Below are 212275 nucleotides of genomic sequence, written 5' to 3'. Positions count from 1 at the left end.
CCAGGCAACAACCCCTGTCCCCCGGGCCTTGCTGATGTGGTGGTCCATTGATGTGGTGTCATGTACACTGTGGGAAAATAAAGTTCACATTTGCACTGATGGGGTTCTGAGCTGGTGGCAACTAATAATGAAAGGGATTTTGAGGTCATCGTGGATAGCTCAATTAAAATGTTGACCCAGTGTGTGGCAGTTCTTTTTAAAAAGTGGAGATTATTAGGAAAGGGATAGAAAATAAAACTGTCACTGTCATCATGCCTTTATATAAATCTATACTGTGACAACACCTGGTCAGCACAACTTGGGGGGGGGGATAGCGCAGAGCAGAAAGGGGCACCCAAAATAATTGGAGAGCAAGAACAACTCCCTGAGGAGGAGGAATGGTTACATACAATGCTTGGAGCCATTTCAATTAGAGGAATGGTACACATAAAATTATACGCGGAGGGGAGAATGTGGAGAGGGAAGAGCTTTTCTTCCTCCCTCCGAATGCCAGAACCACCATCCAAGGATGGAGAGTGGCACAATATTCAGGGTAGATAAAATGAAGTCCTTCATGCAGCACACAGCTAAAACTATGGAATTTGTTTCCACAAGATGTAGTGAATGGTCACCAGTCTGAACAACTTTAACCTGAGGTTAGACAGATTCCTGGAGATCAGGCTACCAAGCTGCTAGTTATGGCTATACATATTGCCTCTGGGATCAGAGGCTATATTGCCTCTGAATACCAGTCACTGGGGAACACAAACAGGAAAGTGCTAGGTCATCATGTCCTCTCATTCATTCATTCAATTTTTCCTCCAAGAAGCTCAAGGTGGCATCCATGATTCTCCCCTCTCTAAATCTCCACAACAACCCTGTGTGGTACATTAGGCAGAGAGGCAGTGACTGGTCCGAGGATGCCTAGTGAGTGGGGATTTGAACCCTAGCCCAGCACTTTATAGCATACTCTTACGGGTTTTCTATAGACTTTTGTTTGGGCACTGTTGGAAACAGGATGCTTGGCTAAGGTAAACCTTTGATCTAATCCAAGGAAGGTTCTGAGGGTTATAAACCCATTTTCTAAATCTCTTGGACACAGACATACATATGTGCACATTTTAAGAATTTTTAAGTTGCTTTCTAATTAAATGTTTTAATAGCAACGATCTAAATTTAATCTTAAATATATAGTTGGCCTTGTAGCCTGAGAAGGACCTAAGCACAACGGTTTTCATGTACCCCAAAGATTCAGTTTATCCTGTCTGTAAACTAGACTTTAAGTTGGTGCCTGCCCTGAAAAGCCATTTAACTAGCTGACTGGGCTTGAGGTCATTATTAGTAATTATATCACTGCTGAAGACGAGGTTTGGCTGCCTGCCAGTCCTCACTCCAGCTTCCTATTCTGCTCTCGCCAGAACAGAGAAACACACAGCCAATCAACCAAAGCCTTGACTGAACCCACACCTAGTTTTTCATTACCCTTGAAAGATGCTTTGAATGCTCAGCATGAAGTTCCTCGAACAACACTTGAATCGAAAAGTCTTGCAACTCGGAGCCAATTCTCATGGGTCTCTCTGGTGCGTAGCAGCAGCGTTTTTGGTCAGGTTGCATTGACTTTTCCTTCCCTGCCATGCATAGAGTTGATTGTGCAGATGCAGATGTCACACCAAACTTGGCACAGATCGTTCTCTCTGTGCTTGCAAAAAGCTAGAGCTTTGAGTGCTGCTCACAATGGTACACAAAAACCAAACAGACACATAATACATGGTTTCTCCATAAGACCCACTCATATAGACTCATCTACATACAAGGCCATTTTTATGAACTTGCAATGGTCTTCTTGTTATTTTAAAATGCTGGTATAGCAGCTAACAATATATTAACACCGGAGCATTTTATTTGCTGGCACGTGAAATCTTAGACTTGAATTGCCTACAGTCCTGGTCATACTTTTACAGCAATGAGTCCTATTAAAGTCAATGGGGCTTACAACTAAGTATATGTGTAGGATCACAACCTTAATTTGGGTTGGCTTAGCCTGCTCAGCTTTCCATTTAATGGGTGTCATAACTCATGTGTTTTGCTTCCAGTGCTTCCATTTGGGGCCCAAACAACTATCAGTGCAAGAGAATATGAGGAATAATAATGCATTTTCTTGTGATCTAACAGCAGACATAGTTTTTGATGGCTCTAAATGGTTCTCTTGTCCTTTGCAGAACTTGGTTGCATCATATGTATGAGTCTGGGTATATAAATGTGCAACTTGCTATGTGCTCTAATCTCATCATAATGAATTAAAAAATACAAAAGGTTACAGACAATGCAAACAAGAAAAAACAATTCCATTTTTTTATAATTCATTGTGTTTTAATTTGTTGAGGAGGTGGTGGCAATAACGTCAAGTGATACTTCTTTTGACAATGTACATTTAAATGCTCAGGTGATTCATTTTACAGAGAAGCTTCGAAGAGTGCATATTTTCCCAAATGCAGCCTCGGCCATCTTCCTATCTGACTTCCATAGATCCCAGCAGAGCTACCCATTACTTCAGCAAAAAAATTGCCCAGGAGTTTGCTTGTTAACAGTAATAAGGAATGGGATGGAATTTGTAAAGGAGAAATAGTGGGCAGAGAAGAGTATTCTATTCTTCCCAGGGCTCCTCCCAATTAACTAGGGAGATGTGTTGCAGGTGTGCTCTGCAACATGTCAGTTGACACAACAACAGTGCATTAGTGGTGGGTGTATACTGCACCACTCACACAACATTCTGCTTTATTAGTTATTTGCCATCTAGAGGGGCACCCTTGAGGTATAGCACAACAGAAGTGGGGCATTTGTTGTAGAAAAAGCTGCAGGGTTTCCGTGGGAAGCCTGGGGACATGCACGGATAGGAAACTAAATGGGATGTCTGCTGCAAAACCCTTGCAGCTGCAAACGCTATTAAAAGCGAGGCCACCCTGATAGCATTATGAGTGCAAATGATCATGAATGGGCATGATGGAGAGGTCCTCACAAGGTGGGGGAACGGTTAAGGACCTCCACCTCTCAGCTGATCCTTTCCTGCAAATATCCTCCCTCCACATTAGTGCCACATGGCAAACACAAGACTTGTAACTCCCCTGCTTGCCATTCTGCATCCCATGGACTGCTTCGAGTTCATAAAAAACCAATGCTATCATCATTTCAGACAACTTTTAGGGCCAAGAGAGACGTGATTTTAAATGCCTCCTTGGGTTCCATTCTTGCAGTTCCTAATGGGAGATATCCAATGGTGGGATTCATCAGTAGAATGAGGGGTGGGGGCAATTTCCCCTGACAATCCCCTCTCCCCTGCCACCTTACAGCCCCCCCCCCATAATCTGCTCTCCAAAACATGTTTAGGGGAGCAGAGGGGCTGCAGGGAAGAGTGAAAACCTCAATATTGCCTCCTCCCATTCCACAGATGGATTTGTTCTGTGAGCAGATGGTCTTTCTTCTATTTGCCTTTTTTCTCGATTTCCCTGACCCTGAAAACTGCCAAATCAGATTCTTGCCTTGCTATGAATGCTCAGTGCTACTCAGAGCATTACTAAAGCACAGGGATTAACTAAAATGTACATAGTTGCATTGGCATTTCAAGATAACACTGTTCACCCCATCCCTTGATCTTAAACACAATATAATTGAAAGCAAATCCAATTATTTCAGAGCAACTTACTCCCGAGTACTGCAGGTTGATGGACTGAGCCTACAGAAATGTGTAGCAGCAACTGTGTCCAGGATGGATTGCTCTGGCACAAGACAGGCACCTCATATTCTGGGCACATCCATCCTGCTGCAGTCCCATTTCCCAAAGGTTACTACTTAATTTTAGCTGCATAGCGTTGTATCAACTCAGATGACATATTTCAACCCCGTGGTGACTGAAATGTCATCTCAGTCTCGCTCCCTCTGGGCAATACTGGGCCATACAATCACTGTGCGTAACACCACATCTGGTAATGGAAGCTGATGGGATGGAAGTTGCAGGTTTGCCAACTTACTTAGTGCTAAAACAGTGCTGTAGTTCATAAATGTACACGGTGATAGCAAATGATAACACTTACAGAGCCAGCCGGCCAAAATTAAACTTTTTATGACTGAAATCTGACGCATGATTCTTGGGGAGCAAGTCCCTTCAGTGGGGTTTACTTCCGAATCAAGATTTAGGCTCTAAGTCTCATTGCTTTCCATGGCAGAAATAAGCAAAGTCACAGCTGAAATCTATGGGGCATAAAAGTGGTCAGCCTTGGCAGGATTGCACCCTTATTTCTGAGTAGTGGGTTATGGCACTTTAAAATAGATTCTAGAAAATCTATTTTATATTGCATATTGCAAAACATTTTACCAGCAACATTTCTCCCCCCCCCCCACTTTTGTTTTGTTTAAGCTCAAGTTTGTGGAAGAGCCTGGTGAAACTAAAAAATGAGCACGCTCCTTTGTGACTGTTAGCAGCTGGCCCGAAGAGAAGTATTAGGATTCTGTTCTTGCTGGAGTTTTCTTTTAAAAACATGGCGGCCTGCACTTTTCTAAAAAATAAAGCCTACTTGCTTCTTTACCTTAAATGGTGGCCTTGAACCAAAGCAAGTGGCAATTTTGAGTAGTTTCCCCTGGCAAATTAGTTATGGAACGTATACAATTTATGCATCTACATACAGCCATTCTTTCTCTAAAATCAAATGAAGGAAAAAGGGTCAAACACAATGTGTCAGTCATAAGGACATTCAGACAGCCACAGGTCAATGTTATAAACAGCTTAGTGCCCTGTCTCCCATTGTGCCAGTACTGGATCCTTCAAAATAAAGCTACAAGAAAGCAGGTGCTTATAAAATGAAGGATCCCCAGTCGTCTCCTTCCAGCTTCTTGCAACTGGAGGCTCAGGATATCTTGACAATCACAATGTATTCTGTAGCCATCTTAAATACTGATTGGTAGAGACCTAGGTTCCACAGAAGAGATGTAGGACACTACAACCATCTTAGGTTCACTTCTCTTTTGTTTTGAACACAGTATCTAGATCGTTTGCGGGTATTCTTTTAGGGAGGGAAATATTTTTGTGAATCAAGCAAATCCTCAATTCAAATCTACAGGAACATCAGACGCTAGATTTTTCGCTTTAGCAAGGGGTTCTGCTGCACAGCACCTTCTCTGGTGCTGATGGCCACTGCTGACAGCTGTATCCGAGTGCAGCTGCTACACCAGAAGTGCAGTTGCTGCTAGATCAGGGCACCACCATGAGGATACTAGCTGTGCGCCCTCATCTCTACACTGGAGAGACCTTTAAGCAGTTACTAAAATCTGCAGGTTCAAGGAAAGGGCTGACATTCTGACTTCCAAGTCTTTTAGTGTTTTGGGAAATATATAGTAATATCGGAAGCTGATTATCCAGAGTCAGACCATTGGTCCATTGTCTACACTGACTCAGCAGGGTCTATCCCAACCCTGACTCAGCAAGGGTCTATCTCAACTCTACCTGGAGATGCCAGGGATTGAACCATAGACCTTCTGCATGAAGAGCAGATGTTTTACCACTGAGCTACAGCCCCTGCTTTAAACACATTAAAATGTCCTCCAACCAACTAGAGGAAATTTTGGCTGGACCATGCTCCTAAGAACTGTACATAGCCATTGATTTAGATGGAAGAGAGTTAAGCATGGGCTTAAATCTGTGACGCTTAAAGATGCTTAACCTGGACCAGTGATGCTGCAGTGCAGAGGTGGAGCGCATTCAAAAGGCCCCAAATTCAATACTTGTCTTTTCCACGTAGGCCTGGGGATTCAGGGAAAGACTCTTGTCTGAAACCTGGAGAACTGCCAGTTGCCGTAGACAACACTTGAGCTAGCTGAATCAATGGTCTGGCTTTGCATAAGAAAACTTCCTATGGATCATGCTACACAGCCATGGGATGTTGGGTGCTCTATCCTAAGCACATGTGCTGCTCCCATTTTAAGTCTTCGGATCAGGCCTGAAGAAACAGTGTCCTTTGGCCCAACTTAAATGTTGACAGGTCAATGTGTTCGAACAGGAGGGTGGTGGGACTTTTCCAGCCTGAGGACAGCATTTCCTTGTGGGTAACTTTCCCGAGGCTGCATGCCAGAGGTGGGAGAGACTAAAGGCAAACAGATGGGTAGAGTGGCAGATGCAAATGCAAAACCAGAGGCTTCCTCACACACACACAAGCACACACACCCTTCTCCACCCTAGCAAGCGAGAGGCATTATCACAGTGAAGGACAAATTCCAGCCAGGCAAAAGAGCTTTGAGCAGCGTGTGGAGTAGGGACAGTGATGGGATGTGGGCTTGGGGAAAATTCTGAGCAACCTGGAGAGCGGTATTTGGACCTCCAGGGCTGAATTTTGCCACCTGCTCAGATCTACTTCAACCCCATTTAAAGCAGGAGGCTGAGGGCATGGCCAACAGTTAGAGATGGTGTTGAAAAGTTGTAATCCAACAACATCTGGAGAGTCACAGGTTCCCCATTTCCACATGTTACCAGAGAATTGGGAGGACTTGGACTGGTAGCACCCAACATGTAGCTTGGGCCTTACTGTTAATGACTAGGAAAGAATGGAGCTGTTGAAGGCCCTCTACATCTAAAAGTGTGCTTGTGAGGGGCAAGTTCCTCTAAGACAGGGCTAGGCAACCTAAGGCCCGTGGGCTGGATGCGGCCCAATCGCCTTCTCAATCCGGCCCACAGACAGTCCAGGAATCAGCGTGTTTTTACATGAGTAGAATATGTCCTTTTATTTAAAATGCATCTCTGGGTTATTTGTGGGGCATAGGAATTCATTCATTCCCCCCCCAAAAAAATATAGTCTGCCCCCCCCCCAAGGTCTGAGGGATGGTGGACCGGCCCACGGCTGGAAAAGGTTGCTGACTCCTGCTCTAAGACACCTGCAGCGAATGATACTTCTCAGTATCTTCACCACAGCTCTGCATCAAGGATGGATGTGGAGATGACACTGGCATTTCTCTTGGGGTGCTAGAGCGGGGAGAACAACAGATCAAACAAAAAGCACAATGCCACACAGTTTAAATGCCTAAATACCAACAAGTTACAACAGTCCCCTGCTTTGCTATTATCATAACACATGTGAATCTATTACGGCATATCTGCAATCATGCACTGCAGTGGGGATGGGGAAACATAAAAAACAAACAAACCATGTGTGTTCCTTCTAGTAGAACCCAGGAGGTACAAGATTTGTGAAATCTACACTTGGACAGCAAACACCACAGAAATTTCTTTGAATGTCCATTCACTTTCATGTGTGTACAGGTGTGTTTGTAGTGACACAGATCCTTAGGTGGCAGGTGACAGTTGTGTGCTGGTGCCAAAAGTCCAGGAACAAGCCCAGTCCTGGTCGCCGGAGACTCTTCTAGGGCTGGAAGCAGAAGGCAGATGCTCTCTCTCGGAGAAGTTCTCGGCACAAATGACAACTCCAACTCCCTATAAATAAATACAGTAATAAAACCATCAGATAAGTGAATGGTCCTGGGGTACATCAATCAATGTCAGGCAGAATAAGTGGGAAAGCTATTTAAACCGCACTACACAAGAGGACCGATTTGTATGTCACACATTTCCTACAGGTAAAACATTTGCAGGACGTGCGGATCCAAATGTGTGCTCGCAAATATGCATATTCCTCTGTGTGTGCATGCTATATGGACAGGCTATATATATTTTAGATAAAGGACCAAATGACAAAAGATGCAGGAGTTCTTCAGATGTTTCCCCACTGGAAGCATCAATTTTGGTTGGCACCCATCCCTCCACCACTCTGAGGTGGTACAATCTTTTTTTAAAAAAAAATTGCATGGGTACACACTCTAATCTGAAATATGCTGCGCACATCTCTGTGTCTGTGCATGAGTGCAGGTACTCATACCTGCATTAGAGCTTTTTAAAAGCAATCTTTAAAGCACCACACAACTACAAATAATTACAGTGATGTTTGTCACAGTTTTGTGATAAAGACAAGGCTGGCATCCATTCATCTTTGGAGACAGTGGAGGAGTGTGCCTTTGGGGGTGAAGTCAAGCTGTTGGAAGGTTACAGCGCCTGCTCTCTCCCACTTTGCAGTGGAATGCAGCACCAAATGGGGTTACAGATGCTTCAGGTTACAGACGCTTCAGGTTACAGACTCCGCTAACCCAGAAATAGTACCTCGGGTTAAGAACTTTGCTTCAGGATGAGAACAGAAATTGTGTGGCGGCAGCGGGAGGCCCCATTAGCTAAAGTGTCTCAGGTTAAGAACAGACCTCCAGAATGAATTAAGTTCTTAACCTGAGGTACCATTGTATAAACAAGGGGGATACAGTGATGTATTGCATACAGTGTGCTTAGTGAGTGGCAGTTGTGTTTGCCAAATATACAATACCTTTCCATTTGGGTGGTTTCACTAAATTGTATTGTATTCAGCCTAATAAACAGATGGATAGTTGAAGATGTGTCAAAATTACTTCTGTCCCCCATTTCCCTATGAGGCTGATCAGAAGGAAGTTAACTATGTAGAGATCTGGCAGGCAGTTGACTCTGTGAGGTAGGATTTTGGACTCACATAACACATTTAATTATTTAGTTAACTGGTTGATTTCCCATGGCACAGGCATGGGCCTCATTACACAATCTGGAAAATCACTCCTTAGCTTCTGTTGAAGTCACCACACACACACACACACACACACACACACACACACACACACACTCAAAGACACAGCAGCTTCCACAACCGATATATACCGTATTTTTCGCCCTATAGGACGCACTTTTCCCCCTCCTAAAATGAAGGGGAAATGTGTGTGTGTCCTATGGGGCAAATGCAGGCTTTCGCTGAAGCCTGGAGAGCGAGAGCGGTAGGTGCGCACCGACCCCTCTCGCTCTCCAGGCTTCAGGAGAGCCTCACCGCCAGCCCCACAAGCTCGGGGGACAGCGGGCGCCACCATCCTGCTGTCCCCCGACCTGGTTTGGAGGCTGGCGGTGGGGAGAAGCGTCACTTGTTCCAAAACTTGGAAGGAAAGCAAAGTTTGACCCGAGTGTGTAGCAGAGTCAATAAGGCAGCTGTTAAAATGAGTAACTAGGGGGCAGGAAGTAGGAAGCCGTTTTCTTGTCTGCTTTTGCTGCTGTAATAAAGCACCATTTAACACTGAGCTTTGTGCTATTGGCCTAAGCCAGGGTTGGGGGACCTGTACCCCTCCCAAATGTTGTCAGACTCCAGTCTGCATCAGACCCAGCCAGCATGACCAGGGATTGTGGAAGTTGTTGTCCAACAATATCTAGCTCGTTCCTGGCCTAAGGCAGCCTAATACAACAGAGGAGAAGTTACATATGCCTGCTTGTAGACCTATCAGTTTCAGGAGATGCGGTTTCATCATGTCATAATTCTACAGTAGATGGAAAACTGGAGATTGCTTCTGGTTACTCGTCTTTAGCAATACCAGAAAGAATCATGATTTGCAAATGCCTACTTCTCTCTGCTGCTAAATATGCATCAATTTTCAACACCTGAGACTCTAAGTCAGTGTTTCTCAAAGTTGGGTCCTCAGCTGTTGTTGGACTACAACTCCCATCATCCCTGACCACTGGTCTTGCCAGCTATGGATGATGGAAGTTGTAGTCCAACAACAGCTGGGGACCCAACTTTGAGAAACACAGCTCTAAATACCCTTGCAACTTCAGGAGCAACCCAAATTTGCCATGAATTCCTTTGGAGAAGACTTGCTCTGTTTCAGACAAGATCCAAACCTCTCCAACGCGTGCTGATTCAGTTTGTGATGTAGGTTTCATCTGAAGCAGGTGTACACCTCTAAATGTAAGAAGGTTTCATGAATGGTCATGTTTCCTAAGTCAAGAAACCACCCATTGGTTTGTGTTACTTTTGTTAGTGTAGGCTTCTAAAATGCTTGCAAAGCAAGTTATAAGTCACCCAAACTCATCTGCTGGTGCCAATTCTGTTTGATGTGCAAGGAGTTTGCATTAGTATTTATGAATCCTTTGGCTAAGCCACGTTGTGTAACTGCACATACACAGCATGATATCTTGAAAACGTCTTTACCTTGTTCCATATTTTGGCAAAACGGGAATGGGCCTTTTCTGTGGTGGCTCCCTGTTTGTGGAATCCTCTCCCCAAGGAGGCTCATCTGGCACCTTCATTACTTATCTTTAGGCGCTAGGCAAAAACATTTCTCTTCAACCAGACACTTGGCTGATTAACATTCTATGGCCTTTTAAGTATTGAAGGGGGTTTGTGGATTGGTTTTGCTTTTGCTTTTGTTTTACTGTGTATTGTGTTTTCCATTTTGTATTTTTCTGTTGTGAACTGCCCTGTGATCCTTGGATGAAGGGTGGTATACAAATTTAATAAATAAATAAAGTTGGAAAGGGTACCCTGAGTGCTCTCTGAGCAGAGAAACGGGACAGAAATATTTAACAACAGCAGCAAACAGCAACAATGGGGTAGATTCCAAGCAATGTTACCTTCAGGAGGTTCAGAGACTGGTGGGTTTAAGCAATACATGTGATAGCCGCGGTCACAGTCATCACAGAAGAGCAGCTGGTCCTGATCCAAGATTGTTAGGAGGAAAGAGAAGAAGACGGACATTAGATTAGTCATAGCAGCAGAAAGTATCTCATAAATGGGTGCATTGTGGTACTATAAATACAAAGTTGTGGCAAGAAGACAACAGAGAACATATATGAATGCAGACAGAGCCAGGAGCATCCCTCCTGCTTTCTGAAATGGCTGTCACTCTGTTCTCACTTTTCCACAGGCAGGATTTCTGGAGATAGCTGGCATGCATGTTGCAACTTGTATTTCAAATGGGGGGGGGGACTCTCATTTTGCTCAGGGCATGGCCTAACAGCAACATCAACACACACACACAGAGAGGGGGCGGGCTTCTTGTAGCCCTTGCACACAAAAAGCAAAGTTTCCTTGCTAAAACAAGAGGGGCTTGTGTAAGCAGCTTATTTTCTGTTTTTTTATTGTTGTTGTTGCCTGTTATTATCTTGGAAAGATGCTTAAAATCTCCAGTGCCAAGAGAAGCTGCTTGCCAGGTGGAGCAGAACTGCTATGTGGGTCGCTGTTGCTTACCAGGGTGAAGGGGGAGTGGCAAGGCAATGGGAAGGTTAAGAAAGGCAAAGGGACCCCTGACCGTTAGGTCCAGTCATGGCCGACTCTGGGGTTGTGGTGCTCATCTCGCTTTATTGGCCAAGGGAGCCGGCATACAGCTTCCAGGTCATGTGGCCAGCATGACTAAGCCGCTTCTGGCGAACCAGAGCAGTGCCACGGAAATGCCGGTTACCTTCCCGCCGGAGCAGTACCTATTTATCTACTTGCACTTTGATGTGCTTTCGAACTGCTAGGTTGGCAGGAGCAGGGACCGAGCAATGGGAGCTCACCCCGTCACGGGGATTCAAACCGCCGACGTTCTGATTGGCAAGTCCTAGGCTCTGTGGTTTAGACCACAGCGCCACCCGCGTCCCTATGGGAAGGTTGGCATGATGCAATTGCACCTGAGGAGTTAATCCAGCGTTCCTCCCGGTGAGTTTGCACTACACCAACCTTCCCACCGCCTCTCTCCTGCCCTTCTCCCTTCCAGTAAGCTAGGACAGTGGCTCTATCCCATCTTTTGAGCCACTTCTGCAGCAGAGATTCAGCAGGCATCCTCAATGCTCATTTTCAGACATCTCTTGAAGACCCTTTAACACCAACAGGCTGTGCGCATTTTCTCAAGATGAGCCAGTCATTTTTAATGATTATTCAATATTTTATTTATGGTCTCTTTTGCTTTACAACAACCTCTTTATATTGTTGTGCACCATCTTGATTTTTATATGAGTGGTCAGGTTTTTTAAAATAAATAAATATTTTTTTTAATTAAGCAAAACTAAACAAAACAGCAAATTAGACCAGGTGGGAAATTCAGCAACCTACTTAAGACAAATGACACCAGTGGTATCAGGAAGGAGAGGAAGAAAGGTAAAAATAAATAAATAAATAAATAATCCATCTTCAGATCTGAGATTTCCAAACATTTTACGAAAGAGTGCTTACAAAGCTAATGTACATGTAATTGAACTGTGATTCTACCACATTACCTTTGGGACTTTGCATGTTCTCCAATGTCCGCTGCCTGCAGCCAAAACATATTCCAGGTCCTAAAACACTGAGGCTTGAACCACCCTTAGCTATCGCAGTTCAGGTCCACACGTATTCAAACCCAGATCAGAAAGGAACATACTCTTATTATAGTGGCCTTATTAAGAGGTGGAGAATTGGTGGCCCTCCACATCTTGCATCATCTCTGACCGCTGGCTAAGATGGATGGGCCTGATGGGAGCTGGAGACTGTTAACATCTGGAAGTCCTCAAGTTCCCTTCCTCTGCAGTAAAATGATGGGAGCCTATCACAGGCCTCCATTCCCCTTGCTGTCTGTGCAGAGAGGATGGTGTTTGCATTGGGCCACATCTTGTGAAACACCCTTCCGCAAGACAGCAGAGATTTCCTCCTAACCTGAGACTGGAAGCCACATCATGTACACAGTGGCGTAGCGTGGGTTGTCAGCACCCGGGGCAAGGCAAGTAATTTGCGCCCCCTAACCCGTGGATTTGCGCCCCCTCACCCTAACCCCCAGATGTTGCGCCCGGTGCGGCCGGCCCCCCCTGCACCCCCCACGCTACACCACTGCATGTACGTGGTTTCAAGAAAATAGTGCAGGGTGGTCTCTCGCTTATGCTGCAGTTGCTTTAATTTACCATCTTTTTTGCTCTATAAGACTCACTTTTTCCCTCCTAAAAAGTAAGGGGAAATGTGTGCAATGGGCAATGGAGCAAATACAGGCTGCGCAGCTATCCCAGAAGCCAGAACAGCAAGAGGGATCGCTGCGCATCGATCCCTCTTGGTGTTCTGGCTTCTGAGATTCAGAATATTATTTTTTCTTGTTTTCCTCCTCCAAAAACTAGGTGTGTCTTATGGTCTGGTGCATCTTATAGAGTGAAAAATACGGAACTTGGGATAGGGAAAGGAGCACTAGCAGCACTCCTTCCCTTGGTTGTGCTGGGGGGGGGGTGTCCGCAGAGTTGGCAAATGCAGTGCTTGTCCCTCCCTTGCTGCAAAGTTCTTTAGTGGGTACATCCTGGGTAGAGCAAATGAGCCTTATGAAGGCCACCTGAACCATCACAGTTTTGTTATCACCTTGATCCATTTGTACCAAGTGTCATCATCTTAAATGATCCTGTGAAACAGTTCAAAACAATGGGGCAGGGAAGAGAGAGAGCATGTGTGCGCACCAAAACATTATAGATCATAGAAAAGGCTATCTTCTGCTTGCGGAAAGTGCTGGGATTTAAATGAATGAACATTACAAATGAACTTATAGCCTTTCAACTAAGTTGCTAATCTCAATATCGGTAATGAAGATGAACTTACATCATTCTCAGATGTCCCACAGAGGCTGCAGGATTTGCACTCAATGCATTGCCACTGATAGGTTTTGACAGCCTCAGTCATGTTTGCTGTGAACTGCAAGCAGGTTGGGTGACCTGGAGAAATGGCAAATGTCCACCCTTAGTCAGGCGCACCTTGGATTGCTCCTTTAATCAAAGTCATAAAGTTCAGGAACAAAACACACATGGACATGGACCAATCACAACATGGGCTCCAAACTAATGGATATCAAAGAGGAAAGCAGGCATTAACCCTTTTGCTGCCGGGCACAAGAAAAACCAAAGTCATCCCTTCCCGCTTCCCCATTGGCAAAGCAGTTTTATTCAGAGCTCTTAAAAACATTGTGGGCTTTTTCTTCTTTTTCCTCTTTTACAAAAACAAGGAGAGTGAAAGGAAGGAACAAATAGCGCCTCCCTCTTCCAAATGAATCAATGTGGGCTTTGCCCACCACCTCGCTTGGAGACCAATTTGAAACTTGCGGCTGCGATAGAAATTTGTATTTTTAAGAGCTCTGCACTCCCAAGGTTGGTTCGCACAGAAGAAACCAAACTGCACAGCTAACCTTTCAGGATCAAACAAAGAAAAGAAAAAGAAAAACACACCTCCCAACGACCCCCGGAACCAAAAATAACCTACAAAAGGAATAAACGAAGGAAAGCTAGCATAACAGTCACATCTACTGGGGACAGCTGCTTGGACTCTGGCCCCCTCCCCTACATGCGTGTCGATTCCAGCTTTGCAAAACAGCAGGACTACGGTAGCAGGATCAGCAATGGGGGATTCTGGAGGGGAGGGGGGAAATACAAACAAACAAACCAAAGGTAAGGTCAGTGTTCCTTCTGCAAAACAAGAAAGACAACAGTAGACCGCTGAGATAATGACAACAATGGCCTTCTCAACCGCGTCTCCCATCCCTCCAAGGTTTGCCTACACATATGCAATCTTCATCTCTCACAAGCAGTCTTCTACATCCCTGTCTCAGCAACTCCCAAGTTTTAACATGCATCCAAAATGCACATGTGCAAAAGTAAGCAAAGGACGTACGTGTGGCTTCATACAGGAAAAGCTTGTCGTTTCAAGTATTTGCATGGCTTAAGACTTGCAATCGTTAGCAACTGGGCAGGGGTGGGGACGAAATGACTTTTGATTGGAACGAAATCAATCGGCGTAAGAGCTGTGCTCAAAATGGACGTGATTACAAGGAGCAGCAACAAGGAGCAGTGAAAATTCCTGAAGAATTGATCCTCCCTCTTGTTGTATTTCTGCACAATGCTGCGGCTAGACAGCATTCACCTTTCTTTTCTTCCAGTCTCTCAAAGGATTCTGAAGAACTGCTAGGGGATAATGGCTCAGCTCTGAAGTTATTCGGTCTCAATGTGGCTGGCTGTCATGGGTATTGTCCCTTAGTATTTCCTGCAAAGCACAAGTAGACTCAAGAAGCTCCAAGTTCAAGGATCATGGGCTGGAGGGAGGCTGTTTAAGCCTTTCACCTTCTTCCATTTTTCTACTCAACTCCCCCCACTGCTTTCCATGGGGAAGGAGACAAAAGGAACCTGTATCTTTTTCCATAGAGGTGGAGAAGCAGCTGCTGGAATGGAAAAGACTGAGGGAAATGACAGATGGAAAAGAATTGAGCATGTCCTCCTACCCACCATTCCTTTGTTCAGACTCACTCCCTAAGGCTGCTTTTGGTCTTTAAAAAGGTCAAGGGAAACATGAGCACCACTGCATAGCACATCTAGTTTAGGCCTCTGAGCAGAGCCACCAAACTCAAAAGACCACTTCTGGGCCACGTAACAGCCTCTATTGTCTTTTTGTTGTCTCCCCTCCACAAATTCTATTTTCTAAGGTGAGCACTTGAGAGCTAGTGAGCAGCCTAGTGAGCAGCCAATTCTAGACAACCGTTTGCAAGTATGACCATGCATGTGCTATTTCGGTGGTGCCACCTTGCATTTGTTCCTCTCAAGTCTAGCCATTCAACCAGCCCTCTTCTTCTACTTGTCTGGGTATGTTCACTCATCTTGACAGTTCTATGAGGTTTTGAAAGTACTTTGGATGTTAGGAGTCCCACTGATTCCTGTGTAAGGTAAAGGTAAAGGGACCCCTGACCGTTAGGTCCAGTCATGACCGACTCTGGGGTTGTGGCACTCATCTTGCTTTATTGGCCAAGGGAGCCGGCGTACAGCTTCCGGGTCATGTGGCCAGCATGACTAAGCCGCTTCTGGCGAACCAGAGCAGCACACGGAAACGCTGTTTACCTTCCCGCCGGAGCGGTACCTATTTATCTACTTGCACTATGATGTGCTTTTGAACTGCTAGGTTGGCAGGAGCAGGGACCGAGCAACGGGAACTCACGCCGTCGCAGGGATTTGAACCGCCGACCTTCGGATCGGCAAGTCCTAGGCTCTGTGGTTTAACCCACAGCACCACCCGCGTCCCTGTGATTCCTGTGTACCCATAGCTTATTGTATTGTAAAAGAACGGTGGACCTGATTGCTAAATCAGATACTGAATGGGAGATCTGTGATTGCATCTCCCTGTATAATTTTCTTTTCCTAAAAGCAGCTGTGATGGAAGGTTGGAATGAGGCAAGGTGTGGAAAAAGTCTTGCCCACTATTCTATGGTACAACACTAATCCAAATACCCTCCCCCCAAGCCCTAAGCCAGAGCTGTCATTAGCCACATACAGGGAAAACATACAAGATATTTTGGGAAGAAAAGTAATGTATAATTTGGTGCTTATGATTTTAACACAACAATGCAAAACTGCTATGTCACCCCTAGCAGTAGGATATTACACATACATCAGGGTGTAATTCTGTATATTTTTGTCTATGAAATCAGGGTAGGGTCCCCTGATCAAGCACATGGTGATTAATTGGAAGTCTGCCTGGTGGAACAATTCACTTCTACCAAGCAAAATGAAAAAAAAGAGCGGAAAAAGGAAACCCTCACAAAACACAGTAGCGCTGAACTAACAACTTGTTACGAATGTTTAAAGGCAGATATGTGTGTGTTTGTGTGTGCATGTGTGTTGGAATTTACAACAAGGTTAATAATCATCTGTGAGCCTTGCAACCCATAACTATATGGGGAGACAAGAAATACATGTCTATTGGTGCTGGTTATTGTTATTGTTGTTGTTTTTATTATATCATGTGACTGATCTGAAACAAAGAAAGATGCTTGAGAGTTACACGTTACAGTTGTGGGACAGGCAGGGAAGACATTTGAAATGACACTTGGGGGGAGGGGCCCCTCCTATCTCAGTGAGGCACTTCCCTTATTATTAGATTCAATTCTCTACCAGCTGTCCAACTACCTAGTACAACAAACAAGAATTTATCTAGTCATTTCAGCTGACTGAGATTTAGGATGTGTGACATCCCCATGAGAAATGTTTCCTTCATCAGATTCTTTGTTTGCTTTCCTTGAAATTTTTGAAATGTTTTGCTTAAGAGTCCTAATTGGGGGGTGACCTGGGGATGGATAGAACCACCCTAAAGTTTCCCCAATCTTGCTCTCCTTTCTGTGCTTTCTGTCCTTCTCCCTCATTGGCAGGCATCCCATAACAAGAATCTCCAAAATTACTGCCTTGGCCCTCTTTCATCAAAGGCCCATGCACAATCTTTACACAGAATCTTCAGCAAAATGCAAACTCTTCATCACAGTCAACTGTTCTGAAGTAGAACCAGCCCTGAAGTAGAACCGTTAGCCACTTCCTAGCTTGCAATCATCTCTGGATCCGTTGGTCATCCCACCATTGCTTTACAGCAGCCCCAGAATTTAAAACAGAGGTTTTTGTGAAGGGATTTCTTTCTAAAAGAATACTGTTAGTCAGGCACATCTGAGAGAAAACAAATGGAATTCTTGAAGAAGAGCTTGCTTCCCAACACGCACACATATTTAAAAAGAGCGGTTGTCATTAATTGTGAAACCTTAATGACCAGAAATGCCATTAAGGGCAGGAGCAATTGCTGTATGCAGACATCCAATGACCACTAATGACCTTAACACAGCTCATTTATGCTTCTTCATTAGCGAATTCTCCGCTACAAGATTAATTGTGGCCACATATGCACAGCCACAGCAACCAGACATCTTAAAGCAAATCAATATCCTCTCCAAACAACAACCCTAATGACTTCAGGAAAAAATAATGGCCATTTACTTAAGAAAAATATAATATACCTACCCCTCCCCCTTTTACTAAATGGCTTTCCTTACAACAAAGATGAGGTTGTGCCAAGTGGGCCAGGAGGGGAGCTCTAGGACCTAAGATAGCAGCTCCGTCATCTGATTAGCCTTGCATGACAGCAGCCTGGAGGCAAGTGCTTAGGCTAGGTGGACTTCAGGGGGGAAAACTCAAAGAATGTAAAGACAGGATATCACTCCAGGTTGGTATTTTCTTCTCACTGGTACACCCTATATTCAGCATTTGAGTAACTGGAAATTGAGGGCCATTATGGATTTTAATTGGTCAACGGTTGATGGGTCACATCTACAGTAAAGCAGAGTGTGGCCTGATTCACATTTCATACTAAGACAAACCTTGGCTTAACATGAATGAATGTGCAGGCTCCAGAAAGCAGCATTCAGCCACTTTGCTCCTCCCTGGTCCTTTTCGCTGCTACACTGGACTGGGCTGAGCTAAGCCAAGGTTCTCCAAACCCACAAGCTCATGGAGCCACAAGCTGTAACCAAAACCAAACCAATATTTGGCTTAAAATAACCTTTGGACCAGGTCTATGTTGGATGGCAAAGCCACTCCCCCAGTGACCTAGGTGTACAACCCACTGAACTCGGCGGGAGTTTATTCTGTGTAAACAACTACAGGATCAAGATACAAATGCTACACCATGAAGCAAAGGGACCTGTAGCCTTCCAGGTTCTGCTGGATAAAAGCTCCCCTCCACCCCAGTCAGCATGGCCAATGGTCAGGGGCGATTGGAGGTGGAGCCCAATAATGTTTGAATAGTACCAGGTTCCTAATGTATATTCCTGATATATAGTGTTGTTTCTGGAAGACTTGTGCATTTATTTTTTGTTTATTTTTAACAGTCACTGGTCAGACTGTATTATTTTCCTCTGAACTCTCTCTCGTCTACTTGTGGTGGTTTTCTAAACAGAATCCACAAGTACAGGTCCTGATTGCAAATTTAACCCCAAATTCAAAGAGTTGTGGATTCCTGAACCACAGAACAGATTTGAAAACTTAATGCTACTCTATCAGCAGGCCTGCAAGTTGTTCTTGAGGTAAATCATATTTACCCAGTTCGGTGGACAATTGGTCAGTGATTGGTCAAAGTCTAAACACTGTAGTGGGAAGATTTGTTTATCAGAGATGGTCTTCTCTCTGGTAATTTTGCAATCTTAATTCCCAAAACATTAGTCAGTACCCTTGCAATTTCACAATGGTTACTCGTGGGTCATCTAATGCATATGCTGTTCTCATATTGGGCTTTAGAATTCCCTTGCTTTAAAATCATCCAACCAAATCACCATTCTCATCCCCATTATTTCTTACTTTCGTTTTGCTTTAGAATGTTCTACTATTATTATCTTCAATTTGTAAGGATGCAAGTGCTCTTTCATTATGGAAAACAGAAGCACAGCTAAGCTTATGTTGGCCATGCTGTGCTATCCCTTTATTTTGGAACTATTCTAATGATCTGTGTAAGACCCAGACATCTTCATGACAGTAGACCTGTCCTACGAAACGTCAGTAAAATCAGTACATGCCACATTAACATCGCTTTGTGTATCTGCTTCTCGTCGCTGTGTTGATACTTTTGATTTCACATTTGGCTCAGTTTAATTTCCCAATGCTTCACACAACAAGTCCTGCTTTGGACTTGCACCCCTACATGGGGCCACAGTCGACACGAGGTCAGGGGGTGCTCCACCCCACCTAAGGGCCTCAATCTACCCTCTTAATAATATTTCAAGAAACAATTTGTGATATGACAGCTTCCTTTTATAGAATAAGTTATTGGGTTTTTTCCAATTTATGTGCTGTTGATGCTTACAGTTCACAGGCAGTTAAGTGCACAGAGGTTTGATGAAAAGATAATGAAAGTTTCTTCTGGTTACGAGAAATTCCCTGGTTTTCTATTAATAGTGTTAAAAATTACCAATTATATTATGAAGAGCAGTTGTTGGACCTGTTCCTTGCCAGCACCCAGCACCCAACTGATCCTGTGAGGGCTGCTCACAACCAGTCTATTATTATTATTATTATTATTATTATTATTATTATTATTATTATTACTACTACTACTACTACTACTACTATTTTATACTCTGCCTTCTCCCCTGACAGGACACAAAATAGCTTACAGATAAAAACAAGAACCAATAAGAACAAAGAAAAAACAATTAAAAACAATTAAACATTGATAGAATTAAAACTATATACATATATACCTATCCCATCGTGTAGCACTTAAATCTGTTCATTCTGCTGGCCCACTATGGTGTGGGGGAAAGACATTACATATCTGAAGGAGAAAAAGAACAAACTTTTCAAAGGCTTGTTAGTTTCTAAGTTTAAAGTTAGAGGATAATTTATTTTAGATGTTTAGATTTGCTGTTCTTACATCTCAGATTAAACAGGTGTCTACCACAACACTTACAGAGCTACACACAATCAAATACATAACTCACTAGGGACAGGCATTCCCTATATACTATGCTGCACTATCCTCATATGTCCTATCAATATCTCCATGATCATGGCTACTTAACTATACCATCTGCACATCAGTTCCTATTATAAAGTGACATACTAAGCTCTCAGAAGAAAGGGGTGTATTGTGAACATGATTCATTCTTATGCCATTCCTTTTCCATTCATACTCGCCAAAGTGACTATTTGGCTGAGCTTTAAGTGGCAAGAGGTGAGTTGGAGGTTCTGATTGGTGATCTTTCAGGTTTTAATTATAGTTTATATTTTAAACTCAGGCTTAAAAAGAAATGCATTGTATGTAAATACATTTTGCTGAGTTACATGTACAGGGGTGCCTCGCAAGACGAAATTAATTCGTTCTGCGAGTTTTTTCGTCTAGCGAATTTTTCGTCTTGCGAAGCACGGTGTCGGAAAAGCTTTGGAAAAGCTTCAAAAATCACCAAAGTCTTCAAAAACCTCAAAAAAGGCTACCACACCACGTTCTATGAGTTGCTCCTCGAAGTCAAGTCACAACTGTATTAACGGTGTTAAGAAAAAGGAAACAAACTTGCAAAAAACACAAGACGTTTTCGTCTTGCGAAGCAACCCCATAGGGAAATTCGTCTTGCGAAACAGCTCAAAAACCACAAAACCCTTTTGTCTAGCGAGTTTTTCGTCTTGCGAGGCATTCATCTTGCGGGGCACCACTGTATGATAAATTTTGGCTAGAGCTCAGCAGCCATGTCAAGTTTCCTTTTCACTGAACTGAGAGTCAAAGAGGAAGTAAAACTCAAAAGCAGATGAAGAGTTAAAGGAACAAGGCATCACACCTGGGTTCTTCACTTTGACACCTAGGCAAAGATAAAGAAGGCTCAAGACAGAGCTAAACTAGGATTCCTCATCACAGCAACCCCTGATAAAATGATGTGTCAGTCCTAGGGGAAAGTAGTTTTGCTATATAGAACTAGAAGGCAACATTCTTTAAGACAGAAGTTTTCAACCTTTTTTGAGTCCACAGATCCCTTCACCACCTGCATTCTGTCTGCAGCACCCTTGTGGGGCTCAGGAGCCCAGTTAGGTCACCCCTTGCCTGCAGAGTTGGCAGCCTCTCACCTCTTTTCGAAACCCTCCCTTGTAGAGTGTTCCTTCAGCCTCCTCTCTTCTCCCCTCTCCTTGGGAGTCCTCCAGGCAGCTGCTGGTCTCTGAGCTCTCCCCCCTGCCCCAAAGGAAGGTGCCTCCACATGCTGCCCCACAGGAACCTGGGCAGAGGATTCCCCCAGTCCTAGTGTCCCAATGGAGACGAACCACAGGTGAATGTGAGGCCAGCACCTCAGCTTGGGAGGCAGCAGCAAGGGCTGCTGCAACAACAGCTGTGGAAGCCTTTGGAAGGCAAAGGCACGAGAGAGCATCAGAAGAGAGAGAGAAGGAAAGAGGGACAGAGGCCAGTGTTGCCCGCTGCACCCTGACCACCATTCAAGGCACCCCAGGGTGCCAAGGCACACTGGTTGAAAACCACTGCTCTAAGATATCTTTATCCAAGACATCCCTGTTGGAGGGTTTAAACAGCTCAACACTGCTCACAGCTCCATGCCAAAATGCAACCAGCGATCAATTTCTGTATCATCCACTGCGGTTCCCATTGCAAGATCCCTGCATTCAACAACTATGCACATGAAACTAGGACTCCATGGTAGAAATCTTGGCCATATTTTCACTGGAAAACCCAATAAAATGCATCTCTTTGTTGCACATAAAATTATTGAAACTTCAGATGTAGTTTGGGGCAATTGTCTCGTTGCGTAGAAATTTGCAAGGTTTGTGACAAATTTTTATATTTTCTATTATGTGATGTACAGTATATGAAGATCTTTTATATTTGAGTGAGAAGAGCCCAATTTTCATGCTCATCACCAGATTTTAAGACAGTGACAGTAACATTCAAGGGGCCATTCATTATTTAACTTGTCGCTAATCAGAATCTGACTTTATAGATAGATTGAATTGATGATTCCTACCTATTATGACTGTAGGAAAACACAAAAGAGAATCCCAGTGAAGGATTCATATTGCTACTACATACATCACTGTTGGTGGTTTATATATTACCTGTTCAAAATTCTAGCATGTATTCTCCTATCCTAACAACACAGCTCCTGGTCAGGGCTCCAGCCAGTCAGCCAGCTATGTTCTCCTCTAGCATATGCCATTCCACTCTTCCCCTTTCCCATTTTTCTTTTCCATCTGACACTCACCATTCTGTGACTACTGAGCATCCTCAGTCCTCACTGGGCTTATGAGTGTGTGTCCCTTATGAGTGTGTGTGCGCGCACATACATTTCTGCAAACCTTGATATTCCTCTGGATATGCTGGTACCTCCCTGATGTTTCTCAGTGACTCCATTTTGGCCCTAATTCTGTTGTCTCTTGCCACCTGAGTTTGCTATTGGAATGAACTGGTTTTTTTGTAGTAGATCTTAAGTATATTCAGGTGCCAGGTGGATAAAATGTAGATAAAAGAAAGGCCCCTTCTGTAAACAACTCATGGGAGCCATAGAAAGCAAGAGAAGCAGCAAAGAAACAGAGAGGTGCATGTACAAACAGTGGCGTAGCGTGGGGGGTGCAGGGGGGTGCGGGCGCACCGGGCACAACATCTGGGGGTTAAGGTTAGGGGGCACAAATCCACGGGTTAGGGGGCACAAATTACTTGCCTTGCCCCGGGTGCTGACAACCCACGCTACGCCACTGTGTACAAATGTAAACAAAACTTGCATCCATCCAACTTTAATGGCAGAACCTTTTCTGGCCTAGATCTAGGAAATGCAAAACAGCTAACATATGAGCACCCAAGAACTGCCTCACCTTCAATATCCTGGCAAGGAAGAGCCTTTACTACTAATAATAATTTTAAAAAACACACTGGGGCATCAGACTGCTGCATTAAAGATGCAGGGCTGACACCTGGGCCCAAGCATGCAGTAATTATTGATTGGAGCCTTAACCTGAGATCTGTTGATAACACGGCTTCCTTATAATTCTCCTTGTCAGGCTAAATACCTAGTGCATTGCCTCACTTCTACCAAACTGCCCCTTACTGACATTCCTAGTTGCTAGGCAAAATGCTTGCTCCTTGCCTATGAAATCTGCTGGGGAAGCAACTCAAATGACCTTATATTGATGCATCAGCTTGTTAATGCACTAGATAAGGCGCCCAACACTGTTCAATTCCTGGGGGTGAATTAGGTCACTGCGACCTCCAGAAAACACAGATAAACACACACACACACACACACACACACACACACACGAGTACATATTACAATGAGCAAAGCATTATGGGGAATGAATTGCTAATTGCCAAAGGCAGTTAGACAGCTTAACAATCCCAACAGGGAAGAAACCTGTCTTCATGCAAAGCAAGGGGATTTAATGGCAGGAAGACTGATATGTAAAATGGGAATTTAAGCTTGTCATGTAAGCGCTCTGAAAATAAAGCCTCTTCCAACTTATAAGATACTACCAATCAAAAGTACATAAAATTTAACTTACTCTGGGCAAATCTTTCATGCTGAATGTACCTCTCTGCAAGGGCATTTTGCTATACTTGACTGCTGAGCTATGGGCAGACAAACAATATGTTGATAGGAAGGAAGAGAGGCTGGGTGAATCACCACAATGCAAGAGCTACAAGGGGGTGCTCCCTTTGTACCCCCTTTTCACCCATCATGACACCCTCGGCAAACTTCATCAGGGGAATCAATTTCTTCAGGGCTCAGGAAGTTCTCCCTATATGCTGCAGGCTTTTCAGCCTGGCCACTTCACACACCACAGAGCTTTCAATCAACTTGCAAGCTCACTAACCCTTTCAAAATGTTCAGCCAAGCAAAAACGACATGGTCATGGTACGCTCAAAATTCAGGGTAGCAGACTGGCTGTGGTTGTCCCCCCCCCCCCCAATACTTAATAAACAACACCATTTCCCATAAACTACACATGTACCTTTAAACTTCCTTATAAAGCTATAATGCAATGCAATAAAGCTTCTCTCTCATCCTTACTGGGTTAGTACAAACAGGCAGCGTTGTGTGTGCATGATTTGTAGTGCTGCCCAACAGACAGACAGATTTAAGGTAATACTTACAAAGAATGAATCTATGCCCCATGTACTGCAATGGCTTCTCTTGCTGATGAATGAAAGAGAAAGTTCCAGATGCATCCTCTATCATTTCACTCTCACCTGGAACTAGCCCAACGACCTTCTGAAACCGAAAGATCACCCAGATACTTAATCTTCTGTCTTTTCAAGTATTTTTTGAAACACATCATGTTTCATTATGGTATTTTGCATCGAGTCTACAGATTTTGTACGTACAAGAAACAAAGGGATTTATTGTAGTGGCTTTTCCTGTATCGGAAAAAGCTAGCATTAATTCAAATATTTATGTAAAGTTGGGAGGAGGAGGAGGTAACAAGGAAGGTAACTGGAAGAATGTTCTTCTTAATCCACAAAAGACATATGGCAATTGACAATTTGCCTAATTTTATGATTAAATATATCCTGCTTGTAGGGGATACTGTGATTAATTTTGTATTATTAGATGTTATGTGGACATGGGATGCGCAGATCTTATATGGCTCTTACGTTGACGTTTACATTACATTCCTACGGTTATTTAGTGGTTGCTTATGAAATGTGAGAGAGAGCAGATTCAATACAGTAGAACTGTAGAATCTTAAGAGCGGGAAGGGGACCCAAGTCCAACCCAAGTCATCTAGTCCAGCCCCCTGCAATGCAGGAATCTCAGCTAAAGCATCCATGACAGATGGCCATCCAACCTCTGCTTAACAACCTCCAAGGAAGGAGGGTCCACCACATCTTGTGGGAGTCTGTTCCACTGCCAAACAGCTCTTACTGTCAGAAAGCTTTTCCGCATGTAAGCAAGTGCATCACATTTTCTATGATCCAGGTCAACAATGTGTCAGTGAGTCATACTGAACTGAAAACACTTGGAATAACGTATATGAAGAGTTCACATAGCACCTCCAGGGAAGGTTGCAGTTCAGGTTGTCTGAACCGATATTTGTTTGTGTAAAGTACCCTTCCCCAATCTGAAGTCCTCTAGTGGTTTTGGACTCCAACTTCCAGCAGCTTTAGCCAGCAGTCAATGGTCGGGGATGATGGGAATTGTAGTCCAAATTGTCTGGAGGGCATCTGGTTGGAGAAGGTTGGTGTAAACATACCTTCGGAATTAGACAGCGTATCCTCATTCAATTCAGAGTCATGGCACAATGCTTTGCAGTTATATCTTTAACAAGAGAGAGAAGTCTGTAGGTTTACACGAAATGTTAAGGGATGCAAAGACCATGTGCTAACACACTTCATAGGAGGATTCTCTACCCATGGGCTCTGAAGAAGCCTGACAACATACAGCTGATCTATTAAATGATAGGAATACATTTGAATGGGTGCCTATAAGCAGGGGGTGGAGATCTTATTTCCAATTTTCTAGCAGTGTCTTCCTTAGAAAATGGTATATTGTTTACTATCAACTCCAGTACTAAGCAATACACTTCAGAAACATTTTTTACTGTGGCATGTCATGTTATATTGTGAGGGAAGATTATAATTTCTCATAATTAGTAAACTGAGAACTAAACTAAGTAGAACAATACACATAACTAGCATGTGCACATGATGATTTAACTGTTTGTGTCATGCAGATACGCACTGTTCAATAGTTCCACCTTTTACATTTAATCCTGCTGACACCTGATGGTAATACTAATGTACTATTCTAATTCCCATGTCTAATAAAGGCCAAACCAAAATAAGAAGATTCTCTGCTGAGTTCTGCTTAGTTATTTACCTTCAGAGACTATTTCAACCACTTGATGTGAGTTCAATGTTTAAAATTTAACTTCCCATTAAAGAGAATGATCTATTGATTTCCCCCCTTTTCTTTTCAATTAGAACCAATTTAGTTTGCTTCCATTAGAAACAGAACATTAGCAAGATATGGTTATCATGTTTAGTTCTGTACTAGCAGTTGATCCTCAAGATCTGCATTTAGCACAAGCCATTAGCGAATAGATGGCTGGGGCTGCGAAGCTCATCCTGAAGTTCGGAAAACTGTATCAGGACTGATTGCTTCTAATGTTCCTGGTGCTACTATAGAAAAAAAGGTTGCAAGCATGCGGTGAATTCCATTTTTATACCAGGCAGAATTGCTGCTTGAAAGAGCAGCTTCTGCTGCACAAAAACGCTTACCTGGAAGAAAGTTCCATTGAACTCAGTGGGTCTTACTTCTAAGTAGATATGAATATGAATCATTTACCATCTGCAAATCACAACAGACCCCAGGAAGATTAGACTGCCCTCGACCAGAACCAGGGCTTTTTCAGCCGTGGCCCCAGCCTGGTGGAATGCTCTCTCACAAGACACCAGGGCCCTGCGAGATTTTACATCCTTCTACAGGGCCTGCAAGACAGAGCTGTTCTGCTAGGCCTTTGGTCAGGGTTCAGTCTGACTCCTTTTCTCTTTGTATAAGAACAAGCACGAAGAAGGTTTCCCATCCTGCTCACAGGTCCCTATAATATCAGTGGAAACAGTTGGTCCTGGCGAGTATTAACAGCTTTCAATCTTAACCTGGGGATTGTCATTTGTCCAGTTTTAACTTTAACTTTAAATTATTTGAATCAATTTTGGGATGCATTTTAATTGATTGATTGCTTGTTTTTATGCATATTGTATTATTTATATGATGCTAGCCGCTCTGAGCCTGGCTCCGGCCGGGTACAAATAAAATCTTCATCTTCTTCTTATTATTATAAGAATTGGAAGGGACCCTAAGTCCCACCCCCTGCAATTCAGGCATCTCAACATGTGCTCCTCCATCCAATCTGAAACCATACTGGACCCTGCTTAGCTTTGCAAATGTGCCAGCAATTTTATTGCTGCACTACCAGGGGTGGGGGTAGGGTTAGGATTGCGTTGTAAACTCTAGTTAACAAAGGATTTCAGGGTGCTGGCACATTTAGACTTTTAAAATTAGTTATCAAGTAAGTCTCCCTAAAGGGAATGGGCTGGATGGCAGGATAGGGTGTAGGGAATTTGGCCTCTATAACAGGCTTCGAGGTCTAGTCACTGAACTTGCTACTGAGAAACGAATAATGTATAAGCAGGTCTTATTAGAATTGATGAAATAAGTTTTCAGGTGGCTACATGTCCTGAAATGTTCTGATGGCACACTCGGCGGGGGAACTACTCAACCCATTTCACCAGATATATCATCTACAAAGGGGCTGTTGAAAAGATGTGCTGATTAAAGTACAGTGGTACTTCAGGTTAAGTACATAATTCGTTCCGGAGGTCCGTTCTTAACCTGAAACTGTTCTTAACCTGAGGTGCCACTTTAGCTAATGGGCCTCCTGCTGCTGCGCCGCCGGAGCACAATTTCTGTTCTCATCCTGAAGCAAAGTTCTTAACCCGAGGTAATATTTCTGGGTTAGCGGAGTCTGTAACCTGAAGCGTATGTAACCTGAAGCATATGTAACCTAAGATACCACTGTACAGTTCACCCCATCTGTCCTATTAATGCTGGCATAGCTGTGACAGAGTGAAAAACCGCACCATTTCACCAAACTGTACTTTAAAGTATTACCAAAAGCACTGATGAGAACACTGGTATGAACTGGAACTATAATAATCGCCTCTACAACAAAACACAAAAACATTTCTGTAGCTAAATCTCAACTTTGCTAGGCAGAACTACAGTATCAGATAAGGTGATTGGAAAGGACTAACACCTGTGAATAATTTCCAAAGTTTTCCATCTCTTACATCAAGCAATGGCTACAAAAGGCTGTTTCAAACTGTTTTTCGTTTTTCAGTACTTACAATAAATCTTTGTTTCTGTAGCAGTTTTTAGCTGGACCTCATCTGCATGTCATTCAGTACTAGTGCAGGCCATTAAATTGGAGTCCAGTCAAGTATTTCTAAAGATATTGAGTACAGTGCTGTTAAATGAGTTTCTATCCTGAAATATAGAAGCTTTTCATGAAAGGGAAGGAGGAATTTTTAGAACTTGGCATTACTGAATTTGATGCTTTCTTTTGTGGGGTCGTTAATCAAATCCACATTTTAGCGCTTTTTCTAGTTAAAAAAATATCAGGCTAGTAGAAAAATTGGGATCTGCCTAATGCTGTTATAACAGCCTCCGCCACAAATAAAAATAAGAGTTGCTTCCTTTCCCTGGATCACTTTCTGTGCCATTTCCCGCAACACAGAATCATATAATCACAGAATTGTAGAGTTGGAAGGGGCATGAGGGTCATCTAGTCTAACCCTCTGCGATGTGAGGCTTGAACCCACAACCCTGGGATTAAGAGTCTCATGCTCTACCGACTGAGCTGTCTGACTCTCGTTAACACCAATTAAAGATTCAAATAATTTTATTTTGCTTTCTGATTAGTTTTAACATGATTTAGAGTCCAGACTAAAGAGATGCTGGCGAAGAGGATTACATGGTGGTTATCATCTTTTGGAGGAGAAATGGAAGTTCCCATTCATAGGGAGCTCTGTAGTGTAGCAAAGGGCTTAAATTTTGTAGACACCAAACTGCATTTAAATCTGAAAGGGGATCAAGTGTACATTAACTGTAGGCCAATTTATGGCCATGAGATAGATGATAGATAGATAGATAGATAGATAGATACACACACACATTAAGAGAGGAACTACTGCGGGATTCTATTTGGTTTTACATTTCATTACATATACTACTGATCAGGCTGCCACACCAACTTTAAAGTTTCTATGAATTGTGCATCAACCTTACAAAAGAAATCAAATGCGTAGTTTGATTCTGTCAGTCTGATCCTCAGCATGTTTGCTTCAGAGGTACGTCCCGCTGAGTTCAGTAGGACTAATGTCCTAGTTAACTGATGAAGACTTAAGCATTCCTAAGCAAAAGACTTAAGCATTGTGCTTTAAACCTTTAATGATTCATCACAATCCTTCTGGAGGTTCTGCTCTGAAAGCCCACTGAAATGTATGGGAATGTACAATAGCTGCAGCATGCAACTCTCGTGCAGTTTTTCTCCAAAGGACTCTGCCCCTTGCCCCTTGGTTCCCTATTATAGAAACTACTGCAGTTTGTGCATAACCTGCTGCGGCTTTCCTGGGAGGGACTGACACCCATGGAAGGGCCAGACTACAAGTCACATTGAACAAGCATTATTTCGAAGGAAAAGCGGCTTTTAGGGACTTTCAAGCCAGTTTCCCACTGAGAATCTCCCCAGCTGCCCCTGAAGGTGTGATTGACAGAATCTTTGAGTTAACAGTAGTTGGGGGTTCAGCGGGATTCCAGTGAGGGACCCAAATCTGGGCCTGGGAGCTCCCAGAATGGATTTTCAATGGCCATTTGAAGGTTTATTTCTTCAAAATAAAACTGGTCAGCTTAACCATGCCATTTCTTTACATGCCGAATGGAACATGTAGTTTTGCCTTGCATCTCAGTGGTAGCTGACCCCATATTCAGTTCCTTGCATCTCCCATTAAGAAAGACCTTGGCCTGAAACCTTGGAGTCAGTCAAACTGCCACAGTAGATAGCAGGAGTGAGCTACACGGACAAAAGTCAGACACAACATCAGGTAGCCTTGCACATCCTGTTCTCTTCTCTACCTTCACAGCAGCCGCTGACTATGACTATGGACAAAGTCAAAATACCAATGGAAAACAAAACCAAAAAAAAGTATGTAAAACATTTGTACTTTGGTTTTTGTTTGTTTGTTTGTTTTTTGAAAACTGAAATAATATTTTACCACATGGGGAAGCAAACAAAAATAAGTAGAGAAGGAAGTTTTATTTTCAGTATGGAGGGCAGCATTGTAAACAATGAGGACCTTTAAAAACTATGTACAGCAATTGCAGTTTCACAATATTTTTTCCTTTTAAAAAAGGTTGGGTAAATAAATATTTACAGAGAAGTATACAGGAGGCGCCTTGGAAGTTGATTTTAAGTGAACACAAAACACGTTAGTACAGTTTGTGCATTTTGCATCTAGTGGGAACATTTGTTTTTAATGGCAGCATAGTCTGCAGATTTCCAAGTGAAATCACTGAAGTGACTGTCTAAATGGGTCTTCTGTCACTGACCCCAATAAGAGTTCTGCCATTGATTTTAATGTGCAATGTTCTGGAGCTCCAGCTCCTTACTAGGAAGCAGATTTGACCTACTGAGTTGAACATGTCTGATGCTTTTCCGGACTGGATTCTGCGTTGCCCCCATAACCAGCATCCCTGAAAGAACAACTGAGCATGCAAAATTCATAGCACCACTGCTGTACAGTTGTATATTTCAAAGTGGTTTCACTCCCCTGGACTCCTGAGCCAGCTCAATGAGAATGCATGATGGCTGGGTTTGCTCAGTCCTCTTAGAGCAGGATCGCTCTAAGAATTTCAGGAGAAGGCTTCAGGTTTAAATTGTATGGGGATGGTGTCATTACCTTTATTCAAAACCAAATCGTATAGCAGACTAAGCACTCCTGTGCACACTTACTAAGGAGTAAGCCACATTTTAACTCAGCGAGTGTTACTTCCAAGTAAAGGTGCATAGAAGTACATCGCACAGTACAATTCGAAGGCTCACACAATCAACTTTTTGACATCATCTGGTAAGCAAATATCCACTGAAAATGTTATATCAGAATGGCTTCTCCAATTGGATTTCCCCAGAAACTGTTCTGGATCAATTGGAACCTGGGGTCATTTTCATACGTCCTTCCCAGAATAGGTAGGGATCACTCTTTAAAAGCTGTCACATAAGCACCAGCTATCAGCATGTCACATGTTGGTCCTAACAAATTACTATAGAGAGAACTATGACCTGTGATTAGATCCAACTGTATAAACTCTGCGATTCCTGGAAAGATGGTTTTTAATATTCTACCTCTTCCCAAATATTATTTCAAATGCCTCTTAGAACAGTTGTAGAGAAAAAGGTTTCTCTCCAGATGTATTGTCCCAGTTGCTTCTTTTTGTGTTGCTTACATTATTTGTGGACTATAGCAAGCAGCTGTTAGCTGCTGATAGCTCTTGAGTGGACTAATCAACGCAGGAAAACAACTTCTTTTCAGACAACAAAATCTATTTTATAAGCACCTAGTTTAAGTGGCATTATTGCTGAGAACTGGTAACACCCAAAGTTCCTGTAAGATGATAGTGCTGGGGAGACTGCGCTTATAGTCCTTGTTACAACAACTGTCCAAGATCCAGCATTTCATTTTCAAAATATTTTGTTGAAAGTTTTGACTTTTGCTCTAATACAATACAACCAAGCAGGAAACATTAGCAGACATTCAGGAAAATAAGCCAGAACAACTTTAAACTTACCACATCCAGTTTGGGGAAAGAAAAAAAAAACACCCAGCGTGTGTATGAATGGCATCTTTAAAGTAAGAGAAAGCAGAGTTTATCTTTATTTTCATAACTTAAAAAAAAAAATTAACCTGAAAGCAAATAGTCAGTCTTTATCTTACATTTAAGCGCTCTAGGGAAAAATCCCCTCTTCACAAGAATTGCTTTTAAATTTTGAAGTAAAATGCTTTTTAAACAAAAATACTGTGCAACATCAGCACTACTTTTCTCTGTTAAATATTCAAATAAATAAAATAACTTGTTCTATTTTTTGTCAAGGTTTTTTCTCTCTCATTTGTTTGTTGTTTTCAGTCACTTCTACTGTAAATCAGTTCCAGTTTGACCTGGGCTTTTATATATATATATACGCACACACAAACTCATACAACACTTAAAAGAAAGGGATTTTTTAAAAAATAAAATAAAATGGAAAGGGTATCTTTGTATTGCACAAGCTTAGGGAATCCCCAAGACTTCTCTGAGCAAGTGCCAGCAGGCGTTCCACAGTCCAGGCTCCTGTGTGGGATGAGACACAGGCATGAAAGGATCAGGCAATGAGAGGAAGATCAGAACATCCTGGCTATTCTTGGTTGGCTTCTTCCAACAGTTTTCTTGAAGGATGATGGATTCAGAATCTAAGTGAGCGCAGGACCGTTATCTGCAGAAGGAGAGGCAATGAAAGGGAAAACTAAAAAAGCAACCCTCATACAACAGGCAGAACACACAGGGCGGGGTCTGCTGCTCCAACACCCCCTCTTTGCACATTCAGTGTATTCCTATTGAACAGAGTCCACAAACAAGAATGGAAGTGCTCATAGGCCTGAAACAGTTGCACAGAAGAGTGAATTTCAGCAAGTATATATGAATGTGCCACAGGGCTGCTGAGGTGAAAACTCCTCCTGATGACTTTCCAACTATTTTTTTAAAAAAGTGCAGGAGCCCTGTGCTTTATTGCCTCTAGGCGCAAAGATGAAAGCCAGCACTATACACTTCGCTGCAACAAAGAACGGCAATGCTGTAGTTCAGGACAACTCTGTGACTACAAACCTAAGGACTGCAAACCATAAATAGCAATCATAGCTGTGTTGGTTTAATGTTGGAATCAAATGAAAAACTTGCAGTTTATCCTTGGCCTAAATCGCCTGCTACAGGATTACGTTGACACCAACACCTCGGCCTATGAGCTGCTAAAAATAGCCACAGTGACTACTTCTCATAAAAGTACATGACACCACCATCACCATTCTGTATACATGCACACATGCACACCCACACCTCATAATTGAAACATTTGCTGAAGGACAATATTGAATTCTGAAACCAAGAGGAGTAAGAAAGGATTTTCATACTGTGCACCAGCCAAATTCAAACATTTCAGCAAGTTAACTCAAATTCTATGCTCATATACAAAACTGATTATTTTGAATGAACCTAATTTGCATCCTTTATTATTGACTCAATATTTCCTTTCTCTTTTTTTCAAAAAGTGACAAAAAAGGTGTGGTAATAGGAGAGAAATATATTGGAAATATCAACAATGGGAGTTTATGAACGTGGGAATCTGACTGGGAGTATATTGGTAAGGAAATATATTTATGCAGTCCATTGGATTGTGGTTCCATTTGTACCTACAATCCATTACTTAATTAGTGTACTTCAACCAAATTATTTCAATGGGCTTAAGCATGGGCTGGATTGTGGCCCAGTCTATGTTTTCAACCGTATCTGCACAACCATGGAGATTTTAAAGGTTTATTAACAGCTGAGATACTTGGGGTTCTACAGCAAATAACAGACACCACACTTATGGGAATACTACTAGTGTATGTGGGTTTATGAATACAGAGGAAAAGGACTAGAAAGGGTTGATTTGGGTGTGCTTGTCCTACATCTGCAGCTGCTTAAGCGTGAGTCGGCAAACTTGTGAGTCAGAGAGTTGCTCAGCACAATCTAAAGTACAAATGTCCTTGTGTTTATAGCAAGTTTGCCTCAGTCCCTGCTGCTTGGCTAGAACCTAATCTGTGTAGGAATGCTGAAAGGAGGGCAAGTTGCTGTAAATACTTTTGCTATTACCTGTCTCTTGGGACAGACTGAGGTAGGATTACTTTATGCTACGGTTGAATATAACTGCTAAGCTAAGGGGCTGCGTTATCCTGTCAGTAAAGGAACTGACCCTACCCAAACTGTCTGGTGTTTTTCTTTCCCATTCTGGGTTCTCCATTTGCACATTTGCTGTAACCTTTCATTCACCTAGGAGCAGAACATCCAGAGGGCAGATATTACTATAATGAGCAAAATTCCCAAAGAACCATACCTAGGCCTATTCCAACTTTCAGATTGCAAATTTTGTTTTGTCCCTGCCTCTAATGATGATGATGAAAAGAATTTGCTGGATTCAAATATGACAGCAGGCACAGAAGGCATTTAGCACAGATGGTGTCCCTTCTACAGGCTATGCTTATCAACTATCTGATCCGTTCCAGGCATTAGCAGGAATGATTTTCTGTATCTATGGAACTACAGCCACAGGCTGAAAAACAACAAATTTGAACAACTTCTAACAATGAGTAATAGATGAGGGAAAGGGAAAGCAAGTAAGGGTGAAACCACATAGACTGCCCTCACCACATATGTGTCCAACACAGAAACTATGGACCATCTCATTATATATAGTTATAAAATTATTTTTGCTACAGTCACAGTAGTTAAAATGGGGTGCTTTTAGGCAAATATCAAGTTGGCAAATATTAGGAGAGGATCAGATTACCACCTATCTGCCATTAACTTCCATGGTGTATCAGGAGGTACTGCTCTCCGTAACTCAATGATTTGTGAGAAGACAGCTGATAGTGCCAAAAAAGAAAGAAAATGAGGAGGAATAATTGCTACAGCATTGGCCTTGGGAGATATCTGTATGAGAAATGCGTCTGGAAGACAAACTTTATTGAGGAGTTAGTGACCTGACATGGTTACCCTTCCTGCATCTGTTCCTTCTCCCTCCCTCGCTCTTGTTAAGTTTTTGGTGGTGTGAGAACAGTCTTTAATGTCCTGAGAACGTTGGGAGGAGGTGAAGCCCCACACACAGCTGCCTTAATCAGTTGTGGAGGATAATGCTGGGTGCCTCCTTTGATGCTGGACATTGTTTTGAGAAAGTGAGGCATTGGGAGGGGATGGTATGCACATAGATACACAGGCTATCTATCAAATTGGACGGTTTGGGCAGAGTGTCTTTGAAGCTCGTGCCTGGACTGATCGGCCACAGGGCCATAAAAACTGAGGTCACCTGGGGGAGTCACTTCACCAGTTCTTGAGGGCTTCCAAGTACACTTACTTGTGTACTTATTAGTATGGTTTCTGAATCTCATTTTAAAAGAATCGCCTTCTGCAAGACAATATCAAGTCAGGAGGCTGGAACAGATGGTGCAAGTTGCACCCCTGTTTCTTGCAATAATGAGATTTTGTATCGTGGGAAACAGAGCAGAGTTTCTTTTCTGTACTAATTAAATGAAGGGTGGTGCTTCCACAACCCAAGTTCAAACTAACACTCCCTAGGACTGCTCTGTACTAGGCTACAAGTTCTTCACCTCCACATCCCACAAAAACTTTGCCTTTCAGAAGTCCCTTCTAAATGCTGTCGCCTTTTCTTAGTTCTTGCTTTATCACTCTAGAACAGTGTTTCCCAACCGGTGTTCCGCGGCACACGAGTGTGCCGTGAGACGTTGCCTCGTGTGCCGCGAGATGCCTGGAGGGAGGCGGGCGAGTCGGGCGGCGAGAGGCGGGGCGGCGGTGGCGAGGAGAGGCCGCGCCTCCTGCTGCTGCCTGGCGCTTCTCCTCGCAGCCGGCAGCGCTGCCTGGGCGCCTCCGCGCGACTCTGCCTCGCTGGGTTTGGTCTCCCAGCAGAGACGGGTCACACGCGCCCCTCCCTCCCTCCCTCAGCCTGCGCGGAGGGAGAGCCAGAGAGAGGCATCGCTCCTGCGCGGCGGGAGAGCGATGCCCCAAACGAAGGCATGGGACCGGAGGGGAAATCCTCTCCGAGGAGGATTGAGCGCAGCTGAGAGAAGCCTTTCGAGGAGCTGCCGTGTCCCCTGGAAACCCCCTTCCCAGCTCTGCCTGCCTGCCTGCCCAAAGCTTGGAGGTTCCCCAGCAAGGGGGAGGGAAAAAACTTTCACTTTTGTGCGTCCCTCCCGGCGTGACGCTGCGCGCTGACGTCACGGGGCGGGGCTTTAATGGTGGTGTGCCGCGAGATTTTTTTTCAGTAAACAGGTGTGCCGTTGCCCAAAAACGTTTGGGAAACACTGCTCTAGAATGTTCTGCAAACATTCAAGCACCAATACAGTAGCTGTTGCTGGGAACTTGGTATATATGGGAGTAACACACAAAGATATGGTCTGATCATAATCCTATTATCAATTAAAGCCTGTAGAAGCACGGAGTCTGACCCTTGGCCCATTTAGTTTGTTATTACCTTCCGTAATATGACCCCTCTAGATGTCTTGCACTAAAATTCCCATCAGCAATGGTGACTGGGGCTGTTGGGAGTTGCAATATATCATAGGAAGTCACTAGGTTGGTGAAGGCTGGTGTATACTTACTGGCATATAGGAATATTGCCCAGCCCTCCCTAGAGAAGAACATCCTATGTTAAGTCAAAGTATCACTGATAAGGGGACAGCAAGCAGTAACATGGCCTCGTAGAATAATAACAGGAAACAATCATTAAAATAAAATATGGATCACACACACACATACACACCACATACATATATAAACCATGACACTTTTTCAAACTTACATCTATCTTAAGGTCAGGCTTTTAAAGGAATTTCTCTCGGGAACTCTACAATTGTCTAGGTCAGAGCTAAAGATGTCCCAGCACAAAACACAATGCTATTGTCCCTATGCAAACATAGTGCTTATCCATGCTGCACTTTGGGGATCTTAACCAATGCTAAGCTAACCATACTTGAGTGCTGGCCCAGTGATGATGATCATATCCCACCTTTACTAGCCAAGATATAAACTACTCTTGCCTACACATGCAGCCCCTTTGCTCTTCCCTTTGTAGCATGAGCAATGAAAAGAAGCTTCTAATAAATCATAGTTTATTGTGTCACCTGAACCAGGAAACTATGGTTACCAACCACAACAAGCCAGGATATTAAAGCAATTTCAAATTGATATGATCATCCAAACTTAGCCAGTATGTCTGCATTGTGCTCTTTAAACAAGAATGCAGAATAGTTTGGGACAAACTTAAAGTGCAGCCATTTCACAAACAATGAAACATACTTCATTTTGGAACATACCTTTTAATCCTGCTGCTCAGCTCCATGGTGCTGGAATGAGAGAGATTCTGTCTTCTCTACTGCCCTTTGAAGATTAGTGAGTATTGCTTTGGTTTATTTCAACAGGAGCTATCAAAAATAAGACTAAATGGGTTTTTGTTTTTTTGTTTTTCAAAAAGTAAAAGAAACGTGAGGTATTTTTTTCCTTTTCATTTCTTTCAAGGTTCACATCCTTTGTTTCATTTTTGCAGAGTCTGTGACTTGATGGTTGTATTCCATCCCTGTGCTTGGAAATGTCTTTCTACAACGTAGAAGGTAAAGGAGCAAAACGTAAAACACAAAGCAGTGGCTAGAAAAAGATGCCAAGGAGGGGAGAGATGAAGCATTCTTTACAGACGACAAATGTGTCCAAAATAAGGAGGCAAGAAATTCCTCAGTTTTATGTTCTTTGTTGATCTTCCTTGCCTTTTTATTTTTCAAACTGTTAAAGGTGAGGACAGCAGGAATATGAAGGGGGAAGTCACAAAATCCAGTGTGCTACAGTAAATGCAAACTTTTCACAGTGCAAAAGTCACACTGGCAAGGGATTGAGTTTCCTTTCCATCTGGAACTATCCATACCACAGCGGTTTCTCTTTCTGTATAGTTAGATTATCAAGTAGACTTCATTGCTTTTTTTTTCTCTTTTAATCTCAAAAGGTCTCTTTTTTCTAATAATATATAGAATATATAAATAAATATATAAACACTCTATGAGGCGGGTTCCTGGTGTCCAACCCTTTTGTACTTTTAGTTTTTGTATCTGGCTGATATATATTAAAAGTCCAGAAAATTAGCCTTCTACTACTAATTTGTTAAAGACGTCTACATTTCAGTGGTTGCAAAGAAAGGAAGGGGCCATGAATGATCATGAATATAAAATAACCAAAACTCTTTTTTTTTAAAATAAAAAGAGAAGGTAAGTTTTCTATAAAAAAAAAATTGTACTGTTGTGCTTTCAGTGTACACATCCAAAAGTGAAAATGGGTCTAACTGGGTACGGGGGGGGGGGGGAATGCAACAGCCACAATAAACGTAGCAAAAAGGGCAGGAAGTAGCTCATAGAGTTTGTGTGTGATTAGTTAGTTTAGCAGCTGCCCTTTTTCTTTGTGGATGGGGAGCTGCTGCTCTGGTTTGAGAGAGGCTCTTCTGAATCATCCTCTTCAAAGCCGTGAAAAGTTGAGGTGTCGCTTTCAGATGTGGAACCGAACAAGTCCTCCGTAGTGTGTGCTGCTGCTGCTGCCGCCGCCGCTGCCTCTTCCTTCCTGCTTTCTCTTCCCAAATGAGCTGACATGTATGATGAATATATCAGCACATGGGTTAAGCAACAGGCATCATCATTAATTTCATCATTATCGCTTATTATCACTATTCAACAGTTCAAACTAAGGAGATCTCCCAGCCATACAAATATATATGTGTGTGTGTCTGTCTGTATATATCTAAAGTGGGGTTCAGGTTGATAACAGAGCAGTAGAGCAGCAGCAGGAGCAATAAGGAAAGTATAAACTGAATTGCATTTGAAAGAGTAAAAAGCAAAACAACCATCACAGTTGCCCATAAACTAAGGCAGCAAAAGGGTTAATATTGTTTTCCTCTCTTTAAAACATACAGAAAACATTTTTTTGTGATTATTTTGAGCAGCTTTAAAATAACTCATACTGTGTGTAATAGTGGGAATTCATTAAGAGCATGGAGTAACATGACTGGCCTTCATTTGGCATCAACTGCCCTAAATGTATTATTTGAGAGTAATAATCCATTTCAAAGTTTTCTGTAACTTTAAAAAAACAAGCAACCCCAAAGCACCCTCATCCTGATCTTTCTGCCCCTGTTCTCCTAAGTGGCATAGTTCTTTTGTAAAACAAAGTAGAAAACTTTTTCAGAACTAGTAAATAAGTAAATACATATTGCCAACTTAGTAAAGTTTCTCTTTGTATATATGTACATATATAAAAAGGCAGATAAAGCATTTCATCCAAAGAAAGAAAGAAAGGTTTCTAATATAATATGTAACTTTGACACAATTTTCAGAATACACTCTATTCCTGGATCCATCTTCGGAGAGTGAAACAACAATACCCCCATTGTTTCTTGTTCAGTAATTCCAATTAGCATGACTTCAAACAGATGAAGGAAGTAGATATCGAGAAACTATTCTGATCTACAAATATCAGAAAATGTTCTGATGTACAAATCATATTCCCAAAGATGAAAATACATGTAAAATAGTAACACTTAATGATTTTACTGTGTCTATACAGGCAAAGAAGTTAACCTGTCTCCTTTTGTCATATAAAGGAAGTTTCTTCAATGGGTAAATGAGTAAGGTTTTTGTGAGAATTAAGAATGATGCGCCACCCAGACTGTATGTGCTTGTACCCAGCATGCTGTATACAGACTCAGACATCTGTGTAACAGATAACTGACTCTGGTAAACAATTCAAACTGAATAATAGTTGCTTTGCAAAAGGATTCCATTTACGGGAGTTTCCATCTCCCCTTTCCCCAATGATAGCTTATACTAATATACTGGACTCTATAGTTAGAAGGTCTAAGTGCCACATTCAGCAGGTGGTTTGCAAATATGAAAAATAAATGAATATGAAAAAGCTTTATATCTAAATTATAATGTAAAATTAGGGATGCTGGAAATACAGTGTTACCTCGGTTTAAGAACAGCCCTGTTTACGAACTATTCGGTTTACAAACTCCTCAAAACCGGAAGTAGTGTCCCGATTTGCGGGACCTCGGTCTAAGAACAGAATCTGAACGGTGGAAGGGCACCGGTGGCGGGAGGCCTCATTAAGGAAAGCGTGCCTCAGTTTAAGAATGGACTTCCAGAACAGATGAAGTTCGTAAACCGAGGCACTACTGTATAGCTAGGGGCTACAAAAACAAAAAAACCGCCCAGAAGACTTGGATCCAACTTTAGCTGACTCACCCCAATGGTAAGCATATTTCTAGCAGGACCTAGGAACACATCTGAAACGCTAACAGATTTATTGTGGCATAAGCTTTAATGTTTTACAAGGCTGGCCCAAATTATTTTGATGCCTGAGGCAGAGAAGCAACTGCCCCCTACACTGCAAGTCAAGGTACACAATACCTCAGGCCAGTCAAGTTATTTTGGCACCTAAGGCAGAAAATCCTGCAGCTGCATCTTCCTGTCCCAGGAAAGTACAACAATGTTCAGTTGTACTCTGGAGGCTCAGCCTCATGTTGCCCTTGGGGAGGGTGAAGCTTTGGAGTACTGATACTGTTTTTCCAGGGGAAAAACCACTGAAAATAACCAAGAATTTTCTGCCATTTCATGACACTCAAAATCAGCTACCTATGGCAGCCACTTTACTCAACCTAATGATAGGGCTGGTGCTATAAATGACCTCCTTGACTATAAGCATGGAGTCTTATCCTCAGCTAGCAGATGTATGTGTGTATTTGTAATTCAATATAACATTTAAATGTATGCAGAATGGGCCTAGGGTTGCCACCTTTGTTCAGGTAAAATAAAGGATAGGTTGGGCAAAATATGGGACAGGTCAGGTGGGGGCTAAAAATTACTTTTCCCCCTTGCTCTCCACTAGGGCCCAGGAAAGTGGGTACAGGATTGCAGCATAAATCTGTTGTGCTTTGTTTACGCTCTGTAAAGCACAAAATAGCATTCTGCTGTCACCAGAAGAGTTTGGAAGACGTAGGGACAGTTTTTGTGACCCACCGGTTTTGATAAAAAGTTGACTACTGGTTTTTAGAAGAAGTTTCTGCGTTATTTGGACAACAAAAAGTAGATTATCCTACCATGTAATTAATGTCAGGAGCAGAATCAATGCAACAGATTTCAAATTCCAAGGATTTTTGTTACTGTAGACACTATACAGATGCCCCCCACATCTTCCCAACCTCTCTTATGTGCATGGGAGTTTCCTTTCACCAACACACACCATCAGTCAGCAACCCTACATGTGTGAAAACCTGCGCAGAAAAGGGCTGCATGCACATAATCATGTGCATAAGAACTAACTGGATTGAACCTTATGATTTTAACCCATGGGTTTATATTCCCCCAAATCCCTAAAAAAAAAAATAGAAACAAGTTTAAAATGGAATAAACATTGGTAAATATTATTAAAAACTCCTTTTTTCCTTGTTAAAAACAACCCCCCAAGTAGAATGAAAATGTCCAAACAATCCCCAAACTCAACAACTGAGCTGGACAAATCTCAAGATGATAATGATAAAAGGATCACAATTTATATTAAAACAGACGCACATAGATTAAAAGCAGATTTTTTTTAAAAAAAACCTCTTCAGTAGTATTACACTGCAAAGAACAATGTTTGACAAACATCCTCAGTCTTATGCAATATTGTGTGTATGCTTGTGCGTGTAAGAGACAGTGAAAGAAACAGAGACAGAGGAGAGCGCAGTGGAAATAATTATCCAAGCTGAATGGGAACAAATCTCATCTGTATATACAGTTTTTAAAATGCCCACCCAAAACTACATGTCTAACCAACTCCAGTTGTACAAGAAAATATAACAATAAATCCACAATTCCTAAGTATGAGAAAAAGGAATTTACATATGTCAGTCACTCACAGGAAGTTACAATAAGGAATCACCTACCAGATCGCCCACAGTCTGAACATGAGACAAGTTCCTCTGGTCGTCCACTTTTTTTATTCATGTTAGATCCTCCAAGGCAGAAATCACAGTAGTTATTGGAAATGATGGCCCCATCTGGTCCTTTCTGGGCTGCAGGTAAGAAACATTCTTGCTTAAACCAGGAGACATGCAGTATGCAACTTTCACTCTTTTCTCTACACGGGTTTGAACAATACATTTGACAAAGAGAATAACTGGAATAAAGCTAGTTCAAACTGCCCAGTGCATGTATCTGGGTGCCCCATGACTCCTGTGCTCTATGGCTGAAAATTTAATTGACTGGATCAGACTACAAGCAATTCCTGGTGAGTATTTATTGTAAGATTAGTGTGCCTCATGCACATAAGGTTGCTTTTCGGTTTTTTGCAGTGATCGCACAAGGTCATTGACACCAAAATGCCATCCCGTGTCCCCCAGACCCCTGGTAATCTGGATTTACCTTTTGGGGGGGGGGGAATCCAATAAGTAAACACAATTCCCAACTGTTGCCAACATCCCATTTGCAGTATCTCAACAACCCTTGCAAATTAACCCATGACCTCTGATTCCTGAGTCTGGAAGCATCTTAAATTAATTGAACTTAGTTCTCAAAGAGACTTGGGTTATGACTAACTTGTCCAATATATGTCAACGCAACCTAAGTTCAACTGACCATTTGGATCCAACCCATTTTCTTTTAAGTCAGAGAGCAAAAGCCAAAGGCATTCCAAATCACCGCTAAACAAGTTTTAGGGGCATCCAAGTGTGCTAAGCAATACCTCAATAATTTTGAGAACACTTCACATTTCTAAGTGCTCCTGAGACCCTTGTAGACAACTAGCTATACAATCCTGGATGTTTAATCTCCTTTTACTAACTCTTAAACTGCCATTTTAAGCATACTTAAGGAATTTTCATAAGACCACATTCACAAGTAAAGGAAGAGAAGGGCAATCTCTGCCAGCCCCACTGCAGCCCCATGTGCCTGCTGGATAATTTTTCAGATGGGAAGGGTTATTTGTACTTGGAACTTCATTAATGCTGGAAATGTTGCCAATGCTGGACCTCAGGGCTAAAGTCCAAAAGCTTATGGCCCAGTGTCCCAGTTAGGATATTCCAGTGAGGTCTTGTGCGGTTATAATTTTGTGCTGTTTTAATTTAACTTGTGCTCAGAAGTATACATCAATATTTTTTTAAAAAAATAAATAATATGGAGATTGTCTTTCAGAAGCTTCTTCCCAACCCCCACATATTTTCTAGTGCTATCACCAGTTTTATTTGTTCACGTCTTAAGATTTACACCCCGCCTTTCCACCCAAAAGGTGCTCCCAACATGGCAAACAACAATAATATAAATACTACTAGTAAAACATAAAATAGTAATTAAATATACAGCCCAAAATGAAAGCAAGGCAGATAAATTATCATTTAAAATGATTAAAGGTGACATGTTAAAACCAATTACAACAGGCAAGTCAGCCTGGCCTGTCTAAATAAAAATGTCTTTGCCTGGTGGCAGAGGTTCATCAGAGACTGTGTTAATGGCTGAAGCCCTTGATGCAAATATTGTAACTCCACCAAAGGGGGAGGTGTTCACAGGGAGGAGGCCAGCACTGATTTAAACTGGAGTTATTTTTTTACTCTAAATTAAGCCTTATGACACCACTCTAGAAGACAATTCACATCCCAAATCAGGAAATCTACCATCAGCGCCAGGAAGAGACGGTGCTGTAAGGCTTGCAAATAACAATAAAGATTGCCAAGCACTTGAGTCACGTTAAATAAAAGTGCTATTTAAAACAATTAAGGATAACAATATAATACAATGGGCTGCATGAGACTTTTGTTATCTGCTTATTCTGCGCCTTATAGGCCACTACAGTCCTTTGTGCTGGCACCTCAGGTCAAAAAAGCAGAGTGGGGAGAATGAAGCCCCTGCATTTAGTTATGAGAAAACAAAAGCTCTTTGTTTGAGGCCTAGGCTGAGAGCTTCTGTGTCCTGCGCCCTTGAGCCCTCTTCTCTGCAGTTCAAATCTTGTGTTCAGAATTTGGCTTCCCTGTTTCCACATATTTCCAAGCCTTCATCCCTCGGAGGGGTGGCTGACATACAGTCTGAACCTATAGGGTAAGTGGCACTGAGCTGCTCTCCTGTTCCTTCCCTACCCCCCTACTGCTGACAGAGCTCATCTCTCTGCAGGTCTGACATGTTTCCATGACAACCAGAATCCCAGGCTCCTGCTGCCTCTAGTCTTGCCACCTGTTATTACCCTATCTCTCAAGTGTAAAGAGCTGATTTGTGGCCTCTTGTTTTCCCATTCAAAAGCAAGTTTGCAAGGAATAGGTGGGATTCAAGAAATGAGAAATTAAAAAAAAAAGAAGCCACAGATTTGCATCAGCTAATAAATGGGAAAGGAAGAGCAGCAGGAACGGCAGAGAGGAGACAAGCTTCTTGGAAACGCCTTGCGCTAACAGAATGAGAGATTGAATCCCTGCTGGAGAAATGTCCACCTCCGGCTGGCTTATTCCCAACATTTAATGAGAAATGGAGAAAGTCATTGCAGGTGGGTTTCAAAGGGAATGGTTCATTGCACAGACCATTACATTTATTTATTTATTTTTATTCTTTGCACACAATAAAGGTGTGGACTGAAACAAGACATAGAAGGCAGTATAAATCGGTCAGAGTGCTGAAGGACAATCCAGATGCAGCTTACACAAAGCTTAAGACATTTCGTATTCATTCAAAAGGAGCCTTTCCCCCCATCCCACCCCCTGATGCTTCCAACATTGCATTTCTCTGCTGCTGTTTTTAAGAACATTGGCTTAAGATGTAAGTCTTTGTAGTGGCCTGATTTCACAAATGGCTTGGAAATTGCTCTGATTATCCCCTCCACTCCAGCTGATTTGCAATCACCTCTGTTCACAAGGGAAGCTTCTCTTGGTGCAAAGGTCACCGTTGTCCTTCCAGCAAATGTAGAATGAAAGGTGTGCAGTTTATGGGATCCGTCTAGAAGACCTGGTCTACACATAGAGCAGGTCACCTTCAGGAATATTTTGCCTCAGAACAACATATGTATTCCTCTTTCCCTAACATCCAGTAGAAGGAGGGGTAAATGGACTGAAGGTGGGATAAAAATGTAAATAATCATAACAATAACGTGATACTGTGTTCAGTGAAAAGACACTGCTGTCATCCTCCTCAAGGAAGGCAAGGGATAACACTCTTTGCATTCAAATATACTTCCTGCCATTGACCAAGGAGAAAATAGGGGAGGGGAGAGAGAGAGAGAGAGAGAGGTCCCTCCTGCAGCATTCCAAATAGCTGGTGCTTGGTGTGAGGAACAAATAGTTTCTCTCCCACTGAGAGGCTGTCTTGATTTATTTATTCATCCATAGCCTCCTGCTTAGATGAAAATAAAAGTTAAGAAGTTTCAAAGGAGATTTTGCATGGGAAATGGGGGGTAGCTTGGGATTCAGTGGGATAAAGGCATCATTTTGTTTTCCATTTCTGGAGACTAGGTATCAAATTATGCTTCAGATCTAAAACTGACATCAGCTGATCAGGGGAGAGGTTCCAATTTTATTTTATTTTAATCTGTCCTGGTCCAAATTTACCACAGTGCAAGGTAATTTACAAGATGGCTTCCAGTAGGGTTGTCATCCCTCCTCCGACACTACAGATAAGAACAGAAAGTTTCTGATGCATCACCAGAAAATACATGGCTGATCTCAGCTGTGTGTGCCCCCCCCCCCATTTTACTCATCTGCACTAACTTTTGCATGGCAGACTTGAAGACCTGCTTGTCCCAGTGGGTGAATGAGCACAATGGATGATAGGACTGAGAAACAAAAAAAGAATAACAGCTACAGCTGCCCTTTTCCCTGTACATGGAGCGATTAAAAATTCCATGCCAAGTATGTGGGGTAAAATGAGGCATTCCCAGGCCTTATTTGGACTTCATGGTCTTGAGTTCCACAATGCGGAAACGTGTCTAGCTTCTATTAGCAGGAGAGTCCTATATGCTAGCCATACTCTTCAGCACAGAGTGTGGATTCAGATGCTGCATATTACCATGAACAGTTGGGACAGCAGTAGCAGTAAGCACAGAATGCTGCTAATATGACAATGGATAAATATATTTAAAACCAGAGTACAGTAGTAGAAAGTAGGGCAAAAAAATCAGGAGCAGTTAGCATTGTTGGAGCTATCTATGACTATGCAGTATGAATAGTCACACTCTCACTATTTTGTAGACCCTTGCAAAAACTTTTATGAAAAATATTATACACGCCAAAAATAGCATGCTGTCTCCATTTCTTGAAGTGGAAAGGCCGATTTAAAGACTGGTCTTGTGTTGCTGCCCTCTGGACCTCTTGTGGAGGAGGCATAAGAAGAAAGGCTTCCGATGATTGCAGGGTCTGGGTGGGTTCATATGGGGAGAGGCGATCCTTGAGCTATTGTGGTCCTGAGCTGTTTAAGGCTTTATAAGTAAAAAACAGGACTTTTAATTGGGCCCAGAAAATAATTGGCAGTCAGTGCAGTCAGGCCAGGATCAGTGTAATATGCTCAGACCATATTGCTCCAGTGAGCAACCTGGCCAATGAATTCTGCACCAGCTGAAGTTTCTGAACAGTCTTCAGAGGCAGCCCTACATATAACATGTTGCAGTAATCTAACCTAGGTTACCAGAGCATAGGTGACAGAAGTTGGGCTATTCCTGTCCAGACAGGCACAGATGGGCCAGCAGCTGAATCTGATGAAAGGCATTCTGTACCACTGAGGCCACTTGAGCCTCAAGCAACAGCAAAGGATCCAAAAGTACCCTCAAGCTACATGCCTGCTCCTTCAGAGGGAATGTAGCACAATCAAGAGCAGGCAACCTCCCACCCATCTGGTCTAGAGAAACTCCCACTAGTGCTTATCTCAGCCCTATCTGGATCGAGCTTCACTTTGTTGACTCTCATCCAGTCCATTACCAAGGTAAGACAACAGTCCAGCACCTCCACTGCCACACCTGAAGACGTAAAGGAGAAGGAGAGCTGGGTGACATCAACATATTGCTGACAACGTACTCCAAAACTCTGGATAACCCCACTCAGCAGTTTCATGTAGCTGTTAAGCAGCATAGGAATCATAGAATCATAGAGTTGGAAGAGACCACAAGGGCCATTGAGTCCAACCCCCTGCCAAGCAGGAAACACCATCAGAGCACTCCTGACATATGGTTGTCAAGCCTCTGCTTAAAGACCTCCAAAGTAGGAGACTCCACCACACTCCTTGGCAGCAAATTCCACTGTCGAACAGCTCTTACTGTCAGGAAGTTCTTCCTAATGTTTAGGTGGAATCTTCTTTCTTGTAGTTTGAATCCATTGCTCCGTGTCCGCTTCTCTGGAGCAGCAGAAAACAACCTTTCTCCCTCCTCTATGTGACATCCTTTTATATATTTGAACATGGCTATCATATCACCCCTTAACCTCCTCTTCTCCAGGCTAAACATGCCCAGCTCCCTTAGCCGTTCCTCATAAGGCATCGTTTCCAGGCCTTTGACCATTTTGGTTGCCCTCCTCTGGACATGTTCCAGTTTGTCAGTGTCCTTCTTGAACTGTGGTGCCCAGAACTGGACACAGTACTCCAGGTGAAGTCTGACCAGAGCAGAATACAGTGGCACTATAGATAAACTGAACCCTGAGGAACCCCGCATTGAAGGCTGCACAGGCCCACAGATCATTCCCCAAGCATCAGTCTCTGAAAACAACCATTCAAGTAGGACCAGAACCACCACAAAGTGCTGCCACTCATCCCTCCAGAAGGATACCATGGTCAATTGTTTCGAAAACTGCTGAGAGGTTGAGAAGAATTAACAGGGACACATTTCCCCTGTCTCTCTCCCAACAGAGGTAATCATACAGGGTGATGAAGGCAGTTTCCGTGCCGAAACCAAGCCTAATCCCTGGTTTTAGCATCCAAAGAACCTGAAGGATGGTATAGATGGGGCAAACTTAACATCCCATTTTGGACTCTGTTATTTTATGAAGCAGACCTTTTTGAAGCCAGTCAGTTCAAATTAGGATGCCCTGACAAACATTTTCTCCAGTGTCCTTGGGAAATATACTTTTTAGACATCCACAGTGGCCAGAATGGGGGATAGAAAGAGGAAGGAATGTTTTTCTTCCAGCAGCTGACGTCAGGCAGCAAATCTATATCTGATTTGGCAGATTCCGCACCAGCCTATTATTACCACAGATACTGCTGTGAAGAGATACTTGAACAGAAGACATGGATGAACTAGGAGGAAGGAAATAAGCAAGAACCCTGTACTGTGGCAATGATCTATCTTCCACCACCCCACATGTCACAACCTATTCTGGGTTTGTTTTGCATTCATTAAACTGGGCTTCTTGCATTTCTTTCCCATGTAGCTAAGGAAATAATCACGGCCTGCCATTTACCATGCGTTTGGCCTTTCCGGCCATTTCAGAAGGCTGCAGATTAGTCATATGGATTAACACACACAAACCCCCACTTCCCTTCCCAAGAGCCATACAGAGAGGATTCTTGAAGTCCAGACCTTGTGACCTTGTGGACCTGTCAGATCTGATTCACAACACGCACCCAACTTAGGGAGTAGACGGCTCTGGCATTCTGGCTTTCCCTGCCTCCTCCCTGCGTACAAAGGCACCACTTAACTACTATGTATTAGCAATATGAACAATTAGCATTCGCATGAAAGATGGATGGCAACATAAATTAAATCCTGATAAGTGAAAGAAGAGGAGAGGTTTTCAGGCTGTAAATAGACATTCAAAGAGAAGCCAGGTTTCGGCTGCAGGGGGGCGGGAGATTGTCTGAGTGACTGAAAGAGCGCACTATGTAAAATCCTGTTCCCAGATACAGTGGTACCTCGGGTTAAGAACGTAATTCATTCTGGAGGTCTGTTCTTAACCTGAAACTGTTCTTAACCTGAAGCACCACTTTAGCTAATGGGGCCTCCTGCTGCCACTGCGCCGCCGGAGCACGATTTCTGTTCTTATCCTGAAGCAAAGTTCTTAACCCAAAGTAATATTTCTGGGTTAGCGGAGTCTGTAACCTGAAGCGTATGCAACCTGAAGCGTATGTAACCCGAGGTACCACTGTAATACTTTTTACCAGTTCTAATAAATTTCCTGCTGCATAAGGTGGGAGAGCAGATTGTGGTTGCTGACGCGCAACCCACCATGAACACCTCTAGGCCTGCCAGATATCCAAGTATGGATATCCAATAGGTATAGGACTTCTGCACAAAATATTTAACATCTGAAGGTGCAAATAATTTGGTTTAAGCCGATACAAGTTGGATTTTTTTGCATATAGGTCCTTTGCCGGTGAGATGCTCATGCATAAACAGCAAGTGAGAAATGCTTCCATTGTGAACAGGGAGGGCAGACTCAGTCCTCCCATCTCACATGAAAGCTAAGTTTATCAGAACTGGGCCAAGAACAGAAGGCTTTTGAAGGAGCTGCAGAAGCCACCAGAATCAACCTCAGAGCCAACCCTACCACTGCACCCGGTGAAGTGGCCCACCCCAGGCATCTTCTTATGGGGATATGCGGGTCATGAGTGGATAGAGCCAGCCAGAAGTGGGGTCCAGAGGAAGAGCAAGAGCTGGAAGGAAAGCTCAAGGTAGAGGAAAGGGGGCTGTGGTTAACACAGCCACAGAAAGGGTTAAAAGCTGAGCGTGAGTTGAGTGTGCTTAGAGCCAGCAGATACAGCATGTAAGGGAAAGTAAGGAAGAGATAAGGAGCTAGAGGTGAAGGAAAATAGGAAGGGGCTTGTGACAGGGGATGGCATGGGGCACCTAAGTGCTGTGGGCAGCTGGGCTCAAGGCAAAGGCTGTGTGAACAGAGACCATAAAGAGGGATAGCAGCAGCCTGAATGGCCTGAATGGCCATGTTCCTGCTGGAAAAGTGCAAATCACTGAAAGGATGAAAGCAGGGTAGGCAAAAGACAGACGCTTGGCTTTCATAAGGCAGGTGAGCTATGCCACCCTGCTGGGCTACGGGATATGGCTCCCTATGGTGTTTAACTGCCCTCATTGCAAGTCTGTGCACTGTGACAGGCTACCCGTAAAAGGCAACAAGCTGTCATTTGGTTTGTCTCATTTCTTGTGAAGAGGACATGGACACTTCAGATGGGACAGCATGCAGCAGCTGGCCTTTTGGAGTATGTTATTCTACTTTATCAACTGACGGACCAGTTTTGAGTCCAACTGAAAGTCCTAGATCTCACTGTTAAAGCCCTAAAACATTTGGAACTAGGATGGTTAAAATACTGCATGTGTTTGTATATATAAGTAGCTTGGACTATGTTTTATTATGTTTTTATATGTGCTGGAAGCCACCCAGAGTGGGATGATGATGACGACGATAATAATAATAATAATTGCTGCTCGCTGTTGCTTGCTTCACTCACCAGCTCCACCTACCTGCCACCCCCTGTGAAACCTCCACCTTTACACTGGACCAAAAATGCCACAAGCTTATTTCTCTTGTTTTCAGCAGCAGCAGCAGTGACAGGGGGTAGTGTGGGGTGGTTTGCAAAGCCCACTCCACCCTGATCCTGCCGCTTCCTGCAACGCAAGGGGGGGGGGTACTGCTATCACTGAGCAGTCAGGGCTCCCCTCTCAGCCTACGAGGATTTCTGTGTTACTTCTGGTACTACTCTTCCTCCTGTGAGTAGCATTTGAAAAGGGGGGTGGGGAAACTTCCCTCTTAAGCACCTAAATCTCAGAGCGATTAACAAATGTTAAAGGAATTAATATGGCTTTAAGCCACTGCCTAGCCTAAGGGTGAGGAAGGGTGAAAGACAAGCAGCTTCCCTCAGAGCCATCCTGCCAACAGCATGCATAATGCCACATGGAATTATGGTGCAGGGCTAGCCTGAAATGCCCCTGCTACATAGTTGTATAGACTTGAGTGTGTTTGTGTTGTTTACTGTGCTGTGGCTCACAGTATGACGAAAGACACAAAAGGAGGAACATGATCAGTTTCTAATGAGTCTGGTAGCACCCTTGATGCTCAGCAATCCCCATCGCTTGAGAATGTAACAGAGGTGATAAACAACTTGACTTAATTTCCTGGAGCAAGCTTAAGGGTGGTGGTTCTGTACATTGGGGAAAACCCAATGTCAGCTGTGTTGACATTAACATCTTCCTTCCCCATCCCTGGAACAATTTGTGAAATGTTTTTAATCACAGACCAGCAAGGTGGAAGATGGACATAAAAGAAGGATAAACATGCACACAAATAACTACTACCGCTAGAGCTTGTGGTAATTAAAATAAAAATCTCACTGCATTAAATGAAACAAGGAACCTCAGCTAGATCATACATGACAGGTATATCCAACCTCTGCTTAAAAACTTCCAATGAAGGAGAGTCCACAACCTCCCGAGGGAGACTATTCCACTCTCTAACAGCTCTTGCTGTTGGAAAGTTATTTTTGATGTTTAGTCAGAATTTCCTCTCTTGTAACTTGAATCCATTGGTTCAGGTCCTACCACAGTAAAATGGTTCGCCATTTGTTGATAGCCACAAGAATTCAAATAGATCAAATATGACTACTAGCAGAAACGCAGTGAGGTATGAAATCCTAGCAGTGTTGATAACTTTGAAAATGACATATTTTGTGATATAGAGATAGGAGAATGAGTTGTATGCTAAATATGGGGATAGTATTTCCCCCCCAGTACTGGATAAGGCACAGGGGTCTCTGTTTAAAGGGATGGGCTACTACTATGCAAGCCTCTTGAAGGATACGTGAAATGAATTGAGGGAATTGATATGGTTGCAAATGAATGATAATTATTACAAAGAACAACTGAACAATCTCATTTAGCTATTTAACAAACTGAATTGCACTATTTTGATATTCCAATCAATCAATCAATTGCTGCTTTAAAAGAAAAGAAAGAAAGACAAGACTGACTGCCTGGTTCAGTCCATCAGCTTCATCTTATATTCCTGCAATTAAATATAATTCAACAGTCACCTAATCTAGTTTAGCACACTGCCTCTAGGAAGAAACCAGTAACCAAGTAACCACGCCTTCTGAATAGTTTCTATCCAAGAGCTCTGATTGCACTAAATAATGATCTCAGGGCCAGTTGCAAGGTTTAGTAAGTAGGGAGTGGAAGAAATGAGATAGGTTTTAGGTTATGTTATGTTTTTAATAGGTCATGCTATATTCTGGATTATGTTATGTTTTATAGATTATGTCTAAATAGGATGAGAGTTCGGAGATATGTGCAAATGTATATGTGAACCCGGTCTTTGGGTGGGTGTTTGATTTTCGTTGTTGTGTATACTGTGTATATACGGACAATGACAATAAATTTATCTATCTATCTATCTAACCAATGCTTCAAGAGAGGCTTACTAACCTTAACTTGGTAAGAAGCTATGGTAGTTTATCCTGCTATGCAGAGGAATGCACTTTGTTACTTCCAAATTTATTTGTAGCATTAATATTAGTTTGATCCTAGCAAAGATTTTATGTTACTGTCGGTACAACTTCACCCCAGTTATAATAAATTCTACTATAGCCTTTCTTCATATGAGAGCTATACAACACTTAAAATAAAAAAAGACTCTCAATATGTCTAAAAGCACGGTAGAGATTAAGTATCTCCGGGCTGTTCGTTCAGCAGTAGAATCAGCATCCCCTCAATAACCAGTCTTAGGACTTTCAAATAAGAGTTGAGAGGGGGACATCATTACCTTTTGAAACATCCAGAGGCTTTCTGGAGCAGAAAATATTATCAGATCTAGGCCTAGGCCCTTGCGTCCGACTTGCTCCCTTGATATTTATGGAGATCATATCATGTGTCACATAAGAAAGACATTGGAAACGTGCAGTGAATTTTGTACAATAACAAGAAGAAAAGAGACAAAGATAGAAGATAATAAAAAAGTGTGTTTTCTTGTTCTCAGAGCTAAACCACAGTGAAACGGCTTGACAATGGGCAGATTGGGTTCCCCCCTTTCGCTTGTCTTCCCTCGACATGTTCGCCCCATGGGAGCAGTGATGGAAAGTGCCCTGCTGCAGAGTTAATGTGAGGTTTGGAGCTGAATTTTTTGACTAGCTGAGCTCAGCACCTGGGAAAGCTGCAGTTGATTAGCTCCTCTAAAAGCCCAGGTCCCAATAATTCACAGAGGAGCAAAGTAATTGTGGCCACTGCTGAAATGCAAGGAGGAAGGTAGCCCAGGAAGAATAGGTGGTGGATTTGGAGCACTCCACAAAGGAGGGGGTGGGCAGAAAGAGGAGGGAAATGTATATTCTACTCACGTTTGTGATTTTCATTTCTGTGGACAGGTGGGGAGCGCGTCTCCTGCTCTTGAGCATCATCCCCCTCCTCACTAGCAAGGTGAGTATGAGCATAATGGTAGCTCAATCCTGGCCTGTTCTTGTAGCGCTTTCCACAGACTGTGAACAGAGAAAACAGAAAGAAGAGAAGACAGAGGATGATACATCAGTAACAACTAAAGTGGCCTTAAGTATTTCCTCACTGCTGCTGCCTTTCCCAGACAAATAGACGTTTATTTCTATTTCATAACACCAGAGGGATAGCTCTTCACTGAGGGCTAAATACCCACATACAAAATACCTGTCCCTCCAGTCAGGTTTGAAGTAAAATATTTCTTTTAAAACACTCAGAAGAGGCAACCAGACATGGGCTGAAAGTCTGAGGAAAACGTGTTTTCTACTGGACAGTGCTTAGCTGAATAAATGAAATGTAGAGTAAGAATTGGCCCCAAAGGTATCTCAGGGTGTATTCAGATGTGGGGAATATTGCATTAGTTTTCTGGATTATAATACTAGCACTTCCATCCCGTTTTCTAATATTCCTTTCACACCACAGTACCTGTTGTGCTATCGAACTATGGCTTTTTGACCAATATACCAGCATACCATGCTAAATTTCATTCAAACTAGTGGGTGCAGTGTGACACAACAACAAACGTCATTGGACAATATTTCTATGCTCACACCCCTTCTGCACATGCAGGCATCTGTTCCCCCATGATTCCCCTGTGCAAACAGCAGGAAAGAACTGTATACTGCTCCAAATTCCATCCCTTTACTGCAAGCAGATTTTTTTCTGCAACCAACTAACATGCAAATGAGCGTTAAGCATGCATCATCTTCTACTGGTTTTCCAGAAGTGACGTTTATGTCCTGTGAAAGCTCAACTATAATTCGGAAAGTAACAGTTGCAGATAGGTAGCCGTGTTGGTCTGCCATAGTCAAAATAAAAAAATTCCTTCCAGTAGCACCTTAAAGACCAACTAAGTTAGTTCTTGGTATGAGCTTTCGTGTGCATGCACACTTCTTCAGATACACGTGTATCTGAAGAAGTGTGCATGCACACGAAAGCTCATACCAAGAACTAACTTAGTTGGTCTTTAAGGTGCTACTGGAAGGAATTTTTTTATTCGGAAAGTAACAGTTAAGGGAACATTGAGGAAATGGAATGATCTATGTGTGAATACAGCCTCAGTTTAAATTGAGATGCTGCACGGTTAAGGTCACAGCTGAGTGCCATGCTGTGGTAGCTCTCCTTCAGACTAGGGACAGTGAACTGCCAGCATTTAAGGATCAGATGCCTCAGAATTCATGTTAACGAAATGAATGTTAGAAAGGTGTTGGAATGAAGTTATATGGCTTTAGTAGAAATGTTATAAGGAATTAAGTATAAATAGATTATTAGAGCATTAAAGGGAAAAATAAGGTTAGAATGTGTTAAGACAATTATAGGATAGAAAACAGAGGAAGATGGAAAGGAATTGCTGAAACAATTAATAGAAGTGGAATACAAAAGGGAGGTGTGAGGAGGTCGTGGAAATTAGTGAAAGAAAGATAAGATATTGAAATTGGACTGTGTTTTAAATGGTTTTTGTTTTGTTTTGTTAGTTGTATGTTAGTGTTTTGCAGGGGGGGTTGTATTGTATTGTATTATTGTATGTTTTTTCTTTTTTGTTTTTTTGTAGTGTTGTGTTCAATTTGTTGGAAAACTAATAAATATTACTTTAAAAAAAACACAGAATTCATGTTAACGAGAAAATTCCCAGGGAAAAATACCATGCTGAATCTGATAGTCTTTATCAATTTTAAATATTTTTCCATTAGAAACTGCTTTCTGGGTATTAGCTTGTGAGCATTAATAACAAATTATTAAATAACAAATTCCACTGAAGAAACTAAAGCATGTAAAAAGGTTAAAATAGCTTATTATGAACACAAATGATCTGTGCTTATATTAGAAATTACCGTATTTTCCGCCCTATAGGACGCACCGTCCCATAAGGCGCATCTAGTTTTTTTGGGGGGGAAATAAAGGGGGAAAAACTATTTCCCCCCCAGGCACGGGGCTGGGGCGAGGGAAGGCCGAGCTTCCCCCGACCCCAGCCCCCAGAACAGGCAACTCTCCGCAAGCCATGGGAGCCTGGCGCCAGGCTCTCGTGCCTTGTGGAGAGCTGCGCAAAGTCTGGGCGTGCTGAGCTCAGCGCGCCCAGCCTTTGGCATGCAGGCAACTCTCCGCAAAGCCTGGAGAGCGAGAGGGGTTGGTGCACACCGACCCCTCTTGCTCTCCAGGCTTCAGCGAAAGCCTGCATTTGCCCCATAGGACGCACCCAGATTTCCCCTTCATTTTTGGAGGGGGAAAAGTGCGTCCTATGGGGCGAAAAATACGGTATATTATTATATTTGTTCATGTACTTATAATCTTTTTAGGCCATCTCTGTGGATAATGTGTTTTCTCTTTCTCTCTTCTCTTTCTCTCTCTCACACACATATTGTGTGTAGATCCATTAAAATCAATTAATTTGAGACCATTGATTTTAATGGACCTGTTTTATAACTAACATTGGATGTCATGTCACCCTATCTATTTCTCAATGGAAACTGGCTTGAGTGAGAGAGCTGAGGCCCTGGAGGAAAACCATCCTGGTTATGGCAAACAAGCTGAAATTACAATGCTGCAAACTATCTATTAACTCAAATTGAATGCAGCTCTGGTGGCATGCAAATTGCAGCTTTGGCACTAACAGTAAGTTGTAGTTGTTGTTATCATTATTTAGTAGTGCTACTTATATAGCACTTAATATACCACTCTCTAAGCAATTCTCATAAGATATACTATAAAATCACAACTATAATTCATATATATACAATTTAAAAAACTCACAACAGTAAAACTGACCAGTGCATACTTTATTTATTTCATAAAAATTATATACTGCTTAATTGTAATAATAAGCCTGCTAAACAAGTGGGTTTTTAGCAGGCCTTTGAAACTCATTACAGTTCCTGCCTCTTAAACTAAATGAGTCAGGTTGTACTATATCTTACAGGAATAAATGTTAGCAGGTCAACCCCATGTGGAAATGAGGACATGATGAATAAGGTCAATGAAAAGCATCATTCTTTGTTTACACAACCGGCTGTTTTAACTACCAAGCATCAACATTGGGAGAGATGCACAAAACTGTGTAGGAACTATTTTGAAAGATTATTACCCTAGACGTCCTGAGAATATTGTCAATAAGCTTGAGAATATAGCAAAATGTTTCTAAATTAAGACATTTAATTAGAGGTCTAAGAAATACTGGATTATGGCAGAATTAGGAAAAGAATAGAACATCTTTTTTTAAAAGATTCTGATGAGGTGCAACTATCTTAGCCCAGCTATTCTTTTAAGGAAATAAAAAATGAGTGGTCTGGATGGTAAGGGGCAATGATCAAAGCAATACTTAGACATATTTAAAACATGAATGTTGATACACACTGTCCCATTTGACAGGTGTTGAATGTATAATTAATACTACCTTTCTTATTTATATAAGACTATTACAGTCAAGCAACTGTCAGGTATTGAATGTATAATTAATATTACCTTTCTTATTTATATAAGACTATTATCAGAAACCTCACATGTGTGCTGAGAGTAAGCTATTAGGACAGTTGTCAGGGACAATACGTAGTCTGCAGAGCTCAGTAGTTTTCTAGGCTTCAGCTTCATTTAACAGCCACCTCGTTCAAACTAAAGTGAGTGAGAACAAATGTCTAAAGCAGGGGTGCAGAACCTCTGACTTAAGGCTAATTAAACCCGCCAGGCCTTGCAATCTAGACCACAAGGCTGTTTTCAGCTGGCCACACACATTTGTTACTTACCTGATGTCATATGACATCAGCCACAGCATAAGCAAAGCTGCTATGGAGGAATCCAGAGCCTCAGAGTGTCCTCCCAATTTTTCCTCTGCAGCCCTAGTTTCCGAATGGATCCTATCACTGCCAAAAGCAGGGGGCCTTGCATTCAGCGCCAAATGCACATTGGGGCTGCAAAGGAAATATTGAGAGCAATTGTTCCTTTGCAGCCCTGGTTTCCAGCCTGATGGAACAGGTGCCCTTTAAGCAAGCTCTCAGGGAACGGGCACCAGAAATTGAGGGGAGGGTTGGATGCTGCCCACGGACTGTCAATTGATCGGTGATTTAGATAGATGGACTATGCTAATCAGTGTGTGTTCCTAGAGCAAATTTTCCCACAAACGGAAGTAGCAGGAGCATTAAATGCCAGGAAACAACAAGCTAAGAACATTCCTTATTCTTAAGGAATTGCTGAGTGAAAGAGGAAAAGAACAAACTTCAGGTGCTGGCTGAGAATATGGTAAGAACCGTGGAATAAAAATATATTTGGAATTTTATTGTGGCGTGGTTGGAGGAAAACGGAACGAGGCCAGAGGTAACAAGCATTAAACAATGATTCCACAATATCACACGGAACAATCACTTCCAACAAAGTATGCTGATCTAGGCCACATTTGTTCAGTCTTCTCATCTTGGCATAAACTTTGGAATGTATCTGCACGTTTCACTAACTGAAGATTTTCCACAAAGGAAAGCTGAGTTTAGGGTAGAAATTCAAACCAGCTATGGTGCCATCTCACATCTGTTTCCATGCAGGCCCTCATTTATTGTTAATTATATGGATTCATTCACCCTTCCTTCCTTCTCAACTCCAGTAAAGGAGATTGCCATTGATCAGCCCAGGTTTTCTATAACATTAGAGCAACTAAGCCAATGAAAGCCGGAGGAGACTTACATTCACAATCCCCCTGTAATATCAGGACAATTCCACCAATGTTATCAATGGAAACAGGGCAGGAAGAGAAGACCGAACCAAGCAAGTAAATTGCAGAGGTGAGTTCAGTCTAGTTTCATGTTAGCATTCACCCAACCTATCCTTTGTTCCAAACAACCTTTTTTGAAGTTTAATTTTTAAAACTTTATCATGGGTCCTAGCAGTGCTTTTAAAAAAAGAAAGAAAAAGAAAAGGTGCCAGGACTCACCATGAAGTTGTTACATTAAGTGCTACACTTTTAACATTTGGGAGAGAAAAATGGTGTTGGTACTGAGTACTCCCAGAAAAAAGCACTGGATCCTAGTATCCAAAATCAAAGGATCAGAGCGACTGAGTAAATGAAACACAGAGGAGACTAACCTACAAGCCCCTCGTAATATCAGGACAGTTCAGCCAATGTTATCAAGGGAAACAGGACTGGCAGAAAAGACTGAACTGAGCAAGAGGTGAAGAGGTTGAAAGAGGAGACTGAGGAAAGTGAATGTACAGCATACCACCCTTCTTACTGATAGGCTCTTCACTAGTTATAACAAAAATAAAAAATAAAAAAGTCGGCTCCCAGTCTCCCACCACCATTCCTTGTTATCGGGCACATCTAGTACCCTGAATTAAATAGCGCTTTGCTCTTATCTAAGCAGGGCTCTTCTTATACTATCACCTTTCTGTACTTTCCTTTTCTAGTTGGCCAGCCCCTTGAGCAACAGTCACACCACATGGTAGGTTAGGGAAACATTCGTATAAAAGGCACTTCCGTAGACTGAATTCTATATTGGTTTATTCAAAAACAGCTCTTACGACACAAGTTACCTGGTTGGGACTTAATTAGGTTAAATGTGTGGTGCTTAAGGTGCCTTCTAAATTGGTGGGAGAAAGTCCTCAATTACAATACAGTAGCGCCAATAAAAAGCCAATGAACAGAGCCTTTGCAGGGGTTAGAATGGCAGTAATGGCAAACACAGGAATTCTTACAAAAGGCAAGTTCACTCTGATTGGCTTATTTCAATTACATTCTCTGTCATAGAACAGAGGGCGGGATTGATACAACTGAGCACCCAAGCAGGGCTCAGTCATGTACTGTGCACGCAGTACTGTGCACGCAGTGTTCGAAACTCCCATTGTTCTAGGCACATTTTGCGACAGGGAATTTCATTAGCGCGAGCAGTTTATGAGCTCTGGGCACAGTACTGCACCTAAGATTTCAGATTAAAACTTCAGAGTGGAAGGAAAGGAGGACCTTTTTCTGCCTCCCCACTTCCAGCTACTCTCTGAAGACTGCAGAAGAGACCCTCTGAAGAATATTAGAGGGTTAAGCAGGGGAAGGACTAGACCATGTGAAAAAATGAACATAATATTTTAGCTGCACTGCATTCATTTTCAGCTTTGCATTCTTGTTATAAAAATATATGCCTACACATTCCGTTATTGCGCCCATAATCTGGGTTTAAAGTGCCATTTAGCTCTTAGCTTTCGTATCTCAGTTTCTAACACTGTGTACACGACAGTTCTGTCCAAGTGAGAGATGGAGAAAGAGCAGCATGAGATTTTGCCCTTGGGAAAAGGGAATTGCATACCTGTAAAGTACCTAAGTATTCAGGTGATACCTTTTATTTCTAACCACAGAGTTGAGCTAGGTGTTAAATGAGCAATGCATATAACAGTTTTCAGGCAAAGTTTGTGTGTATTTTTTTAATGGAAAGCAACCACAGGAGGCTGGTAGTTTCAGCACAGGGACAGCATGGGGATAAAGAGCTATTTCATCCCTTTCCCCTCCTGCCCAAAATCATCCCCAATTCACAATGGGAGAGAAAAATGGCTACCTCTATAGAAATGCCAGCAAGGGACTAGTTTTGAGAAGAAGAAAAACGTAACTGGGAGAGAGTGGGTGAAGCAGCTGCTTCTCCCCTCCTCACCATACCTCTGCTCAAACTGGCAGCCTCCCACAACTATTTTTTCATTAGAAGAAGAATGCTGGGAGGCTGCTCATGCATCTCCCATGTAGCATTTAGTGTGGCCCTATCTGAACCACAAAAAGAAAAGAGAGTGACTCATGCGGTAGACATAGATACCAAGGCATAGAAGGCCGCAAATGAACAGCGGCGTAGCGTGGGTTGTCAGCACGTGGGGCAAGGCAAGTAATTTGCGCCCCCTAACCCTACAAATCTATGCCTATGAATGATGGTCCCTTTCTCTCTCTCTTTCTCATATTCCAATTGATTCCCATTTCCGCCGATCGATCCCCGAAGCTCTCACCCAGCGAAATTCGTGCATAATTACGCTTCGCCATCCCTAATCCTGCCGCTTCCACTGGGAAATCATGACGGTGCGTTTCTCCTCTCCAAACTTTCCCCGGCCCTTTGCCGGCTGGTGCAGCCCTTTTGGCTACGAGCTCCCCTCCTTCTCTGCCCGCTTCCGACCCCACCTCCCCGTCCAGCCTCCCTACCTCCTGAAAAAAGGCGCCGGCGCCGAGCAGGACACCCCCGCGGCCATCAGAGAGAGGCGGGGCCGAGGGAGGCAAGCCAATGGGCGAGGCGGGGGTAGGTGGCCACGGGGGCGGGTGCTGCCGCAGTCCTCGGGTGGGCAAGGTAGGAGCAGGCGGAGGCTGGCCGGCTGCTCTGACAATAGGGGCGGTGCGAGGGCACGACGGGGCTGGGCCCTCTGGACTCGCGCCCCCCCCCAGATGTTGCGCCCGGTGCGGCCAGCACCCCTGGCACCCCCCACGCTACGCCACTGCAAATGAAGCAGAGAGGGAAACTGAGCCTAAGAGAAAGAAGGATGTGAGGTGTGGTGTGGTGTGGTCTCTTGCCACGGGTTTCATTTTCACTCACTCTCTCGCTCAAAAAATAGTAACAGCAAGTAGTGATGGGAGTGGCAGCTCAGCAAATTCTAAAGCAGTGAAATGTGTTTCATTTTCTGGAAATGAATGAATTATGTCTTGATTGCTGCACCAGACTGAAAGCAGGGTGGAGGGTCTGGGCGCTACTTACTGTCACAAACGTAAGGTTTATCGTGGTCATCCATAGAAGAAACATCATTCCTTCGCCTGCCACCTCCAGAACCCCGAGCCTAGAAATAAACCAAGATGTTAATGCAACAGCCACCACCCAGGCATTACAGTGGTACCTCTAGTTGTGGACTTAATCCATTTCGGGGTACCGTTCACACCCCAAAAAGTCCACAACTAGAGTGCCTCTTCTGCGCGTGCAAGAAGCGTGCAAATTGTTTGGGTGGCAAACCCAGAAGAACTTCTGGGTTTGCTGCGTTTGTAAGCTGAAAGTCCGTAACAAGAGCAGAACACAACATGAGGTATGACTGTACAGTGGTACCTCTAGATACGAACGGGATCCGTTCCGGAGCCCCATTCGCATCTAGAGGTAAACGTAACTAGTGATGGCACGTCTGCGCACGCGCGCATCGCTTTTCACTGCATCTGCGCACGCGTGTGACGTCATTTTGAGCATCTGCGCATGTGCAAGTGCCGAAACCCAGAAGTAATGCGCTCCGTTACTTCTGGGTTGCCGCAGAGCACTATTCGAATGCGCTCAACTCGAAGTGCATTCAACCCGAGGTATGACTGTAATCTGGTTTGAGTGTCCTCAGCACAGCTCCATGAAAATTACCCCAGAGTGGAATATCCAGTGTTTTGTTTTCTGATGCTGCAGTACTGTTCAGGTACAAAAATCATGTGAACAGAACCAAAACAGCAGTGTGAACTGTTCTCCAGCAAAAAAGAATTCCTGTTTTGACACTAGTGGAGGAATTGCTACATATTCATGATAGCTGATGTTCTTACAGCGCAAGGGTGGAGAACCTCAGAGCCAGGAGCCACATGTGGCCTTCCAGGTCTTCCAATCTGCAAGCCACGTCTCCTCCACAGGCCACCCGCTCAGTGGCACAGCTCCACACCAGCCTCCACTTTTCCTTTCTTGGCCTGGCTGAAATGTGTCATTGAACTGGGATAAGGCCTCTGGCTTGCCTGGACAGTGTGCTATATGTGTAGAACCTCTGACTTTGGTGCAGCTGGACTTCAGCCTACTCTACAAAGACAAAATTCACATCTGTCACGCTACCATTTCCTGACATGTGGCCCACTAGCAAATGCAGCCCTTGGGCTGAACAAGGTTTTCTAACCCTGATACATAGTGGGTGGAAGAATTAGCAATACACCTAAAATACTGCAGTCAGGCCAAAGTGGTGTCACATCTATTTCTCATATACAATTGCTGAAGTCTCTGTGCACAAGGAAAGTATAACCATGCCAGCTGTGGGCACTGCCAGGGGAATGTCACACACTATGGAGGGCAAGCAACAGTACCCAGCGTCCTCAAACACTAGCTGAGGTTCTAGCTGTTGGTGACTTGTGGAAGTCCGCCAATAGTTCACCACACCTCAACCAGTGTGATGTCTGAGCAGTGTATGCCCCAGCAGAGTTTTCAAAGATTTCCTGCTGCCAGCAGAACTTCCACAGTCCCCGGTTAAGGGGGAAACTCTTTCCCACACAGTTCAAAGTAATAAAAGTGTTTATTGTCTTCAGACACAAGACAAAGCTAAGTACTACTATCTACAGTATGCAGTTCTTCTGGTCTTCAAGGTAAAGATACATAAGTACAGATCCACCAACACTATCACCATGCTAGCTAATGCTGCTGTGTAAAGCCTACGGCCTCTCCCCCTGTCTCTCACAGGTTCATAGTCAGACAATGGCAGCAAACAGGATAGCATCAGGAGATGCAACAGGACATAATGAAAGCAATGCCCTAGAGCAGGGGTCAGCAAACTTTTTCAACAGAAGGCCGGTCCACTGTCCCTCAGACCTTGTGCGGGGCCAGACTATATCTTTGGGGGTGGGGGGGATGAATGAATTCCTATGCCCCACAAATAACCCAGTCATACCTCGGGTTACAGACGCTTTAGGTTGCGTTTTTTCGGGTTACGGACACGGCGAAACCAGGAAGTACTGGAACGGGTTACTTCCGGGTTTCGGCAGTCGTGCATGTGCAGAAGCGCTAAATTGTGCTTTGCACATGCACAGAAGTGTTGAATCGCAACCCACAGTGCCGCATCGGGTTGCAAACGTGCCTCCCACATGGATTATGTTCACAACCCAAGCATCCACTGTAAAAAGACACATTCTGCTCATGCAGAAACACCAGGCAGGCCCCACAAATAACCCAGAGATGCATTTTAAATAAAAGAACACATTCTACTCATGTAAAAACACGCTGATTCCTAGACCGTCCGCGGGCTGGATTTAGAAGGTGATTGGGCTGGATCCGGCCCCCGGGCCTTAGTTTGCCTGCCCATGCCCTAGAGACTATTAAAACCATCTCCACAATGCTGGGGAGCAATGCTCTGGCAGGGGTTGATGCAAGCCATCTCTTTTTAAACTTCACAAGGGATACAATATAATCCTCATTACCAGAAGGAAAAAAGTGAAAATGGGAATGTGATTTTTAAAGGATATACACTCTGAAAAGAAATGCTCTAAGAAATGAACACTATTAAGCATTTTGTACACATCCAAAAGTGTTATAGCATTGTTAATAGTGCAGTAATTATAACAACAGTTACATTACACACAAAGTTTTCACTTTAAAGTCTCCTTGTTTAAAACAGGAGAGAGCGAAGCACATGCATAAATTAAAATGTCTGAACCTGGAGCTTTCAGTAAAATTTGCCCCAAGCACATTCATGCATGTTGATTTCTAATTTCTTTTCTTGTTCCTTTTTTTTAAAAAAGAAACAGTTGCTCTTGGTGCACTGAGGACACTGAATAATGAATGGTAGCTACACCTAACCTGCATTACACAATGCACAAAATATACATCCCCCCTAAAATGCGTGCTCATGTTCTCAGGTTGTGTGTAATGTGCACTCTGTGATTTCAGGCCTTATTGCCCTGCCCATTATTTCTGCCTGACAATGTTCTTTAAATCTCCCTCTCACTGTCTGCAAATCCATATATCCTTGGCCTTCAACTCTCTTTCCCCACACTCCCATAATTTCATGGCTGGCCTCAGGGGGGCTGGCAAATAGACAGCCGCCCCAGAGGCACAAACTCGAGTGCCACGTGCTTGCTGTCAGTGCTTCAGCATGTGGCATTCAGTCATCCATGGCTGCCTTCAGCCTCCTGCCGTTCTACAGCAAGGGATTGATGTACATAGCCGGAAAGCTTCGCCAGAGCAGCCTTGGAGCGTTCAGATGGAGCCAAACAGGGACGCTTGCCAGAAGGACAGATGAAGGGGCCCAAGATTAAAAATGAAATCATGCTGCAGGAAAGGGGAGGACGTGCACAAATTGGGAATGGCCAGCACATCAGCTCCTCCGCATTATTTCTCTTGCATTCCCTCGTTGCTGCTCTGAAACAACCAAACACATGGGCCTAAATATACATTTAGGGGCCTCTAGATTGCTTCTGGAAATCTAGCGCAATGGTGTCCTTAACACAGATGAGTGGAGAAGAATATCTAGATCTAGGAAGAAAGGATGAGGTGCTTTGTTCCAATGGCCACCTTCGTTTTTTTATGGGTCCTAGTGGGAGAGGATGCTGGGGAAACATCGTGCCAGAGCTTCAGTTTCTTAACTGGCTCTGCATTGTACGCCAGGCTCAGCATACTATAAAGAATTTACTCTGTGTTTTCCCAGAACCCTGATCAGACCCAGGAGCAAAATAGTAGTGTGGGGCAATTTCCTATTGCATCCCAGGAGGGGCTGGCACAGTGGAGCAGTGCTGTGCCCCCACCCTCACAATGGGAAAGACCTCTCCAGGAGAGAGCCACTGCCAACCAGAGGAGGCAGTGCCGGGTTAAATGGAGAGGCAGTCTGAGCTGGTAGTGAATTGGGTCCATGACAGTACACATTATGGCAGCAGACCCTCATCTTTAAAAGCTGGTTTTCCCAATTCAGATGTAAAGTGAATGTGCTTCAACGTGGTTGTGGGAGAGGGGTTATGCATTTTGTATTCTCATTTTGTATTTTTCTGTTGTGAACCTCCCTGGGATCTTCGGATGAAGGGTGGTATACACATATGTTGTTGTTGTTATATTAACAGCAGTAGTGGTAGTAGTGGGACACGGGTGGCGCTGTGGGTTAAACCACAGAACCTAGGAGTTTCTGATCAGAAGGTAGCAGTTCGAATCCCCGCGACGGGGTGAGCTCCCGTTGCTCAGTCCTTGCTCCTGCCAACCTAGCAGTTCGAAAGCACATAAAAAGTGCAAGTAGATAAATAGGTACCGCTCCGGCAGGAAGGTAAACGCCGTTTCCGTGCACTGCTCTGGTTCGCCAGAAGCGGCTTAGTCATGCTGGCCACATGACCCGGAAGCTGTACGCCGGCTCCCTCGGCCAATAAAGCGAGATGAGCATGCAACCCCAGAGTCGGCCACGACTGGACCTAATGGTCAGGGGTCCAGGGGCGCCGACTTATAAAAAATATTGGGGGAGCCCACGAAAGCTCATGAATAATAAATAAGCTCATGAATATGCAGATAAAGTGGCGCCGCCTCCTCGTGAGCGAATAGGGGAGAGCGTGCTGCGCCTATTAATCAGCTCCGAAGGAAATTGGGTGGAGCTTTTGCTCGGGAGGGAGGGCAGGAGGCATGCAGCCCGACCCTGTGCATTTTGGGCTGGGGGAGGGGCGGCGGTGGCGCTCTGCTGGAGGGGCACCCGAGATTATGGGGGGGGCAGAGCCCCCCCAAGCGAATTTTTGAGGGGGCTCGGGCCCCCTCAGGCCCCATGGAGTCGGCGCCTATGCAGGGGTCCCTTTACCTTTACCTTTTTAGTGATAGGAGTAGTGGTGGTGGTGGAGAAGATAGGGAGTAACTTAAAGAAACAAGCAGGTATGTATACAAGGATTCATAAGTCTGCTCCCACCTGCAGCTTTCCCCCCAGCCTCTCCTCCACCCCCAGGAACTTTCCTTCCCGCTGAACTCAGGCCAGTGGTGGGAGGGTTTGTGTACTCCCTGCACAAACACCACTGTGGGCTCCCTCCAGACATACCTTTTATTGAACTTTCTTGGTGATTTGTGCTCATGATGCTATCAGGGCTGTCACACACACAATCCAGCTTTCAATATTGCTTGCAAGGGTTTGAGGGCAGTTTCACCGCTTCATTTCCAGTCAGTGCGTGCCCCATAACATTCTATAGTACAAATGTTCTAACTTATTTTTGCCCCAGGCAGCAATAATGGGGAAGCATCGCAGAACAAATCCGCCACTACTGTGCTATGATTGTGTCAAGAACACAAATTGCAGAATACTTCTGCAACAAAACACCAGTTTGGAGAGGCCCTTTGACCCTTTTAATTGCACTCCTTCTGACTCTATTCTAACTGCAAATTTGGCAGACTTGCCTGCAAAGATGCATGCCTGCTGCCATCAATGTAGTGTGCGCCTCATTCTGTGCAATAGGTCAGCTCCTAGCCAAGGGCAGCCCAATGAAGTCATAGCATAAAGTGAAGGGAGGCAAGGCAGGCAGGCAGGCAAGGGCCAAAGAGGAAATTTCAAGAGTAGAAGGAGCCGTGTGCAAGAATGAGATTTTACGGGAAGATGAATATATAGCTTGTGGGCTTTTCCTACCGTTACCACAAGCACAATGTCTTTCCCTCCTGCTTTCTGCTTGTGGCACATTACAATTTAACAGATTGTAAGGTGGCCTGGGTGTCTCCCCACCCCCACCCCGTAAAAGCCACTTATTGATGGAGGAGAATAGAGGAGTTTGTGAACATTTGGCTAATGTAAAGATCTCCCTGCTGTGAGTCTGCTACCGGAGGTTTGCAGGGGCTGGTGCTTGCTCCGGTCCTGAGAGCCTCCAGCAGTTCACTCCAGAGAGCAGAGGGGGCCAGAACAGCCAGACAGCATGAAGAGTGGGAGGTGAGCTGCCTGCCTTCATGCTGTGTGGGTTTCTTGCCAGGGGATCTGATTACTGAGAGCCTCCAGCTGCAAGACCCATGCAGAGAGCACTGATCAATAGCCAGCTCTTCCCTGCACTGAGACCGCCAAGGGAAAAGATATAACTGCAGCCCATCTGAAAAGGCAGCTAAAACAAGTACCAAATAATAAAAGTTGTGCCATCTATGCACACAAATATCTCCATGTGTGTATTCATTCCCTCTCCCTCCCAGGTTTGTTTCTTTTACAGTTTTATTAAAAACCACAATCAGAGAGTGAAAAGACAAAAGATTCAAAGGAATCCTTGTTCACCACATCACTTTATAATGTATACATACCAATACATATGCCATACATACCATACAAAACGTATCGCATAACACAGATATCATTAGGCTCTTTGTCTATCTATGCAATCAATATAAATAGAAACAACAGAATAGTGTTCTCACTCCTCCCTCCCCCCCCCATGTGGCTGAGGCAACCTACCCGTCCTCTGGGTCTGTTCTTTCGCTTCGGAATATCTTCCTCCATCTCTTCCTCCTCATTCACTTCATCTGCATTTTCATCATTTTCCAAAACCCTCTGTAGTTAGAACAATAAACAGTAATTAAAAACAATTCCCAGAACAACAGAGGCTTCATAACAGAAAGGCAAAGGAAATCAGACATTGTGGATGCAGGCTCTGGCTTTGTTCGAATACAAAGCAACTTTGGATCCGGCCATTTCAAGTTATGCACTGAAAGTTCCAAAACTGCTCTCAAGAAGGACATGTAGTTTGGCTGTACCAAGCGTCAACAACTGATCATTTTTAAGACTACAAGGTGGGGTTTGGGGGTCTTCCAAAAACCTTATTGGAACCCTCCTGTTGCTCACTTTGTTCACATCTGTTCAAAGCATCTTCACAGCCCTGACTAGCTGGTGCTTTGTTGCCATTTTGGGTTTTTTTCAAATTGGTTTTCTTGGCTTTTTTCTTCCAGGGTTCAGTGGCGTCATTATGTAGCCTAGAAAGATGACCAATTTGGGGGGGGGGGGGACACCTGGCAACGAAACAGCAGGGCTGTGAAGAGGCTCAAAGGGCACAGTGGAAGCTTCCATGGATAAACATATATCTTCCACCCCTACTTTGCAATACACCCATTACACTGGAATGTATCTTTTGAGTGTTTGCTGTTGATACGGAACGGGGGGGGGGGCAATGTCTTCTTCACTACAATATATTTGCTCAATTTCTCTAGGACTCCATCACCCCTCCCCTGTCCTCCATAATCTCTCAAGTAATACTGTCAAAATCCTGTCACAATGTATCCACTCTGTTTCTGCTTTTGCTCTCTAGTACAGAGTGGCTTAGAAATCACTGAAATCTTCAAAAATTGATATAAAATCAGCCGTGGTTCTGATCTGCTCGTTCTCGGTGCCATTCAACTCAGTTCCCCTTGGACTCCATGATGCTGTCCCTACTTCCATAATCCCCAAAGCGGCAGGTCACGTACGCAGGAACTTCTTAATCCTGTCAGATAGTTTTGCAAATCCTTCCTTCGGGCAATACTAGGTGACAGACGATGTATATTCCTGGCCCATTGTCTTGCCACCACCAGTACTCAATAAATGTGTATCTATGTATATTTCCCGCTCCGCATATCCCCCCTCCCTCATCCGAAAATGCTAATTAATGTAATCCCACCTTTTCATAATGTATTCATGACGTGTAAAGTATATTCATGATGTAACTTGTGAAACCCAACCTTCCCATAATGTATTCGTGACGTTTCATGCACTGTATTCTGGGACATGGAGGGAAAACTCAAAAGTTCATGTCACCCCTTTCTCACTGTTCAATCTCGCCTTGAACCTGTTGCGCAATAAACTTGGATCTTCTGCAGTTTGCTCCTGCGTCCGGCTGAGCTCATTTTCTTCCGCAGGGACCCACGGACTTAGTCCGATGAGCTGGGTGGCAGAGTAACCCCGCACCCAGATTTTTTCCGTAACACTGTAGTATTCCACCTCAAAATTATAGAGGAGTTTCAATTCCCATCATGCTTTTATTCAATAATTGTATCAAATCCTGAATTTACTACAGATATCAAATACACACACACACACTCACACTCACACTCACACTAGTGTTGCAGTCACAATGCTCGCCCTTCATGTAGTGTTGAGATGCAAATGTATCTTCCCACAAGGTGCCCCTGCAGTATTTGGTGCAGTGTTAATTTGCACTTTCTGCAGTGCATTTGTCTTATGTGAAGTAAATCCACTCCTTCCCACATTCCTCTATTGTATATTCATTTTCCTTAATCTTGAAGGAAAGGGGAATGAATTGGGCTACCCACTGGTTTGTGTGGGCAGCATTTGCCCAATTGTTATTATGTTATGGTCCTTTGCAATAGTTGGTTATGGCACACCTACACAGCAACAGAGCAACACAATCACACACACACACACACACACACTTTCTTTCTCCTTCTCACTGGAGATTATGGTTATATACAGCAGCTGGTATTTGCATTTGTGTGTGCTCTCCTGTAGATCATGGGATAAAGGTCACAAGAGATTAATAGGCTGGAGGTTGAGACTGAGCCACAAAATCTTATAAGCAGCCATTTCAGTATTACATAGACTGGAAAGGTGACCAGGCCAATAAAAGAGCACTTAATCACCTGGATTTCTTGTAGAGTGTCCTCCTCTTTAGTATCTACCTTCTTTTCAAGCCCTTCTCCACGCAGCAGTGCTTCCAGTGTGGTCCCCTCTGATGTGAAGCCATCCTTCTTCAGAGGCAGGTCAACTTCTGACAAACCAAATACAACAACAGAGGCTATGGTTATTTCCTGCAGCGCCAGGGATGCACAAGCACAGATAAATCACAGAATGTGTGAAATTGAAAACCACTCAAGGAGGCTCTCTTGAGAAGTCCTGCCCAGCTCATCTTCTCTACTGCTGTTAAGACTTCTCTCATGTCATCAACTTACTTTGCATTTCCCTATATGTGCTCCTAACTGTAAATAAGCAACCAGAAGATGCACATCACGTATAGATGAATAGCTATGTGGGTTTTCAAGCTGACTGAGAATGGGCAACAGTCAAACATGGACTTACGTGATCATTGTTGGAACACCGTGAAATAAAACACACAAGTCAATTTTTCCAATGGATTTGAATCCATTAAACTGGACTTGAATCACAATTCAAAAGTGGGGTTGTTGGGGGTTTTCTTAGACCTCTTCCTAGCTGACTTGTTTGCAGGAAGCTTTGTTATATTAAAACAATATAACATCCCTCTCAATAAGCAGTCCATGCAGTCGGTCAGAATTCAACTACCATGTCATGTGAAAAGCAGTTGTCACCCATGCAAAGTCTAAACAAGGGGAGAGCAACAGGTAGATTGGAAGCTTCTGGTAGATCTCTGGGTGAGTAGGTCAACAATAATTTCTGATCTCCAATTTTTTAACAAAAGCAAAAAAGACTTCTGTCCCGCCACAAGCTTGAAGTCTTCCCAGCCTTAGTCTGAGCAACCAGTAGCGTTAGCCTCGCCCTGTAAACAGTGATTGTATTTTAAGTTCTGCTTTGCACAAAAATGATAGGATATTGGAGGCCACTTTAGATTGTTCCCTGTGATGATTACCGCCCTTTAACAAATCATTCACGTGGAGCCATAAGAATGGTGGGCCCTTTCCACCTGCCACACAAACCTCCCCAAGAAGTTTGCAATGGTGTGAAGAAACTCCCCATATCCCCGTGGCACACCCCTGTACTACAGTGAGGTGCTATTGTATTTATTTCTTTTTTTCTTTTTACTTTACCCTTCTGCCCAAAAGATAAACAGTTTTTAAAGTGCCATCCATTTATACGATTCACGTGTGCATGTTGATAAAGCACCATCAAGTGGTGCCTTACATGTGTCACAGCAGCACATAATGAATTTTCAAACCACCTCTTGGTAATAGAGTCAGTTTCCAGCAAGGTACCAAATGTTGACTAATACAAACAAAGTATGTTCATGGAGGAACCATTCCTAAGGCAGCCATTGAAAGAGGAAAGCTGGCTGCTGTTTTGGTGACCACAAAATGGCAGGCTTATTTTTTTTATAATCCAAGTACATTTTCCACTAGAATGTTGGCATGGTTACAGAGGAGCAAACTCCTAGGGGCCAAGCTCCCTTCGCCCCCCCCCGCCCATAAAACATGAGGGGGTCAGGGCCCCCCAAAGTTGATGGTCATTGCCATTCAAATGGTGTTTGTGCATCGCGCCATGCAATTGGTTATGGGGGGTAGTGCCCCCCACCCAATATTTTATTCAAGTTGGCACCCCTGCATGGTTATGATTAAGAAAAGGCTTTTTGGATAAATTTGGTATCCATTAAACCATGGGTCAGCAACCTTTTTTCAGCCGTGGGCCGGTGCACCGTCCCTTAGACCTCGTGGTGGGCTGGACTATATTTTGAAAAAATAAATAAAAATGAATGAATTCCTATGCCCCACAAATAACCCAGAGATGCATTTTAAATAAAAGGACACATTCTACTCATGTAAAAACACGCTGATTCCTGGACTGGCTGCGAGCCGGATTGAGAAGGCGATTGGGCCGCATCTGGCCCCCGGGCCTTAGGTTGCCTACCCCTGCATTAAACTAACCTCCAGCTTCCCTGAGAGCAGGCTAGACATGATCACATTCCAAGAAGCATGCTGTTTCACACCTATTGTCCCTTCCAACTCCTGGGTGCTTCCTCCCAAAGTGACAGCCAACTTAAGTGCTCATAAAGTGGTGATAATTAAGCACTGTCCCTCCTCGATAGGTGTCAGTCTCATTTCCTAATCACATCTGCTTTCAGCAATTAGCATACTCAGTCAGAAGGCCAACTTCAAAGCCCACTTGTCCCTTGACTAAATCCAAATTTGCAAGTGGCTATTCACATCTCCTCTCCCAGGCCAGATTGGCCAGCAGTCCCAAAGGAAAAAAATCCACCCACACAAGTGGCCTGTTTTCAAAAAGAGAGTCAGACTTCACCATCCTCAAAAACAAACACACACACACACACAAAATCCAGAGCATGAGTTGAGTTGTTAGAGCACACTTTTATCATTTTGGGCTTGTTCGACCAATGCATATATCTCCTTTCTTGGATAAAATGCTCTAAAGTTAAACTGGTTAAACTGCACCTCTGCTATCTGATTGCTCTGGAAAGGAGTGGGGTGCCAGAGAGACTGGCAAGATCCAGTCTCCAGAGAGACTTGGGACACAGATTTTCCTGAGTCATCTTCCTCAGAAGGGTGTCCTATATCTTGTGGGGAAAGAAACAGTCCATAGAGAGGCTAGTAGGAGTGACTTCCTGGTAAGACTCAGCCTGGAGAAGTAGTTTTTAGTCAGCACTAAGGGGATGGCCAAGGGACGTGGGTGGCGCTGTGGATTAAACCACAGAGCCTAGGATTTGCCGATCAGAAGGTCAACGGTTTGAATCCCTGCGACGGGATGAGCTCCCGTTGCTCGGTCCCTGTTCCTGCCAACCTAGCAGTTCAAAGCACATCAAAGTGCAAGTAGATAAAATAGGTACTGCTCCGGTGGGAAGGTAAACGGCGTTTCCGTGTGCTGCTCTGGTTCGCCAGAAGCGGCTTAGTCATGCTGGCCACATGACCCGGAGGCTGTACGCCGGCTCCCTCGGCCAATAAAGGGAGATGAGCGCCGCAACCCCAGAGTCGGTCACGACTGGACCTAATGGTCAGGGGTCCCTTTACCTTTACTTAAGGGGATGGCCAAACTGCCTCAGGTGACAATAGGCTACAGTAAATCCTACACTCTAGGATTACCTATTAAAATAAGACTATCAGCATTTTAATTTGCTATACAGTATACAATGTATCACAACACAATGCCAAATCAGCTGCCATCCAAACTACTGTCTCTCTCTGCACAAAAGCAGCTCCACTTCCAAGTTCTAATTGGGAACGAGATACTTATTGGGTGAGCTCTAGCGATGCTCTGTCACTCCAGGGACAGCTGCTGTGCAAAAGCAAACCACAGCAATTCCGCTTCCTCAGAAATGCTTACACAAAGCTTATACAAACACTGTGTCACATTGATTCTCTGGACTAGCTGATTCTCATAAACAAATACCACATAATTGTACATCATGATTGATTCTAGTAGATAGCATTTGAGATGGTAAATCCCAGATCCAGGGCTGTAACCCCAATAATCTTCAAATAATAACTGTGTGTGTGTGTGTGTGTGTGTGTGTGTGTGTTTATGTATCCACATGGCACCTAGCTACTGCTGGGTGAATGTAGCCACTGAGCTCATTAACAGGATGTGGCAGGATGTGCCTTAAAGGGCAACTCAGTGGCTCAGTGAGCAATTAAATCTCATGTCAGTTTCAAATGAGAATCTATCAGTGTCACAAGAGTGTAAAGTCTCCATTCCTGTTTCCCACCCTTAGCATTTTTATTTAAGGTGGAGCACTGGGAACAATGGAAGTCAGAAAGAATATCATGAAATATGCCACAGGAAGGAGAGGGGGGAAAACAGATTAAGCCCACTCTTCTTCTGGGAAATATGCAGAGAGAGAAGCTGTCTGTTAGCTGTCGAGTTTGCAAAAGATACCATCTTTTGGGATGGTGCTCTCTGCCAGCAGATGGAGCGCCCCGGGGGAAATGGTGGTGAAAAACCCAGACAAGCTGCATCCATCCATCCATCATATTGCTCATTTCCACATCTCTATAGCATTAAAGTGCAAATGGGAGGGGGGGTAGATTTTTAAAGATTGGGTGGGGGAGAAAATATACAAACATACTTAGTCAAATAGCTGGGTTATTAGCTGGGAAAATGATAAAGTCCGGTCAATGTGGTACCTGGAAATTGCTTGTTTTGTATTTAAAAATTGTCAGCCACATCCACAAAGTCATTTTTATTGGCCTAACAAAGGGAAAGCTTCTCATAGTACTCTAGAATTTCACTCTGGAAGATGTCTTGTGACGCCCTTTCTGCACATACCTCTCCCAATATTGACTTTTACCATCCTCACCACTCCAGACCTCCACATCGTTCTCCCAAACCCAGTCCTGTCCACTCCTTCTTTCCCTCACTCTTCTCTTTCAGTTTTGAAACTTCCTTGCAGCCTGCATTGTTTGTATAAACGATGATGATTAAAATGTTGTTCATAATATGACACAGCCTTAGCCCAGAGAGCCCCTAATGCTGAAGTGAGGTGTGACTTCATCATGTGAACAAGAGATTGAAACCATCCAATCAATTTAAGGGGATGTCAGGCTTTTAAGGTGCCAGGGCCCCTGAAATAAAAGCTACATTTCCACCAGCAAAAAAAGGACACATGTCAAACGTTCTCATAACCATGTATCTCGGCTCATTTTTGTATGAATGCTGTATTGTGCCTTGACTATGGAAGAAAGGATTGCCAGGATCTTATGTGAAAATAAGATCCTGCGATTCTGCCCTAGAACAACAGCTACTTCAAACTGCAGCCCCAAGCAGAGAAATCTTAAATTGCACTAGCAGACAAGATTCTCTGATGTGGGAATGTGAGCAGATGGCTGACAGTGTGCATATGTTGTCTTCGCAGGAAAGCTGCCTAACCATTACCTTCCCCGCACCTAAGTGTGCATGACTAAATTGCCTTAAAGGCAGGACTATGAATACTTTGCAATTAAAAGGGAAAGGTCTGCTCCAAGGTAACCCAACCGAATAACCAGAGAACAACTGAATTCTGCATAATATCGTGTATATACTGGTAAAGCTCCATGCTTGAAAGACCTTACTCACTCCTGGTCATCTTGAGAACAGGTGCATGGGAGAAAGTCAGATTTGAACATGAAATATATAATTGGTGATTAGCACACTAACTTTCATTGCAATACCTTAAAGATATTGCACTGAGAAAGGGACGTGGGTGGTGCTGTGGGTTAAACTACAGAGCCTAGGACTTGCTGATCAGAAGGTCGGCGGTTTGAATCCCCGCAACGGGGTGAGCTACTGTCAACCTAGCAGTTCGAAAGCATGTCAAGTGCAAGTAGATAAATAGGTACCGCTCCAGCAGGAAGGTAAACGGTGTTTCCATGCACTGTTCTGGTTCACCAGAAGCGGCTTAGTCATGCTGGCCACATGACCCGGAAGCTGTACGCCGGCTCCCTCGGCCAGTAATGCGAGATGAGCGCCGCAACCCCAGAGTCTGTCACGACTGGACCTAATGGTCAGGGGACCCTTTACCTATTGCACTGAGAACATAAAAACAGCCCTGCTTGATCAGACCAAATGCCTATGTCACCCAGCATTCTGTTCTCACAGTGGCCAACCATATGCCTATGGGAAGCCCAAAAGCAGGGCATGAATGCTGTAGCACTCTCTCCTTCATGACCACCGCCTGCCCCCCAGCAACTGGTATACAGAGGCCTACTGCTTTCAATACTGGAGGTAGTACATAGCCATCATGATTCCTAAATGTTGATAGAATCATGAATCTATTTATTGGTTTATCAAAGTGTTTATATTGGACTAGATGACCCTCAGGGTCCCTTCCAACTCTACAGTTCTATGACTCTATGGCACACTGAGGGAGACCACACTCTGGTGTTTTTCACATTCCTTGATCTTCCTCTGTGTAGGTGGAGCCCATGCATCTCATGATGGAGGTGACTTTTGGTCAACATCCTAGAAGCACAAGTCTCTTGGGTCCCTTCTTTCTCCCTTCCCATTGTACGTGGTGTGCGGTCACTGACAGACATCCTCCCTTAGTTGTAGAAAACTCTCTTGTAAACCTTAAATCCAAGCATCTCCCCAAAATATTGTAAGAGTACCGTTTGAGTAACCACTTTTACCAACCAGACATATGACCATTAAAAAAAGTTTCAGTTGACTTTAATAATGCTTGAGTCTTCCTGGTTTGTTTGTTTAAATAAAACGAGTGTTTTCTTTTTAATTTAAATGTACTGTTGCCAACCATGCACCCCTAGGACAAGAGCATAAACCATCTACGAGTGAGATAATCCCCCCCCCCTTTTGCTGTACTGTACTGAAACAAACTTCTGAAGGATGTTCCTTAAAGAGTAGCGGAGCTTTTTAAAAGCCAGAGACTTGAAAAATTAATGTGGGGAGTATGATTTGGAGAGTAGTGCTCCTTTAGGTCAAATGCACAGCTATTTGAAATTCAAAGACACCCTGCTTCCCCACTGCTATTTATCATACCAGTGCACTGTGGAAGAGTAAAATCCCAGAGTGTACCAATTCTTGGCTTTCTTTCATCTTGTGAGACAAGTTGGCCTTGCTGGAGGGGAAGCAAACCAGCCCAAAGAGTGTCCAATTGCCCTAATGCTCTCTGGAATATTAAACTGCCGGAATACCATAACAACCCCTTAGAAGTTGGATTAGGATGTTACTACTGAACACTGAAACACCGTAAGAGCCCTGCCTGGTTGTTGAAGAAAGCCCAGCATTCGTCACCAACCAGATACCTATGGGGAAGTTGAAAAGCAGGACATGAGAGCATTAGCACTCTCCCACTCTAGCTATCTCACAACTGGAATTTAGAGCCATGCCGCCTCTGATTATAGAATCATAGAATTGTAGCATTGAAAGGGATCCCAAGGCTCATCTAGTTCAACCCCTTGCAATGCAAGAATCTCAGCTCAAGCATCCATGACAGATGGGCATCCAATCTCTGCTTTAAAACCTGCCATGAAGGTGAGTGCACAACCTCCTGAGGGGCTCTTACTGTCAGAGTTTTCTTACTGATGTTAGTCAGAATCTCCTTCCTTGTGACTTGAAGCCATTGGTTTGAGTCCTACCCTCCAGAGTAGGAGAAAACAAGCTTGTTTCCTCTTCCATATGACAACCCTTAAGATATTTGAAGATGGCTATCGTAGATCCTCACCGTTTCCTCTTTTTCAGGCTAAACATACCCAGCTCCTAGAGAGCACAACTGGACAGAGAAGTAGGATGACCTATTAATCATCAACAAAAAATAAGCAAGTTGTAATAACAAAAAAGAGAACAACTATCTCATCAGAGGGAGGGGAGGGAACTGGGTCCAAGTGACTGTGTGGCTGCTCCGTCTGGTGCTGATGGGCAGCATCAAGACCCCTGGCTCTCCCTTCTTCTCGTTCTTAAACAACCACTTCTGATAGGGGGACCTCTTCAAATAGATCAGTGGTGAGCCATTTTCCTAAAGGCCACCTGCAGCAGTGGATGGGTGATCAGGGGCCACGTGCCAGTGGTGTGGACATCGCCTGGTGCACACAGAGACACGGGGGGGGGGAGAGAGCACTTTGAAAGCAGAAGCTGCGCTGCTGACAGCAAGAGCAACCCTCTCTCTCAAAGTCTCTGCCTGCTGATGCACAAAAGGGCAGATCCCTCTTGCCACTGAAGCAGGGAGGGGGAAAGAACTTTGAAGGCACCAGTGACGGCCGGCACGACCCTGGCTTTCAAAGCCTCTCCCTGCTGAGGCAGAAAAGGGCAAATGCCCCTCCGGCCCAGCAGGGAGAGGAAAGCACATTTGAAGCAGGGGTCATGTTTGTGACAGCCAGCACAATCCTGATTTCCAAGTCTGTCCTTGCCAGGAAGAGATCTCAGTCGTCCCTAAATTCAGAAGCAGGGAAAAAGAAGAAGAAGAGTAGTAGTAGTAGTAGTAGTAGTAGTAGTAGTTTGGAGTCTCAAAGCAGCTAACAATCTCCTTTTCCTTCCTCCCCCACAACAAACACTCTGTGAGGTAAGTGGGGCCGAGAGACTCCAGAGAAGTGTGACTAGCCCAAGGTGCATGTGGAGGAGCAGGGAATCGAACCCAGTTCACCAGATTACGAGTCCACTGCTCTTAACCACTACACCACACTGGCTCTGGGAGTGCTTGGGCACTTGCAGAGAGCCACATCAAAGGTATGCAAGGGGAAAGGTATTGGTATGTATGGTAGAAATCAGCTAACCAGCTCTGCCAGCAGAGGGCAAGGACTGTGATTGTGCAAGGGGGCTTGTAGGGGGTTAGGAGAACCATCAGAATGGCACGCGAGGGGAGGAGAGAGGGGGTGGTTCCATCTGACAAGCTGAAATGCTTGCACATACAGAATTATGGAAGAACATGACACTGACTTCCACCCTATGAGTGGCTGGTGTCCAAAAATGTGGAATAGAGTATTTTTCCTTGACAGCTCTCTGTATAGAGTACCTTTTTTTTCTTTTTCTTTTTGAAAGCATGACATAGCTATCCTGTGCAGAAAAGGTGGACCACTGTACACATTATGTTGTTAGGTGTACACCTAAGCTATTTTGTATATATCACCCCAAAAATGTCAGGTGTAATGGTGGCAGACACATTTGCAAAACATCCCCATCATTCAGGGGCCCAGACTCAGCCACAACATATGCTCAATGACAAGTGTTGGTTACCTCAGTATAATGTGTGAAACAACCTTTAGATATAAAGGAGGTCTAGAGGGGAAGATTATATACCAATTACATCTGAGAGCAGCCTGTATAATCACAATTTCTCAGATACTCTTCCAATCATTTATCAGGTCCCAAACCACCATTTAGAAATCACTGGCTTTGTCAGGTCTTTTAATCACAGATTCCAGCATTTGACTTCTTCCCCTTATGCTCTCTGAGGTTTAAAACGGGAGGAACATGATAACTTTCATCACTTTGGTTTCTAGTCAATTAAATGGGAACACAAGCACACTCTTAAAAGACACTGTCAAATATCCATCCAGAATACTCCACAAAGCTATCTGAAGAGCTGCACATGTAAATAGCTTAATAAAGAACATGTTTTAAAGTATTGTCAGTCCAACTGTGAATGCCCTCTGAAAACAAAATATTTCAGATGATTTCTAAGCAGTTGGGAGGTTTGTGTGTGATATTCTAGCCTGTCATATGAACTATGCAGAAACAGGAAGATAAAGCTCTTTCAGTAGAGCACCTGATAAGCAACAAGAACAAACTTATAAAAGTTCTCTCCTATAGGTTCTATTATTCATATTACCAATGCTTTTTTTTCTTTAAAAATGTTTAGGGGTACTCTCATTTTCCTACTCATATTGAAATACTGCTCCTCAATGAGGCCAAACTTAGATTCACAAAGTATTTAAGGGTATGCATACCCCTGCGTACCCCCATAAAAAGCACTGCATATTACTATAAAAATATTGTCCCAGAAATCTCCACAATCAATCAAGTATCCTAGGTATAAAGAGGGGGCAATTCATAGAAACATTTTTAGACAGAAAAGTCACTCACTTTACCATTTTGGATACCGCTTGAGGGGCAAAGTCAGTATATTTCCACACAATATCCAAAATGATTAACTGGTCTTAAGGATCAGTCTTCTGCATGTGGAAACCTTGCAAATGCTCCCAGGAAAAAAGGAAGAGCTACTTATGTGGGGTGGGGGGAGGACTGCTGAACAAAACCATAATTCCTGATTCAGTACTGATGGGATGAGCTCCTTCATCGCAACAACCATATTAATTGGCCTAGCATAATACGACATACGGCTAGCCTGTCAGTACTTACTCATGCCCTGAGCTCTGGACTAACAAAGTCAAAATGGATGAGAGAGAAATGAGGCTGTAGGGATGGACACCAGCATGTTGCTTCCACCCTGTCTCACCCTAAGATTTGACAATCAACCCAAAGGCAGGAAACCACATGTTTGTGTTGTCCACTGCAGATATGTAGGGGTGATGGGAGGCTTTGCATTCTCCTCGAGAGTTTTGCCTGGCTAGAATGTGTCCACAAACTCTGAGAAGGCCTCTTGCTTGCCTGGGTGTGCATAGATGTAAAACTGGACTACAGTGGTACCTCGGGTTAAGTACTTAATTCATTCCAGAGGTCCGTTCTTAACCTGAAACTGTTCTTAACCTGAGGTACCACTTTAGCTAATGGGGCCTCCCGCTGCCTCTGTGCCGCCGCCGCTGCACGATTTCTGTTCTCGTCCTGAAGCAAAGTTCTTAATCCGAGGTACTATTTCTGGGTTAGGGTAATCTGAAGTGTCTGTAACCTAAAGCGTCTGTAACCCGAGGTACCACTGTACTGTACAAAGATAAAATTTACATTCTGGGTTCTGCCCCCTTTTGCCTCTCCCCCCCCCCGGCATGTGGTCCTTGAAAGGTTTCACAGAACAGAGTGCGGCCCCTGGTCTGGAAAGAGTTCCCCATCCCTACTATTTGCAGGGATACGGAAAGAGTTTTGTCATGGAGTCATTAGGACCGCTAGCACCAAATGGTGGCAAGAGATGTGTAATTTTATTATGCCAATAAGAGGTGTCTGAAAAGGGAATTTCTGCCTGCTACCGGAGGGTATGCTAGAAGCTTTTATATAAAGTTTAGATAAAAAATACGAGCACTGAAATAAACAAGATTTCTGGCAGCAGAGAATATGCAGATGGGGGAAATGTGCCCTGCGGGCTCAGCAAGAATCAGAACGGTGGGAGAAAAAAGCAATTGTGAACAAGGTAACATTCAAAGTCTCTGGGGTATCATTCGGGGGGGGGGGGGCAAGCTTTAGCCAAAAATGCAGCATATAGAGTTGGAAGCCTTAACATAGCTGAAAGGTTCATAGTGCAAAAAACCAGAAATGGAAACACACAGCAGAGAGTAAAATGGGCTTGTTTGCCCTGAGGATATAGAGAGAACTGGTCAGATTCAGCTGATGAACTGAAGGTTTTGGCCCAGGGAACAAGAGATGGCAATCTGCTTGTGACTGCTGGGCTGGCCACAGAGGACTGGACCAGATGGACTGACCTAGCAAAAGCAGCAATGCAGTTCTTTTGGAGAATACACCCAGAATATGACCGTGCATATCTGAAAGTGAAACATGGGAGTTATCAGCCTCTGCCATCTATCCAAATGACAGCACAAACTGTGGGAAGTGGAGACAAATCCCCACACTCAATAAATTATTCTCAGTGCCTCCGCCTTCCCTGACCAAAAATAGTAAAGACTGTGAGGGGAGGAGAACTGCATCTGAGGAGAAAAGCAAATGATAATGAAGGGGGTGAGTAGTGGTGCCTCTGTATTTCCCTTCATTTGATTAATGAGGAGCCAAGAAGCTGCGGGTTTGGGAGAAAAGATTGATGGCTGCAGAGAGGCTCCACATTGCGGAGATGAATGACTGGTCATCTGCCCTTGATGTGCAATGAAATGTCTTTTCTAAACAGCCGTGCCAAATGCAGGCATGTCATGTTCCTTTTAGAAAGACAGATAAACACCAGGCAGATGGAGCCACCTGGGGTGCCTTGCCCCTCAGAAGGAAGGGGAGCGCAGGCTCCTTTGGGTACTCTGGCAAGGTCAGTGTGTTCGTTCGTTAACATCTGGCCATGAGATTCATTAAACTACGTTCCTTCGCCTTCCCACCCACCCCGCTCCCCCACAACAGTCATCTGTCTGCAGAACATGAGCAAGGCCTAGCCTAGGTGCATTGCCAGCAAGGGAGGAAAGGACTTTAGGAGCTGAAGAGAACAATGTAATAAGCTCATCAATCTACGGATATCTTTGGCTGGTGAGCTGCTCTTCTACAGCTAGTGTGGAAGACGGAGCAGCCCAAACGGCACAGTGGGCTGGGAGACGTCTTATCTCCATTAACGTGTTCTGCATGCATCAAAGCAGTAGGAGACCTATTAAGATTCAGGATTGAAGGACTGCAAAGAGAAGTTAGGTATGCTTTGGTTCAAGCCATCATGCTGACAGTTTAGATGCCTTTCAGGCATCATTTCTAAGAGGAAGTTGATTGATTTGTCCATTCAGATATGAAAAGCTAGAATCACAAAACTATAGAATTAGATAGATAGGGGAAACCCCCACGCCTCTGGTGAGGAATTTGCCTGATCAAAACTTTAATCTCCCCTCAAAAAAATTCTTTTTTCCCCTTTTTGCTTGAGCAGAAACATCTGCTCCAAAATGTTGTTTTCAGAGAAATTCAGGGAGAACTAGGTTTTAATGTCATAGTGTTTTACATTGTGGTTTTAATTTATCTATTGTATTTTATGGCTTTAACAGAAGCCACCTCAGTATGATTTTGCCCTGCAAGATGGCATGAAAGTCTTTTGTCGGGGGAAGCCCCATAAACTATGTGTATTTTACCATATTATTGGCAGATACAGCAGCTGCAGGCATATACCCTCAAGTTAACATTATCATTGTTTGCTGACAGGCTTGTAATCCATAGCACCACATACAGATCTAACATCACTGCTTTCAGTTCTCCTGCTGTGCTTGCACCTTGCAGAGCAATGAGCATTCGATTACAATGACAGGTGTATGTGAAGGATCATCTGTGGGTACAGCATTACTTTAAATTCCCTGCTAGGGCGAACTTCATTCTAGCGAAAGGGATCTTACAGAGAGCGACACTTTGTCTTCTGCTTATGATACTCACAATCCAAACTTCGCCTATTTTTCTTTCTTACAGCATATGTTGTTTGTTAAATGATCATAAATCGATTGGCCCTACACAGGGTGCTGTTTTATTACCTTTTTTCTTGTGGTAGTATTTCTAAAATCATAGGACTCTGAAGTATATGTTTAAGCCGTAGTGTACTCAAAGTGGAACGGGGATAGGATCATAGCTGTCAATGTTTCCCCTTTTTTAAGGGAAATTCCCTTTTTCGGAATAGGATTCCTCGCAAGAAACGGGAAAAGTTGACAGCTATGGATAGGATATAAAGACAAGCCACTTTTCAGGCACACCTATAACCATCTTCTTAAGAGGCATAACTGAGGCTGGCCTAACCATCTTCCTTTCTCCCAATATTGGGCCCATTTAAGAGCATATTACTGCCCTCCCCTTTTCATGCACACTGGCAGTCAGGTAAAGGTAAAGATAAAGGACCCCTGGATGGTTAAGTCCAGTCAAAAGCGACACTATGGGGTTGCGGCATTCATCTTGCTTTCAGGCCAAGGGAGCCGGCATTTGTCCACAGACAGCTTTCCAGGTCATGTGGCCAGCATGACTAACCCGCTTCTGGCACAACAGGACACCATGACGGTAGCCAGAGAACACAGAAACGCTGTTTACCTTCCCACCGCAGCGGTACCTATTTATCTACTTGCACTGGTGTGCTTTTGAACCGCTAGGTTGGCAGGAGCTGGGACAGAGCAACAGGGGTTCACCCCGCCGTGGGGATTTGAACTGCCGACCTTCTGATTGGAAAGCCCAAGAGGCTCAGTGGTTTAGACCACAGCGCCACCCACATCCCTTATCATTCCTTCACATATATACACAGGTGCAACTTTAGTTATTTTTTCCCTGCCAGATGTTGATGCAATACCAAACTCACTTTATGAACTCAAAAAATAGTGCATTAGAGATATGATCTCTGAGTGGGGCCTTAACAAACCATAGCATATACATATATCTTGCTTCAGGGTGAATTACATCAGCTCTCCTTCCCATGCATACTCACTTCCATATACCCCATACAAATGCATTTATTACTTGGAAAGTGCAGGTGTTTGCCGGGTCTGAATGTTTTAGCATAAAATACCTGCATTTTATTAGGACATGAAGTACAAAATGTAGGGAAATATTGAAATGAATTGCAAACCAGTAAAAAACATATTTAATATCCATCAAGTGTAAAATGATTATGAGGCTGTAAAATGTTTACCCGGGAGAAGAATAAAGATGACAGATTGAAAACATTCGCTGAAGAAAAGGGGAGAATAATAGATGGGGACAAAGGAAAATTATCTTTTAGCTCTTACTGCTCTCTATGTATCCATAAAACTTGGCTTGTAACATTTCAAAATGGAATTTAATATCATTTATTGCTTATTCATTGAAAGTATACACTGGAGAGAAGGAGGGGGAGAATCACTGTTTAAATATTATCGTATTTCAACCTCCTAAACAGTTTAATCTGCCAAAGAGACCTATAAAACAGAATAAAATTAAAAGATCACATTTTAATGAAATACAATTCCACATTTCTTTTAACACATAGCACATATGAAAATTTGCATTGATTCCTTACACACTTATTACTGCATCAACTTTATAGAGTTCTGACTTAACTAGACACCACATGGGAGATATGGCCAATCGTGTCTCCCCAGTAATGCTTGGTAAAAAAATATAAAAATATATTATTACATCTCCATCTTTAGGGGCCAGACTACAGGCTCCCACCATGGTTTCTAAAAGTCTTAGAAACCAGCAGGGGTGGGGTGGGGTCAATTCAGTGTTGGACCATAGTGCTGGTGGAAGAGGTTATTCCTTTTCCCCATGCAGTTTCCCCAGTTAAAAAACCACACAGAGAAGCTTCTATTTGGCACTCAGGGCAAATGTATGGCATACTGGAATCATACGTATATGATGATTTTGCACATGGAAAAAAACCAACAGGTTGGAGGGAACTTCTGGTACTTGTTACGTGTAGACCACATAGAGATGACTGCAGTTAAATGGCATATAAAGTGAAAGAAAGAAAAAACAGCTCTAAATTTAAAAAATGACACAGTCAAATCACAAAAACTAGTTTCAGCTCCTGTTCTAGCAGGTGGGTGTAGCACACAATGTGGCTTCCCGATCCCTTTAATTGGCTGATAGTTATTGATTTTGTGTTGCAGTTTTTAAATTAAACCGCTAGGTCATTGTAAATATTCTTTTTAAAAAAATAACTGCCACTGAGTCTTGTTCAAAAGGTGGACAAGGAGGGGTGGCATGCTCTAGCCTATTTTCCAGGGACAGTTTCGGATTTACAGAAGCCGTCCAGGTTTCTGATTTGTTCCCAGAATGTCCCGCTTTCCCCTAGGACGTTCCTACTTCCATCAGAGAAAAGTTGGAGGGTATGGAGGATCCCTCCTCTAGACCCAGTATAGAAATGCAGTGGGCTTCTGCAGGAATGATGGGAGCACCCTGGTCCTCCTCTGTCAACCCCCAACAGACTACAAACATTTTTTGCAGGCTAGTGACATTCATGGGCTTATTACACTGTCGGTACATCCATAGGACCAGACATTTCTAGCAAAGGCATAAAAGAGCTTGCTAGTACAGTCGTACCTTGGATCCCAAACACCGCAAACCCAGAAGTTAGTGTTCTGGTTTGCAAGCGTTCTTTGGAACCCAAACAACCAGCGCGGCTTCCAATTGGTTGATGGAGCTTCCTGCAGCCAATCAGAAGCCGTGCCTTGGTTTCTGAATGTTTTGGAAGTCAAACGGACTTACGGAACGGATTCCATTCGACTTCCGAGGTACCACTGTACTTGCAGTCACAGAGCCACAGAGTAATAGGTGAAACAATGTTCATACTTCATACCCAATCTTGATGTGTGGCATCCTTTAGCTATAGTACAGTGGTACCTCGGGTTACATACGCTTCAGGTTACAGACTCCGCTAACCCAGAAATATTAACTCGGGTTAAGAACTTTGCTTCAGGACGAGAACAGAAATTGCACGGTGGCAGCAGGAGGCCCCATTAGCTAAAGTGGTACCTCAGGTTAAGAACAGTTTCAGGTTAAGAACGAACCTCCAGAATGAATTAAGTTCTTGACCCGAGGTACCACCGTACTCCATGCCTAGAACCATTACATGGATAGCTATACCAATGTAAAACAGGGAGGCAGGAACCAGGCTGTAGTTTTTCTGAGGATTGGCAGAAGATTTGGGAATAAGAGCCTATCCCATCATTCTCTAAATTGCTAAGAAAAAGAGTATATTGAACTAGAAGTACGTTTGTATTCCCTTCCTGCCCAAAAGAGAGTAAAAAGCTGTACATTTGAAGGGCATGAACACAGCAGCACATGAAAACCCAGGGCCAGGATCCTAGACAGCCATATCCCTGCACACTAGGGAGATAAGCTCACACAACCAGAAAAGTTTTGGAAGTTTTCACTGCTGCCACTCAGGTGACATAACAGGTAAAACACTTTGCCATATAAAAGAAGCATGCTTATTCAGCCAGGAAGTTGGCTGCAATTAAAAACTTTTTAAAATTTCCAGCTGTGTGCACATTTCTCCCATCACCTGCATAAATGACTGGCTAGTATTGCAGTCACAAATCTGAGCACCTGTACTGGCTGGAGTTACAAAATTTACAGTGACAGATCTTTTATGGCTATACGTTTCTATTTTGCACCTGTGCTTTTGGTGTAGCAGTCAGGAATTTAAGTGCACAGTTTTATGTTAATCCCATGAACAAACTCACTTCTGACATACATAAGCTTAAATGAAAGCAGAATCAAACCCCATACACACAAAGTAAATCCTGTAATATTACTCCCTCTGCTGGCCCTAAAACAGTAGTTTTCTGTACTGATTCAAGGCATGGAAATATATTTTTTTAAAAAAAAAATGAATTCTACAAATTGAAGACATGGGAACTACTTATGGTGTTTTGTCATTACTAAAGGCAAACAAGCACTATAAATAAATCTTTTTCTTCTGAAAATACTGGAGAAGCACTGAAGTTTGACTCTGAAGCAACAGTTTGTTTTTCCCCTGTAATCTTGTCCAGATGTTTTCCCCACCATGCAAATAACATCACATGGAATTATTATTATTATTACTGTATGATTATTAATACCCCATCCATTGGGCTGGGTTACCCCAGACACTCTGGAGAAAGAAGGGAGCTACACTCTGTTGACTCTGCCCTGTCTACACATTGGGGGGAAGATCTGATCTGTAGGCTGTCTCCATCTCCATCTTCTGCCTGTCTATCTAGTAAAAAGTGCAACAGGACCCCCAGCACTGTTGGAGGCAGGGAGGACTTTGGTAATGATAAGTAGAGCGGCATTATTATTTTTTCAGAGAATGTGGCTTATTTCATAGTAAAAAATTGCAGTAAATCTTACACAACGTGTTATCTCAAAAAGCAGATTACACGTCAAATATTTATTCACAGATTGAAGTAACCATGTTACGTTTCTATATAACGTATTAGCTTCATTAAACAGTATATCTGGGGCAGTCATTCTGAACGACTAGCAATTTTGCTATTAAATCACAGGAAGCAAAGTCAGCTGAATGCCACTGGTAAAATAGTAAGTTGTCACATGTTACAAGAAGCGCAGAAAGAAGGCAGCAAACATTTCCAGAGCTAAAAAAAATGAGGATTGTCGGTGCTGCGTAAATGGGGATTTTCATATATCAAAAAGGCAAACTGTGTGGTACAGGGATGGTGTGTAATCTGCAATTACCATGGGGGGGGGGAATGAGTTATCTAAATGGACAATATCAGTCAACCTACTTTTATCCTGGCCACTTCCCATTTTATCCCCACAACACTGTGATGTAGCTTAGGCTGAAGGCTAGTAACTGGCACAAGAACAGCCTGTGAACTTTGAACTTGTGCCTTCCCAATCTAACTGCCATTCCACACTGGATCTGTCTCCTGTTAAGCTGTTTGCACCCTCTCTCACCTAAAGGTAAAGGGACCCCTGACCATTAGGTCCAGTCGTGGCCGACTCTGGGGTTGCGGCGCTCATCTCGCTTTATTGGCCAAGGGAGCTTCTGGGTCATGTGGCCAGGATGACTAAGCTGTTTCTGGCGAACCAGAGCAGCGCACGGAAGCACCATTTACCTTCCCGCCGGAGCGGTACCTATTTATCTACTTGCACTTTGACGTGCTTTCGAAATGCTAGGTTGGCAGGAGCTGGGACCGAGCAACGGGAGCTCACCCTATCACGGGGAATCAAACCGCCGACCTTCTGATCGGCAAGTCCTAGGCTCTGTGGTTTAACCCATGTCCCTTCTCTCTCCTAAAGGAGTTCCACATAGCCCCCTTTGTTTGTATGCCACCATGCTATCTGTCAAAGGGTACCTCCAAATGGGTGATCCCTTGCACTACCCAATCATTGCTCTTCCACTGAAAGTTATTACTGGAATTGCAACCAACTATTCAATCCATTGAAGGTACTGCACTTTTTCTACGGGTGCATCCCACTCTAATCCCCCCCCCAATAAAATGATATGGGGATCATGTTAAATAAATAAATAAATGGTTTCCACAATAGTGAGCATGACAGAACAGCGGTGATGGAGAATAGCAATTCATCTGAGCTGTTTGGTTTTTTTAAGCCCCCCCCCCCATCTTTCCATTCTTGCTCTAGTGCTTGATTGATAAGGTACATCTGCTGAAATATTCCCTCTTCTACAGAACTATGAAAGGGAGAGAGAACTCTTTTGCATCTGGCCAGCCTAGTTTGAGAGCATGGATGCCAAGGGAGCCTCTCAGCTGGGATTTGGAAGGGGGAAGCGCCTCTGAAGGCTAGATCTAGGCATGCGCACAAGTCAAAGTATCACTAGTGATGATTGGTGGAAATGAAAGAAAGAAGTATGCCCGGCGCTTGTTAGGATTAACCCTCAACCTTTTCAAGGCTATTTGAAGTTGTCCAGGATCTTATACACACTCATACATACAATAGAACACACCTTCTAACACCTGATAAAAAGAGGGAAGGTTATTAGTTGGGGAGAGTTGTGTTTTTTCAAGCTGTCTCTGCGATAACAAAAACCTTGGCAGCCCTTCTTTGCTTCCCAAGTCTCCTCCTGAGTCAACAAGCCATTGACAAGACCTTTTGCCCAGTAAAACAAATGTGATTACAGAAGCCGAGCTGAACACAGGAATGCAAATAGAGATCTGCATGTAAGCAGGGCTAACCTTACACACACATAAACCCAGATGCCATATTACACTCACTGACAAGAAAGAAAGAAAAATTGAGATTGCCCTCTCCCCCCCCCCAAAAAAAATGGTGTGTTGGTGAAAATGCTGATCCTGTAAACAGTTACGGGCAGTAACACGGAATGAAGGACATCAGTTAGGCAGTTGAAACCACGTACAAAGTATTTTGCTTCCTCAGATTAGAATCCCTCTCTGCTGAAGGCCACCTGCTATCTCTCAGGAATGAACTAAGCCATGGGCAGTTCAAACTCCACAGTGACGCATGAAGGCCTCAGGAAAGGGGAGAGGGACAGTCAAGCAACTCCCAAGAGAAACGCCTGGTCTTTAGCTCTCTCTGGTTCCAGCATCTATGTTCAGCGCTGCTTCTTAATAAGAAACAGGTGCTGGTTCTTTTCTAGCATTATTCTGTTAGTGAAGGTTATCCTCTTTCTTCCTCCTCCGCCCCATTAGAATAGAATTGCAACGATACGTTCTATTCTAATTTCTAAAATAAAAAAACCCCTCTTCAAAACGTTTGAACAAACACAGGGGGAACTAGAAGGGAAGAGGAGGAAATAGCCTGCCTGAAAGATGGGGGGGGGCTGAAGAGAAGAAAGGGAACGGCCTTCAAACCAGAATTTATGTATGTTTTGTTTGAGCAGCAAAAAGCAGGGAAAACAGAACTCGCAAACCCACTTCTCCGAGCACACCCAAGGAAAAGTTAACTGGATAGCTGGGAGGAGTGAGGTTGGCTCACAGCTTAGGATACAGTGAGGTGGCCAGGGTGGGGGGAGGGGACTGAGAGAAATATCTAAAAGGAGGAAGACAAGCCTAAATGTAAGGATCGGTACCTTGTGCCACTGGTCACTTTACATAAAGACCACACAGGCCGCATTGCTTTTTTTTTTTTTAAGGTCAAAAAGGTTCGAGAAAAAAGATCAATACTCCTTTGTGGGTCCTAAATAAATCACACGTTCATATTACCAGACACTGTAAATCAATAGATATTCAATGGGTGCATGTGCACTTGAGACTTTAATAGAGCACAGGCATGCCGGAATGTTGTGCAGTGGGCTGTGCAAAGGAATCACATTCAGTCCATGCCCCTCAGGACACAGTCTGCGTTCCACCACAGAGGCGGAGGGCTGGCTCATCATGCCCATCATGTTGTCTTTTTGTGTTTTCCCACCTCTTTGGGGGTGGGAGGTGGGAGAGCTGGAGCATTCCAAGTAAACACATATCTGTAAACCTCTTTGAGGAAAGCACTCCAGAATTTGGGGGGGCCACCACTGAGAAGGCCCTCTCTGTGGTAGGCATTTGTCTCACAATTTTGGATGAGTGCACCCAAAGGAGGCTCCCCACCTAAGGTCTTCAAGTATGGGTAGGTACATATGGAGGTAGGCCGTCTAAGGAGCATTTAATGGTCAAAAGCAAACCAAGTTGCTTTCACATATGATCCCTCATAAATCCATTCTGCCTCATTCCCACATTCATCTGTGGTATTATTTTAAAAATTCATATTTCAATACAGACTGAAATAAAATATTTTGAAAGTATTCCATGTCAAAATACATGTTGCAACATTCAAAGAAGCATACTGTGAAATCTGATGGATAGCTATGTTCCAGTCTGCACATTACTCCAGAAACTGTGGATCTTGCGAGTTCATACTGGAGTACAAAAAAACCAATGAATTCCTAAAACATCCCCACTTGACCGAGGCCCAGAAGCTAGTTGATAGACTTCTTTTCCAAATATCGTACCTGGTTTGTTGTTGTTTTTTAGCCATCTAACCAAGGTGGAAATCCACACACCCCTATCTGGGAATAACTCAGAGGAACTTCCTTTTGATTAGATGTGTATAGGATTGAATTCTTAGTGGCTATCATCACACGTTCAGCGCCAAATCCAATAAGTGAAAGATGCATTATGTGGAGTGGTAATGCTATGTGAGGTTGCCTGGATTAGTTTTTCCTTTTGTGTTTGCCAATATGGGGTTGAGGGATAGTAGCAATGTTCAGCAAGCCATCTGCCTGGTCAAAGAAAAGGAGGCTTGGTTTGGTGTTCAGAGCTCTGGCATATATACTCGGATTGTGTCCTTGGCCAAGTCATCCACCCACAGAAGAGGCTGCCTGTCGTATCTTTGCAAGATTTACTGCTCTGGACTTGCCTGTTTCCAATCAAGAGGCAAGCCCAGATTAGTGACTCATGCAGAAACAAATCTTTATGGAGTCTTCTGAGGAGAAATAATTCTTGCTTTTACATACTCTCCACATAAACTTCTTCAGATGGAAAATTTGAATTTAAATTCAGAAGAACATATGCTTCAATTACTAAAAGTTTAGGAAACGCTCTCCTTGCATCTAAAAAGGGCTATGAATTGCAGATTGGCTGACTTTTTGGACCTGCAGCTAACACCTTTAATCTTGCAAAAGCTTGCAACGTCCTCTTGGAGAGTGAGGAGGGCAATAGGGAAACTTCCTTGGGACAATTCCTCCCCTCTGCTCCCCCCCCCCCAGCTTTGTGGATTCTCTGATATTCTTTCCCACAAGGTTATCAAAAAAGCTGAGCATGCTGCAGAAAATTTACTGTGGGTTGTTGTGGCATGCTACCACAATGTTCTTCTGACACATTCTCTCCTCCAAAAACCTTTCCTTGATTTTTCACAGATAACTATTTGTAATTCCTAAATACTTTCTAGAACACAATGTGACTAAATCACTATTTCAAGTTGATACTGCGGATGAACTTAGACATTGTTTCTGCCATAATAAATAAATGTTTAATATGACTCTGTTGGGTTTTCTTTTCAGACAAGAATTAACATCACCAGACTCTTGATCATGTTATCTTACAGCATCAGAGTGAACAACCCTCCCAGGATACCATAGTCAAAGGGCACTCGAAAACAGCTACTTAGCATTTGATCACAGTAGATAAAAGAGTCCATAATTACTGTTAAATGAGTACGTACAGACAGACACATAAATTAAATTGTGCGGTGCTGGACAATGACATTTGTTTTCAGAGAGATTTCCCATTTTCTACTGTATGGCTGGAGGGAGGAGTTGTGGAAACATGCTAATGAGAAAAAAGGCTTTTGGGTTTATTCATTAAATACTTTATTTTTTGTGGCTGAGACATGACTAAGTGTTTGATATTTATGCTATACAGACAGTGTTGAGCATGCTATAGATAGATTAGATATTAGGATTGTGCGGTTAGATTTATTACACATCTCAGTTAGTATCCTTAAACAGACTTTAGTTTGGTTTCCATTACTGACCATCTGGCTACTTTCTGTGATGAAGGCAAATGTGATTAAGCCAAATTAAGATCCAAATATGCCCAATTTTGCAATGGTTCAAACATAGGAGACCTATTCTTTACCACTGGGTCTTCTCTCTCTGGTGAATAAAACTGAATCTGAACAAATGAGAAAACATACACACACCAACACACACATCAGTTTAGTTCTATGTGGCTTGCAATAGGGATTGGAGTCTTCCTGTTTGCCCAGAAGAGACTGCCACTTTTGTGGGATTTTATGAAGAGTAAATCCTGCAAGTAAAGATACAATTAAACTTCCAGGTGCTCCTCCTCTCCAAAACTGAACAGTATGAGAACACCCTCCTTCTGATGAATATTTAAGCACTAGAAACTGCTAGTGCTTTAACTGTCTTTAACTGCTAACAATAAAGAAGCACAAGGATTCTTCCCTTCTTCATTTCTTAATAGCTTGGTAATGAGGAGGAAATCAGAAAACAGCAAAGCTGGAAATATAAAGGAACGCATACATACGCATTTATATTGTTTTATTTACTTAAGTATTTGTTTGAAGCATTTTTATGTCATTTACAAATGTCAACACTAGGACGGTACTTGTTCTCCGGTTTACAATCTACATTCAAGGTGTGTCACTGTCATGGAATGCCTTGAGTTCAGTGAAAACTACAGTTCCCATGATTCCTTGTGAGACACCATGCATATAAGCACACACACACATTACTGAATGATACGGAACGGGGGGGGGGGGGCAATGTCTTCTTCACTACAATATATTTGCTCAATTTCTCTAGGACTCCATCACCCCTCCCCTGTCCTCCATAATCTCTCAAGTAATACTGTCAAAATCCTGTCACAATGTATCCACTCTGTTTCTGCTTTTGCTCTCTAGTACAGAGTGGCTTAGAAATCACTGAAATCTTCAAAAATTGATATAAAATCAGCCGTGGTTCTGATCTGCTCGTTCTCGGTGCCATTCAACTCAGTTCCCCTTGGACTCCATGATGCTGTCCCTACTTCCATAATCCCCAAAGCGGCAGGTCACGTACGCAGGAACTTCTTAATCCTGTCAGATAGTTTTGCAAATCCTTCCTTCGGGCAATACTAGGTGACAGACGATGTATATTCCTGGCCCATTGTCTTGCCACCACCAGTACTCAATAAATGTGTATCTATGTATATTTCCCGCTCCGCATATCCCCCCTCCCTCATCCGAAAATGCTAATTAATGTAATCCCACCTTTTCATAATGTATTCATGACGTGTAAAGTATATTCATGATGTAACTTGTGAAACCCAACCTTCCCATAATGTATTCGTGACGTTTCATGCACTGTATTCTGGGACATGGAGGGAAAACTCAAAAGTTCATGTCACCCCTTTCTCACTGTTCAATCTCGCCTTGAACCTGTTGCGCAATAAACTTGGACCTTCTGCAGTTTGCTCCTGTGTCCGGCTGAGCTCATTTTCTTCCGCAGGGACCCACGGACTTAGTCCGATGAGCTGGGTGGCAGAGTAACCCCGCACCCAGATTTTTCCGTAACAGTTGGCTGCCCAACGTGGGGCTTGTGGTTCTCCCAAGCTGCTGACTGGGGGCCCCGAAATCTTCAGCCGGCTCCGGGCCATTTTGCCTGGGAAGATCCTTTTGGACCCCCAGCCATCTTCTGGGCGGTAATCGAAAGCCCTAGGAGTTCAGCCGGGGAGCAAAAGAGGGATCCAGCCGGCTTATTCATCGATCCCGGGATCATCATAGAAGACGCGTGAGTATAAGGAAAAAGGAAAATCCAGTGCACTGGTGGGAAGGGGGTGGAAGTCTCCTGGCAACTGAATTCTCTGCCCTCCTCTCTATCGCTCCTTCTTGCCTTTCTCTTGGTCCGGTTAGTGAGAGAGACCGGGGACCGCTGCTCAACCCGAAAGGGGGGTTCTGAGCTCTATCCCTTTTCCTTAAAATCTCCATCCCAGCCGCACCAATTGGGAGCCCGAAAGTAAGACGGAGAGACCCGACTTGAAAGATAGCCGACTCTCTGCAACGGACATCCCAGTTGAAAGCAAGGGGTTGGAGCTCTCTTTCCGATCTTCCCGAGCGTCCTTTCTAGGGGGCAGGAAGTGGTCTTGCTTTCTATCCCAATCCCAGCCGCACCGGTCGAGCTACATACCACGTGTACTGTAAGCTCGCTTCCGAAAGCAAGGGGGATTTTCGACCCGAAATTCTATCCAGGGACCACCCGATCTGGCACTGCATGGCGCGGGCGTCCAGTAGGGCCCCTTTTCCTGAGATGTGACGATAGGTAGGAGGTTGCCAGGAGGGATAGCCCATGAGGAATTGGGCAGGACCGGCAGAGTGGAAAGAGACCCCAGGTTACAGGAAATAAGGAAATAAGGAAATAGGAAATGGAACGCAAGGAACCGGATAGCTAGAGCTCTCTAAAACCCACTAAGGAAGTTGCCAGGCAACTAGAAGCCCCTTCTCCTCTTTACTATACGTCCCTGTACTAAGCATACCAAACCCCTAGACATACCAATCCTAATCAACCCCTCTTTTTCCCCTTCTCTATCCCAGACACCCCCCCAAAAAAGAAAAAGCAAAAAAGCAACAACAGCAACGCATGCATCTATAAAGGGGTACCCAGTCAACCAAGCGTTGTGAGCCCTACCAGTCTGATTACCTGGTGGTGTGTTTGAAGAGGCAAGGAGGCTCATAAAACCATGTGGGACCTTCCTACTAATTTCACTTAATGAAGCCAAAGGTAGTGGCCCATCTCCTTGCAATAACCAACTAAAGGATGAGAATATATATGTTTACATGTTGTCTGTTATGTGTGTTGTCTGTGAATACATATATGAGAATATGTATGTTTACATGTTGTCCGTTATGTGTGTTGTCTGTTCCTTCTGTCTCTGGCAGACTGCCTTTCTTAAGTGTGCATGGTTTAAAATGCAAGCTTGCTTCAAAATTTAAATCTAAGGAAACCATGCTGGACCTTAGCAGTCCTAAATAAGACAAAAAAATGAGAATGAAGTGTGCAAATATTTGTTATTTGAGAGGGGCTCCAAAAGAGAGTTTTCCTCCCAAGTGGTAAAACCTAATGTTTCTGCTGCAAAAGCCTAGTTGAGCCAACTGCTCTCAAGCTAAAATGCAGTGTATGTATTTCATTAAGCATATGCCTATGAAAGTATGGTGTTCCTTCTAATAAAATTATGTCAGTCCAGTTTTAACTTTGATTTGGTTATTGTGAGAGTTATTGTAAGGCTCCTGATATCAGTAGTCTCTATAAGACGTCCTGGCCTCTTTTCTTAGAAAATGCCCCCCCCTTGTTTCATTCTGTCTCTTTCAGGGTTTTTCCCCCCTTCTCCTTCTTATTCTGTGCCAGGTAAATTTACTCCCGAGTAAGCTTCCTTTAAAGGAAACTGCAAGGGGGGGGCATAGATTAGGCTTACTATTCCTCTGCAAGTTCAGGAAAATTGTCACTTTTGTCTTCCTTTTAAATCAAATCTATGGCTGTTTTAATTATTTGTGAGTGGTTATATCAATTGAACTAACTTTGCTTTATAAAAGATCCTCTCCCTATCCTAGGGAAAACTGCTCAATTCAATCTTCCTTTATTTCTCTAGGAACTTGCATTCTTTAATCTAAGAAAGCAAACTCACTCAAACTATCTCAAGTTCTGCAAAAGGGTTCTGTGTAAAGTTATGTACTTTTATTTTCCTCTTCTTTAGTACATGATATGAGCATAGATGTTTCCTTTCCCAGCTGTAAATCTGTACTTAAATGTGTATGTCTCTTTGGTAGTACAAATCTTGCTGTGAGATCTTGTTGTGAACCCTATATTTTGGAGGGTTGGACTACATGACCCCAGGGTCCCTTTCAACTCTCCCAATTTGTGGCTGTGTGGAAGGCCATGTGTCTGCAAGCATTGGAGGGTAATTCTTAAATTCTGGTGTGGTAATGGAGTTGAAATTCAGCCTAGCTTTGCTTTTTTAGTTTTAAAAGGTGCGAGATGAAGCCATTATTTTTTGGAGCACAACTGGTAACATCAAGCATTTGGGTGATTACAGTGTTTATCATTTTGTCTACTATTTAAAAAAATCAGACTTCAAAGTCAACTCAAAGTTTCAGCACATACGAATACATAGGCGCCTTGACCATCCATCCTGTAAATAAAGGGGCAGTAAAATTTGTCTGCAAATGGTAAGGCTGAAATGACTGAGAATGTTAAAAATCCTATGAATTCTAACTCTGGCCATTTTTACTCATAAATAAGAGAGCGGTTGATTGTTCCGTGAATGGCCAGAGGGATATTAGCCCTTTCCTGTACATAAAGGAAGCAGTCCCTTTTCCTTGGGCTGAAATTGCTAGTTTTGGTGAATACTTAAATTCCTGAGTTTCTCTTTTTTGTTTAAAATCTAACCCTATTTTTAAAATCTACTCCATACCCTTCCCTTCCCTTATTCAAATGTTAATTTAGCCAAATAATGCAACATTTTCAATAGTATAAAACATTTGCTGAGACATGAACTCTGCACATGCACAGAGGCTAGATCAGCTAAAGAAGAGAGAGAGAGGAGGGGGGGAACTGGAAGGGGGAGAGGAGGTTTCTTCGAGAACTGCAGAGAGAAATTTATCCAAATGCAAAAACTTGGAACCATTGAGGGAAATCACCCTAAATGTTTCTTTGCTCCAGGGGCTACGTAAGACAAAAGGCTTAAAACAACAACAACAAAAAAAACAACTAGCCCATCAAAAGTCAAGAGCTTTCCAGGTTCCAAATCTTAACATGCAAAATTCTTTTCACAGGTAAATATCAAAGCATTCCCCCCTGATTGGGAATTTTAGGAACAGCATTTCCTGACAGGCTTCTCACATGAAATAATTTTCCCTTTTAACAGGATATGTGAACCCCGATAACAAAGTGTTTGTCCCTTTTCCTCCCACAGCAACTTTCTTTCTGTTCTGTGAAACAAGTCTGAATCCCTGCTATATTAGTGACTTTCATCTCTTTGTGGCTTTGACACTCTTTTAAGTTACAAATAATCTGTTTCATTTATTTAATCCGTTTCTCCATGATGTCTATGAAGTTAATCGAAGCACAACCAAACATTGTTTGTGGAATGGTACTTGTTTACCTTCGGCCTGAGCATTTCTTATTAATTCTGTCATTTTGGCTAGTGCAAGGTACCCACACAACTTTAAATTGCCATTCATTTTTCTTGGTATTAACTCATTTCCCAGTATTCCGCTATTAACATTACAGCTGATGTTGTCACGTCATTTGGGATGTTAGAATGCCAAAACAGATTACTTCAGGTTACTTCAAGTTTCGTATTAATTGTGTGTCTTAGCATTTATTTATTTTTGGTTCCTCATAGGTCATTTTGTGTGTGTGTGTTCTACTTTGGGGACATGTTCATCACATGTTGAAAGTCAGTTTCATGAAGTTCTTTTATCAGATAGCACATGGTGAATTTAAAGTTCCCCCCCCATGGTTTTCCCTTTCCCCCCCCCCCCAGTCTAGTAGTAATCTGTGTGGTTTTGATAATATATTTAATAATAATTCTTTTCTAAATCTGATGTCTTTGTGTCAAGTTTGTTTTCATCTGACTGGTAATCTAATTTTTTACTTTCTTTTGTATTTTTTTAACCTTTGTATTTTTTCAGTTCTCTTTCTATACATGTGGAGTAATTTTTATTTTATAATATGAAAAGAACAACAACAACAAAAACTAAGTGAAGGAAAGCAAACAAACTTAGCAGATAATAACAGTAATTATATGGAAATGTGATAATAAATAATACTAAATAGTAAATTTTATTTCTAGCCTGCCCTCCCCAGCCGAAGCTGGGCTCAGGGCGGCTAACAACAATCAAAATAGTCCAATAATGATAATGAATAAAATGTTTAATCCACTAAGATTGTTATTATTTGCAGCTTCCCATGGAAACTGGAGGACATCCCTTTTACCTTTTGCCCTTTCCTTGTCTAACTGTGTTTTTAAGTCACCCCAAAACCCTGCCCCCTTACAGGATATCACTTCTACAGATGTGCAATGATGAAAAGCAGCAACAACCCCTCAACTCAGTACTTCGCCATCGCAAGATCAGCAACAACAGACAACAGAGACTGCTTGGGGAGTGGGCCTGACAAAGGGGGGTGGAGTTGACTTACAAGGACATCTTTTCACTTGAACCTCAAGCCTCTGTGCTCCAGGATTCAAAAGATACATGCGTAAAAGATCACAATTGTGTCAAGATATGCAACTGATACTTAATTAGTTTGTTTGTATTACGTGTTATTACGTAGGAATGTTGAAATGTGTCTGACAGTGTGTTATTTGTGGGGGGGCTATTTTGTGTGTAATTGTTTTTATGTTTAATGTCTTATTCCTTACACCCCAGTGAAGGATTCTCATACATTTTATGCTTTTCATAGGTCAGGCTATTATGTAGTCCAATGTTTAGAATTAGATAAATTTATAACCACATTTCGTTGTTCCACCTGGCACTCTGCCAACTTCCCAACTTCCCTACCCATTTTTAAAATGTGCTAAAACTCGCTTTACCAAAGAGAAGCTGATAAGATACATGAAGGTGCATATGCTTTCGTTTAGCAGGAATGATTCCTTATAGACTTAAATTGACTTATTTGGACAACTGCCCTTGTTAAGAATGGTTTTCTTTTAACAGATTGGTTTGAAGAGTTGAGAACCATGGGGCAAGATAAATTCAAATTGGACTCAGTTTGAATTGGGCACGTGTATCCAGGCTGCAATTAGCCTTTTGGTCCTTTAAGTGCAAGTGAGCAACCCCCATGCGTGCAAAACCACAGCCTATAATAAAATCCCATAGCTAAAGGCCAAGGCGAAGACATCTCCCTCAGAGATGCCCAAACCTGTGCCAGCTATGGTGAATGCCAGGCGACATGGTTAAATGAAAGCCCTGAGGGGATTCAACAGACAGGATGTGTTGCTGTAGCACTATGTCAGTGTGAGACCACAGAAGAGCTAGCTTGACACCTGAGAAATACACAAAAATGGCGAAGGACAAAACACCAACTGCATTTTTCAGTCAATTAGACCTTCCTGCTAGGTGTAAAGCATAAAACACTACTGAGAATGCCACAAGTAATTTAGCAACAAAATACAAGAGGTGTTCTTTATATAATACCCTATATGCAGCTACCTGCACTGATATACTTGCAAATGACCGTAAGAGGCATGGCTTGCAAGTCCCTTTCAGGTTTGCATAAAGCCACACATCCCATTCACCGAGATTTAGGGTGCGGAGAAAAGATTTGCAAGTTCTTACAGAACTTTAATGCAAATCTATCTCCGAATGGGGGACTGATACGGAACGGGGGGGGGGGCAATGTCTTCTTCACTACAATATATTTGCTCAATTTCTCTAGGACTCCATCACCCCTCCCCTGTCCTCCATAATCTCTCAAGTAATACTGTCAAAATCCTGTCACAATGTATCCACTCTGTTTCTGCTTTTGCTCTCTAGTACAGAGTGGCTTAGAAATCACTGAAATCTTCAAAAATTGATATAAAATCAGCCGTGGTTCTGATCTGCTCGTTCTCGGTGCCATTCAACTCAGTTCCCCTTGGACTCCATGATGCTGTCCCTACTTCCATAATCCCCAAAGCGGCAGGTCACGTACGCAGGAACTTCTTAATCCTGTCAGATAGTTTTGCAAATCCTTCCTTCGGGCAATACTAGGTGACAGACGATGTATATTCCTGGCCCATTGTCTTGCCACCACCAGTACTCAATAAATGTGTATCTATGTATATTTCCCGCTCCGCATATCCCCCCTCCCTCATCCGAAAATGCTAATTAATGTAATCCCACCTTTTCATAATGTATTCATGACGTGTAAAGTATATTCATGATGTAACTTGTGAAACCCAACCTTCCCATAATGTATTCGTGACGTTTCATGCACTGTATTCTGGGACATGGAGGGAAAACTCAAAAGTTCATGTCACCCCTTTCTCACTGTTCAATCTCGCCTTGAACCTGTTGCGCAATAAACTTGGACCTTCTGCAGTTTGCTCCTGTGTCCGGCTGAGCTCATTTTCTTCCGCAGGGACCCACGGACTTAGTCCGATGAGCTGGGTGGCAGAGTAACCCCGCACCCAGATTTTTCCGTAACACTGAAGGATTTCCTACACATTGCATTGCAAGAGCTGCATGACTACTTTTTTCAGGTGGTTGTGATTATCTGTTGAACTATGTAGGAAACTACAACACACAAAAATATTTTCCCATATGGAATTGCACCCACAGTTGTTTCACAGACAACCATGCTATGGCTGTAATGGATGAATGGAGCCTTAGCAAATATTTATTAGGATATGCCATCATGAGGCATAACACTCAGGAGATACATTGCCCTCCCACCCAAATGTCAATTGTTAAAATTGAGAAAAACACTTGGCCCCAACATAAATACTGCAGTTCCCCACAGTATAATAATAATAAAGATGATGATGATGATGATGATGATGATGATGATATTTCTACTGCACCCATTTGGCTGGGTTTCCCCAGCCACTCTGGGTGGCTTCCAACAAAATATTAAAAATACATTAAAACATCAGTCATTAAAAACATCCCTAAACAGGGCAGCCTTCAGATGTCTTCTAGTTGTCTATTTCTTTGACATCTGATGGGAGGGCATTCCACAGGGCAGGCGCCACTACCGAGAAGGCCCTCTGTCTGGTTCCCTGTAACCTCACTTCTCGCAGTGAGGGAACCGCCAGAAGGCCCTCGGCGCTGGACCTCAGCATCCGGGCAGAACGATGTGGGTGGAGACGCTCCTTCAGGTATACTAGGCCGAGGCCATTTAGGGCTTTAAAGGTCAACACCAACACTTTGGATTGTGCTCGGAAATGGGAGCCAATGTTGGTCTTTCAAGACCGGTATAAATTACAGCCGCACTTAAATTAAGAATGAATGGGTTTTTCCTTTTAAAAAACGCAATGGATTTAAGCAAAATTATCTGCTTGCAAACAGGAGAGAGGCAAAGACAGAAAGGCAAGTTCAAAAGCCCTGAGGTTGAGCCTGACAGAGTCATGAAGTTACATCGAGAGGAGTACCTACCAGGTTTAATCTCCAGTAACTTCAGCCTGGAGTCTTCAGGAGGATGCAAACGTCTCTTTTTGCGCCAACAACGAGCAGGATACGTGTAGAGCTGACCTGGTGCTAATCCTGAGGGTTAGAAGGAAACGAAAACAACAATTAACACACACACAATTTTGTTTCACTGTCAAATCATCATTAGCCTTGCTAGAATCTCACTCTTTCTTCACCTCTGGAATTATACTTCATTACATCTTGTCTTTGAAGGGTTTTTAGCACCTCTTCAAAATTATAGCCAACTAGAGCCTTGCAAAACTCCTTAGCATCTTTCCATAGCTGGATGTCACTGGATGTAGCAACTGCGATGCTAGATGCCCCAGCACCAGGAGTTAGGGCATATTAATCATGCTAGCAATGGGTCCACAGCATCCCTAACACCACTCAGCTGCACAATGGTATGAATCCAGAACAGCTCATAGCAGGTTGATTTACAGCATGCACATTTGAATGCAAATCTCATGTAGACACAGGGTGTGTTCACATTACTGCCTTGGAGTGTAGTGATTTCCCCCCCTGGTGTGTTTCACAGCTCCCCCGGCCCCGCCACCTGTTCACATCAACATACCTTCCTTAGTGTTTGATTTGTTTTTGTGTGTGTGTACACACCAGGGAACATTGATAGGCAGAGATGTCTTTACCCTATGCAAAGGGTACGCTCACACCTTGGCTAGAGATGAATTACGGACAGCTTAAGGACTGCAACTGATGTGAAGTTGGTTTGATAAACAATGCATCAAACAGTAGTATTTTATAACAACGTACAGCATACAGGACGCGGGTGGCGCTGTGGGCTAAAGCCTCAGCGCCTAGGGCTTGCCGATCGAAAGGTCGGCGGTTCGAATCCCCGCGGCGGGGTGCGCTCCCGCTGCTCGGTCCCAGCGCCTGCCAACCTAGCAGTTCGAAAGCACCCCCGGGGGCAAGTAGATAAATAGGTACCGCTTACCAGCGGGAAGGTAAACGGCGTTCCGTGTGCGGCTCTGGCTCGCCAGAGCAGCGTTGTCACGCTGGCCACGTGACCCGGAAGTGTCTCCGGACAGCGCTGGCCCCCGGCCAATAAATGTGAGATGGGCGCACAAACCCCAGAGTCTGTCAAGACTGGCCCGTTCGGGCAGGGGTACCTTTACCTTTACCTTTACAGCATACATATGCATTTTGGATAACGCCTTGTGAACACTGATTAAAAACCCAGCACTGGAAACGCAGTGAGTGTACAGCCAATGGGAGTGTGAACAAAGTCTAAGCTTGCTAAAGAAAGCTAGTAGAGTTTATCTCTGAGTAGGCATGAGAAGACAGTCTTCTTACTGTAAGATCTACTTGGGAGAACATTGGCAAGCAGCAGTTGCGACATGGTAAGTGGAGGCTTGCCTGGGGCGCATGATGTCAAGATGGGCTCACGGATGTGAATTTCTGAAGTTTAATGCAGACATGGCTTAGGTTTTGTTTTCCTCTGCAGGAGAAACGAGTTTGTTGCTGCATTTTGCAGAATCCAGAGTTACAGCATGACAACTCAAAAAAAGAATCCCGACAAGTTTGTAGACTGCGCATTGAAAATCGGTTAGTTTGCTGCAAGTATGCTCAATAGGTATTAGAAAACCAAGATAAAATGGTAATATGTAAAAAGGTAGCCTTTTAGCAAACTAACCTTGTGTACTGATCTGGAACACTGTATACTAACAATAGTAGCAACAGTGTGACAAACAGTTCACAAAATTGGGGTGGCAAGAAAAAAAATGACATTTAAAATAAATCAACGAAGAGACATTATATAGTCTAGACTTTATGTTCTGCTTTTGGCCAGTACAAAAGACAAATGAGTCCTGCAGGGCTACCTGTTAATTGTAGCATGAGCTGCAATAGGTAAAAGACTGCAAGAGCCGATAAGTACACATGGGTGGAGGTGCACGGGAGCAAAAACTAGGTTAACAAGGTAAGATTTAACGATTTCCCCCCAAAAGCATGGAACCTAGCAGGGTTCTGCGTTTGCTGAAACATCAAAGCACAAAAGCAGCTATCACGTGGGGGACAATTACTTTTTATAGCCCTTATTTAGACCAAGAGATACAGTAGCAAAATTGTAAGCCAACTCTAATTGGGCACCTTCTCAGTCTAATTCTCTTCTAAGCCTTTCTGTTTAAGCATGGCAATCTTAAGGTCAGAGACAGAACCCCCCGGGGAGTCTAAAAAGTGCTCCACTTGGACATTTCCATTTCTAATACCCTATTATTCATGTCCATTCATTTTCTCACTTAGAGGGTGAACTGCTTGGCTCGTGGGCGTGCCACAGGAGCATCGCTGACAGGCACTGAAGAATGCTCTAGTGAATGTGGCTTTGATAATATGGTTGATGCTCTTGGGGGTCATAGTCCCAGCAGTAGATGAAAGGACAGAGCTGGTACTGGCGGGATTTTGTGGTTTTCCTTTCTTTCTTTTTGCAGGAGTTAGTTCTTAGATCTGTCTCTGTCGGGTGACCCACACAGGGCAAAATTTATAATTAAGCAAGAGGAAGCAGCTCTTTTGGCCTGAAGGCAACCTTTGCTTCCATCCTACCTCTGGGTATCATTTCAGAAAGGAGGAGTGGAACCAACCACTATGGGTTTTGATAGTACCTTTCACAATAAAGATTTCAGGGCAGACTTTACCGGATCAACACATTAAAATATTTCCAACTTAAAATATTTAAGAGGCTGGGGGCAGGGGGTTGGAAAGCTATTTTCCTGGCATGCAAATAGTAATGCTGTAGCATCAAGCAAATTTTCCTGGTTCTAAAAATGTTGTCTCTGGAGTCTTTACCCAACTCAGCTCCGACTGTGAGGAGGGGGCTCAGGTTGATTTGCTTTAAAATGCAGACCACATAAATTTCTCCTCCATTCCTACATGGCATCTCAGGTCAAAACCACATAGGAATTTATATTTCAGCAGCAGAATGTTGAATTTAGCTTGGAAATAACCTGTATAATAAATCTTGCTACAACATTGGCTGTTTCTGAGCACAATTCAAAGCGCTCGATCCAGATAAGACTGAAGCACTGTTAGTGGGTGATTCCCTAAACAGGATGGATGGGAGATTGCCTGCTGTTGATGGGGTTGTGCTCCCTCTGAAGGAGCGGGAACACAGCTTGGGGTACATCAGGATCCTTTGCTGTCACTTGAGGCTCAGGTGTCCTCTGTAGTGTGCAGTTGCCTTCCATCAGCTTTGGCTGGTGGCCCAGCTACACCAATATCTGGACAAGGATAGCCTAACTTCTGTTGTCTATGCTCTGGTAACCTAGGTTAGATTACTGCAATGTGTTATACATAGGGCTGCCTCTGAAGATGGATCAGAAACTTCAGTGGGTGCAGAATTTGGCAAGATGGTTTGAGCATACAACACCGATCCTGGCCTGACTGCACTGGCTGCCAATTACCGGTACTTTCCAGGCCCAATTCAAAGTGCTAGTTTTTGACCCATAAAGCTGTAAATGACTCAGGACCACAATACCTCAAGGACCGCCTCTCCCCATATGAACCAACCCAGACCTTGTGATCACCATCTGAGGCTCTTCTTCATGTGCCTCCTCCATGAGAGGTCCAGAAGGTGGCAACACAAGAAAGGGCCTTTTTTCTGCAGTGAAATGCTCATTTCCCATTTGTGGAAAGCTCTCCCCAGGGATGCTCACCCGGCACCTTCATTGCACATCTTTAGGTGCCAGGCAAAAACATTCCTCTTCTCTCAGGCCTTTGGCTAATTAAACAACCTATGGCTTTTTAAACTAGGAGAGGGGTTGCTGTTTTGTTTGTGGTTGTGTTACTTTTTTTGTTTTTATTCTGAAAATCACCCTGTATAAACCACCCTGTGATCCTCAGATGAAGGGTGGTATAAAGGTAAAGGTAAAGGGACCCCTGACCATTAGGTCTAGTCGTGACTGACTCTGGGATTGCGGCGCTCATCTCACTTTATTTGCAGAGGGAGCCGGCGTACAGCTTCCAAGTCATGTGGCCAGCATGATTAAGCCGCTTCTAGCGAACAAGAACAGCGCACAGAAATGCTGTTTACCTTCCCGCCGGAGCGGTACCTATTGATCTACTTGCACTTTGACGTGCTTTCGAACTGCTAGGTTGGCAGGAGCAGGGACCGAGTAACAGGAGCTCATCCTGTCGCGGGGATTCGAACCGCCGACCTCCTGATTGGCAAGTCCTAGACTCTGTGGTTTAACCCACAAGGCCACCCGCATCCCACGAAGGGTGGTATATAAATAAAATAAATAAATAAATAATAAATAAATAAATAAATATCACCTATAAAGCCCTATATGGCTTAGGTCCAGGTAATCTGAAGAACCGTATTGTCCCATATGAACCTGCCTGGCTCTGAAATCACTGGGGGGATGATCATAGCTGCTCAGTAAAGCATAGGACTAGGCTCTTAGTTTTGCTGCCATTAGTGAGAAAGAAATTGGTTTTTTCATGGCATTTAAGATCCTGGTACTTTCCTAGACGCGGGTGGCGCTGTGGGTTAAAGCCTCAGCGCCTAGGGCTTGCCGATCGAAAGGTCGGCAGTTCGAATCCCCGCGGCGGGGTGCGCTCCCGTCGTTCGGTCCCAGCGCCTGCCAACCTAGCAGTTCGAAAGCACCCCCGGGTGCAAGTAGATAAATAGGTACCGCTTACCCGCGGGAAGGTAAACGGCGTTCCGTGTGCTGCGCTGGCTCGCCAGGTGCAGCTTTGTCACGCTGGCCACGTGACCCGGAAGTGTCTTCGGACAGCGCTGGCCCCCGGCCAATAGATGTGAGATGGGCGCACAAACCCCAGAGTCTGTCAAGACTGGCCCGTTCGGGCAGGGGTACCTTTACCTTTACCCTTACTTTCCTAGAACATTAGGCTATATAACAGAAACTCAAACAAGAGTTTCTTTGGGAATATTAGATTCTATTATCTCAGAACGATTTCCAAACTGGGCATAGCCACCACACATGCATATACAGCCCACCACTGAATAAGATTTGACTGTACCAGCCAACTTTGCTTTAAAAAAAATCCCTTTCCATTCCCTGAGGAGAAGTTAGTGCTAAACGATGCCACCATGAAGAATCAAATTTATTGAGAGAGGTTCACCACACACACCTGCACACAACCCTGTGGTGATCTCCCCACCATCATCAGGCTGAAGCAGACTGTGAATATTAGATAGCATGGCTGTCAAGATTGCTATATGTGAAATAGTTGCAAAAACACACATAAAATATTGTGGAGATTATTTCAGCATGTTGGATGCTGCCGGTGGTGATTCACAATTAATGTGACCATGCTAAATAGCTGCAATGTGAAAGAATGACCCAGATATGGGAACCAAGTAAAACAAACAGAACTATTGGCAAGTTTCTAAAGAAATATGTATTTTCCAATATGGACAATGATAACGAGCGTAATGATTTTTTATCCCTTAATAAATATCTCTCTCTCTCTCTCTCTCTCTCTCTCTCTTTCTCTCAAAAGTTCACCATAAGCAAATGGAGACAGGGGTGTCAAATTTTGCAAATCTAACTGTAGCTTTCATTCTGAAGCATTTACACTTCCTGACAAGAGAGGTTTGCATGCAATTAGGCTGGCCCACCCTTTCCTCTCCTCTCAAGGCTGACAAACTCTGGAGCGATTCACAAACAGGTTAGAAATGGCAGCCTCTCTGGAACCAACTGTATCAAGCTACTGCAAGTGAGCTTTAAACTTCTACCCTAGGGTAAGGAGGCTATTTAATAAATCATAAGAATAATAAAAAAAATTTTGTTCTCCATCTGGGGATTCTTCAAAGGTGAGGAACTCCACCAACTGTATGTCCTCTCTGGTCTGCACAGGCTTAAAAAAAAAATCTAAGAACATTTCTATAAGAAAGGAAATGGGCTGCGGTGAACTGAACTACACTGGTTTCCCTTGAATACTAGGAAGAGAAGTGTTTGCGGAACATGGTCTTCAGGTCCACAGTCAGAGGCATCTTGCGCTCCCATCTGGTGGGTGGGAACTAAGCTGCTAGGAGTTCTGCCCCATATTTATCAACCTGTGCTTTGTCACAAATTGTATTATTGGGACAATAGTCAGTAACTGACCCAGTTCATATGCTCCTTGCCACCAACACGACACATTATAATTATTCAACCATGGGCCCCTTCTATAATGTTTTGTGGACATGGTTTAAAAACAAAAAACTGAAGAACCACAGTTGACTATGTTCCCTTGGTATGTTTACCACATAGTTACAGAAAACATTCAGACTCTACAGAAAATATGTGGTCAACCCACAGAGGAAATGCAAGGACTCGCCTTTTTGCTATGACTTCTGAAGGGCCCTATCCCAGCTTTGAGAATATTCACTTAAGCCCATAAGCATGAACAGAAAGTCTGTTGAGGGGGGAGGCAGGAATCCCACTTTATATCATCTAAAAATTGTATGAAAAGAGAGCTCAAGAATGCTATGCTATTTTAAACTGCATTAAGTCCTAGGGCTCTTCCAGACTACTTTAATTGCAGGGATTACAAATGTTGTTTCTTCATCACAACCATATTCCTAAACTGAGTTCAGAAGTGTTTGCGGGCGAGAGAGAAATCCCCACCATTCCCCTGGGGAGTTTCTATGAATTCATAGCTGAATGACTCAACAACCCGCTGTGGCAAAGAAGGAGCAAGGGAAGAATGCACTTGCCACCTAGATGCACCATTAGATGATGCTGTGCTTGACTGGGAGAGCAGTAGTGTACAGACTTGCATGTGAGATTTTGGAGGAAACTCAAGCCTTTTTTCAGAAACCAACCAAAAGTGATCCAGAAGTTCTTAACAATAGCAGAAAAACTTCCCCACTGTGCTTCCTTCCAAGTAAATTCACCCTCCCTCTCTGGGTCTTTGTAGAGTGGGGGTAGACACTTACCAGAATCCATGTGATATCTATGCATTTACCCAGTGGGGCAAATAGCAGCTACAATGCAATGTCACACCAAGTTTTACCACTGGGCTGATAAATTAAGACCTGCACCACTTTACACTGCAACTAGGGGACCACATTACTAAGAGCTCCCCAGACAATTTTAATATATATATATATTTATATATAACTTAGAAAACTAGCATGTAGCCAAGGCTCATCTTTGACATCTAGTTTTCGATGGGCAGTGGTTTTTATTTGTGTGTTTGGAAGAGTATTCAGTCATGTAAGCCAGCACTTGCAGCCTGAAGTGGTACAGGCCAAAAAGATGCTTACCGTATTTTTCGCCCCATAAGACGCACTTTTTCCCCTCCAAAAATGAAGGGGAAATGTGCCTGCGTCCTATGGGGCGAATGCAGGCTTTCGCTGAAGCCTGGAGAGCGAGGGGGGTCGGTGCGCACGACCCCTCTCGCTCTCCAGGCAGCTCTGCGCAACCCTCGGGAGACCGGCCACTCGGGAGACCGGCCACCGGGAGCCGGGGGTGAAGCTCCGCCCCGCTCCCGGTGGCCGCGCAGAGCTGCCTGCAGTTGGGACCAGCGCAGCTCTGCGCCGCCATCCAGAGCGGGGCGCGAAGTCCCACCCCACTCTGGATGGTGGCGCAGAGCTGCCTGCAGTCCCGGGATCAGCGCACTTCTCCCCATCGCCAGCCCCACAAGCTCGGGGGACAGCGGGGAGGCAGAGCGTGCCTTCCCACTGTTCCCCGACCTGGTTCTTCCAGCCCCGCACCTGGGGGGGGGAAATAAAATTTTTTTTCTTTATTTCCCCCCCAAAAAACTAGGTGCGTCCTATGGGCCGGAGCGTCTTATGGGGCGCAAAATACGGTACCATCTCATTGAAAACACAGTCGCAGTACCTCTGAATATATAGAAAAGGTGAGATGTTAACAAAGAGGAACACAGCACCAAGTCAGATCCACCAACTTTTCACAGTACAGTGCTGCCTCGGTTTACAAACTTAATCCGTTCTGGAAGTCCCTTCTTAAACCGAAACCGTTCTTAAACCGAGGCGCACTTTCCCTAATGAGGCCTCCCACTGCTGGTGCCCTTCCACCGTTCGGATTCCGTTCTTAGACCGAGGTCAAGTTCTCAAACTGAGACACTATTTCCGGTTTTGCAGAGTTTGCAAACTGAATCCTTCTTAAACAGGACTGTTCTTAAACCGAAGTAACACTGTATAGATAGATTCTGCAAAAATATTTTTGGGTAGGTATACAGTGGTACCCTGGTTCTCAAACTTAATTCATTCCCAGAGTCCGTTCGACTCCTGAAACCATTCAAAAACCAAGCCGCGGCTGCCGATTGGCTGCAGGAGCTTCCAACGGAAGCCACGTTGGATGTTCGGCTTCCAAAAAAAGTTTGCAAACCGGTTTGCAACGTTCAGGAGCCGATTTGTTCTGGAGCCAAGCCGTTCGGGAACCAAGGCACCACTGTACCCTTAATGGCATCTTCGGAGAGTGGAACTCTTCACACTACTGTGATAGATATGGGGAAATGACATTCCCTACATACCTTCCTCCTGCAGAATAATTAAGACAGAGGAATGCAGTCCTTTATTCAATCTGACAACTACAGGGTCACAAGTAATGTCAAGGCAGCTACTTTTAAAATATAAGTTAATTTACCCTGCTTTTGTTCCATATGACCTACTTGTTTTATTAAATACTAAGAAAATGTTGATAGTGGCAACAGCGGCTAATTCCAGAGATGAATGGAAGCTCGTACTCATAGCCACCACTTGCTCGAGGGCAGCCTTCCCCAGGCTGGTACCCTCCAGAGGTTTTGGACTACAACTCCCATGAGTCCCAGCTAGCATGCTGGTTACAACTCATCTGGTGGGGCGCTGCCACTGCTCTGTCCTTCCCCATTTGCCACAACAAAACACCCATAGGGCACTTGGCTGGAGAAGTCAGCTCTAGGGAAAACATTTGTTTAGGACTGGGCTCTGAGTGCCACCTGTGGCTGAAGGAACACCAGGCACTCTTTAGAGGCAGCTCATACGTTTCAGGCGATGTGGAAACCAACAGCTGATTCATTCACTATGAGCTTTCCCACTTGATCAGCTCAAAGTGACACATGAAGTGGAATGAAATGGGCAAAAAGGCATTGCAAAGTTTCTCCCTCCACCTCTTCTCTCTTCTACAGGGTTGTGAGATCAAAAGTTCAGAAATACCTGTCACTGCAGAGACGCAGTTTCAGTTCTCTTCAGTGTTGTATTGCATCTAAAACCCGAAATAAGGGGCCCATATTAAGTGCTGTAAGGATATCACTCTGGAACAAAGACAACATCCCTTGTGAAAAGACCGGCTGTCTTTAAAATAAGGGGCATTTGGCAATCTCCTTCTCACTTTGAAAGTGCCATTTATATAGCTTTGCACCACGGAGAGTTACATTCTTCTACAACATTATCCATCAACGAAGAATTAGGTCACTCAAACTGAGAGTGGCTGTCTTTTTAAGGTTGGGGAGGCAAAAGTTCCCTGGTCAGAATAGCAGCAGCAGCAACTGGCAGCTTAAAAGCATTGATCTAGAGGAGAAGAATAATGGCAATTGGGGGGGCGGGGAACGCAGATGCAGCACATGTTAAAGTAGGGTGCCAGGATACTTACCAGCCCACTTGGGGCAAGCAGCAATTGTTCCAGTTAATGTAAATAGACATGGCTGCAATGAAGCATTGTGGGGTGGGCGTTTTTTGTTTTGTTTCTGTAGCTGAACACCTTATACTTAACATCCTGAGAAAAAAATGGAAGGGGGGAGGGGGGAGAGAAACAACCCCTCAATCGCCTGTCCCTGTTTCATACCGGGCATAAAGCTTTCAAACTCAAAAAGCTGATTGGGCAGATAACCCCTAGCAGCTACAGTAGAAAGAGGCACAACAGGGATGGGAAATGCCCTACATAAAAATCTGCTTTTCCTTTCCTAATTGACGAGACTGTATGCTAACAAGCAGTCCTACTACACAATCTTGCTAATCTGAAGTAACCTCGTGTTATCTTCAAAAGCAGAGTCTACTGAATTTGGAACAGGAAAGGGATGTGTTGAGCCTAGCCACTGCAATATAATTTCCCAAAAGAAGTATGGTGTTCTTTTTTAAATTCTTCTGCAAACAGAAGTTTAGAAGGCAAGTCCAGGAAGACAGTCATTTCTTACTGTTGCAAGGATCTCCCCAGTTTTGACATGGGCACCACATACGTGAGAATACACGCATGGTTCTTGTTTTTTATCTTCTTTGTTCTCCAGAGTTGTCTCACGATTCAGTGCCTTATAGGGCAACCACAGAAGGTTCTAACCATTTGATTATAAAGGAAATAGCGGGACCCGCAATGAGTTATGTTGTTTATCTCATTAGTGTAGAAGAGTCATAACTCAGAGCTAAAGTGAAAAGTTGCCGGGGGGGAGGGGGGAAGAGAGGAAAGGAGTTATGTGCAGTACTGTGTGAAATTAACCCTCAACTGTTTGCCATGAGATACAGCATTTATTAAGAGAACTGTACGAAAGTAAGGTGATGCAACAAAGGAATGGTTCCCCCCCCCCCGTCGTATAGTGAATATATTTCAAGTGCATATGCTAAAGAGGAGAATGAATGGGAGAGAATTGTTCACTGGACACAGTGCTATTCAGAAGTACAGTGCGTAACACTTGAAGAAAACAATACCCAGAGCCAATCTGTGCATTCAGGTCCCTGGGCCACTTCAGAGTGCAAGTAGCCAGAGGCTGTTTAGTAAAATTATGATAGTAGTAAATTTTATTTAGTAAAATTTGTATAGTAGAAAGAAAGCTGGGTTGCAGCCCTACTCTTTGGCACCTTAGCTTTCTTTGATATGGAGTGTGGTCCCCCAGGACTCTATCCCATACTTTTTCTGAACCTGCAGCAGTGGCTTGTGCCCACTGGAACTACTGGTTGAGGACTGGGCAGTCAGCAGTAAGTGGCACCAGAGCCAATAGCAGGCTGAGTTCTGCAAGGCTGCGCAAGTGCAGCATGCAACTTCCTCCCACTCCGAAACAGCTGGTTTCGATTTTTAAAATGGTGGGGTGTATTACTATTAACATGTTAAACTTTTATGGTATGTGCAAGGAGGGAACAAGGCACTCCCTATCGCTTTCTGAAACGGGCAATGGTAAAGTCACTTTAAAATTGCAAGCACGCCACTAATGCATTTTACCTTCTGAGAAATAAGGTTCATTATTCTCAAGTGTATCAGTAACAACGTACGGATGCCTTTCCCTCGCAACTCTTACTTAAAACCATTTACCATTCACTTTCCATTGCACTTATGCAATGAAGATCAATAGAAATAAAGGGGCTGAGATGATGCTGCATCCAAAGGAAACAACATGTCAAGCAATACTCTCTAGTGACAGTGAATGGGGGCGAAGGAATAATTAGGGCTTCCTCAGTGGAGGCTGGTCTAGTAACGGAAATGGGACAGTGCCCCACCAACCTCAGCCAGCCCTCAGCCAGCCCCCTCCTGCCTCCCAGCCTTCTTAGTTACAGATAGTCCAGGAGGTAGACCTGCCTGTCATCCTCCTCCTCCTTAGTCTCAACTTTGCATTTGTAGAACCCAACAGGGAGGAGAATGGAGACCAAATAGGCATTAGCTGGCTCTGCCTGTCATTGGTTGTGGCTCCACCAGCTGTTGGGCTCCCTGCCTTCCGCCCCACCAGTCCCAATAAGCACCAGTCTCCAGTGGGTTTACTCATCTTCTGCGGTTAACAAAACGAATCCCTTCCAAGCATATCCTTTCCGGCAGGCCCTCCTGAGTGTGGCTTCTCAAAGTTCCTGGTAGCAGAACTCTGTGCGTCCTCCATGCCACTGATAAACAATGTGTACCTGGTCCCCGGTGCCTCTTTTCCATCCAGATGTAACAGTTATTCTGAGCTACACCTGTCTGCGAGTCCAGGAAAGGAAGACGGACGCTGCGTTCAGCACATAGCCGGGAATTGTAGCTGCGACAGTGTTCAATGGCTTCTTTGTAGAACTGGTCCCCAAGTCTGCAGAGGAGGAAGAAGAAGCAGCAGAGGATGAAGCAGTGGACATCCACCTTCCCCAGGAAAAAAAACAAAGCAAAGAGGGGAAAGGGCATATAAACATGTTAGGCAATAATGAAATTATTGAAAAGCATTGAAAGCACACAATTAATTGAAGTTCTCCACACCTTCCCACCCCTCACAGGCCTATTATTCACAAAGGAAGGAAGCTAGTGAGGCCCTAACTTTTAAGAAGGGAGCGGATTGGTGGCTTTTTGTGGGTACACTTTGCAACATGACATTGACACAATAATAGTGCGTTAGTTGTGGATTTACACTGGGCTGTCCACGCATCATTCTGTTCTGTTAGCTGTTTGGTGGTGTGTCTCCAATATTACCACATTACTGCCATCTGGACAGGGACTCTTGTGCTATAGGGCAACAGAAGCAGGACCAAACAAACGCCAGCACTATTTGTGGTATAAACAATTACTGGATTTCAGCAGGCAACTAAGCCACATGCACTGATTGGACTGATAAAGCAGTATTTCTGCCCCAAACTTTTTGCAGGTGGGAGCGGGAACCATAGCAAGATCATGTACAAAAGCCCCAATACCATCATGAGCACAAATAACCATGAATGCACAAGAAAAAGAACATCTGGAGAGGCCCACAGTTTCAAACATGACTGGATTTTCAGTTCCAACATGAACTGAGAATGCACCTAAAAACCTCTGCAACGTTAACAGAAACTCTTGTGTTCGACACTGCAGTTGCAGAAACAGTAGGCCGTGCTATGGCAAGATCCAGCATGAGAAACACACATGTTTTTCAAAAGCATGCAAGTTGGAGGTAGGCAGGTTGTCCTAATTTTAAAATGAAAAAATAATTGAGTTTAAAGCAGCATGTCTGATTCACTATTATGCCTTATTCTTGTAACAACTTTCACCTGACAGGCAATTATGTAGTTTAACAGGAAGCAAGTATACTTGCTAATGCGCTCTCATGCGCACTGAAATGGGCATCAAACGGCAAGCAAAACAGCATGTAATTTGCACTAATGGCTGTCTCAGAGAGTTATTCTCCTAGAGTTATTAGCTGAGATCCTAAACATGGATTGATCCATGGATTGTGAACGCAATGGGAATTCCCTCTGAATGAACAGAGTTAGCATTGGTCTGGGTGTATCTCCACATCAAGGTCTGTTTTTCTGAGACTACGGAAAACCCATCCCTGCTTAGGGCAGTTGTGTTTTGATGGATGTGTTGTGAGAACAAAATGATTTGTACAATTTATTAGTTACAGTCAGGATGTTTACCATTCTTGCCAGTTTCAGACCGGAACTAGTATCCTTGTTAAGCGCTGTGGTGAGGATTTGGCCTAATTGTTAAAGGACTGGATATGGAGAGGGGCTGTACTGTACAGCATTCTTCTCCCACCCTCCAAAAATGAATTGTACAGCATTCTGATAATTAAAAAGTAAATAAAGCACAACATGGGAGAGAGGAAAATGGCTGCACAGAAAGGGAATAAAAGAACGACAGAATGCAGCTTTGAGGAGGGCTGAGCTGCTCTGATTCACTGCCCAAAAGGGACACAAGATCCTGCGGTCACAAGCCCCTTGGGAGGCTATAAAGATCCTAGCCAGCAGGCATCTCCACCACTGCTCAGCACTTCTCATCTACTTGACTGCCTCACCCTCCCTTTGCCTTCCTCACCAATGAAGCTTAAGAGAATGGGACAGGGTGTGGGGGCATATCCTTGTTGCTAAGCAACCACTGGACTGGACATACCGTACGTACCTCCCCCTGCAACCCCCCCCCCACACACACCACGCTTCCCACTGCCAAGAAAACTGACAGACTGAGCAACTAGATAGCAGGAAGGTTGAGAGGTAGAACGAGAGAGAGAGAGAGAGAGAGAGAGAGAGAGAGAGAGAGAGAGAGAGATATGAACTGGGGAGGTGGAGGTGATAGCATGCCCTCCAACATGTCTCCGATGAAAACAGTGATGTCCTATTCCATAACAACAACAACAATTTTATTATTTATACCCCAGCTATCTGACTGGGTTGCCCCAGCCACTCTGGGTGACTTCCAACATACAGTGGTACCTCGGGTTACATACACTTCAGGTTATATACGCTTCAGGTTACAGACTCCGCTAACCCAGAAATATTACCTCCGGTTAAGAACTTTGCTTCGGGATGAGAACGGAAATCGTGCTCTGGCGGTGCAGTGGCAGCAGGAGGCCCCATTAACTAAAGTGGTGCTTTCAGGTTAAGAACGGACCTCCGGAACAAATTAAGTACTTAACCCGAGGTACCACTGTATATTGAAACATAATAAAACATTACTTCTATTCACAGAGTCTCCTAGAGGACACCCTACTACAACATTTCTCCAATGAAAATAAGGATGTCCCAAAGAAAAGAGGGACATTCTGGGATCCAATCAAAAACCAGGACAGCTGCCGTAAATCCGGGACTGTACCTGGAAAATAGGGACACTTGGAGGGTCTGTGATAGTATGAGGAAGTTTGGTCCAAGGAAAAGAGTTTGGAGTGTGAGGCTTGGGGAAAATTTGGCAATTACATATATAGCCATGTCTGGGTAAGTCCATGTTCCCATGCTGAACTGTGTGGTCCTCCTCCTCCAGTCGTCAGCCGCATAGCAACATATGGCATTTTATCAGAAAGCTTATATGTGGGGTGGTGGTGCAACAACAACCCTAATCTGCTTAATAACAGGAGAAGGGCATAAATAGGCCACAGTAGCTGTTAAAAGGTGCACCCACAGAGAGAGAACCTTCTTCTCTTTTATTTCTTCCCTCACTCTAAACTAAATTAAACCCACCGCTTTTCTTGTGGCCTGGTTCCTTCAGCAGCTGCACGGCAGATAAGAAGTTTAACCGCTGCGGCTTTTCCTGGCACCGGAGCAAAGCAGCGGGAAAGAGTCAGGCGAGAGTTTATATTTACGGCTGAATTTGCCCGCCGTGCAAGCGTAAAAAGGCGCAAGAGTCTCACCAGGGCAGAAAGAAAAAGGTAGCAGATATTTATTAGGAGTCTCCAGTAGCCTGGAGGATATGGGAATGTGGGATGAGGGGGGGGGGTGGAACCAGTACCAGAGGAGACATTTCCCTGAGGGACTGCAGGGGGCGGAGGCCTGTATGGCACCAGGAAAGGAGGGGTTGTGGCTGTGGATATGCAATCTGCAGGGAGATGCCAGCCTACTGAGAAAGCTCTTTGCACAGAAGTCCCAGGGCGACTGTCTAGACCCCTGTTTTCAATTAGAAAGTGCAGGCCGGGGGGGGGGGGAGGACGAGAGACAACAACACACAAACCCGACCTGAAGTCTCACTAGAAAGAAATGAAGCTGATTAAAACTGGGTGACACGCACATTTGTTTTATCAGACACACTAACAAAGGAACTAATCAGCAATTTAACAGCACAGCGTCAAATTTCTGTGACTGTGAAAATTGGGATGCACAGTAAGAGAGAGAGAGAGAGGAGAATTTAAGAGAAAAGAGAGCATGCTGAATGAAAACAAACTATCGTTGCTCAAGTTCTGTGTGTACCAAAAATTCCTCCCAAGAATGAAATATGAGCAGTGCCCATCACTTTGTGTTAACAGAAACTAGGGAACAATAAACGACAGTAGCCTTTGCCAAACTGATGCCCTCCAAATGTTTTGGGACTAAAAAAAAAGTCATGCTTGCTGGGGTTGATAGAAGTTTTAGGCTTAAACATCTCCAGGGCACCAGGCGGGCAAAAGTTGAACTATTGCTATCCATTTAAGAATCCCTGCTGCTCACCACTTTAGTTGCAAGGCTAAAAATAAAAGTAGAACTTCAAACTTTAAATCTTTTTGTTAAATTGATGGCATCAAGGATGGTTTAAAATCTGAAAATGCCAGTTTTGCTATGGTGGGGGGAAGTCATATGAAAATCAAAGGGTTCAGTTATTGCCAGCAGTTGAAAAGCCAATAGAGGTCTGAAAATAAGAAATTTTGATTTTAAAGAATTTTTTAAAAAGATGTTTTTTAAAAATGATGTGTCCATTATTTGATGTTATCAAAAATGTTACTATAGCTTTAACCAGAAAATAAATATTTTCATAGAATATAGGCTCTACTTTACCACATTTAGCTTTGTTTTCATCATTCATCACTTGTTCTTATCATCTCTTTCTGTGTTTTAAATTGATTTTGGGGTGTGAGTGGATGCAGAAAGAGGGAGAGAGCATAATTTTTGTGTTGTTGTATATCGCCCTGAGCTTCTTTGGAGGGAGGGTGATTCATAAATCTTTTAAATAAATAAATAAAAAGCATCTGCTCACATTTTGCCAACTTTGGAATATCCAGAGTAACCCCTTGACTTTGAATTTTTTTTAAGAAACTTGAAAATTTCATATATCAGTGAGACTCTATTGAGGACTATACCACCTGCTTCATTTTGTCTTAAATGAAAAGAGACGCTGCAATTATCAGTATCATTACTCCAGCATACTCAGCTTGTGAATGCTGGCAGGATAATATAAGCAAAACGGGGTGACAGAAAAACAAGAGGGAGGTAGCATGAATTTTTATTTATTTATTTAACAGCATTTATATGCTGCTTGAGTGTGGTAAAATCTCTAAACAGTTTACAGGAAATATTAAAATTATCTATAAAAGCTGATCAAAACAATTAAAAACATGTTAAATAATTAAAATTTAAGAAAGATCAAAACACATCAACATCTGCATGTCGACAAGTTTGCCTATACAAAAAATGTTTTAAGCAGACACAGCAAAGAGTAAAAGACCCCGCTTGACGTCAACAGGGAGGGTGTTCCAAGGTGTGGGTGCTGCCCCACTAAAAGATTTCTTCCAATTTACAAGATTTGCGGTACCAAATAAATAAATAAATAAAACCTGAATATACATCCATGACTGTGCTAGCTCCATCTCCTGTCATTGTGGAATGCAGTTATATTCAGTGAGCAGCCTTCTCCAGTCACAGACTCCCCGTGTAAGTTAGAACCCTAATTTTCCAGGGATCTAAAATACACAAAGGTAAAGGACCCCTGGTCAGTTGTCCAGTCAAAGGCTACTATGGGGTTGGGGCGCTCATCTTGTTTCAGGCCGAGGGAGCCAACGTTTGTCCATAGACAGCTTTTCCGGGTCATGTGGCCAGCATGACTAAACCGCTTCTGGCGCAACAGGACACCATGACGGTAGCCAGAGAACACAGAAACACTGTTTACCTTCCTGCCAAAGCGGTACCTATTTATCTACTTGCATTGGCATGCTTTCGAACTGCTAGGTTGGCAGAAGCTGGGACAGAGCAATGGGAGCTCACCCCGTTGCGTGGATACACAAGGAGCCCTACAAGGATAGAAGATTCCCTGCTGCAGATAGTCCCCCTCCACAAGTTGGAGGGCAATGGAAATGGTTATGGAAGGAGAACTAACATACTCATGCTCCCTGCACCCCCTCACCTGTTTAATTAATGTTAATGTTAATGCCTGAGGAGAGTTTTGGTGATGCTTATAACACAAGCCTCTAATAACACCAGTTACACAAAACTGCAGGTGTTAAAATGAAATTGAGAGCTTGCTAAATGCATAGGAATAGCCTGCTAAAGTCTTCCTGCCATAACTCTAGAAAACTCTCTGTGAGTTGGTTTTGTTTTTCTTTTAATGTTTCCCTCAAATTCCTCTAGTTCTGACACCTGACGTTTCCAAATGGGCTACACAACGATGTTAGTATTTTGGTGTGAAACCACCAAAGACATAAGCAGAACTCTTTGTCACAAACAGTGGCGTAGCGTGGGTTGTCAGCACCCGGGGCAAGGCAAGTAATTTGCGCCCCCTAACCCGTGGATTTGCGCCCCCTAACCCGTGGATTTGCGCCCCCTAACCCGTGGATTTGCGCCCCCTAACCCTAACCCCCAGATGTTGCGCCCGGTGCGGCCGGCCCCCCTGCACCCCCCCACGCTACGCCACTGGTCACGAACTTAACAAGTGACCTTAACCAAATCAAAATCTTTCAACTTCATTACGAACAACAGGCTTAGTAGTGAACAGTGGCCAACCAGGTGCCTGTGAGAAACCATGAAGCAGGAACCGAGCAGAAGAGCAGGCCCCGTCCTGTGGTTTCCAGCAACTGGTGTGCAGAAGCATTTCTGCCTCCAACCGCAGACACAGAGCATAGCCCCAGTAGTAAGTACAGTGGTCCCTCTGGTTAAGAACTTAATTCATTCTGGAGGTCCGTTCTTAACCTGAAACTGTTCTTAACCTGAAGCACCACTTTAGCTAATGGGGCCTCCCGCTGCGCCGCCGGAGCACAATTTCTGTTCTCATCCTGAGGTAAAGTTCTTAACCCGAGGTACTATTTCTGGGTTAGTGGAGTCTGTAACCTGAAGCGTATGTAACCCGAGGTACCACTGTATTCACTCAAAGCCATAGTCTCCATTAATTTGATGAATCCTCTTTTAGAGTATTGCAAGTTAGTGGAGGTCATTGTGAGAAGGCTCAAGGCAAGCAAGAGAAATACAGTGGTACCTCTGGTTGTGAACGGGATCCGTTCCGGAGGCCCGTTCACAACATGAAAGGAAAGCAACCCGCAGTGGCGCGTCTGCGCATGTGCGGGTTGCGATTCACCGCTTCTGCCCGTGACATCATTTTGTGCGTCTGTGCATGTGCAAGCGGCAAAACCTGGAAGTAACCCTTTCCGGTACTTCCGGGTCACCGCAGGACGCAACCTGAAAAAATGTAACATGAAGCAAACGTAACATGAGGTATGACTACTATTTTTTACATAGATTCTTAAAATATTTAAGCAGCTTATATATGTCTTTCAATAAAATGAAAGATAAATAAATAACTGTGCAATCAAAATACATCCAAACCCAATTACCATGGCCTTGCTAATAGTCTTCCAACCTTAGGAAGCAATTGAGAAAGTGGTGACAAACTATCTGAAGCACCCATAGTGGAGATCAGGCATAGGGAACATCAGATATGGGAACCAAATGCAGCCCTCCAAGTCTCTCGGTCTGGCTCTCTGGACGTATCTCAGGCTTCATATCCTTCTCAGCCACACCCCTCTCCCAATGCCCCATCTCTCACTGACCTTGCTTACTCTTTCCCTCAAATACTTTTGCCTGGCTGGCATGTGTCCTTGAACTGTGATAATGCCTCTTGTTTGCCTGGATGGAGGATGGATCGGTGAGGGAGATGCGGAACCCTCTACATGGCTCTACACAGCTATAACGTAGCCTATGGCACAAAGATAGGAGTCACATCCATTGCTCTGTCCACTTTTGCTTCTGGCTTCCCCTACTACTGGCCTGTGGCTCCCCAGAAGGTTGCCCAGGGATCCAGGCTTTGGGCTCCCCATCCCTGCTGTAGATTTTCCAGGTGAATCAAGAAGCAAAGCAGCAAGGATGTTTCTTCCAGCTGAGTCGTATATGAAAAAGCAAAGCAGCAAAAATGCACTGGGCATTCGTGAGAAATGACAAAAAGGAAATCAGCCATGCCGCTGCTATCTCTTGATCTATCAGCAGCGAGGCATGGCCGACTGTGAAGTTCTGCCAGCACGGTCAGTACCAAGAGAATGGTGCTAAGCTGACTACACTAATTCCTTTCTAACAGGTCCCAAGAGATGCATAATGGGCAGCTGCTTTTCCTCCCTAGGCAGCTCTCATATATGCCTGAGAGCCACAGGGCTCAGTCCTGTCACCACTTGTCTTTAACATCCGAGCAAAACCTGCCCAGTATCTTGTAAGGTGATTTTGGCTTTGGCCAACAATATGTTGGGGATGTTCAGCCAGTCAATGGAGACCAGTGCTCAAAAGTTTCATATTGCGTGTTAAAAACCCACCTTGTTCCTACACGCAACCCTCCCCTCAAAAAAAGAATTAAATCCTTTTGGTGGTGACTGTTAAAGATCCCATGTCATTGGAAGTGAAACTATGACACATCACCCAATGACAACACAGCCCCATAGATGTCATGCATTAAAACACCACCTTCTGTCTTCAAACAGCAAGGGGAGAAAACCACATTTTAATTATTTTGTTTCCATGGAGTTCTTTCCATTTTAGAGATGAGGAACTAGCATGCTGCTAAAAAAACAACAACAGTGGTCGCACCCACTGTGGTTGAGGTAGGATTTCAATGGTGGGCTTCCATTTCTAACAGCACCAGCCACTGTTCTTCCACCTTCTAACATGCTGGCACCGCATATTTGGAGCATTCACAATACAGATCCAAATAAGTGCTGTGCATCCCAGGTGCATTTTTATCTAAAACTGACTTAACAGTGTAGCAACTTGCAAATCCAATCACTGCCTCCCACCCACCCATTCCCGTCAGACTTAATAATACCATTGTCAAACTTCCTGGGTGTTTGGGGACTCTTCTCTGCAACATATGCAGTTTTTGCATCGAAAGAAGATAAATCATAGATATCAAATGAAGTAATAATGAAGCAGATTTTTTCTTCTCTTGTAGTTAGTTCACTTGACTCACCTAGTAGCACACGTAGAGAGGTGCAAACTGTCCAGTGAGAATTTCACTGGCTGCATTTAAATATACAAATCACCTTGGTGAACTGCATTGTGCCACAGGTCAGTTCACAGTTGAGTCCCTTCACAATGGGGTCAGAAGATCAAAACTGCGGCACATTGTGCCCATGGGGTCCAGATCACTCTCAGTGCCAGGTAGGGGTGCCAACTTGAATAAGATATTGGGGGGGGAGGTAAGCCCCACCCTGCATAATTGATCACATGACATGGTGCGTGCACACCATTTGAATGGCAATGCCCATCAACTTTGAGGGCCCCTCTCAAATATTTTATTGGGACAGCCGAAGCCCCCTTGGTCCCTAGGAGTTGGCTCCTATATTGCCAGGTGGCCTTGAACCACGCCATTCTTTATTTGAGAGTCTCAAGCTGTATTGCTGTCATGGTTCACACTTCCTGATGCACCAATAGTGTAACAACAGAAGTTGCAGCAAAAAAACCCTTGTTTCACTTGATTGCCTTGCAGGTTCCTATGGCACACTTTCTTCACTCCTCTCTGTTTATAGCATTCTGAGTAATCTAATCTGTTCAGGGTGTTCAAAGATGCCGTCTCAGTGCCGGAGGTTTGGCTAGATGGTCTTAAGGTAGACTCTAACCTTACGATTGCATGCTTAATTGATCTGTCGTGCTACAAGTTTATGAAACTCAAAGGAAAGGGGGGAAGTGAGCTGTTTAAACTATGTAATTCTGTCCCCAAGCAACTAGCTCCATGCAGTGAAATAATTCTGGATTCACAATATGAGTCTTGTAAACCACAATTACATTTAACAGCTCTATAATAAATTTACATTAGCGTAATAATTAGATTTTATTTTGCTCCCAAGCCTGGCCTTGAAATACACAAATAGAAAGATCCATTTATTTAAACATCTGCCTGCCCTGAATAGATATCATTTGCAGTAATAAAGATGGGATAATGCATAAGAAACATAATCAACATACATAACAAAGCACTAAAATCTATCTCATCCAATAAGTTATTAGTGCCAACAAGAGACACATTTGACAGAAAATGTCTACTTTCCCCTAAAGATCCTCCTTAACTTTAGTAATTAAAGTTTTTTTAAAAAATCAATCTCTTTATCTTTCTAGCATATCAACCTAACATTCTTTCTGATGGAATTCCAATGAAATCCATCAGAAATGAAGCTGCCTTATAGTCTATGGCCACATAATGAAGAAAGGCATTCAGATATGATAAAGGACTATCATGGGAGGTGGTTTCTATTCCTCATCAGTCTCAATTCCATTTGCAAGGAGTGTGGTATGCTAACCACTGGACCTCTCCTGTCTAAACTTGAGCTTTCTTCACACACACAAAAATACATATAGATGGAATCCAATTGATTCTTTTGCACACAGAAGGGTTTTTGATGGGAGAGAAAGGGGGACTATTTGTGTTGATAGAAGGGGAAGAAATGGAGGCAGTGAGAGATTTTACTTTCTTGGGGTCCATGATCACTGCAGATGGTGACAGCAGCCACAAAATTAAAAGACGCCTGCTTCTTGGGAGAAAAGCAATGACAAACCTAGACAGCATCTTAAAAAGCAGAGACATCACCTTGCCAACAAAGGTCCGTATAGTTAAAGCCATGCTTTTCCCAGTAGTGATGTATGGAAGTGAGAGCTGGACCATAAAGAAGGCTGATCGCCGAAGAATGGATGCTTTTGAATTATGGTGCTGGAGGAGACTCTTGAGAGTCCCATGGACTGCAAGAAGATCAAACCTATCCATTCTGAAGGAAATCAGCCCTGAGTGCTCACTGGAATGACAGATCGTGAAGCTGAGGCTCCAATACTTTGGCCACCTCATGAGAAGAGAAGACTCCCTGGAAAAGACCCTGATGTTGGGAAAGATTGAAGGCAGAAGGAGAAGGGGACGACAGAGGATGAGATGGTTGGACAGTGTTCTCGAAGCTACCAGCATGAGTTTGACCAAACTGCGGGAGGCAGTGGAAGACAGGAGTGCCTGGCGTGCTCTGGTCCATGGGGTCACGAAGAGTCAGACATGACTAAATGACTAAACAACAACAACGTAAGAACATAGCAAGACTCTGCTGAATCAGGCCAATGGCCCATCCAGGCTAGCGACCTCTTTTCACAGTGGGCAACCAGATGCCTGTGGAAAACCCACAAGATGGACCTGAGAACCCATTCACCCTCTTCCTTGTAGCTCCCTGGGCCCCTGAGAGTGGTGGGACATTCCTAAACAGAACGGAAGGGGAAAATTGCCTCCCCTCCTCCTTCATAAGAAGATGCTTTCCATAGGTTGTCTCAGACATTTATGCCTTCAAATAATTACCTTTTGGATGGATCCCACTTATCTTACAAGAGGGATTCACCAGCAACTTAACCTTCAATGGTCATGCAACTGCCTCCTTTTCATCCAGGTTTTCATCCCATCGTTCATGGCAGATGTGGTTTCTGCTTGCCAGGCACTTCTGATCACATAGCAATGGCATGAGGTTTGTTTATTTTTTAAGTTTTAACTTATTAAGATACTGTGAAAGGACAAAGGCAGTCAAAAAGGCTTCAGGAAGGGGCAGCATTTTAGCCAAATCTGACGGAGGGGCTTCATATTGCACACAATACTGCAGAGTATGCAGTATTTATTATTAATGATTTGATAGATGTTAAACCATCCAAATTCATTTAAAAAGAGAAGATAATTTTCCGTAATGCTAATAGTTGTGTAGAAAAGGGAGTTTCAGTAGTTACCAAATCATTAAAAATAAATACTGCCTACCTACTATATAGGTTAAACCACAGAGCCTAGGACTTGCCGATCAGAAGGTCGGCGGTTTGAATCCCTGTGCCGGGGTGAGCTCCTGTTGCTCGGTCCCTGCTCCTGCCAACCTAGCAGTTCAAAAGCACGTCAAAGTGTAAGTAGATAAATAGGTACCACTCTGGCGGGAAGGTAAATGGTGTTTCCGTGCGCTGCTCTGGTTCACCAGAAGCGGCTTAGTCATGCTGGCTCCCTCAGCCAATAAAGTGAGATTCATACAGTGATTACAACCTCTCAGGAGATATTGAGAGGGTCTCTCCTCCAAACCAGATGTGAAGCAATCAGTAGAAATAGGAGTCTTGTATTGTTATCTGGGGCAACTGGAAACAAAACGGGACAACCTACTGAAACAATAGGGACAACACGGGTGCCGCTGTTTTTGGACTACAACTCCCATCATCCCTCGCTAGCAAGACCAGTGGTCAAGGATGATGGGAATTGTAGTCCAAAAACAGCTGGAGGCCCAAGGTTGGGGAACACTGGTCTAAACCACAGAGCCTAGGGCTTGCCGATCAGAAGGTCAGCAGTTCGAATCCCCACAATGCTCCTGCCAACCTAGCAGTTTGAAAGCACGTCAAAGTGCAAGTACATAAATAGGTAACGCTTTGGCAAGAAGGTACACGGCGTTTCCGTGCACTGCTCTGGTTCGCCAGAAGCAGCTTAGTCATGCTGGCCACATGACCCGGAAGCTGTACGCCGGCTCCCTCGGCCAATAAAGCGAGATGAGCGCCGCAACCCCAGAGTCGTCCGCGACTGGACCTAATGGTCAGGGATCCCTTTACCCTTTTACCTACTATATAGTGTCAAATATGATGCCCTAACCTTAAGCCTTTCGGATTCAATTGAAAAAGATAACAGGTTCCTATAATTTTAATAGCTGTGTGGAAGAGGGTATTACACTGGGCCTCATTCAAGCCATACCTTACTGATATTTCCTCACCTCTCTTTTTCATCTGGCCACCCTACCTCAGTCCTTTCCACATTTTCTAACTTTTGCCAATACAAAAAGGCAGATAAACAGCCTGTTGATATGGACAGCTGTCGAAATAGCTATGAATACCCATGACTGGGGGGGGGGGGCTCCAGGAATGTGTGTAAATTAATGTGCCAAGCACAAATACAAGAAAATGGAATCTGAATGACCCATTCGCAATATAGAGGCACCCTAAGATCCACAGTAGGAAAATCTCAGACTCCTGATCATTCAGGCCTGATGATACTGCCTAAAAATTTGGTTCTCAACAAAGTGAGGTTGGGAGCAGGGTGTGTGTAAAGATTTGAAAATATTTATCCATCCCTGAGTAATTTACAATACAGTCCTTTACATGTTTACTTACAGATGAGACCCACTGAGTTTAGGTAAACTTATTCTGAAGTAATTGTGGCCTTCATATTACAATTCTTTGTAATAGGAGTCATTGTGGTGCATATGTATACTATACAGCACGACCCTATGCATGTGACTATGCAGAAGTAAATCCTATTGAGTTCAGGAAAGTTTGGCTGCTTACTCATTTACCTGCGAGGAAGCCTCTTTTAGGAAATTAAAGAGACTTACTTTTGAGTAGCTGTGTAGATAACTGCACTGTTTATGTAAGATTAATCGCCATTGACTAGTTGCTAGTGTTTTTCATTGCATTTCTTGTCAGGGCACAACTACATGTCCAGAAGCCAAAATAATACAGCACCGCTGGTAAAAACTGTGATTCTCTGCTACTTTGAAGAGAAGGGAAATATAGTTTTAAATTCTTTATTAAATTATTTACAGTCATACCTCGGGTTACAGACGCGCCAGGTTGCGCGTTTTCGGACGCGCCGATACCCGGAAGTACTGGAACGGGTTACTTCCGGGTTTCGGTGCTTGAACATGCGCAGAAGCGCTAAATCACGCTTTGCGCATGCACAGAAGTGCCAAATCACGACCTGCGCATGCACAGACGCAGCGCTGTGGGTTGTGGATGCTGCAGGTTGCGAACATGCCTCCCGCATGAATCATGTTCGCAACCCGAGCGTCCACTGTATTAGATCCCTTACCTGCCTTTCACCATAAAGTCTCAGGGCACTTTACAACAACAGAATATGCAACTTACAATAACAGTTAAAACCATTACAATTATAGAACATGACGATCAGAAGGTCAGCGGTTCGAATCCCCATGACAGGGTGAGCTCCCATTGCTCAGTCCCTTCTCCTGCCAACCTAGCAGTTCAAAAGCACGACAAAGTGCAAGTAGATAAATAGGTACCACTCCAGCAGGAAGGTAAACGGCGTTTCCGTGCGCTGCTCTGGTTTGCCAGAAGCAGCTTGGTCATGCTGGCCACCCTCTCCTGGTTCCCCTCTGCAGATCTTAAGACCTGAAAAGGTCAGAAGCAATTCTACAAGCAGGCAGCACTCTCAGATCTGCCTTTGCACTTTAGTCTTGCTACCAGCAAGGAAATAAGCTCACGTTATATGCTAATAGACTTGCAGCACAACAATCCTATGCATGTTTACTCAGAAGAAAGTCTTGCTGTGTTCAGCAGGGCTTACTTCCAGGTGTACACTTACAGGACTGAAGCATCTGAAAAATCTAATAAGGAGGTCTGCTTGGCAGACACAAAATTTATTAATGAGTAACTCTCCAATACAGATTTTATCTGATTTATCTTGCAAGACACTTAGAAAAGCATAGGCTTTGGAAATGGCTTACAAGTGAGTTACAGCATTTACATATTAATTATAGATGGAGATTTCCAATTAAGTTGGTGGACTTTTTAAAAAAGGTACTACGGCTTCATGCAGATTCCTGAAGAGGACAATTGCTTTGGGAACAGTTAAAAGAAGCTGGAACAATAGATAAGCGAGATGGTTCTTAAGTTTTTAATTTGTCTGGTAATTCAGATAAAACCGTAATGGGTTATTAGAATGACAGAGCCTTAAGAATAATTATGCTTTTGACAGTTGTTAGAAATTGGAATTGTTTGTTTTTTATTAAACTATACAATTGATATGTCTGATGTTGGAAACTGTATTAGCCGGTGTTCTTTTCCACTTTGGTCTGAGCGTTGTGGGCTTGGTAGAGTAAATTCAAAGACTATTATCAAATGTAAGTAAAATGTAAGTAAAATAAATACTTATTTCTACTGTGCCCATGTTATCATAATTTTCCAGGGGGGCATGATAAAGTTCTTACAGCTTTCGAGTTCCACGGGGTTCCTTGGAGCATTTGGTTTAGTCAAATTAACACGCCTATCAGCTTTTAAATATATCTGTGGGAAGGGGGTGGTTATTGTTTTGTTGTTTTGGTTTAATTATTTACTTGTGTCTTATCTTGTATTTTATTCTGTGAACTGCCTGGGATCTCTTGATGAAGGGCGGTGTATATATATATATATATAAAATAAATAAAATAATAATAATAATAATACTCCTGCAGTTCATAAGCTACCTCAGCTACTAGGGCATGCTTGTGATTCTCATCCTCCAAATCAGGGATCGTGTGCTGTCAAGTTGGGGCTGGCTCATAACAGATTCCAGCCTAACTTCAACAGAATAGCTACTGCCAAACATTAATTAGGGTAAGAACAATATGAGGTGATGACTAAGAGATGAGAGGCTGTAGCCAGTTTGTTGGATCCTTACTCTTTAGTAGCATTTCAGTCACAGTCGCATTTTTTTTTAAATAAAAAAAAGAAAGAATGCAAGAGGGAACAGAAAATAGTCAAGAAAGAACTAAGCGAAAAACCCAAGACTTGGGAATGAATACAGAAAGGAGTGTGTCAGGACAGCAATGAGCTGTGGTATGTAAATACACTTAAGGCAAGGGGAGAAAATGTTCTGGAGCTGCTCCAGTGGTGCCAACCACTTGCACAGTTTGCCAAGATTAATCTTGGGGTTTCTACTTCAGGGCACGGGGGGGGGGGGATAGCTGCAATGGCATAAGGCAGGCTGCAATAGTTCGAAGGAAGGGCACCATAAAGCAATCGTAATACTAGAACACAGGGCCATGAATGTTGGAATATTCGGGACTGAAATATACTCGGAGTCGAGTGTGGATTTCATGCTCTTTATTCAGCTCATAGTAGCGAGGAATGAAAGTTCCCCCACAATATCTGCTTTATATAAATTATTTACACAATGGGCCGCATATGATTGGCTAATTCTGGGATTCTCCTGTAGGCCAATCAGGTTGCGGATTCACTTCCACCTGGAGCTGGATTGGGTGGCTCCTGCGGACCAATCATACTGCTGCATTGTTCTAGGACCGATCAGACTGCTGCATTCTGAATCCTATTATTTTAGGACCAGACTGCTGCATTTTGGATCCTATTCAATTCAGTACATAACACCGACAGACCAAAGAAAGTGCTTATTTATCCAGCACATAGTTAAAACTGTGGCATTTGCTCACACACGGGATGTAATGATGGCCAAGTTAGGTGGCTTTAAAAAAGGATTAGACAAGTTCATGGAGAAGACTACCAAGGACATGATGGCTACAGTATACCTGTGTGCCTTCCTCTCCAAAGAGCATATCTGGTTCAGAATTCCTTGTAGGTACCCAGCATCACCACCTACAATATTTTAAATATATTGAAATATAATGGTGGCAAAGGGTGATCATCAATAGTGATGAGTCTCCTGATAAATTTACATCAAGCAAAATACAGTAAGTTTGGACCTGTGATATTTGCAGCTTGCCAGCTTGTGCTTCTTTATCAGCTGCTTCTATTTATTTCCATGACACAGTTCCACAAATGATTGAGGAAGGAAAATGGATTTTGAAAGCTCCCCATTGCCAAGATGTAGATCTTCTGGACATGCTGAGGAACTGGCTGTGCAGCCCTGTCCCTCCATCTCACATTACAAATCACTCAACACCAGCATCAATCAACAGCCACATCGCATTCATCAGCTATCACCACAGACAGACAGAATTGGCTTTCATATCAGGTATAGGAAGGGGTTTTTAAAGTACAAAGGCTTGTGTCATCATTATTACCAGCTACTTTTACACTCATTTCCAAAGCTGCAACTGTTTTTGCTGAATCCCATCAGTAATACAATTGGTAACTTTGGCCTGCTCTACATATGCAGCAAACATGAGATGGGAATGAGATGTCCAGAGGTGAGAGAACAATTTTGGGATGCACAAGAAGCATCACATGTTGAATTCTTTTCTGCAATAAGAAAAATCCCCTGCAAATAGAAAGCCAGTATAACAGGCTTACCCTTTATTCCTGAAATAACAGGATTTTTGTTTTGCTTACACTTACAGAGAGTTATATTTTCAAATATGGGTTGCATTCAAAAATGGCATCCTCACCTGCAATCAAGTTACAGTCCACCACTTTGGGATTCTACCACATTCTGCAATGTGTGCAGCCCAGGCCTATTATGATGGCAGGAAACAAACTCTTATAAAGTTATCTCTAGGACAGAAACTCCAGCCCAGTTCAGTGGATTTGAGGAGGATTCTGGAACGTGAGCATGAGAATTCTTTGTGCAACAGCTAAAGGGCTTTTCAGATGTATACAGCTGGGGATACATGACATGATGTACTGTGGGAACCATGATGGCAGGGAGTGGAGGTATATATTCCTCTGCTCCCTGTGTTTGATTCACCTGCCTCTTCCAACAAGCAATAGCCCTCCATGGAGATAACCTTAAGCCTGATCCAGCACGCCACCAAGTCTCCAATGAGCATCTAACAGTTCAGGTACGTCTGACTGCAGAAGGTACCAGTAAGAGTCATCTCCATCAGGCTGTTGTTCATGGAGGGTATCTTCCTTACATATACAAATAATACTATACAAGTAAAAAAATTTAGCCCAATCACAGAAATCACAGCGGGTGTAATTGAGCATAAAATTAGCATTAATGGGGATGACCAGATGCTTGATAGATAACTTCTAACAATTAGCTTCTAATGGCTGAATTATATTACACTATAAATAAGAAGCATTTCTGTAGCTTTCATCCCAGTAATTTTTTTATTAGGGTTGTCATTCAAATAAATCTTAGTTGATTTCAGCATATGAATTGTAGTCAATTAATTCATTAGCTGAGTTTGCTTAAATCTGCATAGGAGTTAAAAGTAGTAGTTCTGAAGCCTGAGGAATGCTCTGTTACAGCAGGAGACGCAGAAGAAGAGAGTATTTCATCCTGTATGTGGGAGAAGGAGTGGGGAGATTCCTGTTAAGGTGATGTTTGCCATCAGCAGTTTCTACCAGAACTTACATTTAAAAATAATACGTTTAAAACATTCTGCCAGATTATCGGGATATTTTTTCGTTGATTAAAAGGTAAAAGGACCCCTGACCATTAGGTCTAGTCGCGGACACCTCTGGGGTTGCGGCGCTCATCTCGCTTTATTGGCCGAGGGAGCCGGCGTACAGCTTCCGGGTCATGTGGCCAGCATGACTAAGCCGCTTATGGCAACCAGAGCAGCGCACGGAAATGCTGTTTACCTTCCCACCGGAGTGGTACCTATTTATCTACTTGCACTTTGACCCACAGTGCCAATCCCTTTTCGTTGATTAAAAGCTGCTTAATTTGTTAAATGTCTGCCTGGTGCTGACATTGAATATGCAGGCATGTGGGCTCCAGAGGCGGAGATTACAGCTGCTTTGCTCCTCCTTTTAGTCCTTTTAGTGCAGCGCAGCAGCTAAGCCAAGGTTTGGCTTAGTCAGTGCATTTTCCGAATCTGAGCTCATGGTTTAGCTCTCTCCTCCTTAACCACGAGGTGCAGACAAGATCTGTTGGCTTAGCTACCACGCTGTACAGAGCTAAAAGGTTTTTGTTGCTTTGATTGCTATTTCTGCTTTAGTTGTGATAATTGTTGTTGAACTGATTTTGTTTTATGCTGTTATTTTAAATATCGCGAGCCACCCTGGAAACTTATACAGTGGTACCTCGATTTAAGAACTTAATTTGTTCTGGAGGTCCGTTCTTAACCTGAAACTGTTCTTAACCTGAAGCACCACTTTAGCTAATGGGGCCTCCTGCTGCCGCCGCGCCACCACACAATTTCTGTTCTTATCCTGAAGCAAAGTTCTTAACCCGAGGTACTATTTCTGGATTAGCGGAGTCTGTAACCTGAAGCGTCTGTAACCTGAAGTGTCTAACCCGAGGTACCACGGTAGTGGAAATACACTAAACAGATAAATATATTTCCCACATGCAAAGTGCAGATTCTAGAGAATCTGAAAGGATATTGACAGATACCCAAGAAAACTTATGATATTTGGGGAAATATGCTGCTTCACTGCGAGTAACCCATATTGTCCAAAATTTGGCAGTCTGTTCAGAGAACACAGTGGAAAGGTTCATTTACTTTCCAATGTATTGGCGAGTAGATTCTTTTATATTAGGATGAGTAGTGATAAAGGCTGGAATGGCGTTGGCACCAGTGTGCGATGGCTGATGACCAAGAGCAAGGGACGGTCCAAGGGAGTGCAGCCTTCAGAGGAGGAAACCCCTAAAGAAGGAAATGCAAACCAGAATACTAATTAACAGCCCAGGGTGGATGCAGGAGGCAAACTGAGATTCTCTCGTATCCCCACCCCAGCCATCCATATGACAGTGCTGCTTTGTGGAACAGAACAATAGGTACATTATACAAACCTATAATTATCTCAAGAAGAGTGATAGCTAATTCAAGGCATTACATGAACGCTATAATATTGGATACAGTCCCACAAGAGGCAAACAGGGAAAGGGGGAGGAGGAGAAGAGAGAGTCTTTAAGCAAAGACTGAAAACTGCCTAGCGCAAAACATCAAAGGGGATATTTCATGGTCTCTTCCTGTTTGTTTGGATGCTCCCCGCAACCCCACTCTCTGCCATCACTTATTGATTTAAAACACAGTTCCTTCATTCATGTGTTTCTTGGCCACATCAGGCCCTAATCAGTTCCAGTTAAAGAACATCCTCTCTCTTTTTTCCGGGTAACAGCATGGATTGCGGGGATAACATATCTCAGCTCCCCTTGCCATGCCCATGTAGGGTGGAAATGTCAAGGTAATGCACTGTAATTTGTTAAACAGCCTGAGAAACATGCAGGCAACAGAAGGCAGAGGGGACGGTCAAAAGAATCAAAATGCCAGAGATTTAGAGGATTACATGATGTACACAGGAATTGTCAAGCTAGAATTAGCAACTATTTCTGCACCTCCAGCCTCATCCCCATCAGATGGTAACACCCAAAAATCGAGGATGAGATTGGTGACGGAGAAGAAGGGCAGAACGTTGAGACCTATCCAAAAGAAACAAAAAAGAGTTTGCTACTTAACATATTAAGCAACTGTGCACAACAGTTTATAAAGAGATTAAGAAGGTTCTCTAACACAGAGCTGGACAGATGGCTTATTCTCTTAGTAGCAAATGCTTATTGCCTCATTATAATTTACCACAAGAACCCGTCTCATTCTCAGTGACATTCTAATTAGGAACATAGGAAGCTGCCTTATCCCAAGTCATTGGTTGATCTTGCTCAGTATTCTGACTGTGGCAGCAGGACTTCAGACTCTATGTATGGTATGTATGTAGAAAAGATACATGTCTGGGGCAAAAGAATTATGGGTAAGTTAAAAAGGTAAAGGGACCCCTGACCATTAGGTCCAGTCGTGGCCGACACTGGGGTTGCAGCGCTCATCTCGCTTTATTGGCCAAGGGAGCCGGCGTACAGCTTCCGGGTCATGTGGCCAGCATGACTAAGCCGCTTCTGGCGAACCAGAGCAGCACACGGAAACGCCATTTATCTTCCCACTGGAGTGGTACCTATTTATCTACTTGCACTTTGACGTGCTTTCAAATTGCTAGCTTGGCAGGAGCAGGGACCGAGCAACGGGAGCTCATCCCGTCACGGGGATTCGAACCGCCGACCTTCTGATCTGCAAGTCCTAGGCTCTGTGGTTTAACCCACAGCGCCACCCGTGTCCCTCTATGGGTAAGCATACATAAATTCCATTGAAATGAATGGGGCTTGACCATGCATTTGTTGCTTTTCGGCAGACTGAACTCTATTTTCCATCATCCAAAGCTCCTGAATTCATTCTGTCTTGCTCACATGATGCGTAGCACATTAAGTAATCCTATCCAAACAGCATTTCCTTTTTTTAAAAAAAAACTTACCATTTTATTCAGTTTCATAAAACCTCACATTTACAAAGAAGGTTAATGAAAAAAATGGAAAGTATTAATTTACATCATGTGAAGCATTTGCTTTGTTATGCCAGTATTCAAGAAATATTCCCCAGTTCTGTCTAAACATTGTAAAAGTTTCCACCTTTCTTCTTTCACTCTCAAATAACTTTGCCATAATGGTGTAATTGCAGAATTTAGAGCATTTCCATTCATTCAAATGCCATTTGCCAGGGATGATGGGAGTTGCAGTCCAACAACATTGGGAGCACTACGAGTTCCCTGCCACTTCTGCATTGTATTCTTAAGAGTTAGCAGCATGATTGAAAGCTATAGAAAATAAGGGCTCTATCCCAATATTTTGCATCACCAGATAAAGTGCAGTACTAAAACAATAAAGCGGCAACCAGGAAGAGGCTGACATAAGAGCAATTGTAACTAGCCATCAGGAGGACAGGGCTGCCACAGAGTGGCAGAGTCCTGTGGCAGTTCCCCCACAGCTTTTGTGGGGGCAGGCAGCAGCAGGCAGGAGGCACTTTCCTGTTTTGCCTCAGGCAGCAAAATAGGATAGGCTGCCCCTGCCAGCCATGGTTATGAAATTCCCAGTCCCATGTTACTTTTAAAAGTGCTACAAGACTTTTGAGGAAGGGGTGGCTTCAGATGGCCCCTGTTAACTGTTTCATGTGATATGGTGCTTTGTTATTAAAGGGTTGTGATCTACCTTGAGGCTTTGATATGGTTAGGCTAGAAACCTAGCAAGTATACAAAATAAACCACCCCTGCTATGTTAATGTGCTTCTGGCTAAGTATCATGCTGGAAGGTTCCCCCTCCTCTTGCCCTAGGCATCAATATATAGTTCAGAGATAAAAATGCAACCTCTAACTTTCAGAGAGAAAACAAAGGTTAGCTGCCCAATGCAGGGCTGCCTGTATGTATGTTTGCTTAACAGCACAACTCCGTTATACGAGCCAGTGCAAAGGAAGATTCAGATGTCATTGTTTACACTGTTGTACACCACCCTTGAGAAGGGGCATAGTAGGTATTATAAAAATATTTTAGGTCAGCAATCTGATAACTCAGGGTTAAAGGATAAGAAAGAGAGCCTCTCCTTGCCCCCCTCACTGCCCCATTAGGATGACCAGATGCAAAAGAAAGCAAGGCTCCTGAACTGCTAATAGTTGAGGGAATTTCAGCAAGGGTAGCTTCTACACAAAACGGTTGATAAGTCTCTCCAGAGATTCCTTGGAGTGTGCTGTCAAAGCTGTGTCATCTGCAAATAGCATCTCTCAGATAAGGATCTGCCATGCTTTGCCATGCGGAAATCCCTTGCAGAAGACAGGCGGTCACAGGCAGCCAAGTTGTGCATTCATAGCAGTGACCAGAGGATAAATGACCGCTGGGAGGAGTGCAGAGAGAAGAAACGCCGTGGTGCATCTGCAGCAGCACATCTGGATGCCTTCATCTGCCTCAGCTGCAACAAAACACGTCTCTACCGCATTGGTCTCTACAGCCACAGCAGGCGCTGTGAGCTTGACCTCACCTCCAAAGGCGCTCTCCTCCACTGTGTCCCGAGAAAGAAGGATGCCAGCTTAAGCTTCTACACAATAATTAAAAGAGAAGGAGCCCCGTCCTCTTTTGCACCCAAGCTCCGTATCCACAACTCAGTGTTAAGTTTAACCAATGTTAGCCCTAGTTAGGCCAAACTCAGTGGCACTACGCAACTAATTTTAGAGTGCAAGGTTAAGTTCCAGAAGCCGTCCCCTTCCCCTTTCTACTAACTGGGGTCAATGGCAGTCAGATATACCTGAGACCAAAGTGAAAGAGAATCGGTGAGTTCAGGTAAGGGAAAAGGCTTGAAAGAGTGTTCAGTCCTTTGGCCTCATTGCTTAACCCCAGTTTATGGTCAGTTAACATTATGTCTCCATCAGCCCTGGCCGTATCACATTGGAGGTAGCAGCTTGCCCAGTGAGGTGAAGCTGCCACACTACCTTCTTGACAGCAGCATCCCTGCCACATAATGGGAGGTCAGAAGTCAGCCTTGCTAATGGACCAAGAATGCTAGGCTACAACCTCAAGTCAAAGTCGGAGTTAAACCATGGTTCCTTAAGTGTAAATTGGGCCCCAAACCAACAGAGAAGACCAAATGCGGTCAGATGCTTTATTTGACGTAGCTATCACACTTTTGCTCTTTGTGTTGCCTGCCAAATATAGTGTCTGAGGTTTGCCAGTCTTTGGCAGTTTTGGAAGAGGAAGCAAAGAGGGAATGGATTGGCACATTCCCGTATTCTCTCCTGCCTCCATGCACAAGCAAGACAAAAGCACAAACATCTGCAGGGGAGATAAGAGGCTGCCGGGCTCGGCTCAGCTGTATGGGAGCTTCTCTGCCTTCACTGAGCGCTAGTGTTTAGAGCTAGGCAGCTAGCCCACTCCTAGGCTGAGCTGCACCATTTCATTGGACAGAGAGGACCCCACAATGATCAGCATTTACACTGGTCACAAGATAGCGGAATTGGACCAAGAGGCAATTACACATGCATAACGAGTTCTTGGTGACATTACCCAAGGCATCCAAGATGAAAAAGCATAAATATTTCACCTTGAAACGTGAGAGGGTAGTTCAGCAAATACCCTCTTCATCAAGTACAACGAAGCATCAATAGTAACCTTTTTCCCTCCTCCAGTGGGCGGAAAACAGTGGGAACCTTAGCCAGCCAGTTCACGTTTCTCTCGCCGCAGACATAGTCAAACTGATCTTGTAACCGTCTCCCTGTTCCTGCCCACACAACACCCGTCCAACCCACATAGCAGCAGCGTTAACTCATATTTCACCTGAACTGCAGACTTCTTGCACTTGTAACTCTGCCACCGAATTCTGTCAAAAGAGCCACCATCTGGAAAGGATCCTGGAATGGAATCTATGCAGTTTGGTGGCCTCCTGAGCCTCTGCAACTGGGGCAATTAAACCTGCTAATGCGCTTAGTGTTTCTGGCAAAGCTGGAACATTTTTTTATATTTTAGGAGGGGGTATGACTTGAAATAATTTTTATTTTTCATTAGACAAATCTTACTTATAAGGTGTTCCTTTAGACAGCAGAAGTCTTTTAATTCTATCCCAGGCTAAGATAACAATGTTATTATGCCTTCAGCCTTTCTTGCGCATTGTAAAGTTAATGTTTTTAGGTTGTGCATTTTTATTCTCAAACAAAAGCATAGCTCAGTGAGAGTCATTCCAGAGACAGCACAAGTGAAAGAAATCTTCCTCTCTGAAGTTGCACAGGCTTGCCACCCACAGCAGGCCATTGTTTACACACACACAAAAACACCCTCTGTCTCATGAAGTTTAATTTCCACTTAGGGTGGCCACTTATGCATGGTCAAAAAGAGAGGAAAAGATGTCACCAATAAAGATGGTAATAGTGGGCACGAATTCATTAAGTTCATTTCACCATAGTGGGGGAAAGTGTGCCCAGGTGATCTCTGTCCTGCTGAAGCTGATGTCTCAAGGCTAACTGTTGATGACCCTTCCTGCTCTCTCTACTTATGGCTCTGTATCTTTACAGAATGACCCTTCTAACAGAAAGCTGTAAAGTATGACACATTCCCATGCCACAAGCTCAGAGGAGTCCGTGGCTGCTATACCACCAACTGGAAAATAACCAGCTCCTCGTGCTGGCATTTTGGAGCCGAAAGTGCTCAAGGCTGATGGTTTGTATCCCACAAAACCTGAGAGTCCTGCTCCAGAGCCAAAGACAGGACGCTCACAGGTGCCATGCCCTGAACCAGACTTGACACAGGAATCGAGGGCTTCCCATGCTACCACACACCTGCCCAGTGGGGTTGTGCCCCACAAAAAGGTAAAGAAGGGCTCCTTTGCAGGCCAGGGCATTGGCTCTTCAAGAGTAATACCTATGGAGCCTTATCTCCCATGATCACTGAGTTCATTTGTAGGAGGGTCATTGGTTGTGCCCCAGGTTGCCAAGGCTCATATGACATCAGGGGTGCCAACTTGAATAAAATATGGGGAGGTCAGGTAACCCCCACCCCACAGAACCAATCACATGATGCGGTGCATGCACACTATTTGAATGACAATGCTCATCAACTGGGGAGGTGGTCCCCACAGATATTTTATGGGGGGGTCAAAGACCCCTCAGCCCCTAGGAGTTGGCTCCTACATTTGACATCAACATAAAATGGAGCTTCTAGTGTCATCAGCCCAGTCCAGCGGAATGCTCTGCTGCCAGGCTTATGTGTGCAATTAATAATACATCTTTCCGTAAGAGTCAATTGATGGGATTTTTTTGTAAAGTGTTTTCATTGTATACAGGTATCATTGTAAATTGCTTTGAATTTTTTCTTTAAGATAAAGTGATAGATAAATAAATAAATAATCTGTGCTGGTGTAGGGCATCTTCTTATGTTCCTATCATAGCTGCTGTTCCTTTATGGCTGGAACATTCCCTTGCAGCTGTTCTCCATGGTATACCCTGATAGGGACAATCCAAAGGACTGCTAGATCTCTCGAGGTTTTGCAAATCATTATAGTCAAATCTTAAATCCTAAGAAATGCAGAGTAATTTAAATGCAGAATCATGGTCGCAGACACCAATGCAAAACATTTTATTCCCTGTCAGCTTGTTCAGTTTCCATCCTACAGGTGTCACATCAGTAATTATTGTAAGAGGACTCTAAAAATTATTTCCCCAAGTTTATGGTTTTGGGTTTTTACACATTTTTAGTTAATTGAAAGCCCCTACAATTATATCTTCCCCATATTACTGTATTCCAAACACTGGTAACCGCAACAAAAAGTAAAGCGGGTGAGAAGGACGTGTCCCTAATACTGTATGTGACTAACAACAAATCATCTTTACATTTGTCACCATAGTAGAGACTATTCCCCCCACATATAGAACAGTAAGAGAGCATCAACTCTAAGGAATGCTTAAAAGAGATAGAGAAAGGAAAATAAAATCTAACCAGGCCAGGTCAACTCATCATGGGAGACTGGAAACAGTATCAGGAGTGGGGGAGAGCTGGCAAACATATTCACGAATAAAAATCATATTATAAATAAAATAAAATAACCAGCAGCCCCAAATTTCCAGATGACATGTTTATGTTTAACAATGCTCTAGGAAAAATACAGGCCAAGGGCCTAATTCCCTGGGCAATTTCCCCAAAGTACCAGTGATTTCAGCAAAAACTGGATTCATGACATTTTTACTCAAAAGAAAGATCAAAGAGAAATCATTTACCCATACCGGCAAACTAGCAAAGCTTTAGGAAATATATGCATTGATTTAAATGCGGAAATGATCCAACTCTTCATTTCAAAATGACACTACCACCCCTGAGAACTCTGATACATTTCCTAAGGGTTAACATATATAACTTGCATGCGCCTGCTCAACTGCTAGAACTCTTGAGTTGTGCTCTGCCATCCAAGAAAGCCAGATTAGATTCCTGTCCCACTTTTTTGTTCCCTGGAGTGGCCGGCTAATTAAGGAACAACAGAGGCTGCCTTTGAAGACACCTCCTTGGCTAAACACACTTCAAGGGAAGAGAAGTAGGAAGACTGTTCCTAGCTGCAACCGTTCAGCTGCAACTCCAGCATAACTTGATTTTCTAAAGAACTCTTCATTTATTCTCAGGCAGTTATAGATTGATGGAAAACTAGAGTCATCATAGCTATATTCTGTTTCCACCAGTAAATCATAGGGATCATGAGTAATCAAGTACATTGTGTTCATGTCCTGGTTGTGGGAATCCCGTTGGCCACTATCAAAACAGAGGGCTAGACTAGATAGGCCTTTGGTCTGATCCACAGGACTCTTTTCATATTCTTAGGAGTTAGGAATGAATAAAGCCATGCCACAGTAAATAAAACTACCACCACCAAAGATAGGTACAGTAGGTGCAAACTGTTTATTTACCAAAACAGCAAGAATCCTTGAGGGACCTTAAAGATGCAACACGTGTCATTATGATATTATAGGGCTTTGTGCATTATAGGCCATTCCACCTTTAATTTTTCTGAGAACTCGTGGCTCAAAGTTCTTCAGTCTTTCCATACCTTATGATTTAAGTCCTTTGAAGGAAGCCTATAAATGGAAATGAATAGCCCTTTGTTCCAGTGGCATCCATCTGTGTTATTTGGCGTATGTATCCTTGCTGATTAGAGAAGCCCTTGGATACAGAAACTGTTTTCTACTTTTCTTCTGCATTATTTGGGAGAGTTCGAAAGACATCATAAAATCAGTGACATTCTATATGAAGGGGGATATAAGGCTCTCCAGATGGAGGGGGAATCTGTGGCTCTCCAGATGCATTTGGACTCCAGTTCCCATCAGCCCCAGTCAGCATGACCAATGGTCAGGGATGTTGGGATTTGTAGCCAGCATGACATGGAAGGCCAGAGGTTCCCCTCCATGTGCTTAGGGTGGAATTTACACACATATAAAAGCCGTTCTGAAAATGCTTTTTTTAAAAAGCATTTTTTAAAATACAGTGAATTTTCCATAAGGCTCACCATCGCCATCTAATGTCACGTTGCATATTGCACTTAAAACACACTTTAAAAGTTTTGTTTGCAACTGTAGTCCAACGTTTCTATTGTGACTGGACTTCAAGTTTAAGGATCCCAGTTTAATATACCTCATAGAACAAGGACATCTCATGTTACTGAGTGGTATTTAACTACCTTTTACACAGAGTAATGTTTAGTTGTTTAGTCGTTTAGTCGTGTCCGACTCTTCATGACCCCAGGGATCAGAGCACGCCAGGCACTCCTGTCTTGTATGAACATGGCTAAGTCAGGCCAATTCTTTTCAATCGGTCTGATCTGAGTGAAACTTAGTTGAATACCTTTTTAGTGGCTCTGCTCCTGCACCATTAACAGATGCCTTGAGCAGAGAAGATAAATTCAGCCAAGCTTTCCCCTCACATCTCTGTTTAACACATTCCAGATTAGCAACTCGTTCATTGTCTAAAAGTGTCTAAAAGTAACAGCTGTTCATGGAGGCGCAGGTCAATTCTGTGTTCAGGGCGGCTGTCTACCAGCTCTATCTGGTACACAGGCTGAGACCCTATCTGCTCGTGGACTGCCTCGCCAGAGTGGTGCAGGCTCTGGTTATCTCTTGCTTGGACTATTGCAATGCGCTCTATGTGGGTCTACCTTTGAAGGTGACCCAGAAACTACAAGTAATCCAGAATGCGACAGCTAGACTGGTGACAGGGAATGAGAGTTGGACACTGGACTAGATAGGCCTCTGGCCTGGTCCAGCCGCCTTTTCTTATGTTCAGGAAAATATTCCACACTCCTGCCCTGAGGATAGGTTTACATTTTTAGAGGCCTTGTTCTTTCCCTCAACGGTGGCCTAAGACCCAGAAATTAAGTTAAGCTTTTCTTATCAGTATATGTCCATGCCAGGCAAAACATGTTGATGAAGTGATAAAATATGGGCCAGACTGTGTTTAAGCTGCGTGCCTGGCATCCCCACCTCCAGGAGGTATGTGGACCCAATTCTGTGAACACCTTCCTAGCTGAGACCAGAAAGGCATCCCTCCATGTTGAACCTCAGGTGCTTTTTATTTCAGTAGACATTTTAAGGAAGCTTTTCTGATTTTATATTTTGTATCTCTTTTGTAACCTCATTGTAAACTGTTTAGAAATTACAGTATAAAGAAAAATATAAATTGTTGTGTGTGTGTGGTGTGTGTGTGTGTGTATATGTTAGGCCGACAGTGATGAAACGCAAGAAGTGACCCTCAATCAGAATGAATCGCTATGCAAATGACAAAAGTAATGTTGTTTTAAATCTCAAAACAGGAATTTTCAATTACTAAATTTATCTCATCTCCTGGATGCTATTACTATTTTTTTTTAATGGAATAAACAAAGGTTCTGTTATAAGGCCATTGCAATTGTGTTTGCACATAAGAAGTCAAAATAGAGCATTCACACAAAGGTACAAAAACTATCCTGAAAGAGGCAGAGGGAAAGCACACAAGAGTAAGAAATATAATCCTAATAGGACCTTTAAATTCATAAACAGAAGATGATAATAAGCTGCGTATTCCCCTCTCAGAGAGGCCAGAGGGAGTTTCCATGGTACAGTCAAGGCATCAGGGAAGCCGTCTCAGCTGCAGCCTGATCCAGCCATGGGAATTATCACCATCTGCTACAGAAAAAAAATGAGAAAGGCAAGAAGAGAAAAGGGGGTGCATATCTGAAGCTTGAGTAACAAAAACCTGGATTCCAACAGGGAACTGCTTGGGGGAGATGGTCAACAAACATTACAGAGCAGAGCTTAAAAGTTCTCTGACACCGAACCACTCCATTGTGAAAGAGGAGTTCAAGGGTATTTTCATTTTAAGAAATCATTTTTACACCAAGATCTCTTTGAGCTTTTGCAGAACTGTGTCAGCCTAACAGCAGGGCTGGTCTCTGTAGCAGTCCTCTAAGAGTGATTTGATCTGCAGCAATTAGCAGTTGATATACAGTGGTACCTCTGGTTACGAACTTAATTTGTTCCGGAGGTCCGTTCTTAACCTGAAACCATTCTTAACCTAAGGCACCACTTTAGCTAATGGGGCCTTCTGCTGCTGCCGCACGATTTTCATTCTCATCCTGAGGTGAAGTTCTTAACCCGAGGTACTACTTCTGGGTTAGCGGAGTCTGTAACCCGAAGTGTTTGTATCCCGAGGTTACCACTGTAAAGTGTAGCTCTGTGGCATGATTTTTCACATCAAATCTCTTTTGAAGACACAAGATCAAGCCAAGGCAGTTTTCTTCTGGCTCATTGGCAACCCAGTTCGTTTGCTGAAATTGTTGCTGTGTTTTCAATTTGCAATTGTTACGTTGTGGTTTTTATACTGCCAGTATTGTTCTTACGTTTTTAAGTGGGTAGCGTAATAGATGTAGTCTGCCTTGTATAATGCATGTATATTAGAAAGGTAGGGCATAGTTCATGGTGCATTGGGGCGTTAAGACCCTATTGGCTCCACACGTAGATGGAATGTGCCTACACAGATTCTTGTGCAGCAGAGGTGGAGAACCCGTGGTCATCCAGATGTGGATGGACTATATCACCCTAACCATTAGCCATGCTGTCTAGGGTTGATGGGAGATTGAGTTGAACAACATCTGTGAACCCCAAGTTCCCTGTTCCTGGTTTAACTCTTCCACCCCCTCTCTACACTACCATCTTCCTCCCCATCAAGTACTGTTTGTCCCATTTGGGGAAGGGTGTGCTGTTCCCCATGGGAGAAAATGGCAGCTCAGGGAAGAAGAAACCATTGGCACTGTGTGAACAGCACAGGGAAAAGAAACTTGCTTCTCCCAGTGCATTTCTGTCTCACCCCCAGCACCTACTTGCTGCTACTACTTTCTTTTCAGTATTTTAATTGTGGATCTCTTGGGTTGTGCCTTCTTACGTCCTGAGAATTGTAGGTGGGAGAATATCAATGGACTGACAGATAGCTAAACCAGAGAATGAACTATTTGTGGGAGAGAAATAAGACATAATACTTCACATACTTGAGGAGGAAGGAGAATGGAACTGCCTTATGTGAACTGCCTGGCTGGGTTAAAGGCAGTCACTTACTTTTAACAGAACTGAAAGTGTTATGGCTGAAGTATTTATTATTATTGGGCCAGATTCAGCCAACCAGTCCCAGTAGCAGAAGCCTGTGCAAGGATGTCCTCTAACTCAATGGGGCTTTCTCCCCACACCCACAAATTGGCTTGGGGGTGGTCAAGAGAATCCTCAGAAAAGTACAGTGGTACCTCTGGTTGCGAACGGGATCTGTTCCTGAGACCTCTTCGCAACATGAAAAGAATGCAACCCACATCGATGCGTCTGAGCACGCGTGGGTTGTGACTCGTCACTTCTGTGCATGTGTGTGATGTCATTTTGCGTGTCTGTGCATGCGTGGGCGGCAAAACCCGGAAGTAACCCTTTCCGGTACTTCAGGATCACCGCGGGATGCAACCTGAAAAAAGTAACATGAAGCAAACATAACATGAGGTATGACTACATGAGAAAAGGAGAGAGATTGTTCCATCAAGCAAAGAGAAATGCTTGTACTGACAGAACAATCTGCTTACCATTACAATGAATTCTGATTATTATTATTCTTATTATTACAATTACGGTTCCTCTGGTCCCTGGTCAAGCAGGTTTTGCTGACTTTGAAAGCACCAAGCAAACCTGATTACCAGCTCAGTCTATACAATGCCAAGGGAGATCTCTTTCATACTACAATCAACACATTGAAATCCCTATCATCTGCCTCTAGAAAATTTAAAAACAGGATGAGAAAAGTTCTTGCATCTCTTCTTCTCAATAGCGACTGGGCAAAAGGGAGCCAAAAAGCTTTGGGCGTGATTATATGCAATAAGTGACGGTCAAGGAATGGAGCAGGAACACAGCAGCTGCTTGTTTTCTTACTGCTACAGAGCTTTGGAGAGGACAGGCATGATCTCCAAGTTGACAGATGACAATTGACTGAATGATTCCTTAGCCAAGTATCAAGCTGATGAAGAGACTTTGAAGTAAAAACAAAAAATCCAACCCAATTTGGCAGTAGGATTACAGCCTTTTTTCTGTAAGAGCTTCTGTACTTTTGAAAGCTATAGCTTTTCCTGGCATGGGGGGGGAGTTTTGTTTGTGTGTGTGTGTTTTGTCTTTCATGCAGCAGCTAGGCAGGTTTTCTGCCTGATTAAAAAAAATGTGGCAGCCCTACTTAGCTGCTCAACCCTATCTTAGCCTCCATCAAACTGAAAATTAGTCGCCAGATTTCAATGCAGCAGGTACATAAACAAGGGAAACAGGATGTGGCCAAACGAACAGAATCAATTTTATTCCGAATCTCAGCTCTGCCCACACTCACACTCTGCATGGAGCGTTTCCTATGCAGGTGGCAAGAGGACTTCACAGGATCTGCCTTCAGCATCTCACATATTGGGAGCAGATTTCGAGAAAGGCAGTGGCAGTTTACCAGGGAGACATTTTCACAAAACGATGCAAACATTAATTGTAACACTGTTTACAAATTGCATCACAAAGAATGCCCAGGTGGTGCCTATTAAATGAGCACAGCCACATTCTACCGAAGAATCCATGATGGCAATAGATATAAGATCATGGCCACTAGGCCCATCACCTCCTGGCAAATAGAAGGGGAGGAAATGGAGGCAGTGAGAGATTTTACTTTCTTGGGCTCCATGATCACGGCAGATGGTAACAGCAGTCACAAAATTAAAAGACGCCTGCTTCTTGGGAGGAAAGCAATGACAAACCTAGACAGCATCTTAAAAAGCAGAGACATCACCTTGCCGACAAAGGTTTGGCCATGGTTTTCCCAGTAGTGATTTATGGAAGTGAGAGCTGGACCATAAAGAAGGCTGATCGCCGAAGAATTGATGGTTTGGAATTATGGTGCTGGAGGAGACTCTTGAGAGTCCCATGGACTGCAAAAAGATCAAACCTCTCCATTCTGAAGGAAATCAGCCCTGAGTGCTCACTGGAAGGACAGATCGTGAAGCTGAGGCTCCAATACTTTGGCCACCTCATGAGAAGAGAACACCCCCTGGAAAAGACCCTGATGTTGGGAAAGATGGAGGGCACAAGGAGAAGGGGACGACAGAGGATGAGATGGTTGGACAGTGTTCTCGAAGCTACCAGCATGAGTTTGACCAAACTGCGGGAGACAGTGGAAGACAGGAGTGCCCAGCGTGCTCTGGTCCATGGGGTCACGAAGAGTCGGACACAACTAAACGACTAAACAACAAGTTTCCAAAGAAAAAAATATTTAGCTTTCAGTGCTTGGAAGATAGGATATCCCCTACCAAGGCATAACCTTGAATGAAATCTTGCATACTACATGTAAGAAATACACACTGCTGTAGTTGCATGGAACACAAATGACATGTTTAAACCGCAGCCTAAAAACGAATACTAATTTGCTCTTCGCTCCTATAAAGAATACTGGTAAATGTAGTTCTGCAAGAGAGGCCAGAGATGTCTGACATGAAAAGCTCATCCGCCTCTCCAGGCTACACTTCCCAATATGATTTGAAAGAAGCCATTGAAGATAAGCTGGTTTAAAATAAGTCGGCCTTTGGAGTGCGGATATGTTTTGAATCAGCAGAAAAATCCTAACTGGGGCAGTGCTGGCACTGGAGGGAGCCACATGGTCAAGGACCTCTCATGTGGCCCATGGCTTTTGATGTGAACCAAGCAACATAAGAAGAAGCAACCCAAGGACCATGAAGACATCAGTAACTGTCTGGCACATGATTGATGACAAAGATTAGGTAGGGGGACAATCAGATGGCAGTGGAGAATTAGGGGAAGTGAAGTTTACAGTAGTTTAACAATAGTTTTCCTAAAGAGGCTATCAAAAAGGGATTTTATGGTGGAGAGGGAAGCAACTTGCTTAGCAGAAAGGAGAAGGCCATTCTGTTGTTTTCGTTATATATTTATTTATTTATACCCTGCCTTTTCCCCTGGCAGGGAATCAAGGCGGGTTACAGATAAAAATAAGAACAGTTCTAGTGTCAGGAATGAGCTAGCTCCAAGCGAAGGTTTGCAGCCAACTGCAGAAAGCAGCCAGGAACAGAGAGGCTTTGATGTTAGGCATGGGAGAGCGGGAAGCTGCAGACTTCAGCTCTTCCTGACCTTGACAGGTAGGGTGTTCTAGCCTGCTGAGAGCTAGATGGGCCTATATGGGCCTGCAGGGGAACCATGTGACACAGTCAAAGCTCACCGGAAGTACAAGCAGGCACAAAAGAACTCAGAGACAGCCTGCCAGAAAAGGAAGAGGTTGGAGCTGATCCACTCAGTCTGAAAAGTTGGCGAATGGGAAGGCTGCTAGATAGGAAGCAAAACAAGAGACGTAAGGTTCATCAGTTCAATATCTTCTGTCGCCAGAAGGAGTCTTCAGAAGGGTCATCTTGAATAATGGTGTCGGAGGCTTTGTTAAGAGCCGTCCGGAGCTATCTGTTTGTTTTTGCAATAAATCCTCCTTTTTAATTACCTACGCTTACTGCGTTATCAAGCTGGGAACCTGGACTCCTGACATCTAGGCAGAATCTGCAACAGCATAGATAATAAGTAGCAGCAGCTTAACAAACAATATAATTAAACTCTGCAATTAGTTTAAAGCATGATTTGAAAGAGCAGCAATGCTTCTATTAGTATACAGCATTCAACTGAAACTATCCTTGATGCTTGCTTGGCATAATTCATTTAGGAATAAAGTCTATTTTTAGAAAGGAGTAATCAGGACAGTGCCACTCATCCACTGTACAGATAAAACATCTATATGGGCCTGCAGGGGAACCATGTGACCAACTTCTGGAAGGCAACCTTGTGGCATTGCTGCTCTCTACTCCCAGGCTGCCATTAAAGGAGGAGGAGAGGACAATACTGAAGTTTGCCTATCATTCCCCTCCATACCCACCTCCTGAATATACTGTGTAATAGGGAAAATGTGGTTTGTTTCCAGGGACACCTTGTGAATACTCAAATTCAAATTTGGTGCTGTTGAAGCTGATTGTTATAAAGTAGCCAAGCACTTGTGCTACTTAAGCCATGACGATTAAAAAACACAAACCTAGACAAGGTGGCAAATAGAATTGATTCTTGAAGGCCTTGTTTTACTGGAGAATATCAGAAGGTCAGCGGTTCAAATCCCCGCGACGGGGTGAGCTCCCGTTGCTCGGTCCCAGCTCCTGCCCACCTAGCAGTTCGAAAGCATGTCAAAATGCAAGTAGATAGATAGGTACAGCTCTGGCGGGAAGGTAAATGGTGTTTCCGTGTGCTGCTCTGGTTTGCCAGAAGCGGCTTAGTCATGCTGGCCACATGACCCGGAGGCTGTACGCCGGCTCCCTCGGCCAATAAAGTGAGATGAGCGCCGCAACCCCAGAGTACGCCACGACTGGAGCTAAGGGTCAGGGGTCCCTTTACCTTTACTTTAAGCCCAGCTGAGTATCCATTCCAAAGAACAGTTTCTGAAAAGTGGCCACTGGATTTGTTTCTTTGACCTTTAAAGGCATTAACCTGTAACAACTCATCTCAATTCACAGGTGCCTCTGGTCTTTGCTTTCTTCAGGGTGTTTCTGCACTGCAGATAATATACTGATTTAGCAGCCATTCTATCTCCCCGGGGAGCACTGAGAACTATAGTTCTGTGGGGGAGGAGAAATAGGGATCAGGCACTTGCTTATGTTTCCAGACTGTCTCACCAATTCCTGATGCATTTGGATGGAAGGGAATTACCAGGCTAGATGACATGGGCAAAAACACCAATATGTGTAACTTGTTTTTTGTGGTATTTCCAGTACTTTTTTCTTTAAAAAAAATGTTTAGGGGTACTCTCCAAACTTAGATTCACACAATGTTTCTGCGTACCCCCAGAAAAAAAGCACTGGGTTTTCTATGCCTCAGAATTGTCTGAGTGGCTTATAGCAATTAAAATGCAATCAGCTAAAATGCAATCAATAAAACAAAAGCAAATGGCAGAAAAATCAATAATATCAATCTATCAGACTCATAGTATAGACAGATTTTTAGAACCTCCAAAATTTAAAACCCTTTGCAAGTTTTTTTTTTAAATATTCCCCCCAAAAGCCTTTTAAAACCTCCAAGAATCCTTTTAAAAGAAATGGGGGGGGGAATTAAAAGTCTTCACTTGGAAACAAAATTAGGTCATAGGCACCAAATGAGCCACACTGAGCAGGGCCTTCCATAAGCTAAGGTTACCAGATGTCCCCGTTTCCCGGGACAGTCCCTGGATTTACAAATCAGTCCCCTGACAAAATCCATCTATTTAGTAGGAAGCAGTGGCGTAGCGTGGGTTGTCAGCACCCGGGGCAAGGCAAGTAATTTGTGCCCCCTAACCCGTGGATTTGCGCCCCCTAACCCTAACCCCCAGATGTTGCCCCCGGTGCAGCCGGCCCCCCCTTCACCCCCCATGCTACGCCACTGGTGAGCGCCTCCTAAGCATGTGCAGAGCGCCTCCCTCCGCCCCCGCCACGCGGAGCTCAGCCTGCGCGTGGGCAGGCCCTTTGCCTCACGCGCGCTTGGCAATCCCTGGCACCTCTCCTCTCCTCTCTCTCTCTCCCTGGAGAAATGAAGCAGTGACCCGACAAGGAGTAGCAAAGGATGGGCATGTTTCGTCCCTGATCCGGATGAGAGCAAGGCAATGGGAAGGAGGCGGGGGAGAAGCAGGAGCAGGCCAGCCGGGGCTGCTCCAGACCCCCCCATCTCTCCCATCGCCGCTGGAGGGGTCATGGAGGCACTGAGCCCGGGAGGCAGGTAGCCAGCCAGGGCGCACCTACCCAACCTCGCCGCGCCCAGGCGCGCTGCTCTCTCCAGCTTCCTCCCGGCCGGGCCAGCGGCTCCACCTCTTCCTTTGCCTCTTTGAGCCACTTAATTCCCAGCAAGCGATTAGCAGGCTCGGATCGGATCCTGCGGCAGGCGGCGCCTCCACCTCCTCCTCCTCCCGGAGGAGCTTTGCTGCTGCTGCTGCGCAGCTCTTTTCCCTCCACCGACGGCGCACTGCGCCTTGGAGAGGTTCCCGCTTCCTCGAGGGGGGCCGGCCAAATGGAGACGACGATCCCCCACCCCAAACAAGCCTCGATTGCTTGTCCCTTCCCTCTGGACTCGCGCCCCCCCAAGATGTTGCGCCCGGTGCGGCCCGCACCCCTGGCACCCCCCACGCTACGCCACTGGTAGGAAGTTGAAAAGTGTCCCCGGATTCATTGAAAAAAATCTGGTAACCATACCATAAGCAAGGTGTTACCACAGAGAAGGCCCCTCAAGAGAAGGTACAAAAACCACCTGAACTTACAGCCTATTCATATGCATATTTATTCAAAAGCAAATTCCATTGTGCTACTCCCAGGTAAGCAGGCATAGAATTGCCACCTTAAATACTGATAACTCAATCTTAAGCATGTTTACTAAGAAGTACTCCTGGTTTCAGTTCAAACGGCTCAGGACCACAATACCTCAAGGACCGCCTCTTCCCTTATGAACCTTCCCGGACCCTGAGATCATCTTCTGAGGCCCTTCATGTGCCTCCTCCACAAGGGGTCCAGAGGATGGCAACACCAGAAGGGGCCTTTTCTGCAGTGGCTCCCCCTCTATGGAATGTTCTCCCCAGGGAGGTTCACCTGGGACCTTCATTATACACCTTTATGTACCAAGCAAAAATGTCTCTCTTTAAGCAGGCCTTTGGCTGACAGACACTCAGTGCCTTTTTTAAAAGTGTTGGGAGCGTTATTGGACTGTTCTTGGTTTTATTTTGATTATGTATTCAGTGTTTTTCTATTATGATTTTATCCTGTGAACCACCCTGAGACCTGCAGGTATAGAACGGTATACAAATTTAATAAAGAATAAATAAACTTGCTTCCTAGTACGCGGGTTCAGGGTTACGGCTTGTGAGGTTTCGAGTTCCCATCACTGTGCTCATGACCTTGAATAAAATAATCTTCTCATATATATTTCAAAGAGAAGTAAAGAATAAAGAAACAACAAGGTGATGTTTCAACTGGTACCTCTAACAGAGTATGGAATCCAAACTTTAATAACTGTTACCATTTACCAGCATTCACACAAATTCCTATGTGGGCACAATAGGCTGATAAAAGAGTGGAAACTTACACAATCTTTGGTTAATTTCCTCTTACCTACCAACTTCTATTGATTTCATTGGTCTTTTCCTTGAACAAGCAGATTTGGAATTGTAGGCCTAAGCAACGCACTTCACAATACTTTGTGACCCTGCCCTTGGCTACTCAACCATAAAATTGAATAACAGCGACGAACCGGTCTGCATGACAAGAAAGCAAGTTTTCAACACTGTGTGAGGAAGTTAGGAAAACACAAGAAAATCCATTGTTCTGTTCAGACAAAAAAAATGCTTGGAATTCAATTTGTGCAGAAGAAGCAGTGCAATATAAAACGTAGCCGTATGCAGTGATATTGCCAACTGGGGTTTACCCAAAGAGAATGTGTGCCTACATAGAGGACACGGGATGTGGGAGAAGGGTTAAAAGCAGGACCAGGTGATGAAAGGTAGAAGAGGCTGTCACTACTTCATCTCCCCCCTGGGGAAATTTAAAGGTTTGTGCATGGTTTCCAGAGTGTGACTTGGTAACATGAGTGGACAGAAAATTTCTGAATCAACATGGACCATCCCTATGGTACAAAGGAAAAAACAACTCTAAAGCAGACAGGACCATAGCTGTCAACTTTCAGATTTGAAAATAAGGGATCAGCAGCCTCGAAAATAAAGGATCAGCAGCCTCACCTGTCCTGGGGACAGTCTATGGGATATCTAACAATCCAGGATAGCAGTGGGCAGCAGCGGGAAACGGCACTGGAATAAGGGAATTTCCCACCAAAAAAGGAAAGGTTGACAGCTATGGACAGGACACAACATGGAAATAATTAAGCAAATGTCTGTAGGTGTTACAATGCAGGAGGCCAGGCTAGATTACTGCAGGGATTTCCTATACAGTGGTACCTCAGGTTACAGACGCTTCAGGTTACAGACGCCACTAACCCAGAAATAGTACCTCGGGTTAAGAACTTTGCTTCAGGATGAGAACAGAAATTTTGCGGCAGCAGCACAGCAGCAGTGGGAGGCCCCATTAGCTAAAGTGGTGCTTCAGGTTAAGAACAGTTTCAGGTTAAGAACGGCCCTCCAGAGCGAATTAAATTCTTAGCCTAAGGTACCACTGTATTCACTGTCTCATCAGCAGTCCACCTTCGCTGGGACAATTTCACATTTCACCATGGGCAGGGCTTGCATCAAGGATTGGCATTGTTAGGTGCCGATCACACCCCGAGAGCCCTTGCCCTTTCTCTGAAAATGAAGAAACTTGGACACAGAGGAAGAGACAAGGAAGCAGGCAAAGGGAATTAGAAAAAGAGCCCATGTGGGGGGACAAATGAGAATGTCTTAACCCCCCCAAAAAATTGAGTCAGCAGTGATCATGAATATGAATAAAAGGCTCTTTCTTCCTTTTCTGCTCTTTTATAGCTTACTCTATAGCTTTTATTATAATGTACGTATTGTTCTTTTTCAGATGTTATGTCATGCCTTGCACTTTGAAAATTTTGTACATCACTTGTGGGCTCCTTATGTGTCAAGTGACTAGCAAATCGAATCGATAATATTAAAAAGACATCAGACAGTGTGGTTGCATTTGCTTTTTACCACCAGGAGCAGTATTAGCATTACCTTGTTTTTATTTCACATGTGTTTAAATATATTAAACCAAACATATGCATTTCCATATGCAATCCTATTCATGGACAGGAATGTCCCATTATGTTCAGTGGGACTAGTTCTTAGGTAAATGTACATAGGATTTAAGGCTGCAATCATATGCAAAGTAGTAGTAGTAGTAGTAGTAGTAGTAGTAGTAAAAATCTTCTTTCTTATCTTTCTTCCAAATACTCAAAATAGCATAAATCGTTCAGCTCCTTTCAGTTTTATCCTAACTACACTCTGATATACTTTAGGGTGAGAGGCACTGATTGGCCCATGGCTATGCAGTGATCTCCATGGCTATGGGGATCTGAACCCTGGTCACCCAGGTTCTAGACTAAGCTCCCCTCCACACCAGTGGCGTAGCATGGGGGGTGCAGGGGGGGCCGGCCACACTGGGTGCAACATCTGGGGGTTAGGGTTAGGGGGCGCAAATCCACGGGTTAGGGGCGCAAATCAATGGGTTAGGGGGCGCAAATTACTTGCCTTGCCCCGGGTGCTGACAACCCACTCTACGCCACTGCTCCACACTAGTGTTTAATTGCAGGGACGTGGGTGGCGCTGTGGTCTAAACCACTGAGACTCTTGGGCTGGCTGATCAGAAGGTTTGTTGTTCAAATCTGTGCGATTGGGTGAGCTCCCGTTGCTCTGTCGCAGCTTCTGCTAACCTAGCAGTTCGAAAGCATGCCAGTGCAAATAGATAAATAGGTACCACTGCAGTGGGAAGGTAAACAGCATTTCTGTGTGCTCTGGCACTCGTCACAGTGTCCCGTTGTGCCATAAGCGGTTTAGTCATGCTGGCCACATGACCTGGAAAGCTGTCTGCTGACAAACGCCGGCTCCCTTGGCCTGAAAGCGAGATGAGCACCGCACCCCATAGTCGCCTTTGACTGGGCTTCCGCCCAAGGGTCCTTTTCCTTTACCTTTTACCTATGTGCACTAACACTGCAGGGAATCAGGAATGTCACATTTATATCCTCATTCACTTAGCAGTAAATCATACTGAACTCAGTGAGACATACCTCTGAATAAGCATACAGAGGAACATGTTACTAGGCCAGCAAATAGTTAAATGACTGGCTACAGATTGGAAATCTGATTCCCCACCAGTCACCTACTTTCAGTCCCTTGATGATTCCCCAGAACTAACTACACACACACTCACACACACACACACGTTTCTAGACAGTGTCGGGTACAGTCGTCCAGTCTTCCACAGACATACAATGCATTGCTAATTTGCACATATTAATGCAAATGTGCCTGTGTTGAAAATTCGCTACTACGTATTTACTGTTGAATCTGACCATTAAAGAACAAAACACCCAGGTAAGACCAGTCTAACTCATGGGGAAACTATCCAACAAATTTTCAACATCCATATGTATCCTTAATTTCCAGAGTGCTGTACAGAGGGTATATTTTTGCTGAATATTCTGGTTCCCCCAGCCCACTGACTGAAGCGTACCAAAATTGGAAACTGCAGCATTCTAGTAGTGGTTAAGCTCCCCCCCCCTTTTCCTCTCTTCATAGGAGGCTATATTGAGAAAGGTATCTTCTTACAGAGTTTCAAAGTGTCCTCTGATAAGCAGACAGGATCATGTTATCTACCTTCTCTTAGGTGTCATGTCAAAGGGTCAGAGCCTTATTTCAGTTTAAAAGTCCTGCCTTCATGAGAAGTGAATGCAGTAAGTAATGCAATAGCACCAGGGCACTCAAGAATGCAATTGGAGTAAGAGACTAGGTGGGTGGGGCACAGCAAGGATGTCATCTTATCCCATTCAAAATAGAAGGTTCTGACAGGAATCAGTGGAATTACAATGTATTCAATTGAGGAACCAAACCTGATACAGGCTGGTTGTCAAGGTTTACTATCCTAGAGGCCAACATTTTAACATTTCAGGTTTGACTTAAAGAGCTGCGCATACCATTTCTAAGGACGTGCAAACACTCTGGTTTTTAAGGGGAACAAGGGTTCCTCCAGCGCTTCTCAGCTTGCATCGCGTATTTCTCAAAAGCCCCAATCCTACATTCATCCTAGACCTGTGTGTCTGCCATTCACAGCGCAGAAGGTGCTAGCGTAACATTGCAATACTGTACTGTACCATTCCTGCTGCCGCCACCCCCCCCCCTTCCCTCAGTCTGAGCAATTCTTGGGAATCTTGTAAGATCTTTTATGTGGGCAGGCTTTTAGGGGCTCAGGGATGAACTGAAAATTGCAGTGGAAAGTGTCTTAATTCTGTTTAAATTGAATAAAATACAGTGGTACCTATGGTTAAGAACTTAATTCATTCCGGAGGTCCGTTCTTAACCTGAAACTGTTCTTAACCTGAAGCACCACTTTAGCTAATGGGGCCTCCTGCTGCTGCTGCGCCACCAGAGCACAATGTCTGTTCTCATCCTGAAGCAAAGTTCTTAACCCGAGGTATTATTTCTGGGTTAGCGGAGTCTGTAACCTGAAGCGTCTGTAACCCGAGGTACCACTGTATATGAAATTTTATTGGGGATTTATGGTTGTTGTTTTTCGCTTACCCCAGAGATGATGTCACACTGATAGTCTTACACCATGAGATTTCAGCGCGGGGTAATCTACTAATCTAATAATAACAAATACTGCAAAAAAGAGTTCCAGTTTCCAGATGTTCTGAAATTCTGAATTAGCACACAAATTAAGAGGTTAGCTCTTCCATTTGAACACACCTTAAGATTGTATTACATTTCTCAGACACGGAGACTGTTCATTCCTCATTATTATGTCATTCTAGCAAAAATTCCTAAAGTCTTCTATGCTCTTATGAGTTGATGTACAACAGCGGTGCTGACTTGTCCCCCACATTGAGGGGACCCAGCGTCATGTGACCTGTCCCATCCTCACTCCAGTGCTTTCCCACCGGCAGCAGGGGCTGGGGAGCATGGAGGTATCTTCACCCTCTGCACCTCCCGCCTCCGCCCAGAGTGCCAGCACTGACCCATCAGTGGCGGAGAGCACAGGGGGTGAAAATCACCCTCCACTCCTCCCACCCCCACCTGGTGCAGTGACAGAGCATATGCTCCTGCCATCCGTGTTGGGCATGCAGGGTGTGCCCCCAAGGGAGGCAGGGCACAGAACGAGTCCATTGCACCCTGTTGGGATATAGTTCCGTTCCACCTTTAGAATAGACATGTGGAGTTGTATGTCACATGCCTGTTTACTTCCAGCACAGTCTGCTGGGAACTTCCGTTGTATATAGCTTTTGCCTATGCTGTTTGCTTGGACATGAAGGGAAGCAGACATTTTTTTTTCTTTTGTCCTGATGCTGAATAAATGCTTGTAAATATGCTTACATATGCCTCTGCTACTTCTGTTGCAATGAGTTCTTATCTCTGCTAGCTTGCGTGCTCAGTCTCTAAAGGTCTCTGGGGCTTGAGTCACAGTTCTGATGCTGTTCCGAGAACCGGAGTTCGCCCGGCTGCCGGCCGGTGGGCTGGAGCCAGCTGGGGGCCTGCCAATTGCCCCCGTCTCCCCAGACGCATCCCAACACGCCCAGCTCAACTGGACGCAAAAATGTTGCCTTGACAGCATTCTCATGCGCCGCTGCCCAGCTGAAGAGAGGGGCAGCAACACTGCCGCAGCTCTCCTCCTCCTCTCTGCCTCCTTGGTCAGACCTGACCCAGGAGCAGAGCTGCGGCTGGGCGCAAGGGAACTGGCTGCTCCCTCACAGACACAGTGCAGTGAAGGAGAGGGGCAGCAATACTGCTGCCATGACTCTCCTTCTTTCTACCCCCGGGACATACCTAAATTGGGGAGCCTCTGTGTGGGCTCCTGGTTGCGCCCCCTCTAAAAAATGATATGGCAGAGAGATGGTGGCCCCCTCAATATTGAGGTGGGGGCTTGGCTCACTGCCCAGAATTATTGAGGGGGTGAAGCCCCTCCCACCCTCTATAGTTGGCGCCCCTGAGTTATAAGGTACTGATTTGAAGAATCTGAGTGATAGCCAACTAAGTTACACCGAGGGCAGTCCCAATGAACTTAGTGGACTTAAGGTTACTCTGAATATGAATCACACAGGATGCATCTCCCTATCTATACCTTTAAGCGCACAGGGATGCCTAGTGTTGTGGAATCAGGATGCATATGAGGCAACCTCATATATATTTTTTAACCATGTGGATATACTGTGGGGAGCTGCAACATTCCTCAGTTCCCATTTATACACATGGCTAAAATAAGTGAATAAATAAATAAAAGTCATCATCCGTCCCTGGTGATTTAATGAAATAGTATATATTCTGTTTTGCTGGGGGTGGTTTTATGCTTATACCTTGAGTCTTCAGGATAGGGTGAAATAGCACTCAGAACCAGAAAGGCAGTGGAAATTATGTCTTTGGTGTCACTGCACCAATGGTCACTAGCCCCAGCCTTCTCTGCTGCAGGATGTGCGACACCCTCTTTACTGAAGCAGGCAAGGTACAAAGGCAGGCCTCTGAATCCTTAAAAGAGACAGGCTGACAGAGCCTCTGGCTTGAGACCTGGCTGCCTTGTGTATTGCAAGATCAAAACCTGGTAGCTATGATGTCTCTAAAAGAATAATCTTGCCTCCAAACAATGAAACATGAAAAGGAGCCAGGGCGTGCCTGGCTGCAACAGAAGCACACCCAAGTTGCTGCTTACAAGCCTGGGATGGGGAGGAGAACAGTATAGTTCTGCAGTGGGAAAATAAATTGCCCCCATTGTGCTTTGTTGAAACAGTATGGCAGCCAAAGCCACTTATACCATGGCTTTCTGCAATCTGTGACCATGCAATATGACAACCTGGGCTTGTAGTGGATCTCCCTAACCAAGAAATGGCACTATCATTTACCCCCTTCCTTTCCCTGCCAAGGTCTTAAAAAAAGGATCTGGTCAGCAGAAATATCGCGATTTGGTCAAGCTTGCAAGAACGTGATTCAGTCAAGTTTGGGATTCGCTGGGAATGGAAAGTCAGAAGAAGCGCAAATCAGAACCAAAGGTTTCTCTTGAAAAAAGGAAGTGGACTGGGGTGTGCCCAGTTGTACCAGTCTGAGAAATATTGTGACAGAGGGAATGTCAGCATTTAGGTTTTCCTAGGAAGCCAAAGACCAAAGAGCCATTTTTGCAGCCTGGATTAAATGGGCCACAGGGCTTGATCCAGCAGTGTGTGTTCTCTCTCTCTCTCTCTCTCTCTCTCTCTCTCTCTCTCTGTGTGTGTGTGTGTGTAAGGGTATAGTAGCAGAAAGGCAGCCAGAGGCAGTTTTGGCAGTTTTGGCAGTTTTGACATTCAGCACAGTTGCCATAGTCTTCCTGTACTTTAGTGCCTGAAATGGACAACAGCAGGAAAATCAGAGTGATGGAGGTGGTGTACTGAAAAGTGTCAGCAATGAGCCGAAAGTCCCTGGTTCAAATCTCATTTTTTGTCATAAAACCTCCTGCCATTACAGAGTTATGGAAAGGATTATTGAGAAAAGTGGACAGGAGCACTTAGGGAATGCATTCTGTTAATACTTTCTGATAGTATAATTAATTTGACCTGATGTCAAATACCACACAGTCATTTTCCTCCGTTCCCCAACCTCTAAATGAGGCTTCTAACAGTTCACATGACAGGTTTTGCTGTCAGGATGGATAGCAGGTATTCATAAGCGCTTTGCACATGAAAGCTAAATAACAATATGCTCCCATGCCACTAGTTGGAGGGTACAGTATGTTATTTACTAAAAATGCTCTTGAACCGATTTCAAAAAGGTTTGAAAAGTAACTTTCAGACTGCTGCCACCTCCAGCATTGTGACACGTTTGAGAGGTATGGTCAGCCGTAGCTGGAAGGTGATGTATGTGAAGATGCTGTTGCAATTCCTGGTAACATTGATCTTCTGTGAAGCCTTCTATATTAGGGTCAAGTGTTAAGTCTCAGCATCCCTTAAGCTGAGCTGGATGCTGCTCTCACTGCTTCACTCTTGGGTCCAATTTCTGTGGCTTTGTACAACTCTGTATTAAAGTTTTAACACTGAGTATACTTTGTAATTTGCTCCTCCCATGCCTCAGTAAATAAAACAAATTCAAATGCAACATGAAAATACTGGTTCTTAAACTCCAGGGAGGTCAGAGTGCCTGTTCAGTCATGGCCAGATTGCCATTAAGAATTGTCACTTATACTTAATGCAACATGAAACCTGCTTGGAATGGCAAGAATGTACAGCCATGCAGCACAGCCACAAATGGCCATATAATAGAAAATCTTCATTCTCACCTTTCCAGTGCTCCACCGCTTCAGCCACTGAGTCACTTTATATGTACCCTATTACATGTCATTTGTAATGGGACACGCGACATCTCAGAGGGTAATTGGTAAAGGCATAGAATTACTATGCCATATAGGATCAAGTGCATTTGCTTACTGTAAGAATCTTGGTTGCTTGGGGATCGGCTAAACTCCATATCTCCCCTATCATCATAGAGCAAGCACATTTTTGCTATGCAAGGCAAGAGCTTGAGGAAGGGTTGTACGGTTCCAAGCCTAAATTCACTTAGGCTGTATCCTGGCCATCATTTCTGTCCAAACTGCATGCTTGGACCTTCCCTAGCTGAGCAGATTGGGATGTGGAGCCTCAACATCAACATGCCCACTTCCCCCTCTTAGCTTGGTTAGAGAGGTCTGTGTTCAGCTGAAGGAAGAGTCATTCAGGATGGGGAGCCAAGACTACAGAGACCAAGGACAAAAAAGCAGGAGGATAAGGCAGAATTAGAAGGTATACTGTATGTAGGTCAGGGGTCATCAGTCTTTTTCAGCAGGGGGCCAGTCCACTGTTCCTCAGACCTTGTGGGGGGGCCGGACTATATTGGGGAAGGGGATGAACAAATTCATATGCCCCACAAATAACCAGAGATGCATTTTAAATAAAAGCACACATTCTACTCATGTGAAAACACACTGATTCCCGGACTGTCTGTGGGCTGGATTTAGAAGGCGATTGGGCCGGATTCAGCCCACGGGCCTTAGTTTGCCTACCCATGCTCCAGACGTTATGGGACTCCAACTTCCATCATCTCTGACCATTGGCTATGCTGGCTGGTGCTGAGGGAACCAGAGTCCAACAAGATCTAGAGAACCAGACGTTTCCCCACCCCTGGTTACAGAGACAGGAGGAAGAAAAAGTGGTTCATGTGGAAATGAGTTGTACCAGTGCACAAGGCGCAACTAGGTCGAGAGTAGCCTGGTGAGGGCCTACAGTCAAAGGTGAAGGAGCTATACATTGTTATCCATCAGTGGATAGACATGGAGGCCCAAGACAAAGCAATCCCCTGATCTATCCAGACTCACATTGCCTAGAAACTGAACGGAGTGTGACACTCGGAGATGTAATGGGCCATGACTAGGTGAAGTAATCACTGCTGTTGTCACTGTATTGCTTGGCAATAAAAGATTTTTGCAAAGTGATCTGAGTTTTGCAAATGGCACTATGGATTCCTACAATGTGCAGCACCCCATGCCAGCCTCGTGAGCAGTCCCTCCCCCTTCTCTCTCCCTCCCTCCTACACCCCACCAAGTGAAGAATTACTAGTCTTCTCTCCCCTGACAAGGCAGGTGCACTTTTATTGTACTATATGTAGTTATTTCCCTGTGCTGCAGTGGTTTTGCTGCCTGCCGTAACACAGATAACTGAGATCAGAAGCGTGATTAAAAGACCACCGAAAGAAAGAGAAACTTGCATGTTAGGTCATGGGATCTCCCTCTCCATGGTATCTTCAGTATTTGCTTAATCCTGACAACGACCATGCAGTTGCAATCCTAACCAGTTTCCTACCATTTGACTTTTTTATCTCAGGTCAAAATGAGGTACACTTAGGGCCATGAAAATCGGGGGTGGGGGCTAAAGTATGCCTGTTTCTGTGGTCCATGTACTATTTGAACCTCATTTTGTCATATGTGAAAGCAAACCTTTGCTTAGTTCTTATCCAGACGCTTCCCAGAATAAGACCTTGGCATCTGGTCCACCTTCATTCACTGGGAGAATTATAGATACTCAGCTCCCTGCAAGATCTAGGACAAAGGTTTAGTGCTTTCGTTTATCCTGGCAAAAGTTAGACCTACCGGTTATATTACGGTAGTTGTGCATATTGCAAAATCAGAGCTACATATTAAGTGCAGCCTTCTGTAGCTTTCTATATTAGGGTTGGATTCAAAGTAGCACTGAGTAGCATGTTCTGTCAGCACAAAATTTCCCACCTGCACAACAGGACTCTCCCCCCTCCCATATGTAAATACAATTTCAAACCCAATACTGTACAGATGCTCCTTGAAAAAGTGGGGTTTTCAATAGATACAACAGTACCTGTCTGGGGGAAAGTTGCAAATGGTAGATACCACAGCAATAAAGACCTGAGTCCTGTATCTTAGAGAACAGACTTCCTAGTGAGAATGGGATCTGCAGGAGGAATACACATCTCAAAAGGCAGAGCTAGTGAAATCATGCGAGTGAATACACAAAAGATGAACTGTGCAGTTCGGCACACATTATTTATTGGACCTTGCTGTCCGCTTACGGTTTCCAGGTCCAGACCTTGGGAAGACCCCTGTACAATACATTTTTCCAGGCGTGGTTTCCACCACCATTTCTGATGATGGGAGAAATAACATCTAGAAAGAGATACAGAAGCCCTCTCAGGAATCCTTCCTTGAGCCCTTTGGCTTCCTGGTACAAAGTTCTACACTACTGAAAGTTCCCGCGCAGGTCCATTTCTTGTCAAGAGCTCACAGCTCATGCTGCTCATCTTCTCAATATTATGCACATTGACGCAATCATTATCATCATCATCATCCATGCCACAAGTTCCTGCTTTCTTTTCCTTTTGCTGTTAGCTCCATTAAACAAGTAGGAATTGTGATGCAATATATGCAATATATAATAACTGAGGGAGGGGCTCTGTATCTTGCCTTGCTCAGTTGCCCCGTATTTGGGTTTTATTCTTGGTGATGTGCTACAAAGATCTAGGAAGTGATCTGCATGAAATAAGCAGAAGGCCGCACAGCTTCTGTTTTGATTCCAGAATGAACTGTACAAAGAATGCCCTTAGTCACCAAACCCATGTTTGTCCTGGTCTGTATTTCTGAGCCTTATGATCTGTTATGCTTCACAGTGGGCAGAGCTCGGAGGAGCACCCTTGGTAGGATTATAAAATGCAGGTTCGTGCAAGATTCACAGTCCCCTCCATCTGGTACATTTGTCAAGGGTGGCCGAGGGAGAAGTAGCACAGGCAGAAAGGGCAGGGGATTTCTGGGGGGCAAGAGGAGAGAGAGTTATGCATCCATGTAGAAGCACCAGGAATCAGCGTTATGGTCAGCAAGTGAACAAAGTTCCATAGGAAGGAATGCCTATTCCACACTTCTTTTAGGCTCTGCAAGGTTTATGTGCTAAAACAGAAATAGCCAATGGTGGCACCCGCTAGATGATGTTAACTACAATTTTCAGGATCAGTCCCAGTAGTATGGCCAATGCCCAGGGATGATACGAGTGATAGTCCAAAACATTGCATGGCATCACATTGGCTAAAGGTAAAGGTAAAGGGACCCCTGACCATTAGGTCCAGTTGTGCCTGACTCTGGGGTTGTGGCGCTCATCTCGCTTTATTCGCAGAGGGAGCCGGCATACAGTTTCCTGGTCATGTGGCCAGCATGACTAAGCCACTTCTGGCGAACCAGAGCAGCGCACGGAAACACCGTTTACCTTCCCGCTGGAGCGGTACCTATTTATCTACTTGCACTTTAACATGCTTTCAAACTGCTGGGTTGGCAGGGGCAGGGACCGAGCAACGGGAGCTCACCCCGTCACAGGGATTCGAACCGCCGACCTTCTGATTGGCAAGTCCTAGGCTCTGTGGTTTAACCCACAGCGCCACCTGCGTCCCATCGCATTGGCTACTGCTGTACTAAAGCATGCTATGATTTAAATTTAAAGTAGGCCTGGAAGAAGAGGTGTCCACAAAAATAGAAAACCGCTTTCTGAGCTGCGCTTATTTCCTTCCTTCAGCTGAGACAGGTAGCAACCCCCTCTTTTGTTCCTGTCTTTGGATACGATAGGATTACAACCTCTCTCCTCCAATAGCATTCTGAGGTCTCCAGTGATCTATATTGTTCCCTTTGGGCTTCAAGTGCGGAAACATCTGGCACAAGCCTAGTTTTATTTGTTACAGGAATATTTCTGCAGATGTCACCAAGCCTGGAGATAATTACTGTACCTGGCTTTCGGTTGACGGGGTGGGGGTGGGGTGGCGGCATTCGGAAAGAGAGAGTGGAAACAATGTGCGCCATTACTCTTCACATCTGTTGGATAAGGGCTTTTAAAACTTCAAAAGAAGCGGCAGAAGAAAAGTTGTCATGAGAATGACAGTTGGCCGTTGTGTCTGAAACTGTTTTAGAATTTATCCTCCCCTTAATTTAGAAATAAAATAAGGCTGAAGAAGGTTGGGGTTATAGATGCATGTGATTATTTTGAAAAACTGATTAACCTGTAGCATTCATGGTGTTACATTTTTTTCCACTCCAGGGGCTGTGCTTTATGAGACTCACCTGGTGAACTGGCACATGATCAGCTCCCAAAGCTTTCAGCCCAGAAGCCTCTAGAGCTACAACTCCCATCATCCCTGAGCTCTGGCCTTGCTAGCTAGGGGTGTTGGGAGTTGTAGTTCAACAACATCTGGGGACCCACAGGTTGAGAAAGGCTACTCTAGAGCCTTCTGGGCATCTTCACTGGTCATCTCACACTGCCACTCTCTCTGTTGCACTTTGGTTCTGGTTGTGGGCTTTCTATTATCATCTAGTTGGCTATTGTGTGAACAGAACGATGGACCCGTGCTCATTTTGGCATATAAATCCCTCTGCAACTCGGGACCAGGATTCCAGAAAGGTAATCTCACCCCTGATATATACCCAGTTGATCACAGCAAATTGAAGTCATAAAACTACTACCAGGCACAACTGTGCTAAGCAAAAGGTGAACTGTACAGGAAAGCTCCATAACAGAAAATCTTTAACTATCTCTGCTTATAGATTCCAGGTGTTCCCTGTGCCTTTAAAAAGCCACACCGCCAAATGAAAAATGTCTGAGGAAAATGAAACCGAGAAATTTTTCAGTATGTCCCTTCCTGTTGCCTCATTTCTTCTTTCTATCTTGAAGATAAATCCTCCAAGAACAGAGATGATATAGTCGTTTTAATTCTGCTGTTTTTATCTTGGGGTATAAATATTTTGTGAGTTTTAATGAAATTTATTTATTTTACAGGAATCATCTCATGGGAAGGGGGTAGAAAACTAAAATGTTGGATATTTGGGGAGTTTCCAGTAACAAAAAAAGGAGTTCCGTAAGTATAGAATAGTCACTAAAAACATCTCTGCTCATCTCCTTCTCCAAACAAATGGTGAAAGGGGTGTCTTTGGTGGCTGACCTTTGGAACTGTATCTTTCGGCATTGAGTGGGAGGTGGTCTCAAGCAACCTCCGGCAGATTAATCCTCTTCACTGGTGTGTTCCAGTAAAAAGATTACCGGTCGCTTGCTGCAGCAAAACCAGCAAAGTTTTGTCATACTAAAGACTAGCAGGTGAGAGGAGTGTGTGTCACAGTTTGACAAAAGAAGTACAGAATAGTAAACCTAGCATAAGTTAAATAAATAATATTGATGCTAGTTCTGTATTTTAGTTAGGGTTTTAAATGATAGCGATAGTTTTATTTGGAATGCTATTTAATGCTGCCGTTTTAGTTAGCCAAGGTTTTTATCTATTTTACTGGGTTCTTTAAAAAAAAGAAAAGGCTGCCTTGAGAAAATTTGTAAGCCACTTTTTAAATGCAAAGTAAAAAAAAAATATTATTTAAAATAGAAATAACAATACTGGCTTAAGAGTCAGACTTTTTAAGAATGCAGCAGGGGAGTTATACTTCATTATACTTCATGCTTCTGGCATAGCATTCAAAAAGAAAGTTGTGGTGGGGGAGTAGCTGCTCCTGCTATGTTTCCTCCCCTGCAATTTCTATAGGAGTTCAAAGATATTCTGAATGTTTGCCCACTCATGGCATTCCTGTGTGTGTGTGTGTATTACTCTTAGTGCAATGTGGATCTAGCATGCTTCCTCTGGTGACATTTGTACAACACATAGCAGGCAATCAGTATATGCTCTGAGCCACTGTACTAAAAGCTTTCCCAGTCTGCAGAAGGGTTAAATTATACTGCTTCAGTTTACAGCACAATAAAATGCATGCAACCTTGCAATAACCCTAGAATTCACCTGTGAGAATTACTGCATGCTCTTGCCCATTTCTTGTAAGCTATCTCCACTCCCTTTTTTTAACCCTTTCCACAGGGAACGTTACGGGCAGGGGTTGTTGTTTTTTCTGGGGGCAGTCAAGGGTACACCTTTTCCCACAAGTCTTAAATGTGTGATACTTGCTGTAACAACTTCGTGGCGAGTTCCAGTTCCATTTTTTCTTTTAAAAAAGAGCACTGGTTTAGGGCATCCACGAATAGGACTGTGCATTCACAAAGGTCCTACTGATGGCTGCATTACAAGTGAGGGATGGGGGAAGAGTGATAATGTTTGTGGGCACACGCCCTAAACCCTGTCTGTGGTGCCTACCCCATTATCCCAAATGATGAGACAAGAGACCAGAGTATGGGTTCAAATTGGCCACAACTTTATTGAACTTCAGAAGTGGGAAACTTGGCACAGGCCTTGGCAGGTAACCCTCTCAGCCCGCCTGGCTGAGGATATGCAGGCAGTTGAGGCCCAGTGAGAGGGGACTGCAAAGCGCAAACTTACACAGCATGCCCTTCCACCGACCTCGTCCCGGGAGTTTGACCTACATGCCGCTGCTCTAAGGCCAGGGACTCCCAGTTTTTGCGGGCCCTGCAAGTGCCGCCACATGGGGAGGGAGCATGAATGCATCCCCCCCAACTTGATGTTAGATTAAAGGCTACCTTGCCAAGGCCTAAAAACCACCACTGGAGGCCCTAAGCCTCGGGGTCAGCCTCTTTTCTTTTGGCCTTAGGCCCACCCATTGTCCTCCCTGGCCGAGGGCGGGTCAAAGGCCAGCCCAAGCAGCTGGGTGGCACCCGCCCAGGTGAGCCCCGCTCGGTGCCGCAAACCTGTGGGGGAGGGCAGATTTTGGCTGTCAATGCATTCCAAGACTAAGCACAGCTACCGAATGTGTGGTGGGATGGAGGCGTGCACGGCCATACTCTTGCCATTGGTGTTACTGCTGCTTACCTAGATGGGGATAAGGCAGAATGACAGCGAGGCTGAGGGACACGCAGGTGGGCCACTGTTGCCACTTCCAACAGGTGCAAATATGTGGCCTGATCTTCCCACCACACCACCCACATAGGTTAGTAGGCTTGGGAACTCCGGTGCACCAAGCGTAAGGCTGGCCAACCAGCAATAAGTAGCCTTTGTCTCACAGGCTTTGGCTGTCTGCTGTGCATCAGCTGACAGGAGAGCTGGAACCTATTTCTGCTGCTTTGCATGGGGTTCTCAAGCGTCCTCTCCCACTTCTTCTTCCTTTCAACCACAGCTTGCCTCTGACATCATATATGAACACAGAACCAGGTTTGCCCCAAACAGCCTGACAGGCGAACCTCTGAGGCCTGGCAGGCCTAATTAAGCCCAAGGGCCAAAAGTTCCCCACCAGTGGATTAAACCTTTAATTGTTTAAATCTCATTCAGGTTAGAGCTCTTTAATCCCAATACAATCCTAACAGGAGCTGGTAGTCTTGGCGAATTAAAAAAAGAAACACTGAATGTATGAATTAAATTAAACAATCATAACACAATGTTTGCATCACCTGGAAAAGGGCTTTTTAAAAGCCCAATTCAAAGTGCTGTAAATCCCATTGGATCCAATACTTCTGAGCAGACATGCAGTTAGCCTGGATCCAACCCACTTGTTCTAAACTGACTAATGTTTCCTGTACTTCACACACTCAAAATTTAAGAAAATCTTTCTAGTTGTCAGTGTAGCAATCAAGAAGTAAAGAAGTGTGTGCCGACAACAGTTACCAAATAAACAGGAGTGGAGGGGAAACTAACTGGAATCCTGATTCAGCATCATATGCAGCTTATGTGATAATTAGTAACTCTATAAAATATTTGCACGGCCAGAATTCATGGTCAGTTTGCAAGCAAATAAATGACTACACAGAGGCCAAGAAAAGAATCAGCTTCTTTGCTCTGAGCCAAAACTTCCTCAGCAATACAGGATGTGAGAAAATATTAACTGACAATATAGGATGTATAGTTGTTGTTGTTGTATTATTATTATTATTATTGTTGTTATTATTATTAAAGCCAGTCAGCCTGGAAATATCACAATGAGTCAGCAGCTCTGTGTTTTAACATAATCCTCTGTGCTTCCACAGCCAAACTATAAACCTGTCAATAATGTAAAGGATGCAAAAGATTCTGACCAGTTCAGTGTGTTCATTCGTTTCCTTTCTGGGCAAGAATCCCAGCAAAGCAGATACTTATGCATAGCCTGTCCTCATTTCATCTAATTACAAGCTTCTCTCTAGGGGAGAGGCTAGAGGAAGGCAGTGGGGGGGGGGAGGTTTGATCGCCCAATTGTAGGTCACTTAGGCAAGGAGTTTCTGGAATATGCATTGATCCACTGAGTGCTAAAACAGCCAAAGTTCCCAGAGTTCTCTACTAAAAAAAAGAAGAAGTCTTTTCCATTACACAAGTTGTTGGAGTCAGCCAATGGAAAACAGTTAGAACATTAGAGTTAGAACATGCAGTGCAATAAATCAGCACATGGTGTATAAGAATGTTTGAAGAACTAATACATTAGCCAGCACTACAGAACTTTTTCCTCTCCCCCTTTCAAGGTCTGGGTCTAGTATATATTCTCAGAGGGGAAAGAGAAAATCCACACTGTAGTTTAATGTGGATTTGAAGCAGTTTGTGTCACGAGGTGTATGGTTCTTTTTCCTGTATCCACAAAACATTTTCTTCCTGGAAGTGGCAGACCACACTACGCCCCTGCTAAATTCAGATTTTCCCAATACACAGATAATTTAATAAGGGAAGGAAATCACATGTTACCCAACTGCAGGCGCACTGAAGCACATTGTGTGGTGAGGTATTGCTGTCCATCACCACATCCTCTACTCTTCTGAGTTAGCATGCATAGGATTGCACTGTTAGGTAAAGGTAAAGGATCCCTGGATGGTTAATTCCAGTCAAAGGTGACTATGGGGTTGAGGCGCTCATCTCGCTTTCAGACCAAGAGAGCCGGCGTTTGTCTGCAGACAGCTTTCAGGGTCATGTGGCCAGCATGACTAAACCATTTCTGGCACAACAGAACACTGTGACAGAAACCAGAGCGCGCAGAAATGCCGTTTACCTTCCCGCCACAGCAGTACCTATTTATCTACTTGCACTGGTGTGCTTTTGAACTGCTAGGTTGGCAGGAGCTGGGTCAGAGCAATGGGAGCTCATCCCTTCACAGGGATTTGAACTGCCAACCTTCTGATCAGCAAGCCCAAGAGGCTCAGTGGTTTAGACCACAGTGCCACCCATGTCCTTCCACTGCACTGTTAGTTAATGGCTGGGGACCTCCTCTGTAGTGCATGTGTAATTTTCTCCTGGTGCAATCTATTCAGCAGAAAGACAATACCAATCATGGAGCATAATCCAGGCCATTTAAACAGAGTGTGCATCATGCATTTGCCCCAAATGCAGTAAATGTTCAGAATAAATCACACCAGCCCTGTAAAGCACCTCACAACATACCATGTACAGTGGTACCTCAGGTTACGAACTTAATTCGTTCCAGACGTCCGTTCTTAACCTGAAACCGTTCTTAACTAGAGGCATGCTTTCGCTAACGGGGCCTCCCGCTGCAGCTGCGCCGCCAGCGAATGATTTCCGTTCTAACCCTGGGGCAAAGTTCTCAACCCAAGGTACTACTTCTGGGTTAGCAGAGTTTGTAACCCAAAGCATTTGTACCCGAGGTATAGCAGAAGACTCAAACTATGACTTTCATGACGCATCAATCATTTGTAGCCTCCAAGTTTGTGGTAAGGCAACTGTTGCTATCCCTCTCTACCCACTTACAAATCTGGGAGATTATCCTTATCATTATGAATTAAACATTTATTAGCCACCTTCCCAGTGTTCAAGGCAGCACACCATAAGAAGTAAATGAAAACAGGACAAACACAACAGCTAAGAAAAATAGAAAGGCACCAATGAAACCACACAAAACTACCCAGCTGAACCAGAGGCCAAACAGTAAATATGCTTTTGCACCCCTCCAGAAGGCCAACAAAGAGCAGTAAATTCTCACTTCCTGGAGCAGGGCCTGAGAAAAGAATCGAAGCTGACATGAGTGACAGTATAGAAAGGCATTCTTTGGTCTCCTTCAGATGACTCTTTGTTCAGCATTCACCTTGATTTGCTTGCACAAACCTTACATAGTAGTTAGACAATGTCTGGTCTTTATTGAGCATTCATTTTGATTTGTTTATGGGACAGTTATATGCCAATGAGTATTCATCCTGATTTGATTGCAGGGTGTTTACATGTCTTCCCATTAATCATTTGCTTTTCAGTGAATTCTCTCCTCCCCCCCCCCCCCCGCTTTCCTAATAACAAAAAACATCCCCTTTCAAAACACTAAGAAGAATGTGGATTTGTTGTGCTAAGGCAACAACCGGGCACTTTAATCCACTTTCATTGCGACAGTCTAAAGTTCCGGTACACACTTGAATCCGACCCACAAAATAGCCACTGTCAGGAGACAGCCTTTGAAATGTGTGGCCCATGTTTTTGCCAGTTCCCCATGTGGTTAAGGAAGGCAAAAGAGTTCAGGTGTATAGCTGCTTCCTTCCTTTCTCTGTCTGTATGTCTCAGTAACACTTACTGTACTTCACTCCTTCTGTCAATAGAGTGTGTACAGTGGCACCTCAGGTTACATACGCTTCAGGTTACAGACTCCGCTAACCCATAAATAGTACCTCAGGTTAAGAACTTTGCTTCAGGATGAGAACAGGCGACAGCGGGAGGCCCCATTAGCTAAAGTGGTACCTCGGGTTAAGAACAGTTTCAGGTTAAGAACGGACCTCCAGAACGAATTAAGTTCTTAACCCGAGGTACCACTGTATTCTCACGACTTCAGCTTTCTGCAAGAGATGCATGGGGGATCCACAGTCTGCCTCCTCCAAAAAAAGGAACCAGGAAATCCTTGCTCTTTTTAACCCAGATCTTACTTTGTGTGAACTGCCTCAGTTTTGTTGAAATATTTTAAAATAATAGTTTTGCCAATACAAATTCCAGTACACATGCTGCATCCTATTATTCCCAAGCTGCGGATTAGAGAGGGCTGTGGCTGGGAGTTCACAACTTACAACAGCTGCGTAGTACAACAGAGTGTTGGAGGTTGGACAAAGAGTTTGTGACAACCCTGCCATGAAGTCCACAAAATATGGTTTGAAGCTCAACATAAAAAAACCGAAGATCATGGCCACTGGGCCCATCACCTCCTGGCAAATAGAAGGGGAAGAAATGGAGGCAGTGAGAGATTTTACTTTCTTGGGCTCCATGATCACTGCAGATGGTGACAGCAGCCATGAAATTAAAAGACGCCTGCTTCTTGGGAGAAAAGCAATGACAAACCTAGACAGCATCTTAAAAAGCAGAGACATCACCTTACCAACAAAGGTCCGTATAGTTAAAGCTATGGTTTTCCCAGTTGTGATGTATGGAAGTGAGAGCTGGACCATAAAGAAGGCTGATCGCCGAAGAATGGATGCTTTTGAATTATGGTGTTGTAGGAGACTCTTGAGAGTCCCATGGACTGCAAGAAGATCAAACTCATCAATTCTTAAGGAGATCCGCCCTGAGTGCTCAGTGGAAGGACAGATCCTGAAGCTGAGACTCCAATACTTTGGCCACCTCATGAGAAGAGAAGACTCCCTGGAAAAGACCCTTGGGAAAGATGGAGGGCACAAGGAGAAGGGGAAGACAGAGGACGAGATGGCTGGATAGTGTTCTCGAAGCTACCAGCATGAGTTTGACCAAACTGCGGGAGGCAGTGGAAGACAGGATTGCCTGGCGGGCTCTAGTCCATGGGGTCACGAAGAGTCGGACACGACTAAACGACTAAACAACAACACCAACAATTACAGATTGTGGGGCTGGACTGAGAGAGAGTAACTTATGATAGCCCTGAAAGTTTGATTAGTATTGTAGGTCAGAGGTAGAACTGTGATTTCCTCACTACAGTGAGTTGTATTGTATTCCTGTTTAAATTATAGCAATTATTTCTAAATTGGCATCTATACCAATAAAAGCATATGCAAAATGCTATGCAAACTTGTGTCTCCTTTGTCCTCTCTTTTGGGTGATGCATAATTGGCCACCCTCTCGTCAATATTCTTAACCTTTCACACAGTACAATACAAAACCTCATCTCCTGCGCATATGCACCTCCCCAGTCATAATGATGGGCACTTCGCCAGCCTAAAATATAATTGCCGGTTCCCACTATTCTCTCTCTTTGTACTATGAAAAACCCAAGATTTTATATGCTCAAATGAAATTGCTGAAGCTTTTAAAAGAATAAAGAAAAAATATATGGGGGGGAGGCAATCATTTAATGACTGACAGGCAGATTTTGAGGACAGAGGAGCCAGACCACACAAAAGGTGTGAACCCCATAGGAAGAAGGTTGACAAGGGAGGGAAGCGGATAAAGAAAAAGGCCATTAGGGCTGGGGCTTCTCACCTTACCCACAACTCCATATCTACAGCCCCAATTATCATGCAAATTCCCAAATTCTGTGTAACATCATGGTTCTATGCGACATCACAGATATCTCTTATTTTCAGACTCTAGTGTTCGAAGAATTATGGCTGCGGTGAGACCAGGTGCAACAGACCTATGCAGGCATTCTAAGCATGTAGAGTGTATGTGGGAATTGGGGGGGGGGGAGAGAGACTTGGCTGCAAGCCTCACCCTTCACCTGCCTTCATTTACCAGTAGATTGTGTGCACAAGCCCATATTGCATATAAAATCCTCTTTCAAAGCCATCCAAGTTGGTAACCAGCACTGCCTCCTGGGCGAGAGTGTTCCATAATTTGACTACGCACTGCTTGAAGAAGCGCTTTCTTCTATCTGCCCCAAATCTTGCAGCGTTCAGCTTCCTGCCACCTCTGCATTCACTCTGTGGGCTCAGAAGAGCTGCAGGTGTAGAAAAGAGGGAATTTCGGCAGCTGCCGCTTTGCACTCAGCCGCTGTGGCCTGACAATCCGCTCCTGACAAAATTTGCTCTTCCACACAGCTATTATTAAAAGGAACTCAAGCTCTAGCCTCTATTGCATTTAATCATCCTATGCTATTTGCTTTTCAAAGTTTGATCTGGCTGCCTTCCTTGCTAGAGCTATATCAGACTATGGCCTGCAAACCAGATTGGCCAACTTCGTAAAGCTCACTTTCCCGTGCAACATGCACCTGAACATGAAAACAGGGAGGGAGAAGCCAGACAGATCATGTTCCTCCACCACCTTTCACATAATCATACCAAGGTCTGAGGCAAGAGCAGTACAGTGGTACCTCGGGTTAAATACACTGCAGGTTACATACGCTTTAGGTTACAGACTCCAGAAATAGTACCTCAGGTTAAGAACTTTGCTTCAGGATGAGAACAGAAATCGTGCTCCGGCGGCGCGGCAGCAGCAGGAGGCCCCATTAGCTAAAGTGGTGCTTCAGGTTAAGAACAGTTTCAGGTTAAGAACGGACCTCCGGAACGAATTAAGTTCTTAACCCGAGGTACCACTGTACATGAAGAGAGACTCACATGCTCAGGCTCTTTCCACACAATCAGGAATCCTGCCTTCTCTCCAGTTCTGCATACAGAACATTACAGCCACCGTTCTGTTCAAAGAGTTGTGTGCAATGCATAGAGAATCCAGCTTGCCCCTTCCAGATCCACATATGACAGCAAAAGCTGTTTGACAGTAGAACAGTCTCCCTCGGGAGGTTGCGGACTCTCGTTCACTGGAGGTTTTTAAGCAGAGGTTGGATGGCCATCTGCCATGGATGATTTAGCTGAGATTCCTGCATTGCAGGAGGCTGGGTTGGATCGTAGACGACCCTCAGGGTCCCTTCCAAGTCTAGGATTCTATATGCCACCCAAGTAGGACTTCTGCGAGGGACCTCATTTATATGGCACACTCAGACCTTAAGTGCAAGAGGTACCGACTGACTTGGAGGTTTGCTAAAAAGCAACACACTCAGCCGAAAGAAAACCATTTGAATCAACAGCTAAGAATTCAGCACCATACATAAAATGGTATAAAATGGAACAAAAGAAAGAGGCCAAACCCCAAAGATAGATGGGTCTGAAAGAGAAACCTGACATGCCTTGATTGATAACCATGCTCCAAGTGTGTCGGAAGGGGGTAGGGAGGTGGTTGCTGTTGCGAGAGCTTGCCAAAGGAACTGCAGCCCCAGATCCCTGCAGCAGCTGCTTCTCTTCCCCAAAGAGTCACATGTGGTTGCTTACAGAGGTGGATAGACACGGCTAATTGACTGGGAAAGTTGAGCAGAGGTGGAATTAATACGATGGGGGACATAAGCTCAGGTGGGCCGTTCCATTACCAAGGAAGAGAAGCGTTCAGATGGAATCTGAAATCCATTTTTCTGGCCGGAGCCTTGCTCAAAGTCGCAGTGGCAGCTCAGCGGCGAACGTTTCCCCCCCTTCTCCCAAGGAGTGCCTCCCCTCCTCCCAACTCCAGCCGCCCTTAACTTCGTATCAGAGATAACCTGGGAAATGCATTGCGGTAGGCTGACCAGCCTTGAACTTTGTGTGGCGGTTGCTTAGCAATGGCTAACCTTGGAGACATACCGTGAGACAGAAGAGCCCAAAAGTGCATTTGGTGGGTAAGCTTGCAAGGAAAACAAAACCAGAAAGTAAATAACGGGGAGGGGAGAGAAACTCAACCTTCGGAAAAAGAAAATGCCTGGCCTGTAAGGGATAGAAAAGCAATTAAATGCACGGCTGGAGGAAGGAGGAGGAGGAGGAAGGCTCCTAGCACATGATGTGTGTGTATCAGTGCAATGTGCCTCTTGGATTAGTCTATGTGTGGGGTTGAATTAGGAGCAGACTTTTCATTAAGAAATACGACAAGCTATAAAGAGGACTGAGATAAGGCTAAACAGAGCGCTTAATAGGAGAAAAGTGATCTTAGGCAGTAATGTACTGCCAGTGCTATGATAATAAGTGACCCAATATTGCAATTGTGTCACATTCCTTTTGGCTTGGGCGTGCTCATAAGGAACAGATGCTGGGCAATGCAATTTGTTTCTGTTTTTATTTTTAAAAATCACAACAAGGCATAAGACATCATCAGGTTGATCATTAATAGATATGAAGAAGTTTATTTTTAATATGTCTGGGGAATTTCTCTTGTTATGCTGGTCCATGAAGGAAAGGTACTTCAGGCTTCCACTGAAGCAGAATTCTTATAAACAATGTTTGTTTCCAGATTGAAATAATAAATGGAAGATTTTGAAGAGCCTTGGTAACATCCCTGGGATTTTTATTTTTTTTAAAGCACCTGGAATTTGGTGCAATGCGCTTCCTCAGAGAGCCAAAATGCTGCTTGTCAGGAAGGGAATGCCAGAGATAGGTCATCTCCAGCAGAGATGGTTTAGCAAGATCTGCACAGGTGGTGGACTCCAGAGATAAGAAAGCTACCTAATCCTCTCTTCAGATGCACAACCACAGAGCTGCCAACTCTTGCAATGTTATTAGGAGACTCGCAATTCTAGGCATCCCCTCCGAAGCCCACTGGTTGATGCTAATCTTTTTTTTCCCTCTCTCTTTTTTGAGAAAAATAATAATTTTCCATCTAGCCTTCATTTTTCTTTAAAACACACACCGTGTTAGCAAGGTGTATACAAATGATTCAAAGGAAGTCAGGAAATATACTTGGGGTAATATGGCTTAGGGTATAAGCAGTGTTTTTTTTCTGGAGGTACGCATATCCCTAAACATTTTGTGCATCTAAGTTTGGCCTCATTGAGAGGCAGTATTTCAATATGAGTAGGAAAAGGAGAGCACTCCTAAATGTTTTGTTTTTAGGGGGGGGAGCACTGGGTATAAGTCCACCCAAAGTTAAAGCATTTTTAAGGTCCTTTGGTTTAAGTGTATGACTTAAGCATGTTCTTAGCTCTCTTCCTATAAAAGCAATAGGGAATGCAGCCCCAGCCTAGGCATATTTACTCAGGAGTAAATTAAACAAAATTCAATGGGGCATACTCAGAGATGTGCCTAGACTGCAAGCCATTCTATGCAGAGTTAAAGGCACCTAGGCTTAGCAAACTGAAATGAATGGGCTTTGACACATTTAACAGGACTGGACTGTGAAAAGCAGGTGCTTACATCTGGCAGCATCATGCGGGTGGTGCTTTTCATGAGTCTTGCGCTGACAGTGTTTTAAGGAGAGGAAGCACAAGTTCCCACGTAAGAAGAAATTGTATTTTTAAACATGACATAAACAACCAGTCCAGCTGGGTTCAGCAAGGTGTACTCCGTGTACTAAAGGTCCTTGCCGCTGCCATGAAACAGGGAACAAAAGAAGCTGCCTTCTCCCACCCCCACCCCCCACCAAGGCAGACCACTGGTCCATCCAGCTCAGAGACTACACTGTATAGCAGCAGTTCTCCAGGGTTTCTGGCAGGGAGTCTTTCCCAGGGCTACCAGGAGATGAGGCCAGAGATTGCACCTGGGATTTTGAATGCAGAACAGATGCAGCATCACTGAGCTACAACTCTTTCCCCCTTTCTTCCATCAGCTGAGTTATGCCATGGGTAGGCAAACTAAGGCCCAGGGGCCGGATCTGGCCCAATCGCCTTCTAAATCCGGCCCAGTCAGCGTGCTTTTACATGAGTAGAATGTGTGCTTTTATTTAAAATGCATCTCTGGGTTATTTGTGGGGCATAGGAATTTGTTCATTTATTTATTTTTTCAAAATATAGTCCGGCCCCCACAAGGTCTGAGGGACAGTGGACCGGCCCCCTGCTGAAAACGTTTGCTGACCCTTGAGTTATGCAAATGTGTGAGCCTTTCCCACTGGCATGGCTGCTATGAGACACTATCTGCCCAGGAACAGGAGTGCTCGGAAGAAGGGAAATATTTGCTTCTTGCCCCTCTTTGGTGTCTCAGAAATTGAGGGGAAGAGTTGAATGTGATTTTGCTCAACCCCTCTTCTGGAGCAAAGGAGAAGCACATCATCAGCACTAGCCATCTCCCACCCATTTTTAAGGGCAAAGACATATTGGTCCCCATCACATACCAGGACGAGGCCACAGCCTGTTGACTTGATGCACTGGTCACACAGTGGCCACTAATGCACCTCCCAACACCCTCTCCTCCAACAACCATCAGAAGAAACCAGAGATTTCTTCAGTCCTTGGGGTTTGGGGGAAGGGATGGCTGCATCACTCCCTGGACCCAGGCAGAATGTAAACCTACACAGGCCCCAAATACCCATTTCCACCAAAGGTGTTTCTCGTCTTGCTTTCTCTTCTGTGTGAAGGATGACCAGGGTGAAAGCATATGATCAACAGCTACTAGCTGCCATGGCTGCATTCTACACCCCTGTCTCCCAGTGTCACAGACATGATGACTCTGAATACCAGCTGCTGGGAATAAGAGGTGGGCAGAGTGCTGTTGTCAAACCTAGACAGCATCTTAAAAAGCAGAGACATCACCTTGCCAACAAAGGTCCATATAGTAAAAGCCATGGTTTTCCCAATAGTGATGTATGGAAGTGAGAGCTGGACCATAAAGAAGGCTGATCCCCGAAGAATTGATGCTTTTGAATTATGGTGCTGAACGGGACTCTTGAGAGTCCCATGGACTGCAAGAAGATCAAACCTATCCATTCTGAAGGAAATCAGCCCTGAGTGCTCACTGGAAGGACAGACCCTGATGTTGGGAAAGATGGAGGGCACAAGGAGAAGGGGACGACAGAGGACAAGATGGTTGGACAGTGTTCTCAAAGCTACCAACATGAGTTTGACCAAACTGCGGGAGGCAGTGGAAGACAGGAGTGCCTGGTGTGCTCTAGTCCATGGAGTCACAAAGAGTCAGACAGGACTAAACGACTAAACAACAACAACAACAACAGAGTGCTGTTGTACTCATGTCCTGCTTGCAGGATTCCCACAGGCATCTGGCTGGCCAATGTGAGAACAGGATTCTGGACTAGATGGGCCCTTGGCCTGACCCAGAAGACTCATCTTAAGTTCAGATGGTTCCAAGAAGTGTATGAATCTTCCAAGTCCTGTATTTTGTTTTGTTTTTGTTTTTTAGCTGAAAAACAGCCTTGGAGGCTGCAGTCAAGGAACAGAAGAGGAGTGGGGCCGGAGGCATTGCTTAACCCTTTCCCTTCCTACCATTTTTCAGCTCAAAAGTACTACCCTCTTTGTGAGGAAAGATACAGGATTCCTGTTATCTTTTCTCACCATACAGGAAAAAAATAAGCTTGAAAATTGCAATTCTGAGCTGAGAAACAGCAGAAGGGGGAAAGGAGCAAGCATCTCTGTCTCTCATTTCTCCTTTCCTCCTGTCAAATTGGTAGCTGTCAGGGGGTTCTTTTCAGTTAAAAAGGAGGGAGTGAAGGAAGACTGCTCATTTTGCCTGTGTAACATCCAGTTTGGCCCTCTGGCCACATGGAAAAGCTCTAAAAGTGCTCTTGCGCCATTTATTTGCATATGCAAACTTTGCAGAAATGGGAGAAAGAGAAGAGAACCATTTATTTAATGGAATCTACTTAATAAGCAATGGAACTTTTGCATTTGAATTACAGACGCAGGAAATGCAAAATGGGTTTTCATTGTCTTGTGAAAATGGCCTAAGTGTTCTCAAGAGTGTGAAGATATATAGCTCCTGTTGGTTTTTTTTACTTGGGAGCAACAAAACATTGCCAACTAACCAGGCAAAAAAAACCTGTGCTGACCTGCTCTTTTGCTTTTATGTTTGATGTGCAGGAATCAGGGAGGTGAAACTTTTCACCAACAGAAAAGAAACATTATTACCTATTAATGTTTGCACATCCAGCTGCTGAGCTGTAGCTGTCCGATGAAAAGTTGGCCGCAATCTTTGGCTGGTTTTTCAGAGTTGATGACACCATGGTGCTACTTGCAAGAACGAGAAAACCTCACAAAATGAAGACACCCACACCCACACACACACTCAAAGTCTGTAAGGTCCAATCCTTGGCCTGAGGCAGGAAGAAGTGAAATGCTTTAGAAGCATCAAATTCTTTATGTAAAGGTTCAGCATAGGATATGCAAAGAGCAGGTCACTCCTGTAAGAAGTCTAACAGCTGCTATTTCCTCCTTAGGGGGAAAAGGGGGCAGCTCAAAAGGGTTGTTCTCTACCAAAGGTCCTCCCAATTTCCACCACTGAAGAACCATGGATCCTGTTAAAAGTTCACTGCCCCCCAAAAAATTAAGCTGGGAGCCCATCCATGTGTGTGTGTGTGTGTGTGTGTGTGTGTGTGTGTGTGTTTTTCCAGGGTGGGGTTACTTATAATAATGATGATGATGATGATGATGATGATAATAATAATAATAATAATAATAATAATAATAATAATTTTTATTTATTTATACCCCGCCCTCTCCAGCCAAGGTTGGGCTCAGGGAGGCTAACAAGCAATAATAAAAACAAGTTGAATGAATAGAATTTAGAAACAAGATTAAAATACAACATTATAATACATATTGAAACATTAAAATATCAAAATGCAGCCTCATCACAGGAGGAGAAAGGAAAAAGAAGAAAGAAAGAGGGGAAGTACTTATGTCACTACTGTACTTCTGATTCTTCATTCTGAGATTTCTCAGACTAGTTCTACGCCAACTTTGAGTTACGGCATTTTGCCACTGCCTTCTGTGTCCTGTGAATCAGCAGTGTGGTATTATTACTATTTTGAGAGGAGTGGCTTCCGTCCAGCAGAACCAGTTTGGCACCTTTTCCCTCCCCTCCCTTCCCCCATTCCATCTTTGGCTTGACAGTGGAATTGTGGGAAGGATGCTTTCCCTTCCATTTTGTTCTCCTTGGGCTAATGGTCATGGAAATGACAGTCCCATTTTTTAAAAAAAATTATGGATGCTCCTTCTCACTGCACACCTGCACATCAAGTTTTCAATAAATAATGCTGCTATCTGTGCTGCCTCCGTGAACTGATGCAGGATGAAGGCTGAACTGCTGGCCCTGCAGGGGATGGCACAGGGAAAGGGTGGAGGGATCAGGCATAAACATGGAGGGAGAGAAGCAGCAAGGAGGGGGGGGGCTCTGGCAGAGGACATGGAGAGCAGGGCTTGTGAAGAAGGTGCTAAAAGCCTCCGGTAACTGGCAGTCTTTACTATTGTCATACACACAGTGGCGTAGCGTGGGGGGTGCCAGGGGTGCCGGCCGCACCGGGCGCAACATCTGGGGGGGCGCGCTCGCTGCCTCCGGAGTCGCCGAAGAGCCTCCGGCGCAGGCTGTAGCAGAGCCCCATGTCTCGTGGAACCGACGAGCTGTGCGCGCGCCTGGGCTGAAGGCGTCCGGCAGGCAGCGGCTCTCAGCCCCGCGCGTCAGGGCCACGGAGGACGCGCCAGGCAGCCCCTCCTCACAGCCCCGCCTCCGCCGCTGCTGCTGCAGCTGCTGGGCCATGTTGCATTTTCCTCCCCTCTCTGCCCCCCTCCTCCTCCGGGCAAGCGGCGTGGTTTGGGCGGCAGCGCCAGTGGCAACTCACCTCAGATCGGCAGGTTAGGGGTTAGGGGGGGCGCAAATTACTTGCCTTGCCCCAGGTGCTGACAACTCACGCTACGCCGCTGCATACACATGCACGCGCACACACATACACACACACACCATGCCTCTAACTCTTGTGGCTATTCCAGTCCCCTGATGGGTACTGCATTTTATGAGGAGCTCACATTGTGTACCTTGGCTGGAGCGGATGGCGCTGTGGTCTAAACCACTGAGCCTCTTGAGCTTGCCCATCAGAAGGTCGCCGGTTCGAATCACTTTGATGGGGTGAGCTCCTGTTGCTCTGTCCCAGCTCCTGCCAACCTAGCAGTTTGAAAGCACGCCAGTGCAAGTAGATAAATAGGTATCTGAGGGGTCAGAAGTAGTGTTCAGGGAAGTTTTTAATGTATGATATTTTAGTGTTTTTTTGGTTTTTGTGGAAGCCGCCCAGAGTGGCTGGGGAAGCCCAGCCAGATGGGCGGGGTACAAATAATAAATTATTATTATTATTATAGTGACATCAACAGAAATGGAGGTGAGCATCATGTGGCTTCTGTCGTGGTGTTCCGTTGTGCCAGATGTGGTTTAGTCATGCTGGTCACATGACCCGGAAAACTGTCTGTGGACAAACCCCAGCTGCCTCATTTTATGTGAGATGAGCACCACAACCCCATAGTCACCTTTGACTGGACTTAACAGCCCAGGGGTCCTTTACTTTTTACCTTGGCTGGAGTTGGAGGGTCCCCATCAGGGACTGGTGCAGCCAGATGCAGACTAGTTGCTGCTCACTGAGTGAATGGTGACACTACATTAAGGTGAAGGCAGCCTGGCTGGCTGTTACTATAGAGCCAGCATGCAGAAAGGACCACAAATATATTTTCAAAACTAGGTGGGTGTGAAAAAATGGCATAAAAGGAGTGCAATACCCAACGTCTGCACACATGCACTATACACTGGCAGAGGAACAGGGATGGGGGGGGAGCACACCACCCCCGGCAGCACGATCCCAGTGGGGTGCCATTGAGGCTGGGCCCCCCTGGTGCTGGGCGCCACGTCCCCACTGGTGGCAGTGTGGGCCACGCCTCTGGGATGCACATCACACCCCCTGGCACACAAGGTTGACCAATCCTGACTTAGTCCGTGTCAACACCAGACAGAGTTTGCTCCCCACCTTTAAAGCTTTCTTATTTTAGCAGGAATCTGAGGCACACACAAACTTCACAGCACCCTTGCTTGACTCCTGATTCAAACTCTTAGCTCTGCTCACCACCCTGACTCCATGCAAATACAGCAGGTGCCATCAGGGCAGGACTTTCAGGCACGGTTCAGGGCCCCAGTCGGTAGAATGAGCAGCAGGGCTGACTTACCAATTTTGAAGTAAGTAGAACAGTGCACATTACCATCTAAAGACTGGTGGGAATAGGCGCATAAGATCATTCAGTCCAGAATCTAAAAACAATCATCTTATAGTTTTAAGTATATCTAAGTTGTTGACACCTGCTGATTCAAAGTCAGAAGAGACAGTTGCCAAATCTACCAATTTCCCACAGTGCTAATATACAGGAAGTAGAAGTAGCCCTCACTGAATCTGATTGATCTCTCTCTTACACAGCCATAGCAGCTTGTTATTCACACCATGCATCCTTGAGCATGTTCTTGCAAGTATATGCTACCCAAAATGGTGCCACACAGAGGGCTCTGTGGGCACAGGGAAAGAATAAAAGCTCTGGGGCTAAATATAGGTTTCATGCAACTTGTGGAAAGCAGTTTGGGGAGAGGGGAATTTATAGCTGATAAGCAGTGGGGCAGGAGTGTACGCTCTCTCTGCCCAACATTTCTTCCCTCTGGGTCTCTCTCACACACAAGGCCCCACTGCAGCATTCGAAAGGAACATTTGGAACACCTCTGGGGGTTAAGGCTGCTTAGCTCATCTGCTTTGCATGCAAAAGGTCCCGGGTTAAATCCCTGGCATATCCAGAGGGTGCTGGGAAGACTCCCTGTCTGAAACCCTGGAGAGCTGCTGCCAGTCAGTGTAGACAATACTGAACTAGATGGAGCAATAATCTTAACTCAGAATAAGGCAGCTTTTACACATATGGTCCTGCATACCATTTCATGGAGGAGATGTCATTGTTGCACAAAAATTACATGGAAAAATGCTGCCATGCATATGTACAGAAATGCCAGACAGCCGCAGTTTGCAAGCAATTTCTGCAATGGAAGGAGTTTCCAAAAGTCCTGCCATGAGATCACAGAAATCTTTGTGGCAATGTTTAAATCAGAGGTGGGGAACCTGAGGCCGCGGAGGTTCATGCATCCTCTCAGGCTTCTCCTGTGAGCTCTCCCTAGGCCTCATTCCTCGTTGGTCCTGCTGCAACCACCAAGCATTTTTGTGAGCTGGAATGTATCCTTGAACTCTGATGTTGCCTCTTGCTTATCTGGACCGAGGAGAGGGGGTGAGTGTTAGCATGTGTAAAACTACCCTACTGAACATGCTTAAAAAAAAATAAATGTTGATCCATCTATTTTTGCCTCTGACCTAGGGCCGGATTTAGGTTTGATGAGGCCCTAAGCTACTGAAGGTAAAGGGGCCCTTCATATGTCCAGCTGCCCTTTGTCAACAACAAATTGTCGCTGGTTTTTTTGTGTTGAATATATGTTATATGGTAATTTATGGACCTAATAGGTATCTAAAGCCATTTGCACATAACAAAATATGTGATATTTTAGGGAGCAGGCTAGCAGGCGGGGCCCATTACTTACATCATAGGAGCCTACACAGCACAAAACACTGCTGCTGTATGTAGGTTTTATTTATTTGGTTTTTATCTTATATTTTGGAAATGTGTATCCAGGTTTTTTTCCTTTAATTTTTTTTGGGGGGCCCAAGAGAGTGGGGCCCTAAGCTATAGCTTGTTTAGCTTATATGTAAATCTGGCACTGCTCTGACCCCACCCACCACTCATATATGGCCCTCAATAAGTTTCCCAGAAGGTAAATATGTGGCCTTAGGGCTGGAAAATGTTCCCACTCATGATTTAAATGATGCCTACAACTAGATGCTTTCCAAAGGAAAAACCCAATGAGTCCTGTCCAATGGGTTATAATCTGGGGAATGGGGAGTTACAAGATATCAGTGAAGTAAAAGGAAATCAGTCTTGGACAAAGAAAGCAAGGTTTTGATAAGCTGTTGTAATACAAGCAAAGAAGTGGCATGGATACCAGAAGGAATAAAAAATCCAAATATTAGGGCCAGTTACAGGGAAATTGTTAAGAGATGAGAGACAGAATTTCAAATTTAACATAGCAAATGAATGGAAGTCATTTACTACAAATGAATAAAACGAAAACAGAGGAGAGCTTGGTGCTGTTTTCTTTATTCACAAAAAAGCGGCAGTCAGGGGTGAGCTGTAAGGTAGCCAGTTATGCAGATGCTGCTGCATTATTCAGGATTGTGAAAACCCAAACAGACCTCAAAGGCCTCCAAAATAATTTCCAAAAGTGGGTGAATGGGCAACAAAATGACAAACATGTCAGCATAATGTTATGCACATTAGGACAAAACAATCAAACTTCACATACGCACTGATGGGATATGAACTGGCAGTGACTAATCAGGAAACAGATCTTGTAGTCCAAGTTTCCATCATCTGTGACTATTAAATTACATGCTATTCACTAGTTCATTCACATGAAGCTGACGGATAGCACTAGACACAGAATTTGCTCTCAGCTGACCAAACCAATTAGTTCTTCAAAGCATAAAATGTGGAGGGCTGACAGGGTTGCCAGCTTATTCACTGGCCCTGGCTCCTGTGCCACTAACAGCAACTCGATCTATGCAAATGCAAGCTGGATAGAGGCCAAGAGCCAAAAATGTGGATGGTTATTTAAATTCAGTGGGCTTCTCTCACATCTGCAGCTTCTGAACATGTGCCCAGCTTCTCTGTGCAATTTCCTTCCCCTCTCAGGAGGGTGCAATTTCTGAGTGGAGGTGTAGTGGGTGGGTGCACGTGCGCACACACAAACACACACACACACACATGTGCTTATCCCTTTCCCTGGTGACTCTTTTTCTGTTCAGAATTCCCTTGCCCATGGAGTTCTGTGTGCTTATTCATTTGTTTTCTTTGTTCTTTACATTCCCACCTTTCTTCCAAGGTGCCCAGGCTGCCATGCATGATTCCACCCTCTTCATTTTATCCTCACAACAAGGTAGTAGGTTTGGCTTCAAAACATTGACTAGCTAAAGATCACCACATGAGCTTTATTTTTTATTTTCTTCCATAACAATGTTTATTTTTTGGCCATAAAAAATGTTACTTGACAAAACTTTCAAAAAGCAAACAAACAAAACCGGACAACTAAATTTCTTAGCACCGTTAAAAAACAACAACTTTCCCCCCAAAATAGTTATTCTCTCATTTCTTCTTCTTCTTCTTCTTCTTCTTCTTCTTCTTCTTCTTCTTCTTCTTCCACACCCCTTATATAAAGGACATTGTTGCACCTTATCAGAACTTCACCAAGGTGTCCAGATAATGCACCATCAATATATTCTTCTGTATTGGCAAGCTGCATGTTCATGTAGCCATCTATGTAGACGAGGTAGCCTTTGTATTTCATCCCCCACTTCAGCTTCACCATCACTGGCTTCCCAGGCAGCCCGTTTAGGAAGGGCTTTGGATTGAGAGGCAGACTCATAGCAACCAGACCAACCTAAGGGCGGCTGCGGCAACAAAAAAATTACTCGCAAGCCACCACGTGAGCTTTATGAGGATTTGAATGCTGGTCTCACAGGTACCAGTGTGACCCCTACACATGGCTGTCACCTTTTCCCTTTTCCTGCGAGGAATCCTATTTGGAATAAGGGAATTTCCCTTTAAAAAAGGGAAACGTTGACAGCTATGCCCCTACACTGGCTGCCGGAAGCACACGCTGTTAGTGTTTTGTAAACCTAACAGCGACCCTGTAGAAATAGGTAGTTGGCAGGGGGGGGTTATTTAGGGAAAGGGTTAAGTACATCTTTGTACCATCCCCTTCCCATTTTCTGGCTGAAAACCAGAACCTCCAAAGGCTGCTGCCTCTTCTTCTTCTTCTTCTTCTTCTTCTTCTTCTTCTTCTTCTTCTTCTTCTTCTAGCACCTGCTACCAGGGCTTCCTCACATTTGTGTGTAGTTTGCCTCTGTCTCCTCTCACTGGCTTTCCCTCAGGCCTGTGGATGCAGTGGCATAGCGTGGGTTGTCAGCACCCGGGGCAAGGCAAGTAATTTGCGCCCCCTAACCTGTGGATTTTACCACTGATTTTGGCACTGCGAGTGTGAGCGCCCCCCCATGTTGCGCCCGGTGCAGCCGGCCCCCCCTGCACCCCCCACACTACGCCACTGTGTGGATGAACCACTCCCCTCCTGCCTTTTCCAGGCAACTTCTTGCTTCTTTTCTTTTTGCAGTCTTCTCCTTCCCTGGGCCTGCCACTCGGTGTCCAAGCAGCTAAGCCAATGACAGTAACATCAAGCGAAGCTCCTCTTAAGCGGCAGTCCAAACCACACTTTCCTGTGAGTAAGCCCAGGAATTCAATAGGGCCTAATTCTAAGTAGACATGGTTAGGATTGTGCTGTTAGTTAGCCTTAGGAACATAGTGTTTTGGAATATACATTGGAGGGCAGGAGGAAGAAGTCTGTCATCACGATAACAATAGATATTTTTCATGATTAGTTACTAACCTCTGTCTGGCTAGAAATATTCCCCAAGACTAAATGCTTGTAGAAGATTTCCGTTCTTCAGGTGGTAATGAGCTGAAACATCAGCTGATGGGGCTGCGCCTCTTTCAACCACCACAAGAATCACTCTCAGTCTCTGTAAAGTGGGGTACAATGCCAAATGCATAAGGCCCCAGTCACAAGCAGCCACCCAATAGCTATTTCTGGAACTAGGTAATGCCTTAAGGGAAGCCCCCTGATTTGCAAAATGGCATGCTGGGTTATAAACATCATCCCATGTGAAGGTGACCAGGAAAAAGAAACTCTCTGGTTGTTAAGCAGCCCATTGTCAATCTCTCAGATAAAACTGACCCAGGAATAGAATAGAATGGTACCTCAGGTTACAGACGCTTCAGGTTACAGGCTCTGCCAACCCAGAAATAGTACATCAGGTTAAGAACTTTGCTTCAGGATGAGAACAGAAATCGTGCAGCGGCAGCAGGAGGCCCCATTAGCTAAAGTGGTGCTTCAGGTTAAGAACAGTTTCAGGTTAAGAACGGACCTCCAGAACAAATTAAGTTCTTAACCCAAGGTACCACTGTAAAAGGCATTGGGAGGAAAAAGGAGAGGATTAAGGTATTATTTGAATCCGGGTTCACCAATCTCAGAACTTCTGAACCCCAACACACCACTGTCATGGCAAGACTCAGTCCTGGGAGATGTGCAGTAAGACGGGGACACTGAGCATGTGCAGAATGCATTTTCCTCAGCACTAAGAAACCATGACCAAACCCATAAATCTGGAATTGAGACAACAAGGGGGGGAAGTGTAATGCAAGTTATAATCAATATTAGGCAATTAAGCTTTTAGCATAATATTTCAATATTTAGTGCAGGTGAGACCAACAGATCTATGTAAGAGCGGCAAGGTGAGCTGTATTACTTCCATTTCTAGAAGCGAATTATTATTTGCCCTTCATCCTGCAAAATGTTGGCTATAATTCCCGTTTATTTCAGTTGGGTTACTTATAAGAAGCAAGGCTAAGCAGTCCTTAGCAAACTGGGATCTTTCGCAACATTGATCCCATAAACTGAATAAAGATAAAACCATTTTGTTTTAGTACCTCCGTTCAGTGAAGAATTGGCACGCCCTGTAACTAGACTCTGCAGAATTAAAAAATATAACACTGAACACCAGCTTTTGATGAAATATAAATAATTGGGTGAAGCAGCCCACATCAGTAACACCCCAAAAGAGTTGCCTGAGGAGCAAGTGCCATAAGAAACCAGTCACGATTCAGTGGAAACACCCTGTTGTGATTACATTCACACCATACGGCTGTGGAATTTGTCATCTCATTCTCTGCCAAGATGCAACAGTTCTGGGCACTGCTGAACATGCCATCAAATGATTCACAGCGGCTGAAGTTGTATTTTGCTTACATTACAACACCCAGCCAGGGAAAGTGTGACCTAAGATGCATTTTGCTGAACTTCATCAGCTATTCCCATATGAGGGGAGAATTGGTGTATTGGAGGCCATGCCAAAAACTTCAGAGACACTAAATTAAATCCTTCCTTGAGGCCATTGGCTTGGAATCTGTGGCTCGAACGGGCTCTTTTAGGCTATAAACCATGTCATGAAAAATTCCTGACCAGGGCTTCTTGCAGTGGTTTAAGAGAGAACTATTTAAAATTTGATTACAACATGCTTCTCCTTTGTTATGTTCTCATTCAAAAGGAAAATAAACTATTGCTTTTCTACGCCATCCCACTTCTCTTCTTCTGGGATCAGAAGGCTACTACCGTGTTACAACTTGTGCTCCTCAAACAGTTCCAGCAGAGAAAACTAATGGAATTGGTTAGTTATTCATCACACAGGTAGCGAGCGCACTGTGGCCTCCTGGACAGAGTTGTGGCTTTGGATGCTTCCCTAATGTCACAGCATTATTGCAGTCTGGAGGGACAAAAAGAAACCATAACCTCGGAACATTTGTGATATTAAAAGTTACAGGATGTTAGCAGGAAACTACGGGACATACACCTATTGCAAACAAAGCAGTATGCCCCCCACCCAAGAGCCAATGCTATTGAAAGTATGAGAGCCAGTGTGGTGTAGTGGTTAAGAGCGGTAGACTCGTAATCTGGTGAACTGGGTTCGCGTCTCTGCTCCTCCACATGCAGCTGCTGGGTGACCTTGGGCTAGTCACCCAGTCTCTCAGACCCACTCACCCCACAGAGTGTTTGTTGTGGGGGAGGAAGGAAAAGGAGATTGTTAGCCGCTTTGAGACTCCTTCAGGTAGTGATAAAGCAGGACATCAAATCCAAACTCTTCTTTATTTATAACTGCCCATATAACACCACAAGCACAAATCAGTTTGGATTTCAATAAGTAGTGCTCTAACCTCTCCCACAAACTCTCACTCTCTTCCTCTGACAGCATACCCTATGCAAGTGGTTTTCAACCAGTGTGCTGTGGCACCCTGGGGTGCCTTGAATGATGGTCAAGGGGTGCCGCAGGCAGCACTGGCCTCTGTCCCTCTTTCCTTCCCTCCCCCTCCTCTAATGCATCTGGCTTCCCCAAGGCTTGCACAGCTGTTTATTGCAGCAGCTCTGGCTACTAGCTCTGCAGGCAAATGGTGCCTCTGGAAGGGATGGGGTGGCAGCTCAGAGACCAGGGGTGGCAGCTGCCCGGAAGTCTCCCAAAGAGAGGGGAGTGGAGAGGAGGCTGAGTGAACACTCCACGAGGAAGGGTGTTAGGAAAAGGGTGAGACGCTGCCAGCTCCGTAGGCAAGGGGTGACATAACTGGGCTCCTTAGCCCCACAGGGGTACCAAAGGAGTTGGTCAAGGGAGCCGTGGACTCAGAAAGGTTGAAAACCTCTGCCACTGGTCTTCAACTGGTGGGTCATGGCTTGACCTGATTCAAAGCGGGTCACTGTAGAAGCACTACCACCATGCAAATATATGGTAAAAGATTAAGAAATGGATCCCCAAATGCATGTTTGGGTCCTGGAAAAGTTGAAGATACCTGCCCTATGCAACCCCACAATACTTGCTTGTTTCTGATTAATATTGGTTTGGTGTTGTTTCTACTAGTTTAGCCTATGAGTTGTTCACATGTTTCTGTTCCGAATAGAACACCCTGTGATTATCACAAAGGATTGTACAATGTGACGTGTGAATTGTTATTAGGCAGTCCTATTTCATAACTTGCTCGCTGCACTATTAAAGGATTGATAAAGAAAGCAAATTGCTGAAGCTGGTTATACTGCCTGGATGTTGTCTCCAGACCTCACTGAAGCAGCAGTCGAATGACCAGAAACTGAATTAGAAAGTGTAGGGTAACTGACAACATACATCAAAACACTCACAAAACCACATGCCTAGACTGCAAACATGTGATCAGAACACAGACTGATAAAATCTAGAGTCCATTGCTTAATAATCCATTGTGATTCATCTCCCAGGATAAGTGTGCAATGTGGAAAGCCCACTTCATCTCATAACACCCTCAGAAGTTACATTGTACTTAAATCTCATTGAAATTGTTGAGACAGTCTCACCAGAAGTTACCTTGTCCCATTGATTTTAGTCATACTTAAGTGCAAGAACCCATTATTTCTGCAGACTTTCTTTGAAAAAGATTGAATGTGGAACCCATTTAACACAATTCAAAAACTTTCCCCAAATATGTTCCCCATTACTATGAAAATCCTTTCCTCTAACACCCCAACAAATAGGGAGGATTTGTAGCTTAGAATTCTTGCAACAATTTTGATTTCCATGTCCCTTGAATGTTATTCCCATCCAAGCCTATTATTGGGGCTTTGGGGCGGGGGGGGGGGAGAATACAGTATGTATAAACAAATGTAGAGGCTTTGAGAAATTCCTTTCCCACCCCATGACAAATTTATGACGTCAACTCCATCGATGGGCTGTGCAAGACTTGAATTTTGAGGAAACAAATTACAAAAGCACTAAGCAACTAATCAGGGACGCAGGTGGCACTGTGGGTTAAACCAGAGCCTAGGACTTGCCGATCAGAAGGTCAGTGGTTTGAATCCCCGCGACGGGGTGAGCTCCCGTTGCTCGGTCCCTGCTCCTGCCAACCTAGCAGTTTGAAAGCACGTCAAAGTACAAGTAGATAAATAGGTACCGCTCTGGCGAGAAGGTAAACGGCGTTTCTGTGCGCTGCTCTGGTTCGCCAGAAGCGGCTTAGTCATGCTGGCCACATGACCCGGAAGCTGTACGCCGGCTCCCTCAGCCAATAAAGTGAGATGAGCACCACAACCCCAGAGTCAGTCACGACTGGACCTAATGGTCGGGGTCTCCCTTTACCTTTAAGCAACTAATCAAGTCATTCATGCAACTAAATAAAAGGGGAACCTGTCATTTTCCAGATTCCCCAATAGCACACCCTTCCCCCAGCTCATAGCAGTTCTCATTTCCTATCTCTAGCCCATTTCGTTCAGCATCCACATCCACTCACATATCTTGCGGCTATATTTATCCAACACTTTTCCAAGAGGTCAAAGATACAAGGATGACAGAGCTTTACTGATTAGGATGGTTTTGCTTCTGAAACAAATTATAAGTGGGATGCATTTCAAAAAGCATTTCTAAATGTCGAGAGCCACAGAAGTTAAGAATGTAAGAAGAGCCTTGTTGGACCAGTGAGGGTTGCCTGGAGCCTTTGTTACATATATTTAAGCAGTTTTGCTCTTGGTACAGCAAACTAAATATGACATAATAGGCATCACTGAAACCTGGTGGGATAAGTCCCACGATTGGAATGTAATAATGGGGGGATACAATCTATTTCAGAGAAACAGACCAGACAAGAAAGGAGGAGGAGTGGCGTTATATGTCAGGGATGTGTATACCTGTGAAGAGATCCAAGATTTAGAACCTCAAAGCCAAAGTGAGAGCATTTGGGTCAAAATTAAGGGAGAGAAGAATAACAGAGACCTCATTGTGGGAGTTTACTATAGATCCCCAAGCCAAACGGAGGACATAGATGATGCCTTCCTGGAACAGATGGCCAAGCATGCAAAAGGAAGGGAGATAGTAGTAATGGGGGACTTCAATTACCCGGATATTTGTTGGACGTCAAACTCAGCCAAGAGCATAAGGTCAAACAGATTCCTCACTGGCCTTGCAGACAACTTCATTGTCCAGAAAGTGGGAGAAGCAACAAGAGGAACAGCCATTTTAGATCTGGTCCTAACCAATGTTGATGACCTGGTTAGTGGGGTAGATGTGGAAGGATCATTAGGCGCGAGTGATCATGCTCTTCTGAAGTTTACTATACAGCGGAAAGGAGCAGCCAAGCATACTAGGACTCAATTTCTTGACTTTAAGAAAGCCGACTTCATAAAACTTAGGGAAGTGCTGGGTGAGATCCCATGGACAGCAATACTTAAAGGAAAGGGAGTTCATGATGGCTGGGAGTTTGTTAAGAGGGAGATAGTAAAAGCACAACGACAGGCAATACCAATGAGACGGAAACATGGAAGGTGCCTAAAGAAGCCAGGGTGGCTATCTAAAGAACTTTTAACTGAATTAAGATTAAAAAAGGATGTGTACAAAAAATGGAAAAGGGGGGAAACCACCAAAGAGGAATTCAAACAAATAGCCAGCACGTGTAGACACAAAGTCAGAAAAGCTAAAGCACAGAATGAACTCAGGCTTGCTAGAGAGGTTAAAAGCAACAAAAAAGGCTTCTATGGTATGTTCGTAGCAAAAGGAAGAACAAAGAAACTGTGGAGTCACTCAGAGGAGAAGATGGTGAAATGCAAACAGGGGACACAGAAAGGGCTGAACTACTCAATGCCTTCTTTGCCTCAGTCTTCTCCGATAAAGAAAACAATGCCCGACCTGAAGAATTTGGAGCAAATGATTCAGCAAAGGAAACACAGCCCAGAATAACTAAGGAGATAGTACAAGAATATTTGGCTAGTTTAGATGTATTCAAGTCTCCAGGGCCAGATGAACTGCATCCAAGAGTATTAAAAGAACTGGCAGATGTGATCTCAGAACCACTGGCAGTCATCTTTGAGAATTCCTGGAGAACAGGCGAAGTCCCGGCAGACTGGAGGAGGGCAAATGTTGTCCCTATTTTCAAAAAGGGGAAAAGAGAGGACCCAAATAATTACCGCCCAGTCAGTCTGACATCAATACCAGGGAAGATTCTGGAGCAGATCATTAAGCAAACAGTCTGTGAGCACCTAGAAAGGAATGCTGTGATCACCAATAGTCAGCATGGATTTCTGAAAAATAAGTCATGTCAGACTAACCTGATCTCGTTTTTTGACAGAATTACAAGCCTGGTAGATGAAGGGAACGCAGTGGATGTAGCCTACCTTGATTTCAGCAAGGCATTTGACAAGGTGCCCCATGATATTCTTGTAAAGAAGCTGGTAAAATGCGGTCTTGACTATGCTACCACTGAGTGGATTTGTAACTGGCTGACTGACCGAACCCAAAGGGTGCTCATCAATGGTTCCTCTTCATCCTGGAGAAGAGTGACTAGTGGGGTGCCACAGGGTTCTGTCTTGGGCCCGGTCTTATTCAACATCTTTATCAACGACTTGGATGATGGACTCAAGGGCATCCTGATCAAATTTGCAGATGACACCAAACTGGGAGGGGTGGCTAACACCCCAGAGGACAGGATCACACTTCAAAACGACCTTGACAGATTAGAGAACTGGGCAAAAACAAACAAGATGAATTTTAACAGGGAGAAATGTAAAGTATTGCACTTGGGCAAAAAAAATGAGAGGCACAAATACAAGATGGGTGACACCTGGCTTGAGAGCAGTACATGTGAAAAGGATCTAGGAGTCTTGGTTGACCACAAACTTGACATGAGCCAACAGTGTGACGCGGCAGCTAAAAAAGCCAATGCAATTCTGGGCTGCATCAATAGGAGTATAGCATCTAGATCAAGGGAAGTAATAGTGCCACTGTATTCTGCTCTGGTCAGACCACACCTGGAGTACTGTGTCCAGTTCTGGGCACCACAATTCAAGAGGGACACTGACAAACTGGAACGTGTCCAGAGGAGGGCAACCAAAATGGTCAAAGGCCTGGAAACGATGCCTTATGAGGAACGGCTAAGGGAGCTGGGCATGTTTAGCCTGCAGAAGAGGAGGTTAAGGGGTGATATGATAGCCATGTTCAAATATATAAAAGGATGTCACATAGAGGAGGGAGAAAGGTTGTTTTCTGCTGCTCCAGAGAAGCGGACACGGAGCAATGGATCCAAACTACAAGAAAGAAGATTCCACCTAAACATTCGGAAGAACTTCCTGACAGTAAGAGCTGTTCGACAGTGGAATTTGCTGCCAAGGAGTGTGGTGGAGTCTCCTTCTTTAGAGGTCTTTAAGCAGAGGCTTGACAACCATATGTCAGGAGTGCTCTGATGGTGTTTCCTGCTTGGCAGGGGGTTGGACTCGATGGCCCTTGTGGTCTCTTCCAACTCTATGATTCTATGATTCTATGATTCTATGATTTCTCTTCTCCCAGGCCATTGACTAATTTAATCATCAATGTGGGGTGGGGATATTGTTTTTGTTTGTTACTATGTTATGTATTTTTGTGTTTTTATATCATGAACTGCCATGTGATCCTTGGATGAAGGGCGGTATAGAAATTTAATACAGGCAATGACCAATTTAGGCACATCCAAATGACGTGCAATCACACATGCATAGCACTGAACCTGGAAGTAGTCCCAAAATGTCATAAAAATGTCACAGAAAGGGCTGGAATGGGGCAGCACGGGAGTGAAGTCAAACCATTGGGTAGCATCACTGAATTGACCTCCCCAATGTACAAGCCTGGGCAGTGTGGATGGAAGTCCTGGGCTGCCCAGACAATAGGACCCCCCCTCAGCCTTCTTCAAGTGGTCCAAAGAAAGCAGAGCAATATGTCTGGCACCAGCTTGGTTGCAGTTGTTGTCAGAAGGAAGCATACAATACGCCGTCCAACCAAGCGTCTTAGGGACCAGATTTGTGAAGGGTTTACTCCTTAATCTTTTCTTCTCCTGCAGATAGCGTGCAGGGCAGCAGAGGTTTGGGATCAGAGTTTTCCTTCTCCTAGATGGGCTACCCTCCCAGGTTGGCAAGCCCCATGAGCCCCATCTGCTTACATTAAACAGTGGCAATTGTCACTTGCATAATTGCTAACACAGCAGAGCTGTTGCTTTAGCATAATATTTTGGATTGGCTCATGACCACCATCAGATTGTGACAATGTGCTGCTATTCTCCATCCCAGCTGCATCTCTGCTGGCACATTGCTCCATAGATTTAAGCCTCAAGACTCTATTTTTTTTAATGATTAACATCTGCTGAAAGGACTACTCAATGCCAGACTTGTGTTTTTGAACCAGCAAGCAGGTAGCTATTAAACTCCAGTGGTTTTTTGTTTGTTTGTTTTTTTAAAAGTACAATTATCTTCATCTGTACTTCATCACAGTGCAGGTTTAGATCAAGGCATGATCATATTTAGGGGGTCTTTTTGTTTCCTTCACCAATGAGACTCCTCAGGCTTGGTTCAGACACACAGCAGCCACCTCCATGCAAATGAACTAGTCCAGGCTGGCTTGGACACTTCTGTGTGACTACATTCTTCTTTTTTATTCTTTGTTTTCAGGCCTGTTAAGCCTGGCAATAGTTTGAGGCATGTTAGTTACTAAGCACATGATGGCTGCTGATTTCATCAGCACACACCCAAGAGGACTCTCAGGGCACTGTAAGGACTAGCAGATATATTGTGGCTTAAGCTTTCATGTGCTATGCTCCATTTTGTCAGGTGCATGACATGTTATCCCAAATTTTGTGTGTGTTGGTACACATATGTATGTATTCCACATAAACACTGAGTTGTACCCAATTCTGCTAGTATGACCAGAAGGGACACTTGCCCCAATGAACTCTCGACCTGTCTCCCCACTCTTGGCTCCTGCTACCCTCAAAAGGCCACTTCCAGTGTTCACGGGATGCAGAGCACTACAGGAGATGGGGTGTGTAATAGTCTGCAATCAGGCAAAAGCATCTTTGGTCAGCAGAGGAGAGCAATACCCTGCTCCACATCACAGCCCTTTACTAAGGACCCCTGACTTAACTGAGAAGAGGTTTTTGGAAGGTAGCATAGGCCTGTAGGGGAGGAAAAGGGTGGGAATTCCCTAGTGCAAGCAACGTTTACGCTGACATTCCCAAGGAAATACTGGGGAAATTGTAAAGAGTGGAGCCTGTGAAAGTGAACCGTCATTCATTTTGTGGTTGTTTGTTTACATTGGAGGCTGATTCTCTCTCCCAATCAGAATGGAGATCACCAACCAGGAGGAAGATTGCATTGGTGAGGCTGCCTACGGACCATACATTTAAAGCACATGTCTTCCCCCAAAGAATCCTGGGAAGTGTAGTTTACCCCTCAAAAAGCTACAATCCCCAGGATTCTTTGAGAAGAGTCATGTGCTTTAAATGTATGGCATGTACGTAGCCTCGGGCACCGACCCCTGGTAGTATAGCAGGAGCAGAGGGGAATTCTATAAAACTTTCTTAGCACTTCTCATGAGCAGGAACCGCAGGAGATTGATGGGAGGAAGAAAGAAGGTGAGTTATCCAGGGATGAAGATGAGCTGGGGGACAAATTATGTCTTGCGTGAGCAAGGACATCTCTTCAGACTTCAGGTGGCCACAGGGCCTGGAGACAAACAGGTTGTGTATGTATAGTAGTGACCAGAGGAGGAATGACTGCTGGGAGGAGCACAGAGAGAAGAAATAGCATGATGCAGCTGCAGCAGCTGCAACAATGCATGTCTCTCCCATATTGGTCTCCACAGCAGGCGCCTGCAGCCTTTCAACAGTTTGACTTTACTCCCAAAGGCACACTCCTCCATTGTCTCCTGAGGCAGGTGGATGCCAACTGTCCCAACTGTCCACTATGAGGTCAATATCAACAACCATCAACAGACAACCAACAGAAGACACTGCAGAATCCAAATACAGGCAGTGATAAGAACATCATTTAATCCCCGCCCTCCAGGGTGTTAAAATAAGGCAATGGCAGGCAAATACAGGGTGGAGAGAGACACCCTACTGGAGACAGACAGACAGACAGACAGACAGACAGACAATAAGTTTCCAAAACAAGCAAATGTAAAAAGTTTCAGTTGTTTATGGCTGCTTGATCCTGCAAGTTTTGTCCAGATAGCGCCAGCTTCCCTTTCTTGATCAAAGGCAGGCCCAGAAAGGAAAAGGGAAAAATAGAAGGTGAATAAAGGAGGGTCAACAGAGATTTGGGGTCAAAAGGGAGGGAGGAGAGGGTTGCACAAACTGTCTCACATATTACCGCCTTCACCACCAGAAATAAGCCTCCCTTGAGGAGTCTATTTTTTCCAATTCAGACAAGAACAGGTAGGTAGTCCATCTTTATCCAAGGTAAGCATTTGCCCATTCTTAGCCTCCCCACCCCTCCCCTACAGCCCAGGTTCAGGAATCCCAGCCTTCCAGCCCTCTAGATGCTCCCTGCCTCTTCGCACCGTGTGGGCAAACAAGGTGTTCAGCGGGAGAAACAACACAATGGGCAGTCACACCATTGGCTGAATCCCAGAAGAGAGGGAGGGAAAGCGGAGAAGCGCCGGAGCCACCCAAAAGGATCTGCGGAGGCATCGCTATTGTAGGAAAGGAGGAGGAGGAGGAAGAGGAGAGCACTGTGAAATTGAAAACAAACAGAAAAGGGCCCCCAGTGCCTCCAGTTGGGAACTTCAAAGTATTTCTTCCGAGTATCCGGCGGGACTGGAAATGCAGTACTTTATATTCCCCACGTGGAATTAATAGCGCTGCCTAGTTCGGTGTTAGACTGAAAACGAAGGGATTGTTATACACACCAAGGATACAAAGAGTTTAAGGGGCCGTTGATTTGGGAGGCCGAGCGATACCGATGGTGACCAGGAAAACCTTTTCGAGGCCAGTTTCTTTGCCAGGGGAGACAGGGACGCCAGTTGTTTTGAGACATCACAATCAAAATGCAGAGGATGCTCGGCTCCCTTTCATTGTCAGGAAGGAAGGACACACCGGGGCTGAGACGCAGCGCGATGCGACCCCCCCTCTGCCCCCCCTTATGTGTCTTAACTGCCTTTGCCCTCATAAGCTGGCGCGATGTATATTTATATGGCCGATATATATTTATACGGTTTATCCTGATGAGCAACTTTTCCAGAAGAAAGAAACGTTCTACAGTATTTAACTGCGTTTAACTAACGCGCACTAAAAACGGCGCAAGTTGTGAATCTGGAAAATGGACAGTAACGCCACACACACACACACACACACACACACACACCCATTCCTAGGAAAGCATCTTTGGTCCGCGCGCTGCCTATTGTTTCCTTTCCGATCACCCCCGCGCGGGGGGGGGCGGTGTTGAAAGGAGAGGAGAGGGCTAATTATATTAAAAGCCTGGTTCTGCCCCTTTAAAAGAGCGGGAGAGAGTCGGCGGGGGGCGAACTCGGGGCCGCAAGATGAATTCATCGGCGGGCAGCAAAGGGCTCCCAACGGGTCACGTGGAGGGGCAGGAAATGATTGATGCACAAGGTTGCTGGGCGCGAAGAAATTTAATAGCGCCGCGCGAGGAGCGGCTTCCCACTTCTGCTACTTCGCCGGGCGCACACGCTTCGTTTGCACCAATGATGTCAGCGAGGCCCGACTCCGGATCCACCCCCACGCGCCTCCCGCCCCCTTCCAGGCTCGCGATGAAAATATTGCCCTTCCTTCGAGGGAGACCCTCCGGAAGTGGCTCCTCGAAAAGAAACTTCCACTCAGCCGTTATGGCTTCGTGCTGGCGGCTGTGGGCTTCGCCAAGCCTATGGCCATCGGGGCTTACTTCCGAGTAAACATGCCCGGGAGTGGTGTTGCTCTCCCGGCGGATCTGTGCAAGCAGGAGTCAAATACTGGGCTGACTCAGGTGCAAGGGTTGCATCGGGACCGCGCAGGCAATAGGGGGCAGGGCTGGCTGAGCTGTCAAGGCGGCCACTAACTGCTGCACTTGGGGGTTTCAGCAAGGAGGACTGAGCGACCTCGCCCCCCTGAAACCGACGTGACACGTGCGACTCCAAGCGAGCACAACTCCAGCTCCCTTCCACAAGATGTAAGCGCATACTGGATCAGGGCTGAGGAGGTGTGGGTTCACCCTCGCCCAGCCCTCAGCAGTCACGAACAGGGGTGCCAACTTGAATAAAATATTGCGGGGGGTAACCCCCACCCCGCATAATCGATCACAAGATGCAGCTCACGCACACCATTTGCATGGCAATGCCCATCAACTTGGGGGGGGGGCCCTCAAATGGAGGGGGGGCGAAGAGACCTCGGCCTCTGAGGAGTTGGCTCCTACGGTCACGAAGCTCACCGTCTGCTCTAATCTTACCTAGCTCTCAGGTTTGCTATGAGGATTTTTTTTTAGCAATCTATTTTCATAAAAACCACGTGCGCCGCCCCGAGCCACTCGGAGGAAGGGCGAGATACGGATGTGGCAAATACGGTGTTTTTAAACTTTGCTGGGAAGCTGCATCGTCCATCCGCTTTTGGCCACCGACTTTTGTGTGGCCCCGCACTCTCCTCCCTCACCATCGGAGGAAGGGGATCGCTCGCTAATGATCTGAAAATCGCAGCTGCCGCTTCCCTGACGGTCCTGCTTAGAATTCACTCAAGGAAAGGGTCTCATTATGCAAATATTTCATTCCAGAAAGGGAAAGGGGGGGAGGGGAGATGTCAGTTATTTAAATATGACAGCTCGCCGTGCATCCTCTCTCCCCAACCCCCACCGCCGTCCCAAATTAAGGCTGCATCTTCCTCGGGTTTACTCTCCCCTTCTCCCATCCATTCACATCAGCGAGTATCCCCGGAACACCCCTCCGAAGTGTGTGTGTTTTTCCCGGATCGGAGGAAGGAAGGCTGAAAGGTGGCAGGACCCCGTGCCGGATAACTTCAGCGAGTGGTAGCGAAGCAGCCCCAAAGGGGCTTCCCTCCCCTTCGCCACTACCACGCCAGGATCCCTGATCCGATCCAGTTCCCCGTTGCAGCTGAGCGCCGGTTCCTTCGAGCGCAGAAGTAACCCTGAAAAGGTTAAGGCAAAGCCCCGCCATCCCCAGTCGCGCTGCCAAATCCCGCTCTCCCTTTAATGCCTGGAGGGATTAAGCTGGCTGTGTGTGCTGCAGACCAGAAGGAAAAACCGGGGAGGTTCCGAAGAAAACTACCCGCCTTTAACCACCAGGGTTAGGAAGACGCACACGCACCCCGCCCCCGACGTAGTAGGGCTGCCCCCAGGACCTGCACACCGGGGCTTTCTGGATGATCTGGAGAGCAGCCAGATTTCACCCCCAATTGCACCCTGGCGGCGTCCACCGAGTGGATGCATTCCAGGATCGAGCTCCGGCATCCTCTACTTTTAAAAGCGAGATATATATATATATATGTATCGAACGGTATGCAAAGCAGATCGCCGGACTTCCTGCGCTTTATCAAAAGCAACCAGCCACCAACCCGAGTCATTCATCTAGAACAAGTCGGTCTCTCTCTCCCCATACACACACACATACAAGTGTAATGGCTAATATGTCCCTACTGCCCTGCCATGAAAAGATCCGTGCTGCCCTTTTGCCAACAGCGAGCCAGCCAAACGCTGGCGACTCAAACTCCTTCCCTCCCGCAGCTTTCAAGCCATCCCCGAACTGCAAACGGGGGGAAACAACTCCCGAAACTGCAACCCGAGCGTTTTCCAAGCCAGTCCTTGTTTGCCCGGTTCCCACCAATCGATCTTTCTGTGCTGGAAGCTGACAGCGCTGCAAAGGCAGCCCGGACGCCGCGCGCAGGACTCTGTCAAGTGCAACGCACCCCCTCGGGGATCCGTCAAAACCTTGCCGTCCCCGAGAGCCGAAAAAGCCCCGAGAGCTGCGAGCGGCGCCGGTGCCTCAGCGCCCAGAAACTCCGCTTTCTTTTCATCACCGCCAATCAATTAAGCAGGACGCGGACGTAACAATTTCTTATTAATTACCGAGCGAGAGACTCCGTGTGTGTTGCACAAAAAAGAGAGAGAGAGAGAAAGAGAGAGGAGGAGATAGGAAAGAAAAGAGCGAGGAAGGATAGAGCAGCTGGAAGTCTGGAGACGCCCGGTTCAGTCTGGCAGCATGCATCGGAAAGGCGCCCTTTTTCATATTTAAACCACGCGGAATATGTACATTTTTGATTCCTACTTACGCTTTCAGGGGGTTGTGAATGACAGTCGCCATTTTGCTACAATGTAACAGAATATTGTGTCTCGGAGTTCTAAAGGTTCGCTCAGGGGAAGCGCTCGGCCAATCGAGAAAGTGGATACCGGCCCGCCGCCCAATCAAACTCCGAGGGCGGAGCCAGGGTTCTGCTAGTTATTAGGGGAGCTGTCAAAGCCCAGAGGTCACTCCCTTTCTGTGCAACTGTTAAGAGAGCAGGTCTTAAAGGGGCAGCGACGCGGCAGAGGGGCAATCGGCGCTCGAACTTAGATAGCGGGGAGTTTCAAGAGTTTTTAATAATAGTTTGGGTCTTTAAAAAAACCAAACAAAACCACACACGCACAGAGGCGAGCGTGGGGTGGGTGTGCGCGCGCGGGGGTGAAACATAGTTCGCTCATTGTTTCCATAGCTTCTCGTTTCCCGAAGAGCATCTCCTCCTATTCATATGCAAGGATTGGGTTCGTGCCATTTAATCGGGGGGGGGGGTGGAATTACATGTGTGCTGACACTCACTTCTTCAGTTGCACGTTCTAGTTGTTCGGGGTATTAAAAAAACCCAAAACAAAACATGGTGGTCTCCATTTTGTTTGCCTTGATCTCCAGCCACTTTCCCCTTTAGGTTTCTTGGAACGCCGCTCGGTAATTACAGTGACTTCAGGGCAGCACCCTTCCCCCTCCGCCAGGAATTTCTCTGTGTCAGTCATCCAGCTTCTGCAGCCAGTGCACTAGTTACATAATGCACAGTGGCCAAACCGACCGCCTGTTTGTTTCACTCAAAGCAACTTTTTGGAAGCGTGATCGTCTGGGTGTAGCGTGTTGAGACCTGACCTCTCTGATCTTTTGACATGAGAAAAGGGAGCGGGAGGGAGGGAGCTTCGCCTACATTTCATTAAAGCACATATAAGTGCTCCGAAGCAGCGAAGGAACTTCTCGGAGGCAGCAGATCTTCTGACTGCAAGGGAAAGGAGTGGAGACAGAGCCCTGTTTCTGGGAAAGACACCAAGACGTCTGAGTTTACCTGTGGCTAATTACATGAGTCTGCAAATGAATTACCCAGAAGAGGAGCTGAAAGATTTTTGATGTGTCTAAAGGCTGAAATCATACCCACTTGAGAGTAAGCTGAAATCCCATGCATGCTTACTTGGCAGTGAAGCCTATGGAACTCAATGAGACTAACTTTTGAGTGAACACACTCAGCAGGCATGTATGTGAAACCTAATCACTGGATGTTTGAGGACTGAACTGTTAAGGACACTTTGGGTACTTCCAGATAGGGGCCTGGTATCATAAATGAGCCGTCGGGATCTACTTTTTCTGTGTGTGTGTGTTAGACACGCTAGCTTCCACACATTCCTCTCCCCACCCCTGTAATGGATATTCATGGGTGTTCTACTACTTGTCATCCACACCAGGGTTGTTGCTTTTTGGTCTCTCCCCTCAGTTACTTCTCCCCTGGCATCCACTACCTTTTTAAATTACAGGCATGAACACAGGTATTTCTATACCTCTGCATACCTGAAGAAATTGCATCCTAAGAATTGTACATGAGCCAGCATAGCCAGCCTTGTTCAGCTAGCTACCATGTTTTATTGGGGGCAAAATGAAGGGTGGGGCTTTGGACAGGGGATAATTTTTAAAATACTGTGGGTCTTGTCAAATACCTCTGTGTTTGTTTGTTTGTTTCTTAATTAAAGGGGGGTCAGGTGTTCATACAGTGATTACAACCTCTCAGGAGATATTGAGAGAGCCTCTCCTCCAAACCAGATGTGAGGCAATCAGTAGAAATAGGAGTCTTGTATTGTTATCTGGGGCAACTGGAAACAAAACGGGACAACCTACTGAAACAATAGGGACAATACGGGTGCCGCTGTTTTTGGACTACAACTCCCATCATCCCTCGCTAGCAAGACCAGTGGTCAAGGATGATGGGAATTGTAGTCCAAAAACAGCTGGAGGCCCAAGGTTGGGGAACACTGGTCTAAACCACAGAGCCTAGGGCTTGCCGATCAGAAGGTCAGCAGTTCGAATCCCCGCAACGGGGTGAGCTCCCGTTGCTCGGTCCCTGCTCCTGCCAACCTAGCAGTTTGAAAGCACGTCAAAGTGCAAGTACATAAATAGGTAACGCTCTGGCAGGAAGGTACACAGCATTTCCGTGCACTGCTCTGGTTCGCCAGAAGTGTCTTAGTCATGCTGGCCACATGACCCGGAATCTGTACACCGGCTCCCTCGGCCAATAAAGCGAGATGAGCACCGCAACCCCAGAGTCGTCTGCGACTGGACCTAATGGTCAGGGGTCCCTTTACCTTTACTGAAACACATGACAAAACACTCACCCTAAAAATTGCACTAACAAGCTGGGAGCAGTTGCAGGTGTACACTGGGCTAGTTTTACATATCTGATTTTCCACATTAAGGGGAAATCCAGACTAAATGTAAACAAACAAACAAACAAACAAAAATACTTGCCCTTTTGTTTGTTTGTTTGTTTGTTTGTTTACATTACAATGTCATGTGGATGCAGGGTGGGTGGGTGGGTGTGAAATTGTGAGCATAGCAGCAACAATTTCACAATAACTCCCATCTGGAAGTACCCTTGGTTAAGTCAGGCTTCCTCAACCTCAGCCCTCCAGATGTTTTTGGCCTACAGCTCCCATGATCCCTAGCTAGCAGGACCAGAGGTCAGGGATTATGGGAATTGTAGTCTCAAAACATCTGGAGGGCCGAGGTTGAGGAAGCCTGGTTAAGATTAAGCCCCACTAGACTCAGAGAGACTCATTTCAGAATAAATATGCATCACAGAAACATAGGGAACTGCTCTATACCAAGACTGACTATTGGCCCCTCTGGCTCAGCCTGCACTGACTTGGCAGCTGTGCCCCAGGGCTTCATACAGAGAGACTCTCTCTGCTGTGTTTGGAAATACTGGGGACTGAACCTTGGGTCTTCTGCCTGCAAACTTAAAAATTAACAGAGGAGCGGTGGAGAGAAGCTTGGGTGAATTGTGTGGGGAGTCCCTGAGGGCTGAATCTAGTACAGGGGCTAGAGCAGTCATAGGCAAACTCAGCCCTCCAGATGTTTTTGGCCTACAACTCCCATCATGCCTGACCACTGGTCCTGTTAGCTAGGAATCATGGGAGTTGTAGGCCAAAAACATCAGGAGGGCCGAGTTTGCCTATGCCTGGGCTAGAGGTTTCCTGTCCCTGCTTTAGATGGCATATTATTCATCTTACTTCAAAATGTGGCAAATCAGCCCTGGGACATTTGGAGGCCCTCCTACGAAGTGGAGTCCTGAGCTTTGATTGTGAGCAAGGAACTTGTTCCAACACAATGCTCCATCTGTGGTCCTGTAAGCCTGGCTGGCTGTAGTTCTGCACATGCTCTTAACTCAAGAGGGATGATCTGTTGGGAACAGATTCCCAACAGTTTTGAACAACGGCCCCTATGAATGGAGTTTGTACCCTACTACTGTGGGAATGATGGCATCCTCTAAAATAGTGGAGGGTGTGACTACTACCCAGGCTCAGCTTCCACAAAGGACATTCCAGTCAATGAAATTGTTGCTAGATCAAATATTGGAGGGATGGGACCAGAACGGTGTTTTTTATTTCATGCAGAAATCAAAGGCATGCAGTGTGATAGGAGACATCTACCCTGGACATGCCTTTACAGTTAAATGCAAGTTAATGCTAATACAAGGCATCTGCAAGGCATACCTAGCCTACCCCATATGCAGTGCAGTGCACATCTGGCCTGCTTTGACACCATATGGAAGCTAGTGTGGGTGTGGTGTGGCATGCTGTTACTGCATCGAACATTTTATTAGTCTGAAGGGCAACTTTCCCCGCTTCGAAATACTGCTCTACAAACATGCGCATAGACAGAAACCACAGAAATCAGACCTCCCAATTTACATCTTTATCAAAAGGCAAACTGGGCACATTTGTTTTTGTTGAACTTTGCGTAGTTGTACAAATAAACCCACGATAGTATCTTGATGAGAAATAACTGGAAAGAGGAAGAGAATGTCAGTAGGAGTGCTACCTGGAAATGTATCACTGCACAGTTTGCATCCGAGATTAAACCGAAGGGTGGCAGTCATGGATTTAAGTGAACCAAACCGCACTTGCACCTTCCTAGAGACAGTCATTGTGACTGCGTGTGGAAGGATATTGTAATAAAGGGGGCAACAGAAAGAGCAAAAATCCCAGATCATCATCTTTGTCCAGCAGCACTAAACAGTTGCTTATTAGCTTGTAGTGCAGATCTGACTTGTGTTTCAACTAAATCTGGTCTCATGCCATGCAGTCCTATATATACTTGCCCTAGCAGTGTGTGCTTAAGACTGCAGCCACAGTAGTCTTAAACAAAAGAGAGAAGGGGCCATAGTTCAGTATTATGTTCATGTTCTCCAGTCCTACCATTAGGAAGCATAAGATGCTACCTGTTTGGGGGCTTCCCGTGGGCAGCTGGTTGTCCAACATGTGAAAGAAGGCATTGGATTAGATAGGCCTTTTGGCCTGATCCAGCAAAGCTTTTCTAAAGCAGTCTGCTGGCTACATACTTACATCGTTATAGCATCATAAGCAGAGAGAATTTGGGGCTTATCAGGCCCCAAAATATCTCTGTACACAGGTGATTATTGAATCAAGGAATTGGGCAAAGTTCACAATGGGTACAAGTCTTTGTGGGGGTGGGGGACGTATAAGAGGCCATGGTACAAACTAAGCCAAATGCAGCCCATCAGCCATGGATCATGCCCTTCAAGGGGTCCGACATGACAACAGCAACTCTTTTTTGCAGTGTGAGGCAGAGATGAAAACAGGGGCCTTATCAAGTCCCTGACAGGCCACAGCACACACCTAGCGGGCTGTTCAGCCTGGTAACTCTCCAGTTGTTCCAGACTGATATATGATATCAGTAGATTTTGTCTTCATCCCACTACTATCCTGAAAGCAAAGTGGGTTTGGGGGAGAGAGGAATTGAGAGTGTGTGTGTGTGTTGTTGTTGTTGTTGTTGTTGTTGGTTTAGAAGTGGCCTAGATATTCAAATGATCCAAAGGATCAACATAGAAAGTTTATGTTGTGAGACGTTATAAGCAGGGCTGTTTGCTGCATGAATAAAATAATATGTGCATAGACTAGTTCAAAGATACCTTAGGTTAGGTACCAAATATAAAGTACTATGAAACTACACAATAAGAGTGCATACCCTATTGGTGCACCTTGTAATTAAAGGATGTATTTCTGGCTGCTGTAACAGTTATTGGGGGAGGCTGTTTATCAGCTAATACAAAGGAGAGGTTGGAACTGGTCCAGCCCTTTGAGCAACCTAAAAATCAAAGGGGAACCAGATAAGAATTTCATAAAGAAGATATGCTGCAAAGTCCAGGAATGCTTCTTCCAAGATAAGCAACTCTCACTTATCTTCTGCAGAGCTCTGGCATTCAGGAGTGTGGGAATCTTTCCTTAAAATAACTGACACCTGTCAAAGTTGTTTGCAACTCACATCCTCTCATGAGATACATAAACAACTCTTTGACTGCAGCATCAGAAAGAAGCTGCAACTGCAAGTGTACCAAGCTCAGTGATTTTTAAAAAGTACATGCCATTGTTTTAAAGTCCTGTATCTCTGGGTGGCCACAAAGAACATATTTAGCCTCTAAAGTCTCTCTTTAAGCTTATATACTTGGGATGAATTTGGCTCATAATTCACATAACAGGAAATTTAAACTAATTTGTCCTCTTGGGTTTCATTATACACAGGCAAGGGAAAGCCTGAGTGCAGTTGGACATGTATTCTGGGACTTAAGAAGGCTGATTTCAAAAAGCTTAAGGAAATAGCAGGTGAAGGCCCATGGTCAGAAATACTCATGGAGAAGGGAGTCCAAGATGAATGGGAGTTTCTTAAAGGTGAACTACTGAAGGCACAAAGGCAGACAATTCCAACATGAAAGAAAAGTGGGAGGCACCCAAGGAAACCAATGTGACTTCATAAGGCGCTTACAGATGAGCTGAAATGTAAGAAGGGAATGTATAAGAAATGGAAGAAAGGAGAAATCACAAAGGAAGCGTATATACCAACAGTTGCAGGGAGTACGTCAGGTAAGCCAAAGCTCAGAATGAAATCAGGCTTGCAAGAGAGGTTAATAATAATAATAAAAGGTTTATTCAGCTATGTTTGAAGCAAAAGGAACAAGCAAGTAGTATGTCCCTTGTGTGGAGATGATGGAGAAATGCTATTGGGTGACAGAGAGAAGGTGGAACTGCTACTTTGCCTCTATGTTCACAAAAAAAGAAAGCAGTGCCCAACCTGGTGATAACAGAATAAATAATGCAAGGAGGGAGCTGCAGCCCAAGATAGGAAAAGAGGTGTTAAGGGAACACCTAACTACCTTAAATGACTTCAAATCTCCAGGGCCTGATGAGTTGCACCCAAGGGTACTAAAGCAGCTTGTGGGTGTAATTTCAGAGCCTCTGTCTATAACCATTGAGAATTCTTGGAGAACAGGTCAGGTCCCTGCATACTGGAGAGCCAGTGTGGTGTAGTGGTTAAGAGCGGTAGTCACGTAATCTGGGAAACCGGATTTGTGTCTCCGCTCCTCCACATGCAGCTGCTGGGTGACCTTGGGCCAGTCACACTTCTGTGAAGTCTCTCAGCCCCACTCACCTCACAGAGTGTTTGTTGTGGGGGAGGAAGGGAAAGGAGAATGTTAGCCGCTTTGAGACTCCTGAAGGGGAGTGAAAGGCGGGATATCAAATCCAAACTCTTCTTCTTCTTCTTCTTCTTCTTCTTCTTCTTCTTCTTCTTCTTCTTCTTCTGGAGTCAGGCAAATGTTTTTCCCATCTTCAAAAGGGATGGGGGGTGGGGAGAAGATCAAGCACAGATAATAAAACAGTCAGTCTGTGAGCACTTAGAAAAGGATGCTGTGATTACTAAGACCTAGCATGGGCATCTCAAAAATAAGTCGTGCCAGATGAATCTCATTTCTTTCTCTCTCTCTTCTTGATTGAGTTACAAGCTTGGTGGATCAGGGAAATGCTGTGGACATAGTATATCATGATTTCAGTAAGTCTTTTTGAAAAAGTCCCCCATTATATTATTGTGGAGAAACTGGTAAAATGTGGACTGGATGAGGTAACGACCAGGTGGTTTTGTAGCTGCTTGACTGATCAAACGCAAACAGTGCTCACTAATGGTTCCTCATCATGCTGGAAAAAAGTGACAAGTGAGTTGCTGCAGGGTTCTGTCCTGGGCTTGTTGTTGTGCAAATGACTTGGATGAAGATATGGAGGGGATGTTCATCATATTTGTACATGACACCCAACTGGGAGGGGTGGCCAGTGCTGTTGAATACAGAACTGGGATTCAAGATGACCTTTAACAGAGAACTGTGCCCAAACTAAAAAAATGAATTTCAATAGGGACAAATGCAAGTTTATACAGTGGTACCTGTATACATATGCTTCAGGTTACATACGCTTCCGGTTACAGACTCCGCTAACCCAGAAATAGTACCTTGGGTTAAGAACTTTGCTTCAGGATGAGAACAGAAATCGTGCTCCGGCGGCACAGTGGCAGCAGGAGGCCCCATTAGCTAAAGTGGTGCTTCAGGTTAAGAACAGTTTCAGGTTAAGAACGGACCTCCGGAACGAATTAAATACTTAACCTGAGGTACCACTGTACACTTAGATAGGAAGAACCAGCTGCACAAATCTAACATGGAGGACACCTGGCTTGCCAGTAGTACATGTGGAAAGGATATAAGGGTCTTAGTAGACCACAAGCTTAACATGTCAAAAGTGTGATGCAGCAGCAAAAGATGCTAATGTTATTCTAGCCTGTATCAACAGAAGTATAGTGTCCAGATCAAGGGAAGTAGTAGTACCGCTTAATTCTACCTCAGTCAAATCACACCTGGAGTATGTGTTCATTTCTAGGCACCACAGTTTAAGAAGGATGCTGACAAGCTGGAATGTGTACAGAAGAGAGTGACCAAGATGATCAAGGGTCTAGAAACCAAGCTTTATTAGGAATGGTTGAGGGAAGTAGGTATATTTAGCCTGGAAAAGAGAAGGCTGAGAGGAGACATGATAGCCATCTTCAAATACCTAAAGGACTGCCATGGGGAGGATGGAACAAGAAGTTAGTTGTTAACAAATTGTTCTGTACTTTGGCTTCAGCCTCTCTCAGCGTGCCCATTTCACTCAGTTGGTCCCAATGTGCTAGTTGTCTTACCCTTAAGTAACACATTAGCAAAATGGCAGGCGCTCTTTAATTTTTCCAGGTCTTGGTTACAACAAGCATTGACTTATCCAAATATATTTAGCCCACCTATAGTGCCAAAAACCCTTCAAGGCAGCTAACCATCCTTAGCTAAGATACAGCAATTAAAACAATTAAGAACATTGAACTAACACAAGCAGCAAAGCACTACAAAAATCAGCAGCTAATGGAGGGAAATCACTTCCATGATCCAGGACTTCAAAATGCCCTTTGAAACAACACCTAGAAGGCCAGCAATGAAAGAGCAGGATGAAATTCCTAGGAAAGGAGTTCAAGAGTTTTGGCACCATTATAGAAAAGGCCATACCATACTTCAGACAGTTGGGGAAGATGGAGCAGAGCCTCTAAGGCCAAACTTAGTACAATGGTACCTTGGGTTACAGACACTTCAGGTTACAGACGCTTCAGGTTACAGAAGAAGAAGAAGAGAAGAGTTTGGATTTGATATCCCACCTTTCACTCCCTTTAAGGAGTCTCAAAGCGGCTAACATTCTCCTTTCCCTTCCTCCCCCACAACAAACACTCTGTGAGGTGAGTGGGGCTGAGAGACTTCAGAGAAGTGTGACTGGCCCAAGGTCACCCAGCAGCTGCATGTGGAGGAGCGGAGACGTGAACCCGGTTCCCCAGATTATGAGACTACCGCTCTTAACCACTACACCACACTGACTCCACTAACCCAGAAATAGTACCTCAGGTTAAGAACTTTACTTCAGGATAAGAACAGAAAATGTGTGCTAGCGGCGCAGTGACAGCGGGAGGCCCCATTAGCTAAAGTGGTACCTCAGGTTAAGAACAGTTTCAGGTTAAGAACAGACCTCCGGAACGAATTAAGTGCTTAACCCGAGGTATCGCTGTAGCTATTTAGGTACCCTAGGCACAGGCCATGTAAGGCCTTATGGGGCACTTTGAATTGGGCTCAGAAACCAACTGGAAGCCAATGGAGTTGCTTCACAACTAGTGTCCCATGTTCTCTTTGGTTGCTGTTAGCAAATCAGTGAACTTTTGGTGCAGATTTGTTTGACTTTTTCCACCGTTACTGCTCACCAAGTACCATAGATGTTTTCTCTGAGGTCTCCACAAGGGTTGCCAAATTTTGAAAAGCAAAAAAATAGGACACACTTGCCTAGAGCAGCACGAGGAATCTTTGGAAACGCACCGCCTCCCTCTCCCCTCATAGTGCAGCCGGATGACACACCGCCTGGCTGCAGCCAGCATTTGGGGCCTTCCCAAATGTGGAGAGCCAGTGTGGTGTAGTGGTTAAAAGCGGTGGACTCATAATCTGGTGAACCGGGTTCGCTTCCCCACTCCTCCACATGCAGCTGCTGGGTGACCTTGGGCTAGTCCAGGGGTCTGAAACCTTTAAGACAAAAAGAGCCACTTGGACCCGTTTCTGAAGAAAAAAAAACCTGGGAGCCGCAAAACCATTGCAACATTTAAAACAAATATATCTCCGGAGCCGCGATCTGACAGCGGGCGGGAAGGTGACGTCGGGACGGTGCATGACTAACGCACGCACCGCCCCCATGCGACGTCACAGCCAGTACAGCGCCCGCCACAGTGGGGAGTGTCGGGGTGCACAATGCGCCTCCTCCCCTCGCTAGTATCCGCCCCGGAGCCGCGGCAAAGGTGTAAAAGAGCCACATGCGGCTCCGGAGCCGCGGGTTGCAGACCCCTGGGCTAGTCACACTTCTCTGAAGTCTCTCAGCCCCACTCACCTCACAGAGTGTTTGTTGTGGGAGAGTAAGGGAAAGGAGACTGTTAGCCGCTTTGAGACTCCTTAGGGTAGTGATAGAGTGGGATATCAAATCCAAACTACTCTTCTTCTTCTTCTTCTTCTTCTTCTTCTTCTTCTTCTTCTTCTTCTTCTTCTTCTTCTTCTTCTTCTTCCCTTTCCGCCTATTTGCATACAACATGCTGTCCTCAGATCTCTCCAAAGGGGCCCCCATTATCTTGTTCTAGGGTTGACCCCCCACTGAAAACAGGTTTAAATTTTTAGCATTGTTGAGTCCTGACTGAAGCTAAGTTCTGGCTGCAAACTGGGACACTTCAGTTCATATTACATTACTCTTGCAAGAAGCAGGAAACTTCACTGCATGAAGAAATCTATCTAGTAGCAGAAACCTCCCTGTACCCTGAAAAAGTAGCATGCTGATTAGCAGGCATGGCCTCACCTGGGCCCTACCAACCGTATGTACCCTCAAGATTGCCACTCCAGTATTCAACCACAAGCCAAACCCTTCTACATGCAAGTCAATGGGCACATGCAAAACGATTCATAAATGTCTGTATGCAGTATGTACATTTCCCTGCAAATTCTTTCCTATATGTTGGTCTGTCTGCACACCTACAGCCTCATATTAATTCAGATTCATATCAGATTAATATCATATCAGATTAATTCAGATATGTGCAAATGCATGTTGATGCACATGTAAACCAGTTTGCCTGGTTGACGTCCACAAAAATTTTACTGGCAAAGCCTTACAGGCTAAGAAAAGGGCTTTGTTTTTGGATTCAGTCCATTTGAGTCAGCTAAATCCAAGAGCTGTAAACTTCACCATGAATAATGGATAGAAAATTAGAGACACAAAACTTTGGAAAACATTCTCTCACTTACTAGTTTGTCAAATCTCCCTGTCTAGGCTCCACATTTCCCAGTCATAGAGCTGATGAGACTGTACAGAATTATCTAGAGAACACCAATAAGTCTGCAATAAATAGCCTAGGAAATAATTACATTGATGTTAAAGTTATCATGTTTTAAGGACTTAATGTTAACTGTTTTAATAAATATAATTAATGTTCTAACTGTTGTGAAAAACATGTGGGAACTGGGGGGCAGGGTAGTACCTCTGGTGGGGGACATGACATGCTCCTTCTGGAGTAGTTTGTTCATCTTTATTTATTTGTTTAATTTTAATTTTATTGGAATTTTATTTACAACATAACACAAACCCCCCATCCCCCAATACACAAATCCACCCTCATTAAACGTGAACATAACATACAGTAATCAAAACATACAATACAAACAACCAAATAAAAGACTTCCTTTATCCTGTATCTGGCCTCCTTATTTACTTCTTATAAACTGTTTCCTTTATGAATAATTATTAAGATTTTTCTAATTATAACTTAAATATCCACAAAGTCTCCTGCAGACATTAATCGAAACAAGTCCAGGTATGTATTTTAGGGCACTGTTTTGTTAAGTATTCTCTGCATTTCCCCCATGCTTTTTGAAACTTGTCTAGTGTGATCTCTAACTGCCTCTGTTAATGTAGCTAGTTCAATATACTCTAACAGTTTATCTTGCCATTCCTTTTTTGTTGGCAAAGTTTCTTTTTTCCAGTTTTTAGCAGTTAGGATCCTTGCCGCTCCTGTGGCATAGAGGAATATTTTCTGATCTTTTCTTGCTATACCTGTGTCCGTTATCCCTAGTAGAAAAGCTTCCGTATTTTTCATAAAGTTATACTTAAACATTTTTTAAGCTCATCATATACTGTGTTCCAGAAGCTTTTGATTTTTTCACAGGTCCACCAAACATGTATAAGTGTCCCCTCTGTTTTACCACACCTCCAGCACAGATTTGTTTTTGTCTTATACATTTTAGCTATTTTTGGAGGTGTTAAGTACCATCTATAAAACATCTTGATTAGGTTTTCCCTCAATACTTCACAGGCTGTAAATTTCCAGTTCTTTCTCCATAGTTTTTCCCATGCTGTTAAGTTAATGGTTTTCCCAATATCTAAAGCCCACTTGATCATTACCTCCTTGACCTGTTCATCTTTCGCCTCCCACTCCAATAATGTATCATACATTTTCGATATTACTTTGGTTTTGTTTTGTAATAACACTTTTTCTAATAATGCAGGTTTGTTTGAGAAACCATTTTTCTTATCTGTCCTGAACACTTCATGCAATTGATGGTATTGGATCCAACCCGTAAGGTGTTGTTTAATCTCCTCATAATCTTTAATTACCAATTTATTGCCTTTTTCCTTAATCAGATCTTTATATGCGGCCCATTCTAATTCCATATTTTAATTTTTTTTATTGTAATTGCTTCTGGAGGTGATGCCCACCATGGTGTTTTCAGTTCTAGGAGATCCTTATATTTTGTCTATGTTTTATATAATGATTTCCGTATGACATGATTCATAAATCCCCTGTGTACTTTCCCTTTTTCATAAGCTAAGTATGCATGCCAACCATAACGATTATTACATCCTTCTAGATCTAACAAATCACCATATTTTAATACAATCCACTCTTTTAGCCAATTTAGACAGGCAGCATCGTAATATAAATTTAGGTCAGGTAGCACCAGTCCACCTCTATGTTTTTATCTATTAGAAGTTTGTGTTTAATTCTTGGTTTTTTGTACTGCCATATGAATTTGGATATCTCTTTTTGCCATAATCCAAGACTTCCCATTCCTCCAAATATCGGTATCATTTGGAAAGATACATAATTTTTGGCAACAGGTTCATTTTAACCACCGATATTCTGCTAACAATAATCTTAACTTATTCCAGATTTCTAAATCTCTTTTTATTCCTTTCCAGGTTTTTATGGAATTATCTTTGAATAGATTACTATTATTATTGGTCAGCCAAATTCCTAAATACTTGGTCCTATTTACTATTATTAATCCTGATATCTCCTGTAGTTCTTCCTTTTCTTGCTTGGTCATATTTTTGACTATCATGTTGTTTTATTATTGTTTAACTTGAAGCCGGCTACTTTCCCAAATTCTAATATTCTTTGAATTATCTGCCGTATGCTTTCTTTGGGGTTTTCAATAGTCAGAATCAGGTCATCTGCAAATGCTTTGATCTTATATTCCTTTTTCCCTAATGAGATACCTTTTATTTTAAAATCATTTCTTATGGCATTCATCAATAATCCCAATACCATAATAAATAATAGTGGTGACAAGGGGTAACCTTATCTTGTCCCCCTCTCTATACAAAATTCTTCTGTTATTTAATTATTAAGAATAAGTTTGGTTTTTTGTTTTCTATATATTGCCTCTATAGCTTTAATATAATCTTCTCCCAGTTTCATTTCCCTTATGACCCTTTTCATGAAGTCCCATGACACCTGGTCGAATGCCTTTTCTGCATCTATTGATATCAAAGCAGCCTTTTTGTCTGATCTTCTAGGTATTCTAGTAAATCTATTACATTCCTCATGTTGCTGTGTATGTATCTTTAATCCCCACCCTGCACTCCACTCTCACCTGTGGCTCCTAGAAGCTGTCAGCATGCAATAGCAGCTACATCCTGGGAATGGCTTTGACTCACTGGCTAAATCAGGTGAGGGCAGCCAATGGGTCTCAAACCCTCAGTGATTTGGGAACTTCCCCCTGCAAGCAAAGACAGGTTCCAGCAGATTGAACAGAGGAGACCATCTGTGGGTCCAACAGTCAAGAAGGCAGTTGCTGTAGAGGGGAGTGAGGGACCAATGGGGGGGGGTAGCACCGGAGGGAGCTTTGCACCACGGAGTGAGGGGCCAATGGGACTGATCAACCTGGTAAGGTAGCCCATCTAGGAGAAGGAAAATCTGATCCTGAACTTCTACTGCCTTGTGGGATAGCTTCAGGAGAAGAAAAGGCTAAGGAGGGTACCCTATGCTAATCCAGAGTGGGGAGTCCCTAAGATGACTGGATGGTGCCTTGTATGCAACTCTTGCAGCCAAGCTGGTGCCAAATGTATTGCTTTCCTTTGGACCACAACAGCATGACCGGGGGGGGTGTCTTGTCTGGGCAAACCAGGACCTCCATCCACACTGCCCAGGCTTGTACTCCAAGAGGGTCACTTCAGTACTGCTAACGCAGCCGTTTGACTCAACCTCAGGGGCGTCTTACGCATAGAGGCTAGTGGCGCAGGGTGCCAGGGCACCAAGTTCTGGAGGGCACCAGGAAAGAGGCGGATGGTGGTCGTTGCGCCTCCTGGCATCAGCTCACT

At 44.2% G+C, this 212275-nt stretch overlaps 1 protein-coding gene and 1 pseudogene across 5 annotated transcripts; both read right to left on the bottom strand.

The window, feature by feature from the left end:
• Positions 1 to 2327: 2327 nt before the first annotated feature.
• DPF3 (double PHD fingers 3) lies at positions 2328 to 198095 on the bottom strand. 4 transcript variants are annotated; one of them, XM_082226137.1, is made up of 11 exons: positions 198010 to 198095; positions 112355 to 112515; positions 100546 to 100653; positions 69222 to 69349; positions 67048 to 67143; positions 60660 to 60738; positions 52824 to 52961; positions 41483 to 41611; positions 13434 to 13546; positions 10481 to 10562; positions 2328 to 7450 (listed from the first exon to the last, which is right to left on the bottom strand). In XM_082226137.1, exons 1-11 carry the CDS (start codon positions 198039 to 198041, stop codon positions 7380 to 7382), a joined length of 1137 nt encoding a protein of 378 aa, XP_082082263.1. In that variant the 5' UTR covers positions 198042 to 198095; the 3' UTR covers positions 2328 to 7379. The 4 variants fall into 4 exon arrangements, 2 of the variants coding, with proteins under 2 accessions (XP_082082263.1, XP_082082262.1); XM_082226136.1 differs by lacking the exon at positions 198010 to 198095 and adding an exon at positions 135798 to 135868; XR_014220588.1 differs by lacking the exons at positions 2328 to 7450; positions 10481 to 10562; positions 13434 to 13546 and adding exons at positions 29962 to 32191; positions 36840 to 38143.
• LOC309535955 (small nuclear ribonucleoprotein F pseudogene) lies at positions 182465 to 183211 on the bottom strand (annotated as a pseudogene). The gene has a single exon. The product of its transcript is annotated as a small nuclear ribonucleoprotein F pseudogene (transcript).
• Positions 198096 to 212275: the final 14180 nt, after the last annotated feature.

This window comes from Podarcis vaucheri (genome assembly GCF_965113315.1).
Source record: "Podarcis vaucheri genome assembly, chromosome: 1".
Taxonomy (NCBI): domain Eukaryota; kingdom Metazoa; phylum Chordata; class Lepidosauria; order Squamata; family Lacertidae; genus Podarcis; species Podarcis vaucheri.
Note: the sequence above shows the minus strand (reverse complement) of the source record. Positions and strands in the feature narration are given on the sequence as shown.

Excerpts from the sequence above, each read along its gene's own strand:
- DPF3 (XM_082226136.1), bottom strand. The coding sequence starts at position 135,859 with ATGGTGGCTCTTTTGACAGAATTCGGTGGCAGAGTTACAAGTGCAAGA. Across the intron at positions 100,654-112,354 it reads AAAGAGGCACCGGGGACCAG|GATTAGCACCAGGTCAGCTC; the intron begins GTACACATTGTT and ends TCTAACCCTCAG. Across the intron at positions 13,547-41,482 it reads TTCAGACTGTGGGCGATCTG|GTCACCCAACCTGCTTGCAG; the intron begins GTAGGTGATTCC and ends CCATTTCTCCAG.